This window comes from Candoia aspera, chromosome 3 (genome assembly GCF_035149785.1).
Source record: "Candoia aspera isolate rCanAsp1 chromosome 3, rCanAsp1.hap2, whole genome shotgun sequence".
Classification (NCBI taxonomy): Eukaryota; Metazoa; Chordata; class Lepidosauria; order Squamata; family Boidae; genus Candoia; species Candoia aspera.
The window spans coordinates 175393494-175681851 of record NC_086155.1 but is presented as its reverse complement, the minus strand read 5'-3'; the positions used below and the strand labels follow the sequence as shown (position 1 = coordinate 175681851).

The 288358-nt window shown below is 39.7% G+C and overlaps 3 protein-coding genes and 1 pseudogene across 7 annotated transcripts; 3 read left to right on the top strand and 1 right to left on the bottom strand.

Moving 5' to 3' along the window:
- Positions 1–1307: 1307 nt before the first annotated feature.
- Positions 1308–8981, top strand: PRDM14 (PR/SET domain 14). Its single transcript, XM_063299969.1, has 7 exons — positions 1308–1785; positions 3250–3306; positions 3418–3575; positions 3997–4267; positions 5373–5575; positions 8300–8401; positions 8751–8981. The coding sequence occupies exons 1-7, from the start codon at positions 1308–1310 to the stop codon at positions 8979–8981; spliced, it is 1500 nt and encodes a 499-aa protein (XP_063156039.1).
- Positions 8982–69371: 60390 nt separating this feature from the next.
- On the top strand, positions 69372–130984 carry SLCO5A1 (solute carrier organic anion transporter family member 5A1). The gene is made up of 9 exons (XM_063299369.1): positions 69372–70755; positions 105065–105197; positions 107336–107556; positions 112512–112676; positions 116391–116589; positions 122224–122383; positions 124607–124848; positions 126591–126655; positions 130270–130984. Exons 1-9 carry the CDS (start codon positions 69801–69803, stop codon positions 130740–130742), a joined length of 2613 nt encoding a protein of 870 aa, XP_063155439.1. The 5' UTR covers positions 69372–69800; the 3' UTR covers positions 130743–130984.
- Positions 130985–138685: 7701 nt separating this feature from the next.
- SULF1 (sulfatase 1) lies at positions 138686–261856 on the bottom strand. Of its 5 annotated transcripts, none has more exons than XM_063299366.1 (21): positions 261575–261856; positions 251850–251908; positions 208385–208621; positions 203924–204163; positions 191912–192063; positions 189817–189986; positions 180093–180243; positions 176337–176512; positions 175642–175770; positions 175318–175374; positions 174076–174205; positions 161605–161821; positions 159218–159503; positions 151886–151982; positions 150971–151065; positions 150373–150441; positions 148096–148268; positions 147197–147339; positions 146688–146811; positions 145539–145572; positions 139886–140011 (listed from the first exon to the last, which is right to left on the bottom strand). In XM_063299366.1, exons 3-21 carry the CDS (start codon positions 208554–208556, stop codon positions 139981–139983), a joined length of 2646 nt encoding a protein of 881 aa, XP_063155436.1. In that variant the 5' UTR covers positions 208557–208621; positions 251850–251908; positions 261575–261856; the 3' UTR covers positions 139886–139980. The 5 variants fall into 5 exon arrangements, 4 of the variants coding, with proteins under 4 accessions (XP_063155437.1, XP_063155436.1, XP_063155434.1 ...); XM_063299364.1 differs by lacking the exon at positions 139886–140011 and adding an exon at positions 144826–145325; XM_063299367.1 differs by lacking the exon at positions 145539–145572 and having other exon boundaries at positions 138686–140011; positions 261575–261849.
- Positions 261857–280987: 19131 nt separating this feature from the next.
- LOC134495084 (U4 spliceosomal RNA) lies at positions 280988–281116 on the top strand (annotated as a pseudogene).
- Positions 281117–288358: the final 7242 nt, after the last annotated feature.

Sequence of the window (288358 nt, the reverse complement as noted above, 5' to 3'; positions counted from 1 at the left end):
AGGCAAGTTTACCCAGGAGTAAGTCGTAACCGAACTTGGCCTAAACAAGTATGCATAGAAATACAGCTTTCCTAGGATGTAAGTCCCACGTAGCTCAGTGACCTAGCTCAGTAGCCCTCCCGATAAGCACGTTTGCAGTGCAATCCTATGCAACTTACTTTGACATAAATCGCATCGTGTTGGGGATTATTCACTGCCGGTTTCATCATTAAAGCGCCACCAAGTTCTTGTTCGTAGGTCTGGAAATGTACGTTTAAGAGCCACATAACAGCAAAGGTAGAAAGGATTCAGGAAAGAATTAAGAAGGCCTAGGAGGGAAAAACGGCTGCAGTCCAATATGCTCTTCCCAAGGAGTAAAACCCGTCGAATTCAGCGCGATTGGCTTCTGAGTAGATAGATAGATAATGACTATGGAAGCACGATTCCCAGGAAAAGGGAAAGGGCAAGCAATGAAACTTACAGCACAATATAGCAGACTAGTAACAGTAAGCGCTCTCTTGACCCGGGGAAAATGGGAGGAGTTGGCCTGCTTAGAGAAAAGTCCTACACAAACACGAACCTGGGAGTAAGCTCCTGTGAAAAGGATGGAAGCGAGGAGGATTGTCAATTTTTAGGTGCTTTTTACGGAAAGCGGACGCAGTCCTATAAAATCTATTGCAGTCCATCCTTTCTCAGACAACCCCTTTCGGACATCTCCAGGTGCGTTTCCCGGTGACACGAGAAAGACAGAAACAGAGAGCATACTTAGACTGGCCTCTGTATTTCTCTCTCAAACGCGGGCGGGGGGATCAGAACTACTCCACCCAGAGCTTTCCTGCCCTCCAGGTGTATCGGAATATAAATCCCAACAGCCTCGGTCAACACAGCCCAGGTCGGCAGCGCGGGGCGTTGTAGTCGAACTCGAGTGAAGGGCGCCAGCGCCGCCCCAAGAGGAAAGGGGGAAGGCTGTGTCCCCAGGCGACTCGGCTGCGCTCCCCCGCCCTGGGCCTCCGAGCCTGGCCGGGGCCCACTGGACCGTGATCCAAAGGAAGTTCGGGAGTGGTCCGGGCTGAGGTGCCCCTCCCCCTCCTTGAAGAGCGGCGCGAGAGAGGCGGGGGCGATTCCCACCGGGGCACTCGTGGGCAGGCGCGGTTCTCCAGCGTGGAGGTACCCTCGGCTCCTCCGCCTGAAGGCTTGGCCGAGACTTCGGGAGGGCTTCTGCTGGGCGGGGATTCCTGGCTCCAGCCGCCCCTCCCCGAAACGCGCCGGCTTAACTGCCTTTTCTCCTCCTCACAGGTGCCGCGTCTTTTCCAGACGGGTGCGCAGCGATGGCTTCGTCGTTGGCGGGGACCGCGCCCTCCAAAGAGGCCGGCGGCGGTGAGGGCGCCGGCGGCGAGTCCTTTCTGATGCTGTTCCACAGCTGCCCCGCCGGCGCCGGTTCCTTTGGCCCCGGTCTGCATCCGCCGCTCTTCCTCGAGACGCTTCCGCCGGCGGTCGTCTTCCAGCCCCCGACGGCAGGTGCCGGGGGACTGAGCCCGGACTCGCCTCCCCTGCCGCCTTTCCCCTTCCAGCGCCTACCTGCCACTTTCCTGGGGCCGCCGCCTCCACCTCCGCGGCCAGCCCTTCCTCTGCTCCGTCCGCCTCCTCTCCCCCGGCCTGTGCCGGTGCTGGCCGCGCCCTTCCCTGGGAAGAGATCGTCGCCCAGAAAAAGGAGCCTCGAAGGAACGCCCGACTCGGAGCAGCGCCCGCCCAGCTACCGCTTCACGGCCCAGGAGCTTCACGCCGTCCTCTACGGCGCCGTGCCCGGCGGGAGGCAGCCGCGCGCCCTCTCGGCAGGTGGGCCCCAGTCCGGGTAAGGGAGGCGGCTGAGCGGCGCTTTCCCTCCGCTTTCTAGCTCCGGGGCTTCGGGCAGTTCCGCCCAAACTCGAGCCCCAAAGCCTCGCTTCGGCTTTGGGCGAGTTCGAAAGAGACGCGCCTTAGCTCGAAGCGCCCTCGATTACTCTGTAAATTGTGTCAAGTGTGGTTTACTTTGGGGGGAAACTTCTCGTCTTCTGAAAGCAGGAACACCGGCGGACACATTTCTTTATGCTTAAGCCCCGCTGAACAAAACGGGCAAGAAGTTTCTTAGGATATTTAAGGCTCTTGATCAGCCGGGCTGAAGCCCAAAGAAAGATGCGCTGGATCGCCCTGCCCCGCGAGGGAGGAAACCGGCGGAAATTCGGCTAGGTGGGCGGTTGGAAAACTGCTTACCCTTCTAGTGAGAAGCTTCTTTCCCCTAACTCTGGTTCCCTTCCTCGGAAGGCTGAGCAAATCTTTGGTCTAGTGCCTGAGGAGTTCTGGAACCTGCCGTGATCTTGGTTGGTAATTTTTTTTTCCAGTTAGTTGTCTGATTCCTGGCAAAAGCAAGCATCGATTCGAAGCATCAAGGATGCTGGTTGGCAGCAGCACAGACACTTTTTGCAGCAGGAAGGCTGTTTAAAAGGGAGGAGGAGGAGAAGGGAGAGTGAATGGTTTACGAAGGAGAGTTACTCTGGGTAGTTAGATGCATTTTGGGGTGGTATAAATCAATACATGAACTGCCCTTAACTTTAAAAACGATTAAAAATTAGAGTAGTCCCAATGTTGGCAACATAGCAACTGCTAATTGTCATAGTTGTAATGACATTTATCTTATCACTCTGGTATTTTCTTTAGACTGGATGTCAGTGTTTACGTTAACAAAATATTGAGAGTGGAATTTAATGAAACACTTCATTATTTCTCATAAATCGCTTACAAATCATTACATTTTCAAGGTGAAATAGCCTAAACAGGCTTATCTACCCATGTCCCTTCCGGATCTGTTGGTTCACAACTCCCCTCACTCCCAACCAGGGTGATATAATGGAATCTTATTATGATGTTTTTAGGCTGATGCTTTTCCCTCTTTGCATGTGCCCCCTTCTTCTCAGGGCCCCAAGGTCCCTCTTGTAGAAAAAAAAATCTGATGGTTCAGTGGCAACTTCAACCACTTTGCATCCTTTGATTCATCCCACAGGCATTTCCTAACCCTTTATCACTTACATTTTTCTTTAATTGAGGTAGTTAAACTGGACAAGGTTGAGGTGTATCTGGTAGAGTTGCTGCTCAGTTTATCTCAGGCAATGCATGGCAGTTTATTCCGGACTAATTATTCTAATTTAGCAGTGTTTTGAGTTTGAGTACACTTGATTATCCTTCCTCCCCTGTGAGCCTCAGCTAACAGGTGACTCTACCTTGCTTTCCCTTCAGGAGATGCTGAGAGTCAACCCCCACTGCTGGATAGATCAACTCTGCAACTTCCCAAAGGTAGCTGCATTTTGGTTCATTTGGGAAGGATGTTTGCTGGCCTGTCACTGAATTCTTCACTGGTGGTGTTCCTGCTTCTACTCAACTAGCTAACTTGTTTCCCCCCTCCAGGTCTGACGGTGTTGCAGACTGTATTTTTGGATGGTCCACAGCTGGGTGTCTTCTGCACAGAAACCATCCTCAAGGGTATCCGGTTTGGTCCCTTCCAGGGCAAAGTGGTCAACACCAGCGAGATTAAAACTTATGATGACAATTCCTTGATGTGGGAGGTACCTGAAGTCATATCTTCTGCCTTGAGCAGCTGAGAGGTGTTAGGGTTTGAGGTGGGACAAACAATGTGCAGCCCACTCCCCACATGCCTGCTATGCATGGGTCAGCCGTGAGGGGGGAGAAGGCTAGATGACAACCTCTTCATCCCTGAATTTATTTGGCAGTACACCATGTTGATTTTTTTATTTTCCCCAAGGGATATTCCCAAGAAAATGTACACATAATTACATCCACCTTCTAAGAGTCTGAACATCAGAGGTTCAGTCATCTCTTCTGCTTTGTCTGAAGTCAGCCATTCAGTCATCTGGGTGTTAAAGGTGGTCCAGTGTTTGGAAATGAGGTCTCTGAATCCCTTACTCAAGAAGTACCACTGATCTCCTGGACTTCTACATTTCTTAAATGTGTGTGTGTGTGTTGCAGATTTTTGAAGATGGCCAACTGAGTCACTTCATTGATGGCAGAGGCTCTTCTGGCAACTGGATGTCATTAGTGAACTGCGCCCGCTTCCCAGAGGAGCAAAACCTGACAGCCCTTCAGTGCCAAGGCCAGATCTACTATGAGAGCTGCAAAGAAATCACACCTGGCCAAGAATTGTTGGTCTGGTACGGTGACTGTTACTCGCAGTTCCTAGGCATCCCTATCAGCCTCAAGGGGACAGCAGAAGGAAAGCGAACCCGACAGCATAGTGAAGGTCAGTTTGCAGACCTTTTTCCTCTGGACATCGATTGCATATAGTGAGCAGTTAAACTTCAAACAAGTTAGTCTCTCTTTGCCCCTTGCATGTCATGAGAGCCTAACCCCCATTTATGGTTTAGTGAGTTGTACAAACATAGAAAAATTAGAGCAAACCATTAAGTTTACTATGAGTAGTGTGCTGTGCAAGCAAGCAGTGGACATGTCTTGATTTGGGCAGCAATCTCGCATGGGCTTAGTGTTGAAAGCAGGAAGCCTTCTTTCTGAGGAAGCCTGAGGACAGCAGTGTTGGGTTCTTCCCAAAAGAGAGATACAGAGTTCTTGATTGCTGGAGGAGCAGTATCATCTGCGTGTTGAGTTTAACTGAGAAGTGTTACTGACTCCCTTAAGGGGTTACAGTTAGAAGAGGCTTTCTCTCCTGGGTCTTGTTCCTCTGAGATTATTGTAAACTTTCAGCTACATAAGCGTAAGTAACAATAGCAGGATAAAATATTTGGCTTACATTTTTGTCCACAGTACCGCATTAATATGTAATCTTTACCAACAGTCCAGCTGGAGGTGGAAGGGAACCAGGGAAGCTCAACCTAGGGAGCCTGAACTCATTGCCCCAAAAGTCAGCGCACAATCTTCAACTGGCTGTTACTTCTGAGTGAATCTTTGGGATTTCAGTCTCTTGCCTTGTGTTTAACTCACTACTCCACACGTGGTTTCCCTTGTCCCTTATTTGTAAAAATGTTAAGGGATGGGATTTTATTTCTTTGGTTTCTATGTTATGCCTTGCTAATGTTTTTTAAAGGGCTTTAATAGCTCTACTTGTTCTGCAGAGGCAAATACATAAATAGAGTGAGCATTAAAGGTTAATTAAGTCATAGCGTATATTTTCAGGAAGGGGAAAATGAGTGTGACCTAGTTGGTTTTCAGTTAATGTACTGGCAACCTCAGTGCTGTAGTTGCAAGAGATATGTGTGTTTTCATTTAGCCCATCCTTAGTTACCTTCCTTGTTATGCAAAACAAATTTTGCCTCCCGATTGCTGACACTGTCTTTTGTTACAAGTTGTGTCTAATTAATTCCTGATGGTGGCTTTTCCTTCTTTCCCTGTAGAATCTGTGGAGGGTTATAAATGTGAGCGTTGTGGAAAAGTCTTTGCCTACAGATACTACCGGGACAAGCATTTGAAGTACACACGGTGTGTTGACCAAGGGGACCGAAAATTCCCATGCCATCTGTGCAACCGATCTTTTGAAAAAAGGGACCGTCTGAGGATCCACGTTCTCCATGTCCATGAGAAGCACAGACCTCATAAAGTATGGGTGCTCAGTATCTTGGTGTGATTCTTGCTTTCTAGAGTAAGGAATAACTGACTGGTTCGTTATGGCTTTTTTCAACTAGAATCTGGATGCAAGTGGTCCTCCATGGCCTACAACACTGGAAGCAGCAGTGATGAGGAGAGTGGCTTTAAGCGTAGGCAGAGTGTCATCTCCGGGACTTGGGGCTGGGCTTTGGGTAGGCATTTCTGCATTAGTATAAAACAGAGAGGGGGGAGGTACTAGGAGAGAGAGAGTCAGTATCTCTGTACTGACTATTTTTCTGTGGGAATTCTACTTCCTCAGCTGACGCATTGAAAAAGGTCTTCAGTTTTTTCTCCTTAAGAAGCACTTAGTGCGCAACCTTACTTGGAAATAAAAGCTAATGCCATGAGGTCTATTTCTCTGAGTAAATATTGTTCTGGTCTTCTGATTTGGTGGATGGAAGCCCAACTACTGTTGTTGTAGTCTTGTAGTCTTACTTTATTTATAGTTTTACTTTATGATTTAAAAGGAATCAAAAGGTTTGTATTGCAAGTCATGCTCTCACACATCTAGGTAGTTTTGTGGCTCATCAGTGCATGTGTGCGAGGAGTCGTCATCTAAATTTTTGCCATCACTTTATTGATGGAGACCAACAGAACGTTGGTGACTCTCTTGCTAGCTTGGGCTGAGAGGGTTGAACTAGTGGTGCTAGAGTTCCAGCACCTTATCTGGTTCAGCCAGGGTTCCCAAGCATTACTAGACCTGGGCTGCAGAAGTTGAGATGCCCAGTGGATGGCAGAAATCTCCCTCCTGTCATCTAGTGGTTGTCCAGAGTTCTGCAGCCCAGATCTGATGGCCAAAGGCTTCCATGGAAAAAGGGGGAAAGTACCATGAGAAAGTCAATCTAATAGAATTTTTTGTTTATTTTTGTTGTTATTATTGCATTACTGATTTATTGGGACAAATACTCAACCCCAACTCTAAAGTTTGTATTCTTGGAGGTAGTAAATTGTATCAAAATATGAGATTTGCCTTTAAGGAAGTAGTGATTTTTTTCACCCGTTCCTTAATGATGGAATCAGATGAAACAGTCTTCAGATCCCCTTTAAATCAATCTTCTAGAAACAACCTCTTCCAGTTGATGCAAATGATTTTAACTTAGAAATGGATTTATATGTAGTAATCCTTTTAGCCTCTTAGAAAAACAATGCAAATAAACAAGTTATTAAGCTACTAAAATGATTTCATTTTTTAAAACATTTATTACCAAAAATTGAGGCTTTAAAAGAAATTAAGAGGTAGATTAGACATTTAATGTTCTCAGTAGACTTTCAGTAATTCAAGCTGGACTGAGCAAGCAGGAAATAAGTGCAATATTTTTAAAAACAGCATCTTATTTTAATGGTTTCTGAGAAATTCCTATGGGGGTAGGTAGAAAAGTGCAACTGAATTCAGTGGGGTGTACATTTCAGTAGGCATGCTTAGGATAGCTGCCTTTTTTCTTTCAAAAACTATTATGCCAACAGGGGAGACCAAATTGTCTGGAAACAAAACCTGAATATGTGTGTGTTTTTTTAATCCATTCAATCGTGTCTGATTCTTGGAGACTGCCTGGACAAGTCCCTGCAGTTTTCTTGGCAAAGTTTTTCAGAAGTGGTTTGCCATTGTCTCTGTCCTAGGGCTGAGAGAGAGAGTGACTGGCCCAAGGTCATCCAGCTGGCTTTGTGCCTAGAGCGGGACTAGAACTCACGGTCTCCTGGTTTCTAGCCTGGTGCCTTAACCACTACACCAAACTGGCTCTTGTATATGGTTTGTAAAATGTATGAAATATATGTACATCTATCATTATAGAGAATAATTGCATATATATACTATCTACATAGTGTCTAAAATTAATGTTATAATTTAGATGGTTCATGTTTGTTTCCCTTACTATAACTTTTAAATACATATGAAGACAGTTTCAATTTAAGACAACAATTACATCCACATTTAGAGTCTCACTGAATTCAGTGCAACTTTATGAATAGAGTGTTTAAGACTGCACAGAAATTAAGCAATTTCTTAAGTTCAGCAGAGCGAAAACACTAAGTATATAAACCAAAAAGATTAGGGCAGGAAGGAGAGAGAAGGTAGATCATCTTTCCAATCACAGAGAAAGACCAACACTACTTTTTGTACTTTGATGGCAATTAAGAATTGCAGATAAACAAACTAGAATAATTATCAAGAAGGCATTCTGAATCTACTTCAGAAGTATATGCTTGAAAACAGCTGTTTATACATGTAACAGTAGTGTAATAAGACTATAGCTTCATGCCAGGTATCAATGCTGAACTTGTTTGGGAAAGGTGATTATGCTCCCCAGGGATGTCTGCAGGATGCATGTGTGTGTTTATGTATCAGACTGACGGAAGTTGTGTTACCATGTAAACCCTACTCCATGGGATGTTGCATGCATGCTCCAAAGGGATAGGGTAGTCACATCGATTTTTTCAAGCTCACGTGGAAGCCTCCAAAAGATGGTTTGCTTCTGGGATGTCTGAAACACTCCTTCCAAATCATTTTTGAAAGGTTCAGCACCTTAAATGTGCATTGTTACGCAAAATGAGAGACTATTGTAACGTCTTGCTGTAATTCATGGGGCATAAATGAACATTTGCACATCTAAGTCCTACCAGTGTGGGATCTAAATGCTTCTATTATTACAGAACAATTACATATTTTTTCTCATTTCAGTGCTCTGTATGTGGTAAAAGTTTCTCTCAGTCCTCCAGTCTAAACAAGCACACCCGGGTGCATTCTGGGGAACGGCCATATAAATGTGTGTACTGCAACAAGGTGAGATGTTTCTTGCCATTCTCTTGCAATGTTTCAATTTTGCATAAATTGGAATGTCTGGTCCCCCCATTAGCTATTTGGATCCTTTTTCACTAGAATGCTGTACATGTGGAAACATTCTGAATTTGCCCACTAGCTGCTTTTCTTCAGTTAGTAGCAAAGACGCTACATCTAAGCCATTGGATTAAGGAGCCATTTTCACTCAAGAGCGTGGGATTAAGAGTCCCCACAGTTATGAATCCTGCAGCTACTGAGAATGACCCCTGGTTACGACGAAGATTTCAGGTGGGCTTGGCTTTTTCTTTCTGGGCTCTAATTACTGTCTTATCCCTCCCCTTGATCTCCACAGGCCTTTACCGCCTCTAGCATCCTGCGTACTCACATCCGCCAGCATTCAGGAGAGAAGCCCTTTAAGTGTAAGCACTGTGGTAAAGCGTTTGCTTCGCACGCTGCCCATGACAGTCATGTGCGGCGCACGCACAATGCCAAAGACAAAGGCTGTACATGTACGCTGTGTGGTAAGGTATTCCTAGAGGCAGAAGAATTCCATTTCCATATGAAATTCCATGCAGCTCTTTAGCCAGCAAAGTAATGGCTGGAGCCATCTCTGTTTATCTTTCTGTGATATTAATGTACATTTTAATATTGTGCTGTTGGTGCGATACTCACCTGTAGGCAGAATGAGCCAGTAAGGGGTGTGAGGAGTCCTGAAATGCTGTAGACCTTGTGGCTGACCTACATATCAATCGAAGTGTGGTACCTTATGACCTCTGCTCTTTCAATCAATATATGGCCTTGTCTGTCAACCGTTAATAAAGGTATTGCCACAACTTAGATTTCAGATTTTTTTCTTATGGCCATCGTGATCTGTGTGACCTGGAAAATAGTTTGACTCTTAGCAATAGGAACCTAAATTGGAGGTGAACATTATCAAGTGTAGTTAAAACTTCATTCTCGCAGAGTTTGTCCCTTCCAGCCATTAGGTAAAGTTTCTACTGATTAGTTTTTTATGACTACTTCGCTAGTATACTATCTTCAGCTTTTAGTTTTTGTTTAGATCTGCTTTTTACCTAAGTAGCCTGTTTATTCTATCTAAGGACAGAGGATTGGTTCAAAGTAACTTCTAGATTTTATATTCAGGATGAAAACTGAAACCATTAACAGCACAAGGGAGAACCGACATTTAATGTCTGCACCTTCTTCCACAATCTTATCTTTTAACTGATTGTGTGATTGTGAACAACATCCATTAACTTCATTTTTTCCCCCCAGCCTGTTTTCTGAAACGTTTTGACAGAGATGACACACTGGAGTAAGCCATAATGCAATTTAATTGGGTTTGGTTTAGAATCTAATCCAGGCATTGTGACTTTTAAACCATAGTTTATGATTGATGTCCTATTATAAAGGTGGTTGTGGCTTATTCTATATTGGTTAAACAACTCATGGCTTAGCACAATAGAGAAAGTCAGCCTTTATGTGGTTTTGGAGATTTCAAAAGTTTGCACATCATTTTTTAGTTGATCTAATGTATTGTCTTAATGTGGGTTCTAGAACATTGTAAATTATGTTTGCTTCAGGGGAAAGCTCCAAGTGTTGGTGACTTTAATATATGATAGTTCCAACTCTGAATTGGTTTTTAGGATCTGCAATAAGCACCAGTTTTCCAGTTTGTGCAGTTAGTATGAAAAGACTAAAGGAATTTGAGGAGGGAGTAGCTATTTATTCTTCAAGCAACTCTCCCTTCAAGCCACGAAACTTAAAAAAAAATTAGCGATACTCCCACTATTGATGTTTATAGGGCTATTGTATCTGGACTGCAAAAATTCAGATGACCAGTTGATGACAATAAATAATTCTCTGATATAGAAAACTCTTTCCTTCTATCTAGCAGAAGTCTATATTTCTGCAGCTTTAGAAACATGGTATCTCTGTGGCTTTTCCAGATAAGGATGCTAACCTTGAAGGGAATACTGTGTGTTGGTTAGGAAACCTTTGGCCTGTCAGTACAGCAGAATACTGGTTATGGACTGCTTGAGCATAATCAGTTTTTCCATTGGTTTTTTTCCCTTCCTACTTGACTGCCTATTTAAAATTTCCCACTGCCAGTTTATCCTCAACTCACTGAATGCTTGTCTACTGGCTAAACTAGTTACAGTAACAACTGTCTACCTCCTTATCTCACTAACCCTTCCTCTAATCATGCACATTTTTTCTCCATGGGGAAAGGGGGGATATAAATATTTGTGTTGCCATATTAATATTATATGCTTCCAGCCATTTTCTTTTAACTAATATTAAGACAGAGCTACTTAATTAGCAGAAGACAATAGAGCAGAAATATGTCTGAAGTGGCTATATAAATTCTCCTAGCATTGTAAACATAAAATATTTAAAGTAAAAAAAACACACCCTGAAGTAGTAAACACACATACAATTATAAGTGAGAAACAAAACTAATATAAACTAACCTAATAAATTACAGGGGGCGGGGGGAAGGAAGACATGAAAACCAGCTTAGCCTAAAGAGTTAGATCAGTGTTTGTCAACCTTAGCAACTTTAAGATGGGTGGACTTCAACTCCCAGAATTCCCCAGCCAGCAAGGCTGGCTGGGGAATTCTGGGAGTTGAAGTCCACCCATCTTAAAGTTGCTAGGGTTGACAAACACTGAATTAGGTCAATCAATATCAAAATGGGCTAAGATAATTTTTTTTAAGAAGTATTGGTTAAAAGAAAATGGCTGGAAGCATAGAATAATGCTAATATAGCAACATAAATACTTATATCCCCATTTTTCCCATGGAGTAAAAATAATGTGCATGATTAGCATATGCTTAATAATGAAATAAATAAAGCTGCAAGTTAGTGACTGACTCAAGGTCATCTGGCAAAGAATGGGAAGTGGGTGATTGTCATTTGTTAGTCAGAGAACCATATTATGGTCTAGCCTCCAAAATAACAGACAATAGAACAGTGCATCCAAAGTGAAACAAGTGTGTTTAATAGGTACACATACTGCATTAGCCAGGCATTTAGAGGAAAACATGGCTTGCATTTTAAAATGCAGGAGAAAATGTTTTGTTTTGTTTTGTTGTTATGGGGAATTTTATTTTAAATAGTAATTGTTTCCCCACTCCACCCCCAAAAGTGAATTTCAGTCAGTATAAAGCTTACCTAAATTAAGACAAGCTTTCTAAGTAGCAGCTTCTTTGCACTTTTAAGTACAGTATGGAAGACAAAAAATATGAAATATTCAAACATTTCAGCCAACTGAGCGTATTGTCTCTTGCACAAGTGTCAACAATGGGGATGGAATGAGGATTGAGGATTGATTAAATATAGTTTGACAGCTAACAATAGAAATCAAACGTTTTTATGGTTTACCAAGTGGTTTGCACTAACTTTCTGTTGTTCATCAGGAATTCTGCCAGTCCTGCTGTTTTGATGGTTACAATCTTATAAAGAGGTGTATTTATAAAATTCTTTATATGAATATTAAGGCTTATAAAACAAATACATAACTGAATAGAACTATGATTTTTAAGGAACAAAAATTGTGCTCTAGCCTTGTGCTGCTCCTTTTGCATATTTGTACTTACCATAAATGTGTAACTTCAAAGTCTTTTGCACTGAGTTATTATGCTTGCACAGTGGTGGTTAGGAATAGATTCATAGTTTACTTCAGAATATAGCTGCTAAAACTAACTTTCCTTGATTTTTAAAGCTATGCTGCTGTGTTTCTGTTCTACTTTTTCCATGTTCTGTTTGATAAGCATTGTACTTTTACTTGTTAGCCATCTTCCGAAAACATTTGTGTGCTGAAGGTATGGGATACAAAATAATTAAAATAAGCAATTTGAGCTTCTATGTCTCTTTCTTGATATCAGTAACCCCAAACATCGTATGATATCTTTTGCTAGAAAGAGATTGTAGGAATGACTGACCCCTAAAGCACATCGGGCAATCCTACAAGGACTATAATGCAATTTTAAGACCACAATCTTAGACAAATTCTGAAAATACTTGTAAAGGATTTTTCTACTGATAATCTTGATTGCAGGATATGTATTGCATACAGTTTATATGGTTGATAATAATTCCTATATAAAGAGTAACATGTTTTTAACTGAGTTCTGACAAGCAGCCTATGAATGTGGCAATTCCATGTTAGCAGACCTTTGTACAAGCTTTCTATAATTTGGCATTCTCCAGATTGTTGGGACTATGGCTTCTAGTATTTGTAGCCAGCATGGTGGTTGGGGAGAACAAATTGGCAGAAAATGAATGTATCATTTTTGTTGACACAAAGAATGCATATAACAATGTATGTCACAACACAAAAGTTTCTCTTCTAACGTATTATTCACTGAAAGTATTATTAACTGAATTTCCTCAAATAGAGGATGTAGAGAAGTAAAAGGTCTCTATATTGGCCTATAGATTCACTGATCTGGATCCAAACCCCTCAAGAGTGAAATTCAATTAGGCGTGCTCTTCATGGAGTCAATTTTTGCTGATTCTTCCGGCTTTCAGTATGAAGATGAGAGCCTCACAAGGGACAATATTGTAAGATCTGCAAACATTTTCTAATCCAACACATTCTGCATACCAGTAGAATTGGTATGTATACATCTAGTTTTATCCTTACCATGAGTGCAAGTTCATTTCTCATAATATAGCCTTCATCGGTTTGGAGCATTCACCCATTTGGAGCCCTTTAGTGGGCAGCAGTGGTGGGAGTTTTATAGTGTAAAACATCTGAAGCACATCTGAGTTGACAAGGCTGATGAATTAACATTATTGCAATTACCTTTAGGAAATAAAAGTGTCACCAATAATGGCATTCCTAAGAAAGGCAGCAAGGATATGGTAGTCTTTGAAGAAAATAGATTTGGGAAGGCAGGTTGTATGAACCACAGATCCAGGCCCCTGTTCCCAAGTCTTTAGCCAAAAGAGGGATTTTGCTACTTGTTCCATATGTAGTTCTCTATTTCATGCTTGAAGGTGTAGACGGCTGTGCACCCTTCCAGCGTTGTAGACACAATCCCTTGCCATTGGCCATACTTGCTAGGGATGAAGAAGTCCAAAACCCACGGAAAGCACTAAGTTGCCTACACTTGCTTTAGAATAAAGTCTTGAGAATATGGCACTACACTGTAATTACACACTGCCGTTTGTTGCCTTGCTGCTCTGCCACTACCTTAACACGTGTATCAGTACTTAGCTAGGCACCACGTTTTTCCTTGGTTATTAGGAGGTAGTAACATGTATGTTCTGACTTAGAGTAGTGCTGAAATTGTAGATTAGGTTTAGTCATCTGCCAGCAATTGGAGGACTTTCAGGGATGTTTCTCTAAGCTTGCTCCTTTCCTGTGCTGGCTCCCTCAGTCGCCTCGACACCATGTAATCTAATTCTAGCCACAGGAAAGTTGTCCTGGTGATGACTTCTTTTGTGTGTCTCCTACAGATGCCCTGAGTTCTTAAGTTAATTAATAAAATGTGGGAAATGCGCTGGTGCAATATATGGCTTCTCCCATACTTGGAAACAGGACATCACCTAAATAATGAGCATCTGTCCTGTTAAGCTTGGAAACAAACACAAGTATGTGTAGCCAAATCAGATATTCATTTCATATATCCACTTATTGAATGTTTACGCTTAGAAATGAACACACTGCTCTTTGAACTGGCTTGATCCCAGAGGGTCAATAAGTTTCAAATTTAAGTGCAGCATATTGATACTAGAATAATAGTAAATCCTCAAGATCCCCATTCTATTCCCTCCCTTCAGCAGGGGACAAGACAGCTTGCAAAATGCCAAACAACTTGAGCTCCTTTACCTGTGTCTCCCTGTAGACTGGAAAAGGGATGCCAGCAATTTCTTTGGGGGCAGACGTGGAGGAGGGAATCTTTGTTGTTCCATGGCTGTCTCGGCCCTAGCAACCCCCGCAGCCTTCAGTTCTGTTCCTGGGGTCAATCTGCACGCATGATTTAGGAAGTATCTGAATATATTTTCCTCTCTGCTCTAGGCAGCTAACAATGCAAAACTTCAATAAAAAAGAGATGCAGAAATACCTAAAAGGGCCAATCAGAACTAAAAAAAAATGAAACCAAATTACAATAACAGGGTTGCAATCCTACCACCAGTCAAAGCATCCCCCTTCCTGTTCCAGACAGAACAAGAAGATCTCGATAGCTTTTCTGAAGCTCAGGAAGGATGGGGCTGATCATATCTCTGCAGGAAGGGGCTGGCTAGATTATGAGGCTGGATATCAAAATGGCCTGCTTTTGAGGCCCTCTCTGATGGCAAACACAAAGGGACAGGACCTAAAAGAAGTTGACCTTATTGAGTGGGCAGATCTACAGTATATGGAAGAAAGCAATCTATCAGATAACCAGTCTGGAGCCAAGCAGGTCTTGGGTGACAACCAACACCTTGAATCCCACCCAGCAGCAACTTGTGCAGCTTTCTAATTAGAGGGCTCACCCAGGTTTACTGGGATACAGCCATCACTGCCCGGGTAACTGCATTCAGGACCAGCTGTAGCTTCCAAATATTCTTCAAGGCCAATCCAATGTAGAGCACATTACAGTAATCCAAGTGGGAAGTGACTAGAGTGCGAGTGACTGAAAAGAACCTCATATTCCAGGAATGGCAGCAATTGATGCACAAGATATAACTCTGCAACAGCCCTCCTAGCCAGAGCTGTTACCTGCTCCATGAGCAAAAGATGTAAGTCTAGGAGAACCCCCAATCTGTAAATCACCTGTAAACGGGAGTACAACTCCATTCAAAGTTGGTGTTTCTCTGGAATTGTTAGATGCACAAACCCAAAGCCACTCCATCTTGGAGATATTCAGTCTGAATCTGTTTCTCCCCATCTATATCCTGATAACCTTCAGGCACTGGATCAAGCACTTCCGGCATATTACCTGTTTGTCCCAGTATTATGCAGATGTCAAAAAGAAATGGGGAGAGAGCCCTGAGGCACTCTACTTAGTAGAGGCTTCCAGCATATCCCCCCCCCCGCCCGCCCGCCCGCCGCCTCCTCCTCAAAACTGGAATTGCCCCATCAGGAAGGAGGACCATTGCAAAACAGCGCCCCCTCTCCAATCTTTGGAAACATCCCAGTAGGATACCATATTCGATATTAGTGAAAGCCAATGAAAGGTTGAGGAGGACCAGGAGGGTTGCACTCTCCCAATCCCAGTCTCTCAATAGGCCATCCACAAGTGTGATCGGTGCAGTTTCCATGCTATATCCTGGCCTGAAACCTGACTGCCAAGAGCCCAAATAATCTGTCTATGGCTCCTTGGATTTGCAGGGCCACCACTTTCTCCACAACCTTTCCAAATAGGGAAGATTAGAGACAGATCTTAAATTATCCAGGAAAGGTGGTCAAGTAAATGTTTCTTGAGCAGAAGACACAGATGTAATGGGAACATCCCCTCACTCAAAGTAGTGCTGATTATCATTGCACAGGAAGCTATAACCAATAATGAGGAACAGAGAAACACAGGAAGTAACAGAACTGACACTACAGAGACCCCTATCCACTTCCTTAGGACTCACAGGCTCAGTAATGCCAAATCACTTCACAATACAAAGTCCCAGTCTTCTCCATTGACACTGTACATGTGGATTCAAGGTTGTCTCTGTTAAGTTTCCACCCATTGGTTCCTGTCTTACCCTTGGATGCAAGACAGAACAAACCCACATCATCTCTGTGACATCCCTTCATGTTTTAGAAGACTATTATGATAGTTTGGACATACTTTCATAAGATCTGGTAAGTTTTGTTAACTGTTACAGTGTTTTTTCCAAAATGATTTGGTAACTTGTTGCTCTGCAGGACTAGATATTTTGATCACATTATACCTCAACTTATCAGTAGCACTGCTGTATTTCCTCCAATCCTGAAAGGCCCTGAATTATTTCAGATTAGATATCTGAAAGACTGCCTTTTCCTATTTTAGATCTTGAAATCTCTAGAGGTCTTTCTTCCAAGAGATGAGGCACATGAACACTAGAGGGAGGGCCTTTTTGGTGGTAGCACATCTTGAGAGAGTAGTTTTGCCTCCTGGCACCCACCTGATGTTCAGCATAAGGTGATAAACTTTATTTAATCAGGCCTTTGGAACAGATAAGTAGATAGATTTAAATCTAACCCAATTTCAGTTTCTGTAAGTTTTTTAAAACTGTGTTAATGCCAATTTGGAAATACAGTCTAAAGCTATGGGACAGCTATATAAATACAGCAAATGACTAAATGCCAAAGAATCTATGAGGAAGATTGTGCAGGAGAATTGCTACATGACATTAATATGTTCTATTGTTAGTCTCTCTTTAGCAATATGAAATAGGAATACCTTCATATCATGCATCCTTTGAGGGTTTTTGTTTTCTTTTTGTCTAAGACTTCCCATCCCGTGTCCTCCAGATGGTTAGACAAGCATTTATATAATCCTCATCCAGAACAATCAGTATCCCTACTGGATGAAAATAATGGGAATTGTAGCTCCAACATTCTGGGGAGATACCTTGCTGAGAAGACTCATCTCTTTAAAGGAGGAAGGGTGACAGATCCAGCAGAAGGTCACCACAATGAATTTAACCTGCCTGACTAGCTAATTGATTTCACTTGCTTTGCATGATCTCTGTAAGAGTATTTTAAATGTTGAATGGGAGTATTCTAAACAGAAATGAGGGGCTTTTGGCAAACTTAAATGTGTTGTTGGGCTTTAAATGGAGAGGAATGGGTCCCCCTGTAATGTGAATGACAATAGAACAGTAATATGGTCCTAAAGCTCAGGCTGCAACAAAAGCAACTAGAGTAACATCTGCTACCCTTTGGCTAATTCCAGCATGTCACCAAATGGTCTAACCTTTTCTTCCTCCCTTTTTTCCAATAGTTCTTGCTCTACTGTACTTAATGGAATGGGGTGAGGGAAAAAGAAGGAAAGGGGAGAGTTGTGTCTCCCCACGGAATGGAAGAAAGCAGCCAAGAGATTAGCAAGCTACAGATAATGCAGCAAACAAATATTGATTAAACCAAACTGCTCATTAAACAAGGAAAACCATTCAATCCAACAGACTTCCTTATTCCAGAACTGAAATGATCAGCCCTCTTGAATTGCAGTTTCCAAAAGCCTGGTTTGCACATGTGAGGGGCCACCATTTTCTCATGAGGTCTGGTTGAGGAAGTATAAGAAGGCATGGAAAAAGATTGATTTGAAGAGCAGGAATGATGGCATAGAGACATGCATGGAATGGATGTATCCAAGACAGGGATGTCTGCAGCACATGGTGAGAAAAGTGCAAGATGGCAGCTACAATGAGGCAATTGCAGTGCCGCATGTTTGTTATGTGTATTACATACAAAACACAGGTGGATCTTTGATTGCTGCCATAGTAACTTTTTTTTACCAGGCTCTGTAGATATGCCTGAACAGATCTCTGGACTGCCCTTAAAATTTGGAATTGGATTTTGGTCCCATCTTCATTCATACCCATTGCCTGGGCAAGGCTCCCCCCCACCCCACCCCACCCCACCCCACCCCACCCTGCTTTAAACTCAGTTTCCAACAGCACCTACTTTACAGATAGATGAGTAATAAAAGGCAGGGTCTCCTGTGAGTCATGCTCAACCCTGGTGACTTTGTGGACACATCCTTGTAGTTTTTGTTGACAACCGTATGGTGATGATTTGCCCATTGCTTTTGTGTGTGTGTGGGGGGGGGGTCAATTTCCCAATCTGCCTTTCAGCCCTGGTATTTCTGGCAGTCTCTTATCCAAGTACTAACCAATTAGGTTTGCCCTTGTTTAGATTTCTGAGAACAGCAAGGTCACCTAGTAAAACAAGTAGCAAACAAAATTGCATTTAAATAATAGCCAGAAGTAGCCATCTCAAAAAAATCTAGCATTCAGACATCCACTCAAGAGACCAATTTCTTCCTCTGTTTCCCAGCTAGTCCACCTTGTCTCCACAGAGGAGGAATCGTCCTGGATGCATCCTAAAAGCCCTCTGAAATCTACAGAGTTGCACTGCTGATGCTTTGGATGTAAGGTCACTTCTTTTCTTTAAGAAGTGTGTGTAAATATGGTAGTGCCCTGTGTGGTTGGAAGGGTGTCTGGCCTTTGGATTCCCCTCTAATTTCCTGCCCCAGAGCAGCAAGGGACCTGCTACCGCTACTGGTGGGGCTCCCTCAAGGAGCTTCACTTTTCAATGTGTTTGACTCACAGACTCTTTCTAAGTGGCTACCTGTCAGTTTCCATTTCAGCCTTACCTTACTGTTTACATGAGTGCTGACCACTGCTGACATATTACCTGTATTGATTCTCTAATAGCTGTCAAGGTGGAGAGAAAGACTATTCTAAGACAAGGCTCTGAGCTCTTAGTCAAGTAGGATCATAAACGCCACCCCCCAACCCCCCATTACAGCTTCCATTCAATAACAATCTTTACTAAAGTAAATGGACATCAGTGATCTCCCCAGCAAGCTGCCTAATGCAAAGGCCATTATAAAAGAGGGAAGCAGCGATAGAGTAAAATTATGGTGGTGGTATCAGTTTCATGTTTTCAAGTGATTCCTTTAATGAAAAGCACTTATTTCTTCCTCAGGGTCATAATAAAAGAAACTTATCCCCTCAGAGTTGCTTAGGAATCTCCTGCTAGACTTAAGGGCAGATGTGCCAAGAAAAATAAAAGAGGCATTCTTTCTGTAAATATTCATTTAGGACAAAGAGGAGCCAAATAGATTTGGGCTTGCCTGTTGTACATGTAATAATGCAGCCTTCCCCATCCTACCCAGGTATGCTGGATTTCTCCCTTACTCTCTAGGCAACTGGACTAAGCTTTTATGGCTAGCTGTGGCTGGGGAGGATTGGAGTTGAGATCCAATATATTTGGAGCACCCCAGGAGAGGGAAGCTTGAGTTAAATCTTTCCCTTCCCTTATACCATCACCTTGAGAAACATTTACACCTGTTATGACCTTTTCTTTTTCAAGAGATGCATTTGCCAATGATATGCTAATGTCAGAACTAGTTTTTGGTCCTGAGATTCTCCTTCCTTGCTGTGGCAGATGTCTTTTCAGGGCAGCTGTTGGCAATTTGGATGAGAGAAGAGACATCCCATGATTGATCAAGGTTCAGCTGAAAGTCTGTTCTGGGTAGTATTTGAGGCTATTGTGGTCCCCATCTTTACCACCCAAGCCTGTGCTTTACAGTCAAGCCCGTCCTACTGGCTTCCTCTACAGTACAAAGGAAATTGGGATAATGAAAATTAAAAGCAAGCAAAGCAATGTAGGTCCTTAACTTCAGAAAGTTGAAAAGGCTCTCACAGTAAATTTTTTGCATCTCTAATAGCAGCTAAACCAGGAGGAAGGAATATTACTCCAATTCATTTTGAATGCACATTTCCAAAACAATCTAGTCCCCCTCACATTTCATGCTCATTATTTGCTGTGTGTTGAGAAACAGGTGCTTTAGTAGCTTCTCTTTATTTCCATACACTGCTTGAAAGGCTGTGGAACAGATGACTTTACAAGAATGGCAGATGGTGAGCTTGCTTCTTCTGGGAGTACTGATTAAGATGGCACGTTTTCTTCTTGCCCCCTAAGGAATTATATCTTCTATAAAGACTTAGCCCAAAAGCTGCTGTTCGGCATAGCCTAATCCTCTACCTCCATCCTTGTGAGATAACATCCATGCTAGACTTTGAATCACCATACTCATATGTGATAGGGTCACTGGTGGTGTAAATTCAAAGGCTAGTCTATAAGGAAGACTTATTAATGCATTAGTTTAATATACTAGTATTGATCACACAGATACTTTCAGTCATAATTTCAGAGGTATCTACAAGGAGCAAAACAAGGGTCAGTTGGTGAATAGTTCTGTACCTCAAAGGTCAAAGGTGAATGTGTACAGTCATTAAAAGCCAATCACAGTAGATTAAATGCTTTCTTTAATTGGTGGCACATGGCAGTTCTCCTGAAACAGTTAAGATGTGATTGGTCTTCTAGCTTGGCCAATAATAAGGCAAGTCAGCCATTCCTTACTGTCTTTTATCTGAGATCTGAAGAGATAGGATTATTATTTCAACTCAAAGAGGCTACTTCTATAGAAATCAACTTAACAGTAGCCGTAAACCTGAGGTGTGGGCTGTATGGATATCAGACCTATGAGATCTGGTACAGATCCAGTTCAGAAAACTCTTGATTTTTGGCTGTTGTCTAAAGTTTCTGCCCTAATGCTACCAAATTCCTGTAATCACTCTTATTACCAGTGCAACAAGCCTACTGTAGAGTGGGCTTAAGCCTACTGTAGAGTAGGCTTGTTGCTTTACTGCCTGCAATCTGATTGCTTTTTAATTCCTACCACGAGGTAACTCAGATACTTACTGTAATGGAATGTTTGATTTCTAGGACAAATACATTACCAAAATGATAAAGATCTAACATTTCAAATATGATTAATAATCAGACAAGAGATAAATGCTTAGTTTATCCACACTTCCTTAACATATTATATGACCTTCGCTCTGATCCAAATGACAAGATTAGGGTCACTTACCATCCTTCTGCCCATTTCACATACAGAAGCTGGCTGGGCTGACTGGCCTTGTGCCACAATGCTAGCAACAGGGCAGAGTCATCCACCAGGTCTGTCATGAGTACCTTCAGTTAAGGGTGTTAGGTCATTCAGCATTGAGTTCTTCAGGACATTACTGTATTGCCATAGCCTTGAGCTTCCAGCAGCTCTCTCACCTTATTCTACTTGCCATCTGTTAGGGCAGGATGTAAAAAGTGTGGTCTTGTTGACATTTTAAAAGTTTCTCCAGCATTCATCATTCTTCGAAGACATAAATAAGATGCCTTCAAAGGCTGAGTTGCAATCTTCTTGCCTCGCTTCTCTCAGAGGAAAGCAGTGGGCTTTTATTTTAAATATAGCAGCTTTAAATTTAATTTGATATTACCCAAGTGCCTCATGATCAAGGTTTAGATCTCATCATCTGTGTGGGAGAAAAGCACACTTGTAGATATGCCTGTCTGTCTGTCTGTCTGTCTATGCATATTTACAAGTGTGTTTTTATATATTTAAATGTACATAAAAGAAAAACCCTTCATAATTTTATTAGGATAGTTCACTTTCTTAATGTATTGGCCACAAATCAGGTTAGAAACACAACTTAAAATCTAGGTACTCTTAAAATTTAAACTTAAAATTCATTGGTAATATTTGAGTGTGCATAATGATCCTGGATTATGTGCACGTTTGAGAAATAAAAATGAAATAATGCATTTTCGTTATTTAAATGGGCCTGGCTTAATACCAATGAGCTTTTCCTACCATTGTTTTGGATTGTTACATTGCTGCCAAAGTACTGATAGAAAATAATTTGAACTCCCCAAATAATTTGAACTCCCCAAAACTGACAAAATATCATTAAAGCTGAAGAATGGTTTTGTTTTTAATCATGCTGCTTGAGAGCAGAGTCTATCAGGTTAGCCTTTGCTAAGGAAGGCAGGCAGGAACCGGAGGTTAATAGTAGCAAATCCCAGGAGCCCTCTAGGTGGTGAGAGCTTGTGCGTGTGCCATCCACTACTGCCCACAAAATGATTGCAAAGATCTAGCAAGACAGTGTCCATCTGATTGATGGGAGGGGTGATAAAATGTAGCTTACCAATAAATGTCACTCAGAATTAACAAAGCTGATGGGAGGAAGATTAATTTATCTCCCAGCTAGCTTCCTCCTCAGCAGAGCTTTATTGCCCACACTAATGAGGCCTTCGGTCTTTTCCTGATAGATGCCTTGAATCAGAGGCAATAGATTTCAAGATAATCATGACAATGACTGTGATAATGGTTGCCCCCCAGTTTGAGGGAATGATGAGTTTATCTTAAAAGAAGCCTAGGACAAACCTGACCACTTCCCTCCTTTCCTGCTGTGAAGTTGTCTCCATCCTTCAGGAGTTTAACGTGCCTGAAGAGTCAGACCTCTCTGACCTGACTGTTCTGCAGGAAAGAATTGACATGGAAAGTCAGGCCCATTCTTTGCTCTCCTGGCTTCAGTACAGTCACAGAGCTGTGATCATATGCAGAGATTCCCTCAGTCTCTGGGGCAGGATTTATCATTGTTAGGCTTGTGGTAACTGCTAGAAGTGTGATTGGCCAGAGTGTCCACAGAGGCAAGGCTGACTGGAAGAGAGCTTCTGGAAGGAGACAAAGATGTCAAAGCTGCTTCATTTTTTTCTTTTTCCTCCCCCTTTCCAAGTGGGGACCTGCATCTGTGAGACTGGGTTATGTAAATACTCTCAAATGCTATACAATTAGGAACAAAAGGGCAGTTTTACAATAATTTGGAGTGGGGTGGGGAGATCCTTTACATTTTAATCTTAAAGAACTTGATTTCAAAGTTCACACTGAAAAAACACTACATAGCAATATCATGGACAGTACCATTAAAATACAGTAAGGGCATCACATAATTAGATGCTTCTCCACATACAATATTCCCTGCATATAAAAAAATGAGCATATTAAAGAAAAGGGATTTAGTCTGGCCTTAATCCTTACATGCTAACTTTCCACACACAATAATAGTTTAGGAATATTTAAATATTGCACAGTCATGACACTCTGAATCTCAACATTAGGATGTCATCCTTCTGAAAATAGAAAGGAATCTTACTGTACAAGGAACATAATAAGATTGCAATATGAATACTGAGCCCTATTTTATTACTCTTCTTAATTATATGGGAGGCCACTCACTTGATTTCTAAGTCTTACAGACTAATTTGTTAGATGGTAGAAAAGATATGCAGCAGGATTTTTGAGGATACATCTGGAATTCAACAGGTGGCCATAGCCAAGAGTTCCCTCACCTAGAGATATTTCAGTAATTGAGGCAGCATAAAATTTGATGAATTGACAAAACTTTTTTGCATCCCTGATGAGAAACATTTTGAGGCAACATAATAGCCATTATTTCATAAATGGCTGTAATGGTTTTTTGAAGCTCTTTATCCTATTTATATGTAGATAAACCATGGAGCATTGCACTCCAAGGAGATACTTAGCAAGTATAGCCCCAGGATGTTGTGTGTGTTTGTGTGCGTGCACACACGCATCTATCTATCTATTCACATCCTTCCTGTTTTTTCCAGTGAGAGATTCAGTAAGATCAGACAATAGAACTAGGAATTTTTACTGGGCTTTTAGTTAGTTAAAGATAACCTCTTGCTTTTATTTGCTGTTTTACTGTTATTGATACTCCTATATTTGAACTGCCTTTTGATCAGTTGGGTTCAATATAATGTAATCATGATTTACTCCCATTAAAATCAGTCAGATTTAGGTTGTTGGCTACATTGATTTCAGTGGAGCTACAGCATACTAACCAGCCTGTTTCAGTGTTGTTTTTATAGGAGCTAATTTGGAATATTTTATAGTGTAAAAAACAGTGTACACACACACACATATATATACACACACGATCCAACCAAGTAAACAATCATATTGTGTGTGTGTGTGTGTATTTGTGTATGTGTATATTCAAAGAAATCACATTTTTGGTCTACCTTTGGTAGGAGTACAGTGAAGTTATTTCAGGCTGAAATATCTGTTATTTCCCTGGAATAATACAATCATTATATCTGAAGTAGTCCAGAAGAGGTAGTTACATTTATGTCATTTGTATGATAAAGCCATACATTCATATTTAATGGACATTCAGGAACAAAGAAACAACACCCCCTGCCCAATTTCACTGTACTTTATCAGGAACAGTTACAGTGGCACAAAAGAGCATACAAACGTTTAAGTTCTCTAGTTTTTTTCATTACTTCTGGAGAACTTCAGAAGTTACTTACTCATGCCTTTTAAGCTGGCTATATTAAATTATTGTCCTACAATACATTCTGGATTTTCTTCTCTACATTTTTAATGAAACTTCTCCAAGCAAGCCCACAATTTTATAAGCATCAGGATTATCGGCAAAAATCTCTACTAAATCTAGGCTCCTTTTACGAATGGAAGGACCCGTTCAGCTGACAGAAGGGCAACTCTGGGTCCTAATAGGCTGTCACCTGTTGCATTTGATTCTTTATATTTTAAACCTAGCATTACCTTTAACTAGACTGTCTCCTACCTTACAACTCCTAAGCCAAGTTGAGATGCAAACAAACATTGCTTACTGTTGGCTTAAAACCATATTTCAGTGGGACAGCTCTGTGAAATTTTTGCCAGTGTTCCAGGAATGTAGTTGCCCTTGGCCACTTTTCATCAATAACCTGGTGCAACTCTCCTTCTGCAATTTTTCTGCAGTGCCTGTAAGAGGAAAAGAAAACAGATGGGAAGAACATTTGCTCTTCTTTATTCTGAATGCTTCTTGCTAGAAATTGATTTCTTGATTTTGTTAATGCCTTTTAGCATAAATGCCCCCATTAAATTTCATATTTGAAGAAGTAGCAACAAATCTGATTGACATCTTCAAGTATGTCTGTGTGCTGTATCTGTACCTTTTCTAGTTATGATATTGAACATGTTTCATTTTAAGAGGAATGACCTTGAGTTGTCATTGTATTAGAAAACTCACACTGGTTAGGATGCTTCCATTAATGTCCTCAAGTAAAAGCTACAGCCAAATCCCCTCAGGACACATGAGGGATAAAGGAATTTTATTGTCTTCTGGACACTAAAATCCATTTGTTAAAACATATGTTAAATGTGATGGAGAAGATATAGTTATTTAATTCCACTGTGAGATGAAAGAGTCGGTAAGAAAGATTGCATCTCATTGACTTTCCATACTATGAAATTTGGGGCTAGTCCTTATCTATGTAGAAATTACTTAATGTGATGTGAGGGCTACAAAGCATAAAGAAAAGATCAACATTTTTGTCCTGACATTAAGCAAGCAAGAAAGGATCACTTTGTGCAATCCAAAATTACCACAACTTCTATGGAGTTTCAGAAACTATTCTTCAGACCAGAGTTCACTTTATCAGATGGGTGAAATATTAATCTCAGTTTCTATACATACTAGGAGACATACACAGAGATTTAGTGGGGACCAAGCTTATGAGGTAAGGAGACTTGGAGCTTATAAACAATTTATTTCTTGTTATTTGCTTCCCTTTTATCTCCCCCAGTCTAAGCCTCACTCCCCTGAAGAATTAAAATAATTTAAAACCATCAAAGCCATGGCTGTACCTCCTTGTTCATAAGCAAATCTCTGAACATTGATCAGGACCATAGATGAAATCTAACTGAAGGTCTGAGGGCAGCTCTGCATGTCACATTTTGTAGCTTGGGTTATTTCTGAACAGTTTTGAAGGGCAGAGATCAGTGAGCAAGATATGGGTAAGACATGGATTGCATAGATTATCAAAGTTAGAAAAATACAGTTGCTAGATTCTGCTTTTCATATACCTTAGCTTTGGATTTTCCGGAATACTGGTAATTTCTACAGAATAAAATGGCCTAGAAACATATCCTATGAATAATACCAATTCCTTAGGCAGAACCTATGTAGATTCTCTCTCTTGAATATTTATGAAGATTGACTTACATGGAACTTCCATTTATTGTGCTTCATCTTTGCAATAAGAGCCATTTTACGGTTTACAGTAGTTAGCAAAAATCTATAGAATCTTTCTTTTATCCCCATAGTGTAATGTTAACGCAGACATTGCCATAAAAGTAAGTAACACTAAGTATTTGGAAATTATTTTCAATTAATCTCACTATGGAAGACTTTTAAACATTGTTTCCTCAATGACACAGAGAGGAAAAGAGGAGTTAGAGAAATTTCCTCGGCATCTCTTGTTGAAGAATCTCTAATTGACAAGAGTAGAAAAGTCCCCTTGCAGATATTACAGTAACCTCAGCTGCTACAATATGGTGGCTGCTGTTAACAAGTGTGGTTAGTTTTTGATTCAGAATGTTCTGCAGATCCAGATATTAGGTTAACTTAGTTAACTGTGGGTCAGTGTGTTGTGTGAACACAGCCAAATTTTTGACAGCTCAAATCCTTCCTCCAAGAATCTTTTTTATAAATCTTTTTTTAACTTTTTAAATAAATTCTATTTAGATTAGACTGAGAGACAGCATCTTCCCTGGTGCTACCAATAGAACTCCATTTTTTGTTTACATCACTTATATTTCAAAATTATTTAAAAGAATCAATAGAGAACTCCTGTAGTTCTCAAAAAGACCCCATTTAAACAAGGACCATGTCCACTTCTATGTAGTTTTAGCATAAATGCTACATAACATCTCTCTGGCTGCATACCTTATCTGTAAGTCTATGACAGCTAAGGAACTAGACTGACCCTGAGTATAGGTGATTCCTTCCCCTACCTCAGCTAGGAAAAATAAAAAAGAATATGGGTTCTTTTTCAGCTCCACAAAACAGAATATGATAAACTCTATAGCTTGTCAACCAGTAAAATAAAAAGTAGCCACATTTGCCTCACTAAAAAAGAGGGCATGGAAGGCACACATGTACATAAAATTTGCATTTGTTCTCCCCTCATAGATGCAAATAAATAATTATAACTAAACAGAATCAGTAAAGCTATGATCAGGTGACCTTTGGCCACCTTTCAGTCTGCAGTAAAAGCAGAGAACAACTTCAAGATCTTTTATTCTCTATGTTTTGGTCTTTTATCTATATTCACAGCATTGATAATGGCTCAGAATAACTTAAGATAAGGATGCCTGTCAGATGGCCATTGAAGACTTGGTTGATAATTAAGCTTCTTAGAAGAGGTCCTACTATATATACCAAGGACTGCTGAATGCCATCAGGCAGTTGCTCATAGTTGGGCCTTCTTTACGATGGTGTCTATGCTCTGGAATACTCTGAAATTCAGGAGGCAGCTTCTGTACCAACTGTTGAAAATTTACCTCTTCATCTTTCTCAGTATGAAATGCTAGAATAACGGTCCCCCCCCCCAATTTTTAATGACTATGCTTGACAGAAGATTGCTTTATACTGATGTTCTATATTATTTTAAGTATTGTTTTATTTTGTATTTTTTCTGCTCTTACTATAAGCCACCTGAATATATTTTGGCATACAAATAAAGTATCTAATTATATCAAATAGATAAATATAAGTTAGCAGCCTTTCAAACAGAACATGGTGGGCAATATATGGCAGCAGTGCTACTTGACTCTAAAACTTACTTTTGCTGTGCTGAGAAACTCCTGAACATGATACCAAATTCTCAGCAGCATAGTTGCAAAAAATCAGTAGCATGTTTCTTGCTGTTTTGAAGTAGAGAAGACAGGAACACAAGAAAACTGTACTGCAGAAGTTGCTGTCCTTTTTTGGAGCCAGTGGGCATATTAGATATTCTGAGAATGTATCATGGGTATTTAAAGAAAAAGAGGGAGTGGCTTGACCATTTTCAATGTCGATGCCTTAGTGTGGCCAGCCACTAAACACTCTCTGCCACAACCTAGCTCCCCGGGATACTGATTGGGTAGATTAGCTGATCGAGTCATGCCTTCCCTGCCCATCTAATATACTGTCACGCACCACGAGATTTTCTCAACCAGTGTTTTCAGTTCTCCTTGAAGGTTTCTCATTTAGCTTTCAGAATTTTAAAATTTGCTTAATAGGAACATATATATATATATATACATACAAGGTTCAGTCTCACCATGAACTGAGTTGAGGAAGCTGTACCTAATCCCATACTTTTTGTCTCTATATGAAGGGGAGTGCTGTAAAAACAAGAGACAGAAATACCTATGCAGCCTAGGTGGAATCCAAGGGCATTATTGGAAATCAAGAGGATTCTGGAGAGTTGTACTTTGCTTTGATGCATATTTGTTTTCCTTTTTAATTTTGCTGAATCTGACTTTTTTGAAAGATGGGATTGGAGAAGCTTGCTGCCTCCATACCCATGTACAGCTCTGTTTTCATCCACTTAAATAACTAGGAAACCTTGACTGAGCTTGAATAAAGACAGTTAATGGTGGTAACTAATTACACTTGTGAGCATTTTAATGAGATTTTCTAACTAGACTATTTATTGTGTCTTCAACTTGTGTACAACGGTTAGGATCTAATTGTTAACCTGTCTTCACAGAACTCTCCTTGTGCAGAAAACATCATTTTTTCCTCAAAAGTATCCCTTCCTGGATTTTCTATTTTTGGTGTGTCACCATCAGTCCACACTTTCAATAATCACATGAAACAAAGTAAATAGAAAAAGAAGACTAGTAGTTCTATATATGTTTAAATAAAAGTACTATCCTTAGTATGCCCTTGTACTGTTAGGCATCACTGCCTTATTGATTGAAATTTGGAAGTTAATAAGCTTTTGGCTAATTAATCAGATGGGTAGGGACTGGAACTGCACTGCAAGGCTTAATCAAGTCATCAAAATTCTCAAGCCATGGAAAAGGTAATTAGAGAAAAAATATGCTAGTTATATAGTAACAGGAGCCTAGGAAAGGAAAGGAAAGGAAGAAGATAGAGAACCCCCATTTTCTTTTGTGTACCTTTCTGGTATAAATCAGCCCTGTGATCAAGAAAGTGCTTCCAGCTTGATCTCAGCAAATGGTGCTAGACAAATACATAAATCTGTCCAGAAAAGTCATTTAGTTCAGCTTGTCGAATTGACAATGAAGTTATGTTTATTTGAAATAGATTTATTTTGGTTCCATGGAGTCCTTCAGCAGAAGCTACTTGTGCATGTGCCAGTTTCCTGCAAGGCAGTTTGATTTACTGATGTGTGGCTTACAAACCCAATGAATAAAGTATATTTGTTAAGACAATAGACAGATTAGGCACTGGCAAAATGTTATAGTTTAATGTAAAACCCAAGTCATTTAAGTGTGTGTGTGTGTATAAAATCTATTTTATCACACTGAAAATTAGTATAAGAATGTGGAGATCTCTAAAGATGGCACCAAAATATACAGAAAAGCAACACAGTTTTCAATAATCTTAAAAATGTACATTTCATAAAATACATTCTTACAAGTAACATTTGTGAACAGTATGTATTAGATTCTATGTCATTTCCCTCTCTATTTTTTTTTGTCTAGGTTTACATCACTTTTCTGCAAAATAACCAAGTTAATTGATGGCTGAAAGTGAAGAGGAACTGAGGAGCCTTATGATGAAGGTGGAAGAAGAAAGTGCAAAAGCTGGCTTGCAGCTAAACCTCAAAAAACCAAGATTATGGCAACCAGCTTGATTGATAACTGGCAAATAGAGGGAGAAAATGTAGAAGCAGTGAAAGACTTTGTATTTCTAGGTGTGAAGATTACTGCAGATGCTGACTGCAGTCAGGAAATCAGAAGACGCTTAATCCTTGAGAGAAGAGCAATGACAAATCTCGATAAAATAGTTAAGAGCGGAGACATCACACTGACAACAAAGGTCCGCATAGTTAAAACAATGGTGTTCCCCGTAGTAACATATGGCTGCGAGAGCTGGACCGTAAGGAAGGCTGAGAGAAGGAAGATAGATGCTTTGGAACTGTGGTGTTGGAGGAAAATTCTGAGAGTGCCTTGGACTGCAAGAAGATCAAACCAGTCCATCCTCCAGGAAATCAAGCCAGACTGCTCACTTGAGGGAATGATATTAAAGGCAAAACTGAAATACTTTGGCCACATAATGAGAAGACAGGACACCCTGGAGAAGAAGATGATGCTAGGGAGAGTGGAGGGCAAAAGGAAGAGGGGCCGACCAAGGGCAAGGTAGATGGATGATATTCTAGAGGTGACGGACTCATCCCTGGGGGAGCTGGGGGTGTTGACGGCCAACAGGAAGCTCTGGTGTGGGCTGGTCCATGAAGTCACGAAGAGTCGGAAGCGACTGAATGAATAAACAACAACCACCAAGTTATTATACAACAATGGAACAAGAAAAGACAAAACTATAACAAGGCCTTAGCAACATGAAATCTTCAATATTTACATTAAAATGTTCGTTCCAGAAAGCCTTGTGTAATCCAATTATTGCCTCAGTTGGGTATTCATACACATGCCTTACTACTTTGTATTGCATGGGTAACACAAACTGTTATGCAGTTTGAAAATTTTAGGTGAAGCTTATGGAAATACTTGCACAAGGTTAAGTGTACCTCAATCCTGTCTTAGGTAACCCAGGGTGGGTAACGTATGTTTTAATACTTTTTTCTAAAACTGGAATGATCAGGGGTCAGTCAGAGGACTGACTGAAGAGAGCACATCCTTCCGTCTTCAAGCAGCACTGAGAAAGACCTTTCACATTTACCTGACAACCAGGCCTTTTCCAGAAGCCCCTCCTTCAGTTTTATAGCCAGATAGGTTCCTAGCAAAAGAAGTGGGTCCATTGATAGCAAACTTTTAAGTCACTTAGGGTTTACAATTTTAAATTAACAACTTGAACTGAAGCCCAGAAAAATTGACAGCAATTGTAAGGCTTTCCAGATGATTATCAATTGTTTTTCTAGACCTTTCATTCAAATACAATCTTGGTGCTGCGCACCAGTTAATCTTGGTTTATTCAGCCTCTCCCAACTTCTGAAACTCTGAGCAATATGTCCAAATATGTTACATATTCTCCAGGTCTGGTCCAGCATCTTCAAGCCTTTCTAAGTGCTGGTCAAAAGGCTGAATAAGGAGTCATTGGCTAGCTCCACCCACACACATTATTATTATTATTATTATTATTATTATTATTATTATTATTATTATTATTATTATTCCACTGAATCTGGATGTTTGGTCATAACAACAAAATGTGCATCATTATGTCCCAGTGGAAGTTCTTCCCCTTACATAATGTGTGCAACATTACAATGCACATGCAAAAGGGGCAGAGTTTGTATCATAACATCACGGTGCATACTTCATCATTTGCATCCTTTATTTTTCCCTGTCGAAACTGAAGTAATTATTAACTTCATTTATATAACGCAATTCGTCCAAAGTAGTTGCCATGCAGTGGTTTGTTAGAAGAATACAGTGATGCCTTCTGCTAGTACCCATAGCAAGACAAAGTGATGGGATGGAGAAACTTAGCTCCACTTCTGGGTCCATCTGAATCAATCATTTACTAGCAGAAGGATGCTAAAGGGCTATATGGAGAAGCAATGCTGGGGTTCTGACTAGAAACCATCTACCTATTGGAGGCTACAACAGCAGAATGTTACTTCTACACTGGTTCTTCTAATCTGGTTCTCCATCAGTGTTCTTGAAGGCTGTTCATAATCTTCCAAAAGTCTCTGAACTCTTGGGGTTTTGAGTGAGAATCGGGCCTAAAAACTTATCTCTATTTAGATTTCTCCCTTTTGATTGAATGTCCCTGAAGGAGGTGCTGGTAATTGTTATCTTAGTAATTTACTGTATATTGTACCAACTATCAGAGAGCCAGTTTGGTGCAATGGTTAAGGCACCAGACTAGAAACTGGGAGACCATGACTTCTGGCATGAAGCCGGCTGGGTTTCCTTGTGCCAGTCATTTTCTCTCAGCCCTAGGAAGCAGGCAATGGCATACTACTTTTGAAATCTTGCCAAGAAAACTACAGTGATTTTCCAGACAGTTGCCGGGAGTCAACACTGACTCAAAGATGTGCACACAATTGTCACTTAACCTCAAAAATGTGCAGAGATAAGTGCTTTCTCAAACATCTTGGCCAAAAATGGTGTTTGCAGCTAGACTGCACTTGCCCTGCTGGGTCAGGCAGGTTTCTTTAAGCTATAGTTTTATGGTCCTTGGGACAGTGTTCCAGGGACCATACAGTGTATCAGATTTTCCCCTTTCACAGCTGGAGAAAAAAAGGTTGCAACCTCAGAACAGAGATTTGATGTTGGAATTGGAATCTCCTTTATTGTGCCCTTCCAGGTCTAAGCCAGGCTCTTTTTTTATCAACAAACTGGAAACAGTAAAAAGAAGAAGAAAGCCAGAAGATAGCATGCTGATGAATGTCATGGTTCTTTGCTGAAGGTCTAATGCTCTTCAATATGTCCCTCTACTGGATACAGTACACAATGAATTCCAACCTTGGCGCAAATGCTCTTCTTTAGAAAACATAGCTGGGAGGAGAGGTAGGACTGCAAAAGTCTTCTTCCCTTCCCTTCCCTTCCCTTCCAGCCTGCCAGGAGCTTGCCAACAGGGCTTTCAGAATGTCAGAATCTCCGACGCCAGAGCACTCTGATTGTGAAAAATTGTATTACCCTGCCCATGTCTTCTTATTGTTTCTTTTAAGCTCTCCTACAAAAAGGCATTAATAACTTCTGTTAGACATGATACCAATACTTTTTGGTAATGTTATGAGGAATAAGAATTGAGTAAAGAAGTGGCATCCTCACTTTACCACTCCAACATCCTGACCATCTGTAAGATGTACAAGCAGAAAGCAGTCCAACTTAGCTGAACCAGTTACATCAGCCTGATTTCCACCAACATTTCAGTCCAAATCCAACACATCTGAGTTAATGAAAAAGTATACTGCCAAAGATAGGGTCCCCTTCAGGGCAGACAGACTTGATTCCAGGAAATTTCCTGGATACATCCTCAGAGCTTTCTTGACAACAGAATGGAATAGTTTGCCATTGCCTTCTGCTGGGATTTCGTCCCCTCCATTCTAGAATACAGCTTTGGTATTAATGGTAGCAATAGCCAAGTGCAATCCTCTTTAGCTTTACCACATCCACCAAGACTGGCTAGGTGCTATCTTGGGGGTGGGGTGGGGGGCAGGGAAGTATAATAGGTTCAAAATAGCTCACATTTATCAGATCTGCAAGTCATTAAAACTGTCATTGTGTATTTCTTTAATGTTATAATTAGTCAAATGAGTATAGGTGCTTCTAATAAAAGTAGATGATTACATTTTCTATTTATCGTTCAATGAAAGTGTAAATGCGGAGACTATATATCATGAATCTAATCACCATCACCATTTGGCATGTGCAATATGTTTACCTAAGTGATACATTAGCATTCAGAAGAATCTGACAGTTTTATAGATAACGATGGGTTTATCACAGATAATTACTGCAGACTTGCTCTTCAGTCAGGCACAGCATGTCAGTTTGAGTCAGAATAAAGTTCCTGAAAGTCAAAATAGATTACTCTCTTCTTTCTACCAGCTTGGTCCCAAACTTCTTACCAAGAAGTCACTGCAAAACAATTATGAAACCTCATCTAATTAGCAGAATAAGTGTTCCAGCGTCTGTAATTTTTGCTCTGATATAACATCTGTTTGGCTATAAACACATAGATATACATTATGTGTTAGAATTCAGTTAAATAAAAAGAACAACAACTCTATTTCCCCATAGTATGTAGCTACAAGGTGTTTGGGGCTCCCAATGGGACATACTTTTCCCTACTAACGAATCATTAGTAGACTATGAATACTTTTTTCATAAATAAGTAAGTACATACATATGTATCTACATGCCTTAAGAACATGACTCACTCTGAAAACAAAGTGATAATTATCATCCAAATAAGTGCCATGACATTTATTTCTTCAGATGTAAGAATAACAGACAACATATCAGAAAAAACTAATAGGTCTCTTTGGGCATTATCTGTGGGAAAGACTTCTTTGGAACAGAGATAATTATCATGATGACTGAATCATATTGAAATGGAACAATTACAAAAACTAACTTTCTTATATTCAGACTAGCCTAGATTCCCTCCAGACCTAAAGGAAACAAAAGAGGAAGAAAGAAAATGTTAAGGACGGTTAAGTTAGGTTGCAAAATGTGATTGAGTTGGGATAGGTTGGATTCAGGAAGCACCAGAATGGATGGATGGTAGCAAAGGGTTTATCACAGTCAGTTCATTTGTCCACTTACTGAATTTTGCCTTGACCGATCTTCTCTGACTTGGTGCTCTTCAGATGAGAGAGACTTGAACTCCCATTATCCAGTTAGCATAAATGTGTTGTTTGGGGAAGATGGGAGTTGTAGACCAAGCTGGTGAAAATGTACCTATACCAACTGCCTGTGGATGTTCATACTTTCATATAGTACAAGATATATTTATAGGGATTGTTTTTTCTGCCATGTGAAGCATCTGATCTACCATGGACAAGCAGTCCTTCTGCCTTATGCTTGCTTTTCCTGTTCTATACCAGCTCTCCAGTGTTACCTAATGTTTAACTGCCACATTCTATGTATGTATTGAGGTTGATTATTGAGTTTTCATGTCTCAAGAATAATAATGCTAATCACTCTCTGAAAAAGAGTGATTCTCAGCAGCCTTGGAAATATGTGGGATCAGGGGAATACTGTCTTTCCTTCCCTTAAACAGCCCATTTGTATGTTATGCTTCAATTTGGAAGTTTCCCTTCATTTCTTACACAAGGGATGCCACATAAGAATCAGCACCATGTCCGGTGTTCAGTTTTTTTTTAATCTGGACTTTTATTATTATTACAGAATATGTAATGTATACAGCTGTTGAATGGTAGAATAAATCTGCCCACTGTTCAAAGAATAAAACAGATTTTTAATAGTACAGTTAAAATGAACTGTTTTAGTCAAATGACCATGTCTTAATTCAGTAAAGTGAGATATGGAGTCTCTATGGGGGTATCAAAAAAGTCAAGACGGTAACCTCAGCTGCATGATCACCCTGCCTCCTTTTAATGTTCATTGCATATATGACACACAAAAAGGTTGCAGCTACCATCTTTGCTTCCCCCACCCCCCATGGACACACCTGCTGAAAAATCTCTCTTTCATTCCTCTCTTTCACTCCTCCCTTTATGGCAAAAGCAAACAAAAATGTGAATCATAGTTTCCTCCTTCCTCTGAGCTGAAAAACTATGGTTGTCAGCCTCCAAACAATCCTGAGGTATCATCCCTGGTCTAGAGAACTCTGGAGGACCACTAGATGATGGCAAAGAGATAGAAAACTCTGTAACATTTACTGCCATCTAGTAGTCATTGGATTTTTGCAGCCCTAAATAAATCAGAGTGTGGTCAAATAGTATCTTGGTTTTGAATTCATCATTTATTTGTGTATTTATTTATTATTTAAGGATTCATATGGCTGCCCAGCTTGCAAACATGCAATTCCTGGTGGCATACAATGATTACCACAAAATTACAACATCCTCAACAACAAAAATGGCTCAAAATCAAAAGTTATTCATAGTTTCTTGGTTCGGTATTTTTTTTAATAAAAGGTTTATTTAAAAATTCTTGTATGTTTGGTCACACTATGGAAGAAACAACACTGTGCGTGCATTAATAAGATTTGTGGTTATCTTAGCTTATTATGAAGCCGGCATGATATTGTCTGAATGTGGATTATGACACAGCTAGATGCTAAACAGTCTTTGGAAATAAAGCAGTATATAAAGATTTGTGACGGTGAAAGGTCCCCTGTGCAAGCACCGAGTCATGTCTGACCCTTTGGGGGACACCGCCTTTGCGACATTTTCTTGGCAGACTATATCGGGGTGGTTTGCCATTGCCTTCCCCAGTCGTCGCCTTCCCCAGCAAGCTGGGTACTCATTTTACTGACCTCGGAAGGATGGAAAGCTGAGTCGACCTGAGCCGGCTACCGGAGAATCCAGCCTCCGCTGAGATCGAACTCGGGTCGTGGGGAAAGTTTTGGTTGCAATACTGCCGCCTACCACTCTGCACCACACGAGAGGCTTCCTTTGTAGACCTGAACAAATAAATATAGTATAGGAAAAAAGTCCTGATTTCTGCTGGAGAATTAAATGCATACATCATCTACTGAATTTTTCCCCCTTTTTCTTCATGTTGTTTGGAACACTCATATAAGACATATGACCTATGATGCAGAATGCTTGATGCCAAACAATTAATGGCATGATACACCAAAGAACAATTTGTGGCTCTTTCCTTGATTTTTCCTCTGTGTTCATATATAATTAACTTATGAAGCAGGTATTTCAGCCAACTGGTAAGGCATATTTATTATATGATGATTACTTTCAAAGCAGAAATTCTTTGCCCTCTGGAATTGATGCTTATTAACCTTGGTCTAATTGTGCTCTTGAGCTACCATTCATATATTATTTATGGTCATACCCTCTAACTTAGTTCTCTATCCATTCAACAAAACAAGACCACCTTTCAAAATAATGTATAGTTTAAAGATACTGAAGTCTTCAGAACAGGAAATGTCAGAGGACACATCAGTCCTTTGAAGTCTTTTGGGAAAAGATCAACTTCCAGCGGGGCAGGAGTGGGAATGGAGAAGAATATGACAGATGGCTATCTATATTAGAAAACCTCAAATGTCTGTAGAACTACAAGGCGATGTAAGCAGAAATGATGCACTACAATTCAACAGCAAGGACGGATGGTTGGTGGAGAGCTGGCTTCCCCAAGCAGCTTCCTGCAGATATGTTGGAACTCCTAAAATTTGAAGCGGCTGCTCTTTTGGTTCAGAGAATCTAATGGCTCTCCCTCTTCCTGAATTTCCTCAAGAATGTGTTGCTTGCCATTTCCGCTCAAATGGACTGCATAAAAGAATCACAGCCTCAGGTTGCTAGCCACTGGGTCATCAGGCTAAGTTTTAGCTTGGGCCACTGATGACTAAGAATTGACAGTTTTTTCAACATGCCATCGTGATGGGGACAAGACGGTCCCTCAGGTAACCTGGCCCCATGCCATGTAGGGCTTTAAAGGTCATAACCAACACCTTGAATTGGACCTGGAAGCAAACAGGAACCCAGTGCAGCTCGTGCAGCAGAGGTGTTACATGTGTCGCCTTTGGGGCACCTGAAATTGCCCATGTGGCTGCTTTCTGGACCACCTGTAGCTTCCGGATATTCCTCAAGGGCAGAGCACATTACAGTAGTCTTTATGGGAGATAACTAGGGCATGAGTGACTGTTCGAAGGGCCTCTCATTCCAGGAAAGGGCGTAACCGGTGAACAACACGAAGTTGCGTAAAGGCCCTCCTGGCCACAACTGCCACCTGCTCTTCGAGCAGGAGTAATGAGTCCAGGAGGACCCCCAAGTTACACACTGGGTCTGTCTGGGGCAGTGCCACCCCATTCAGAACTAAAGATGACAATTTCCCAGATGACAAGGAGCCATTAATCCACAGCCACTCCATTTTACCAGGGTTCAGCTGAAGCCTGTTGTTCCCCATCCAGGCCCCCAAGGCCCCAGGCACTCAGAAATTATCTTACTGATCAAAATGCTCAGTGATAAGAAATTTAATCAGCTGATTCTTACCAACTGAGCCAAAGCCTAGAAACAAATGGATCAATGGATCAATTAGGCATTGATCCACTTGGTCCTAATGGGAGTTCTTTGAGGAGTGAATGTCTAAATGATCCAATACTTCAGGGCAACTCCACTTTGCTCACATTATGAAAACTAATAAAACTCATTATCTTCCAATCTTTTGCATTTCCTTCTGGCTACAAAGAGGGTGTTAATTTACTTTTGTAGATGTCTTTTAATTAACTTTTACTGGAGCCTGTACTGATTTTATAAAAACACTAAAAACTTAGGAACTAGAAGTATTCAATATTAAATAAGAACAATTATTTCAATTCTATGAGAAAGTTATTAGATTTATGAGGTCTGTGATATAGCTATTCACTGTAAATACAACTTCTCTATCACATAGCCAAAGATTCTTTTTAAATACTCATTACATTTCATTTATTAAGATTTTTAAAAATTGTATGGCTCAGTATGATCTGTATTGCAAATCAGCACAATAAAACTGTTCCATCCTCCCCTAAGCTGGAAGAACTGAGATGATGGCAATTGCAGTTCTAGCACATCTAGCAGATGCCAGACTGGGGAAAGCTTATTAAATAAATCCCAACTATTAAGGGCTTACAGTATTTCTGGAAAATGTCTGTGACTGGATGCTTACCAATGCTCAAGGGTTAGGAAAGGAGTCTTTGCAAATTCAAGTATGGGAGTTAGTACTGTATGCAGTAACTGTTGGTCAAGGACTGAGTAGACCCAGGTTCAAGCTCACCCTCAGTTATAGCAGCTCACTGAATTACTTCGGGCCAGTGACTCTTTCTCAGCCCAACCTAACGTAGAGCTTTTCCAGAGAAAATGTGAGGTGGGGAAGAAATGAAGGAAGGAGTGTTAGGTATGTTGCCTTGAGCTCCAGGAAGAAAGGTAGGATATTAATACATTAAAAATTCAGTGCTCTGAATTGGAAGGGATCCCCCACATGTGCCCTATGTCTGTCGTGTATTAAACTACAGGGGAGCAATGATTTAAAATCAGGAACTTTAAATTCAGTGCACTGTTTGAAAGGTGCGGCCTTTCTTTCCCTCTGTGTGATAAGTCCCCCATTGAGCAAAAATTCCATAAATATACTCAGTCTTGTTGGAGCAATATGACAGCAAATTGAGCATCATGGTTATTCCTATCTGATTGAAGAACAAAGTTTAAAGCAATACCAATAATAACTATATTATTGAAGCAGTTGTGGCTGCCAGGAGTTTGGGATTGTTTAATTACTCCCCCCCCCCACCCCGCAAATCAAGTGGATGTTAATGTTGCATCATAGAGCAGGCAAGATCATCCTTGTTCACATGAAGAGAAAACTTAGGTGACTGAATGGTTTTGCCATTTTCTAAACAACATAGAAACTAATTGAGATCTGAAGTTGGATTCCCAAGAGCTCCTCTGAAAAAAACTGTACTGTAGTGTCTGGAGATTATTTTTCTGTAACACATTTTCTTAGCCCAGACAGCTTCTGTGTTAATTTATGAAAACAATGAACTATGCTACAGTGGCAGCACTTGCCTAGCAGAGAAAACCCTAATGAATGAAATAAACAGGTATCTGAGACTTCATGTATTATGCAACTGGAAGGAAGGAAGGAAGGAAGGAAGGAAGGAAGGAAGGAAGGAAGGAAGGAAGGAAGGAAGGAAGGAAGGAAGGAACCACCCAGAGTCCCCCATATGAGGAAGATGGGCGGTGATAAAAATATGATAAATAAATAAATAAAATAAATAAGATGCCTTTTTACATAAAGAAGCCCCAACTAGCTAACTGGATTGTTCACCACAGAGCAAATCAGATGTGGATTTCGAAGTACATGTATTTTGGGGACTATTCCTCCAAGGGATTGATGACTGAGTCCGATAGTTTTTGAAATTTGCTGGGCATACATTCTCTTTAATGAGCTGTCATACTTCAATGCCTTTGAGAAATGGCTAGATTTTGAAGTCTTTCTTGCTCCAGAGATTAGATTCTTCCACAGCACATACAGAGAGCCTTTCCTTTATTGTTGTAGGCACAAAGATTCAAAGATAGTTTTTCAGTCATGGGTGACTGCAGGAGGACAAGAGAGCAAGGGTTGTGGGGGGTGGGGGGAGACAACTGACCTCACACATGACATGATGTCATTGTGATTTCTACCAGGTGCCTATGAATTTCATTACTTCAGTTGGAGTACAATAAAAAGTGCCCCAGTGAGGTAGACAAGGGTGGGGAACCAGGCTTCAAAATAACACCGTTGCAATGGTCTACCATGCCCAGCTGCTTCCCTTCCCTTCCCATTTATTTTTTTATTTATTTTTCAGATTTCTATCCCTGCCCATCTTTGCCAAAAAGGGGGACTCTGGGCGGTTTACAATAAAATCAGCAATTAAAACCATAAAAGATATAAAATTACAATATAAACAACCAATATAAATAGATAATAAATATAAAATCCAAGTAGCAAAGATCTCATTCATTGGGGAGGGCTCTACGGCACCAGCCACCCCCAGGAAGAACCATTGCTCTTCCCACCCCCGGCAAGGCAGCAGAGCCAGGTCTTCAAATTCTTCTGGAAGGCCGGGAGTGAAGGGGCCCGCCTCACCTCCGGGGGCAGAATATTCCAGAGGGCGGGCGCCTCTGCAGAGAAGGTGGAATTCCCTTACCAACGGGGTCCTTAGCATTAGTGCTAAACATGGCTTATTAGCTAAACAATCCTCCCTCTATTATCATGAAATAAGAAGGCCTTTCCTACATAGAAGATTCTCTCTGAATTCATCCATCACACTAGGCTATCATGTGGTCTTCAAACTTTTGGAAGTCTCTGAAGACCTGGCTCTGCCACCGTGCTTGAGGTAGGGAGGGGGGTAGTCATTCTTGGGGAGGGCTGGCACCTTAGTTTGCTCCCCTCGTATTTATGATCTTTGTAGCCAACTGTATTTTTAATTTTTTTAATTTATATTGTATCATATTGTATTTTAAGCTTTATTATGATTATTGTTTTTAATGTTTAATTGATTTATTGTAAACCACTCAGAGTCCCTCTTTGGGGGGAGATGAGCAGTAGTACAAATTTAAGAAATAAATAAAATAGATAAACTCAAAATATTTTATTTCAGACACTGAACAGCCTTATGTAATAGTATAAGGCTGCACTATTAATATAACAGTATTGTTTTATACTGTTTTATACTCCTTTATTGGTTGTAAGCCACCCAGGGTTGTTTTAAGATGGATGGTAATATAAATGTTTTAAATAAATAAATAACATAAATAACGTTAAAACAGAAATAAAATAAGATAAAAGATAAATTATGATAAATGAAACAACATGGAATAAAGGATATATTGAACTCAGCCAGCACAGGTGACATTTACTTAGTTCAGATGAACCACTTTGAAAAGTGAGACTGTTATCATGAAGTCTTCGGTGAAAAGGCCATCATAAATATAGCTAGAAACAGATAAATAGAGTTAACAGTTATTTTTATTACCAAACCAGAGCACGTTTGATCAAGTTAAACTGTTCCTACTGAGGCCCTGTCGAATTTTGCAGGGTATTAAACAAAGTTAGCAACATTATATGAGAGTGCATTGTTTGTTCAGCTAAAACATAATTGAGATTAAAAGAGTCAGGATATTGAACTAATGAAAGTGTAATAAATTTCTGTTCCAGGTCTTGGTAGGATTGACAGTAGAGAAGTACTTGAGTGGCTGTTTCAATGGCTCTCAACTTACAGTTACATTATATGAATTTTTCATTGTATGGTGTTTTCTGGAATCTCCTTTCCAGGGCATTACAGGGGGCAAGTGTCAGACCTATTCAGAATTTTGGTATGATGGTCAGGTTAACATATCTGGCAGGATTATGACAGGTAATTTTGTACTGGTCAGTGACAGTAATAAAATCAATTGAATTGAATTGACTGGTAATTTGGCTACAGATTTAGTTGCATTTTGTATCACATAATCTCTTTGAGCATGCCTTACTCCAATTCATGGAAGATTATTTCAACCTGGCATTTAAAGCAATTGTCTTGTTCTCTATTAACATGAAATAAGAACGCCTTTCCTACATGGAAGATTCTATCTGATATCAAACATCCTGCTAAGCCATAATGTGGTTTGTCCGGTTTTAGCTTAGTGCATTGTGTGAACCTAGACATGTGGTTTATTACGCAGGGTGTGTGATTTATTATGATTTATTGCAATGCACAAAATCAGCCACAGAATGACTTATGTAGAATAGTGTGTTTGTGTGTGTGTGTGAGAGAGAGAGAGAGAGAGACAATATGGAGAGAGGACAGGCTGTGAGGCTAGTGGATCTTAAACCCTGCAGCCAGTGTGGTATGTGCTAATGAATAGCATACACTCACCGCCAATTATTACTGCTCAGCAAACACTATTAACTCTCTTCCTTGCAGAAGAGCATTCTCTGGGTAGGGTTCAGGGAAAACAGTCTCTACACCAGCCTTTCTCAACTTTTTGACCCTGGAGGAACCCTTGAAATATTTTTCAGGCCTCAGGGAACCCCTGCACATTTAGGCTCAAATATAGGCCACAAGTTACAAAATTATTATTGGCCCTGTTTGAAGGTCTAGAGTGCAGAGACATAGGTGTAGGTGCTGCTGCTGCAGCTAATTTAGGTCTAAGTTGTGTAGGGGTTTATATACCAAAGAGAGCATCTTGAATTAGACTTATTTCAAGTGGCAACCAATATTTCTGTTTGAATGTGGGGATAATGTGGCAATTCAGCCAAGGAACGTCAGCCAAGGAATGTTGGTTGGCAGGGACTAGAAGGCCTTCTCTGCTTTAGTGCCTGCCCTCTGGAATATTCTCCCTCCAGAGATCAGGATGTCCCTGACCCTGTTGGCCTTCTGTAAGGCTGTGAAGACCTCGTTATGTGCTTGGGACTGCTGCCCCTCCAGTGGTTTGCATTCTGTGCCAGCTGCAATTTCTGGAGAATCTTGAAGCCCCACCCCCCCACCCCACACCTTCAAAGAGGACTTTGCAATAATCTAAGAGATTACCAGCACGGGATCCCTAAATTATCTCACCTCCAGGTAGGAACACAACTGATTAATTAGCCAAAACTGATAAAAGGTGTTAGTAAGAAAACAATGGTGGGTATGTCCCTGTAATCAGTAGAAGTCAAGCTTGACTTTAGGGGAACTTTATCTTTTATCTCTCAAAGCCATTCTCTAACAGGTACAAATGCAGGAAGACTATCACTGCCAGAGGTGCCAATCAAAACTGTATCTAGCTGTTTCTCCCAGATGGTTTCTATTCAGAAGAAGTTCTGGAAATCACTGAGGGATATTTTGCTGTGTTTGACCAGGAGGATCCCAATCCCTTGAGAGAAATATTCTTGGATCATGTCCTCATAATACAAAAAGTCTGCCTTGTGATTCTAAGAAGGGGGTCTATATCACCATACTTACCTCCTTGCCTCATCAACTCATTCCACAAAATGAACAAGTAATCCTTGAACTCTGAAAGGGTGTGCACTCGTGTCTTACCATTAAGGCTATACCACAGAAATTTGTGAACAAACACATGGTACCCATATTATAGCAAATCAACTTTGGGTATAAATATACATGCACCCCCCATCCCCTTATACAGTTCTATCGAGATTGTTTTCTTAGCTGTCTGTATCAATGAAATCAATAGGTTTTACTTTCATGTAAATAGGCTTAGTATTGGGGTATAAGTCATTCTGTTAACTGGATGAGTGATCTTTATTCTTTGGAAATTGTCTCCTGAAATATAGCCCCTGGTATGACCTACAGCTTCTTCATTAATCTAGTTCTCAGAATGTGCAGTCTATTTTGCATACCATGTGCAAACAAGATCAGGATCTAGGGTCACTTTTAAGCAGTCCTAGGATTAAATCCTATTGAACATGATGCCTACTTTTGGAGTAAAACACACATAATATTATGCTATTACTTTTTATACAACGTAATTTAATTTTACTCAGTAAATGATTTATTTTTGCACCATCATCCTAAACATGGTTTCTTAGAAGACCCACTGTTTTCAGTCAACCATTCAGAGTTAAGTCTACCTTAGGTTATAATCTTATAAATGTGAATAATACTCAGTGATTCAACAGGTTTAGTTCTTTTTATATTGTATTTCAAAATTTTGATTTACTCTCCAATCTTCTCTAATTGCTCAAAGCAGTTTGCATTGTGCGTTTAGATTTAGCCCCTTAAGGTTTTTATTGTAGCAAAAACCTCCCTATCAGATTTTTCTAACAAAATGCTACAGATGAAGCCCATCACTTTAGTCCTGCTGAGCTATTGTCTGATTTCAAGTACATCCTGCTTCTAAGTATGCCATCTGTGATGGATCTATGCAAATATAACCTGAAAGCCCTCATCAGACCTTTTGTTAGGCAAATACAGGAATCTAAAGAAGCTCATAACACACAAAAGTCATGGCATTAAAATATTAATAAAAATATTTTGCATTCTAAATCACATCAAATTCTGTTAATTTCTGTTCTCAAGTTCTGAATTTTAAAGCCAGGTTGTTCTTTGTTCTGGATCTTTCTTACCAAATATTTGTTGTTGTTGTTGTTGTTATTTAGAGAATATGTTATTAATACTATTATTATTATTGTCCCACCTTCTGCCTATAGATATTCAACCTGGGGTGAAACTGACTCCAGATGTTATAAGAATGTATAAACTCCTGTTAATGTTATGGTTTTTTTCTTCCATCTCCTAATCATTTATTGGCAAGCTCTCCTTCCACAAAAGGAAATCATGCTTTTAGTAGCTCATGAGAAGCATTTATTATTGAATCCTATTTCTTTCTTACATAATAGTATCCTTATTCATCTATGTAGATCTTCCCTTTCTTGGCAAATGGGGGAACTCCGGATTTTAAAGAAAATTTTAAGATTTTAAGATTAGCATATTTATTTACCAATTTATTTTGAAGTTAAAAAACAACAGCTAACTTTCCCAGCAGATACATCTCCAGTTTTCAAAGCAAGCTTCTTAGAAGGAGGGGGGAAAACTGAAAAGAATTGAAGCTACAACAGTTTATGTTGTAGAAACACAGGAAGCCTCTGTTGATATTAAAAGACGTTAGTGATGAGGTTAAAAAAGGTATGATAAGGAAGAAGAAAGATTGAAAACATTAAAAGAAAGGTATAAACTGAAACCACATGCAATTCCCCATCTTTGTAAATTCAGATTAAAAGCAAAAGTAAGCAAAATGATATAAATAATAATCTTAGAACAAATTAATAGGCAAAAACTTATATATTAAAAACATGAAATAAAAAACAGGAATACCACATTTGGTGGCCCCAATTTAAAACATAATTCCTTAACCAGAGGGAGCATATAAGGATAAATCAAATCAGAACTTTATTACAGCCAAAGACTGGCAAGAAAAAAAAAAGACAGACAAATATAGACAGACAGGTAATCAGTATAGGAGGAACTTAGTCTTCCACACACATCATCTGCTGCATTCTTCAAGCTACGTAAGAGAACTTGGCAATCATATAAGGGACCTGAAAGTACTTGTTGCTAATAGGAATTAATAATTATCTAACTAAAATTATTACTAAAAAAAGGATGATGACATAATGAAGTAACAGACACAGAAAGTATTGTGACATTATAAAAACTACCTGCTTGATGGTGGGCAACAAAAGTCATCGCTTTCAGGGTCTCTCTTTAGCCTAATCAGTGAGCATAAGTGAACATGGAGGTGGCAATGAGGATTTTTTATTGTAAACTGCCCAGAATCCCCTTTTTAGGAGGAGATGGGCGGTGATAGAAATGTGAAAAATAGATAAATAAATAAATAAATAAATATAAATAAATATAAATAAATAAATAAATAAATAAATAAGCAAGCAAGCAAGCAAGCAAGCAAGCAAGCAAGCAAGCAGCATCAGCCCCTACTACTGGTTTAACACGCTTACCATTTCGTTTGCATCTAAAAGGAAAGTCTGGTAGACATTTTCTACATATATATACACACATACACACATACATGAGCATTTGGTGCTAAATGCAGTGACAAAAGAAGTGATGAAATGTATGTTGCAACACAATCCCTGGCCTTTCATACTTACATCCTTTTGGGATAAGAAATGTTATGTAAAATGCAGAAAAGGAATATAAAATACTGAGCAAAAGAAACTAAAGACATGAGATATGAAATGAAACAGTAATGACAGTTAAGCCTAATTTATACCAAGGTTATTCATTATAAATCTCCATCTCATTTTATCCTTATAAAGCATCCCTGCTTCCACTTCCACCACTTCCAAACAACACTTCGCTCATGGCCTTATTGTTCTTTAAACTTTTGACTTTTCTCTTTCTGAAGATCTCATCCACTCTATCTATGATTTTCACAATCTTCCCCTTCCTTTCAACCCATTCACTCTTCCGTCATAATTTGTTTTGCAATTCATTCATTGTCTTTTTTGACCAAACAGCCTCAAGGTACATCTTTCAATCTGGTTGCTTATTTTTGCATTCATCCACATTAATTCAGTACTCATTTATTCTTGACCCATGTCTCCTTGTTCTCCTTGTTCACACATACTTTTTAAGTAACCATTTCTGTTGCATTCATCTTACTCTTATGTTTCTCACTTCGATATAATAAGTAGGCAGAAGCATGCTTTTATACACAATCATTTTTTCTACTTTTAACAAACCTTCATTCCTTCAACAGACCTCATATTACCCCCTACCTTTCTATCAGCATTTGACCATGTTAAACTTTCTCCATTCATTTTCTCATCTTTAGTAAACATCACTGTCCTTGTCAAACACAACTATCTTGGTATTTAAAGTATTAATTTTCAGATCCATGCTGCATATTGCATCATACAATCTACCTAACATTTGTGGGATCTACCAAACATCCTTCAGTTTCTCAGCTAACCAAATGGCATTGTTTACATACCAAAATAAACACAAATTCATGTCTCCAACCAACACAACCCTAACATCACCACAAGCATACCTTATATATTTATCCATAAACAAAGTAAACATTTTATGTATTTTGTATGGATCAAATCTTTGTGGTTTGTAAATCATGATGTATGGCTCAGCAGGTTGTTCAAACCTACCAACTGTGATTTATTAAATAAACCATGTTTAAATAAACCCAAGTTATAGAGATTTGTGAATCAGATTAGCATGATTCCAGAAATGCATATTTGCTTATTTTTATTATATACAGTATGGGTAATTTGCTTAACAACTCTGAGAGCTAAACCATTCAGTTTCTGGGGTGATGAAGAAATCAAGTGATTCTTAGAAAAATATGCAAGTCATATCCATAGGACATCTACAGTAAAAATTAATTTTCTAATGCAAAATAGAATTTCCCTGGTTGATTTTTTTAAGCGAAGAAGAATTTTTGTACAGATGGCCCCAACTGTGTCTATCAGCCAGCAGAACAAAAAATGTTGGTGGAATGGATCTGCCTTCTCTCTTCCTGCCTCTCCTTTCAGGCACAAAGCAGAAGCAGATGTAGCACAAAGTGAAGCAGAAATGGAAAGAGAGGATGGGAAAAACCACTGAAGCTGGGTGGAGTCCAATGCTGATATATAAAGCACACTTAAAAGAAGGGGGGGGGGCATTTCTTTTTTGAAATAAGAATGGTTGTACAAATGTTTTTTCTGAATCATGTTTTTTCTCTGGACTACAACCTTACTCCCAGTTTAAATGAATAATGATGGATATTAGCATATTTTCTCACAGATACTTTATTTTTATATTAATTTAATTTTTAAAAATTCTTAACATTGCAAATCTATAGCCACATGTTTCAGAAGCAACCCAATGAATTTAGTCACTCTTGAGAATAGAATTGCACTGTTACTATAGTTTTAAAAAATCTCAAATGTATGGTCCAGTTACAGTTGGTGTCCAGTTCAATTATGAGTTTCAAGCATGGGAGATTTAAATGTATATTTGACTCTCACTGAAAATCAGCCGGACTCAGAAATATAATTGGTCATTGACTCTTTAACAAACATTCTCATCTTCCTGGCTGTTGCTGAAAATGTTGTCATTTTGCCCTTGCTGGGAAACATTATCAGTTAGTTAATGGACCAGAAAATGATCTTGATTAAAAAAAAAAGAGTGCCATCAAAAACTTAATCAAAGAAAAGTAATACTGATTTCATAAACATCATGCATTTAAAAGATTCAGAAGGTACTAGTTCTAAGTAACACTTTAGGAAACAGGAAACTAGAAGACATTTGTTTGTTCTAGGGAGGATAGTACAGACAGGTAGATCTACATATATATCCATTTATCAATTTTTCTATGGACTCTGAATTTTTCAACATTGGACAGAAAAAAAATTAGGAAAAGGGGGTTGCCTTCACAAATTGAACAAAAATATGATAACCAGTCTAATTATATATAACTTTTTCACTCAGGAGCCCAAGAAGCATTGCGTTTTCAAGTCTTATGAATGTTATTAAATAGGACACTGAATATGGGTCAGTCTCAATTTGGCTTTTCCTGCTAAGTTGCTAGCCCTCTCATTAAAGTGATTCACTGCTGCCACCTGCAGGATGAGAGTAGTATATGAGAAGACTAAAACCACTAAATGTACATAGTTTACAGGGATCTATACAGAACATCACTAATTTAGCTATTTAGATATCAGTGAAAATAGCTCTTCCTCAATAAGCAATTATTGTGATTTTGAAAAAGAGTAACTTTTCTTTCCACCGCTTTTGACTCTGTGAGAGGGTAATTATAAGAATCCACTTATCAGGAATACATAGTGACTAATTATAAAATCCTCCTCCTCCTCCTCCTCCTCCTTCTCCATCAATCCACTGCAGAACAAAGGCCTCTCCATGGAAGGTTATAGACTGTAATCTTCCATGCTGGTCCAGTGCAGGTTGGTAGATGTTTTCAGTCTAGGGCTGAGAGAAAGTGACTGGCCCAAAGTCACCCCACCAGTTTCCAAGCCTAAAAGAGAAGTAGAGTTCAGGATATCCCTAATTTTAGACCAGCACAATTAACCACTACACTAAACTGGCTGTGATACATACATACACCCACAAAAGGAAGCATGTGCTTCTCCTACTTGCAGTGGGATTTTGTATAGTTAAGCTGTCCTGATAAATGGATTTTTATTAATGTGTTTTGGGATAGAGTCTGAATTTATGTAGTTCCTTGTAGATAATACTATAGGCAAAGGTAAAGGTTTCCCTTGACATTAAGTCCAGTCGTGTCCGACTCTAGGGGGCGGTGCTCATCTCCGTTTCAAAGCCGAAGAGCCGGCGTTTGTCCGTAGACACTTCTGTGGTCATGTGGCCGGCATGACTACACGGAACGCTGTTACCTGCCCACCGAAGCGGTACCTATTAATCTACTCACATTTGCATGTTTTCAAACTGCTAGGTTGGCAGGAGCTGGGACTAGCAATGGGAGCTCACCCTGTCAAGCGGATTTGAACCGCCGACTTTCAGATCAACAAGCTCATCAGCTCAGTGGTTTAACCCGCAGCGCCACTGCGTCCCTTTACAGAAAATATTATACTATAGTATTATATGCAGCGAAGGTTAGGGGGCTGTATGTCCATGGTGGAAACGGTCAAAGCAGAGTTGGGCAAAACCAATGTTGATGTCCTCCACGATTCTCAGTACTAAATACTGGGGAGGTTTAAATATCCTGTCTCATGTGCTGAGATCCCATCATAGATCCCTGCTGTCATTCCTAGAGGATCTTGTTCAGAGGAAGATCTAGAGGTTCCTCAGTCAGAGCATAAGTTACTTCCAGAAGCAACTATTCTGTTAGGTCCCATCCCTCAGGATATGAAGAGCTTCTCCTCTGACACCAGTCTGGCAGCTCTACCGCAGTCTATCCCAAAAGCAAGGCAACAGAGTGTATAAACTCGACTGACTGGCAGACAAATTAATGTCCATCTGAGAAACAGAACTTCTTGTGGATAATAGCCTAGTGATATGATTTGTAAATAGTTTATTGCCTACTAGGATGTGTAAATGTGGCCAATTATGTCTTAATCAGCAAAATTATAGTTAAGTATGGCTTACTCAATGTGTGTACCAAGTGATTGTGAAAGTGTAACTCCCATGGAAGGATTTACTGGTTTAGCTGTGAAGTGGCAGAGTCATCATTCAAGTAAAGAATTGGTTATTCTGTTGGGGAAATGCATGCTGAATGATCATGAGCTTTTATCTTCAGGTCAGTTACATGGATACATCACATGCACACAGTTTACTGGCAAAGGGATGAAGAACCATTTCTTGTACCTTTGGTATATGCTATATTTGCATTGCTATTGCAAGGCAAAAACCTTCACATTTCAATGTATAAGTTGCTAATTCCTATAGTATCTTGGTGCTTGAAATTCATATTATAATTTTGATGAACCAGAGGAATATTTGGACTGGCTGATTACAGAGCTGCAAGCAGAAATAATAGATTTCTACATGGAGAAAGAAGAACTACTCTTTAACCTCTTTAGGGTTAAAATAGATTATTTGTGTACTTAGCTTTTTACCTATTTTTGTATTGTTTATCTAAACACATTACAAATGCACATTTTATAACACATAGGCACCGAAAGACACAGCTTGGAGTTTGTTATGTCATTAAATTATTCCACTGTGTATCTCGCCATACTTGCTGCCAAGGAGGGGAATGACGGCAGGTAATACATGTATCTTGCATTATAAATGGAGGTGGCTATGATGTGGAATTGTACATATAAAAGAAACATTACAGATATTTGATCTGATTTTCTTTCCCCTAAAAAAGCTGTCTTTGCCCCCCTTCTTATCTCAGTATATTCCGTGTAAATTAAAATGCATTGTTTACGTCATAAAGTAAAGATTGCCCCCTTCTGGACAAATCCTAAAACAACTTCTATAGGCTCAAAACATGAAATCTCCATCTCTGTACTATTTTTAAAAACCCAGCCTTCAGATCTGAGTCATGATTTTTAAACTATACCTAATATCTCACTCTTTAATCATTCATAAACTTTCAGGGTCCTTTGTATAAATGTTATATTTTACTAGTAAGTAAAGTTAGTGTGTTTTGTAGTTTACAATGCAAAGATAACAGTTTCATATGTCATTTTTTTCTTGAAGTTTAAGAGGAGATGCAGTGTTCCAAAACAGGGGAGGATGAACAGAGGCCCATGGACTGCAGGTAGCCCTGCTTCATCAGTCTCTCCAAGACTGGGCTCCTGAAATTTGGTGAAAAAAAATGGGTATGTGATTTTTGATCTTTTCTCATAAACTACCAAGTATGTTAATCTTCTAATAGGGCTAACACATTTGCTTCGCCTGGAAAATCCCCCAGGAATCTCTGAAAATGATCTGAAATGTTCAGTTCTGCCACTTATGCCCTCCCCATGGCCTTTGACAATAAAAAATGGCCTCCCTTGTTCTAAAATCAAAAATGCTTATAAGATCTGAAACTCAGCATGGCCTTACCTATCAAGCATTGGGATCATTTGCTCAACTGGAAACACTTGCTACAGTCAACAATTTGAAAACGATATGCAAACATCACGGAGAACTTAGTATATTTAGCTTTGCATGTGTTTTACTCCAATCTCCTTTTTGGGTTGAAACAAGCATCTAATCAGTCTTCACTGAAGTTAAGTACATCAGGGCATACTGGTATACTGGTGAAGATGTGTGTTTTGGACTCCAAATGCATTGAATCATGTTTTGCTTTATCTATGCTTTGCTGAATAGGGCCAAAATCAAATCACAATTTGATTTAGTGGGGTGTATATGATATGTGGTGTAACAGAATGGTTAATAAACTGAGCTACAAATCAACAAGAGAAGGTTTTAATATCTCCTCAACCATAGCTTGCAGCTGTCTTTAGACAAGCTTCAATCTCACCCAGGTTCCCCATCCCCCAACATGTGGCAGGTACTACATAACCATATTTAGTGTTGTAAGGATTGCAATTAGCTACTCCATGTGAAACATTCTGAATCTTTGACCATGCTATGCATTTCCCTATTATCTTAATGCAGAAGTTAAAGTTTTGTAGTATCGTGACTCCATAAAACAATTGTCATGAATAAAACAAACCATTTTCATTTTATTGGGGTTAAAGATGGGCAAGAAACTGATATACCAACGCTGGCTGGGGAACTCTGGGAGTTGAAGTCCACACATCTTAAAGTTGCCAAGATTGAGAAATACTGCTCTAGAACATTAACATGATTTCCCCCCCTTAGATAAAGCAGTCTGCCACTTCCCTAACTACAGCAGCTCTCCTTTGTAAATCATGAAGCATATCTCTGTGGGTGATTCTTTTTCTCCTCCTTTGCCTCATCTTATGATATCTAATATCTATATACCACCACAACCACATCCTTCTACATAGAAAGGTCTTTCCAGCTGACTCAAACAGGGAAGGAAAGGAGCTTTCAGTTTGCATGGGAATTAATCTAGGTGATCCTTGTGCAAATGTGTATAATCAGAGGATAGGAGAGGTCAGGCACTGGTCATAAGCTTCCCAAATCCCAAGATTCTAGTGTCCAGCATATTCCCATGTAAAAATAGAGTATGAGAGGAAGAACAGCAGTTTGTATACACATGAAACAAAGGTAGTGTCAAGGTAGATGCAACAGCTCTGTTCTCCCTTATTACAGCATCCCAAGTTGTATATATTTCTGACAACAGGTGGTATTAAAGAGAAATGGCAAAAATATCTGAGGAAAAATCCATATATACAAACCAGATTGTTAGCCAGACACTGCCAAATTGCCAATCATGAAAATGTAGGCATACCAACCCGTGAAGCAATGCAATTTAGACCAAACTGCTACAGATGCATCAGTGGGTTCTGTTGGGGTAGGTAAGAGGTAGGTAAAGGTAAAGGTTTCCCTTGATATTAAGTCCAGTCGTGTCCGACTCTAGGGGGTGATGCTCATCTCCGTTTCAAAGCCAAAGAGCCAGTGTTTGTCCGTAGATGCTTCCGTGGTCATGTGGCCGGCATGACTACACGGAACGCCGTTACCTGCCTGCCGAAGTGGTACCTATTAATCTACTCACATTGGCATGTTTTCGAACTGCTAGGTTGGCAGGAGCTGGGACTAGCAACGGGAGCTCACCCCGTCACGCGGATTCGAACTGCCGACCTTCTGATTGGCAAGCTCAGCAGCTCAGCGGTTTAACCCGCAGCGCCACCGCGTCCCTCAGGTAAGAGGCAGCAAATGACAAAACCTGTGCCATGACATCACAAAGAGATCCTGTGACTTATATGCTCGCATCCAACTGCACACGTTGTCTTTTTTGTTATTGTGGCAAGCTGCAGACACCTACAAGGGCAGAAGTTGCAGGTGGATTCTGTTAGAGTGTTAGATTTCCAACAGCTGTTTAAGGAAACCAGAGGTTATATTTCAGTTTTGCATAGGTCTTTGAAACAACCACAGCAAAAATACAATAGAAATCTGGGTGAAAATGGCTTACTTGCTGCTTGAGTAAAGGACAACATAGTATTCCCACTGCCAGTTGAATTGCACAGTATTTCAGTTCTGGTGATTGGATAGCATTCTTGGGTAAAAATGGAAGTAGCAAATTTAAATATGTAATGTATAATTTTGTTATCCAAAACAGGGAAATAGCTGGAGGGCTGAGGAGGAACAGATAGGTATAGTGCTATTGCTGCTGCACTACATTTGCATAACAGTAAGGCCAGCCCTAGGCTAGATTTTCTTTCCACTTAAAATTGAGAGGGGCAATAGCTAGCATAATTGCATTGTAAACATTGCATGCAAGAATGTGATGAAGAAGGTTGGATGTAAATAGTTTTCTAGAATTTGGAAATTACAGCTAATTTTCACATGGTGACTTTTCAACAACTCTTTGGAAATAAAGTAGGCCTTGCAGTAGGAAAAAAATCTAATTTGAAGTATTTATTGCTGATTCTTCTTATATTATCTTCTCAGTTATGTGTACAGTTATTATTATTATTATTATTATTACATTTTTATCCCATCTTTTTAATATATATGTAAAACTGAAGGCAGCAAACCTACCTAATACTCCTTCCTCCTCTGATTTTCCCCACAACAGAAACCCTGTGAGGTGAGTTGGGCTGAGAGAGAGTGACTGGCCCAAAGTCAGCCAGCCAGCTTTCATGCCTAAGGTGGGACTAGAACTCACAGCCTCCTGGTTTCTAGCCCAGCGCCTTAACCACTACACCAAACTGGCTCTCTCTCTCTTTTTTTTTTAAGAAGATGCTGGGTAATGTTGAAGTCTGGACAAGCCCCATCCCACAAATAAATATTCAGAAGCTTTTAGGAAGAAATCTTTGAAAATCTTTGTGGATTTCAAACTAATTAAACAAAATCTATACTCTAAACCAGCCTTTCCCAGTTTGCTCCTCCTCCTGCTGTGTTAGATATCAACTCCCACAATACACATGTTGAGCAGGTGATTATGGAAGATGAAGTTCAACTTATCTGAAAAACATCAGTTAGGCAGGGGCCTCAAACTGTGTAGAACTGTGAGCCCCTAAAATAACAAATGAATTTGTATGCCTTCCATACTCTAAGAAATCCAACTACTAGACAGTGTTCCTACTGTCCTTGGACAAGCCAGCTGTCTGTCCAGATACAGTAAGAGTGCAGTCTGGCAAAGATTCAGCTGGGCATCAGTGCAGCAAGCTTGTGCACCCAAAGCTGGATTGGCCTATGTCTGCAAAGCCAGAGCATGCCAGACTGCCCTTTCGCTCTGCCTGGAAGACCTTTATTGGCTTTACTGAGCTTAGGATTTGGCAAAGAGAATTATTTTACATAGGAAGGAAGAATGTATACTTTTGATGTGAAAGAGGGGGTTCCAGAGATGTCTTCTTTACCCATATTTGAAATTTCTTTATGTGGTGCCTGGATACTTGAATGACTGCCTATTAGAACCAGCACTACAGTACTTACTAGCTCAACTACAGAGAAACCACAACAAATCCCACTTTTCTGGGAGGTCTGCAGGGGGTGAAGCAAGAAGATATTGCTTCTCTGTGGCAGTGCTGATGCTGTGCCATTAGTGGAAATTAGGCTAGCCCCCTCTTTGTTGATGTTCCAGAAAGGATTGAAGATGGAGTTGTTTCAGAGAGCCTTCTCCTGATTCTATAATGCTATCTTTAATTCTCCTTTTTATTGTTTCTACTTTTGTTTGGCGCTACTTTTAATGTTGTCACTTGTGAATTTTTTATGTGGTTTTATGCATTACCATGGATGTTTCGAATTTTTCTATTATATTTTATGCAAGCTCCCAAGAGTCTTTTTGATTGTCGCAGGGTAATAAATCTAGACAAAGGATTGAACTAATTTATTACTGATATTATATGGATCTATTTTCTTCTTTTCTTTCCGCACCCTATTATGTATAGCTTTTTTGTATGATTGTTGTTGTATTATTCTTTTTTGTGTTTGTTATATTTCACTAATGCCACTGCCCTCTGGTCATAAGTCAGCCTCTGCGGCCATTTTACCTCCATCCTCTTTCAAAAGTAGCTAAAGTACGTGGGTATGTTCTACTACATAAAACTGTGATAAGTACTCTAGAATTCAGGCAGACTTTCCACGCAGTTGTGCTAGAGTTTATCTCCTACTCAAGGGCATATTCCGCATTGATGCCTCCCTGTGTGTTTATAATAATACTGTCCAAATCAGAATTTGTCAGACCTCCCCTCTAAGATATTAGGTGCCAAAGCATTATCCATTTTATACACTATGGCAGTACAGTGTCAAATTAAATGTGGGAAAAGTTTTTATTCCAGTACATAAAGCAATAACATAAGACCTTAAATCATGTTACAGTGGCTTGTAGGAACTCTGTCCCACCTGTTTCTCACCACAAAACAATGGATTACAATGAGCAGGGCCACTGGATACATAGTTTTTGATGCAGTAAGCACAGGAAAGGAAGCATTATTTCATATATGTTCTTGAATGTTGTTAGGGTGATAATTAGGAGTAATTTTGATTTATAAAAACAAATTTTAATCCATGGGGCTGTAAGTTAATTTTTATTATATGTTTTGGATGCTTACCATAATATAGATTTATAAAGCAATTATTAAAATGGAGTGATAGTTATTTTAATAATGTTTATTATTTAATAATGTTTATTTAGTAATGTATAATTAAACCATAACCTCTTTCACATTTCCTTATTTCTAATAGCCCTAACTGCGCAGTTCTTTAGAAGAGCCTTGGAGAACTAGCTCTTTGCCCGGGCCTTTGTCAAGGGAGAAGACCCTTTGTTTCATCCTTGTCTGGCCTGTTGTTCTCACTTTATTTATTTGTTTGTTTGTTTATTTATTTAAAACTGGTTATTACTTTATCTTCCTTGTTTTAGTTGTTGTGAGCTGCCCAGAGTTGTTGGCAATCGAGTAGCATACAAATATGATTTTAAAATAAATAAATACAGGTCACCTATATTCAGACTATCTGCATGCACTGATTGATCACATCCTTGTTACACAATCACTCAATGAACAATTATTTGTTAAAAAAAAAAGAACAAGAGAAGGAAGCTTCTGAAGCAATTTAGAGGAAGCTATACTAAAAAAAAACATTTATACTAAACTTACATTCTGAAATGACATATAAATCCATATTTTATTTACTTCAGATTAGTCATACAAAGGCATATGGCCAAAATATTAGCTTTCTTTTATTCTGCTATTCCCTTCATTAAAGGCCAGCCACAGCTAATGGTTTAATATCTTCTAGATAGGGTGGTTGTCTTTTGGTTTAGCTGGAGACAAACAACAGGATTATTTTCCTTTAGCTGTATGATTTCCTCCTCTTCTTCCCTCTCTGAGGCTTAAAATTATTTAAAAATGATTTCTACAACCCTCATCTAGAGGACAGAGTGTAAACTGAAGTAAATAGAAAGTAATAATATTTCATGTTTTGAATATTCTTTACCGATTTTCTATAGGACTTACCCTTCCATTTCCCCCCCCATTGCCTTTGGCTTCTTTTCTTTCATATATGAGGAAGTAGGGAGAGGTGAGAAAGAGGCCTGCAGCTTGACCGGCTTGCTCAAGCTCCATCTGGCTGTTAAATCTGCTTGTTAGCACGCATGTTACACAATAGATTACAAGATACAAAAGGATCCCATGAAGTGAGATCTGCAAACAGTGTGTGGGAAAAATACTACTCACAAATCCAGTTGCTGTCACTGGAATCCGCATGTGACTCGCTATGCATCCATTTTATAGAAAAAGGCTTTTGAGATTTTAGTAAGAGACTTTTAGAGAAAAATAAAAAATGTCCTTGGTGGGATTAAACTACGGTATATTGTTTCATTTTCCACCCAAACTTTTAATGATTTAGATGTATTTCTGTGCTTGTAAATAAAAAGTCTGCATATTTTATTATAATGAAACTATATTTTTGAAGTGTTCTAGTAAAAAAAAAAGATTCTTAATATAAACAAGTCAGATGGTTTCTGAATCATGATTGTAGTGAATAATTCACTGGCTTCATTTAAAGTGAATGCCTCCTTGCCAGGATGGGATGAGATGGCAGTAATGGTATTTTTTTGGTACTGTCTTGATTAAATCAAGGCAAGAATGCTTTTCTTTACCCCTCCAAATCCCATAGCAAATGGTGACCCATTTTAAAATGTAATTTTATCTGCAGCTTTCCCAACTTCAGATGGGCACAGCCTAAGGATCCAGGACTGCACATGCCTCCAGAAAGAAAAGTTTTTAATAAATTATAATTTTTGGTGTGAGAGAAAATCACTAAGCTAGCTACTGGAGAGCAGTATATTAACTACAGTTAATTTTAATTAAATGTAAGAAAGGGTATTTTGTTTTTGTCCTAGCACTACCACTATCTTTTTTTAACAATATGGCTTAGAATTTCTCATTCCTGCCCTGGCTATAGTTTTCCAGATGCGCTGGGGCAGCAACTTCTAGAAGTCTCATCCATCATGGCTAAGAAATCTGAGAGTTCACAAACCACTTCCTTATGTTGCCATAAAAACTACAAGAATCTGTCCATGAAGTCCATGTCCTGGAGGCATGCTTGAATCGAAGATTTTATTTGATCTAAATCTTGTCAAAAGTAGAAGCTGGGCAAGAAGAATCTGAAGAATCTACATTCCACTTAAAAGCTAAGCAAACCTTGCTAGTGAAATAGTCCAGATTGGAAACTAATAATGGGTCATAGGTGCCCTGCAGCTGTGCACTGAGCCAGTTTAACAGGATTTCAGATTTAAAGAGGAATAATGTTATATGCAAGAGGTTGTGTGGTTTTTCTTTCTCATTCTGTGATATTGCCTTTATAAAAACAATAGCCTATGAATTGTCTCAGAATCATCCTTCCACATGTCAGTTCCTGTTTTGATCTAACAGTGCCATCTAAAACAGGACAGTATCTTCCTATATATAAGATCCAGTCTAGTCTGAGGCTGAGCTAATGGTCTGATCAACCTGTAAAAACCGACCTAAACATTTTTTTTTAATTCATTCAATTGTGTCTGTTTCTCAGAGACTGCCTGGGTAAGTCCCTGCAGTTTTCTTGGCAAGGTTTTTCAGAAGTGGTTTGCCATTGCCTGCTTCAGGGCCGCAACAAGGGTCTGTGTCACCCGGGGCAAACATGGATTCCGCACCCATTTTGGCGCCCCCCCCAGTACTCATTTTGGCACCCCACCAGTGCGGCGCCCGGGGCACATGCCCCAGTTGCCCCCCCCTAGTTGCAGCCCTGGCCTGCTTCCTAGGGCTGAGAGAGAGTGACTGGCCCAAGGTCACCCAGCTGGCTTTGTGCCTAAGGCAGGACTAGAACTCACAGTCTGCTGGTTTCTAGTCTGGTGCCTTAACCACTACACCAAACTGGCTCACCTAAGTATTCGTGGAAGCAAATATACAGATTCCAACAGATCCCAGGAACAACATCGGAGCTCTCTATCCAGAACAGTGCTAGGAACAGCTAAGATACTGCATAGAACTCTCAAACTCCCAGGCCTTTGGTAAAGGACCCGAGGTTGAGGAAGACACATACCAGCCATAGGGGTGAGAAGGTTATTTTTTAATATCTTAATTTTAGCATTTAATAAAGGAAGAATGAATGGGGGTTTCAAGAAATAATTCTCCTGAACATTCTTTTAGCCAAGTCTCATCACTTTGTCTTCAAACTATCTATGGTAACAGTTGTGCTCCTACTGTTTTGTGTCCTGATTACCAGGAAACACACTGAGACAATGACTTGGTCTCTAATATTTATTAGTAGTACTTAACAAGAATCCTAACAAACTGAGGAAGCATGGGAAAACCCAGCCATATAAACCCCAAAGGTTAAGGCGGTCCCGATCTGTGTCTCTTTGAATGGCTGAACAGTTCCTCAGTGCTACGCATGCGCTTGACAGTCTGGGTGGGAGCCCCCTGCTCGCCATCCTTACTCATGACATTTTGGGCCATCATGAACACATTAAAAAACCGCAACAAAAGACATAAGACTATGCAAAGGGTCATGCTGAATGAGATTGCAAGCCCATCTATTCCAGCATTTTGTTCCCACAGTAGGCAAGCACATTTCTGTGAGAAACTGTTATGGAACACATGTGTATAATAGCAGCTACTACTTTTCTTCCCCTTTAACTAGTATTCAGAAGCAAATAATACTTCTGATACAGGAGGTAATAAATAGCTATAATGACTATAGCCATTGGTAGCAATAACTTTAATGAAACTGTCTAATCCCATTTTAAATCTGTAAACATTGTCGGCCATCGCTAGATAGTTTGGTAGCAAATTCCATAGTTGGCTATGTGCTGTTTCAAAATTATATTTGTTTTGAATCTCCCACCATTCAGGTTTCTTCTTATGAGAAACAGACAAAACCCTTTTTTCTATTTAATTAAATAGCCTGAGCAAAATACCTTTGCCAGATACCAGACATTCAATGAAGTAGGTGCCAGGCAAGTCTCCCAGAGATGATATTCCAGAAATAGAAAGCCACCAGTACAAAGCCTGGGTCTTAATAGCTATCTTCTGCAAGTCTGCATGAGAGGGCAGGCAAAGCAAGGCTGACAATAATCTTAGGGCTGAGGCAGGAATATTGAAGCAGAGATGTCCATCAGATACTATGATCCCAGGTCAAGAACAGCATTTATAGATTATGGCCTCGCAGAAGCCCTGTATTCCCAAACTATTCTTAACTCCCTCTTGCCCACACCACTCTGAAAAATAAGATGAACATTTTGGGCCCAGGCCTTTCCAGTGAAGTCAACACCACCAGGACTAGGGGCTGTAGTGTGAATCCTACCCCTTTAAAAGTTGCCTGCCCCTTTAATTGCAGCTGGAAATCAACAGATACCAGTGAAGATTATATTATACTGATGCAGTATATTCATATTCATTTCCAATTAGTACTCCACTTGCTATCATTCATACAACACTTAACTGGGTCAACCACAGCTCCTGCATCGGATATAGAAACAATCAGAAACCCAGGCAATTCTAGCTTAGGGGGAAGTTATCTTACTTGCATGCTGTTCAAATGTTCATGTTCAAATCTGGAAGAAAATTTAGCCTCCGGTGTCTGTGCAAAAAGCAAGTCTGGAGTGGCTCTTCAGAAATGGGCTGCTTCAGCATTTCTCTTTTTTCTTTGCAGCTCACCCCATAGCTGCAAAGGAAGCTACACATACTGTAGGTAGGAATATCAGCAGAAAGGAGGCTGGCATGGCTAAGACATTTTCTCTTCATCTGTAGGTGCTTGGGACACTAGATATTTAGCACTAGACGTATTTGAGTCTATAGGTAAACATACTGTAGCTGTGACAAAGTCTATAGTTTCTAGGGCCTAGAGATTAGAAAGTTTTTGACAATCTAGTCTACTGAAAACACCTTTTTATTGCGATTCATAGGTATGAATGAAAATGTAAAGATCATAAGAAAAATTATGTTATAGCTTCTACAATCTATAATGCAGAGCTATATAATATTCCATTACTGCTCCAGAAATTTTTGGTGCTTCAGAAATATTTTATATGCTTGTCTTCTTTATTCCCAGCTCAGATGTGGTGCCAGAGGAACTGCTTAGAAAACAGCTTCCAAGTAATGTTTACTAAAGTTGAATGTTCTGAGCATGGCTGTGTTGAGGACAAACGCCAGTTCGTGTAGTACACTGAAATTATTTCTGAGGTTTTGAGGAATAAAAATGGAGGCTGTGTGGCTTTTATTCATGTTTTAAAAGTTAAAAATTTCAGGGTCAACAACTCTGTCAAGCAAACATAGAAATTCTATCTCTTGGTGGAAAATGTTTGTTGCTATTCAAACTGAAGATGTCTTTATTTATTTATTTATTTGGCCGCCCAACTCAAACCAGTGTGACTGTGGGCAGTGTTCAGCATATAAAGAAAATGAAAAAATATCCCCACATAACAATAAACAATACAATATATAAATACGCAATATAAAATGGCAACCAAACACATAACAAAACAATCACAAGGGGATTCCCACTTAATGGCTTTTCTAAAGGCAAGAAGAGTTGGGGCCTGTCATATATCGGGGAGGGAGGGATCATTCCAGAGAACAGGGGCAACCACAGAAAAGGCATGCTTCCTAGGTCCCACAAGATGACAAGATTTAAAAGAAGGAACCTGGAACATGCCGTCCTGTGGGAGTGTGTGGAGCGAGCAGATGTTCTTGGGAGGTAACACAGTCCAATGCCATGTAGGGTTTTAAAGGTAATAACCAGCACCTTGAATTGCACCTGGAATCCTATTGGGAGCCAGTGCAGCTCGTGGAGTAGAAGTGTTACACGGGCATAATGAGATGTGTCCATCCCTGCTGCATTCTCAACCAACTGAAGCTTCTAGATAGTTTTCATGGGCAGCACCATGTAGAATGCTTTGCAACAGTCCAATCAGGAGGTGACCAAGGTATGAGTGACCATGAGCAGGGCCTCTTGGTTTAGGAATAGGCACAACTGGCACACAAGATGCAGTTGTTCAAAGGCACCCCTGGCCACAGCTGCTAGCTGCTCTTTGAGCAGGAGCTGAGAGTCCAGGAGGAACGCCAGATTGTATACCAAGCCTGAATGGGGTAGTTCTACCCCATCCAGAACCAAAGATGAAAACTCTGCACTCCCGGATCTGGGGGTCCCAGAACACATAGAAACTCAGTCTTGGCAGGGTTGACTCACAACCTGTTCTTCCCCATCTAGACACTCACAGCCTCAAGACACTGGAAAAGAAACTTCATAGCTTCTCTTGGAAGGCCTGGGACATAACTGGGTACCATCTGTATATTGATGATACCTCACCCCGAACTGGCTGATGACATGCCCCTGCAGCTTCATGCAGGTGTTAAAAAGTAGGGGGAGGGCAGAGACCTCTGGCACCCTGCAAAGCAAGGGACTAGGGCTTGACCACTTCCCTCCCACCAGCACTGACTGGAACTGGCCTCAGAGGAAGGAGGAGAACCACTGGAAAATTATACCTCTCATTCCCAACCCTTCAGAAGAATACCATGTTGGCTAGTATTGAAGGACACCAAGAGATCAAGGAGAACAAGTATGGACACACCACCCCCATCCCAAGCTTGCCAGAGGTCATCGACAAGCATAACCAAAGCTGCCTCTGTACTGTACCAGGTCTGAATCCTGACTGGAAATGGTCCAGATGGGATCCATAGGCCTTGACCAACCAGGAGAGCATAGATCTAATACACAGGTGGCCACACCCACAGCTCCAAGGACCCTGTCCACTTGCTCAGGACCAACAACCTCAAACCCCTCCCAGATAACATCACAAGATCATGCCTCTGTCACCTCCATAGGACCTGCCCAGTTGGAGTCCAATTCAGAGCAGATTTGAGTGATTTTATCCACTAGGTGTTGAGAATACAGGTAGTCCTTGCTTAATTATGGTAGTGTGGACTGGCAATGTTAATTGTGGCAGTTCCAGTTGCTGTTGTTAGATGAATTCTACATGGTTGCAGTGTCCCAAGGTCACTTTATCGCCATTTGTGATCTCCTGCCAGCTTGTTGGACGCCAACAGTGAAGGTTGCAAATGGCGATTGTGTGACCATGGGATGCTGTGACTGTTGTAATTGCGCGTCAATTGCTAAGCACCCGAATCATGATTACGTGATTGCGGGGATGCTGCGATGGCTGCAACTACAAGGAACAGTCGTAAATCCCCTTGTTCAGCACTATCATAACGTCAAAAGATCATTGAACAAGGACTACCTGTATTCCTCACAGCAACCCCGCAGGTGCTCCACCAATCCCTCCTGACCCAGAAGGGACTGGGTTGCCCTGACCAGGGCCACCAGCTGACAATGACTGGACTTTTGTTTTTGGTTTCCCTCAGTTTCAGTAATGAACATATAGATCCTGTGTTCAGCAGCATGAATAATATCTGTTTGGGGGTTGCAATGTGGAACTGAAACGATTCCAGATAAACCTGAACTATATGATGTAACTGCACTGCCCAATTATCATTTGTCTCATGAGCCTGACCTGTAATAATTCCCTTCTATAATCCCATCTGTTATGAAACTTTAAAAAACAAGCAGATGAAACTTGTAAATATTACCTTGCAAGATTAAGAACAAGCTGCCAAAATAGCTTTTCCTAAAGATACTTATAAAGCATGATGCAAAGAAATACAAGAGATGGATTTATAGAATGGGAGGGTTGGAAGAGTCTTGGAGACCATCTGGGCAGCTATCCACTCATCCAGCCTCTGCTTAAATACCTCCAGTGAAGGAGAGTCACCTTATCCTGAGGGAGTCCCTTTGCACCCTTGAGAAATTTAGAATCCCCTCTGTGCCACTCAGGCTTTGACTGTAAAGTCAGACTTAATTGAAAGAAGCCAAATAAATTCTGGCTCACAATTGCCACCTTTTGACTCAACACTAATTCCTGGGAACTCAGATAATACTTTAAATTAGCGAGCAATTGAGTCTACTGGCCCAACTTTTCTATCCTTTAGTCATCTATTCTTACTGTTTTTATGAATTTATACTGTTTTAAATCATATCTCTGTGTGTGAGACAGAGTAATTTTTAATGTGTTTTTAATACTAAAGTCAGCATGTTTACTGGAAACACATTTTGCTAATTCCAATGGCTTTACCATTGGTAAACTGCCATCATCATTCTATGAGGCATATATAAGATTTATTTTAAAACCAGGTAACAATCCTATATTTTGTGCCAGTTATAGACCTATTTCATTAATTAATGTGGATACCAAGATTTTAACTACCATATTGGCTAGCCCAGTGTTTCTCAGCCTTGGCAATTTTAAGGTGAGTGGACTTCAATTCCCAGAATTCTGGGAATTGAAGTCCACTCACCTTAAAATTGCCAAGGTTGAGAAACACTGGGCTAGACACTTGCAGAAGGTCTTACCAGGTATAATTCACTTCTCCCAGACTGGGTTTATCAAAAATCATTGCATCAGATAATTTATGGTTACTAATTGATATAATGGATATAGCCAGTGGATAGAAGAGTCTCTGCAGTATTAATATCTTTAAATGCAGAAAAAGCCTTTGATTAAATTTTTAAAACAAGTGATGATTAGATACTGTTTCCCACAGGAGTATGTGCAATGGGTTGAGATTTATTATCTGCAACCCTGTGCCAGAGTTATAACAAATCAAAGGATTTCAGATTTGTTCCAGTTACAAGGCAGTACACGGCAGGTTTGCCCACTTTCTCCCTTGCTATTTAATTTGATTCTTGAACCTTTGGCCACCATGGTAAGGCAACCTTTAGATATTAAGGGTAGTACATTGGCAGGGTATAAGTATAAATTCTTTCTATATGCTGATGATATTTTGGCAATTTCAGACCTGATTCTATTTCCTTGCCTAACTTTATAAAGGCTGTACAGTATTTTGGAAAGTATTCTGGTTATAAGGTAAATTGGGATAAATCTTTACTTCTCTTGGGTTCTAATATATCAATACAGTTATGTAAAGAGATGGGTTTTGTGATTTCTACTGATTATATCAAATATTTGGGGCTTTATAGATCCAAAAAGTATTTCTAAATATGTGGAAATAAATATGGTAAAACCTTTAGAAAGGGTTGAACTGGATATTATTAGATGGCTTAACATTCCTTTAAGCTTGTGGGCAAAGTTAATGTTATTAAAATGAATATTGTCCCTTGTTTGATTTATGTTCCTAGAGGTATTCCTATGTTAATATCAAATTTATCAATTTATCAAGTTTATCACCGCCCATCTCCCTGCAAAGGGGAGGAGATGGGCGGTGATAAATAAGTTGCTTAGGAATAAGTTGCTTAGGAAATTTATTTTGGATAGTGGACCACCAAGGTTTTCCTTAGCTAAATGAAGATTTCCATTTGAGGAAGGTAGTTTTAATCTATCTGACTTGCAAAAGTGCCATTGGACCAATATTTTATGAGCCATCTGTTGGTGGAATGAAAATATAATTGAATATTATTCCTCATGAGCTAAGTTGGAAAATTATTATCTGTTTCCTTTGCAATCATGGCAAATGTTTGGAACAATATATAGCAGAAAAGGTGTTTTATTTCCAGGAGTATGAGCGATGAGAAATCTTTGGGCCATATTGGGACATAAATTGAGTTTTGATAATGAAACTCATTAATATCTAACTCTTTGGAAAAATTCTATTTTGAAAATCGGTGGTACAGGTGGTCCTTGCTTAATGACCACTCGTTCAGCGATCATTCAAACTTGCAACAGTGCTGAACAAGTGGTACTTATGACTGGTCCTCGAAGTTCCGGCCATTGAAGCATCCCATGGTCACATGGTCGCCATTTGTGATCTTCTTTGCCAGCTTCCTACAAGCAAAATCAATGGGAAAGCTGCCAGGAAGTCACAAATGGCAACATGATGTCCTCACTTAATGACCACAGTGATTTGCTTAACAACAGCAACTGGGAAGCACTGGAACTGCTGTTGCTAAATGACATGATCACATGACATTGAGCTTTATGACCACGTTGTTTAGCGATGGAAATTCTGGTCCCAATTATGTTTGTTAATTGAGGACTACCTGTAAATCACTTTATTGGAAAGCTTGGGCAGAAGCTGGGATTATGACTTTAAATCAGCTACTATGTAATGACTATTTTAAGGATTTTTCCCAACTTCAAATCGAATTTGGTCTTCCCAGTGGAGGTACCTTTAGCTTAAGCATGTTCTAACAGATAAATATGGACCAGATGCTTTGGCTGCCTCAGAGGCACCTGAGTTGCTTTCTTACTTGATAGAATCCATGACAGAAATATCAGTAACAGATCTGTTAAAAGCTCAAGAATATTTTTAGAGTGGACATTTCTGGGATATACTAAACATGGACTAAAGAACTGGAATTTCCAAAAAAGCCACATCAATGGCTTCATGTCCTTTAAAATAGTATCTATAGATTTGAGATTAAGGTTGATTCATCAAAAAATTCTATTTAGGATGGATTGGACTTCCTAAAGAATGTATTCCAAAGACTGGATACCAGATTTCCTATGCCGGAGGTATAAAAAAATTGAGGGTTCATTGATCCATATGATATGGGCATGTGATCTTTTAGCATCTTTTTGGCATAGTGTATTAATGTATATTAATAGATTTATGGGAAAATCTTTAAATGTTAAAGATGGTGATTTAATGTTGAACTATATATTAAAGCTTTGGAATTTGACTGTTTATCAGGAATTGTGGTTGTATCAAGCATGGGGGATGAAGGGCTGGAACTTGGGGGGGGCAAGTGGGGCATGTGCCCCGGACGCCCCGCTGGGGGGGTGCAAAAATGAGCACTGGGGGGGCACCAAAATGGGTGCAGAATCCATGTTTACCCTGGGTGACACAGACCCTAATTGCGGGCCTGGGGGGATGTCAAAAAAATTAAGAAATTGGGAAAGTGGTATTATTCCAGATGTCAAGGAATGACTGCCAGAAATGTGTGATTTGGGAAAAGGCAATATTCTCTACTAATCAAAAGATGCAGCAATATTCGTTACTATTGCAGAGATTCTGCAATATCTTACAATAACATCTTGTATTGTTCATATTGTTGGAGGAAAATTCTGAGAGTGCCTTGGACTGCAAGAAGATCAAACCAGTCCATCCTCCAGGAAATCAAGCCAGACTGCTCACTTGAGGGAATGATAGTAAAGGCAAAACTGAAATACTTTGGCCACACAATGAGAAGACAGGACACCCTGGAGAAGATGCTGATGCTAGGGAGAGTGGAGGGCAAAAGGAAGAGGGGCCGACCAAGGGAAAGATGGATGGATGATATTCTAGAGGTGACGGACTCGTCCCTGTGGGAGCTGGGGCTGTTGACGATCGACAGGAAGTTCTGGCGTGGGCTGGTCCATGAAGTCACGAAGAATCGGAAGCGACTAAACGAATAAACAACATTGTTCATATTATAGTAGTGAATTAATTGGTAAACTAGTGACTATTTTAAAGTATAAAATATAAGATTTTATAAGATTCCTTTTTTCCCCTCTCCTTCGTTTGTACTTTTAATTTTTTCAATTTTTTTCTTTAAGGTTCATGCTTGTTTTGTTAAAAAAATAATTAAAAAAAACTCCAGTGGCTTTGATCCTGAAGTAAGATGGGACCTTTCAGATGTATTGGACTTGAATCCCTATCCTCCGCATCCTAGGAATCTGACCCACCGGAAAGGCGCAGGTTGTTCTCTACGGTGTCTTCAGAAATTCAATTGGAAAGCGAGGTCGCGGCGACAGCAAGAGCCGGAGACTCGAGGAGGGATAGACATGTGTCCGTGCGCGCGACGGTTTCGGTCGGGATTATTTCGCCTTCCGCCGGGCCTCCTCTCGGGGAACGGGGCTCTGCGGCCGTCTCCAGGGGAGCTCTCGAGCGTCCTTTCGGAAAGACAAGAGCAGGTGGACCGCGGCAGCCGCTCCGAGATTCGGTCAGCCCCTCAGAGCCAAGAGCGAAGTGCGCCTGCGCGGCCCACTCGGCCTCACTCTTGCGCTGGGGGGGCTCCGCATTCAGTCAGGATCGGGCCGGGCGGGGAGGCTCAAGTTTGCGGGGGGATATCGAGATCGTTATCTGCAGCTGGGAACCACCCAGCCGGAGCCGGCGGCACGGCCGCTTTCCGCCGCTCTCCTCCCGCCCCGCTTCTCTGCGAGACGTGCAAACGAGCTGAGTGAGTAATTCGTAATTCTTCATCACCGCTGAAGGCTGCCGCTGGCTGGCTGGCATACTTTATATTATGATGATCCTTTTTTATTGGTCTTGTTGTTATTATTATTCCTTCGCTCTTCCTGCCTTCTCCCGTTCCGCTGTCGCTTTGTGGGTCCTCTGAACTCCCAGGTCTCAGAAAAGCTTGAAGTTTGGGACTTCGGGCTGCCTGGGAGCGAGTCCACCAGACCAGGCAGGAGAACAAAGGGAAAACTGAGGCAGTTTCTGCCTGCCTTCCCCCCACCCCCGCCTATTTTTTAAAAAAGAGACTACAGTCCAGGCAGAGGAAATAATGGAGCTGGTGGGGAGGGTGGCGAAGACGTATGGAAATAGAGGTCATCTGGGGTGCTTTAAGGTTATGGCCGTAGGCCGATGAAGTCCGTGGGACTTACTTCAGAGTAAGCGGGCTTCGGATTGGTCGGGAAGAACCCAGAGGATAAGATGTGTGAACGCTGCGTGTGTACGAGCAGTTCTCCTCATGGTAGAGAAGCCTCTGTGTGGGGAGCATTATTATGCAGGCTGCTGCATGGGGATGGTAGCTGTTGGGTTAACCGATTTTCTGCGCTTCCGCTGAGTTTCCCAAGGTGGGTTTTTTTGTTTGTTTCGTTTTTTAATTCCAGTGCGTGACAATGTCCTTACACACAACTCAGCAGATGCACACCAGGGCTGGAATGGAGCTACTTATTCTTTAATAAGGCTGCTGGATTTGGGCTACCAAAAACAAAAGACAATTAGAAAGTTTGATGCTGTCTTCTTGTGGTTGTTCAGCTTTTTGCAGCTCAGATCTGGTAGTCCTCTCTTTGAGGTGAGGACACAAATGCTGTTTTCTTCTGCTAACCAATTTCTTCTGTTCTGTACCCCTATGGTGCTGGAAGTAAATGTACTCTAAGCATTTAAAATACATATTTGAAATTGCATTCATTTGTTTTGCAGGATGTACTATCTGCAGTTCAATAATGCTGTCAGAAGCTCTTTGTTTTCAGTATTATTTTATTTCCTAGTTTGGGGAAAGTCTCCTAAAACTCCAGCCTTTAGTATCAGAAGCAAGTTGTTGATTGTGTTCAGAGAAACTGTTGTCCTAATATTTATAATTGAATATTTATTCCATCTTTTAATTTTAGCTGTGAAAATAAAACAATATGTTAAGTATTGCTCTGGAATTATAGAAATCACTAAAAGGTATTGTTTGATGTGTATGTATGTTAGATATTGTAAAAAAAAATAAATGGGAAAGAAATAGAACTTTACCTAATGCTACCCTCAGATGTCTCCCTACTTTTTGTAGGGCAGATTATATATGAATGTATATAAATGACATGCCTGTCAGAATATTAACATTGATCCAGACTTAAGCTAGGTTTTTAAACAATTAGGAAAGGGATTTTAATGGTGATCAGGGGATCCCAGCCATTCTGTGTTTATATTCTGAGGTGAGAGCCTGATTATAGTGTGTTTTTTTCTAGCCCCAGGGAGCAGCGCTGGGAACTACTACTACTGTGAGAAGACAAAAGCAGCGTGCTGACCTTCTTTGCATGATTCCTCTTCCCTTCCCCCTGCATTGATAGGCTTGTCATCTGAAGACTTTAACCTGGAAACAGGAATAGGACATCTTCAGACTCTATAGTCTTATTGCCAATGATGCAGGCAGTCAAGGACCCTCATCTAGAATGGCAGGGTGTCACTAGCAGCCATGTGGGAATGAGTCTGCTGAGGGGGAGTGGCCCAGTTTACTTTGTTTAAAGGTCAGCTGCTGGCAGAGGAGAGCAGTGCTAAGAAGGATGGAACTACAATAAAATCTGCTGGACATGTACTCTCATGTGTTCATGTAACAGCGTTGAATTGTAGGCTCTCTTTTTCCTGAGTGGCTTGGAAAGATCGGGAAAGCCATAGGGGATGATTGCTCTTGGGCTGAAAAAAACAAATTTGAGCAAGGCCATGCATATAATAGGGAATTAGTAATTCAGCCTAAACCAAGCTTGCTCTCAGCATGCTTTTATCAGGAATAATAAAGCACCAGCATCCAAACTCTCTTGCGGAGCAGCAACCAGAAAAGCAAGAAGAGAATTCTCGGTCCAAAAGCTTGCCAGTTCTGAATGGGTCTGTTCCACGGATTAATACCACACAAAGTGCTCTCGTGGCAGCCAAAAAGGACTTCTTACAGAGTTTGCAGGGGGACTCTGATCAGAGGTGTGGCCTTGACCCTGATACATCAGCACATTACAGTAATGCTGCTGCTACTTCTTCCAGGACAATGTTATATTTTACAGCTTCCAGCTTTTCAAGAATTGGGAATTTCACTGAAAGAGTGGATTGCGACACCTCTGCTAGATTAAGTAATGACATGTCATCAGCTTCCACACTGCTAGTAATCCCTGGTAAAAAATATCTTGATATAGCGTTGACAGATTCTCGGTTCTTTTTGATATGTATGTGCTTCTTGACTTTCATTCAGTCACTAATGGTCTCTGGTTACCTGAGCAGTGTTATCACTACTATTGAGAGGAGATATAGCCTGAAAAGCTCTGAATCTGGGCTGTTGGTCAGCTGTTTCGATATTGGCAGCCTGTTAGTAGTGGTCTTCATCAGTTACTTTGGTGGGCAAGGGCGAAGGCCTCTGTGGCTTGCTGTTGGGGGTTTTTTTATTGCCCTTGGGGCTGCCATATTTTCTTTACCTCATTTCATCTCTGCACCATATCAAATCCAGGAATTAAACTCCTCTGTTTCTAATGATGGCTTGTGTTTGACTGGAAATAATTCAGTGAAAGGCCATATGGAATCATCAGGCTGTATGAAGGATTCACATGGAAATGACCACTCACTCTATGTAGCTTTGTTTATTTGTGCCCAAATCCTCATTGGAATGGGCTCCACACCTATCTATACTCTAGGACCAACCTACTTGGATGATAATGTCAAGAAAGAAAACTCATCACTCTATCTAGGTAAGGTTGCTATGTGTCCAAATTGTTCTGTGATTATTTTGAAGGGGGGCAGTTTCCACTTTTTTTTTTTATTGTATGGCATAGCAATTTGGTGTTCATGCTGCTTTTTCTTGCTGGGAAATCCTTGTGAGGTCCAGCAGCCAGATGTGTAGACTATTTTAGTCGTGACAAGTCACGTGCCTGGGTGCACCACGAGGAGGCTAGTCTACATTGCACCGAGTTGGGCTGAGAGAAAGTGACTGGCCCAAGGTCACCCAGCCAGCTTTCATGCCTAAGGCGGGACTAGAACTCACAGACTCCTGGTTTCTAGCCCAGAACCTTAACCACTAGACCAAACTGGCTCTCCCAAACCACTGCAATATTTATTTATTTAATTTTTATCCTGCCTTTATTATTTTCATAAATAACTCAAGGTGGCAGACATACCTAATGCTCCTTCCTCCTCCTATTTTCCCTACAACAGCAACCCTGTGAGGTGAGTTGGGCTGAGAGAGAGTGACTGGCCCAAGGTCACCTAGCTGGCTTTCATGCCTAAGGCAGGACTAGAACTCCCAGACTCCTGGTTTCTAGCCCAGCACCTTAACCACTAGACCAAACTGGCAGTTTTAAATGTACTTGATGGTGGCGGGGAGGGGGGGGAATATATATAGCAGCTATTTGCCAGAATAAAGACTTTAATGGCTGTTACTTAATCTTCTAAAAACTTTGTTCCATTATCTCTTATCCTGTATTTTCTTCCATTTTTAAATCCCTGTGAAAGCAATTGAAGTGGTGTATCTTTTACACTGAGGGAAATGGAATGTGAAATTGCTTCCTTTTCAATGGATTATTTATGTGATTTATATTGTGCTTTTCATTAAAATGAATGTTTAAAGCAGTTTATATTTAAACAATTTTATCATGTATTTTAAACCCATAAACATGGAAACATAAAAATTGTAATAATAGGAAAACCAGCAATAATAAATAAATCAATATTAGGGTAGCTGTTTATAAGTCTGAGAGTGGTAAGCTAGGGAAGGCCCAAACAAGCAAATGAGTTTTCAATTTACTGTGGACACATTACAATTTATAGTGTGAGCTTGCTTAACATCCATGGATTGTGCCCAATTTTAGATCCTGATTTTTAAAATATGGTGAGCAAATTGTTAGGATGTTTCAAATCTTTTAAATAGTTCCTGATAAAAAGCCTCGTTCACATAGAATCTTGATCCTTGAAGCCAGGAATATTGAAGATGGTTAGACATGCTGATGGTAAAGCCCTTTCTCTCTGCATGTACTAGGTACTAAACTGAAACTGGAATGCTATAGTGATACTAGTTTAAGGAGTTTCAGATGAACTAAAACTTCCAAATCTAGTTGTTCTATTCTTACAGAATGCCATAGTCTCCATCTGAAATGGAGTGCAAAGTGCAAACTAATGTTTATCTAAAACAGCATTTGACCCAAAACTTCTTTAGCTATATAATGATTTTCTGATGTGCTTTCAAGGAGCAACTGGTTAACTAAATGCTTAACTTTCAAAATCAATTTTTCTTTTGTTGACATATAAATGAAATCAAGAAAATTTGAACAGCCTTAAGAGCGAAATGCATGCATCAAGTATCATATATCATAAATTAACTTATTTTTGATATGTGTATGTATTTTTTTTCTGAAGCATGGGAAACAACTCACTGGATTTTTTTCCAGTACTGGTGTAAAATTAAATTGATATTGATGATCATTCAGTTAATTAGATATGAAAGGTATTAATGTATTCATGGGCAATATATTAACTAAACAATATAAACCAGTTTTTCCCAGCTTCATGACTCCAGAAGTGTGGAACCAGAACCCCATAATTCCTGGTTAGATACTTCATTTGATCAGATGTTTTATTGTATTTCTAAGTTGTGACATTGGGTCAGTCAACCAAGCTGATAGTAACAATTTTTAGTACAGGCAGATGTTTCCACATCTTTTTAGTTCTTACTCTGTATTTCTAAAGTTAGTTTAAAAGCTCTTGTGAAGTTTTTTGTTTTTTTCCCAGTGTCAGCTAGAAATAGCTACCCTGATCTTTTACTTGGAGAAATAGTTCAGTGTTAAGTCCTTTAATGAGAAGAGGAATTGTTGATGTCCCTGCCAATGGTCAAACGAGAAAATGCCATAGAATATAATAATCTCAGCCTCAGTTACATAAAGATCTGCAGAATGGAAGGCTTGAGTTCATAATCTTTTTTTTCCCTGGGAGACCTTTTTTTTCTAAAGTAAAAGACTAAATTTCTTTAAAAAAGAAAAAGAAGTTGTGAACACTTATCTTTTTTTTCTCAAGGGGAGGGACTAAAATCTGGTTAGTTCTTACACAAATGACTAGGGGGAAAAGCCCACCCATGTTTCCTCCTTTTTTTCCCTCAGTCAGGACTTCTGTTGTTCCCATACCTTTCTAATTGGTGATGATGATCTAGTCATCTGTCTAGTGACCTGACACATTTTTCCCAGAATGCACTGAGTTAAATGTTGTCTTTTGAGGGAGATGGGCAGTGCCAAAATTTGATTGATAGATAGATAGATAGATAGATAGATAGATAGATAGATAGATAGATAGATGACATTGCTTCCTTGGGAACACAAATATGATCCCCAGCATTGGACAATACATCCTACAGTGTGAAAAGTTTATTCTTAATGTCAGCTCCCTATTTTCACATAATACTAGATTATATTATATTACTCCTTCTTTGTTTCTATAATTGCATTCTGGGTTACTGTATTCTCTAATGGACCTTTAAATCTATTATTGTTTAAAGGCAGATTCTATACATTTTATATGCAAAGCTGCAGCAGTTACAACAACAAAACCAGGAAGTTGTAGTGTAAAATCAATAGTTCAGTCTAAGTTTAGCTATTTTTGCCATCTAGCTATTCAATAAAATAATACAAGAATATAAATTTTAAATGTATTTCAATATTGTAAAAGACTGTTGAGCATTTAAGTCATTTAATACAATGAAAATACTACTGTATAAAATGATTGAGTGGCTGACAACTAGTAAGCTAAATCTTTAGGCAAGATGGAAGCAGTTTGAATAGCCAGTTCAGGTATTTTTAAGAAGGTGAGTTTAGATAGTATGGATGAGTTCTCATTTACTCTACCGGCAGAGGGTTGTAGCTAAGGTCTCCTAGCTGGAGAACTAAGCAGTGGTTGTTGCTAGACTTGCTTTTACCATCTTTATCTGAAACATCACAAACATACATTTTTTACACAGGAATCTTCTTGTTATGATTTGTGTGTACATAATATTCAAAATTGGTCTTTGCCAAGACCAGCGTAACACGTTTGTCTAAATATGTGAATTTTACTTGTGATCTAACAGATCCTATTCCATATTACAAGGCTGAGTGAAGCTGGCATACATGGAGAAATTGGCTGAGGTAGCATGAGTGTCCTTGTACTGTTGACAAGGCTTCAGTTTCCTTTTTCAGGCATAGTGCCTCGATAAGACTGTGGTCTTTAGAGGGAGCCTTGGTGAGACCTCTCTTTTTAAAGGGGGGAAGAATGACATTACAACAAGGTAGATGCTCCAGTATTATGGACTGTAGCCAACTCCAACATGAATATCATAAATTGATAGTAACATCTATTTATTCCACTCAAGAACTTCTGCACTGTCTTGCAATAAAAAAATGCCAAGAACATTCAAAACAAGAAGATAACAATGCTTGTGCTATGTTAAGCATGCAAAACATCATTCTTTGAACATTGAGGCAGCTGTGTCCACTATGAGGCTTGGAGTAGCTGCTTCAGAGGCTTTCCCAGACTATCTATTTATTTATTTATTTTTCAAATTTCGATCACCGCCCATCTCCCCCAAAAAGGGGACTCTGGGCAGTTTACAATAAAATCCAAATTAAAAACATATAAATTACAATACAATAAAACAACAAATAAAGATAAAATAGAGTATGCAAGGAAAGACAAAACCTCTGTTTGAACTGAAATAGTAAAATAGCCAAACATATATATGCATGTGGGGATATCCCATGAAAGCTTTTGAAGAAGCTACTCCAAGCTTTCCACAGGATGCTGCTGCATCAATAGTTCATGGAAGAAAGTTTTATTCATGCGAGTACACTCCATGCAATACCCTTCAAATGTTTTGCATAGCCTTAAAAGAAGTAATAAATACAACAGCAATTGATACAAAGGCTAGGTAAAGCAACCCTGGCAATTTTAGAAAAAATCATCTAGTTTACTGTAAATAGCCAGTTCGATGTAGTGGTTAACGCACCAGGCTAGAAACTGGGAGACTGAATTCTAGTCCTGCCTTAGGCATGAGGCCAGCTGGGTGACCTTGGGCCAGTCACACTCTCTCAGGCCTAGGAAGAAAGCAATGGCAAACCACTTCAAAAAAAACCTTGCCAAGAAAACTGCAGGGAGTAGTCTAGGCAGTTACCAGGAGTCAAAACTGACTCAAGGAACAAAAATAAATAGATTACAATTTTTAAAAATTGGTTAACACCTAAAACACAAAGCAAGGAGAGAGTTCCTGTTCCTACAGACTTGGGGAATGAGAAGACTCCTCAGACATCTGAGTCTGTAAGTCCATGGTCAGTCCCACTCAAAATGCCTTAAGCAAGAGAATAATCAGAATTCAGTCCATGATTTGAGTGTAGGACAACAAGATGGGTGATTTGTAAACATCACTTATAATGTCCTGTCTAATGAATTGTGTGTGCTCTTATGCTTCAGGGCCAAGCCGCCTCCCATACTCAGCTGGCACCAGTTAGCTCTTAGCTGGTGCTCCTTTACTTCCAAGTAGCATGGCCTTCCAACCTCACACTCCTATACTGTTTGATTCATTGTGCCTCTACATGACATTGATAATCATTAGGATCAAGACAGATGGAAAGGAAGTAGCTCAGACACTCTGAAGAGATGGAAAGGATTTTAATACAAATGTTATGCGAAGGCCCTGGTCTCTAGATAGGTTTACGGATTCTGTCACTCTTACTACCATTTCCTTTTCTTTGACTTTAGAGTCTGGGCTGTATATAGTTTGTTAGGTGCTATCAAACTGAGCTTAGTTCTGGTGACTGCAAGGACAAATAGTTGCCATCATATCCTATTTCCATGTTTATACATCATCTCTTGGCTGCCTTACTTACTGTGTATCGGTCAGGGTGACATTGTGCTAATTTACAAAGTAGTATTTCTTTTCAGACTGAGGTGTCCAGCAATTATATAGAATAAACCATCTATCTCCCTCTTCCTCTTCTGTAGTGGGTTTCTTTGTTGATAATAGTGTATCTTGAATGAAACACATTATGGCATTATGGTTTATAAAGTTCCATTGTGTTTTTTTCTCTTTTCACTTCTATATTATGCTTATTAGATTGGTTTTAAGCTTGTCTGTGTTGTTAGTCCTAAAAGTAGTTTGGGTCAAAGCTACTTTTAAGTGTCTGTATTATACTGGGATAGAATCTAATGTATATTTTTATTATATTTTTCTAGAGCTACTTACTAATGTATCTTACTGCTTTCATTGTTTTAACTGTTTTAAATATTTTATATAATTTTGTAATCTTTAGAAAACTGGCTGTTGGATGGATTGGAAATATAATGAATAATAGTAATAATAGGGTGGGCTGGTCCATGAAGTCACAAAGAGTCGGAAGCGACTAAACGAATAAACAACAAAGGGTGGGGAGTAAATTTGCTTTCTCTTTCTGAATCTATCAGTTGGTAAAATTAATCCTGAAAGTAATCCTAAATGGTGTTCTGAAGATAGTGTAAGAGGTGAATGTTATTGGACCATTTGGAAGTACTGTAGTGTCCAGCAATTATATATTTAGCAGAATAAACCGTCTATCCCTCCCCTCCTATGCGGTCATATATAAAGTATATGTAAGTGGAAAATCATAAAGAGAACCAGCTATATTTGATTTTAGATGTGGGAATTTCTGTAAAATTAGAGTATAGTGGAAATTGAAGGGAGAAACAAATTTCTCCAGAATGGGTTGTGATTAATTTAAAAAAATAGAGAGAAAAGATGCACTAGTCTATATACCGATCAGGAAAGATGCCACTGTCCAAGAAGTTACCAGCGTGACTAATCAGCAAAATCAAGAAAACTGTTAGAGAAATTAAGGCTTTATTTAGAAAATGGAAGTGCTGTCCAAACAAGGATAGAGCAACACAGAAGAAACAGAAGGCAATAATGGATGCAAAAAAGGGATTTTGAGGGGTTTTGAGGAAATTACTGGAAATAATGAACTGTTCCAGATAAATTGAAAGAGAAGACTCTTGCTTCTTTATTGTGATGGTTGCCTTATTCCAAAAAACACAGACTCACTAGCCAGGGCTAAGGATTTCTGGTTTATTAGGAATAGAATGCATACACGGAGAAAGACGGGAATGAGCACATGGCGTGCGAGGTAGCCGGTAAATACCCGCGGTGCGGACCTGATCCTTCCCCACCCCCCATTGTCCCAAAGTCTTGCCCGACAGTGAACCCGGAGTCTTGATGGGCGATCAGGGGGCGATTCCGGAGTCTCGATGGGTGATCAGGGGGATTAGCGCTGATTACCTCTGTCCTCTTCCTGTGTCCGGAGCAGGTGTGTCCCCTGAGGTAATGCAGAGATGTCAGGGAGATAGGATGATGGCTTCTCGGGTCAGGGCAAAGGTGTGGCTCCTTTGTCCTTTATTTGTATTTGTCTCTCAGTGCTTATGGGATTAGCACTGATTCTTTCCTCCTTCCTCCCCTTCACCGGAAAGGCATGTTCCCCATTGTGATGTATGTATACATCGCAACAGGGGACATGACATACTGCCTCCCCCAAAAAACTTCAAGGCGCCGGTTTGGAAGGATACGCTGCATGAAAGCGTTTGACTAGCCGTTGCGCTGAGACATCCCAGGCATGCACACACTCAGGGTGGGGGAAATGTCTCCAGCAGACCAGGTACTGAAGGGTGCCCCGTAGCCTTCGGGAGTCTAGAACCTCCTTTATTTCAAAGTGCTGTTGCCCATCGATCATGATGGGAGGAGGCGGGGGGTTTCGTTATGCCACTTTGAAGAGGTAGCCGGTTTCAGTAAGGCACAATGGAACACCGGGTGTATGCGTTTCAAGTTGTGTGGCAATTCTAACTTAAAAGTTACCGGGTTGATTATTTCCACTATTGGAAAAGGGCCAATGAACTTGGGGGCTAACTTCTTTGAGGGCTGCGGAGACTTAATGAATTTAGTGGAGAGGTAGACCTTATCTCCCACTTTGAAGTCTGGCTGCGCAGCCCTGTGGTTGTCCGCATAACGCTTGTAGGTAGCTTGGGCTTCGGAGAGAGCCAGCTGAATGATTGGCCAAACGTTGGCTAGCTGAGCAGCCCAGTCATCTGGGGAACAAGGCGGGGTAGCTGGCTGTGGCAACTCCGGGATTGGGACAAAGTCTCGTCCATAGACTACCTGGAAGCGGGTGTGGCCCGTGCTCTGGTGCACTGCATTGTTGTATGCCACCTCAGCAAAGGGGAGTAAGTCTACCCAATTATCCTGCTGGTAGCTTATGAAGGAGCGCAAAAATTGCTCCAGGGTGGAGTTAAGGATTTCTGTAGAGCCGTCCGTGTGGGGGTGCCAAGCAGTGGACAACGCCTGCTTGGTGCCAATCAACTTCAAAAATGCTTTCCAGAATTGTGAAGTAAATTGTGTACCCCTATCTGTGACCAAGCGGGAGGGGGTACCGTGTAATTTGTAAATGTGATTTAAAAAGAGGCATGCCAGCTGTTGAGTGGAGGGAATGGAGGCGCATGGAATAAAATGGGCCTGTTTTGAAAAGTAGTCCTTAACCACCCAGATGACCATTTTCTGCTGGCTGGGTGGCAAGTCTACGATGAAATCCATCGAGATTTCCTCCCAAGGGTGGGAGAGGCTTGCCACCAGCTGCAATAGTCCCTGGGGCTTACCCACTTTTCGCTTGGCCATAGCACATGTAGGGCAAGCAGCGACATAATCTTTTACATCCCTCCTAAGTGTAGGCCACCAGAATTGTCGCCTTACCAGATGTAACGTTTTTACAAAGCCAAAGTGTCCTGCCGTTTTGTCATCGTGAGAACGTCTCAGAACCTCTGCTCGCAATTGCTCCGGCATGTACAGGCTATTTTGTTTCCAGGCCAAATCATTCTCAAAAGAAACATTGTTTTTATTGGTTTGCAACCATGTATCTGTTTTTAAGGCTTGTACGAACTGCTGTTGCAATTGTGATGAAATTGACATGCGTCTCCCTCCCCTTGTGGGCGGTTGTGCCGGAGTATGCTGCGTTACAGTTTGGCTGCGCGTGACAGCTTGGCAACCCAGCTGTATGTCGGTCCACACAGTACCTATAATGTCTGATGCCTGACTGTCATCCTGGGGCCGCCTAGAGAGAGCATCAGCTAAGAAGTTCTTTCTTCCCGGTATGAACTTCAGCTGAAAATCAAAGCGGCTGAAAAATTGAGCCCAGCGAACCTGCTTGGGGCTGAGGCGTTTCGGGGTACTGAGCACTTCCAGGTTTTTGTGGTCCGTCCAGACCTCAAAGGGGCAAGTGGCCCCTTCCAGGAGGTGTCGCCATGCCTCTATGGCAGCTTTGACGGCAAAAGCCTCTTTCTCCCATACATGCCATCTCCGTTCTGTTTCGGAGAACTTGCGGGAGAGGTACGCGCAGGGCTTCAGCTGATCCTTTGGATCCCGCTGAAGCAAGATCGCCCCAATTGAGAAATCGGAAGCATCTACTTGGACTACAAAGGGCTTGGTGGGGTCGGGGTGTTGTAGAACCGGTTCGGCTGTGAACAGGCTTTTGAGATGATCAAAAGCCCTTTGGCATTCAGGTGTCCAGTTAAGAAGCGCTCCTGGATTTCGTGCCTTGTGTGTGTCTCCCAAACCCTTGGTGCGGAGTAAATTAGTTAGGGGCAAAACGATTTCCGCTAATCCCTTGATGAACCCCCTGTAAAAATTAGAAAATCCCAGAAAACTTTGTAGTTGCCTCCTAGTGCGCAGGTGCTCCCATGCCAAGATGGCCTGGACTTTCCCAGGGTCCATTTCGATGCCCCTCTCAGAGATTCTGTAACCCAGATAATCTAGCTGAGATTTATGAAACTCGCACTTAGAAAGCTTGGCAAATAGCTCGACTTTGCGGAGTTTCCTGAGCACCTGCTTAACCAAGCGTTCGTGCTCCTCTTCAGTCTCAGAATATATCAATACATCGTCTAAATACACAAGGACCCCCTTGAACAAGTGTTCGTGCAAGACCTTGTTAATCAATTGCATAAATACCCCTGGTGCCCCTGCCAAACCAAACAGTAATACTTTATATTGGAATGATCCCAGTGGGCAATTGAAAGCCGTCTTCCACTCATCCCCCTCCCGTATGCGTATGCGGAAATAGGCTTCTCGCAAGTCCAGTTTAGAGAATATTTTCCCCTTTGCCAGATGTGCTAATATGTCTTTGATTAGGGGCAAGGGATATTTGTTTGATATGGAAACCGAATTCAATCCACGGTAGTCCGTACAGAGTCTTAATGTCCCATCCTTTTTTTCTCTGAACAACACTGGGGCTCCAACTGGCGAGTTTGCGGGCTCGATGAAGCCTTGTGCTAAGTTCTTGTCCACAAACTCCCGCAATGCTGCCAGTTCTTTCTGGGTCATTGCGTAAATTTTTGGCTTTGGCAAGGATGTGTTGGGGACCAGTTCTATCGCACAGTCAGTCTTTCTGTGGGGTGGGAGTTTGTCTGCTTCGTTCTCCCCGAACACATCTGCAAACTCAGCGTACTTGTCCAGCAAGCCTTCCAGGGCCACTGCAGCCAGATGTGTGGTTGTAGACGCCGCCCTCCCCACCGCAGCATGGGGAATTCGGTCCCCTGTAGGTGCTTGGTAGAAGCCGTCTGCAAACGTGATCGTCCTGGTTTCCCAATTTATGTATGGGTTCCTTCGTACCAGCCACGGAATGCCTAAGATGATTAAAGGGTGGCCCACCAGTGCCACAACAAAGTTCAGTCTCTCCAGGTGGCCGCCTAACTGCAGTGCCACTTCTCCGGTGAATTGGGTGACCGGGCCCCCTCCCGCCACCGAACTGTCCAATTGCATGAAGACTATGTGGTGCTGAAGTGGAAAGCAGGGGAGATTTAAATCGGCAACCACGTCCGGGTGCGTTAGGCACCTAGAACAGCCTGAGTCTATTAGGGCCCAGACTTCAACCGACTTCTGGGTGGAACCTAGCTTAACTTTTACGTACAGGGTGGGACAGTTGGCACTCACCCAGACGTTGCTGCGCCCATTCTCCTCCTCCACCTGCCCTCTGGCACTTCTCAGGGCAGGTGCCTGGCGTTTCCCGCCAGCTCTTCCTGGTCGTTCTCCTCCTCTTCACTGGAGTAAGGTAGTTCTTTTGCTCCGATCTCTCCCCTGGCCGCTGGCATCTTTTTGGGCCCCACGGGTGGTTTGCCCAGCGTTTTTCCTGACCTGTCAACTGCCTTTGTCTTTGGGCATGCCGCTGCTTTGTGGTCCTCTTTCCCGCATCAAAGGCACTGCCCCTTGGCGAACCGTCGCTTCCTCTCCTCTCTCCAGGGTTGGGATGTTGGCCTCACTGGTCCTGCAGCGGTTCGGGGTCCCTTTACTGTCGCCGCTTGTTGCGCTGCCCTCTTGGCTTGTAGGAAGGTTTCCTGGGCATTTTCCGCCTTACCGGCCAGCAGTATCCACTCGTGTAGAGTGTTTGGGTCGTCTCTGCATAATGCCCACCTCAAAACATCCAAGTTCAGGCCCTCTTTGAAACGTTCAATTAGGGTAGACTGCGACCAGTCCACCACCTTTCCAGCCAGTGCTTTAAATTCCATAGCATAATCTGCCACAGATCGTTGCCCTTGGCTGATTCCCCTTAGGGATCTCTTCACTCTCTCCTTTTCTAAGGGGTCTCTGAAGTGCAGATCTAGTGCCCAGAGGAACTCGTTGAATTCATCGAGCTCTGGGGCGTCTGCCTGGCATAGCTGCACATACCAGTCAGCCGCCCTTCCTTTAAGTTTGTTAGCAATGGCATTAATTTTGCCCTTTTCTGAGCGGAAATATGGCCCAAATTCTTCCATGTAGTTCTTGGCATTTGTCAGGAAGAAGGATAATGTTGCTGGGTCCCCGTCGAATTTGACCCCGAAGTCTTTCACCCCCACTCCTGGTGGGCTCCAAACCACATCTGGTCATCTGGGCGTACCTCGGGCTGCTGGAGTTCTCCGTTCTCGGTGTGGGGATTCCCTAAGCCGGACTCCGGGCGACGTTGCCTCAGTTTCGTGCCGGCTCCAGCCTCTTCCCAGCGGTTGCGTCTCCAGGGTGGGAGGGGGAGAAGATGACCTCCTGGCGGATTCCGCGAGGTGAACTCTGCCCGGCGCTGCCTCAGCCTCCTGCCATCTCCTTCCTCTCCCCGGCTGTTGCGTCTCAGGGGTGGGATGGGGGGTGATGAACTTCTGGTACCTGGTTCTACCTCACCCCTTCCTCGGGATTCCCACGCCACCGACCATCTCAGGAACAGCTGTTCAATTGACTCCAGCCTCGCCTCCATTATCCTCAGCCTCTCAGCTGTCTGGGAGCCTTCCTTGGTTCGTCCGATCTGGCGCCTTCCCTCGGCTCCTGTGATCGAAGAGGACAGCAGGTCCCGTGGCTTCCTAGACGCCCTGAGCGTCCGTGGCAGGGATCCCGGCGTCTCGTCCAGGGTGACCCACTCACCCTGCGACTCTCTGGTGGCTTTAGGTGTCCTGCTCCTCCCGGCCTCCTCCTCCTCCGAGCTTGATCCCGAACCCTCCTGGATTTCGTACCATCTGGGAATAGGGTTCTCACCGATCGCCCGTGCCGTGGAGTCAGGTGCCCCGTCACCGGTCCTCTGGTAGCCACCACTTCGTGGGTTGAGTCTTTCCATCGCCAGCCTTGATCCCTCACAGACGAAATCTGGAATGGTGCTAGCAGAAAATTTTTTTTTGATTCCCATCTTTATGTGATGGTTGCCTTATTCCAAAAAACACAGACTCGCTAGCCAGGGCTAAGGATTTCTGGTTTATTAGGAACAGAATGCATACACGGAGAAAGACGGGAATGAGCACATGGCGTGCGAGGTAGCCGGTAAATACCCGCGGTGTGGACCTGATCCTTCCCCACCCCCCATTGTCCCAAAGTCTTGCCCGACGGTGAATCCGGAGTCTCGATGGGCGATCGGGGCGATTCCGGAGTCTCGATGGGCGATCAGGGGGATTAGCGCTGATTACCTCTGTCCTCTTCCTGTGTCCGGAGCAGGTGTGTCCCCCGAGGTAATGCAGAGATGTCAGGGAGATAGGATGATGGCTTCTCGGGTCAGGGCAAAGGTGTGGCTCCTTTGTCCTTTATTTGTATTTGTCTCTCAGTGCTTATGGGATTAGCACTGATTCTTTCCTTCTTCCTCCCCTTCACCGGAAAGGCATGTTCCCCGTTGTGATGTATGTATACATCGCAACGGGGGACATGACATTTATTTGGTTAAATAAGAGATTACAATTAAGCATTTAAAATTGAAACATGATTGCAAAATTCAGCATCATAACCTAAAGGAGAAGGAAAGGGAGAATTGGGAAGGAGGGAGAGAAACACAGATAAGGGAATATTCCAAGAGCAGATCTTCCTACAAGATTGTTTACTTGGGTCTCAGCATCCATGGTACTCTCGATATGTTTTGATTTCTTCAGGGCAGGGCTGAATGAGCAAGGATGGTGGATAGAATGGAAACCAAACACGGCCAGTCCTTTCTCAGGAGGCCTGATGATTTCCTCCTCCTTGCAGTGTCTTCTCTTTCTTTTAAAGCTCAAAACCACTTAGAGTGTGGCCATTTCTGTTCAACAGTTTATCCCTCTAACTGATGATTTCACCCAGTTCTCCATATATGACCAAGGCCACTTAATGTCCTGTTTTTCTGACATTTTCACACCCTTCTCAAATTAAAGTTTTCATATCCTGCATATCCTTCAACAGACTGTTTCAGTGTGGTTTCAGTTTCTTGCCACTGGATAGCTTTGTGGAGAGCTAAGAGCATCTGGAGCCTAGAAATCAATTCAAATCTTTATTATGTCATAGACCAGCACAGCCTGGAATGAGAGCAGCATTAGTTACCTGCAAGATCAGATATGGGAAGTAAGCAAGGGAAGGAAGGGAGGTGAAACTAATTAGTTCAAGGGGAGGTGGTATGTGCTTGAACCCTACCCTGAAGTGAAGCAAAGGTACAAGCTTTAAGCTTCAGTGCCTCTTAATAATGGCATCTTCTTGCAAAACAGGCTTCTTGGCTTATCAGTGTTCTGCTCTTTCTTTTCTCTCAAGTAATATTAGTGTATATCACAGAAAAATGGCTTAAAAAGTAATTTGTAAAACAAGTTGTATGAAAACCATTAATAGAGCTTATTTTTGAGAGAAAGAGTATAAACCAATTGTTAAGATATGTGAGATGGTTTAAAATAATGTAATTGTAACAGTAATTTGTAGAATGTTTAACTGTGCACATTTTACCGTGTTTGGCACTTAAACTCATTAGCTTTGTGCTGTCCTAACAGTCAGGAACCACGCTGAGACAAGGAATAGGTCTCTAGTGTTTTATTACTGCTACGTTAGACAGAAAATCCTAACAAACTGAAGAAGCGTGAGAAAACCCATACAGATAAACCCCAAAAGTCAAGGTGGGTCTGTTCTGCGTCTCTTTGAATGACTGCTCAACTCCTCACTACTACACATGCGTTTTCCCCCCTGGATAGGGGCCCCCTCCTGCTCACCATCAGTGCTCATGTCAGTGCGAAGGTTACATGATTGGGACACCAACGCAATGAAAACTGTAGAGAAGTGCACTTGCATTTTATGGACAGGGAATAAAAATGAGGCAAGAATCTTTTGAGCCACAAATTGCTGAAACAAGCTTTGAATCCAGGTTTCTCATGTTTGTCCAGTATTTTTGTTGAAGTTTCAAATGGGATTTGCATGGGTTTTTGAGAGGTAAGGCCAGTGTTTCATCAGATGTTGTTAAACTACAGCTTGTAGCAGTCTCAGAGTGTGGTGGATTGCAGAGCTGGTGCCCCTCCCTCTTGGGAGGGGGCAGCAGCTCTGCAATCCACCCCACAGAGCCACTGTAGTTGATGGTTAAAGATGCTGGGAGATCTAATTAGCAACATCTGAAGAAGCATATGTTCTGCATTCTTGATATAAGGCAAAATTTTGGCTGGGTATGAAGGATAGGATGGCTGCCAAAATTGTGGTCTTTGAGAGCCCAATTTTGGGAGGTATTCATATGGAAAAGCCTTCCGTACTAACTGAAATCAATCTAAATCTAAATCAGCTTGTAGAAAAGAAAGAACATAAATAAACACTTTGCTTTTAGTTTTTGGACATTTTCCCAATGATGTAAGTCACACTAGAAAAAGTTGTTAAAGGGTGGCAAATAAACATGTAAATAAATTATTATTTTTATATTTAGGAGGTGGTCTAAAATATATAAAGCAGGTAAATTTAACATGCATTTATTTTGAGAAGCAACCTGTAAGATATTACCTTTTAGATATGCACAATAATATTTAACATTGTTGTTGTTTATTTGTTTAGTCGCTTCCGACTCTTCGTGACTTCATGGACCAGCCCACGCCAGAGCTTCCTGTCGGTCGTCAACACCCCCAGCTCCCCAAGGGACGAGTCCGTCACCTCTAGAATATCATCCATCCACCTTGCCCTTGGTCGGCCCCTCTTCCTTTTGCCCTCCACTCTCCCTAGCATCAGCATCTTCTCCAGGGTGTCCTGTCTTCTCATTATGTGGCCAAAGTATTTCAGTTTTGCCTTTAATATCATTCCCTCAAGTGAGCAGTCTGGCTTGATTTCCTGGAGAATGGACTGGTTTGATCTTCTTGCAGTCCAAGGCACTCTCAGAATTTTCCTCCAACACCACAGTTCCAAAGCATCTATCTTCCTTCTCTCAGACTTCCTTATGGTCCAGCTCTCGCAACCATATGGTACTACGGGGAACACCACTGCTTTAACTATGTGGACCTTTGTTGTCATTGTGATGTCTCTGCTCTTAACTATTTTATCAAGATTTGTCATTGCTCTTCTCCCCAGGATTAAGCGTCTTCTGATTTCCTGACTGCAGTCAGCATCTGCAGTAATCTTCACACCTAGAAATACAAAGTCTTTCACTGCTTCTACATTTTCTCCTCCTATTTGCCAGTTATCAATCAAGCTGGTTGCCATAATCTTGGTTTTTTGAGGTTTAGCTGCAAGCCAGCTTTTGCACTTCCTTCTTTCACCTTTGTCATAAGGCTCCTCAGTTCCTCTTCACTTTCAGCCATTGAAGTGGTATCATCTGCATATCTGAGATTGTTAATGTTTCCGCCAGCGATGTTAATTCCAGCCTTGGATTCCTTGAGCCCAGTATGTCGCATGATGTGTTCTGCGTACAAGTTGAATAGGTAGGGTGAGAGTATACAGCCCTGCCGTACTCCTTTCCCAACCTTAAACCAGTCCGTTGTTCCATGGTCTGTTCTTACTGTTGCTACTTGGTCGTTATACAGATTCTTCAGGAGGCAGACAAGATGACTTGGTATCCCCATACCACTAAGAACTTGCCACAATTTGTTATGGTTCACACAGTCAAAGGCTTTAGAATAGTCAATAAAACAGAAATAGATGTTTTTGTGAAACTCCCTGGCCTTTTCCATTATCCATCGGATATTGGCAATTTGGTCCCTAGTTCCTCTGCCTTTTCTAAACCCAGTTTGTACATCTGACAATTCTCACTCCATGAATTGCTGAAGTCTACCTTGCAGGATCTTGAGCATTACCTTACTGGCATGTGAAATGAGTGCCACTGTTCGATAGTTTGAACATTCTTTAGTGTTTCCCTGTTTTGGTATGGGGATATAAGTTGATTTTTTCCAGTCTGATGGCCATTCTTGTGTTTTCCAAATTTGCTGGCATATAGCATGCATTACCTTGACAGCATCATCTTGCAAGATTTTGAACAGTTCAGCTGGGATGCCGTCGTCTCCTGCTGCTTTGTTCTTAGCAATGCTTCTTAAGGCCCATTCAACCTCACTCTTCAGGATGTCTGGCTCTAGCTCACTGACCACATCGTCAAAGCTATCCCCAATATTGTTATCCTTCCTATACAGGTCTTCTGTATATTCTTGCCACCTTTTCTTGATCTCTTCTTCTTCTGTTAGGTCCTTGCCATCTTTGTTTTTGATCATACCCATTTTTGCCTGGAATTTACCTCCGATGTTTCTAATTTTCTGGAAGAGGTCTCTTGTCCTTCCCATTCTATTGTCTTCTTCCACTTCCGCGCATTGCTTGTTTAAAAATAATTCCTTATCTCTTCTGGCTAACCTCTGGAATTTTGCATTTAATTGGGCATATCTCCCCCTATCACTGTTGCCTTTTGCTTTCCTTCTTTCTTGGGCTACTTCTAGTGTCTCAGCAGACAGCCATTTTGCCTTCTTGGTTTTCTCTTTCTTTGGGATGTATTTTGTTGCCGCCTCCTGAACAATGTTGCGAACTTCTGTCCATTGTTCTTCCAGGACCCTATCTACTATGTCCAGTCCCTTAAATCTATTCTTCACCTCCACTGCATATTCCTTAGGAATATTAGTGAGCTCATATCTAGCTGATCTGTGGGTCTTCCCTAATCTCTTTAGTCTAATCCTAAATTGTGCAATAAGAAGTTCGTGATCTGAACTACAGTCAGCTCTGGGTCTTGTTTTTACTGACTGTATAGATGTCCGCCACCTTTGGCTGTAAAGGATGTAGTCAATCTGATTTTGGTGTTGTCCATCTGGTGAAGTCCATGTATAAAGCCGTCTCTTAGGTTGTTGGAAGAGAGTGTTTGTTATGCAGAGTGAGTTGTCTTGGCAAAATTCTATCAGCCTATGTCCTGCTTCGTTTTGTTCTCCCAGGCCATGCTTACCTGTAATTCCAGGTGTCATTTGACTGCCCACCTTAGCATTTCAGTCTCCTGTGATGAAAATAACATCTCTTTTAGGCGTGTTGTCCAGTAGGTGCTGCAAATCCTCATAGAACTGCTCTACTTCAGCTTCTTCAGCATCTGTGGTTGGGGCGTATATTTGGATCACTGTGATGTTAGATGGCTTGCCCTGAATTCAAATTGAGATCATTCTGTCGTTTTTTGGATTGTATCCAAGCACTGCTTTAGCCACTTTACTATTAATTATGAAGGCTACTCCATTTCTTCTGTGGTCCTCTTGTCCACAGTAGTAGATCTGGTGGTCATTTGATGTGAAGTGGCCCATTCCAGTCCATTTCAGTTCACTGACGCCCAAAATGTCTATCTTTAATCTTGACATCTCATCAATAACCACATCCAATTTGCCCTGGCTCATAGATCTTACATTCCAGGTTCCAATGGTGTGTTGATCCTTAGAACATCGGATTCGCCGTTCACCAGCACCATCGGCTGCTAGCTGTCCTTTTGGCTTTGAGCTAGCTGCATCATCATGTCTGGGGCTAGTTGAACTCATCCTCTGTTCCTCCCCAGTAGCACTTTGACCATCTTCCGACCTGGGGGGTCTCATCTTCCGATGGTATACCGACATATCTCTGGTTGTACTGATCCATTTAGTTTTCATGGGAAGGATACTGGGGTGGGTTGCCATTACCTTCCCCAGGGATCGCATTTAGTCTGACCTCTCTGTCATGACCTTCCCATCTTGGGTGGCCCTTCACGGTTTAGCTCATGGCATCATTGAGGTGCTCAAGCTCCAGCACCACGACAAGGTAACGATCCTTTGCTGAAGAATATTTAACATTACATTTTGATATTTGTTCTCAGCTATTTATGTACAAGAGAGTTTCAAACTGAAAATAAATTATGTCTTTAAGAATCTCTTAAAGCAGATAGTGATTTTAATAGACCATATTACAAAATACAACATGCTATACATATTGCCAACTTAAAATATTTCAGAACCATCCTGAAGAAGAAATGTTGAAAATGCAGTGTTTGCAATTTTGTAGCAGGCATAGTTGAGTCAGCAACATTTTAATATTAAATCTATCATTCAACTCCTATTTTCAGTAAAAATACTGGAGGATTTGCAAATCTAACTCTATTGTTTTAGTAATAATAGTGGTAATGGTGATTTTGCCGCTATAGTAAAAGCAAAGCAATACTCAGTTTTATTCCAAAGTTTTCCAGTGTAAACGCAGAGTAGGAGGGAAAAAAGGAATAAAAAGGTAAATGGAAAGCAACAGAACACAGAAGGAAAGGATAAGCAGGGAAAGGTAGGAAAAAAGCAAACCAAATCCAGTAGCCGCACCCACCCTCTCCCCACCTGAACTGATATGTATGTATGATAGTTATATACAATTACAGGAAAAAAGAACTTTTGGGGGATTCAGAATTAGAGTTCTGGAGGCCAGTAGATAAAATAATCAAAAGTTTTAGGCAGATTAAATTAATCACACTTTGTCCCTCTAAAATCAGAATTAACTCAGCTGTACTTATCTTTTCATGTTGATTTTGGTAAAGTCTGTGAGAAAAAAAAACCCTGTAGATTATTGTGGCTAACCTAATCTAGGTTATGTTATTGTTTTGTTCTGGCAAATATGTGGAATATCTGAACTGTCGATGTACTGTAGGTTTCCCAGAAAGAATGTCTATATCCATTTTTAATTGTTATGCTAATATATATTACTAACTTCATTTAATATAAAAATAGTTTGATCTGAGAGGCTAAAGTTCAAACACTCAGTAAAATATGTAACACTCTTCTGGGATAGATGGATCTTAATAATTAATGCAACATCTTTTGCTTGGATTACATAATTATTAATGGCTGCAGTATTCATTATTAAGATCAGTCAATTATGTTAGAATTTTATTTCCAATTATGGAAGTTGAAAATTCATTTGTGTGTGTCCTGTACAGTCTGTGCCCTCATCCTGCAATGGGACATATTGAAAATATGGACGGAATCATAAACTGATTTTGCTTTTTAGGCTTTTGTTTCATTTATGTGATTTATCATTCTCACGGAGCAATTAGTCTTTTCTCTAATATTTAGCACGAAGAGGATAAACTGGACAGTATAGTCTAGTTTAGCTTGAAGAGGATAAGCAGGCAGTATAAATATTTGGCTTGAAGAAGATAAGCAGACAGTAAAGTCTGTCCTTTCAAAAACTTGAAGGGTAGCTGTTGGCCACAGTAGCTGGTACCACAATAAATCTGTTTGTAACATATCAGACTTTTTGTTGTTTCTGTTGTTCCATCTCTGAGATTATGTCATTTTTCAATTCAGATGTGAAGATTGAATTAAGAATCATACGGTAGCATGGGCTGTGATACTGCTATCACTCATGAATCAGTCACTTATCTAAAAAATCAGATTTTCATAGGTCTTGGAAGAGCCCTAGTAGTGTTTTCCCAATAGGTTTTCTCAACCTGGCTTTTCTCCCAGGCATCAGGGCCACAATATTAGCTGAGTATTATATGTGTGTTCTGAATGAGTTTTGACTGGAGTCTTGGTTACTTTGTGTTGTATTTTATTTATCTTATTTTGCTCTATTTTATGCATTTATATATTGATAGCCACCCAGAGTCACTAGGTTGAGATGGGTTTTCTTATAAATCCAGTCAATCAATAAGAATTACAGAATCATTGAGTTGGAAAGGACCTTGGAGGTCTCCTAGTCCATCCTCCTACCCAGGGCAGGAATCCTCAGATTTCCCCAAACAAACAGCTGCCAATTTTAGTTTCAAAGCCTCCAGTGATGGAGCACTCATGATTCCAAGAAGCAGGCTGTTCCATCTCTATGGTTCTCATGGTCAGGAAAATTCCTACTTGTTTTCAGTTTGGATTTCTTTCTGTAAAGTTTCTAACCACTAGTTCTTGTCCTGCCTGTGGGCACTACAGAGAATAAATCCTCACCTTCTTCCCTGTGACAGCCCTTCGACTACAGTATTGGAAGATTGCTATCTTTTTTCCTTTAGCCTTCTCTTCTTTAAACTAAGCATACCCAGTTCTTTTAACTGTTCTTCATAGGTTTAGCTTTCAGACCCCTCACTGTATTACTTGGAAGACTGATATCAGCCCTTCAAGGTCAGTCAGACTAGGAACCAAAGTCATGCATACTAATACTACTTTTATTATAAGGTTATAGTAACAGATTATTGCAAGTCTGAGTGCACTTCTCCCCTTCCTCCCTTTATCTTCATGAGAACTAGGGAGGGTCTTGTCTGAGACACTTATTCAGGTTACAGTTCTGGTCCAGACTTCTTTTATATGACCATTGTCTTGGTTGCAGCTCTTCCTCCTGTTCTTCAAGGTTATTCCTTCAGCCTATTACAGGTATATTCCTGAGCACCCTTTCCTTCTGTATCTATTCCTTTCTCATTGTAAGATTTATTGCCTTGGCTTATAGTGTGGTTTTGGGTGCTGGTCTCTTTCCCTCTTCAGTTTTAGTTTAAAGCCCCAGGTGACCTGAGCAAGATGTCTTCTGAACACATTCTTCCCAGTCTTTGTGAGGTATATCTCATCATTTGCCAGAAGTCCTTCCTATAGATAGTGTAAACCATGCTCCAGGAATCCAGAGTTTTTTAATGACACCATCCTTTGATCCAGTGGTTCAACTCCAGAATCTTTGTTCCTTCCTCAGGCCATGTCAATAGGTTTGATTAGGTGGGTCAACCTCTCTGTCATGTACTGGATCTACACACTTGGGACACAACATACTTCCCTTGATAATATGTCTGGTCTGTGGATTGTCAACTTCACATTTATCTCAGTAGTGGGTCACCAATCATCACCACATGCCTTTACTTCTCTGAGACTACTGTTGGATTCCTCTCCTTTGTGGAAGTTTAAACTTCTCTCTTTCCCATCCCTGGAATGCTGGGTGAAAATCCTTCTCCAGAAGTCCATGAGTCACTCTGCAGGGGGAGGACCTGAAATTGATTGTGCAGAGATAGGGACTGTGTCTTGGTTCTTGTGGTCCTCCAAGTTACATGTTGCCAACCCTCCTGCTCCAGGGCTCCTGTTTTTTTTGTAGTAGTCTTTTCTATTCTATATTCATTTTGCAGACATTCTTCTGCCTTGACTTTCTCCTCTAGCAATGCAATGATTTACGCTCAGCTCAGTGCAGGTATAGTTGGAGTTCTCCTTAGCAGGAACACAAACATGGTATACTATCTTGAAGGTCATCTTGTTCATGTCTACATCTCTCTCAAATACTGTGCAACTCTGAATAGTTCCGTCCTTTATTTACTTCCTTGACTAGACTTTCCTGAAACACACACACACACACAGAGTAGTAGAAATGTTATGTTCTAAACGCTGAAGAAAAAGGAAAAAAAGAGTTCACAGGCCACTAGCTTGACCAAATGAGATGAAGTCCAACTTCTCTGCTGCTCACAGTGCCTTCTTGCTAGGGGCAGAGATGTATAATTGGGTATTATCAGCATACTGATGATACCTCACCCCATGGTGACAAATGATCTCACTCAGAGGTTTCAAGTAGATGTTAAATAGGAGGGGGAGAGTGCTGAACCCTGCGGGACCCCACATAGCAGGGGCTGTGAGCAGGACCTCACTCCTAATCAATGCCAACTGGTACAAGCCCCGTAGGAAGGAAGAAAACCATCTTGATTCTGTGCCACCCATTCCCCATAAAGCTGATCCAGAAGGATACTATGGTTAATGGTATTGAAAGCTGCCAAGAGGTCAAGAAGAGCCAGGATGCACTACTCCCTCAGAGATCATCCAAAAGCACGACCAATGCTGTTTCTGTCCCATGTCCAGGCCTGAATCCTGACTGAAAGAGGTCCAGATAATCCACTTCATCCAGGGTACACTGAAGCTGCTGCGTGACCACCTTCTCCACAACCTTCCCTAAAAACGGTTGGACACTGGATGGAAGTTGTCCAGTATGGTGGGATCCAGTGATGCCTTTCTGAGGAGGGGGTGAACCAACACCTCCTTAAGATGTGAAGGAACAAACTTCTCTCTCAAGGATGAATTCACTACTGCTAGAACCCATCCACATGTCACCCCCTCAGGCAGCCTTAGCTAACCAGGAGGGGCATGGATCTAATGAGCAAGTGGCGAGCTCATAGTCATAAGGATCCTATCCACTTCCTCAGGCCTAACAGATTCAAACCATTCCCAGATAACTGGGCAAGATTGCCCCAGGCATCTCCACGGGACCTGCACCAGGGCTGGCATCTAACTGAAAACAAATTTGAGCTATTTTATTCAACAGATGCTCTGAAAATTCCTCTGTATCACCTTGTAGGTGAATCTCCCTGTCCAGAAGGGCTTGGGTCACCTAGAACAAGGCCACCAGGTGGCAATCCATGGATCAGTAAGGGCGGAGAAGTATTGTCACTTTGCCACCCTTACTGCCACAACAAAGGCCTTAATAGCTGATCTCACCTGTGTTCATCCTTCTTTGACTCCAGCGCTGCTCTAGACATATCTTGTCCTGTTTCATCTTTCTCAGCTCTTCCGTAAATCACAGAGGGCAGCGGGATCCACAGGAAGGGGGAGGTCACAGGTGCAATCCAATCCAAGGTCACAGACTCTCTCTTGTTCCAAGCGGCGACTAAGGCCTAAGCCAGACTGTGCAACAGATTCTAGGAGTATGCAAAAGATTGTGATGTCAATTAATAATAATAATAATAATAATAATAATAATAATAATAGCAGTATTTGTCATATTATTAAAACTGGAACATTCCAGGGACAAACCTGTTTTTGTAAACCTTTCCCCTTCCTGTTCATATGATTCAATGATGGGACTGCAGTTGTGCTCTTTTGGTTATCTCTTGGGAATTTTAAAAGTTAAGTTTTAGTAAATTTTATTGTAAACCCCCCAGAGCCCCCCTGTTGGGGGAGATGGGTGGTGATATAAATTAAACAAACAGACAAATAAATAAATAAATTACATTTGCATAGAGTTGATTAGAAATTTGAGAAGGGGATAAGTGAAGACAAGCAATTCTTGAAGGAAATATGTTGTAAATATGATTACAGGTTTATATGCTAAATTTGTATTTTTAAATTTGCAAACATGCTAAATTTGCATTGTTGCCTATATAATCAAAGTTCTGATTCAGTTGATTTTCACAAATCCGATGTTATCTCATAGACACACTTATATGATCACTTTTTAAAATGATTATCTTTGCTTGGTTAAAGGTTCTTTTTAGATTTCAATCATATTTTTTTTCTAGCTAATGGTTTTTAAACTGTAACTTTTATTCTCTCATCTAGGCTCTCTATGATTTGAGAGCATCTTCTGAGAACTTTGACTAAATGGTCATATGTCTCATAAGGTCCTGTTTGATAGGAAGGGGCCTATTTGATCGGCCTGCCCTAGGTGACTTATGGACTCTGAGGAATTCCAGAGGGAGCTTAGGGTTATCCCAGAGGATCTGGTGGACAATTTGTCTGAGGCCTTGGTCCAGCCTGGTATGGGTGGGTGGCCAGGGCCTTGGACTGCATCATCTCTATGTGGCCTCTTCCTGAGCCCTTGTTTTACTGAGGAGCTCTGGAAGATGAAACATGTGAATGCCTGGACAAAGATGAAGAGTGAGTTTGATTGAACATGGGCAAGAGCCAGTATTTGGGGTTACCTTATGACAGTAAGGACGCGGTGGCGCTGCGGGTTAAACCGCTGAGCTGTTGATCGGAAGGTCGGCAGTTCGAAACCGCGCGGCGGGGTGAGCTCCTGTTGTTAATCCCAGCTCCTGCTCACCTAGCAGTTCGAAAACATGCAAATGTGAGTAGATCAATAGGTACCGCTTCGGCGGGAAGGTAACGGCGTTCCGAGTCGTCATGCTGGCCACATGACCCGGAAGTGTCTATGACAACGCCGGCTCCAAGGCTTAGAAACGGAGATGAGCACCGCCCCCTAGAGTCGGACTCGACTGGACTTTACGTCAAGGGAAACCTTTACCTTTACCTATGACAGTAAGGATAGTGAAATGTCAATATTTCTCTGCTCTTATTGTGTTTGCCAATAGTCATCCAGGACAGTTGTTTAAAGAGGCCTAGTCCCTTCTGGGGAGGGATGGGCCACAGGAACATCTACAGGGCTGCTGTGAAGAATATTCTAACTATCTAGCAGAAAACATCACTCAGATATAGTCGGGATTGCACTCTGACTAGGCAAGTCTATTTGAGGTGTAAGGGGCATAGAGTTGTGGGGTTATCTGGGATTAATTTAAGTGTGTGACTCATGAAGTGGGCAAAGTTCTCCTAATTATAAGCTTGTCCCCTGCTGATTAGAACTAGTCTCTGCTGGGTTGTTAAGGCTGCCTAGAAGTGGTATCAGCTTCTTTGAGAGAGGGGGTGGTGGCTCCAACCTTGAAGGAGGCGGTTGTGCACCTCTTCCTCAATAAACTGTTCTTAGACTCAATGATTTTGGACAATTGTGTCTTCTTGCTTTTTGGGGAAAGTTGTTAAAACGGTGGTTGGATAGCAGTTGTGAAAGATTCTGCAGGAAGCTGCTTATCTGGATCTATTTCAGTCAGATTTAGCCTGGCATTCAATGTGCAGATGGCATTGGTCACACTTCTTGATATGCTTTGGAGGAACCAGGATGGGGATGGTGCATCCATCCTAGTGCTTCTGGATCGGCTGCGAGGTTTGGGAGTTACAGTGTTCTCCTTTCTCAACAGCTAGTTTCAGTTGGTGTTAATGGGGATGCGGGGGGGGGGGAGAGATTATTTATTTATTATATGGCCACCCATCTCAGTGCTGTGACTCTGGCTTACATAGCTTCAACCTCCCACCTGTGACATAACTCAGGGCTAAGGGCTCTCTCCGTTCTTGTTTACATCTACCTAAAATCTGGAGGCTAATTGGAATAGTTTTTGTCATTATCATTACTGAATTCTCATCTTATATGGCAAAGAGACCAGCTTTGATGTAGTGGGTAATTATAGCATCCTAACTAGTTCCACACATGTACAAGCTAGCATCACCCATTACCAATCAATTTCTAACTCACTGTTTACTCGTTGACTCCTATTTGTCACTGCCCATTTCTTGCTCACTCCCCTGAGCTTATAGAGGCAGCAAGTGAGGGAAATGGGTGGGAGAGAAGGAGGGCCTCCTTAGCAGGGGGCTACTCATCAATAAACCCTTATATGCTGTTTGTCATTGGATGGCATGTGCAAATCTGCTCTGGCTCCTTTCAGCACATCTCCTGCTGTACAGACAAACATGACAGGAACTGCAGCAGCTGTAGCTGCTTTTAGTAAGTGCTCCTTGTTCTTATTTTATCCTTGAACTGGGGTATATAAGAACACCAGACATTTTAAAATATTCTGAAACTGCCTCCAGCTGGAAATTTAAGGAGTGAAATATGGGACATGTCCAGAAAAAAAGGATGTATATTAACTCCATTGCACATGTACACTCACACTTTTATCATATTTGCCACATTTATCATAATGAGGGCTGAAAGAGAATGACTTTCTCAAGGTCACTCAGCTGGATTCTGTGTCTAAGGCTGAATTAAAACTCAGGTTTCCCCACTCCTAGTCCAGTGCCCTAAGCACTAGACAAAATGGCGCTCATATAAATCCAGTAAATAGGTAAATCCTCTGTATAGCAATTGATGTGTATAGAATTCAGCAACTTTCCTATTTATTAAGAAGAGAAGCTTGTTAGCAGAAAGCATGCATTCTTCTCATTCGGCTCAGTTTTTACCCACCAGGAAGAGAAAAGAGTGCCATGACTGATACATGGATAGTACAGCAAAACATGAGAAACTGATCTGATTGAATTTTCTGAATAAAGCTGTTATACCTGCCTTCCAGGATCATAGAGATCATAATGTCAAGTAGAGCCAGCAAGAATGTTCTACTGTACTGTCAGAGTGTCAGAAAACATAGGTGGTTAAAGTAAATGGTCTTCTGCTTAGACCAACCATACAGTAATGGAAGCAAGTTCTAGACTTTGGTCTTTTGGTAATTCAGACACCCCTCCTTGCCTTGGTACCAAGATGTCCTGTGACCCATGTTTAGGACATTATTTCACAATGAAACCTTTGTGAGCTGCAACTCATATTATCAGATGCACAGAATGACTAGACTGATACAGGATTTATACTGGGATGAGGTGGAGAGTAGGACGAAGACAGGTTAGTTTTGCATATGCAGGTTACACATAAGGCAGATTACAAGTACTTTATCAGTTAACAATCATAATGTATTAAAAACCCATTGTGTTTGTTGAGACCTGAGATTGCTTAAAACCTTTTGATATATGGCAGATTTTCACCATATCAGAATAACAGTCTTGGAATTGGTGTTTTCTAGAAATTTAGGACATCATGGGTTTTCTCTATACATTCTATGACTAACTGGTGTTCAGCAAAATACTATAAAGCAATGACTCTATAAAGCAAAGTTAAACTTTGTGGTGCCATGACTCTCTAAAATGATACATGAGTTTGTGTGACCTCCATATGAATAAATTGAATGACTTCATTAGGGTTAGAGATAGGCAAGAAATAAATGTACCACTTTAAATACACAACTTTATGAAAGAAAACATTTTATTGGAAACAATTTTAAAACTATATTTTAATTGAAAGGATGAGCTTGCTTAGTTTTGTATAATTCCTGAAACCTGAGTTTTAATTTTAATACTGCCATTCTCACTTATTATTCCACGTTTATTTTAGATTGATATTTGGCATTTATAGCAGCAGCTATAAGAAAAAACTGACTTTGCTCCTAGTTTGTCCAGGTAGAAGCAGGAGCAAATTGTGACAGCAATCTAGCTTTCTGTATGCATACCTTGGGAAGATGCTAGCCAAAGATGATGTTGGGGCTGCAAATCCCAAAACATTTTCCTCTAATTTTGCAGAGCAAGTGTGCTCAAATACACTTCCCTCTATAGTTCAACATACCTTACTCTTCTCTTCTAAAAGAAGAGATTACCTGGAAGGTGTCAAATAGTCAAGTGATAATAACCAATTGGGGGTTTTACAGAAGGTGTCACAGAAAATGATTAATTAAGCTCAGCATTTGAAGTTGAAAAAGATAACTGAAGGAAATAAGTAGTCATTATGTCAGGGATGTTATTTCCATGGCAAAGCAGTCTGGGAAATGTAAGAATGTGAGGCAGAGAAAAAGTGCTGTCTAATGGTCTGATGCAATGTCCTGCAATGTCTGATGCAATGTCCAGCACAAGACAGTCACAAGACAATGACAGAGCAGGCTGATGCAAGGTGGCATTTGATTGGCTAGCAGCCACATAAATATGGAAGCAAAGCATAGGCATTCTCTCTCTCATTTGTGAAAAGTCTTCCTGTTACTCTGCCGGTTTGTTTGACAATTTAACTGCTGTATTTGGATATTGGATTTACTGTACACTGGACTATGTTTATTGGATTATGGACGTTGGTTTCTCTATGGAATTTGTATCCTTTATATACCAACAACTTCTAGAGTGCTATGCGTAAGTGTTATTGTTCTTTACACATTTTTCTGTAAATAAACAGGTAAATAGCGCACCACAAGGACTGATATTTTTTAACCCCAGGGACACGACTCTTAGTGGACTTTTTAAATAGAAAACACACACTGAGAAAAGAAATAGTTAAAAACATTTAGTGATGCCCCATTGCCCAAACTACAGTACCCGTTGAGCTTTAGAGATACATTTCAGTAAAGGTCCCTTTCCCACTATACATACTTGGGTTTGTCAGACTGAGTGCAATCTAACAGGATTCTGGCCATAAGCATCCATTCCTAACCACAGTGATGTCAAAATGTAAAATATGCATTGTGACATCACAACACAAGCTCCACCCTATAGTACCTGCACAGTGATGTGCAGAAGTACATAAGGGGGAGGGGAGGAACTTGTGTCACAACAAACATAATGTCACTTTTACCAACCATGGATGCCTGTGGTTCTGGCTTTGCCTAGTCAAGCACAGACCACATTCAGAACTTTATCTCCTATACTTGCATAAATCAGCTGTCAGCTTGTCCAGGAAAAATGGAGTTTATTTATTTATTTATTAAATTTATCCCCACCCATCTCCTCCCATCGGGGAACTCTAGGCGGTTAACAATAAAATCATCAATTAAAACAAGGAACATACAATATAAATACGATATATAAATATATAATTACCCTTAAAATAAGTATAAGAATAAGAATAAAAATAAAATCCAAGTGGCAGGTGGGTCTGATACAGTCCATATGTGGAAGGAGTGGTCTACGGTACCAGCCATCCCCATGTGGAGCTACTCCCCTCTGCCCCAAGCGAGGTGGCAGAACCAGGTCTTCAGGTTCCTCTGGAAGGCCAGGAGTGATGGGGCTTACCTTACCTCCAAAGGCAGCGTGTTCCACAGGGCAGGAGCTACTGCAGAGAAGGCCTGCTTCCTGGACCCCGCCAAACAAAATTCTCTTACAGTTGGGGTCTGTAGCATGCCCTCTCTGCTTGACTGGGTGGAACGGGCTGATGTAATGGGGAAGAGGTGGTCCCTCAGGTAACCTGGTCCCATGCCATGTAGGGCTTTAAAGGTAACCAACACCTTGAATTGGACCCGGAAGCAAACTGGTACCCAGTGCAGCTCGCGCAGCAATGGTGTTACATGTGCCCTTCTAGGGGCACCAAAAACAGCCCGTGTGGCTGCATTCTGGACCAGCTGAAGCTTTCAGATATTCTTCAAGGGTAGCCCCATGTACAGAGTGTTGCAATAGTCTATGTGGAAGATAACAAGGGCATGAGTGACTGTTCGAAGGGCCTCCTGATCCAGGAAAGGGCGTAACTGGTGCACAGCACGAAGCTGCACAAAGGCCCTCCTGGCCACGGCTGCCACCTGCCCTTCAAGCAGGATCCGTGAGTTCAGGAGGACCTCCAGATTATGCACCAGGTCTGTCTAGGGCAGTGCAACCGCATCCAGAACCAAGGATGACGAAGTCCCAGATATGGAAGAGCCATTAACCCACAGCTACTCCATCCTACCAGAGTTCAGCTGAAGCCCGTTGTTCCCCATCCAGACTCCTACAGCTCCCAGGCACTGAGAGAGGGCAGTCACAGCATCACCTACTTCACCCGGGATGGAGATGTATAATTGGGTATCATCAGCATATTGATGATACCTCACCCCATTCTGACGGATGATCTCAGTGGTTTCATGTAGATGTTGAAAAGGAGCAGAGAGAGAGCTGAACCCTGCGGCACCCCACAAAGGAGGAGCCGAGGGTCCGATCTCTCGCTCTCTTATCAGCACCGATTGAGACCGGCCCTGGAGGAAGGAGGTGAACCAGCGCAGAACCATGCTGCCCATCCCCAACTCCCTGAGCCGACCCAAAATGATACCATGGTCAATGGTAGTGAAAGCTGCTGAGAGGTCAAGAAGAGCAAGGATGGATGCATTGCCACCATCCCGCTCCTGCCAGAGATCATCCATAAGAGCGACCAGTGCCATTTCTGTCCCATGACTGGGCCTGAAACCTGACTGAAAGGGGTCTAGATAATCCGTTTCCTCCAGAACACTCTGGAGTTAACGAGGCATCGGCTTTTGTAACCTCCCTCAGATTTGTTCACAAAATCCTGGGATATTGCAAACCACATTTTGAGAATCCCTATTATAAAATATTAATGATGAAATTATTAAGGACATAATTGCATTTATAACTGCTGTCAAAAAGATCAGAAACCACTTCTTTATAATCTTTTTCTTTTTCTAGTTTATTTCTTATTCACTATTCTTTCTTATTTTCTTTGTTTCTTTTCTAATATTTGTATTTTTATCTTGTTAAAAATTTCTTCAATAAAATTATATTAAGAAAATTATTAAGGACATGCAACTTACTCGGTCTGAGAGGCATTTATATGTTAACCATTTAAAAACAATGTTAATTTAAAATTTATCAACAGCATAGTGCAATCTAGAATGTAACAATTACCAGAATTTCCATAATTCAGTCTAATTGTTTTCTAAAACTCTGTAAAATTCTGAACACGCCTGTAACTTGTGGTAGCAAATTTAGTTGTGTATTGCATAAAAAACTATTTCATCTTTTTTTCCAGTCATCATTTTTGAATGACTGGATGACTGTTAGTTTTATCATTCTACCCTTTTCACAATGTTGACAATTTATTTTTTTAATATATGAAGAGTAATATTCTCTTCTCTGTGATATATGGTTTACAAATAGTTTCTTTGGTTGTAGCCACTGGAAGAAAAATTATCTCTGTCCTTAATTATCCATTCTGGAGAGAGAAAATTGTAATTTTAAGCAAAAATTAACATTTCACCATAAGGTCTTGGTGAACTAATTCTGGCAACCAAACAGTTTGTTCTTTTAGTTATTGCTTTTAAAGTTGTGTCATCCTTTGGAAGCATGCTTCATTTATACTAATGTAAGCCTTGAAGTTTTAAAAATAGCCTTCCTGGCACCAGACAGGAGATATTATTAATTTATAAGATCCGAATTCAGAACATCGGAAGATTTAAGATAATATCCAAAAAGGATAATTAATCAACTATCAAACAAAAGGATAAGGGTAGACTTTTAAACTTTCAGCTATGGTCAATGCCTGGTTGTAATAATAAACCTGAGTTTCTCTTGTGGACCATCTTCTTGTCTTCTTGATGGTATGGTTACCAAAAGCTAAATGTACTATAATGAGTAGAAATACTGTTATCTCCTTGTATAGAAAATAATTCTTTTCACTCCTGATGTTCCAAGTCTGAATTACTCCCCATACAGAAATCTAACTCTTTTTTCCCCTCTATCATATAAAGAAATCTTTTTTTTTTGGCCTAAGAGCTCTTCTTTATTAGTGTCAACAAATAGATGGTTAAAAAAAGATGTTCAGTAAACTTTGTAGAGGCAGTACCAAAATTGCTGGTGACAAATGTATGTGATCTCCCAATCTTTATTTGTACACTAGGAGTTGAATATCTCTCTCTTGCTTTCATTTTATGTGGTATATTTGATATTGATATTGCCAGTAAGATATATTTAAAGAACATTTAGAGTGCATGTATCTCCAAATAATTTTCATACCTAAAGGAATGGAGACAGTGTCTGTTATTTTTATCTCTACTGTACAATATTTCTGCTTACTATGAAACTTTGTTCAATATTGCTAAATAATGTCTGCTTTGACTAAACAGCTGCTGCACATTCCAGTATTATGTGTAGAAGATGTAAAGTAGAGCTACACATTGCTTGAGTGACTTATGTCTGAATCCTGATGTAAATGTTTTTAAAATTCATTTTAGGTCCATGAATTTTTAGAAAGGTAATCAACTACCTGGAAAATTAGTTTCCTAATTAATGCTGTCAGTTTTTTAAAGTATTTTTAGTGGTATAGCCTTTCTCAGAATTTAGGCTGAAAATTATTCTTTTGGCCTTTATGCCCAATTCCGCAAAGGCATGTACTGTATAAGACAAGATTGTTACTCTATGTTATGATTTTAATTGCATTTTTTATATGGATTGAGTCAGCCTAACAGATGTATTATACATTTATATATAGATTGTAGATAAGTAATAATTGCAACATCAGTGCCTATTTAAATTTTCATTTTTACTTGAATTTGGTTCCTGTTCCAAATAATTTGTCTTATTCAATCACATTTTTCTATTAATGAATATTAAAATATGCTAATTACCATTGGATTTAATTGATTATAAATATGAATAAATAATATTCCTGTAGTCAAAATATTGACTGTGGTTAACTTGAATTGAAATCTGTAAATTTTACAAATTCTTGTCAATATAAGTGTTCTCTTGATATTAGAAGGAAATAGAAGATAAAGAATGTACTGTAAAACAGAAAGAGATGGTATTTCCAATATAGTTTTATTTAGTACTAATACTACAGAAGAAATATACAGTACTTGTTTAGTAAGGCCATGTTAGTTATGCTATGGGATAATAATTCTATCTTGTCAATAGAATTCACTAAAAAGAAATGTCTTAATAGCAAATACAGTTGTAATCAAAATTATTCAACCCCCATTGCAAATCAGGTTGATTGTCAAAATGTACAGACTTTCAGCTGTTTGCAATGAACAAATCAAACAAAAGCAATTGAAATAGCTCAACACAATGAATGCTTCAAATGGTGTCCCCAAAGTCAACTGAAAATGCAACTTATAACGACTTCGTCAGTCTCAAAATTACTCAACCCCCTGAATAGAATCCGTCACAACAGCACACATACAGTATGCAAAACAGGTGTTGTCTCAAGCACACCTGATGCAACTAATCAAGGGCTTCATTAGTTGCACCAGGTGTGCTTGAGCTGGAACACATGAAATACCTGAACTGGCTAGGGGGTTGTTGAGTATCACATTTGACTGCATGTTAGAAATACAGTATGGCTAAGTCAAAAGAATGGTCCAAAAAGGTAAGAGAAGAGATCATCACCCGTCACAAACAAGGAACAGGATACAAAAAGAAAAGGCACTGAATGTTCCTAGAGATACCGTTGGAAGTATAGTTTGCAAGTTCAGAGTTAAAGGAACAGTGGTTACACTACCTGGACGGGGCAGAAAAAGGAAGCTGTCAATGGCTGCAACCAGATTTCTGAGAAGGCAGGTGGAGAGAAACCCTTGAGTGACTGCAAAAGACCTGCAGCAAGACTTGGTGGCAACAGGCACTGAGGTTTCAGTGAACACAGTAAGGTGTGTACTAAACACAGAAGGTTCCCATGCCAGAACTCCAAGATGTACATCACTACTGACCCAAAAGCACAAGAAAAGTCGGCTCCAATACGCTCAAAATCATATAAATAAGCCACAGAAGTTTTGGGATTCTGTTCTGTGGAGCGATGAAACAAAACTGGAACTTTTCGGCTCAAAGGATCAGCAGTATGTCTGGAGAAAGAAGAATGAAGCATACGCTGAAAAGAACACTCTGCCTACAGTTAAGCATGGTGGTGGCTCGGTGATGGTCTTGGGCTGCTTTGCATCCTCTGGCACTAGAAACCTGCAGCGTGTGGATGGCAAGATGGATTCATTGAAGTATCAGGAAATCCTAGGAGAAAACACCATGCTGTCTGTAAGGAAGCTGAAGCTTGGGCATCATTGGACCTTCCAACAGTACTGAAGATGTTGCCATGAAGGGGTTGAATAATTTTGAGCCTGGAGAAGTCATGATAAGTTGCATTTTCAGTTGACCTTGGGGACACCACTTGAAGCATTTGTTGTGTTGAGCTTTTTCAATTGCTTTTGTTTGATTTGTTCATTGCAAACAGCTGAAAGTCTGTACATTTTGACAATCAACCTGATTTGCAATGGGGTTAAATAATTTTGATTATGACTGTATATAAACTATTCAATATTCAATAAAATATATAATCAAAATTCAGAGAAAATGGAGAAAATCATCTTTATTTAAAGAAGATCACAGTTATTGAAAAATTGGAAAAGGTTAATTGCTTTTCCAGGCCCTAAAATGTTCTTCAAGGCAAAATATCACTAACACATACAGAAATGAAATCTATCAGTTTGAGTTTGGAAGTTGAACACTTATTTTATTTTCCATGGCCATAATGCCCAAGAAATTTATTTGGCATATTTGCTAGTGAATGAAGGTTCTGCAAACAGTATTTAAAAGCTGAGCTATTTTTTAAATTCAGTTGACATTTTCCAATCTGATTGCACTCTTGAATGCTACATTCTCCTGTCAATGTACAAAGCAGAGAACTTGAATATATACAACCAATATTCTGTCATTTTTGGTAGGGCTGTATGCTGCTTTGGATTTTAAGGCAAAAAGGTATTCAGAGCATGTGGGGGCAGTCATATAGCATGTGTCTGCAACTCTTTAAAGCAGCTGTGTCTTTTGCTAGGTTAGGCAGTTGCCCTCCACAACTGCAGCAGGATCCCAGGATGGGAAGTGTTGATTTAAGCAGCCTCCTTATCCTCCAGAGCATCTTCTTCTCTTTGAATCCTAAGTATTCCACTGCACAATTTTGAGTATTAAGCTGTTATGCTTAGTTACTGTTTTTTCATTTAGTTGAGCTGCTGTTGTATTTAAAAGAGGGAAAGCTTTATGATAAACTCTGCTGTTTATTAATATGCCTCATGCTGCAACATGATTTTCCAAAAGTTTTTCCCTCTGATGCCCAGAGAATGTGGGGAAAAGATGGAAATTGTAGAAAAAGCAGCAAATAGTTGCTGTTTGGATATACAAAGGAAAGCACTTAGCATCTATTCTTTTACTCTCGAAAATGGTTACATTACTGCAGCATACTGCTGTAATCCTATGGTCTGTAATATGGTATAATTTGATGTGTTTTGGATTTTCTTTCCTCTTTTACAGCCATCATGTATGTAATGGGAGCTCTTGGTCCTGCAGCAGGATATTTATTAGGAGGAGTCCTTATTGGGTTTTATGTACATCCTACAATTACTATTCATATTGACCAGAGTGACCCACGGTTCATTGGTAACTGGTAAGCTGCAACCAAGTGTGTGTTTTATGTGCAAGAATAACAGTAACATTTAACATTTGACCATGTCATCAGCAGTGCTGAGTTCTGAATAGCTGCAGCCTAAGACAGATATATGAATTGTCTACTAATTTCACAACCATTTACTTATCATTCTATTTGTTGCTTTTCCATTTGTATATTTTGGGAATATTTAAATTAAGAAAAGTTTCCCTCTTAAAAAAAAAATACCAATGGAGCTTATACATTGCTTCCCCACCTGACATTGTTTTTTTCATGTACATGTGTTTGTGTGTACTTGTGTGTGCAAGTTTCCTGCACAGCTTGTCTACAGTATAGGACAGTTGCTTTGTTTATATATCTTATACAGATTTTTGAGAATATATTATTAATTTATTGCTTGATCTTGCAATACTATTGGCACAATATTGACAACTCAATTTATAAAGCGATTATAAAGAAACATGGAGAATAGTGTATCAACAGCTATTAGCCATGATAATGCATTTATCAGATTTAGAGGTGCACCTTTAAATATCAGATGCTGAGTACAAACAACAGAGTCAAAGTAAATACTGAAAATGTAGCCAGAAACTAATTTATTCCCTCTTCTTCTTTATGCTACAACTTAAAGTTCTGAATGAAAAGTTCTAGGAAGTGCATATTGTATATACAGTATAGTCATCTTTTTTTTTTCTTGATGCACTCAGGACTGAAGTAAGCAGCAAAGTTTTGCCTGTAGTTTGATCCAGAAATAATTATTGCTGTTCCTTGTAGCTTTTTGTAGTTGTTGTTTCACTTGCTACATATCAAAAATCTACTTAGTGTTAAAAAATGCATAAGTTCATGTACAACCAGACCATTCTTTGAATTGGTCACATTGAAAAATGTTGCTTGATTTAGGAGAAAAGCAATTTAACAACAGCTGCAGCTACAACAAAGCAGTAGCAATAATTATACAAGAATTACAGGGAAGTGAGATACCAATTTAATCATGACAATAATAGTTGAGAACTTAATTTGAAGAAGTATGGCCTCGAATTTTCCAAACATTCATGCCAAATATCTGCCAGATAGAAATAACAGGGTTCTTTTCTTCTATAATTAGGCATTCAGGAGGCACTGAGTAACTATGAAGCCTATAGCTTCCTTTTTGTAGCAAGTGTTCATTAATGGTGTTCTGTTCTGTATATGGTATAGTAGGATCATGGATGGTGAATTTGGCAGCAGTTGATGATCTGGAAATATAGGAAATCTCCATTCCATCTACCTATGTATGTTCATGTCAGAGTATAGGGTATGAGGATTATACTGACCTTTTCATTCAAAATAATTAGCTGGTGTGGTGTCTGATATCAACTGCATTAATTAAAGGAAAAGCCTCAGTGAGTTGGAAGTATCTTGTGACCCATATGTTAGATATGACAGCCAAAGCTAATTATTAATTAGAAACCATAGAATGATGGAGAAAGCACCATCAGTGGCTGTAGAAGTCTCCAATGGCCATGTGACCAGAATTTATAAAATTTAGTTTGGAATAGTTTGAATTGATGCCCTCTAGGTGCTTTAGATTACAAATGTTATTATATTGGTTGGCTATGATGGTTGGATTTAATGTGAGCTGTAGTGTACCATATCTAATGGCACTTGCTTGAGGACAACTGGAATAGATTAATGTTACAGCCAAGCTATGTTGTGGTAAACATGTAGTTTGCAATTGTGTATTTGTGTGGGAAGGAGAGCACATAATCAAGACTCTGATGTGTTTGCCAGTGTTAAGGAAACTGTTTCAATGACTCTTTGCATCACTTTTACATTTGGTTTGTTTTCATTTGGGAGTGCTATTTTCCTGCTCAGTTAAGCTATCCATTTTTCATCTCTGGTTTAATAGAATTTGTTCTGTATCATTTTTGTCTGTTTTGGCTGCAGCTTTTATGTTTTCCTCTCAGTCACTTACATGGTAATTATTTTATGAGACAAACAGTAGCACCAAAGTTAAATTTCTGCCTCCTGCAATAGAGAAGTTTGTGTGTGCTTGTATGTTTACAGGCAATGATATCTATTATTGTTTCTTCCATTTCTGTTTGATGTAATGAATACAACCCTATCGGTAAATGTTACTTCTTATCTTCTGATTTTAGGTGGAGTGGATTCCTCCTTTGTGCTAGTGTGATGCTTCTTGTTATACTTCCAATGTTTGCTTTTCCCAAAAAGCTCCCGCCTCGACACAAGAAGAAGAAAAAAAAGATACACTCTGATGGTGGTTCAGGTGGTGATGATATTGTGAAAGCGAAAGTAGATAGCAAAAGTCAGCTAGAGCCAGAAATTCCTGCATCAATGGGTTTTGGAAAGAATGTTAAAGGTAAAGTATTTCCTGTTAGTTAAAAATATCAGATTAGGATGTAGCTTAAATTCATAGGATTCCTATTTGTTGTTGAAAACTGATACAGCAATATATTTATTTATTAAGGAGCAGTACTGGAGTAGAGGACTTCGTCTTCAGATGGTTCTACATTAGTTGCTGGGTAAATTGCTTCACTCAATAAACCAATATTGAGCCCCCTTAAAACCTTATATGAGCAGTCTGTGATCCATAAACAGCCATTAACTGTTCTCTGTGTAGCTTGCTAAAGCCATGTAAATCCTATCTATTATTTTCCTGCTGTTATCAGCAGTATAAAAGTAGAATTTGGCTAAGGAAGCTGGGCAAAAGGGAGTGGTTAAATGCTTTCTCCTCAATCAAAAATAGGAAACTTTTTCCAGGTCAAGAGCTGTACTGCCTTTGTGGGTACTATCAAAATGCGATTGGTTTTTTTGTTTTGCTTTGAATTTTGACCCCACTCCCCCAAACTATATTTATAGAATCATGTGTGTTCATGATATAGAGGCACAGTCATAAAACATATGCTCCCTTTTTTCAGCTGATTCATGGCACAAGAATGGTGAAAGACTAGTTTCATCTTCATTGTGGCATGCAAGATGGATTGTGCTAATTTTTCCTGGCCAGTTTGTTTAAATAGGGATAAAAATTTGGCTCTTTCCACTGCTGAACTGTTTGAGCGGTTTGGCTGAGGTTCCGTGGTGGGCAGATTTTCATCTCTATCATACAATGGACATCACATGCATTTAACCCTGAGCTTCCAGTGTTCTGTGATAAGTATGTAAATTGTGCTTAATGGAGAAGAATAGTGATGAGGTCATAACCCACAAACTTGAAGGACTAGAGTTTCACCGTTTGTGATTCTAGGTATTGGTCATATTCATACATTAGTCCCAGTTTCATACCTTGTGAATCTGTGAGGAAGTGCTATGATCACATTCCCCTTCCTGATATTTCCCCTTCCTTTTTCTTGTTTCCATGCATGTATTACTTGTATTAAAACAACATTCCAGTTTGGCCAAGGTGTGTGTGTTGAAGGTGATGAATGAAGGGAAGGAACATGGAATTATAGTGCTCAAGCACTGTTCAAAAATTATGATTTAAGAAAACTATGAAAAATATGTGCAAATGTGTTTATTTTTTTATGTCTCTTATAGCTAATCTTTGCAAACTAACTTGTCTCATTGCCATTCTTAATTTTCCCACATGAAAATGGTTTCCATTTCCACATAAAAGTAAGAAATTGAGGTTGTTTAAATAACAATAGGAAGCACTAAGTTAAATTAGATATGAGGAAGCTGAAAGTACGTTGCTTGTCCAGATAGTGCTGTGAAATTGCAAGGTTCTATCTGGAAATTGCTAAGCAAGCCTAGCTGACTGAATTAATTAGCCTGTTCAGCATGAGCAATGGGCTGCTTGGTAGTTTATATGCTAGGGCTGTGCAGAACTTTGGAATTAAGGGAAAAAAAGATGCTTTGGAGTGGGTGCTCACATAGCAGCTGTTTGCAGCTCCTTAAAGTTGCAGCACAATTCTGGGAAAAAACGTATCTGGAGCTCTTGGCAGGTGCAATATACACTGCTGTGTGATATGATTCTTTTAATTTTTCCTTTTAATGAATTCTGTTTTTAGTCATCAGAAATGTTTTGGCTTTTTTAAAAATATGGATTATGCTATCCCTATATCAAAATAGTAGCAGGAATTAATTTGGCAGCATTCAGTTTCATTGTCCTTACAATATTTGTTGTTTTTGCACTTATTATCATATATGCCATTATTTATTTATTTAAAATGAGTTTCCTGGCTTATTAATTCTGTAAGAAACCATGGTTTGTAGTTTAGAACAACAAACTATTAAACTAACTTCAAACCATGGGTGAACTTCAAACCATGGGTCCTGACTTGTACCAAAGCTGATCACTATAGTTCCCTAAATTAAATTTATAGGTATGAATTTGATTATTCTTAGTTTAAATATAAGTCTTGGAGCTAGAGAATGGACTGAGGAGGTATCACGCATGTAAAAATTTGTTTACAGCTCAGCTTGTAAAGATATATTTTGGCCTGCTTCAGCAATCGTATTATATTCTTGATCTCTGGAACAACTATCAAATAGTGTTGACGATATTTCCTTTTTAATTTTTTGCTGTAGTTACAAAATTTCTATCTCATTTAGTGACCTAGTTTTGGTAATGTCATAAAACTGTATCATCATTTTTGAAGTTCAATTGGTGCAATTTTATCTCCTAAATATTACCCTTTTCTTTGTTTTGACATTGCAGTATCATAACTGCAAAGTTTGAGGTTCAGCAAACTTAACTGCCTGTAAAAAATGCAGTCTTGGTTGAGTTTTTGCATTTTTCTTTTTCATATCTAAATTTTAGGGTACTGTTTTTAGAGATCTAAACATATCATCTGAAATAAAGATAGTAAGGATTGCAGTCTTTCTGGGCACAACAATCTCTTCAGTGCAGTTTTTATTGATGAAAGAAAGAGATAATAGTTTATTGTGCTCATATACCAGTACAATTTATCTGATGATTTTTGCACTGTCTGTAATAGATCTTCATTATGTTAAATGAAAACTTCCTCTGCCACCACTCTAGGCTTGTAGGAAGTATTTTCTTTATCCTCTGCTGAAACAATTCATCTACTGACTTTGGAGGTAGACAAAACTATCTACACATTGATATACAAAGGAATAGCTTTAACAGCTCACCCCTGTCCTACAGTGAGGTCATATATCCACCTTTCACTGTCTCTAAATATTTTGTATACTGGCACTCTCACATAGGAGGGCACTATACTGGCATGCTTAGAAACTTTGCTTTCAGTTGAATTGACTGGGGGATTGAATAATATCCCCTATCTGGAGTACACTCACACACACACATGCACACACACACACACATTGAAATTGAGATGGTCACACATATACTTTTGAAATGCTCTATCATCCTTGGAGGATGGGCTTAATATCTCACATAATCAGGAATTACCAGGACTGGTCCCAATGTGCAATTGTGTATTTCCTATTAAATGACCAAGATTGTGAAGTTTCTAGGAAAGTAGCTAAATTCTGTGCCATAGTAATGGTAGTCAGGAACCACTGGATCTGAATGAGATACGGGTACACTTAGCCCTGCTGTGAATAGGCTTTTTATCCTGGATGCTTTGCATTTTAATATTGTTTCCTTTCTTTGGTGGTGGGGGGGGGACACAAGTGTAAATTTTTTAATTAAAAAAAGACTTTGCTATGTCTACATACTTGATGTGAAGTCATTTAGTGTTGCTGTAGAATCCTCATATTCAAAAACCTTAGTTTTTTTTACAGTCAATATTAGCTTTCAAAATAGCTCACAAAAATGTAAAGTATTGTATCTGCATGGTGCAAAGTGGAACTGTGAACTTTGGAAAGTGGATGAAAAAATATTATTTCAGTTTCATTTCATAGATTCTGTAGTTCTTGCTAATAGCCTGCTTGGCTAGTCTGTTTCTTTTCAAACAGACATGCATATTTGAATTTGAGGTAATTATAAAACATCATATATCTTGGTGAAGTGATGTCCTTGCTATCTCTAAGCTCCAGTTCTTGTTAACCTACAGATAGAAATATTGGAGTGGATTTAAAAAAAGACTTAGCGAAAGATGTTGCAAGATTGAGATACCATGTGTCCAGCTACTCTGTAGGTAAAGCTATATAAAATAAGCTAAATTGACTGAGAACTACTTCAGTTTAAACTTAAGATTGTGGGTCTACTGCAGAGTTTCTCCTAAACAGAAATAATTTGAATTTGTTCTTCTGGAGTAGTGTTTTGATTTCTCCTGCTTATGTTCAGAGATAATGAGAACAGTGTAAATGACATTATTTGGTATTTCTATGTAATGAACAGTGTGAGCAAAAAGTTGTTTTTTATATTTATTCAGCATGATAGTAAAAGTTGCATTTTGCTTTGCTTCAAGAAGGAATCTCAAAGTGGTTACCAATTTCTAAATTTTCTTCAATGAGTTTTCCATTTCACGCATCTGAGGCTCTTTCTCTGATTTCTAGTTTTAGTCTTAGCAGTGTTCCTACTTATGAACATACCTATATTCTTTGTCTAATGTATTGTATTGTGAGGGCCAATGTAGTTGGGAAAAGATGAAAACTCAGAAAAGCTGACTGAAGTGAGAATCAGCACTTTAAGGTATAGTACCCTGAAATGGCGCCTCTCACCAGATAGTTTTGCCTCCCATCACATTTCCCAAGTAAAAGAAAGCAAGGGGAAAAAAGAAAAAAACTAAACAGCCAGAACTGTCTTCTTCCAATTCAAGAATCTGCAACTGTAGGAGTCAGCTTCTTCCCACAGTGATGCCAAAATGATGAAACATGAGTTGTGACATGACACAAGTTCTAGCCTTCAATATGATAGTACATGTATAAGGGGTGAAGTTTGCATAATGATTCATGTTTTGTCACACACACACCCCCATACCTATGTGATTGTTATTTGAACAGAGGAAGGGAAGAAGGGAAAGGGTTTTACAGAGGGAATCCTCATTCCAAAGTCTTGCCCCTATGTCATCTGGCTTGTATGTACACTGGGGCGTGGGGAGGATTTGAGCCTTTGGCTGGGTGCAGAATTGACCAGTTTCTAACTTCCCTGGTGGCAGCTTTCTTTCTCTCTTTATCAGTAATACTTGCCATCACCTGCTATCTGATCTTTTTCCATGGGGATGCTAAGAACATTCTGCATACAGAACACATGCTCTCTCACAAAATGCCTTGGGAAAATACACTGGGAGGGTGATTGTTTTTTGTATCCAGTGGAATTCTTGGTAAGAATCTCCTCATGGCTTGAGAGGGTGACTACTTCCTAAGTGATACCTTGTTTCTCTGTCTCTTAGTCATTATGGACAACATTTAGGTGTCCTTTTACTGCTTTTTGTCTTTTTACAGAACTTCCAAGAGCAGCTTTCAGGATCTTAAGCAACATGACATTCCTTTTTGTGAGTCTGTCATACACAGCTGAATGTGCCATTGTTACTGCTTTTATTACCTTTATTCCCAAGTTCATTGAGTCACAGTTTGGCATCCCAGCTTCCAAGGCCAGCATCTACACTGGTAAGATATTGCTGTAAATAAGTCTTTTAAGGATTATTTTGCTTTGTTCAACTAAAGAAAGTTAATGGAAAATAATCACGATTCTGTTCTTAATGGTTTTTAAATGTGAAGATTCTCTGCCTTACCCTTATCTCTTTATGTATGAATAATTTGCCATTTATGCTGTGTAAGTCAGCAACATAGGACTTTTGGCACTAAGATGTTTGATTCTCCACCAAGCAGCGTCTTGATCAACCACAATATTAAAATAATACTAACAAATTAAAATGGCATAGTTTTTGCAAGATTTGTTGATTCTTATATGAGATCATCTGAGATTTGCTATTCTTACAAGATTTAGGGTAGACCTTTTAACATGAACTTTAGCCCTGATAGGGCTACTGATCCTTGATATAATGGGTGAGATTTTTCAGCAGCAGGGGCAAAAAAATGTTTTGACAATACCAGCATCATTTAAATGTTTGCTCTTAGATTAAGAATTAAAAGTTACTGTCTTTTCAGTATGTATCATTCTTCTCTTTGCAGGTCATTAACTGAAAATGCTGCATAGGTTTTATTTATCGTTGAAATGTACATATATGGATGATCACTACGTAATCAGAACATTTTTATTGCTCTGTATTACTATTTGCTTACCATGTATATTTTAGTGCTGCATACTTTAGGATGTTTTTGTTATTGTAATTGCCAGGACTTCTTGATGATTATGGCAGTACCCAAAATAAATAAATAAGTGTGGCCAAACTGGTTCAGACCAGAAATCTGTTGCCAGCTGCAGCTAATCAGATATCTGGTATAGTTGCAACTGAGGCTGTCCATACTATTTAACAGGATCTAGCCATTCAGTTGAAGGTTTTCGATATCTGCTACCACGTAGTAGCAAATCATAAGCTTAATGCTTGTTCTTTTTTCAGCCAAGAAGCTTACAAAACTGTAAAACTTAAAATTTGTACAGGTATTGGAACAGAATAACATTAAGCTAAACAGTTAAGTTAAAATGCGGCAGTATCAAAATGTTACATTCTTTACAAGGTGAATTATCCAATCTGAACTTGCTACACTATTTTTAATAGCCAGCTAATTTGATTTGCACAATTAAATTAGAATAGATTCATGCAAATTGCATACTGGCAAGACTACTAATAATCCTCAAATAGGCAAATGTAATGTGTCTTATTACCAAAGAACTTTAGTAGAATTGTCAGTAATAGTTTTAATAAGTAAGTTCATGTGTTCTGTTGGACCAACTTAGATCATTTAAATCATGTAAAGAACTGTCCTTTCCAATAAAAGACAAGTATATTAGCTCTTCCAGCCAGTATCTCTCAATATGAATCTCTCCTGAATAACCTGATTATGGAGTTGTATCCTGGAAGCTAAGCTTTCTAAAGACATTTTGGTTTTATGAATAAAAATTACCTGTCATCTTTTGGTTTTGGATAACTTGGTTCAGTGCATTTGTCACTAAATAAGTCTGTCATTCCTGAATAGTAGCCCTGATGCTCAGTGTAACAGTATGGTCAATTCAAAAGTTATTAGTTTTTTTAAAAATCAGATAGGCTGATAAGATGTTTATTGGTTGAAGATGCATAAACAGAAGTTTGGAAGTTGTTAGGTTTACTTTTGTGTAGGAGTATAAAATAGGGTTGTCTAATTTGTTTGAAAACAACAACACACGAAAAAGAAGGTTAATATAGGCTGATTCAGTTATTAAGTTATTATGAATAAAAATAATTGGGAAAGAATCTTAGCACTATTTTTCTAAGATGATTGATCCCATTAATTTGAAGCCTTCTGGTTTGCTCTGGAATGTATTCAGATATCAAGTGGCCATAAGCAACACCGTAGTGAAATATATATTAGACAGTGTGTGTTAAAATGCAGAAAGACATGCAGCATAACTAAAATAGATTTTAGAACCCAGTCCTATGCATATTTACAAAGAAGTAAGTTCCCCTTATTCTGTACTAAATAGACTAAGGATTGCAATTACATGTGTGAGAACCCATCAGATAAGAATTTTTATAAAATAGTTCTCTGTGAGGAATTTTGACAAGTGAAGGGGAGAAGATGGAAACTGCTGACTGAAAACTGATTTTGCTTTAGGGTGCTTTATGCAGTAACTAAGTATGTTCTTTAGTTTGGAATTTTCTTTTGAGCAAGTAATGGCATAATTGAAAGCTATTTTTAGAAAGCTTTGTCTTGCAGTTCATACATATAGTTGATAATATATGTCATTTTTCATAAGATTTTTAAAACCTTACTGAAAATTCAGCTTGGTTTTAGTCTGGTTATTAAAATTTAGAAATCATGGACTTTAGATTTCTGGACCTTCCATTCTAAAAAAAGGATTTGCATAACTGGTAAATATTCTATTGTCATTTTCCTAGGGCCATAAAAGGGGAAGATATTGACAGGAAGAGTACAGAAGAGTACAAGGAATTGTTTGTTTCTTTGTATTGCCTTTTATTAAAAAACAAAACAAAACCAAAAGGCTGTTGGAGGAAGTCTCTTGATATGTTGGAAAACATATTTTGTTTGTTTTTGGGGCAGGAAAAAATAAAATGCAGTTATCTCATTCTTAAAATCCTGCCTTTCATAATTTTTTAAAAAATAATCTCTCCTCCTTGAAGCTTGTTACCATCTTCATGCAACATCTCCACTCCACCTGCATAAAATTCCCTTTTTCACCCCAAAAGCTGGACTAAATATTTTGACCAAGCACAATGATTAGTATGAAATGGAGGATCTCCTAGATGTATTATTTTAACGTAAGAAATGGAGAAGAAGAAGCTGGGCTCAAACTCTTGTCACTAAAATTAAAGTGTTTGGGTTTTATAAAAAAAAAGGCCAGATTGTAGCCTTGAACCTTCTCAAACCTTGTTTAGTCATGTCAATGACATCTCTACTTGAGGCAAGGATCAGTTTTCCCAGGTTGGTTTACTAGCTTCTCCCATATTTAACCTATAAAAAGTCCTTCTGCTTCCCTCAGTGCTAAGTTAATAGCCAAGTTTGTAAACTTGGTTATTTGCAACTTCATCTAGTATACCATCACATTGCACACCATAATTAACATTGATTAATTCTCACTGTATCTCCTGTTTAATGAAAACCAGACTTTAGATAGTGAGGTCAAATATATACACCCTGTTCTGAGTTCATAAATACATGTCATCATATGAGTGTCATTGCCAACTAAGTTAAGCTAAAGAGACTTTTCAGTAGTGGTCTACTGCATATGAAATGGCCTTTAGTGTATTTCTAGTAATAAGCAATGGCACTGTACTTTCTATGGCTTTTTAAACTTAAGTCTAATTTGTGGTTTCAGTGCAACTCTTTATCTCCGATATTTTTTTTTCCAATTCTCTAATCTAATTTGACATTGCTACAAATTTTCAACCTCTTTATTTTTACTGTACAGTGATTTTAAAAAAATTTATGCTTCCCTTATTAACTGCTTCTTAACTGTCCTTCCACAGTTGTGGTTATTTAGTTTTTATTTATCACTAGATAACTCTATGGCAACCAAATGAATGACATTTATTTTGTAAGCTAGCTTGGGAGTTTCACTGATCTCAAGGGTAGGGTTATAAATATTATTAATATAAAAATACTGTGGAAAGTTGGCATATTTCACTGATAGAAAATATATTTCCATACTATACATTTTAACACAGTAAATGTTTTAACTTTTTTCTCTTTTTCTTTAACCAGGTGTGATTATTGTTCCAAGTGCTGGTGTTGGTATTGTCTTAGGAGGATACATTATAAAAAAGCTGAAACTCGGTGCAAGAGAATCTGCAAAACTAGCAATGATCTGCAGTGGTGTATCTCTGCTGTGCTTTTCAACACTCTTCATAGTTGGATGTGAAAGTATTAATCTAGGAGGTATAAATATACCATATACCACAGGGTAAATATATTTTGGGGTTTCTAAATAATTTATGCTTTTTGCACTATATAAAACGTAACATCTTTTTCATAAGAACATTAAATAATTTAAAAGCGCCTTAATAAGTAAGAAACAGAGAAATCCACTGTGTAATCATGGGTTGAACTTCCCAACAAGAAATAACAATCTGTTTTGTTCAAATAAATAACCTCTCAGGAATATTATGTGCTAAATGCAAAGAACATGATCTGAAAATGCACAATGTTCTTACATATCACACATATACCATTTTAAGTTGTTTATTGGATAAAAAGTCAGGGTATAAGTGTACTAAGGGTAATTTCCAGAATTCATGGGATATTGTTTTGGAGATCATAGTACTTCTTGGGTTATCCTCTTCTAAGTGTGAGATAAGCTAATTTTGAAGGAAGAAATCTGACATCAGGACGCCTTCCCATTCCCTTGCCAGCCTTCACAGTTGAGTCCTTTTGAATCTGTAAAGCTTGATCTTGGAAAGTTCCCAAAGATAGGAAAACATAAAACTCAAATATATAGATTTTGAAGGATCCTTAGTGCTTTCAATATTCTATTTTCTCTCCAATCTGAATATTTTTAGAGTAGATCTTGAAATTTGGTTGGATGATTGAAAATCTGTGTCTCCCACTCTTTTTCTCTCTCTCTGGTATAGCTGTTAATTTCTCATACAATATAAATATTTTCATAATATATTGTTAATGCTGCAGATTATGATAATGACCATTGTCCCAGAGAGCTTTAAACTGGGGAGGAGTAGATACATTTAGAGTACATAAATTTATGAGCTCATTTATCCTTATAACTAAGTGAATATTGGATTTTGGATGAATGACCAAGGCCCAGTTTTGTTCAGGGCAAGAGAGAGAAAGAGCTTAGCCTTTGAAAATCAGCCAAAGTTGGGTCGATGTTGTCACTTGTTTACTTAGGCAAATTAAGTAAAGTAATTGTATATACAAACTGTAGCTATAAGAATTATCCATTTCTAAAATTTTATTCCAAATTCTATATATTTCCCAATTCTTTATCTGTGAGTTGTTTGTTTGTTTGCTTTGGCTGTAAACTCTTTAGGAAAGTGGTTTGTTTTTTGCCCTCAGTTGCTATAGTTCACCTATTAGGACTTTATATTTACTAATAATTAACTTTAACCATTGAGCACATGACCAAGAATTCCACATTTAAAACCTTTTCTTTAACCTAAATTTAAAACAAAAAATAGCAAGTGAATATATATCCTAAAACTACCATGTGATTATAACAGGAAGAGTAGCTAAAATTGATGGTTCATTTTAAGATATAGGTTGCCCTTTAGAGGAAAGTGAAGTGTGTGTTGCTCATATTTGTAGCAATAGTTAGAAAGCTACTTGAAAATTTAGGCTGAAAAGATATTCTGCATATTTATTGATGCACTAAGTCCTATATCTTCTGATTTAGCATAGCATCATTTTCCATCATCATCATAAAACTCAAGGACATTCTTTTGACAGTCATTCCTCCCAGTGGATCACATACTACCTACTAGTATGTTGTTCTCTCTACTCAATGTTCAACTTCATTTCTTTACATGTGTGCTTTACTTTCCTCATATAGCACTATTATAACATAGGCTCATTATTGGTGCTTTAACTTTTTGAGCCACAAGGGTGCAATAATGCACATTAACACAATATTTATTTGAAGTATATAGTACGCACTTATTTCAGTAGTGCCTTTCTTCACATTCATACATATGTACCTATTATAGTTTTGGAATAAGCGGTATTATGTAGAACATGGAAAGGCAGAAAGAAATAATAAAACAAAGAAATTAAACCTATGAGATAAGACAAACAAAAGGAAACATAGCTAAGACTAATTTCTACCAGTGCCATTCACTGTACCTCTCCATATCCTTATTAACTACTTTTGCTTTTGTACTTTAAATTTCTTATCTCCTTATAAAGATCTCATCAAATCCACCCAACCACAGTGTTCTTGCTGTTCTTCCTCCTCTCAGCCTATTCATTCTTCCATTATATATTTGTTTTGCAATTTAATCCTCAGTCATTCTCTGTATGATCAGATAGCCTCAGTATACTTCTTTCATACTGGCCATTCAACTTTTGTTTTCAGCTGACATTCATTCAGGATTCATTCATTCTTGGCCTCTCTCTGCTTTTTTACCACAAACCCTTCTTAAGTACCTGTTCAACTTAATACTATTATTATGTTTCTCTGACTTACCCACCTCTCACTTCCATATAACAAAGTGGGCAGAAATATGAGCCATTTATGCTTCTTTTGGTAAGGGACGCGGTAGCGCTGCGGGTTAAACCGCTGAGCTGTCGATTGGAAGGTCGGCAGTTCGAAACCGCGTGGCGGGGTGAGCTCCCGTTGCTAGTCCCAGCTCCTGCTCACCTAGCAGTTCGAAAACATGCAAATGTGAGTAGATCAATAGGTACCGCTTCGGCGGGAAGGTAACGGCGTTCCGAGTCGTCATGCTGGCCATATGACTCGGAAGTGTCTATGACAACGCCGGCTCTAACGGCTTAGAAACGGAGATGAGCACCGCCCCCTAGAGTCGGATTCGACTGGACTTTACGTCAAGGGAAACCTTTACCTTTACTATGCTTCTTTTGACAGTCATTCCTCCCAGTGGATCACATACTACCTACTAGTATGTTGTTCTCTCTACTCAATGTCCAACTTCATTTCTTTACATGTGTGCTTTACTTTCCTCATATAGCACTATTATTACATTCAGCTGCCAACTTCAAATCTATATTTCTGCAAAACAATTCAGTCGTACTCATTTTATCACACAGTTTGCTATATTAACAAACATAAAGTAAATTTTATCACTTTCATACATTTCACCATGCTTTATGAGTCACACAATCACTGAAAAAGCAAACCACATATTTTTCCTTATGTTTTCACTTCTCTAGTTATATCATCTACACCTGCAGCCTTTCCACAGCCCCTTTCATTTCATTATTCCATAGAGCTTTCTTTTCACTGTTCCAAACAGCTTCCTTATCTTCTTTCCTTATATCCACTTTCTGTTCCTTCTGTTGTGGAACTAATCTGTCCTCTAATACTTTTTTGTACAGGACTTGTACTTTCTCTTCCTTTGGTGAGTCTACTTTCACTCTAGTTTCTTTCACTTCTTTTCTGTTCTGTTGTGTCAATTTTCCTTTAGGATTCATTCTTGACACTAAGAAATGGGCTGCTCCGCTTTCAGAACTCTTTATCAGACTTTTATCCTTCATTATTACAGTCTTTCATCATAAACAAATAGTCATGCTTTTAGATTTCATTCTTTTGTTGTGTCTGTGTATGAAGAAAGTTATGCTTCAACCACATATTTGAAACAGATCAAACAGTCTGTTTCTAAACAGATACAAAACAGTCTCCATCCTCATCCATTCTTGGAACTCTGAATCACCTTTTTCTCTATTCATCTTGTTCCTACCCATTGTTTATGTTACCTAACAGAGTAATGTTCTTCCCCTGTATCATATTGATTGAGCATCGGCACATTTCCCCCCAGAATTTATCTCTGGTTCTTTTATCATTACCATTTGTTGGAGCAAATTTTGTGGAACTCCACAAAACAGGTTTGGGGCTAGGACCCCCACCCCCCACCCCGAACACTGACTGGAACTGTCTCTGAAAGAAAGAAGAGAACCACAAGACCATGCCTTCCACTCCCAACCCACTGAGATTCAGTTCAATGGTATCAAAAGCTGCTGAGAGATCAAGGAGGGCCAGGATGTATGCACCCCCCCAACTGTTTCAGTGCTGTCTCAGTACTATAACCAGTTCTAAACCCTGACTGAAAGAGGTCCAGGTAATCCATTCCTCCAGAGACATCTGAAATTGCAGCCTAACCACTTTCTTAACAATCTTTCCTAAAAGGAGCCAGGACAAGAATTGTCTAATTCCTTTGGGTCCAGGCATGGTTTCTTGAGGAGGAAGCATATCACCACACCTCACTCAGGGATGAATTTACCACCCCTTGAACTCAACTACATAGCATACCCTGGGAGACCTTAACTGATCAGGAAGGACATGGATCTAAAACACAGGTGGCAGAACTAACAGCCCAACTGTTTGAAAACAAAGATCAGTTAAAGCAAAAAACTAATATGTAGTCTTTTGCTGTGTAAAGTTTTTCCTTGATCAGCTTTTTTTAATAATCAAGGAAATGGGATGTATTAATTGTTACTTGGAACTTTGTGCAAATAATTAAAAGTACAAAATACTTGAAACAAGTCTGTAGAAAGAAACTTTACACATGAGCCAGCTCTTAATAATAGTACCATACCAAATTTAGTGCAGTATAAATTATTTTGGGTTCTTGTGAATATAATTTGTAAACTAATTTTTAAAAATTCAAACACCCATAGAATGATGTGTGGTAATCTCTTTTCTGTTTCTTTTTGCTTGCTTTTATTGTTGTGGTTCTTAGTACTCATGACATTGATGTCATTTAGTTGGAAATGTTCATTATTTCAGATAATTAAACAAATGTACAGTGTCTCAAGAATTCTGAAACATGCAGTGGGCTTAGAAAAGATGGAACACACTGAAACAGCCTGAGCCAACCTTTCCCAACTAGGTCTTCTTCAATTGTGTTGGGATTATGGTGTCTGGGGATGATAGGAATTATAATTCAAGATAGCTGGAGGCATCAAGTTATAGATACAAGGTGATCCATTATTCTTTTGCATCAAACACCAGTATAAATGTAATGTTCTATAAAAATAAAATGTGAAGGAAGGATAGAGATTTTCTAATAAGCAGTGGACAATATGTCTAGAGCAGCCTTTCTCAACCTTTCGACCCTGGAGGAACCCTTGAAATATTTTTCAGGCCTCAGGGAACCCCTGCACATTCAGGCTAAAATATAGGCTAGAAGTTACAAAATTACTATTTTTGTTTCACATGTAGGCCTGTATATATGCATTAACAGCATTCTTAAACTAAAAGAATGAAACTTACCTCTTTAATGTGAAGTTGCCCAAATTTGAAATAATTTTTAAATAAATCGTGATCTCCCAGGGAACCACTAGTGACTCTTGCGGAAGGTTTTACGGAGCCCTGGTTGAGAAACCCTTGTCCAGAGCTTACAGATGTCCATTTATGTACTTAGTGAAAGGCTTTGAAACCTTGGTGACCAGGGCTAAATCTAATGGTTTAGGGAAGGGCAAGACTATAATGGGTGAAATGAGGATTCCAAGCGATTAGGACCCATCATACACATGGAAGGAGCCAGGATTATTTTTAAGAGATTAGAGTGCTTTTTTTTCTTTTAAAACCTTGCTCAGCCTGTCTAGGTTAACACTATAGTTTTTATGTATTTCCTGCCTAAAAATATTAGGAAACTAAAAAATGATAGTGTGGTTAGATGGAATTCTAGGAGCTGCAGAACAAATGGTTTGGGAACTAAGTGCAAGAAACACTCTAGTTTCTCTAGTATCACATGTGGATCTGTCTAAAAATTGTAACTTGATTGCTACCTTTGTAAGTGCATGATATTGGAAAATATAATTCTTAGAGCTTTTGTGCCTGTTGGCATCAATTTATCTTCTGCAATTTACAGGTATTATAATTCCCCCCCCACTTTTTTTTTTGTAGACCTACTCTCACCATGACACATAGGAATCTGACTGGAAGCTGTAATGTTAATTGTGGCTGCAAAATCCATGAATACAAACCTGTGTGTGGATCAGATGGGATCACATATTTTAACCCTTGTCTTGCTGGTTGCATTAGTAGTGGAAATTATAGCACAGGAGTGAGTATGTCCACAAGCAATCAAAGTAATGGTTTATGTTGCTGTTAGGAAAGCATCTTATGCACAAAAGATAATTTCTTCTATTTTCAGTATTGTAGATCACAAAGCTGCTCCCTTAATAGTCGGGACAGTAACATTGTGGTAAAGTGCATGTTTTGCATATAGAAAATCTTAGGCATCAAAAATTATGAACCATTCATTCATGTGGGGGGTAGCCAAAATAATTGTTATCCAACAGTGATTTGCAGCCATTAGATGCTGTTTTGCTTTGTCTGTTTCTGACAAAAGCAAGTGTAAGAGTTTTTATGCAGCTATCCTACTCCCCTGCTTTTTGGGGGAGATGGGCAGTGATAGAAATTTGAAAAACAAATAAATAAGTAAATATTAGACCATCCCCTACCATCTTTTGACCTGAAACGTACAGTAGATCTCAGGATATAAATATGAGCACCGTATACATTCACCAGTCTTATATTTTCTCAATGAGGCAAAAAACCACAGGCACACATAACATTAAGTGACTTTATCAAAATGCATTATGATTCCATTAACCCTGATTACACTCCCAGACCACAAGAATATAATGACTGTAATCAAAGGGGAACCATTTCCTGGAGTGCACGTACGGGGCAAAGGTGTTGTGGGTGTTGGGCCTGATTGCCAGGCACAGCTCCCCCTATTGATCAGTCTCTTGCAAGTCCCACAAGGATCCTAATATGCCCTGGGCATGCCTCCTCCTTAGGGCTGATGTAACCAAAGTTTTTTCTTACGTCGGCAGGTTTCAGAGAGCATGCATGCGCTAATGGAAACTCCTCAGCGTAAACGTCCCCTCCTCATAATGGGAAGGCTTGCAAGTATCCCTAGTTTCTCCTTGCCTTCCCCTCAAATGAGATCATGATAACTGTTTATGGAGATTACTTTTGCGTAATTCAGTGAAATGGCAATTTCAACAAGGGCCGGCACTTTACTAGGTGACTCATTTTCTAGTGAAAGAAAAAAGGAAGTGCATGTTGAGCTAACAGCAGCTAAAGCAGTTTCTTTTTCCAAGGAGATAATTCTGGTAAGGGGCTACCAATCTTTAATTCTGGAAAGACTGAACACTAGTCAGGAAGCCAAAAGCCAGCCCTGGTGAAGGGCACAGCTGCTGCAAAAACAATAAAAGAGAAACATACAAGCTTCTGTTTGAAATGGGCTAAATTAGAAGAAGATACGTACAGTAGAAACTATAAATGGAATTAAAAGTCATTAACTAACTAACTAACTAACTAATTAATTATATCCATTTCTGGGTACCAGCAGGGTATATAATATTAAGGCTGTTATGGTCAACATGCTCAGCAGATTCTCTGCTAGACTCAGAAAATTTTCCAGTTCTTATTAAAATTATCAATTCCTCCATCAAAAGGAACAGTTTGGAAAAATCTGGTCAGATTTTCTCTATTTTATCTGTGATTACTGAGGATCCCTACCACGGATGAAGTAAAAGCTGCTGAGGCCTTCTTTGGAACTGCCTCATGCTGTAGAGACCTTGGTTCTGGAGGTACAAAATGCCCTGTTCCTCCTTGCCTTTTCTAATTACTTACAGCCTAACTGTTTGGCCAAGCATTTCGGGCCTAGGGGTGTGCGGGCTGGTGCCCTTAGGCCACATTGACTGATGGTGCCACCTCCCAGCAATGCAAAGATTTGCATTTTTACAATGATTCAGAAGGAGGGGCAACGTAGGTGCTGCCTAACCTTTGGTGCCCTTGGCCATACCTACTTGGCCTTAGCCTAAAGCCACCCAGGACCTTTAGCTAGAAAATGTTGATACTGTGTTCTCCTTACTTTCATGTATGCATTTTCTTGTTTTTGTGAACTTCCTCAAGCCCTAGGAAATGAACAATTTCTAAAACTTTGTAATTAATTAATTAAGAAGTATTCAGCTTGCTGTTTGCAAAGAAACATTGGCATATCTTTACAGCCGAAGAGCCCTTCCTTCAATCTTCGCTTTAAAATATTTAATTTCAGATGTTCTGATGTTTGAAGTACTGTTACAATTTTTTCTCCATTCAAATATTCTTCCTCCAAAAGAAGAGCACTTCTTATTTGCCATAAGTGTCCTGGCTGTATTGTGCCTTACTTAGAGCCATAAATCAGATGGAATGCATGTACCAGATGTAAGCATTCTTAATAAAAATGCAAATAAGAAATCATGATTTTTTACACTTTTTAAATCTTTTACAGATAAGAAATTATACAGATTGTGCCTGTGTCCAAAGCCGACAAGTTATCACACCACCTACAGTTGGACAACGTAGCCAGCTAAGAGTGGTGATCGTCAAAACATATCTCAATGAGAATGGCTATGCTGTGTCAGGAAAGTGTGATAGAACCTGCAACACACTCATCCCTTTCCTCATTTTTCTCTTCATAGTAACACTTATCACAGCATGTGCCCAGCCCTCAGCAATCATAGTAACTCTCAGGTGAGAAGTGCCTGGATCATTTCTGTCTACTAGGATAGCATGCTTTATTATAATTGACTTTCTCTGTCATCTTCAACAAGGCATATTTCACCTCTACTTTTCTTATAATGAATTAAGTTACTTCTAGAAATAGGTGAATTTACAAAGTTTGATTTCACTCATCTTTCCATTTTTGTGACTTAAATTAATTTCATCCCTGTTCTAAATCAGTTGCAAACTCATTTTAAAATCTCATTTCAAATATCTGAAGGGCTGTCACATTTGGACTTATTTTCACTTGCTCCAGAGGTTAAGACTCGAACAAATGGGATGAAACTTTAAGGATGTAGATCCAGATTAGACATAGGAAGAATTTATTGAAAGTAATAGCTGTCAATCAGTGGAATATGTTACTACATGGAGTGGTTTTTTTTCCCTTCACTGGAGGTTTTCAAATAGAGGCTGGATAGTCATCTATCAGGGATGGTGTAATAAATCCTGCAGGGTGCAGCGGGTTGGACTTGATGACTTCTTAGGTCCCTTCCAATTCTACAATTCTGTGATTCTATGATTCTAAGATGAGCGTGGTTTTAAAGTTGGAAGAAGAAACATCAATAACCTAGGCTATCCTGATGACACTACTCTGATAGCTGAAAATGCAAAGGATCTTCAAACTATTAATAAAAGGAATGGAGCACAGTAAAAAAGTGGAACTAAAATTAAATATAACTAATGACAACAGATACAACAACTAGCCTTAGAATTGGAAATGAAGATACTGGAGTTGTAGATAGCTCTTTAGGATCAACCATCAACAGTAAATGAACAAGCAGTCAAGAAATACGCCACAGCACTCAGTAGAGCACCCATGAAGGCCTTGGAAAAGATATTCAAATGTTGTGATGTGTCTATAGGTACAAAGATCAGAATTGTGCAAGGGAAGATGACCAGCAGCAAGGGGGATGGACTCAGTTATGGTGGCAATGAATGCACCATTGGGAGACTTGATAGAGAAGGTTAGGGATAGATCATCGAGAAAATCTGTGTGGTCACTAGGAGTCGAAAACAACTTGATGGCACATAATCAATCTAGATCAGTTCTTATGGCATAAATGACCAGGCTCAAATTATCCTACTTCTGACACCTTATGCGAAGACCTAGTTCTCTGGAGAAGGCTCTGTTACTGGGAAGGGTGGAGGGAAGGAGAAGAAGAGGACAACCAGCAGCAAGGTGGATGGACTCAATTGCAGTGGCAATGGGTGCACCGTTGGAAGACCTGAAGGACCAGGTTAAAGACAGATTGTCATGGAGAAAATCTAATTATGTGATCTCTAAAATCAGTGCTGACTTGAAGGTACATAATAGTTAAATCAGCTTTAGGTCAACATGTTTTGTAATCCTAGAAGTCAGGATCTGTTGTGACTGAGTGGGTGTCAATAGTTGTTACTGGGTAGGTTGCAGGATTCTGGGGAGAATAGGAAGACAATTTACTTAGAAAATGAAGCCTGACACATTTTGATTGAATCTACTTGTCATCAGAAATGTAAGGCAAATTTCTTAGTTTGCTTCCTGGATTAAGTTGTTTCTCTGAACTTCTGAATTTGATTCTATTGAACGCCTTGCCCCTCCATGGTTGGTGGCTAGCATTGGGTCAATCTTCTGGGATATGGATAAGGAGAGGAGTTATAGCAAGTAACAGTTAAGCAGTCATACCTACCATCTTCTCAGTTCAAGGCTTTAAAATATGCTGTATCTTTTTTAGGTCTGTGGAAGATGGTGAGAGGCCTTTTGCTCTTGGCATGCAATTTGTTTTATTAAGAACTCTTGGTAAGTGCAGAGGCAGAGGGAGATCTAGTGCCTTAATTGGTTATATTGACTATATTGAAATGTCATGTGATTTGGCAGAGGCATTGTCAAGCCAGGCAACCTGGTTGCAGTTGAAAATAGTACTTAAAAAAAAAAGTTATCCTGCAGATGATGTGGCACTTTTTATGGGGGATTAATTAAAAGAGGCATCTTAAACTTATTGGAGGCTTCTCTTATTTTGCTTCTCATTTTCTTTAAAGCACACACACACAACATTGCACTGCTAAAGTGGCTAGGTGGGTGGTATCAATTATCCACTCTTGCTTGTCTGGTTTAAGCCTGAATTGCCGTTCCCCCTCTCGTATTTCTCCAGTGTTATCATGGGGACAGTCCCATAAATGTTTACTTACATTTTAGGTTAACCATGAAATACCATGAATCATGATAGGTTTTAAAGCCTCCTTGTGGCTGCCCATTTGCATTGCCACAGTTCCAGTGAAATGAGTTGCTGGTCCCCCACCCGCTGTTGACCTGTCTAATTGGGTGAAAACTAAGGGCTGCTGGAGCGGAAAGCTAGGCAAATCCAGCGCAGCGACCAGGTCAGGGTGGATGAGACGCCTAGAACACACCGAGTCAATGAGAGCCCAAACCTCAGTAGTTCTACTGCGGGAGCCCAACTTCACTTTCTCTGCTAAATGGGGCAGTCAGCACTCACCATCTCGTCCTCGCGCCCATCCTCTTCCACCTGCCTACAGGCGCTGTTTAAGGCAGGTGGCTGGCGTTTCCCACCAGTTGCTCAGAGGTGGCTAGCGCCTTGCCGGAGTAGATCTCTTCTTCCTCGTCCGCAGCCCCCTTGGCCGCTGTCATCCATTGCGAGGGGGTTGGCAATTTGGTCGGTACTTTTGGCGCTCGATCCCCAGCTTTGGTCTTCGGGCAGTCTTTGGCTCGATGTCTGCCTTTCCCACACCGGATACACTGGCCACGTGTGTAACGGCGCTGTCTCTCTTCGTCCCACATTCGGTAGCCCGATGGTGTAGCAGTTGCCCCTGGTCACGGTCCTCGCATCGCGGCCGGTGGTCTTTCGTGCCTCCTGGCTTGCGTGTAGGTGCGCTGGGCATGCTCTGCCTTCCCGGCTAGACAGATCCAATCGTGCAGTGACTCCGGGTCGTCTCTGCCCAGTGCCCATTTTAAGACATCTCGATTGAGCCCATCCTTAAACCTATCAACTAAGTTTGATTGAGACCACTCGGGGACTTTGCCCGCTAAGGCTTTAAATTCCAGGGCATAGTCGGCCACTGACCTGGGACCCTGGATGAGATCTTTCAGCGCTTCTTTAGCCCTCGCCTTAGCCAGAGGATGTTCAAAATACAGCTTTAAGCCTAGCAAAAAGTCCTCAAAAGACTCGAGCTCAGGGGCTTTAGCCTCGGTCAGCTGGACATACCAATCTGCCGCTCTGCCTTTCAGCTTGGTGGCTACTGCCATTATCTTAGCCTTCTCGGAACGGAAGCAGGGTTCGAATTGCTCCATGTAGCTCCCTGCATTTGTGAGGAAAAATGACAGCTTGGCGGGGTCTCCATCAAATTTAACAGGAAAGTCCTTCGCCACCCCTCCTGCTGGTGCGGAGCCAGCGGCGGGCCGGACGGGGGGGACCCTAGGTTACGGTAGTGGTCCCTCTTCGGGGTGGAGATGCATCCCGAAGTCGTCCGTGGCCCCGTGTCGGCGGTAGTTCGGGGGGGAGGATGGGGGATGGTTGATTGAAACCAGGGCTCCCATCGTATCTCGCCTGGCCACTCACCTCCAAAGACAGGGTTTTCAACATACATTCCATCGATCCCAGCTTCACCTCCAATAGTCTCACCCTCTCAGGGGTGACAGATGCTTCCCATCATCAAATGCCGGGCTGTCTTCCCGTTGCTACTGTTGTAGATTCCACCTCGGGGGTCAACGGGAAACGGAGCTTCCAGGATGCCTGGGACGTCCCCGGCTGGGGTTCTCCCATCGTATCCCAGGTCATCTCCGGGGGGGAGCCAGTCAGTACCGGTTGTTCCGGCTCTCCCCCCTCGCTAGATCCCCCCAGCTCAGGGCTGGAGCTTGAACCCCTCGGGTAATAGGAAAGTTTGGGGGGGAGGGGGCTCGGTTCTCTGCTCTGGATTGCCGATTCGGGTAACCGGTTAGTCGTCTCCTCAAGCCCCGCAGACGCTGGTTTCAACTCTGCCATCGCTAACTTCTTCCCTCGCAAGAATTTTCTTGGTAGGAACTAGCGAAGTATATTGATGGATTCTCAGCTTTATGTAATGATTGCTTATTCCATAAATATTCTCAGACTCATAAGGTAAAGCTTAATAAAATCTGGTTTATTATAGAATAGAATGCAAATACAAAGAAAGCTGAGAATGGGAAAAGCGCACCTAAAATCAAACTAAATAACCCCCGATACAAATGAAGTCCCACCCCCCCTTACAATAGTCTCAAATTCACAATCCCAGGTGCTCCTAACGAGTTCTGCTGATCCATGGGAAACAGACCTTGAACAGAGAAGATAACCCAAACACATTCCATCTTAACAAGCACAGATAGAGAGCTTGGTACAAGGTCCCTCAGCAGCTCCCTTCCAATCAGATACGCGCGTCAGCGCCTTGGCATGCGAAACGTTACGATGTACAATGCACATTGAAATGAACATGACACATGTTTTGAAGCCAAGACAGTTTTGTTAATCTTAACCCTGATAATTCCATACATTAACTAAAAATGAATCTTTATATGGCTATGGTAGAAGTAAAAAGGGACAAGGTCAGGCACAATGTTGGTGGGAATGCTAGCAATAATCCTCACCTACTATGAGTTCAAGCACAGCTGTTAAGTAATGAAGTTATTTAATAGCTGTTGTTTGGAATAAGCTTCCAGTAACCTGAGGTGGGAACCTTATTCTGTATTTGTAGAAAATGACCAACCAATTTACCTTGGTATTCTCTAAAACATGAGTAACCCTATTAAATTTGACTTAAAATGTTTTTGGAATAATATATTGTTATTAATACTTCAATACTTTAAAGTTATTTTAATGTTTGAAATTCTAATAATTTAATTGTGATTTTATTGTTGGAAACCAAATTGAGCTCCATGAAGTAGTATTTATTTAGATTTCTATGGAGGTGTAACCACTGGTGTGCTGATAAACATACATCAACTGGCTTTGCCGGCTCTGTTGCTGCTGCCGTGCTGCACAGTGAGCCACCAAACAGCTGATCAGCGCACTAGGCATCATGGCTCAGCTCTGCTTTCAACCGGTTCACAAAATTCCTGAAAATTTATCAACTGGCTCTCATGAGCCAGTATGAGCCAGGTCCAGCACTCCACTGGGTATAATTCTAAATAAATAAAAATGCACTGTTGGAAAGAGTTCAAATTTAAGTATTCTCTTCATCGCTTCCAAACCAAGTAGTTTATAAGCATCATATGAGAGTTCTGTCCCATTATGTTTATATGTAATGTGATATATGTTCTAGCCAAGACTAATTAAAAATAGAAATTAATAGTGTAGAATTGGCTTTGGTATGTGCTGTCTCAAAATTTTTCCCAATAACTGTTTTGATATAGGAGTTGATTGATTTTACTTTTCCTATTTATTACAGCATACATTCCTACCCCAATTTATTTTGGTGCGGTCATTGACACTACCTGCATGCTGTGGCAACAGGAGTGTGGTGTGCAAGGCTCATGTTGGGAATACGATGTGACGTCCTTTCGTTTTGTGTACTTTGGTCTGGCAGCTGGTCTCAAATTTGTTGGCTTCCTATTCATTTTCCTTGCCTGGTACACCATTAAGTATAAAGAAAAGAAGAAGCAAAGGCGGATATGGGAGGATGCTTCTGTCAGCACTGTGAGCGAACTGGTGGGTAACAAAGGAGCTCAACAAAACTATGCAAGGACTAGATCCTGCCCCAGTTTTAGCTGCCAAGGTGGCCATGCTGACGATGTCAATCTAACAAGAGTGAATTACACAGCACAAACCTATCCTGGCCCCCTTACAGCAGGAGCAATAAATGTGTCAGTTGAGAAGGCTTCACAAGAAGTCACTCCTGAAATAGAGGGTCCCTTTCAGTAACTTCAAATTTTGATTTATTTGTACATAGTAAGTATGGGGCCTTTTGAAACACCTGTGCCTTCTTTTTCCTAATGAGATTTGCCACTGATAATAAACCAACAGAGCTTAATGCATAGAGCCATGGCATATCTGAGGGCTAGATACCTCCAAACAACGTAGGTAACTCTTTCTTCTTTTGGGGAAGTAGAATGTTAAAAGTAGGTGTGTAAGTCCTTTGACTATGTCTATTCAAGTTGCATGTTCCAGGGAAATGCTAATGAATCCTCTGCTGCGAAAATCATTTCTGGCAGAAATGTATACCACTGGTGAAGATAATGCATCCATAATTCTTGAATAGGGGAGAACAAGTAATTATTTTCAATTCTGTTTCAAAGCACAACTTGTCTTAGCTATGCAACGTGGACTGGATAATTTGTTTGGTTCTGTGTATTTTTAAATCAAAATTTTCAGTCATTTGACTTGGAAAAGAGGCTATTTGAAGTAAAAAAAATGTTCAGCTACACATTTTAAGCGACAGAACAGATAATCCAAGACTAATCAATACAGGATAAGTTATTGATAATTTGTTTTATTTTAATATGATAGTGTATCTCATTTTAGTTGCAAAATTGTAACTATCATTAGTGATTTCAGTACCATTTTGTAATAACGTTAAAGCATAACAAGCTTATGCATGATGACTAGTTGATATTTGCATATTTTTGCAATAAGGAACAATCAGCCGTAGATACCCTATTGATTTCACCAAATCCAAAATTAAGTTTACTTTGTTTCTGTTCATATAGAAACTAACCTTGACATGTAGTAAACTGAGGTGACTCAAATATCTAATCCTCTGCTGGTATGGTACAGTGGTTATTTGTTCTGACACATGGCCAGATTGTTGTTCACATACCTCATCATGCACTAAATATCAATCTGAGCCATGTGCTGGTGCAGTCAAATGACTGCTTTACCAAGTGATCTGTCCTCAGGTTCTTCCTGCTTCTTGAGGGAGAATTACAGGCCTTAAGAGTCCAGTTCACATTAAAGGCTTGTATAGACCTGCTTATATTGCAGCACTTGGAGTCTACTACATTTCTTTAGCTTTGTCAGCAATAGAAATTGTCTTGGGCATCCTGATCTGATCTCCACTTCTTCATTACTGGAAAAAAGGTGTGTGTATATAGATGCCAATATCTGGAGAACCTGAGCCTGAACCTGCACATATAATACTCAGTTGTGCAGCTCTTTCATCCTGCCACTAGGGAATATTTAATGCAAAATTGCTATCAGCTAGAGTGGAACATTTGAAAGGTAAGTGGATGCTTATAGATTTCCCATCCTCCCATCTGTCCATTCAAAATTATGCATTTCAGCTGTTTTTCATATTAGCCCTCTTACCTTTTACTTCTTGGAGGAGGAGGAGGAGGAGGAGTTCTGAAGAGACAAATGGCAAGAAGAAAAAGTATTCCACAGTCATGATTGCTTTTTGCACTTGCCAGTCTTATTTCATCTTTTAAAAAACCGTTAAGGGAAAAATCATGCCACTGAGGGTTACTTATTGCTGAAATCAAAAGTACAGGTTAGCTTTCCATTGCACAGATATACTAATACACTTTAAAAGGGTGTGATTCACCATAGGCAACACTCAGGGCTCTATTCCTGGTAAGGTCACAAAAGCCTTGTTCAGATCTCTTTAGGAAGTGCTGTATCTCATCCATACCAATTGCACTGTGCTATTTGTGGATCTAAAACTGTTTTCTTTGTTACAGTATTCTGTCATCTAATTCTGAGACTGTAGTGACTCCATCCAAGCACAGGGATCTCTTAAGTCACAAATTGAGGGGCAGATCCCTAGGCAGGATCCTTTTGATGTTCAGGGGAAATTCAAAAGGGGCTTCTGAGATGTAGCTATCAAAAAGTTGAAATGAGAATATGGTCAGGCCCCAAGTCCTTCTGCACCCCTCAGATAATCTTTTAGAGTGGTAATCTGGTGAGAGGAAATGCTTATTAGTGGGGAATAGAAAAAATAAGTGGAATATTTCCTAAAAGGCAATGTGTATGCAGTCAAAGCTCAGTTGCTAAGACATGGTACACTGTAAACAGGGTTTATGTTAATGGCTATATACTGAAGAAAAATGAGGTTAGGGAGTAGTTGATGGAGGAATAGGTTTGAGGAGCAGGGAGATACGTCTTTATATTTATCAGGTTGCGTCCTAAGTTTTTGAAAGCACCAGCCTGTCTGACCTGGGCCTATGTCTAACAGTGTTGCATTCTGAGGAAAATGGGTGCCATGTATTGAACTCACATAGTGCTAGCTTGCTAGCTGAATGGCCAGTGGCTCTCTCCTCAGACATACATCTTCCAAAGGCTGTGCACGTCTGTAGATTCATTTTGAGCAAGGTCTCTGCAGTAGCTTAAAGCAGCAATAGGAGGTTTAGCCATGCTCTTTGTTTCCTGACTTTGGTATTAATCTTTTAAGTTGTGGAAGAGAGACTAGAGAGCATGCACCAATGTAATACTTCCACTTATAACTGAAGGATTTTGTTGTCTCTCTTCCCCATCCTAGAGTAAGTGTTAAATCTTTTCATAGTGTATATAATGTATATGGATGTACTGTAGATGGCCATAAATATTAATATAAGTATTCGTTTATGACTATAGTACTAGGCTTATTTATGCAAACCTACCATTGCCTCAAAAGTGTCATTATTCTTTCAGTATTGATTGCGTACTTGAAATTTGGAAGTAGAAAGTTTGTTCAACTGTAGTGCATCAAGAGTGTCACTTAGTTTAAGCCACACCTGAAGGCAGAGAGAACTCAAAATGGGAGGGGACAGAACCATATGGCCAGTCTGACCCTCCCTTCCAGTCAAGAGATCCTTTAGGCTCATGTTTGCTTAGATAGAAGTACAGCTCTCTGAATATACCTTTGGCAAGTAAGGTCCTAAGTGGCACTGACAGCTTCACTCCTATTATAGCAAATGTGAGTACAGCTTCCTTTCACATCTGCTTTCTGTACCTATGGAGATAGGAAACAGGTGGGCCTAGTATTCTGGCAAACTTTTGAGTGGGGCTTCTGAATATATACATTATGTCATTCTTTTTTATTATGTCATTTACACATTTGTACTGTTTTTTTCCTGTAATGTAGTCATAACATGGAGAATGCCCTAGATTGGCACTGGACAGCTGTCCCAGAGGTTTTTTGTATTTTTAGCATTGTTAGTGTACCAGAAAATGTACATTGGTCCTCTAGTATAAGTGAGTGACCCTATGGATCAGCTTTGAATTGATCAACTGGTGCTAATGTGATACAAGAATTCCCTCTTTAGCCTGAAAAATACTTCATATACCTTGCAGGACTGTAGCTTAATGGCAGGTTCGCAATATACTCTTGCTCCACAAATTTTCCTGAAGCAGCACAAACTTTGAATTAATGTGTTTAGATATTTTAACTAAAAGAATTGGCTATCATTAGCTAACTGGAAATCTTTTAAGTCTTGAATCTGGAAACATAACTTTCTGGCAGGGAATAGCGATAGTCGAAGATATGACGATCTGGTATCCTGCCAAGCTTGCCTTTCAGCTGTATTGGTTGAAGAGTCAAAATTTGGTGCAGCTCATGAGCAGGATAGTAGGGAAGGCTATGCTCAGCAGTTGTTTAGACCAGTGTTTCAGACTATGGTACCTGTTGAACGAACACAAAATGTATACATATAGGACCCTTGATATTGCCCCTAAATTACTGCCCCCCCAGTCATTTGGTTGAGTTAATATTGAACTGTGGTGGCAAAGACAAAAGATTTGTGTCCTTTAATTTTTGAACTTTAAAAATACACTTTCAAAACAATTGTTAGCCAAAACCATGTGTAGTTTATAAAAACACTGTATGCTGAAGAATCTAAAAAAATATGGTACTTTTATCATAAGAAAAAAATCCAGGGTTGAACTTAATACTCTTAGAAATATGCAATTTTGAATCATTATTACTTTTTTATACTTCACACCCCCCCATTAACATATATAGACAAGACTGTATATTTTTTTTCCATTGATTTCAGGAAAACAGCAGTATGTTGTGTTGTGTTTTCTTTCAACATAATATACCTGAAAGAGGAAAAATACTATTAATCAAGGGGCAGACTAGTCAAAATGTTAGTTTTGATAAATGTTTTTAAGAGTGTCAGTCAGGAAACTATGTACTGAATCTGTAATAACAAAAATGGGGATTTGATTGATTTGTGGAATGTTCCTTTTTCTTTTTAGTGAATATTTGAACTAATATTTCTCAGTGGAACAAAGATCAGTTTTCAGACTCTATGTGCAAGCTTGTGTAAAACTTTATGGACAGTATGTGTAAATAGCTGTTTGCAAGTGAACCTTCAGTACTTGACATTTTGAAATAAAGATGACTTCTTAACTTTGTGGTGTTTTATGTTACATCTTGTTGCACTATTCCAATCTTAAGGTGTACTTTTGGGGAGCAGGGAAGAAGCAGCAGCTTTGATCCAGAATAATTTTGCTGCAGAAATTAATGCAGTGAAGATGGGTGCTACTACCTCATTCAGTGTATAGCTACAGCTCAGCTCAATTTCATCTGTTTTTCATAATCAGCCAATCATCATTATGTATGGCTCAGGTTGCCTGTGTTTTAATCTAGCACTTATATTTATTCATGATCTGTAACATCACATACTATGAAATTTAATGTCAGTTTTAATTAGGGCTCTTGTTTTCATTTTAAATTACCTTAACTCCAAGTCAATTCACCTGCTTTTAAACATATTAACAAAGGCAGTATTATAATTTAAGAGTCCCAAATCTGCACAAATATTTATAATTACTATTGCAAGCCATTATGTGGTGGTGTAGTGACATCCAATGGCCATTTATGAACAGTAATTTATGCTTGCTGAGTAGAGTGATTTTACTTTACTATTTAACAGCAACAAATACTCAAACTATTGTGTTTGTTACAATTGTACTGGTAATTGTTTTTCTAGAACTAGGATTGTACAGAAACTAGGAACTGTGTTTTTATGTTCCTGATGTGTAATACACTTTGCCAAGACTGATTTCATGAATTGATGCACCTTGACTTTGCATTAATTAAGGTATAGCAAGGTCTTCAAGATGCTAAGGTTGGGCCAGGGTATATTACTTTTTATATAACCACCCAGTTGTCAGGAGTTGGGCAGCATATCCATTATCATTATCATTATTATTATTAGATTTAGGCAATCTGATACAGAATTCAGTGAAGCCATCTCTCTTAATTACCAGTAGTTTTGAGAAACCTCGAAGAAAGCTTCATTAAATGTAATAGATATGCAAAGGATTGCCCAGTAAGGCTGAAAACCTGTAATTCTTGGGAGGGCATTCTAAGGGATATAGGATGGAAATCATCTCTGTTTTCCTGTGGACATAGTGGAAACCACAGTGATTCTTGCCACTCTCTTGTTGGTTCCCGGGGAAGCTCTGGATCAAATGGATACAAGCTGCTTTCAGCTTATAGCTGTTAATATTTTATCTACCAAATTCAGGTAGAAGGATTTAAAAAAATATATCAACTTGAAAACTAACAAAAGAAATGCCACCCAGCTGCTGTGAAGCAGTAGGATTTCCAGTACCTAGGAAAATGTAATTTATACTTAAAATGATTCAGTGAGTTTTCAGGTTATTTGCTTTACTACCATGCAACTATTGTTCCCAGGTGTTCATGTCCACAACTTGCATCTGAGCTTAGACAGTTATTTTAAATCAAGTAACTGCAAAATATTACTTAGTAAAATATTTCTTATTAGGCTATAGGTTAACACATTGAATTAAGATAATTTTTATACCCACTTTATGAAAATTTGACTTGACTGATTTCTATAAAACAGGTACAGTAGCTCTTTATTTGAAGAATTGCTTCTAGACTTTCCTGAAGCCAGAATTGTTCTATAAAAGTATTGCAGAATATTCTTACATGAACAGTTTGTAGCCTAATAATGAAAATCTATATAAAAATAGCATCATTCACATTCTTAAATAAATTTGTTTTGCCATTCAGTTTGAGACATGTAAATGATAACACCTGTTTACACAATCCACCAAAACCTTTTTCAGGAAAATTACTGAAATGACTTCAAACAAAAACTAAACATTATATAAACTATGATGCAACAAGGAGCATAGAACTGAAAATTAATACATAAATATCAAGACAATTGTGTTTGACAGAGAAAATGGAGCAAACAATTGCAAGCTTATATATAAATGGCAAAGAAGTAGAGCAAGTAGGTTAATTTGTGTACCTTGTAAAATGAATGGAGCTATTTTCAGATTTGCAGATGCTGGTAGAAAATACGTTACATATTGTGTGGAATGAATGTCAAAAGAAGCAAAAATGGCTGTATATGAGAACGTGCTTGTGCCCACTTTGTTATTTGCAAGTGAGAAAAGTCTGGAGAAACATAAAAGTTGAAACTGGGAACGGAGTACTTCAAAAGTGTATGAGGTATGAGAAAGATAAGGTTAAAAGTGAATGAATCCTGAATGTGGACTGAATGCAAAAGTGGGTAAATAATCTGAAAGAATATTGAGTTTGGCCACATAGGGAGAATTGATGAGAATTAAATTGCAAAAAGATACTATATGAAGGAAGAGTGAATGGGTTGAAAGGAAAGGGGACACTGAGATCATGGTTGGATGGAGTTGATGAGATCCTCAAAAAGAGAAGGTGAGAAATTTAAAAACCAAAAGTCAGTATGTGACGCAGTGTATGGATTTATTTGAAAAGTGTGGGCCTAGTGAATGGTGTTGGTATAAATTACATTTAGCTATCTTTATCTTAGGACTTTAATTTCATTAGCTTACTATTTCTCCCTTTCTGAGCTTTGTATGCTGTTGCTTACCGCAAAAGGGACCAGCATGATAGATATGTTTGCATGTATTTAAAAATCTAGTAACACCATGGAACATTTGACTGCTTATCTGGTACTTCATGATTGAAACCAACTCTATGTCAACCTTATTTCTATAAATTATTTCTAAAATAGTTACTTTCTGCAAAACTTGTAGCTAAGAATTCATCTTTATTTTGATGGTTTGGGGGTTGTTTTTTTTATTTTAGATGCCCCTCCCCCCAAAAAAAACCCCAAACCCCACACTTTAGGAACAATATTCTGAAGTCATTTAGACACCTTCACAAAATTCTAGATGACTGTACCTATTTTTCCTGCTCATATGTTATATTCTAAAGCACTTCAATAAACCAACATATTCAAACTTCACTGTTATGTCTATAGGAAGCATTCCTTTCCTTGACTCTGGAGAAGAGTGGAGAAGTGCTTTTGCATGTAGCATTACTCCCTGTGTATAGGAGATTTCTGTATGGCCACATATAGATATGGCAATATGACTCTGCAATCTTGCATTATGTTGTGTTTAAAAAGAAGTGGGAGGGGATGCACTTCTGCAGGTGTGCCAGGATGCATTACAATATAAAGCATATTTGTATAAAGAACTTTTCTTTGGACTGGATTTTGTTCTAAAATGACTAGAACAGCTCTGAATACATTAAGACTTTTTGCAAAGTGGAAATCAAACTTCCTTTCCTGAAAAAAAATAAAATTAATTACTTTTTAGCCCCTATCTATTGGAAAATTAAGCCAGTTTGGTTAGTAGTTAAGGCACTGGGCTAGAAATCGGGAGACCATGAGTTCTAGTCCTGCCTTAGGCACAAAGCCAGCTGGGTGACCTTGGGCTAGTCACTCTCTCTCAGCCCTAGGAAGGAGGCAATGGCAAACCACTTTTGAAAAAGTTTGCCAAGAAAACTGCAGGGACTTGTCCAGGCAGTCTCTGAGATTTGGACACGACTGAACAGATTAAAAAAAATTTTTTTTCCTGAAAATTAACTCAGTTTAACTGTTAAGTCTCCCATTTGTTATATCTAAGAAAAAAATTACCATGAGTCAAATGAGCATAAAGCTTTTAAATCAAACGTGATCATCTGCTCAATATACCAATGATTGCTTTTTACAATCCATGCTACATACTGTATTCTCTATCAACTTTTATTGTTTTGCAAATTACATCATATTAGCAAAACTAAGAACATGTAGAAGTGTCAGATTAATAAAGAGTATGGCACACAGATTACAAAAGGGCATGTATATTTACTTTGACAATAAGAAATTTCAGTGGTTCAAATTAATAAAAATTACTCAAACATGGGATAAGAATATTTGTTATGAGAACAGAAGAAATAAGGAACTCATTTCCTTTGAAGGTGCATTTATACTACTTTAAAAAATAGGACTCTGGCTAAAAAGCGTCATAATGGTGCCTTTTTAATACTGGAATTCTAGTAGCTGCAGCCACATTGACAAGAATGTGTATATGTGCATATAAAATATACACTAGAATTTTGCTACAAAATTGTCATTCCATTTGTCAGCTGATCAATAATATCTGACTTGCGTACACAACCTAATTTGAGGGGAGTGGATTTGAAGCACTGCCTTCTTCATTTAGAAGCTGTGAAGATTTCTGAAAACCTTCCCCTTTTCTCAAGAACATGTCAGTTTTATGTTGCAGAACAAATGTATTTAAAGCCCAACTGATTATTTTTGCAGCAGAGTTCATGGGAAGGTAGACTTGCTCTTCAAAAATACCCTGTGCAAAATCTTTGTCTGTGATCGAAGCTTTCTGAATAATGTTAACTGGTTGCAAGATGAAGCTGTGTCTGGACTCCAGCTCTGTCAAATCGTTCCCACTAAAATCCCTTTCCAAATTAACTGGCTCTTCAATCTTCAGCCATGTTTTGGCTTGGTGACTATTCCAGTGTGGTGGATTTGTACTCCTTTTTGCAGGAATATCGTTGCTTAATTCAAGTCTCCCCTCCTCGCTTGACACTACTGTGCTCAAGGTCAGGTCTCCAAAATCTGTTTGGATGATAGGTTGAGCCTCTTGGGTTGTCAGCCCACTCGAACCTTCATCTGTTTCAGCAGAGCTCATTCCCAGCAAGGAAAATGATGTGGATGATTCATCCAAGTTCCCCCTGGCATTAGCAGTGTGAACCCCTGCTCTTTGATTTTGCTTAGAGTAACTGTTCAGCAGTGCAAAGATTCTATCTACATCCTTCAAGTAATTTCTCCAGTCATCAGGACTAACTCTGTAGTTGTTTCTGGTTTCATATAAACTTTCATTCACACTGTACAAATCTTCCAGTCCTTGCCAGTTGATATTTTCTGTGAAATTTGGGAGCTTAGCCTTCCCATCCATGCCATAAGTGTCCTCTGTCAAAAAGAAAAAAAAAGGAAACAGTAACAGCCTGTAACATTTGATATTAGGCATATGTAGCTTGGCTCGGATCTGATGCAAATCATTGCTTTCATTCAAATCATAATTTAATTTGGAAAGTCAAATCTGTTCCATTTGGTGCTTCAATCTGATTTTCCAAATTGATTCAAGAGTATCTAGTTTGATTGCTGATTCAAAGTGATTCATAGATCCAATTGAGAAACCAGTGATTCGAATTAAATCTCTGAATCTAATCTTTGCACAGCCCTATTTAATAATTGCCATCTTCTCAGCTGAGTAGCGAAATACATGGAAATTCTTACATGCTAAGACCTCTTTCTTCAGACTTTTAGTTCATTGGTTGTAATGAGAAAAGAAAAGACCACTTTTAATTTAGGCTGGGATTTGTAATCAATAGTTTACTATTACCCAAAGATCTCAGGTGAGACATACGGTGTTAATACCAGGCAGCAGCATTCTCTTGCGCTTGTTCATAGCAGTTCTCATTCAACACGATGGAAGTGAATTTGCTTTAGAAATTCTTCCAAAGAAGAAAAGCATTACAGAAACATTCTCATGAATTTCTTCCTGTTACAGTGGCATTTATTTAGTTGCAAGGTAGCCAAAGCATATGTATGAATGGTCTTTAATTATACACTCATTTCTCAATGTTTTAATTAAATCCCAAGGGGTCAGAAGGAAACTCATTTTATTGGAGAATACTTCTAATAATTAAGTGGGAGTCCTCCCTTTGAAATTGTTGTTATTATTATTATTTATATCATCATCTAAGTTTTGCTGTTTCCAAATCTTTGCAAAGCACAGGGCTTATAATAATATACTCAGATATAGTAAAACTTACACAGTAAAGCAAAGCACAGTATAGTTCATAACTAAAAAACAATAGTTACTATGCAAAAATAAATAAATTGGTGAATGATTGTGGTGAACAATGCTTTCTCCCCTCAGCTCCCTTCACCTCATGAATTTGGGGCACCATAAGCAACTTCTCCCAGGAGGATCTTTTGAGATGAGTCTATTCTTGTTGGAGTAGGTGGTCCTGCAGATACCTAGTACCAAGCCATATAGGGCTTAGAGAATTTCTCTTTTAATTGAAGATGTGGATATATCAAGACAAAGCATCAGGTTAACTTTTTTAGCTTAAGTATAAACATTTGTTAAAAAACCAAATGCTGTAGAAGAATCACTTAAGAGTAAGTGCTTCTACAGCATTTACATTGTTTTACCTTTACATTGCAGCTAATAAAGAGTTAACCTAATTCTTGCTTTGTCTTCATAATATTGCTAAGCCTTATTAACCTGGTTTTGCTTTGAATCTATCCAACTTCTCTGCACAAAACTGGAAAAGCTATTTATGCCCTGCTCCAGAAAAAGACCTATGAGAGCATTCCCTAATCTGGTACCTTTCAAATGGATTGGGCTACACTGACTATCCATAATGGGAGCTAGAGTAAAATATATATGGTGGGGAACAGGTTTAAGACAGACTGGGGTCAAATGAACCCATCCAAAACAGAGCCTATGTTTTTCTCAGCCAAACATTTAAAAAGGCACACATTCAAAAAATTCAGAACAGTTCTTATATAAGGCATAACAACTTGATTTCAAGAGTTGTAACCTTGTTTTATCTCTGTGTTATTCATAACTATTACTATAAAAAATACTTCTGTGGCTTCAATCAGACTCTTCATGACCTACCTATGTTGCCCAGTTGCCTGTTTTCCATAACTTTTCACCTTTAAAAAAGAAGCCAGTAATTGGAGGGGGGAAGGGTAGATTTGTAAGTTTGATATAGATTCTTTTAAAATGGAAAAACAAATGGCATGTAACATATTATAAATATCCCTATAGGCAATAGCAACATTACCAAGAACTGGACTCATTTGGGTGCTCATGGAAATAACATAACTGAACTAGAGGCTGATGAGGATTTATTATAGACTCTAAATGCAAATATGAGTTACACTGACTATACAGCAACAGTGGAGTCATCAAGGAACAAAGGGAAGCATTACAGGTAGTCCTCACTTAATGACCACAACTGAGATCGGAATTTTGGTTGCTAAGTGAAGCAGTCATTAAGTGAATCTGACCTGATTTTATGACAGTTTTTGCAGTGGACATTAAGCAAATCATGTGGTCATTAAGCAAATCATGCGGTTCCCCATTGATTTTGCTTGCCAGAAGCCAGCCAGGAAGGTTGAAAATGGTGATCATGTGACACAGGGATGCTGCAACGGTCATAAGTGTGACCACCAGTTGTAAGTCAATTTTTTAAGCACCGTCATAAGTCTGAACTGTCAATAAACAAATGGCCATGAAGTGAGGACTATCTGTAGCAAGCTTGGAGAATCCCCAAACCTGTGGACAAATTCCTTGCCTATCAAGAAACAAATCTTATCCAATGAAGACTGAGCATGCCCAATGGCCACAACCGAATAAAGGTGGGATAAAAAATAAAAATTATAAATAAATAAATAAAATATTTGGGGAGTTGGAAAGAGGAGCAGAAATGGAGTGGAATTAAAATGCAGGTGTCTGACAGTGAACAGCATGCAACAACTTTATTATAGGAACAATTTCTAGCTAGTAATTTTTAGGTCGATCAGTCATCTTACAGTAGTCTTTGTCACTGAATGTATAACACTCTATGCGATGTCTAAGGAGGAGCAACAGAAGAGGTTATTACATTGAAAACCTGTCTGTACTTTCCAGAGAGGTCTGAATGACTAGTGACAAAAGTACTCAGCTAGATGATGACCTTAGGTGCTATATTCTTAAGGAATATAGAGAAGAAAATTTCCAATTTAACTTTGGATAGAAAGGCAGAGGCAGCTGGAGGGATGTTTTGTGTGCATAAAAAAAGCTGCCCTACTATAATCAGTCAATCAGCAGTGTGAGATTGTTCCAAATGGCTTTGGTATTAATGACACCCATTACATCGCACATTTTCACAGAAAGAGGGACGGTGCAACTCAGAAGAGGCCTGCCAGAAATTAATACAGAAAAGAACCCGGTACTAGGGAAAACATTAGAATTCAAACATTAAAAAATGAATTAAATTTAAAAAATGAAGGTGAAAAACAAAATTGAAATGGTATAGGACAATATGGGAAACTTCAGCCATATTAGAGCAACATTTCCAAACCAGTATCTCCCAGATGGATCGAGAATTCCAGAACCCCTAAGTCGGAGGGTTCCGTGATTGTAAGATTTGGACACAATGGAAGCTGCCATTGCAACACATCTAGAGAGTGCCAGTTTGAGGAAGATTACTCTAGAGAGTGTTGGGTTACTCAGGGTAGTTTGGTGTGGCAACATTGTGGCATCTTTCTGAATGCTGTATAGAATATTGAGAAGAGAAGCACAAAATGTGAGGAAGACAACAGAGAATGTGTTACAAAAACCAGAATGCCCTAGGAGAGAGAGTTATTTTAAGAACTCTACCATATTTTCCTGAAAGACAGATAACCCTGAATTTAAGACGATTGCTTTCTCAAAAGAATGAATTATAAACACAGAAAAGAAATCTCTTGCAATGCTGAGCTTTCTCTCCTTGTCAACCTTGGGTTGGCAATTCCACCTGAAACTGGAAAATTTACCCCCCTCCAAATTTGTGCACGTGATGCACTTGTGTATGTGTGTGCTTATAGGTATGCCTGTACATATAGCTCCTAGAAGGCATGCTCCAAAAAAGAACAAAAAATAAATGTATGTTAATTGAATAACAAATAATTACAATTAGTTGCTTGTAAAAGAAGATACACCATTTGCGAAATTAAATGATGCCCATCTGCATTTACATTTTCTCACAAATGTATCTCTCACACAGATGAGCATATACTCTCCTCCCTTCTTTCAAAAGAAACATAAAAAAAAAACCCAGAATGGAGGTGGGGTGACAAGAAGGTGTAACTACACTTGGAAAGGGAAGGAAAGAGATGAGATAAAAGAAGCCATACAGGAAGGGAATGAGGTAAACGGGCAGGAGAGGGCCGAAAAGCCGTTTCTGTGTTGCAAACAGGTTGAATTCACCACGCAAGCAGGGCCTCTCAAGCCCCAACATATCTTCAGTGCTAATTCCACATTTAAATGGCTAAATGCTAATTCCTTTGTTTTCAACAACTTTTCATGTCTTATCAGGGAATGCAAGACAGCTCCAACCTTTCTATCATTTGCTATTGCAACTCATGACTAGTTGACCAACTAAAGCAAAATGAAAATGTGACTTGCATTTTACTTTGAATGATAATATACACATTGGTGAATAAACAGTTGCTTATTTTAGTTACTTATTGATTGCAACTGTGGCTTAGTTTGATCGGTATGCAACTTCAGGGCTACCCCTGGCCCAAAACCACCTCTGGCTTAGCATGAAGCAATCAAATGTGTTGTGAGGGTCGTCACTGAGAGTACTTAGCCACTGATTTGAAATGTGTAAAGACTGGTAATTGTTGCCACCAAGTGCTGAGAGACAGGCACCTTGAAGACGCTTTGAAGCACTCTCATCTGTCAGGTCTTTGATCTTAGAATTAGATCTTTTCATCCATGTCTACACTTTTTGGACTGAATAACAATCCTGTCAGTCAATGAGAAATTAAGCAGAAGGAAACTGCTGTAAACCCAAAGAGCGCACAATGTAAATAATTCTTCAGTTTTTCTATTGGACCCTAAATAAGTAACAAAGCCCAACCTCTTACTGAGGTTCTGCAAAACAATCCAATAATCATAAGAGTTAGTCGTCTTTGAAAATTCATGTAATAAGTATTATTTCATAGAATTTCCATCTAGATAGACCACATACTATTTTTCAGTTTTGCTGGTAGAGAAATACATAACTCTTTTTTACTTTTTATTTGGGGAATGTGCTTAAGTGTCTTAAGTTCCAGGTCCACATTTTGCAAGCTAGCATTCATTTAATCAGTTTTGCAAAACACCAAGTTCTATGGGAACAAAAGTTAACAATTATCCAATGGCTTACATTAAAACTCAAGTATATTAAAATCTACCATGTAAGCTCAATTGATTGGTTTTGGCGTGCAAAGGTACACATATTTAAGTAGCCCCTGTAGGGCATCATGACCTGCATACAACAGTACATGGATATATTCCTCATTCCAGGTTCCCTGAACACAAGGAGATGCCTGATGCCTACACAGAGTGATACATAGATGTTCAGGATGGAAGGACAGGTGGGTGTGGGTTGGTGAGTAAATGGCCGAGCATTCTTCCTGCACTATACCTTCTCTCTGTTCCCTCTGCCTCAGTATGAGGATGAGAGTGAATTTCCTAAGATGGTATAATATAAAATGAAGTCTCAATGTAAATATATTAAATGTAATGTGAAAATGTACACCAATGGCTTGATGAACATCATTAGTGCTTGATGCAGCAAAAGCTATGCGATGTGCAGCAGGCAGAGTACAGGCATTAGTTGAAATGGACCAGGTCATGCAATTATTTGGAAAGAAGCTGCTGAGGAGAATAATAAAGTGTGGATACCTGTGTGGATCATAGCTTCCTCCATCTTTATTTCCTGATATAGGAAAATACAAGAGTAACTTTTGTTAGTGTTTAGATTTGGTAAAATCATTCACAATGTAGCTTTCCATGCACAGCATCTAATTCCTAAAAATAATTTTTATGGGGTTATAATTAAGTAAAGAAGCAGTCCAACAAAAATACCTGGGTAAGGTGTGTTCTAAAATAACTAAAATAGGACAAAAAAGGTGATTGAGTTACAAGAAAAGGGAAATGTTTATTGGTAAAAGAAACAAAACTATAAAAAAATTGAGCGATAAATTTCCAAGGAACAAACCATAATTTCTAATTGTGTTTCAGATGATAAAAGATGGACATTTTGCCCCTTTTCTGGGAGGAAGTGAGGAGCTGACTCAGCTGTGCACTTCTCTAATAGGACTTGATGATACTGTGCAAGTCTGATACCAGTACAGTTTCCTTTCTCCTATTGGTAAGTCTGGTTGCTGTTGCTCTAAGATGTGTAAAAAGAGGCGAGTTTCAGGCTTTGTCCAACTCTAGTGGATTGCCTCGTCAACAAAGAGCTGTAAAACCAGCTAATGTGAATATTTTAAATGACAGTACAGAGGATATGCAATGTGAAACATTTAATGAACATTAATAAACACATATTAAGGTCTCATAATCTAACCATCTAAGAGTAGTTTATTTCTAAAATAAAATTAAATGGCCTTCGTAGAGGCCACATACTCTTATCTCAATTTCCCAATGGATTTTGAGGAAAAAAAACTAGAGTGATTTATTGATAATGGGAAATTATTGTATAGGGTGCAGATAATTTTTTCATCTATCCTAGCTTGTACCACTTACACTGGAAAAAATGCTGGTCTATTACAAGTATGTAGAATAACCTATAGTACGGGTAAATAAGGAAATTGCTTGTTTTTCTAATTCTCACATGATTATTCTGATATTATGTATTATTCATACGTTCAGTGAAATGCATTATTTTCTTGAGCTTTGAAGTCCTTATCTAAAAATACTTGTCAAGCACCATATTTTGATCATGCTTCTAACTGTTACATAGCAAGAAGTTTCACAGACAATATAGTTGCTCCTTGTAATAATTAAGAAAGAAAACCATGTTCTAGTTTTTAAACCATGGATTGTTACCTGTGTCAAGTCCTTTAGGTCTTGGATTGCACTGCTTATAACCTTGACAACTTCGTAGCTCCATTAGCTGAAGATGTAGCTGGTTCAAAATGCCTCTTTCTACGGTGTGTACTGAATTTGTTAGCTGGGCATGAAAAAGAAAAAAATTAATGCCTGCACCTGCAAAAGGTGTGAACTTCAAATGATTATGCCTATGTACATGGACTTTCATCAAGTTACAACTACTTCTCATGTATTCCTCTGAAGTTATACCATCACCTTTGGAGCACATATGCACAGATCTAGTCCTTTCTCAGTGCTATATGTATCATGTAGTAAGAGAGTTGCAATGTATGCATGTCTGTATGCTTGGATCAGAACCTGGACATGAAACGGTCTGGGGAGACCAGTTTACATAATTTTGAGTTTCATCAAGACATAAAATGAGATATAAATGGAATGTATTAATAGTGGCTTAACTAACTTGCAGGCAGTGTCCCATAACTGAAACATTTTTAACATACATTTACCTGATAGGGGTCAGTATTCATATCAAAATACTCCAAAAATCCTGTAGCAAATTCACAGAAGAGGAAGTTGTGTGTTTCATTTACTGTTCGCAAACACCAGTAAGTGTTGTTGTTGGAGCTTGTACAAGCACAAAATGATCCCACTGTTATGGGGGAAAAATAAATTTAAGCATACATGTATTCACTTCAATTGAACAAGGGCAATCCATTGATAGCTCCATATGCATATCAGAAGCTCCATGCAATGATGTTACATATTACTGGACAATGCTCGTAGAAAGTACACATATAACTCTTACAAGTGCACAAAATAATTTCTGCAACCCATCTTGTAATGTTAGGGGAGAAAAAAACCTCCTGATAATAAGAGCAGTTTGGAAATAGAAATAGCTACCAGGAGAATTTCTCTCCTTGGTGTTCTTCAAAACAGAGCCTAGACAGTCAACTGCTGCTCTGGATTTCCTGAACTGAGCAATGGATTGGCCCTGATTGCACACAAGACCTCATCCAGACATACCACTGAATAGATAACGGGCACCGCTAGGTTTTCCAGCACTGTCACAGATGTTGCTGTCCCTTTCACCCACCACCATCTACTTAATCAGGCAAATCTTTATACTACTGGGACAGCTGGGGCACACAAGATCTCTGGCGCAGGTCCATTCATTTTGAAATTGTTTTGGCTCAGAAAAACTGCACTACATATCTGTAAATTAAATCTAATCAGTTCAGCTCTAAATATAATTCTAGTTTGAATTAACATACCCATTTTTAATGAGCTCATTGTCTTTTCCTCTCCTCTCCATATGAGATCCAGAACAAATATGCCCTCCAACTCCCTAAGAGCTCACATCAATTCTTATTCCCATGAGCATGCATCTACTGGAAGTGGTTCTCACAGTTCCAGAATGGTGCAGTCTGCCAGTGATTGTTGTCATGAGTAAAGCAAGTGAGTCCAGGAAGGCTGCATTCGTCTCCTTTCTTCTGGCGCTTTTTCCCTTTCCTTTCTTTTTTTCTCCTCCGATTCTCTTTGAAGAGCTGAAGTTTACCATCCACCTCTTGAGCTGCTTCCCTAATCACTCAAGAATATTTAATAGACATTAAGCAGTAGCATACCTTAATAATTAAGGTGTGATTAAGCCAAGTCTATGTACATGTAGACATTGTCTCATATGAACTGACAACTGCAATTCCCAGAGACCAAATGCAACAACTGATATGGCCTGTAGCCCATGAACATAGACAGTATTATTTTCTTAGGTTCTGGCAGAGGCTCACTGGTGACATTGGCTAGGCTCACTAGTGCTCATGGGAGCTGTCATGCAAAATACTTGGAATGCCACAGGTTTTGAAAAGTTAATCTGCTTTATCAAACCTCTGTGCGTTTTGTTTTGCTTTTATTTTATTTTTTTGCAGAAGAGAAGAACTGGCTTATTCCACAGGGGAACACAGATGTCACTTCTCAGCTACATTATTTCTGTCATTAAGAATATAAAGAGATAGAATAATGCTTAAAAACCTGCTTAAATGTTTTTAAGCATACATATAAACCTAACATAAATAATGCTTCCTGCTGTTATTTATAGCCTGCTTTTTCAATTCTGGAATGTGACTATGCCATCTGTTTGTTTTCCCATTCCTTACATGCTGCATCTATCAGATAATTAATAACTCAATAAGCATTTTTCATCCATGGCATTATGCTTTAGAACAGCCTCTTTCTAGAATTTAGGCTGGTCCACTTGATAACTCCCTCGAAACAGCTAGTGAAGGCTTACAGATACTGATTGGGATATGATCCTTTGCCATCTAATGATAACAATAACGATATGATAATGATAATAGTATCCACTGAATTTGGATATATTAAAAATACAAAAGAGACACATTAAAACCTAAGCAGCTCTAACTATAAGGGAATAGTGGAATACAAACGGAGTCCTCCTGTTCAGGGGGAGATGGGCAGTGATAGACATTTGAACAATAAATAAATAAATAAAATAACCACTTTCTAATAAAAAGAACAGATAAACTAGACCTTATAAAACGTACTAACAATATATAACTGATTAAAAGGAAGTGGACAGGTTCTTTGAAGCTGTAAGTGTTGCCACCTGTGTTTTAGATCCATATCCCTCTTGGCCTCCTGGAAGATGACTTGCAGATGGATCCATGAGGTGTGGATGTACTTTTAAGAGACGGAGTGGTTCTTTAGGCTCTGAAGGAGGCAGTGGTCTAACCCCTCCTCAAGAAACCATCACTGGATCCTATTAAACTGGACAAATTTCATCCTGTCTCCAATCTTCCCTTTTTAGAAGGTGGTTGGGTTTCAGCAAAGGGCCCAGGAGAAAATGGATTATCTAGACCCCTTTCAGCTTAGTTCAGTCTGGGGTGTAACCCTTTTTGATGACCTGTGGCAGGCTCAGGAGGGAGGAGTGTATCCCTTCCGGCCCTCTTTGATCTCTCACTGGCCTTCAATACCATCAGCTCTGGTATCCTTCTGGACTGACTTAGGAGGTTGGGAACAGGAGGCACAGTGTAATGGTAGTTCTCCTATCTCCAGGGCTGGTTCCAGTTGTTTTGGTGAAGGGAAAGAGACTACACTGTGGGGTGGCTTAGGGATCCACTCTCTTCCACTTTTGTTTAAATTCTAAATAAAACTGCTAGGTGAGGTCATCCATTGACACAGGTTTAGGAATCATCTGTATGCTGTGATACTCAATTGTACATCTCTGCCCTGGCCAACCAAGACCAGTGATGTTTGGTTGTGGCCCTAGAAAGATGGAGTGGTTGTAGGTTTGTTGTATTTTATGCAATTATGATACTTAACTTTGTCAGTTTTACTTCGTATCTAAGTCACCAGTGGAAGTGGATGGAAATTGGTAATCAGATAGATTGAAAACAGTGTACATTTAAAAACTGAACAAAATTGAAGAATTGGGAAGGTCACAATTCCAGTGAAATGATCATAAGGTTAAGTCATCAGCATGAAAGATACAAAGAGACTACAATGCAACCAAGTAATTCTGTCTTAAAGATATTTCACTTATACCAAATCCCACACCACTGAGACATTTCTTTGATAAACTTCCCTTAGCATGTGAGTGACCAGATGGAAGATTGGTCTCATGGATATATGCTGGAATGGTAACATGCTGGAAATTAACAAGACTCACTTGAATGGATGAAGGTGACTTGTCTTAAGCTTTTCTTGAACTTTTGCCCCCTTTTCTTTGTGGTAATAGCTATAAAGAAACATTGTAATATAATAAACTTTCTGTAAAATGCCCATTTAAAACAGAAACATGGCTGACATTTTAAAATCTGCATATAAACTGCCCTGATTCTCTATACAGTGGGCCTCTTTTAAAGAAGCATAGATCTGGGGTGAAAATTGCTTAGACTTCATAAGTATTTACTTTGACCAGAAAGCTGTGTAGTAATCACTTTTTATATTAACGAAACACAAAATCTGGGCTATAGCAATATCGTCCTAAATTTTGTTTAAAAAATGCCTTTAGGATTACTTAATTCAAAACTCCTTCTGAAATTTAAGTAACTGTGTAGGCAGAATTCCATAAAATAATAAAATTATATAAAGAAACAAAACCCAAATAAAAGAATACTTTGTCTAACAACACTGTCTGACTTCTTTCTTTATATGCTGTCATATTTAGCTACAAAACCAGCTTAGGAGCAATTAGTCATGATCCCATGAACATTGGTTTCCAAATTTGATTACAGCAGGTAAGTTTTAAAGAAAGTTTCATATACCTCTTTTTGCTACAGTCACATTCATCAGGTTTTCGTCTTTTAAGATGTCCTCTTACTTCTCTTAAATTTTTAATTTTATCCTGGAGAGCTTCAATCTGTAAAAAGAATGGCTGGTTGAATAGAAATATTATATGCACAGTCCTTATATTGTTCATGATAAATCTGTACAATTAAATTATTTCATATAATTGCTAAATGTATATGAATGTTATGATTGCTTGTAATCACCTGTTTAAATCATTCATATGTTACAGTATACAGTATCTTGTAGATTGTTGCATATCTACGTGCTCCACTGTAATAGCAAGTTCTGACATGGTGAAATTACGCTGAGAAATCATTTTCCCAAGGTCATAGAGTGTTCTTTAGTGTTATGTGATGAGGACAACTAAATAAATATTGACTACCTTTTAGTCTATTTGTTTAGATTCTGTAGTTTTTCCATACTCTAATTACTATATTCGTTTTTTGAAATGGACAGAGCTTGTGTTTTAAATACACAGTCCCAATGTATTTAAAAGTTTCATGTGGAGGAAGGCTGGTTTAGGGAATCAAACCAGAATCAGGACCCATTGTCTGAAGCTGTCTTGTTTGTATCATTATAAATAAGACTACACAGTTTGTCCAGGTTAGCATTTTATAAGAAATCACAGTTAAAGAAAGTGGGGATCTTCTATACAAGAACAGATACTGGAAGAGAAAGAAGCACTGATAAGTCTGACTCTCATTCACATAACACTAAACTAAACACTAAATCACTACCTCCAAGTGCATTTATTGTGTATACTGATATGCAGGAAGTTGCACCTAATTTCAATATCCTGTTCCAAATGTTCACCCATCATATACTTTCTGCTAAATTATTCTGTGTCAAGATGCCAGTACTAATTCTGAATTAAGAAAAGACCTTCCAACCTCCTTGTCAATGTAGGCTTTGTGATCTTTCCAAGCTCTGGCTGAGTGATATAGCTCCCTTTCACAATGAATAGAGTCATTTGGAAGAATAAAACACCTGGAAAGGAAGAATGAAGAAAAAAAATAAAGTGTGATATATTTGAGATATCTTGCTCAATCTAAATTCTAGAAATCTGCACAGAAATAAAAAAGTGAATCATGACTTTCACTGCTGGTGTTCCAACATCCCATAACAGTCAGCTGTGGTAAGTGCCTGGTCTAAAACTTTCTATACAGAAAGCAACACCAATGTTTTAGGACAGCGTATCTAAACATTAAGTCACCAATTCAGCCTATTGAGCTTATGAACAATGAAGAACACAGACATTCCAAGAAAAGATATTTGCTTTCAAATACGTATGTCATGTTCCCCGTTGCAAGGCATATGTGCATCACAATGGGGAACATGCCTATCAGGAAGGAGGAAGGGATAACCATTAGCCTTTAAGCACACAAATGCCTAAAACAATCACCAGGACAATAGAGGCACACCTCTGCCCGGACCTAAGAACCATTAACGGATGGGGGGAACTTCCACACATTACCCCGGGGGACGCACCTGCACCGGACAAGAATGAGAAGACAAAGGAGACCAGTGGAGATCACCTGAATCGCCCATCGACAGACCCATACCGCTTCAGATCGCCCATCTGGATCCAGCTTGTGGGACAATGGGGGGTGGAGGAGGACAAGGTCCGCCACGCGGGTATATATGAGGTACCCCACCACCACGCCCGCATTTCCGTCTTTTTCTATGTAGACAATCTGCTTTCAATAAACCAGAAATCCTTAGACCCTCTAAGTGAGTCCATGTCTTATTGGGAGTAAGGCTACCCTGACATAAAGACGGGAATCGAAATTTTTTTTTTTCCCACTAGCACCATTCCAGATCCAATCTGTGAGGGAACCAAGCTGGTGATGGAAGAATTCATCCCATGATGAGACGGCTACCCAGCGACCGGCAACGGGACACCCAACCCCACGAGCGGCAGATGCCCGATGCCCCGACGGCGCGAGACCCAGGAGAGCTCGGGATCGAGCTCGGAGGGCGAAGCAACGGCAAATGCCACCCGAGAATCCCAAGGCACCTGGGTCACCGTGGACGAGACGGCGGAATCCTCGCCCGGATCGCCCGGAGCCCCGGAGGAACTGCGAGACGTCCCATCACCCACGGTGTCGGGAACCGAAGGGGAGTGGTGGGGCAGCCGCACGAAGAAGGGCTCGCGAATGGCGGCAAGGCTGAGCGCAGTCGAGGACAAGCTGGAGGCGATGCAGCAGCTGCTCCTGAGGTTAGCAGAGGCGTACGAATCCCACAGCTGGGGTGCGGAGGGGCCAGGCACCAGAAGCCTGACACCCCTTACCCCCCCTCAGAGATGTGCCAGCCGGAGAGAGGGAGGAGACGTCCGGAGGACAACACAGCGCCAGGCAGAGTCCGCTTCCAAGAACCCGCCAGATGGGCTACTTCCCCCCCTCCCACCCCGATGGCGAGACAACTGGAATGAAGCTGGAGCTGGCATGAGATGGGACCAATGCCACCCGAAGCCCAGCGGAGGGAATCCCCACGTCGAGACCAAAGAGCCCCGACAGCCCGAAGCACACCTAGACGCCCAGATGCGGCTTGGAGCCCACCGAGAGCGGCAATAAAGGACTTCGGGGTCAAGTTCGACGGGGACCCCACAAAACTCTCCTTTTTCCTCACAAACGCAAGGAACTATATGGAGGAATGGGGTCCCTGCTTCCGAACGGAAAAGGGCAAAATAAATGCCATCGCAATCAAATTAAAAGGACGGGCAGCTGACTGGTATGTCCAGTTATGCCAGGCAGGTGCCTCAGAACTCAAGGACTGCGACGAGTTCCTCTGGGCAATAGACCTGCATTTCAGGGACCCCCTGGAAAGGGAGAGGGCGAAAAGAGCCCTGAAAACCCTCAAACAAGGACAGCGCTCCGTGGCAGATTATGCCATGGAGTTCCAAGCCCTGGCCGGGAAGGTCGAAGTCTGGTCGCAGTCCACCCTCGTTGAACGGTTCAAGGAGGGTCTAAACCTGAATGTCCTAAGGTGGGCATTGTGCAGGAGCAACCCCAACACTCTGGTGGAGTGGATCCTGCTGGCCGGAGAGGCAGAGGACGCCCAGGACACCTTCCTCCAAGCAAAGAGGGAGGTGCAGCATGCAGAGTCAGTGAGAGGGCCCTGAACAGCAGCAGGACTGGCAAGGTCGACACCCCAGCCCTGAAAAGAGGAACGGGAGCGACGGTTCACCAAGGGTCAGTGTCTTCGGTGTGGGAAGGAGGACCACAAGGCGGCGGCGTGCCCAAAAGCGAAGGCGAGGGACAGCTCGTGGAAGGCGCCAACCAAGCCAACCCCAGCACCCAGGAAAATGCCAGTAGCGATGGGAGAAACCGCAGTAAAGGTCTTCCCTTACTCCATCGAAGAAGAGGAAAGCGACCAAGAAGAACTGGCGGGAAACGCCAGCCACCAGCCCTGAGGAGCGCCAGAGGACAGGTGGAAGAAAACAAGGGGCACAACAACTTCTGGGTGAGTGCTAATTGTCCCACCCTGTACGTGAAAGTCACCCTAACCCACGGTGGAGGATCGGCAGAAGTTTGGGCTCTAATTGACTCCGGCTGCTCCAAGTGCCTTATGCACCCAGACCTGGTGGCCGCTTTAAACCTCCGCTGCTATCCACTTCAGCACCACATTGTTTTTACACAATTGAATGGATCAGCAGCAGGAGGGGGCCCGGTCACCCAATACACCGACAAAGTTGCACTGCAGCTCGGCAGCCACAGGGAAAGACTGCCGTTCATCGTGGCACTGGTGGGCCAACCCCTAATCATCCTGGGGATTCTGTGGCTAGTACAACACAACCCACAAATAAACTGGAAAACCAGGGAAATTACGTTTTCGGATGGGCGCTATCGAGCACCCACAGGGGATTGAGTTCCCCATGCTGCAATGGGGAGGGCAGCGACTACATTGATGCATCTGGAGGCAGCAACCCTGGAAGGCCTGCCAGCCAGATACGCAGTTTGCCGATGTGTTTGGCGAAAAAGAGGCAGACAAACTCCCACCCCACAGAAAAATGGACTGCGCTATAGAACTGGTCCCTAACACACCCTTACCAAAGCCCAAAATATATGCAATGACCCAGAAGGAGCTGGCAGCATTATGGGAGTTCATGGACAAAAATTTAGCGCGGGGCTTTATCGAGCCCGCAAACTCACCAGTCGGAGCCCCAGTCCTCTTTAGGGAAAAAAAGGACGGGTCACTGAGGCTCTGTACGGACTACCGCAGTTTGAATGCCGCTTCCATCTCAAATAAATACCCCTTACCCCTAATCAAGGACATACTTGCACACCTGGCAAAGGGCAAGATATTCTCAAAGCTGGACCTGAGGGAAGCCTATTTCTGAATACGAATATGGGAGGGGGATGAGTGGAAGACGGCTTTCAATTGCCCGCTGGGGTCATTTCAATATAAAGTTTTACCATTTGGGTTGGCGGGGGCACCAGGAGTGTTTATGCAGTTAATTAATGAGGTCTTGCACGACCACTTATTCAAGGGAGTACTTGTCTATCTAGATGATGTTTTAATATATTCAGAGACGAAAGAAGAGCACGAACGCTTAGTGAAGCAAGTGCTCAGGAAACTCCGCAAGGCAGAGCTATTCGCCAAGCTCTCTAAGTGCGAGTTTCATAAATCACAAATTGACTACCTGGGTTACAGAATCTCGGCGAGGGGCATCGAGATGGACCCAAGTAAGGTCCAAGCCATCCTGGCATGGGAGTGCCCACACACGAGGAGGCAACTACAAAGTTTTCTCGGTTTTATGAATTTTTACAGGGGTTTTATCCAGGGGCTGGTGGAAATTGTGCTGCCTCTAACTAACCTACTCCATACAAAAGGCTTGGGAGACACACAAAAGTCACGGAACCCGGGAGCACTCCTGAACTGGACTGCTGACTGTCAAAGGGCTTTTGATCACCTCAAAAGCCTCTTTACAGCAGAGCCAGTGCTGCAACACCCCGACCCCACCAAGCCTTTCATCGTACAAGTCGACGCATCCGACTTCTCCATTGGGGCACTCCTGCTTCAGCGGGATTCTGACAATCAGCTGAAGCCTTGCGCATACCTTTCCCGCAAGTTCTCCGAAACGGAACGGAGATGGCACGTGTGGGAAAAGGAGGCGTTCGCAGTCAAAGCCGTCCTAGAGACATGGAGGCACCTCCTGGAAGGGACCACCTGCCCCTTTGAGGTCTGGACAGACCACAAAAACCTAGAGGCTCTCAGCACTCCAAAATGCCTCAGCCCCAAGCAAGTACGCTGGGCACAGTTTTTCAGCCAATTTGACTTTAAATTAAAGTTCATACCAGGGAGGAAGAACTTCCTAGCAGATGCTCTCTCCAGGCGGCCTCAGGATGCCAGTCAGGCATCAGACATTGTGGGTACTGTGTGGACCGACACACAGCTGGGCTGCCCTGCCGTCACACGCAGCCAAACAAGAACCCAACGTACCCCAGCACAAATACCCGCAGACGGAGGGAGACGCAGGTCAATTTCACCGAACTTGCAACAACAGTTCGTTCAAGCCACCAAAACAGACACATGGTTGCAAAATAACCTACACAATGTATCTTTTACAAACAGCCTAGCTTGGAAACAGAATAACTTGTATGTGCCAGAACAGTTGCGAGCGGAAGTTCTGAGCAGGTCACACGATGACAAGACGGCTGGGCACTTTGGGTTTGTCAAAACGCTGCATTTAGTCAGGCGACAATTCTGGTGGCCTACTCTTAGGAAGGGCGTTAAAGAATATGTCGCTGCTTGCCCCACATGTGTCAGGTCAAAACGAAAAGTGGGGAAGCCCCAAGGACTGTTGCAGCCAGTAGCAAGCCCCTCCCGCCCTGGGAGGAAATCTCGATGGACTTTATTGTAGATCTACCACCCAGCCAAAGAAAACTGGTCATCTGGGTGGTAAAAGACTATTTCTCCAAGCAGGCACACTTTATACCCTGCGCTTCCATCCCCTCCGCGTAACAGCTGGCACGCCTCTTTTTAAATCACATCTACAAATTACACGGTGCCCCCTCTCGTTTGGTGAGAGATAGGGGTACACAATTTACCTCCAAATTTTGGAAGGCATTTTTAAAATTAATTGGTACCAAGCAAGCATTGTCCACGGCTTGGCACCCCCACACAGATGGCTCTACAGAGATTCTTAACTCCACCCTGGAGCAATTCCTACGATCATTTATAAATTATCAACAGGATGACTGGGTAGACCTGCTACCCTTTGCCGAGGTGGCCTACAACAATGCAGTGCACCAGAGCACAGGTCACACCCCATTCAAAGTGGTATACGGTAGAGACTTTGTTCCGATCCCAGAACTGCCCCAGCCAGACACCCCGCCCTGTTCCCCAGATGACTGGGCAGCACAACTGGCCACGGTTTGGCCCGTCATCCAGCTGGCTCTCTCAGATGCTCAAGCAACATACAAAAAGTTTGCAGACAACCACAGGGCGGCGCAGCCGAACTTCAAAGTGGGAGATAGGGTCTACCTTTCCATTAAGTTCATCAAGTCCCCGCAGCCCTCGAAGAAACTGGCACCCAAATTCTTTGGTCCATTCCCAATCATGGAAATTATCAACCCAGTGACTTTCAAGTTGGAGCTACCACACAACTTGAGGCGCATACACCCAGTGTTCCATTGTGCCCTACTGAAACCAGTCACCCCTTCAAAATGGCACAACGAAACCCCCCGCCCCTGCCCATCATGATAGATGGACAACATTTTGAAATTAAGGAGGTACTAGACTCCAGGAGGCTAAGGGGCACCTTACAGTACCTCGTCAGATGGAAACATTTTCCCCACCCTGAGTGGGTACAAGCGCAAGAGGTGTTAGCAAAACGGCTTGTCAAACGCTTCCACGAAGCATACCCTGACAAACCGGCACCTTAGAGTTTTCTTGGGGGGGCAGTATGTCATGTTCCCCATTGCAAGGCATATGTGCATCACAATGGGGAACATGCCTATCAGGAAGGAGGAAGGGATAACCATTAGCCTTTAAGCACACAAATGCCTAAAACAATCACCAGGACAATAGAGGCACACCTCTGCCCGGATCTAAGAACCATTAACAGATGGAGGGAACTTCCACACATTACCCCGGGGGACGCACCTGCACCGGACAAGAATGAGAAGACAAAGGAGACCAGCAGAGATCACCCGAATCGTCCATCGACAGACCCATACCGCTTCAGATCGCCCATCCAGATCCAGCTTGTGGGACAATGGGGGGTGGAGGAGGACAAGGTCCGCCATGCAGGTATATATGGGGTACCCCACCACCACGCCCGCATTCCCGTCTTTTTCTATGTAGACAATCTGCTTTCAATAAACCGGAAATCCTTAGACCCTCTGAGTGAGTCCGTGTCTTATTGGGAGTAAGGCTACCCTGACACGTATGTCTACCTCATTTCCAGTATTTGAATTATACAAAGCCTCCTTAGAATTATTAAATTATTTTTCTCCTTCTACCTCCATCATATATTTCTTATCCTACCCTTAAAAACTCTCCATAGCATTGCTCCCCTTATCAACGGATACATCACAATATATCTACTGCAGTCAGTCACCAGAATAGTTCCTTGTCCCTTAAATGACACTACCCATTTTCAGTTCTACCCCTCACTTTTATTACATCTTCTACTGCAACACTTACATGGTTTTGTCTCTCTAGCCCTGTACAGGTATCATGCTTAAATAGGGAACATGCAAATGTCATGCAAGCTAGCCCCATGTCAAATGTACCATTCTTGTCCTCTTGGTTCCCAACTATCCTGAATTAAGCAGAAAAGAGGGTATCCAGATGCTTTTGCTCAAATTACAATAAAATCCTCCATGCGAACATGAACCTGCCTCATAAATACCCAGTCAGGCTGAGTGTGCTCTTCACATTCAGGTAAAAATAATTTCAGATCTTCCTGCTCATTGAGGGAAGGTGGGAACAGAGGGAATGGCCATGCAGGGAAATTGGCAGACGGGTTTATGTGCTACTCTATCTTTGATGTTTCAGATCTCCTGTAGTCCTTCTAGATAGATCAAAGCATCTTTGGCTTTACCATTTGATATGCATCCTCAAATGAAAAGCAGAAATTCTCTTGGCTCAAAATGTATCCCCTAGGATCTTCTCTTTTCTATCCCTGATATCTGCCCTGGGTCTATCTTTACTTATGCTACCCTGGATAACACATAGATGGTTCAGAATAAATAATTTAAGTGAAGCACTCCTACTTATGAGTGACTCTGACAGAGTCTGGTTGGCCAACTGTATTAGTTCCATCAGCAAGCATTGCTTTATCTCCACCACCATCTTCTGGATGATCCTCCTCTGTTTCCTCCTCTTCCTCTTCCTCCTCCTCACTGTAACTTCCATGCCGCTTGACAATGCTTTTGGGCTGAAGGATGTGCAGCTCCTCTTCCTCCTCCTCCTCCTCCAGATTTATATTGTATATTTCCCCTTCAAATTCCACAGATAAGGAGCGAGTTTGGCGAGTATGGACAAACCGGGGTTTGTATCCTGAAAAAGAACATGGACATATCAATAGGAAACTATAAAATTCACACTCTTTGAAAGACAACCAGGACATTGGAACTAGGGCTGACATAGACAGAAATTGATACATATCTCTACAGCCAATATAAACAGTTACAGCTATTCCAATCCTGCATTTCAGGGCAAAGATTTTCCAAAGATGGTTTACAATATTGTTTTAGTTATTATTTATTTAATGATAACTGTAACCCTTTTCAATCTTGACAGACTCTTGGTGGCTAACAACAAAACAAAAATCATTTAAGTGCAACATGAAAATAATGAAAACAACAATATATAAAAATGCCTATAATGGCTCTCCAGAATCAGTTAGGGCTGAAGACTGGAATAATATCAACTTCCACTAGTTTGTGGAATGGAAGCAGGATCAGGCAACCTGAACCATCAGAAGGAGGATGTTCCACAAAGTGGGGGCTACCACTGAGAAAGACTGCCATCTACTCCACACCATGTGTACCTCACAAGGAGGGAGACTTTCTTCAGGCCCTCTCTAGGTGGCTGGACTGGATGGGCAATTTCAATTCAGTTATGTCTTTAAAAGACAACTAATATAGAAAGAACCATACTTGAACTTGCTTTATGCAGGTAGAATGAGCTACTAATGGATTGAACAAATTCTGCAGGAAGGAAATTCAATTTCTGAATGCTCTGCAATGTAAAATAAAGAAACTCCTTGCTCTATCCTTGCTCTTCTAGAATTCCATCTGAAGATTTTTTTAGGATGATAATTCAAAGATCTAATTCCCACTTTGACAATATGAAGTTATTTTCCTTTCTGTAATTTCATTATAAGCCATATATGAGGGCCAAATTATGCTTTACATTTAATGCATGATAAGAAGCTAATGTTTCTTTGTAGTTTTAGTTAATTACAAGCAAACAAGGCAATGGATTCCTTGCTGGGCATGGTGTTCAGAATTAACATTCACCTTTCACTGGCACTATTGCACAAACATTGGACATTTAGGATAGGTTTATACGGTAGAGGGACTATAACCAGTGAAAAATACATAAATAACTAAACACGTATGCTGTTAGATCAGCTAAAATTCTAAAAGTAATAGGAGCAAGCTTTTGAATTATATTCTCTTTTGTAGATAAAAGTGTTCAGTGACTATAGTAATCGGCCTAAAGCAACAGGTTGTTAGGACAGTGTAAATCCTTCACTTTTTTTCCCCAGAGAAGCAAAATGGCTGTGATCATGAACACACACATACACACGCACACATGCCTACCTGGGAGCTTTGCAAGGTTACAAAAAGATGCAGCTGCTTTATTGATTTGAAAAGAGGTGCTCAAGTACCTCTTTCCAAAAGTTCCTAAGTAGATTGCTTACACTGCAAACAAGATTTCTATCAGATCTAGTCCGCATGTGCGTCTCTGATTTAGAGACGGGGACATACTTTCCCCCCATCCATTCCTGCACTTAAGCACATTCCCAACTGTAGAATGAAAGTAGCATGACTGCCCACCGTCTTCCCCAACTCAAGTGAGCCATCTGGCTTTCTTTTCTTGCTTTTCTAGATCTTCAGTTTTATCTAATCAAATATTTGGGGACTTATTTCTTTTAGTGTTGCTTATCCTGTCTCAAAGCCTGATCTGATGAGGCAGAGGGCTTTGTGACTAGCAATCAGTGCTCTGTAAGTGAAGGTTTTTCACACACACACACACACCCATAATCCTGGCTTGATAATAACACTAGAGTTGTTAAAAAAAAAGATTTCAACCCTAGAAATAAGTTTTCAAAGGTGCATCCAATAGTCTAGCTAAGAAAATTTATCTCTGGTCCACCTTATGTATCCTTGCAATGTCAGCTCCAATGCCAGATCCCTAATGTGCTTACTGATATGTCCTAAGCCTCCTCCTGTTTTGCTTTCTCCTTTTAAAACACAACAAGATGCATTTGAGACTAAGTACACTGATTCATATCCATCAAATCATCACACAAGCATGGCTGCCAGTCTGAATCCAGAGGCAGGTTCTTTCCAAACTATAGGGAACAAATGATTCTCTATCATTGCTGCCCTTCAAGATCCCTGGCTTTTCCAAATCTATCATCACCTACTTTGTACACTGGAGGTTCTCATGAAGCCTCTTCGATTTTTCCTTTGGGCCCGACTGCTCTGGTAATCAACCTCTCCACAATCACAGTCGTTTTCTTTGCTGCTATATCCCTGGGAATGTATACTCCGTGTTCTTTTTCTGATAGCAAGAATGTCACTGGCCCCTTTACATTTGTGAATACGTAGTTTTCCAGATGTGTCTTCAATGCACTGCCATTTCTGCAGGGAAAGGAAAACAAACAGTCCAGTGAAACATAGTTGGCAATAACATCCTAGTGAGCATTAATTTCTTTCTGCATCTTTTTACACATTTAATCTTCGTACTACAGAGACATTCGTACTAGCCTCATCTCACCATTACTGCATAGATACCCAGGGCACACAGGACAATTTTACACCACACTGCTGCTTTCAGATACCAACCCTGATACAACATACAGTATTGCCAGATTCTGTGCTGCAGGACCAAAAATTCGTCGGATGATTACCAGTACCATAAACTAGATTTAATGAGCACCTAGTTTGCCATATTAGAGTGCTCTGAAACTTGATATAGTCTTCCACATACTAACCTTTTATGCTCCCCTACACCCATCAAATGCTCCTTCTTTTAGATTCTTGTTTTTATATATACTTTATTTTTAATTCATGTATCTTTTATATCTTCTAGCTTTTCATATTTTTTTAAGATTTTTATTTTTACTCTGATTTATCCTCTATGCTTTTTTAATGACTGTACTCCGACCTCCTTATGCTGGTTTATGATAATAATTATATAAATAAATGAATGATTTGATTTAATTTACCCTTTTCCTTAGGCAAGTGAGTTTTTTAAAAAATGAGATGCAAACGAGGTACAAATCCTTCAGCTGAATTTTGTTGGGAAAGGATACATTTATAATTTACCAAATTTGTTCGGTATTTGCATGATTTTCATGTTCCTTTAAACTTCATTTTGGTTTTGGCTTTATCTTGGGCAGAATTGGATGAAATTTCTAAACAATGATATCCCATTTTGGGAATGAAATCATGTTCGGTTTCCAAAAATAAGACATGTATATATCCCTGTGGTCTGTAGGCAATGAAAAAGGTACAAAGCAGAGATAAGGCTACACCAAACATACCTGCACAATTTCAGAAGAAAATCAGCAGCAGTATGGAAGAGCACCTTTGATTGTTGTTGTTGTTGTTATTTGAAAAAGTTGAGGCTGAACTTCTTGCCTGTTACCAAAAGGGGTCAGCAGAACTCTGCCTATAATTTAATGTTTTAAGATGCACACAAGTTTCTTTGTTCTAAGAAAGGTGGATTTACAGCTAGTAGTGGAAAAATAATTCTGGTAGAAAAGTAATGGTTTATTTAACAAAGTTATAGCCATAGTCAATGAGAAGTGATCTGCTCATTATAACCCGGAAGCTACAACATTAGTAAGAGGATTGAGCCATCAAGTCAGTGTCAGCTCTTAGTGACTACACAGATAGATTTTCTCTAGGAGGATCTGTCCCCAACCTGGTCCTTCAGGTCTTCCAATGGTGCACCTACCACCACTGTAACTGAGCCCAGTAGGAGGATAGGTATAACTGAAGTTTATGGCATCTAATCTGTCACTCAGTAGTCCTTGAGTCAGATGGATATAAGAGTCATCGGGTGACTCTATCCTTGACGAGGAGGCACCCTGACTAAACAAGATGGCTCACTAAATATTGAAGATATCTGTGCCCATATCTACTTGAATGGAGAACTCATTCTCATAAATGCTTGTCAGGGAAAGAAAATAACAGTGGGTATTCAGGCACTGGATAGAGTTAATCCACAACTCCCCTACACAGACTCTTTCAATGTGTAGCAGAGGCTGTTTGTATCTCTAGCCTGAGGGACTCCCACTTGTTCTCCCTGCCCAGCACCTGTCAGTTGCTAAGCACAAGTGGCCTTTAAAAATTCCTCACCAAGTTGGAAAGCAGAGGAACTGTGGAAGGATGATTTCTCTCTATTCCTTCAGTGGAAGGAGATATTCTCCAGCAAGATCTCAAGGGCTGGATTCAGCTTTGCTGGTGAGAGTAGCACTGCTACTGAAGAAGCCCAGTGAAATGCCTTTCCTCATTATCTCTTCCCTTGGGATTGAACTGAAGTGTGGAGAGCCATGGAGACTGCAGATTTTTGGAGAGGTGATTATACAGTGAGACAGGGCATTTACATACATCCCATGGCCTCCCATGGCTACTTGGTACCTCGATAAGAACAAGTATACTCCACTCCATACATCAGGATTTCTCCAAAATCCTTTTCTCCTTTGAAATAACATCTTCAATAAATTCTCATTCACAGACCTGAAAGTGAAATGCTAGAAAATGTGCAGAATATTTTTTCTTTTTCTGTCACTAATATTATATGTCTCACATATTACCTGGTAATAGGGAATGGATGTCCCTTCAACTCTTCGGTTAATATTAAAATATTATCAATCATAGCACATCCTCAATCCAGCTTAATATGGATAGAGGAGTTGGAATTCATATCTCGAAACTAATTTGATAAACCTGCAGCACTGAAGCTGAGGAGCAAAATATTAGACATAACTACTGTGCCTTGTTTTTCAAAAGACTACAGCATAAAATTCCACTCCCTGAAGAACTTTCAGATCTTATTTCTGACCTAGCTGTTTCATGGGAATAAGATCAGGTTTACCAACAAGGGATTGAATGTTTCAAGCACATGTTTCAAGTACATGTTTCAAGCACAATCTAAAGGTAGGCATCAGTGGAAGTCTAGGTGTGTGGACTCATAATTCACAATAAGTGATAACTACTTGAAGTGCATTTATGCTACAGTTCTTGGACTGCCAGAATACTGTGTGTAATTTTCAGAGAATATCCAAGGTAATTAATAGGGCAATGCTATCTTTATGTTTTTTACACTCAGAAATAAAAGTAATACACTCATTCCAGTACAGATAGTCCTTGCCTTATGACCATTCATTTGGCAACTGTTCAAAGTTAACGATGGCGCTGAAAAAACGTGACTTACAACCTGTCCTTGCACTTAACAGCCGTCGCAGAATTCCTGCAGTCACGTGATCAAAAGTTGGGTGCTTGGCAACTGGCATGTATTTATGACAGTTGCAGTGTCCCGGGGTCATGTGATCACCATTTGTGACCTTCCCAGCCAGCTTCCAACAACCAAAATCAATTGGGAACTGCGTGATTCACTTAACAATAGCAGCAAAAAATGTCATAAAATTCTGTGTGGTCACATGATGCCTCGCTTAATGACCGCACCACTTAACAGTGAATTTTCCAATCCCTATTGTGGTCATAAATCAAGGATTACCTATACCAAAATTGTAAAATATGTACTACTTGCCAAAAATTTGCATTTGTTTCCTTATCATTGGTGTTTTCATAATTCCGGTTGGAGATAGGCAAATTATTCTTATATTATAGATGGAGAACTGCATGTTGCCCAAGTTCATCTGATAGAACCATAATAGAACAGCAAAGATTTCTACTGATTTTCCCAGGAATGCCTAATGCTTCATTCTGACCATGAAACTTAGACAACTTACAGGTATAAAAATATATAGGCCTGCTTATCCTGACTGTATGTATAATGGCTCTCTATTAGATGAGGCATTGCCACCCTTTCCCAGAGCAGTCCCTGACCTTGCGCTTCCATCCTCTTCCTATATTTTTTTCTGAAATTATTCTCACAGATCTAGCTATCTGAAATAAACTTGTCATGTCTGTTCAAGAAATTACCAAGAGAACCAATGGTGACAAACACAATTCTGGAAAGATTTGCAATAAACCACATGAGGTAGATTTTGATGCTCTCCCTTTATTGGTTTTTGTAAGAGTGTTAATATAGCTTTGTATTCAACATCATTAAAGTGCAATAAATGTCCCACTGAAGTCTATAAAGTGAACACCATTTATTTAATATGCTGTGACAGCTTGAGACAGCCACAAAAGACTTTCATGTAATAAGGAAATTAATTACATCATCTACAGAATATGTCTCAGTGATAGTCACGCCTGAAGGTTAGGGAAAGAAACACTGCCAGCTGACAATTCAAGCTTTAAATATGCTGGAAAGTTGGACTGCCAAGGCATAAAAAGTACATAAAAAGTAAAGAACTTGTTCATAGGTTTCAGCAAGAATTAAATCTGCTCAACTCGGTCTGCATTGCAATGTACGTGGTAAAAGAAGAGATCAGTCAAGAATGACTGGGTGCTGAATGAAGGTGGACTGAATATACAGGTAGTCCTCGGTTAATAACCACTTGTTCAGCAACCATTTGAAGTTACAAAGGCACTGAATGAGTGGTGGTTATGACTGGTCCTCAAAGTTCCAGCCGCCCCAGTGCCCCTGCAGTCAGATAATCGCAATCTGGGCACTTGGCAACTGGCTTGCAATGGCTTATGATGGTTGCAGCGTCCCACATCATGTGATTGTGATTTGCGACCTTCCCTGCTGCTTTCCCACAAGCAACTTCAATGGGGAAGCCAGCAGGGAAGCTAACAAGCTGCTCAGGTAAGTCTCCCCCACCTGTGCACCCTCTCCCAGCCCCTCTGTGCTTACTCCATGTCTCCCTGGCCACTTGTGCACCCTTGCACACCCTCTCCCACCTGGCAGCAGCCACCCCAAGCCCTGCCGCGCTTGCACTATGCCTCCTCTGCCACTCGCGCACCCTCGTGTACCCTCCCTGACCGGCAGCAGCCACTTACCTGCCTGCCAGCCTGCTTGTGAACTGCCTGGGACTTGCAACTTCTTGCTAGCTTTTCCACTGACTTTGGCTGTTGGAAGCCAGCAGGAAGTTGTGAGGAGGTGCTTGCTTAAGGACTCATGATCCTCGCTTAACAACAGCAATGGGGACTGCAGGGATTGCCGTTGCTAAGTGATGTGGTCATGTGACATCGCACTTTACAACTGCATCTCTTAGTGGTGGAAATTCTGGTCCCAACTGCCCTCATAACTCAAGGCCTACCTGTAAAAGGCAGTGACCAGTAGAAAGAAGTATGTTACAGTTGTTTGGTCATACAGGGAGAAGGAATAGGATTGACTTGCACAAAATATATTTGAAGGAAGAGTGAATGGGTTGAGATGAAAGGGAAGACTGAGAAAACCTTGGTTGGATGGAGTTGATGAAACCCTCAAATAGAAAGAAGTTTAAAGAAAAGGAAATGTATGAATTTGCGTATATGTGGACATGACTGAGACAAAGATGGTTTGCAAGCATAGAAAGGTAATGAAGAGGTATAGTGAGTTACGATGGTGTAAACTAGCTTTAGCTATGTTTCCTTTATTTATCTCATGCCTGAAAATTTCTTTTACTTACTCCTTCTTACTCCTTTTCTGTGCTTTGCATAATGTTGCTTAACCTGTCCAAAAATACTGTGATAAGAATGTAGACATGTACTTATGCATGTGAATTTTCCTGCATACCACAAGTCTATGCTACCTTTCCTGTGCTACCTTCATCCTACATGACAGTATATAGTAGTGGGAAAAGGCATTAGCTTGCCCTCATCATTGTCCCTTTCAACACACACAAACAGAGTCTGGATTTTAGACTGATAATCATGCTTAATGTGGCTGATAATCATGCTTAACTGTGTAAAATATTACACAGTTGTATTGAAATCAGTGATGTTTTTATGCAGAATAATAATATTAAATGCTTTTAATGGGTTCTTGGGACTTTCTCAATAACTACTATCTAGCTTTTATCTGCTGAAGTGTTTTTTATCACTATTCTGCGAACTTCCATAAAAATGACCTTCACCAGACTGTGAATGAAGACTCCTTTTGTGAGCAAACAAGCCAAAGAAGACTATCCATTAAGCTACATTATATGTCTAAAACAGTGTTTCTTAACCTTGGCAACTTTAAGATGTGTGGACCCTTGCTGACTGGGGAGTTCTGGGAGTTGAAGTCCACACATCTTAAAGTTGCCAAGGTTGAGAAACACTGGTCTTGGGTAGTATATGCTCCTTGATTAATTGCAGCAGTACTTTTAGTGCTGAAAATTTGTGACATGCTGAGAAATATCTAACAGAAGAATGAATCAAAATGAAAATGAAAATTGCCTTTGGAGTGAAAAAAACCAGCATTTTATGAAACAGCAAATGGATTAACAAAAACAAAGTAAAACACTTTCTCCATTTTTTTACAGCTGCCTTCCCCTTTTTTCCCCTCAGCCTCTGATAGTAATCAAGAGACTTAAACAAGACGCCATTTAACAATCACAGATGCCGGTGCTGTATCTCCTGACCTGGAATTGATCTACTTCCTTTTTTATACCAACTTAATACTGCAGTAATGGATTTGCTAATTATCATCAATAGATGCTTCTTTTCAGTCAGGGGCAGACTGAAAATGGCTAGACTAGGAATATTTCATTTACTTTCTGGGACACTGGAGAAAGTGGCATATCTTTAACTCTTCTCCAAATTTTGCAAGAACGTTCTTGTCAAAAAATAAACCAACTGGAGTGTAATGTACAGTATATTTAAAAAATTATGCAAATTTGTGAAGTTCTAAAAAAAGGCGTAACTAAGGCAAGAATAAAATGGCACAGACATGCATACTGATACTTTTGAGAAAACAGACTGATCTAACTATCTGGAACTAACTTGCTCTGCTTTTTTTCATTTCTGCCTCCAATAAAATTATCAATTGCTGGATACCCTGAATAAGAAAGACAGACTGTGTTTGCCATTCCATTGGGCCAGCTGGGAAACAGAGGTAATCAGATAGTAACATCATATGAGAGCATATTCAACACAGTTCTATTCTGGAGAATAGAGATAGCTAATGCCCTTAGAACATTTACTCCATTGGGAGACTTCCAGTGTGGCCATGGTGAGCTGAACATCTTCAAGGGCGCAGGGACAGCATTGTGGCAGAGCCTGGCAACCAGAAGGTGAATTCTGGCTGTCTTTAATATCTCCGGAAAAAGAAGAGATTGTGAGATTGCCCACATGCACTCCAGACAGCTGCTCCTCACAAGTAGACTGCAGGAACCAAAGTTTTTGTGGTCGGCTTGTGAGTGGAACAGCTGGGAGTTGAAGGAGTTCCATCAAGCTCACAGCCTGTATGAACAAAAAGCTCAGTCAAGCCTCAATTCTTAATCACTTTTGGAATTGCTTTTTAATTGCTTTTCAACTATTAAGAACCTTTGGATCAGCAAGTTTTACAGCATTCACAGGGTAAGTCTCCTTCAATCCTTGGAGAAAGAAGTTTTAAGTGCAAGATTAAGGATTTTTAAAAAATTGGGAATAAACAGCAAAAGGGTGACTACACTTTTGATTTCAGAAAGTTATAAATGGATTAAGGGTCCAGAGGGATTTGAAATAATTTTGAAATTAATTATAAGAAACCTTCCCATGGGGAAATGCTGTTGTTTAGTGAAAAAAATGCTAAGATGGGATTTTGAAGGTTGGACGCTAAAGGGAACCAGAAAGAACTAAAGATAATTAAAGGAGAAGAACACTTAAATTTGACTCACTAGTACAGAATGGAGCAAAATACTCTAACTTTGGATGAATTCAAATGAATTTGGGAACAATGGACTCAGAAGTTAATCTTAAAATTGCCTGCTGTTTTGGACAAACTGGATTTAAAAGAGGTTACAGAAGATGAACATGTTTTACTGAGCAAGACTGAAGCTGAGGCTGATTTGAATGTGGATTTAAAAATGACAAGTTATACAGGTAGTCCTCACTTAACAACTGCAATTGGGACCAGAATTTTGGTTGCTAAGTGATCTAGTTGTTAAGTGAAGCATCATGTGACTGGACCCAATTTTACAACCATTTTTACCATGGTCATTAAGTGAATCACTGCCATCGTTAAGCGAATTCTGGTGGTTGTTAAAGCGAATCAATGGTTCCCTATTGATTTGGCTTGTCAGAAGCTGGCTGGGAAGGTTACAAATCGTGATCACGTGACCACAGGATGCTGCAACCAGTGGTAAATGTGAACCGGTTGCCAAGCACCCAAATCGCAATCATGTGATTGCGCGGGTGTTGTGATGGTTATAACTTCAAGGACAGGTTGTAAGTAACATTTTTAGCACCATCATATCTCTGAACTGTCATTAAACAAATGGTCATTAAGCGGGGACTACCTGTAAGGAACTTCAGCAAAGGATCGTTACCTTGTCGTGGTGCTGGAGCTTGAGCACCTCAATGATGCCATGAGCTAAACCGTGAAGGGCCACCCAAGACGGGAAGGTCATGACAGAGAGGTCAGACTAAATGTGATCCCTGGGGAAGGTAATGGCAACCCACCCCAGTATTCTTGCCGTGAAAACTAAATGGATCAGTACAACCAGAGATATGTTGGTATACCATCGGAAGATGAGACCCCCAGGTTGGAAGATGGTCAAAGTGCTACTGGGGAGGAACAGAGGATGAGTTCAACTAGCCCCAGACATGATGACACAGCTAGCTCAAAGCCAAAAGGATGGCTAGCAGCCGACGGTGCTGGTGGTGAACGGCGAATCCGATGTTCTAAGGATCAACACACCATTGGAACCTGGAATGTAAGATCAATGAGCCAGGGCAAATTGGATGTGGTTATTGGTGAGATGTCAAGGTTAAAGATAGACATTTTGGGCATCAATGGACTGGAATGGGCCACTTCACATCAAATGACCACCAGATCTACTACTGTGGACAAGAGGACCACAGAAGAAATGGAGTAGCCTTCATAATTAATAGTAAAGTGGCTAAAGCAGTGCTTGGATACAATTAAAAAAATGATAGAATGATCTCAGTTTGAATTCAGGGCAAGCCATCTAACATCACAGTGATCCAAATATACGCCCCAACCACAGATGCTGAAGAAGCTGAAGTAGAGCAGCTCTATGAGGATCTGCAGCACCTACTGGACAACATACCTAAAAGAGATGTTATTTTCATCACAGGAGACTGGAATGCTAAGGTGGGCAGTCAAATGACACCTGGAATTATGGGTAAACATGGCCTGGGAGAACAAAATGAAGCAGGACAAAGGCTGATAGAATTTTGCCAAGACAACTCACTCTGCATAACACTCTCTTCCAACAACCTAAGAGACTGCTTTATACATGGACTTCACCAGATGGACAACACCGAAATCAGATTGACTACATCCTTTGCAGCCAAAGGTGGCGGACATCTATACAGTCGGTAAAAACAAGACCTGGAGCTGATCACGAACTTCTTATTGCACAAATTAGGATCAGACTAAAGAGATCAGGGAAGACCCACAGATCAGCTAGATATGAGCTCACTAATATTCCTAAGGAATATGCAGTGGAGGTGAAGAATCGATTTAAGGGACTGGACTTAGTAGATAGGGCCCCAGAAGAACTCTGGACAGAAGTTCGCAACATTGTTCAGGAGGCGGCAACAAAATACATCCCAAAAAAAGAGAAAACCAAGAAGGCAAAATGGCTGTCTGCTGAGACACTAGAAGTAGCCCAAGAAAGAAGGAAAGCAAAAGGCAGATGTTACTACGGGGAACACCATTGCTTTAACTATGCGGACCTTTGTTGTCAGTGTGATGTCTCTGCTCTTAACTATTTTATCGAGATTTTTAACAAAAGGAGCTATGCCCAATTAAATGCAAAATTCCAGAGGTTAGCCAGAAGAGATAAGGAATCATTTTTAAACAAGCAATGCGTGGAAGTGGAAGAAGACAATAGAATAGGAAGGACAAGAGACTTCTTCCAGAAAATTAGAAACATCGGAGGTAAATTCCAGGCCAAAATGGGTATGATCAAAAACAAAGATGGCAAGGACCTAACAGAAGAAGAGATCAAGAAAAGGTGGCAAGAATATACAGAAGACCTGTATAGGAAGGATAAAAATATCGGGGATAGCTTTGACGGTCAGTGAGCTAGAGCCAGACATCCTCAAGAGTGAGGTTGAATGGGCCTTAAGAAGCATTGCTAAGAACAAGGCAGCAGGAGACGACGGCATCCCAGCTGAACTGTTCAAAATCTTGCAAGATGATGCTGTCAAGGTAATGCATGCTATATGCCAGCAAATTTGGAAAACACAAGAATGGCCATCCGATTGGAAAAAATCAACTTATATCCCCATACCAAAAAAGGGGAACACTAAAGAATGTTCAAACTATCGAACAGTGGCACTCATTTCACATGCCAGTAAGGTAATGCTCAAGATCCTGCAAGGTAGACTTCAGCAATTCATGGAGCGAGAATTGCCAGATGTACAAGCTGGGTTTAGAAAAGGCAGAGGAACTAGGGGCCAAATTGCCAATATCCGCTGGATAATGGAAAAAGCCAGGGAGTTTCAGAAAAACATCTATTTCTGCTTTATTGACTATTCTAAAGCCTTTGACTGTGTGGACCATAACAAATTGTGGCAAGTTCTTAGTAGTATGGGGATACCAAGTCATCTTGTCTGCCTCCTGAAGAATCTGTATAACGACCAAGTAGCAACAGTAAGAACAGACCACGGAACAACAGACTGGTTTAAGATTGGGAAAGGAGTACGGCAGGGCTGTATACTCTCACCCTACCTATTCAACTTGTATGCAGAACACAAGGCTGGAGTTAAAATCGCTGGAGGAAACATTAACAATCTCAGATATGCAGATGATACCACTTTGATGGCTGAAAGCGAAGAGGAACTGAGGAGCCTTATGATGAAGGTGAAAGAAGAAAGTGCAAAAGCTGGCTTGCAGCTAAACCTCAAAAAAACCCAAGATTATAGCAACCACCTTGATTGATAACTGGCAAATAGAGGGAGAAAATGTAGAAGCAGTGAAAGACTTTGTATTTCTAGGTGTGAAGATTACTGCAGATGCTGACTGCAGTCAGGAAATCAGAAGACGCTTAATCCTTGGGAGAAGAGCAATGACAAATCTCAATAAAATAGTTAAGAGCAGAGACATCACACTGACAACAAAGGTCCGCATAGTTAAAGCAATGGTGTTCCCCGTCGTAACATATGGCTGCGAGAGCTGGACCATAAGGAAGGCTGAGAGAAGGAAGATCGATGCTTTTGAACTGTGGTGTTGGAGGAAAATTCTGAGAGCGCCTTGGACTGCAAGAAGATCCAACCAGTCCATCCTCCAGGAAATAAAGCCAGACTGCTCACTTGAGGGAATGATAGTAAAGGCAAAACTGAAATACTTTGGCCACATAATGAGAAGACAGGACAGCCTGGAGAAGATGCTGGTGCTAGGGAGAGTGGAGGGCAAAAGGAAGAGGGGCCGACCAAGGGCAAGGTGGATGGATGATATTCTAGAGGTGACGGACTCATCCCTGGGGGAGTTGGGGGTGTTGATGACCAACAGGAAGCTCTGGCGTGGGCTGGTCCATGAAGTCACGAAGAGTCGGAAGCACCTAAACGAATAACCAACAACAAACTATATGGAAAAAGATGTTATACCGGATATACATATGAACTGGCTGATGTCTTAATAATTAAAAGGGATATACAAATAACAAATCAGAAGAGTGACTTGGATAATTTTCTTATTTGGGATTTACAAAAGCGACTTTAAGTTTTGAAGGATTTTCTGAGAAGAGACAAAGAGAAAATGAAAAGAAATCAAGTTCTGGGACATTATTTAGAGGGATTAAAGATCAAAATTGTTAAAGTCAAAGGGAAGGAATATAAAGTTGATTTATCTGATCAAGGTTAAAATATACACAGTATGTTGTTTTCTGGTAACCCTTAATGCATTTTTGCTGATTAAGGCTGAATGATGAGACTTTAAGAATTTGTTTATAGATAAAAGATGAGGTATGGGAAGAAGAGATCTTTTGTTGTATTCTCAGAGAAGGTGATAAGTTATAACTTGGTGTGATTAAGGGGGAAGTCTTTATTTCTTTTCTTTTTCTTTACTATATTTTTTCCTTCTTTTCTATTTTTACTTATATTTTCTTTTCTGCACTTTCTATCCCTCTTTTTTCATTCTTTTTTACTTTTTTAGTTTGTATTAGTCTTTTATCTTCGTAACTGCAAACTTCAATAAAATTATTATTAGAAAAAAAAGAATTTGCTCCATTGGTGAACATGCATTTCACTAGCCCACTGTGATTGCAGAGGTGATGGATCAGAATTCAGATAAAACTAATGTGGATGTCCCATCTTGTTTGACTGTAATTTAATTTATCTAACTTAAGTGCTGCCTGACTCCAGACCAATTCCAGACAATATAACAAAACAAAATAAAAATACAAAACACAAAGGATGGGAGCCAGATCGGGCAGGCACCATGATGGAGAAGAGACACTTCCTGGGTCCTGATAGTTGACACTGTTTAATTGAAGGGACCAAACTGCCCAACCTTGAAAGTTCTTACTGGCTGGGCAGAAACCATGTGAGATAGGTGGTCCCTTAAATAGCTGCCCCCCATGCCATGTGTCATCAAATTAATCACTGCATTATCACATCAGCTCTTAAAGAAGTATGAGGTATAATTAAATATTATGTGATCATCTGCTGCTTACCTGGCCAGGTTGCTCACAAGCTGTTTGGTACCGTGTTTGCTGACACAATTCTTTTACTCTCTCATACTTGGGCAAGTGATTTGACTGCTGGGCATTTTTGCCCAATTCCTCCTTCTTACGCAAAAATTTGCTTTAAAAAGAAAAGAGGCAGTCCTTTTGAGTATTTATGAATAATATACATGATTCAAAACAGAAGTGTCTCCATGAAGCAGAAGTGAGTCAATAAGGACTGTCAATTGTTTATCAGAGAATTAAGATGCAATGCATTTGAGATACAGATGTCAGGGTGAGAACTGAGAAGAGCTTTAGTCTAAAGAGATCTTTGAGCATTTCTCTATTCCAGCCAAACGTACATCTTCGAACACATCTCAGAATATGGGAATACGTAGGCACATGTAGGTCAATGAATCCAACCTCTTGCTCAGAGTATGAGTCCCAAGGAAGCTTAACTAGAAACTAGACACAAACCTTTTACAGAAGCAAATTCCAGGGCAGTGAATGAGGATAGTCTTACATGACTTATGCATGTTCATGAGGGGATCTGAAAAGAGTTTCTGTGTGCTCAGTTCCTTCCAATGTACAGATGTCCACATTTTGCAGGGGGAATATAATAACGTGGAAGCTGCCAAGAGATGGAAGGATCCCTTTCTTAGCCCACGTACTTTGGCAGCCCCCTTGCCCGTGCTGAACAAGCTTCTGTGGTTTGGGCCTCAGTTGTGATAATATTTGACTCAAGCAAGGATGAAGAGAGGTGAACCAGCAGTGTCTTTTGCCAAAGGAGTGAAAAAAAGAGAAAAGAACTGATTCTCTTCTCTAGGCATGCTGGCTTGTGAGGGAGGGTGCAGTCCTGAAGCCAAACCAATTTTATTCTTACTAAAATGTCTGGTTTCGGTGTTTTGTTCCTTTCCTCAGTTCCTAGAGGGTGCTATTGGGGAAAGAGGGAAAGGCTTTTTGTGTGACCAAACTGTGGAGATGCAAAGCAGATCACACCCAGAAGAGTCTGGGCGGAAGGGGCCCAAATATTGTTCCTTTCTTTCCTTATCTTTCTTCCCATTCCCTAACACATCCAAGATAGTTTTCTTTTACGGTTCAGGTCATCCTGCCAAGGCAAGGAATGAGCTTCATAACCTGCATTGTTAATAGTAGCAAAACAAGGTAGAACAAAGGATGAGTCTGTATACCAAATTAACAGAGTTGCCCACCAGGGAATTTTCCCAGAACTCTTTCAGCTCCAATAATTACCCTCTTTCCACTAGGAATGTATCACGCCAAATTTTGGTTTTCTTGTTTGTTCGAAACCTGAAATCAAAATAATAATATTTACTGTTAGCATCCATGACTATGCTTGACTATGCAATTAAAGATGCCCAATTTATTTTTTCTCCTAGCAAATTATTTGCTCACAACTTCCCACAATTTTATAAATACACTCTTTAAAATAGTTTTGTGTGCCGGGATAGCAACGGTCACTTGCACTTGTTTAGGCATGATTCATTTTCCATCTGCTTCACAATTTAACTCAGGCACTTGCTATTGAATAGGCATCAAGAAAGTGCTTCAGCTCACCTGTTCCCTGGTTTTTCAAGGTCCAGAAGTTTTAGAATAGATTTGCCATCCATATCTGGAGGTGTCTCAAGTCCTGCAATATCCAAAACTGTTGGAGCAAGGTCAATATTCAGCACCATGTGAGATACTCTGCAAATTAACAGAAAAGGTCAGAGCTGTATTATGCACATTAGCAGGAACATTTTAAATCTTTGTAGAATTTGAGTGTCATTTTATACAAGTGTGGCACCTTAAGACAACATTGTATGCGATGGAAGTTTCAAGTATCTTCCAAGTTGCCCTTACCGGCCTGTGGATTAGGACGAGGCATGCTAATTTCAGGTTGTACTAAGTTATGCAATGAGGTGAAGCAGCTACGCTACTTGAGTCAGCAAACTCATGGCTAAATATTTATATACCCTGAAAAGCCACAGTGAGTGAAATATATCCTCACATGACCCCATTACAGTTTTAGCAGCAAGCAGCAAAATAACTGTACAGGGCTATAATAATAATAAAAAGGAATATCTCATTATACTTGTAGCAAACTTTTGGAAAGAATAATATTTACAAAGTAACAAAAAGATGCTCTTCTTTGTTAATGCTTTGCAATAATCTGGATGAAAGAAATCAGCCACTAAGAATGACAATCAAATGTGCTTACAAATATTTTACATTAGGTACAACAGCTGTGCTGCAGACATAGGAGAACGTACACTGATCCCGGCTCTATACTTGGACCACGAATAAAGAAAGGAACACGAATATCAAAGTCATATGGCATTGACTTTCCCTTGACCAGTCCAAACTGTCCAATATGGTAACCATGATCAGCAGTGTAAATAATGTAAGTATTTTCCAGTTCTCCAGTTTCCACTAGCGTATGATATAACTGAAATACAAGAAATGGAGAAAAATCAGTGCAAAGAAATGCTAAATCAATCATTACAAATACACATATAGCAGTATTTACAAAGTTTACATTTAAACAATTCTGTAGGGTTGTGTCACTAATAAACCAATTAAAATCCAGAAATCATCAAACATTTGTTATATGCTTCTAGAAGAGATTGTGCAAATTCAATCAGATATTGAAATGAGCATTGTTAGAGCTTAACGCTTCAAACAAAATGCATGCACTTCATCAGTTGTTTCAAGATTGGAACAAAGCATAGTACTTTGTCCTGATTCTGGAATAAAGCTAGTCTGTTTCAAGGCTGAAACAGTTGAATCTTTCAGCCATTATGAGAGTGGCAACAGGAGTTTGGTGCTGAGGATTTCTTTTTTGTTTTTAATTCCTAGTCTACCAATATGAGAGCAGGACTTTGGCTTGGCTTATCTGAAAGGTCCTGGGGTACTTAAGGAAGAGTGGCTCAGTCAACAGCCATTCAGTCTGCTGCTCCAGTGAAAGAGGGGAACTGCTGCAGCTGACCACCTGCAACAGGACTGCTCCAGCTGGACCTTGGTGAGTATATCAGGCTGTCTGCCTTCAAGGCAACCCCATCCCCATGGTCCATCCTAGTTTAGTGTGCTTATTCTTCAGTTTCAATGCAGTGTAGTAAGTATGAGATGGGGGGATTGATTCCCCCTCCCCTTTCTGTGCTTTTCAGTTATTTCTTACACATAAAGACACACACTTATATGTTACATAGAACCCTTTCTTTTTGCTTTTATTTTTCTTTCACCTTTCCTTTACAGTCCCCCTCCATTTTAAGGCTAGATAGCTAGATCCAGCTTATCCTCCCTATAAAACTCTACTCCTCAAAGCCATGACTGGAAGAGGCAGAGGAATAGCTAAAGAGAGAGATGCTAGTCAGAAAGAAGGGCCAAGGCAGGATTTGCTGGTCAAGGGAGGAGGAGGAAGCAACTGCACAGAGGCTTGACTTAATAATATATTATTCTGGTGGCACACCAGCCAGCATCATAATGGAAGAAGCGCAGGCCAGGGAATGGGCTCTTCCCTCACCACAAATAGAGGAGAGAGGCTGCTGACTCCAATCAGCAGCTAACAGCTCCTATTAGCAAGCCACTGGCAGCCACTTGAGCATCACTCCCTATCCATATATGGCCAATGGTGCAGCATGAGTGCTGTCCTTCAGATACTAACTCATCTGGGTCACACTCAGAGCCAATCATTGATTCACCTGAGTAATTCTGGATGAGTCATTGGCCCAGACTGAGAATTGCACACTGGATGTGGCTCTTGTGCATAAATGCAACAACAACACCTGAGCAGTGCTAACACTGGATGGAGATCAATGCAATTCACTTGCAATGTAGGTTAGAGTCTCCCTAGTCATCACATCACCTGGGTTGGGATTCAGCTAGCACTAGAGGTAGAAGGCAGAAGGAAGAGCTGCTACTAAGGCAACAGTCAGATAAAAGGGGTCTGAGTCCAGGCCAAGAATGTAATGTGAGTAAATGTCTTAAACAAGCCCTTCCCTACTTCACATGAAGATAAAAGGAAGGAGGGGAGAACGCATTCAGACTTGCAAGATTCTGTTACTATAGCTTTACAATAACAGTAGTACTGACCTATGGGGTATTGGTTTCCTCGTCTGATCTACTGTGAAGGGCTGACAATATTCTTCCCATCTTTATTATGCGTATCTAGTGATGGTGCTGCTGGACCCTGGTTGCTAACCGGCTGGTAAGATAGGATGCACTGGCTCTGAGACCACACATGTATACCTATCGCCTTATAGACCTGGACGTGATTCTCTGGACAGCAGCAGACTAGGCCACAGCCCAGTCGGAGGAAGAAGACAGCTAATACCTTTTTGCCTCTGCCTGCCTATTTGGTAAGTAAGTTATTGCTATTTTTAAAAAGAAATTCTGCTATGGCAAAACTTAAGTTCATGATACAGATAGTAGGTAGGTAAATACAAAAGGATATGTGTTCTTATGAGTATGAGTATAACTGGGCTACACACAATAATGCTGCTAAGCTTTATTTGCTTTGGGATGATTTGTTGAACCTTTCTGGAAGTGTGCAGTCTGTGCAAGGGTCTGATGACTTGCTGAGGCTGAGTTTCCAGAGTGCATTTAAAAATGCAAAGACTGACATGTGGAATTGTTTGATGAGCTTTTGATTTCTCTTCTGTTTATCTTTTGCTGACTCAGCGGTGGTTGTGTGAATGACACGTGTGTGAGTATGCAATCAAATGCAAATCAATACATGAGCACATAATTGTCCTGGTTGTTGTCCTGACCAGAGCTTTACAGAATACATTTTAGTCTTGTTCTACTGGACCAATATTTTCATTCTGTTCTTTTTTCCTGCCAGAATTATAATTAAGCATTTTAATCAGCAAGCAGTGCTTAACTTAAAAAATTATTTGGAATCATAATAACAAACCTGATAGAAATGGGAACACCCACAAGAAATCAACTTTTTTGTCTGTGTCTGCATCTGCATCTGGCTGCTTCTAGCTTGGCTGGTTGGCTTTTCCTAACTAATTGCAGGCTGGCCTTTACTGTAGAATGTCAGTGAGACTTTCTAACTTCCTCTCCTTAGCCTGTGCTGTGTTGTTGAGCACCCCAGGGATGTGTTTAAAGGTATTGAAGACCTTTGTTCTCTTTCCTGAAAACCTTACAGGCTTTTCTAAGTTAATGGTTATGTAAAAAATGCTTTTCCTATGGGATTTTTAAAACAACGTTTTTCTTTGCCTCTTTCCCCAATCGTTCTGCAAGTTCATTGGCCAGCATTCACCTAATTTTTTGTGGCCCTGGGCTGCAAAACAAGGCAGTAAGGATCTGACTCCAGGTTCTCATTGTCCCCTGGGACCAGAGCATGCAACCTGTTTTAAGTTTGATTATGATGAAATCCTGAAACTGTTTTGAGGTTTGTTCTGTTGGAATGTTTCAGGTGGGGCTGTTTGTTCCAGGTTTGAAACAAGGCACATTTTCTATTTCATGTGCACCCTGGGAAGCTTTGGTAGGTCTCTGAAGTTCTGATGTGCTCCAGGTCATATGAATCTAGCTGCAAAACAAGCAACTATGACTGTAAAATTAAACTATAGAGACTATCAGTATCACAGAAAGTCCCTTAAATGTGTTCAAATACAACTTATAGGATTTTTCTGCCTCTTCTTTTTCATTACCTGCTGAAATGAACCTATCAAACTATTTACAATGAATACAGGACATATTTCAAATAACCTAAGGAAGATCATATTACGGAATGTATTTAATTAGTACAGAATATGGAGGAACTCATACTCTGCAATGCTTCACTACACCTCCCTTGTGTATATGCTATCTATTTTACCTGAAGAAATCATATCCTTTCTTTATGTACTTGGTTTGCCTTTCAGTCTGTACTGGTGAAAGAATGAAAGGAATAAGAATTGGGGATTAATATAAATGTGGAATTAAGTAGAATTCTGGGACAAGGATTTTTTATTACAGCAGTATTCAAAACAGCAGAATCTAGTACTACAGAATGGCTTTAAGCATTTTTGTTTGCTTACCCTTTCCATAGAATCATCAACCGACAGCAGAGTTTGAAGTCTTTTGCGTTGCAAGATATTTGTAAATTCCATATGGATGGGAAGCATAGGCCCTGTATATTGCATGATCCAATGCTTATCCATATTGGGTGCATAGTTGTAACTCGGAGTTCTGGGGGAAAAGATGATATAGATTAAGCTCCAACAGAAGAGAATATCTGTAACTCAGCATTGAACTGTGGAGTCTTGGTGCTCTCTGAGCTTGGTTGTTTGCTTGCAGACACTTCATTAACCTACTAGGGTAGCCAGACTAACTAATGAAGTTACCTAGTTGGATAATGAGACATCTGCAAGCAAACAACCAAGCTTGGAGAGCAGCAAGAACTCCATAGATTAAGCTATTTCTCGTTTCTAATGCAATATCTGCACCTTTCACTATAACTCATGTAATGTACATCAACAGATCTTTCAGAAAAAAAATGGCAAGATTATGAGATAAAGCCTCATAAATTAGCAGTTGAGATCAATCAGTCACAATTGGCTGGTTTATTTCAGGCAACTCTGAGATCTGACTCTGAGCATATTATTTATAATCCCAATATTATATTCACTTGCTCTTTTCTGAGGCCATTGTAATAATTGCTCTTCTGAGAATGAGTGGCCAAACCCCACAAACTTCTGTAGATTTACTGTTGAAATTTTATTTTGTAACTAAAAATGTTGGTCAGCGCTCTACAGCGAAGCAAAATGTTGCATGAAAGTCCACACCTATCCTTCTAATTTAGTTGACCTCTTGGTTCCAGCAGGAAAATATTTTTTTTTCAGAAGATAGATCTGAAGATAGATTAGTTGAAATTGCAACTCCTATCATTCCCATCCAACATCCTTCCTGTGATACCTTGGGATTTTTGTTCAGTTTAACTGGAACTTTCATTTAAAAGGCAAAGAACTTGTGCCCAGGATTGCATACTAGGAAAAACATATTTTATTATTGACAAAGAATGTTCTCCAGGAAAAAAACAATTTGGTTTCTTTAACGTGGTTTGGGCTCATGAATGTGCACATTTTTAAAAAGCTGGAGCAAACGAAGTCTGTTCTCCCAGCCAATGACAAATTGCAATGGATCTTACATTCTGAAGAAAAAAAACAGACATTTTGAGATCCAAATACACTTGTTCTGGCACAGCTCCACTGATTTCAACTGAATTGTGCCAACAACAACTTATTTGGGATTCCAGCCAGACTGTACATTATTTTGAATAATTCTTCTGTGGTTTTCCTACTGATTTGTTTCATAACAAGGGCAGCTGAATCTATACTGTTGCATGTTTCCATGTTATTACTTTTGACAAGATAGCCGCACCACGTGTAATTAAATGCATTTTGTATATATTGTAAAAGTTGGTAACATCTTGTACAGAATTTTATTAGTCTAAATAATTAGTGTCAAATATATTTCACATTTAAAACATTATAAATACCAAATATGAAGAATATGCATAAAAAAATCCAAGTGTTTTAAGTAACAGAGTCAATATATTCTCAAGAAGCAACTTGATCAGGGATGTGAGTGTTGCTCTTTGTGACTCCTGAGGTCCAAGCTAATCTCTTGCTTAAAAGCTGTGGAGCAGTGTTTTTCAAACTTGGCAACTTTAAGATGTGTTGCCAAGTTTGAAAAACTCACAGAATTCTCCAGCCAGTGGCCCACACATCTTAAAGTTGCCAAGTTTGAAAAACACTGCCAGAGAGAATGTCCTCCTTTTGCCAGTGTGAAAATATAATACACCAGCCAGTCCAGTAGCCTTCAGTACATGGACTTAGGAAATACCTTGCCTTTGTTTCAGGCAGCCACATTTCTTAGTCCACACTTGATTGGTTGGTTGTCAGCAAATGATTTGCCAAGCCAATGTGAAATACATATTGACTATCTAATCCAGTATTTTTCAATCTGGCAATTTTAAGATGTGTGGACTTCAACTTCCAGAATTTCCCAGGCAGCATGCATTCAACTTTCAGGCTTGTTGGCTGCTCCACAGCAAGTTTTTTACTGTTTCCATTGACTAATTTCTGAAAATCAACACGTTTAAAATTAATAGAGAAGTAAACTGCTGTACTACATCTATATCACTGTCATCAAAACAAGAAAAATTAAGAATAAAAATTGTTTCGCTTATGCAATAGCAAACAGAAAATTTCCTACTGGCACAAGAATGTCATATAATCAAGGAATTGCTTAGTTAACAGACATTCTTCATTCTTAATTTATAGACAGACACTGTATCATAGTTCTTTAGTAATACTGATAATTTTTCATTTAACTTTGCCAAGCTATCAAGCAACTTTTGTTCTGCTTTCCATTCTTTGTTGCAGACAGCTCCTATGGTTACACAGCATCACAATTTCTGCCTCTCAAAAAAATTAAAAAACTAAGCATGCACATACCATGCCACTCCCTGCACCATTATTATCCTGATTCCTGTATAATTACCATGATTGGAGCCAGAAAAAAGTGTTTATCTTCTGTTTTGATTACTGGAGAATCTGTTGGATGTGTGGATGCTGCCCACAGAGATTCAGCTGCCCTATTCTGCCCTAAGACAATAGCTGCAGCCATTATCAAGAAGGATGTTATTTCTGTTCTCATTATGATATGGGAGAATATAACATTTACTAAAGCTTCTGTTTGTGCTGTAAATATTTGACTGGGTGTTGCTGAAAACAGAATGCCCCAAGTCAAAGATTTTAAGGTCCACTGAGACATCCATAACTGAATTACTGAAAGCTAATACCCTTCAGGCTAAAATAATGTCTTCTGAATCTCAGTCTCACAAGTGCAACTTACACATGGCTGGAATTCCACAACAAGCAGAACATACTTGGCGAAGTATTAGCTCTGCCAGAAGATTATCAGCTAGAAACTGAGAGGGATCGTTGCATTCTACCCTTACTTTTTTGGACAACTGATAAGCCTTTGCCATTTACTGTGAAATTTCTCAGACTGACTGAGTTCCATATTATGTTCTTTCCAAACTACATTAAGAAGGTGCAAGAATGTAGGAAGTTGTTTTCCACAGCAAGAAATAAGATTTGTGAGAGGAATTTTAATATTTTATTGAACTTTCTGCCATTTTTGTTATCAGACCAGCTAATGGCACCCAGAAATCTTTACATATTCCTGTGGAAGCAGGAAAAAAACCCTTACTTCTTTAAGTCCCAGTACTAAAGTCTCATTAGTGGATTGAAAACTTACCCCTTTCTGTACAGTGCTTATTTCTAACTCCTATTTCTATAGGAAATTTCTATCAAACTTTTTCTCTATAATTCCTGATCAAGCATTTGTTTGTTCTGCACATTTGTCCTTGGAGCTACAAGGAAAATATAATAAACTCTAGTCTTTTGGGCAGTTGTGATTTTTTTTTTTCCTCCTTGCTCTCTTATTTTTTCTTAATCTGGCTTTCCTCAAGATATATACCAGTATGTGATTCAGTGGCAAATAAACTGTTTATTTTCATTTTTTTCTCTTGCTCAGTTTGTGTAAAAGTAATAGCAGTAACAAGTTTATTAATATGTTTAGGGGATATAAAAGATGCTTCGCAACAAGTTTAATTATGGTACCTCTTGAACCATTTTAAATGTTTTGTTCTCATTATTTTCTCATGAGGTTGCTGTGTTTGCATACTAGAATAGATATGATGTAAAACTATTTTCAAGTCCTTTCTTATAATTATTCCTTGTGATAGTTTCCTTTGTAATATTGAACTTTAAGGGTCTGGGTGATCTTTTCTTACATGAGACTCATATTCTTACAAGCCATAAATAGGTCCTACAGAAAGCTTGGGTGAGGGAAGTGTGTCTGTGTGTATATACATACCTATACACACACAAACACACATAAACACATACATGTGGCAATTCAGAATGGGCAAGGAATGTTTCAACGTTGATACTAGATTTTCTAATCGGATTGTTGAAGGGAAAAATGAGGTGAAAATGTATTTATGTATTTATTTACAAGGTTTATATGCTGATCTGAGTGGTTTACAGGTGTCCAGTCAGTACTAAGATTAAAAACAAAATATAATAATATAGTGTAAATTAAATAAAAACTTCCCTCCTTCCCAATTTGGTTTCAGAACATCCTGCTACCTAGAAATTTTGAAAACATTAGATGGATGGCAGTCAATGAACAGTGGTAAGATTTTACAGTGTGCAGATGATATGTTACATTTCTTATCAGAAACCTATATTTTTAACCAGAAACCTATATTTTTATTCCTATATCCTATATTCTTAACCTCATTTTGCCAGTACTATGCATCAGTTTGGCATCCTGTCTGGTTACTCTGCAAATTGAATTTAATGAGACTGAATGCCATTAGGTCTAGTAAAAATATTGACATGTTTAGGGTTGTATTCTGTTTCCTTTGTTTGTCTTGCTATAAAAATTCCAAGGAAATTTTGTCAACAGGTCAATTTAAATTTGTCTCCAACTTCAGTAAAAACAAAAGAATGTCTAGATCTGAGAACTGGGGGTAAAATTAATGTTATTAAAATTAATTTAACTCCAAGGTGATTTATATTTTAAAAGATCTTTCTATTTATATCCCTTCATATTATTTAATAATGTTCAACAGCCTATCACATCTTTGAAAACAATATTCTCTAGTATCCTTTACGGTTTTCACTGTGTTAGGATTCAGCTGTCTGCTAGGAAGGATCATTTTCAGGCCTACCATTGGGCATTTATTCCAGCTCTGGGCACTACTTGGAATAAGGAATTGCAAAATTCTATTCTTCTTGGGACTCAGTTTGAAAGCTACTATTTGACCTCAGTAAAATTCTTATAAATATTAGGATCCTTCTCTGATTATCAGTTTCATACTTGCACTTAATACTGCAAAGTACAGGTTGTCCTCGGTTAACAACCATTCATTCAGCAATCATTCAAAGTTACAATGGTGCTGAACAAGACCTATGACTGGTCCTCAAAGTTGTGGCCATAAAAGTGTCCCGTGATCACATGATTGCAATTTGGGCACTTGGCAATTGGCTCACAATTACGATGGTTGTAGTGTCCTGCGGTCGCGTGGGACCTTCCCTACCAGCTTCCAACAAGCAAAGTCAATGGGGAAGCTGGCAGGAGGTTGCAAATGGCAATTATGTAATGTTGCACTTAACAACTGTGCAGGATTCGCTTAATGACAGCAACTGGAACTGCCTCAACTGCTGTAGTAAGTCGGCACAGTCAGGTGATGTCACATTTTATGACCATGGTGCTTAGTGACCTAGTTCCCGGTCCCAATTACCGTCATTAACCAAGGACTACCTGTAATGTGGAAAATAATGGACTGTAGCTAAAATTTTGAAGGTCTTATCCATGAACAATTCATATTTTCCCCCCAACACCGTAGCAAGGAACAGAACTGTCAACAATTTAGTCAATTTTTATATTTCTTTTGTACATAATATACTTTTCTGGCCTTTCTCCCCTTTTGTCTTTCTTTCATTTTAGTATTACTTCCCATAGTTAACATTTTTTTTAGTCTGTTCAATCATATCCGATTCTCAGAAACTGCCTGGACAAGTCCCTGCAGTTTTCTTGGCAAGGTTTTTTGTAAGTGGTTTGCCACTGCCTACTTCCTTGGGCTGAGAGAGGGGGACTGGCCCAAGGTCACCCAGCTGGCTTTTTGCCTAAGGCAGAACTACAACTCACAATCCCGGTTTCTAGCCCAATGCCTTAACCACCACACCAAACTGGCTCTTGCTTGTTAACTTTATATGAATGCAATTGTTAGTATGACATAATAAAAAACAAACCAAAAAAGAAAAGTCAGACAGCTTAAACTTAAACCCATCACCCAGAAAAAAAAGTGTCAAAATATGTTTGACCACCAAAAGAGAAGAATCCTCAATAGTTTCGTACTGTATTCAAACAATGCCACCTCTTACAGAATGATTGTATTGCTCTTGCCGTTATTTTCATGAGCTATGCCCAAGGAAAAAGTCAGTCAGACACGGGATTTTTTTTTCTTTTATTATCTGGCCATGACAAGCTGGCAGCATATTAAGCTGTAGAAAACATTCCTTTAGCAGCCTATCCATGTAAACTGGCAGTTTATCTTCCATTTCTTCCATTTCTTCTTTTACTTTCTCCAAGTGAGCTCTTAGTTTTAGTCTTTCAGCATTAAAACAAAATATTCTATTGTCTCCTGCAGCAGCCACTGAATAAAACCTGCATAATACTCCCAGAATTTCAGGACAACTGAGTTGGGAGAAAATAGAGACTTCTGATTTGTGCTTTCAGAGGTTTTATAATCAGTTAAGCACAAATTGCTTTGGCTTCAAATATTTTGTATTTGCTGGAATACATACTGAGGTTAACAAAAGTTTCCAGGGTTACCAAGCTCAGATATTAATATCATACAGTGTTCAGTGCAGACAAAACACTTCTCAATCTCCTAATGCAGGAGAGTGGAAGTGGCTGCTAAGTTCAATGCTTGATAGCTGTCTTTGATCATTTTTCAAGGGAGCACAGACTATCGCATGCAAAATGGGGGCAAGTGTGAGGAGAAACGCTTTAAATTTGCTTTGCCCTCCATCATTTCCAACAGGTAACAGGCCATTCACTGCAAAAGAGGGCTTCCTTTGTCTGGGAAGACCTTTCATTTAATTGGAAACCCTGGTCAATCAGGGCTCTCAACTGTGCAGACAGCCTCTACAGAGAGTGGAGTCTCTCGACTGCAGACACCCCCTCCCCCATATGTAGAGAGCGATGGGAACAGTACAGCTTACATGCTTTAAAAATGATTAAATGGGGCTATTACTTGGCCTTAGTTTCAACCACTCTATGAAATCTGCTTCTAATTAAATTTTCAGGACACAGCCATGTCTGAGAGACTCTAGGCAAGCCCCCCTCCTCTTCCTTACCTCCCCTGCCTCATCCTGCTATCCTGTCTGCTATTCTGTTTATTTTGGGGTGGGTGAAGGGATGTTCACTGCTGGAGTGATAATCCATACTTTTTAGAATGTCAAAAATTTTAGAAAGTCAACCTTTCACCGTTTTAAAAGTAAGCGCTGTGCCTAAATAGAGGGTTTTGCTATTCCAGTGGTGGTGATCAAAGACTCCCTGCGAAGAGGGAGCACAGAAGCAATCTGTTGGCCCAACAGTCTGTCAAGGGGAGTGTGGCACAGTCTCCCACAAAAACGTAATAGAGAAGATAGCCAAATGCAGACTGGACTTTGCTCCTAGGAGATGGATACAGAGCTAATTATAATCATAAACCCCAATGTGTCTACATGAGTGGCTCTCAGTCAAGCAGGAAGAGGTGTTGAATGGCAATAGGCAAAGCTCTGTCCTAGGCCCTGTATTGTTAATATATTTATAAATGACTTGGAGGAGGGCTTAGAAAATATAATAATATTTGTGGATGACACAAACATACAGTAGGGCAGATAGCGAACTATTACAGATAGTTTCAAGACTCAGGAGGATATTGATGAGCTGGAACAATAGGCAGAGAGCAACAAGATGAATTTTAATAGGAGGAAATCTAAAGTACTTCATTTGGAAAGGAAAAATCAAAGGCATGAGTGTAGGATGGGGAAAACCATACTGGGAAGCAATATACCCCAAAAGAATCTGGGTGATTTGGTGGATTGTAATTTGAATATGAGCCAACAGTGTGATGCAGATGCAAATAAAGCAAATCCAACTCTAGGCTGCATCAACAGAAGTATAGTGAAAAGATCGAGTGATTTTTGCTCTTATTCTGTGCTGGTCAGACCATACCAAGTATATTTGCATCCAGCTCTGTGCACTGCATTGAAGGGAAAACACTGACAAACTGGAGCATGTCTGGAGGAGAACAAGCAGGATGATAAGAGACCTGGAAGAAAGCCCTTATGAGGAAACAGTTGGAGGAGTTGCAAATGTTTGGTTTGGAGAAGACTGTGTGGAAATTTGATAGCTGTTTTCAAAAATCCAAAGGACTGTAATGTAGAAAATGGAATAGTTAGGAAGCAGATTTTAATTGGATATCAAGAAATATTTCTTCATGATAACAGCTGTTAGAATGGAACAGATTGCTTCAGGAGACGGTGGACTCTTTTATGGGAGATGTTTAAACAGGGTGGATAGCCATCTGTCAAGGATGCTGTAGTAGTAGATTCCTGCATTGGAAAGGGAGTTGGGCTAGATGATCTCTATGCCTCTTTCTAACCATTCCTTTCCATGATTGTATGATCCTATGGTTGGTTCAGCTTGCTCAGCCTGGGAAACTTTTGTATCTTAAAATTATGTTTGCCTGCAACTTCAGCCAACCAGTCAGCCATCATGACATTTATGTATTACTTATCTGTTAGCCATTTGGGGTCTCAGAACTAGGGATAGGCAAAAAAAAAAATGTTTGGGAGTTGAAATGTTCCCATTTCAAGTACAAAAATAGGCTCTTTCAGTTATTTTGAAAGTATTTCAAGCTTGAAACAGAACTGTTCCAAGCTCTAGACAGTTTCAAAACTACCTAAAGGAGATGTTTTGCAGCTGAACTTTCATTCAAAAATGAGGAATTTTACAAAGTTTCACTTAAAACAGTTCAAAATGAAGCATTTCACACACCCTTAAGAATTTTGTCCTTTTATCCAGACTTAGCGGTGCTACTACAAGGTTTCAAATTTTGGTCTGAATTTATGGCACCAATTAAGATGTCAAGCAAGATGATGGACGGTAGGTGGTGGGGAGCAGTATAGATGTCAAAAATATTGCATATACAGTATATAAATACCCAACACTTTTCTTTGGTGGCATTTGTTAATTTTAAAATGGGGAAATAAACTGGCTTTCTTTCTTGTGCAACCATGGTCATAATTATCTCAGGCCTAGTTTATACATATCGCATAATCAGGGAAAATTCTGAAATAATGCCATTTTAGGCTGCAGGCACGCTTGTCACATTTTAAATATAACTGCACATGCAAGTACATCAGAGAAAAAGGTGGCTATTATGTTAATTCATACCCATTCTGTAGGTCCTACTCAGTGATATTTTAAAAAGAGAAAGCATTCAAATATGTGATCCCCATCTACACCCTGAATGTGTACAATCCACTACACAACACCAAGATTTTATCTGTTTCTCTTTCATCAAGTTTTAGTGCAAACATAATATTAGCCATTGTATAGAAAGGAGACAAAAAGTTCAAGGAGAAAATGGGAAGGAGTGCATGCAATCCCAAGAGGAAAAAAGGAAAGGTGGAGGAAAAAAGGCGTTTCAGCCCCTTTAGGCACCCGCAGTCTACGCATCATGTGAAAAAGGCAAAATGACAACTCAGCATCTCACACTAACAAAACTTTTCGCAAGGCTTCCCCAAAACAAAAGAGTAAAGATTGTGATTATTCAAAAATTAGGAAATATGGGACCCCTGTATAAGAATGAAATATTCTAGAACACTGAAGCCTCTAAGTATTGAAGCAGGGCAAGGAAGTGGCTGGTTGATGCTATGCAGGGCATCAACTCTCTGTCTCTCCCTGAAAAGGGCAGTTGGCTGATTGCTTATCAAAGAGGCAGACACCCTTATTAGACTACACACACACAGACACACTCTCATTCATTCATTCCTAGGTTATCCAGAATTGTTCTGTGCAGGATTTGAAGAATCCCTTTCTCCAGACTAATCAACATTAGACTTTAAGCAAGGGTGGCTGAGGTGGCAAACCACCAGTAGGATCACAGTATAAAGTTTCACTTACATGTGCTGAGAAGCATTTGGATACAGCTCAGAGAATTGCGGTGCAGAGTCTTCTGGGCCATGGGGAGCTGCATGGCTGATCACCATCATTATGGGTCTATGGGGATATGTCCTCTTAGACATTTTGAAATAATTAATGCTGTCATTAGTGATTAAATCTGTGAAATAGTCCTGAAACAAACATTCAACATAAACAACAATTTGCCAACTGCATCCAATACCTCAAGGTCTTATTATAGTACCTTAGTCTGATAGTTCTGAATGGATTTCACCTATCTAGTTTTAGAGGCTGGGCACAATTCCTAGATCAAATATATGATACAGTTACAAAATCATCTTCACCAAATGAATGGCTGCGTTCCAACAGGCTTATTTCTGTAGCAGGGAGGAATAATACCTTTTAAGATGGAAAACAAAGGTTTAGAAATATTGAAATCAGGCACTCAAGCTCAGTCACTATGGCCTCTTTGCTATAATTGTAATGAAAAGGAACACTGGCATTTCTAAAGAACCTAACTCTGCTCATTTTAGAAGAGTGCAGCTACTAATATCAAAATCCTACCATACCAGTTAAGCAGCTTAATATACAGCCAATGTAATAAAACACACACACACACACACGGGGAGCTTTTTTAAAAGCTGGAAACTCAGTAATTAAACTATCTGCCATATCTAGGTTTGTGGGGCTTTTGATCAAATAACTGGCATGAACTCCAGTGAGGAGTTCCAAGGTAACACAGTCACACAATTTCAAACAGTTCCAGACATGACTAATCAATCAGATGATGTGGACTCAGGGTCATGAACAGCTGCAAAAACAGCACTGAAAAAAGGTGCAGCATTTTTTTCACATAACATTGTTAGGGAAGCCCAAACAGCTGTGAACACTTTGTCCTCATTCTAGGACTGCTTCTCAAACTCCCAACTCCAAAAGTATTTTGGAGAGGCATGTGAAAAAGTATGAAATATAAATTTTACTGACAGTATTTTCAACCACATTTTTCCATTAAGCCTCTCTCTCCAGAACTTCTATCATGAGTGAACGACTTACTGGGGAAAAGGTGCTCTCTGAAGGAGGAATTTTCCCCAAACTTCAAATGCCTTGCTTTGTAGCAAATTATTATAAATAACATAGACAATACTGGAAACCAGAACCTTTTGTGTATTATCTCCTCCCAAAATGGTAAAAGATAATTGCTTTTTATGAGAGACAAAGTGTGTCTGTGTAATTTTGTGTGCGTGCGTGCATACTTGTGTGTTGCTACAGTCAAGTTTCCAGGATTTAGTACCTTTCATTATTTCCACTTCGGAGTCCTTGGTGCTCTCTGAGCCTTGTTGTTTTCTTGCAGACCTTTCATTGCCAGACTAGGCAACAGGAATTGGTTTCCTTAACCAAGCCAAATCCAAAAACGCCAGAGAATTCCTGGAAGCCTGGCACTCAGACAAAGCAACCATCAACAGGCACATGGAGGTAAACAACATTTACATACCATTCAAAAGAGACAATAGAAAAGCCAAACGACCAGTACGCTCCCTTGCCAGCAATCAACACCCAGATATGCAAAAATCAACACTAGGATCAACACCAGATGAACCATCAAACAGCACAATACACCCTAATCAAGGAACTATTAACTCAGGCAATCAACCAAGCAGCAAACACCAGCCCAATCAAAGAACTCCCAAGGAGAGAACGACACCCCTACCAACACAAGCAGGGCAAGCCACAGTATATAAACTGAGAGCAAGGCCCACTCCCTCTTTGCACTGAAGATGTTGCCTAGTCTGGCAATGAAACGTCTGCAAGAAAACAAGAAGGCTCAGAGAGCACCAAGGACTCCACAGTTCAACCCTGAGCTACAAATATTTGCTTCAATTGGTATTTCCACTTCATAATCAGAAATAGTGTTAACTGAGGGGGAAAAAAACCCTTTACCTTCTATGAACATATGTGGAAAAATGTTCTGGCCATACAGCCAACACAAAAAAATAAGAATACTGCTACAATAAAGTGATTTTAAAATACCATTTCTTCTATCAAGAAAATAATAGGTTTTACCTATGTACATTACAAGACAAATGTGATTCTTCCATACCTTTGCATATTCAAATCCATGCTTCTCTTTAAGGCCATTGCGACAAACAGTGTAATTATAGAAGCGAGAGTTTTTGATTAATCCAACCCACTCTCGCCAGCCAGGAGGGATATAGCTGCCATTGTATTCATTGAGGTATTTTCCAAAAAAAGCTGTGAAAGAACAAGAAGGCACATTCAAAGGCACTTGGTGAACACTGGTATATTATGAAGTAAAGAAGGAGCTAGTTGGCTTACAGCAAGGGTTGGCAACCTAAGGGCCCAGATCTGTGTGCAGCCCTCAGTTTTGTGGCAATCTTTTTCCAACTACAATGACCAAGAATTGATGGCACATTCTTCATCATTTTGAAGCAGATAAATACACAAAAATAGATAAATATGTATTCTACAACCCTTCCCTTTTTGTATTATCAGTCAAGCCCGGTCCTTGGTTCACAAAAAAAATGTTAAGGCTTGCCTAATCTTACACTTAAGATAGTTCTTCCTGCCATACTCAGTGCAACAACAACAACAACTGGCAGTGGGGAATGCATTCTTGAGAGAGGGGCTGGTTTTGCCAGCCCCTAAAGAGATTGTGGACAATCCCTTCCTCAAGAAACCATTGCTGGATTCAATAATATTACACAATTTTTATCCTGTCTCCAACCTTCCATTTTTGGAGAACATGGTTGGTTTGCAGCTTCAGAAGGCCCAGGAAAAAATGAATTATCTGGACCTTTTTTCAGTCAAGTTTATGATGGGATAGAGTACTTAGGTGACATCGATCATGCTTGTTGATGATCTGTGGTGGGTGGGGTGATGCCTCCATCCTGACCCTCCTTGAACTTTTAGTGTCCTTCAATACCATCAATCCTTCTAGACTGACTTGACAGTTAGGAACATGGGGTTATGGTCCTTCTCTTATATCTGGGGTGAGTTTCAGTCAGTATTGGTAGAACTGGAGAAATCTAGCCTTCAACTCCTAGTTTGTGGGGTACCTCAGGACTCTACGTTCCTATTTAACATCTATGCGAAGCTGCTGGGTGTGGCCATCCATTGGCATGGGATTAAGTATCATCACTATTTTGATGATACTCAATTATACATCTCTAGGGCAAGTAAGTGATATTGTCTAGGTCCTTTCTCAGTGTCTGGAGGCTGGCGGGTGGGGTTGGATGGGGTAGAACAGACTTTGGCTTAACCCTACCAAGACTGGGTGGTTGTAGGTTTTAGGGTCCCCTGGTTCTGAGGACTTTTCTTCTTCAGTTCCTGGATGGGGTAGCATTCCCCCAGGCAGAACTGGTGTACAATTTGGAGTCCACTTAGGACTCCTCAGCCTGCTTGAAGACCATTGGCTGCTCAAATCTATTTTATGTGCTAATTGTGCCCATTCCTGGATCAAGAGGTCCTATGAATGGTCACTCCTGGCTTGCTTACCTCCTACTTGGACTGTTGCAATGTGCTGTACGTGCAGCTGCCCTAGAAAGTCATCTAGAAGCTTCAACTCCAGAATTCAGTGGTGTGGATAATTAACCATGGTGTGCTCATGTAAAACCATTACTTTGTAAGCTGCAATACCTCTTGGTAGGCTTCTGAATGAAATTCAAGGTGCTAGTTATTACCCATTAAGCCCTTCATGGCACAGGGCCACATTATTTGTAGAGCTCCCTATCTCTGGTTATTTTTGCCCATTCCACTAGATCTCCCATGGTGGGCACGCTCCAGGTCCCATATATAAAAGTATCACCTGGCGGAACCCAGGAGGTGTGCTTTCTCTATCATGAACCCTAACCTTTGGAACAACGTATCCTCCCTCCAAGGTTTGGATTGTCTCTACTTTTTTGGCCTTCTGTACAGCCTTGAGGGTCTGGCTTTTCCCCTAGGCATTGGGCCAGGGAGATGTTGGAATGTTGAATAGTTGTGGATTGGCTTTTGTTTATGCTATTTTTTCTTTTGTTGTTTTTATGTTGCTGGTTTTGTTTCTAGTTTTATTCTTTAGTTTTAGTTGCCTAAGATTTTCAGTTTGCAAGTTGGACAGCCATACAAATCAACTAAATAAATTAACAGATTTTTTTTTAAAAAAGAACCCCACAGTTTCAATTTTATGCATTTTGCAAAACCATACTATTTTTGATGCACTAGGTTTTATGTGGCATATCATTTTGGGGAATGGAGATACTAAGTTTTTAAGAGATGCAATGGGTGTCTGAAACCTTTGGAAGCCTCTTAAATGTCCTTATTCTTTTTTTAAATGCATTTTTTTTAAAGAAAGGTGGGAGAGTACAGAATAATTGGCCTGATCCATTCTGGTGGAGCATTGAGAACTACAAAAATGATGCTGTATGTTGTTCTGTCTATCCAAAAACCTTTCTATAGACTGAAATGAAGACTGCAGGTATGATTGTTTATGAATCTTATATACTGCTTAAATCATAATCCTAAGTGTGCATGAATGCATAAATAAACAATATAATAATACAGCATTTTACTGTTTATGAATCTTATATACTGCTTAAATCATAATCCTAAGTGTGCATGAATGCATAAATAAACAATATAATAATACAGCAAAATAGAATGCAATAATACACTAGATGGCTCTGCAACTGACTGAGACAACATACTGTTAATGCTATTTCCTGGAGGCTTTCCATAACACTCAGGTTTTAATGGTTTTCTGGAAAAACATGAAGGAATGTGCCATTCTTGCCCCCGGAGGAAAGCTGTTGTTCCAAAGGTGCATTGCTCCCACAGACAAGCCTGGATTCTTTCCCTGATCTCCATAGTCAGAGGGAACTGTTAACAGGCCCTATTTGCTTGCATACAGTAGGTGGGCAGATCCTATTTCTAACAGGTAAATTTGAAGATACCCAAGCACCAAGCCATATAAGATTTTAGTAGGTCCTAATTTTTCTTTTGTGAATATCTGTGCACAGAAGAAATGTCTACTACCACACATGATACTGGAATTTTTTTTAATCCGTTCAATTGTGTCTGATATTTGGAGACTGCCTGGACTAGTCCCTGCAGTTTTCTCAGCAAGGTTTTTGGAAGTGGTTTGCCGTTGCCTGCTTCCTAGAGTGAGAGAGAGCGACTGGCCCAAGGTCTCCCAGCTGGCTTCGTGCCTAAGGCAGGACTAGAACTCACGGTGTCCCAGTTTCTAGCCTGGTGCCTTAACCACTACACCAAACTGGCTCTCATGATATTAGATAGGGAGGTGCAAATATAATTTTTAGGATATATGGTTTAATGGTACTTAAAAACCAAACAAAATATTGCTAATACGGTTAATTTTTGTTCCCATACAAGTAGCCAACAACTGAAATAATAATAATAATAATAATAATAATACCACCAACAATACCTTTAAGAGAAATGGAAATGCTCATAATACTAATGCAACTTTAATTTGTGATATTGCTAGAAAGCTAGAGATTATTTGTTGAAAAAAAGCATTTCAGGACAGTGCTGTATATTCATCCAACACTAGGGGCAAAATAACAATTAGACGGATGTTTAAAAAAATAGAAGTTGAATAATTAAAGTGGATTTGCAACTATGTTAGTCACTGTATATGATGACAATAGTTGCAGTAAAAATCTGATGTTAATTAATCTGTGATTTATAATATAAACTAGCTTTCCTCAGCTAAATGCCCTGCAGATGTGTTGACTTTTAATCCTCATAACTCCCATACAAAACAAAGAAAAACACTACAGCTGCCTGCTCACATCTTTGTACTATTCAAAATGCCCCCGGTCAGCGAATATATTTAAAAAGAGAAGCAAGGAAAATTAGGAAGTAATTTCTGTTTGCATAATTAATAAACATACAAATACAGCTGAATTAATAAAAAGTCTGATTAAAAGGTAATACCACTGCCTGTCTTTTCATTATTGTAACTAATAGTGCCCGCAGGAATAATAGCAAATACATGTGTACATTTTAATGAGATAGAAAAATGGCCAGCACACAGATAAAATCTAACTTTCTGGGATACCGCACCATTGTTTAAAAGCATGTAATTTACCTTGCCAACTCTGAGTAATGGAGTCTATTTGAATATGCTCAGTTAAGCTTGGATAAACAGCAAAACTTAGCAAGGTAAACAATTATTATACTTGATATACTGTATATTTTGATGAGAAAAGAAGAAATGGTCAGCAAAAAACACATTACTTCTTTAAACTTGCAACTGGTTTTAAACTTTTCACCATTTTCTTTTTCTTTTCCCCCCTCATAGCTGTTTTCATGCTGTGATTCAAGCAGACAATAACCTCCCAGTATCAGTCCAGTATTTATAACACATTTTCTGAATATGAGAATGTGGCCAATTTTCCAATAAACCCTATTCATCTATCCTCAACCTCATGCTCACCTGGTATCTGAGACTACAATGAGTATTACCTTGACAACAGACTATGCTGATCTGGCAGGTGCCAGAGGGCATCCAATTGACTAACACCATTTTAATGGCAATACTCTAAACATTTTTAAGTCTCAATTTTTTTTTTTCAGAAGTAACAAACCCCTTCAAACTAACACTTGATAAAATTCAGGCATTGGTGAATTATCTAAGAAAACTGTTTTTCTGGGTCATTTTTAAGGGCTACCTTGTTCAGTGAAGTGAAGTGCCTTAAGTATAATGGAAAACACTGAACATCAAACAACATACGTGTGTGAAAGTAAAAGTCTCTAGTATTTAAACTATTGTAGTAGACAATCAAGGACATGTTAGAATATGCCTCTCCCACTCTTCAACTGTAATCTCATTTACTGTTAACTATATCTCACAGAAATCTTCTCAAGGGAAATAAATTTCTAGAAATTAATTTTAAATGATGCATTTGAGAAAGTCTCTTTTCCATAAATGGCAGACATTTCTGCAAAAGAGTATTTTCCCTGCTATTGTATCCACTTAGAAGAGTGTGGCTATTCAAGATGACCACTCTATTTCAAAGAGTATGGGTGAGATCCAGCGCTGCCCATTTTGGCTTAGAGAACTACTGTATATCTTCATATCATTTTTCCTGCAGTCTCCTGTGTCCTCCCAAATCTTGTTCCAGAGGACTGCAGTGAGGAAATTTGTTCCATCAACATATGCTTCTTCTCTAAAGATACACATTTCTTTATTCTTTTCCATTAGATCACTTGATAACTGATGAGTATTTCCTAGTATCCCAAAGTGGAGATTTGGAATCTTCAAATCTTCTGAAGCTGAATCCCAGCCTGGATGTGCTACTGGCAAAATGAGAAGTGCCTCAGCAGTTGAAAGAAACTTGAAAAAAAAAATTCCAACTTTCCACTAAGCACAGGGCTACAATACACAAAGTAATAGTTATGTCCCAGCAGCTATAGTTTTCTATACCAACATAATCTATTAAATTTCCTTACAAAAGTCTACTAGTCTGTCTAACTCAGTATGGTCTACACTCGTTAGCAGCAGATTCAAGTTATACTATAACTATCAAGTTAGCAACTTTATTTTTTATATATATAAAAGCAAATAAGAGGGAATTTGGTACTCTAGAATGGGTGGACACAACACTATCATTCCAGAGAGCAGACAGAATTGAATTAGCATGTTGGTTCTAACTGCTTTAATTAGTTCAGATGTAAATCAGTTCAATATGTAAACAGATTAATGCACAGGCTAATCATCATCTTCCACAGCTGGTAGGACCTCCATCTTCCACAGCTGATAGTCTTGACTTCTGAGGATAATGCTGATAGAAAAAATGCACCAAGGTAACAATAGACTTGCAGACTTCCCTGGTTGATCCATGGCATGGTGATATGAATCTTGGGCCCAATGCATGGCCACCAAAATTTCTTGAAGAACTAAAATGTCCTGCAGGTAACTGTTATAGAATATGTAATCCTAACAGCAGTATTTGTAAAACAGGATTAGTTGATCACAGGACCACATGGGATGGGAACTAGTTGCGTTCTAGATCTGCTGGTATTCTTGAGTATAGGGGTTGCTCTGCAGCTGTTGATTTGTTTCATCGAAGAGGGGTTTCATAGCTGCAAATTTCTCTGGTGGAATCATAGACAAAGAGAATAGCAATTCCTCATCTAGATAATCAGTAGCCCCTCATTTCCATAGGTTTAGGGGATGGAGGGTATCCAAAATTGCCTGTGGCAGCACCAATGTTATGAAACCCCCTGCCCCATGAAATAACATCAATCCCTACCTTGTTAGGCTTCAGAAAATTCAGAATTATTTAAGAGGGCCTTTGATTTATAGATGTGCTATCTATTTTTACTGCTTTTTGGTTGGTTGCTTTACAATTTTATGTGTAGTTTAAGTTTGGGGGGACTGCTTATTGCTATGTAACTGGAACTGTACATGGATACTTTACTGTGATGATTGTAACTTGCTAAGAATTTCTTGACTAGGTGGGCCCAAACAAACATTTGGACTTCTGAGAGAAGGCACCATCCTTTTGTTGCAATGCGGGGTTACTTTGAAGTCAAATGGAAAAAAATAGTAATCACTATTTCTGCTTTTGGTTTAGTTTACAAGCTGTCTGGAGGTATTCCAAGCCATAGTGGTTTGTCCTGACCCCCATGGAGTTTTGAGCCCCTTTAAACAAGTCCCAAAGGCCAGGTCCCAAAGGCCATTTTAATGGACAAAAACTCCTTATCCCAAATAATGTAATACTGTTCTCTGGGGTTGAGTGGAGTAATTGATGCAAAGATCCTGGAAGTTTATGGAAGTTTGTAAGAGAATGCCTTTGAACTGAACAGTTGCCAAGCCAGAATAGTTTCCATCTTTATTGGATCCATCTGAAGTCCTTCTAGTGAAATGTGATGGCACAGAAAGTCAATGGTGACTAATCTGAATTTATATTTTTTGAGTTTGATCTATAGATAATGCTCCTGAAACCACTGTGAAACATGGTGCATGTATATCTCAAGGGAATGAGAATAAATTACAATGTCATCCAAATAAATGGTATCAAATTGGTCCATGAAATCCCACAAAATATCATGGCTTAGATGATTAAAGACAGAAGGGACATTGCAGAGACTGAAAGCCATAATGTATATTCAAAATAGCTATACAGGGTACAAAAAGAAGTTTTCCAGTTAAGGTCATTATAGATTCTCATCACATTATAACCCTTCCTCAGATCTAACTTGGTGAGAATCTGTGCCTTCCACAGACATCCACAAGTTCCAAAATCAGTGGCAAGGGACACCAGTTCTGAATGGTGATCGTTGAAGCCCCTGTAAATGCTGCAGAGTTTCAGTTCCTCAGACTTTTTACAAAAAGCCCAAGAGCTCTAACCAGTGATATAGATGGATGGATGAATCCTCTTTTTGATTTTTTGAGATGAAATCTCTGAGAACTACCAATTCAGGTTCTAAAAGGGAGTAGGTTTGTCCAACAGGCATCAAAAGGGCAACCCTATGAATGATATGGTGGTAATTGATCAGCCTCTGAAGTCAGCACATTTTTTGGGAGGTCTTGTATAATGTTCCCCACTCTATCTTTTATGGTCCAGCCATGGTCAACTGAGGGGGGTGCCAAAACACTCTGCAACGTAAGTGAAAGAGTGGGTATATGTGTTTGAATACCAAGACCAGGTGTCAGGCAAGAGTTTTTTGTATGTGTTTGCACTGTGAAATCTCAGCACAGAAAATAAAAAACAAGGCAATGGTGCATTGTGCACAAATTTCTTTGGAAGCTGAGGGAGACAATATGAACTGTGATCAGATAGTTCAAGGTCAGTGGTATTCTCTGTAATGAGGGCTGAGCCAGAGTAAATGTCAGAAGCAAGCTATTGTCAATCTAGGTCAGGACCAAGGGTGGAAGCCAAATGCCAGAGCTATTTCCAAAAGCTCAGGGACTGTGCCAGGTTGGTTTAAGTACTCTTTTAGCTAGGCTCATACCACTGTAGAGCCTTTCACCACTGTTGTTAGTAACAAGGCAGCTAATTGTGTCAGGTCCTGGAATTATTTATAGCTTCCTTACAAGTTGCCTACTTCTGCATAGCATGGTATCCTCCTGTCAAGGCCAGGGTGGTCTGCCATGCATTTATGTCTGTTGGGGGAGCATTTGTACTGGCAGAAGATGGTTCTGACAATGTCACTACACCTGAACCCAAGGAACCCCAGAATTCTCCCTGCCCTAGTCTACCACTGTCTTCTCCTCCATGGCATCTGATTCTGCTAGCCTCTGGCTGACTAAGGGATGCTGTCAAGGTCTTGTCCCAGTGCCTAGAGACTGTTGGGGTCTGGATGGGAAGTAATAGACTCAGGCTAAAATCTAGCCATATTGAATTGTTGTGGGTATTGGGGCCACCTGGGTCTGGGGACTTGATGCCTTAGTTCTAAATGGGGTTGTACTTCCTCATTTGGGTCTAGCATGCAATCTGGGGTCTTCCTGGACTCTTAGCTCCTACTTGAAGGGCAGATAGAAGCTGTGGTTAGGACAGTCTCTGCACAGATCCATCTTGTGTGGCAGCTGCACATATTAATCAACCAGGAGGCCTTGGTCACCTCATGTGTAGATTATTGCAATGTGCTGTTTATGACACTGCCCCTGAAGACTGTTTAGAAGCTTCAGCTGGTCCAGAGTGCTGCAGCAGGGCAGTGATGGATATGCCTCAGCATGCTGTATGAGTTGCACTGGGTACCAATTTTCTTCTGTCTCCAGTTCAAAGTGCTGATTATCACCTATAAAGCCCTACATGGACAATCTATCCCCCATGGTTTCCACCTGTGTGGTCAGCCTGAGTTGACATGCTCTAGGTCCCATGCATGAAACAATGTCATTTGATGGGATTCAGGAAATGGACTTTCTCTGCCATTGTGCCTGTGTTCTGAAAAAGTACCCCCAGATGTCCAAATGACCATCACCTTGCTTTCCTTAGATGAATCCTTAAGGTCTGGGTCTTTTCCCAGACTTTGGCTTAGGGATAGGTGGCTGACTCCTTGAGGATTGAGCGTGTTAGAACGGGGGTCTCAAACTCAAATGAATATGGCAGGCCATATTACATTAAATGTACTAACTGGTGGGCTGTGTGCAAAGATGCAACTAATATTAAGATGAATTGAAACTGATTTTTTTGTTTAGAATATGTTGGGTAACATTACCCAATATACTCAACATCCTATTTGTGCTGTAACAGGAAACCACATTTCCATTTGACCAGTGACCATAACATTTATTGCCCAAACCTGGACACTTTTTGAGAGTGATGGGGGCACTAAAATAATTAAATAATAAAATTTTTATTTATTTAAATTTGTATCACCGCCCATCTCCCCCAAGAACGATATAATTTTCCCACTGACCTTTCTTTCTATCCCAGTGGCACCCCTGGCAGTTCTGGCTTTGATTCTTTATGTCATTAGTGGGCAAACTAGCTGGCTCAGGGGATGCAGAAGGCACATAAGCTGGCATTGTGGGGGTAAAGTGAAGGCAGCACCAGGCATCATTTCCTGCTATTACCACCCTTGCGAGGCCCCTGGAGAGCTCCCACCTTCTCCCCACAGTACTGGCTTCTGTGGTATCAATTTCTTCCCCTCTTGCACAGCCCAGGCTTTCCTTCTCTCTGGCCTCTGTGGGGTTGGCTTCTCCCTTGCAGCAGTGCCATGCAAGCCACTTACTGCACTAAGTGCACCTAGCACTACACAAGCTGGCACTATGGGAGAGAAGCTTACTCTGCAGGGAAGAAAACAGTGGGAAAATTTTCCCTAAGACTTGAAAATCTAGGACAAATGGTAAATCAGGAATGTATAGTCACCCTACTGAGAAGTTGCTGCCAGGCATGGCCAAATACATAAAGCAGGGAGGAGCAAAGAAGCTAAGCTCCGGACAGGTGCGCCACTGAGAGCTGCATGTTTGCGACCTCTGTGTTAGAAGAATATGGGGTTTTCCTTCCGAGTTAACCATTCTTTTTACTGATTGCCTTGTTTTCTTTCCTGTTTTTATTCTTGGACACCACCTAGAGTCATCTGGAGTCTGACAACCTTTTAAGGCTAAATAAATAAAGATGGATAAGGTACTACAGTGTGGATGGGTGCTTAACTGAGGCCAACCCATCAAGAATTTGGTCTCCAGGCCTTCTTGGAATGGGTTTGTTAATATAGCCTCATTCCACTCCAAGTCTTAGGTCAAAAGTAGGAAGTCATTTAAATATTCTGCCACTGGGTGGTGCCCTTGTTGTTGCTTTCTGGCCTGGTGATTGGCTGTGGCAGATTTAATGGGGTCTTCAAGTATAAAGCAATGGAGTAGCATATTTGGCCACCAGTCCAAAGAATAGACAAATGACAAAGCATACTTTGTTAGATAATCTTCAGGGTGTTGCAGGTGCTGGCAACTATTTGTGAGTACCATCAAACTTTCCAGGTATGGCTACTGAACACTTGTATCATGGAGGGATTGGAGCAGTCTGCTGCAGTGGCAAAGCATTAATCAGAGCAATTAGCTGGAACAGCTGGGCTCTTAATTGAACAGACTCCATTTCTCTATTTCAGCTGAGAAAGCTAAAAGCAAGGGGGCCTTTAAGGACTGGAAACAAACTCTTCTGTTCAAGGTAGAGCTGAGAGCAGGTGGGAGTAAATTAGCATGTAGGTTTTAAGTACTTCAATTAGTTTAGCCATAAATCAGTTCAATGCATAAACAGTGATAACAAACAGGCTGATGGTTGTAAATCAAACTGAGGCTTACATACAATGAGAGGCTCACTGGAGGATTTTTGCCTATGGACCAGAGCAAAGCATATGTCAGTCTGTGGAAGTAGCTGAAGGAGATAAAACCTGAATCGTTAAGAAGTCCAGAGCCAGAGGAGTCCAAGAGGTGATGTCAGCCCATCGAGGTCAGGAAATAAAAGTCCCAAGGAATCTTGGAATGTAGTTTAATGTAGTTAGTGGTATTGGAACAGGATCTTGAAAGCCTGCCAAAGCCCCTCTCTACTTCAACTTATACCTAACATAATCAAGGCAGAGTTGTTCTGAATGTCTTTCTTACGTTTTCTACTTTCCCAAGACTCAGTTATCTTTTCTGTAACAGCTCAGAAATCTCTTCCCCTGTCTTTGAGTCAAACCCACATTCTTCGCAGCTGAAAACTGGATATCTGTCCACAAGGCAAAAGACTAGAAGGAACTAAGAACCTGAAGCCAAAGAAATTCAGATTAGGAAGCAGAAGAGTTGCTTCCAATAAAGGAGGTGGCCTTGGAGAATGCTTTATATAGGAAGAGTCAGAAACCTTAACCAATTAAATTGACACCCTTTCTTTTCAGAGTCACACAGATCTCTACTGCTCAGCTGGTTTTAACTGCCATCTTGTTTTAGGGCTTAATATTCCACCAAGGTCAGGATCCAACTCTTTATTACCAGAGTCAGCACCCAGTATATGCCAGGAACAGCATCAATTGGCTGACAACACCAGATAAATGCTTGCAGTCCATTAGGTTCTCCTCTCCAGTTTTTCCATAACAAGATCAGAGCCTGATACCTATCTGCAGTTTGGATTTTCAAAAAAGATTCTATTTGTTTCAGTTTAATTTTAGGGCAATGCAAAGGACATATATTGGCTCTATGATCTGGACCACAATGGGGACCAAAGGGTTAAAGGCAGTCTCTTTACTGAGAACAAGTTCCCTGTATTTTTACCTGAAGACCTTCTAGGTCTTCAAAGAAATGTCCAGGTTGACTTTCAGAAGTGTGCTACCACAACTTCCCTCTGTCTCCTAAGGCTAGCACTCTTTAATAAGTTTAGCATCTGTTCTTTTACTTATTTTGATAAAAGCATTACAACTTTATAATACTGTTCCAAAAATAGCATTTCATCATCATCATCATCATCATCATCATCTCAGTGCTACTTATACAGTTTTCTATTGATTTCCTGCCCATAAACTGACAAAGCACAGTGCCATTAAGCTTTGGCAAAATTGCTGCATCACACACTTTCCAAAAATAATCCTGCTGTCATTTACAAGGCATTACAGATTCAAAACAAGCAACCTTTTAAAATGAGAAATTGAAAAAGTAGTGGGGAAAGTAATTTCTTACCAGTTCTATACCCAGTGTTGTTGAGATATACAGCAAAGGTGCGTGGTTCATGTGTTGCTTGCCAGGAGGGGGAAGAGCAATTCTCATTGTTAGTATAGACATTGTGATTGTGAACATATTTCCCAGTCAACATCGAGGACCGAGATGGACAGCACATTGGAGTGGTTACAAATGCATTAACAAAACTGGCACCTCCATTCTCCATTATCTTTCTGGTTTTATTCATCACTTGCAGGGACCCTAAACAACAAAAGTAACCATATCAGTAACTCATGCACGGCACACATTCATATGAACTATGATTTGGATCCCTAATATCACTATATGCAATTTGCAGTGTTACATTTTAATTTCTCCCAAGAAATTTCCATTTATTAAAGTGTCTCTGTGTGTGTAGACTATTGTTTACGGTGAGAATGGTTTAATTACTCAATTATACATTTGCTGTTCTGAAGAGTTTTCTTATAGTAAGATAAATCACATACTGCAAACAATATGTTTTTAGATTCCAGAAAGATAAATGTGAAAAGCTATCATGGGATTAAAGTGAAATAGTGTATTTGCAAATAGGAGGGCTTTTGCCCCCAAATAATTACCTGTGATTCACTGAGAAGAACAGAAGAATCTGTTGAAGAAAAATGGAATGACCAATAGGTACACATGAATACTGATGTGGATGTCTGAATATGAATGGGGGAGAGCTGCTGCTGCTTAAGAGAGGTTTTTTGCCTGATGTGTTTAACCCTTCTGTAACCCCTAAGCAGCGTTTCTCTGTTTATTTTCCTTCCCATCTGTGCTGCAACATCTACCTGATGGCAGCAGAGTTTGAGGTTTCTTTGTTGCCATCTAGTGGTTGTCCAGATATTTGCCAAAGTGATAGTTCTTATCCAGCTGTTTTTTCCTCCAAACATCTCCATCCATATTATTTCTCTTTTCCTTTCCTTCTCTTTTCAGTGCAGCTATCCTTCCCCTGAAGCCATCTCTGTCCCTGTTTTCTTCTTCCTTCTTTTCTGTTGGAAGGAAATCTGTGGGTGTGTATTGTGCCATTTATATGTACAAGTGATTTATGTGGGTGTTAGATAAAATAGCTGGTATATGCAGATGTGGATTAATTAATTTTGTAAATGGAGTATCTTATTTACAGACAATTAATTGTAATTAGTAGTTTCTGTTACGTGTGTGTGTATGTGTGTGTGTGTATTTGGCCCTCCCCTCTTTTGGGGGTGTGACTTTGACCAAGTGTACAGAGAGATACACATGGATACTCACATATTAGTTTCATTCTCTCTCTCTCTCTCTCTCTCTCTCTCTCTCTCTCTCTCTCTCTCTCTCTCTCTCTGTCTCTCGGAAGGTAAATCTCTGGGACGGCTTTCAACTGGAGTTGGCAACTAGGTTGATGATGTGGGAAAGATGGGTATTGCACAGGATTTTTGTCTGTTTCATAACCTTTTTCTGCCTATTCTCTGTGGGAATGATCAACTTAAATTGAGTGTCTTCCTTTCAGGTAAATAGGGTAAGTAAACACCACATTTCTTTTTTAAAGTTCAGTAATGATAAATGTGCTATCAGTTTTTAAAGTAAGAAGGCAAGAAGCAATTTAAGCTTTTTTTCTTTTTTAAATCTCTTGGAGCACTAAAAACTTCCCAGCTTAATATTTAGTTTCACAGGGAAAACTATATATAGAGGCTATATTGTCACATTTTATTGCTTGCAAGGTAATGAGTAAAGTATTAGGTTTAAGCCCATGAGCCTTGCAATTAGTAGCTATTTATATATAAACCAAGTGCTATTAAAAACATGCAATTAATTTTTAAGCAAATACACAACAGAATGGCAATCCCTCAGGGGCATGCTCAGTGTATCAAAACTGTTTAAAGGATTTTCTTTGGTTTAAATTTTGTGTTCAGCATCTGAACCTTTTTGGCATTGGCCTGTGATATACACAATTGCACAGAAGCCCAGACTGACTTCAGTGCAACCCATTTCCCAAAATAAATTAGTATTTTATTTTTCTCAGTTCAAGAGACTCAAATTGCTTATCCGTTATCTGTTACCAAGGATTTCAAAGTACTTTTATAGCTAAGCTGGCTATATACCCTAATGTATAGAAGCCAGGGTTATGCTTCAATTTTTCCTGTGTTAGAACCCCTGTTTGTAGAGGAAAAAAAGTATAAGAAGCAAAAACCTTTTAATTGCACATCAACAGCACCTAGCCTGCAGACTCAGCAGACATACAGAGATCTTCTGCAATTGTTCTGATAGCCAGGCAACGAGGATGGAAGCTGAGAGCTGGACAATGGGATGACTTTCAAACACTTGTCCCCAAGTGCAGCAAGCCCCCCTGGTTCCTACCACATCTTCCTCTGCTTGTCACCATCCTGATGTTTCTGGCTGCCCTCTCAGCTGCCCCCTTCACTCCATCCTCCCTGGCCAAGGCACACAACCAAATCAAATTCCCATTCACCTCATATGTACCCAACCCAATGGCTCAATAACCCATTCTGCCCTACAAGAGACTCAGCCGTGCCCCAGGCCATACCTGCCCAAGCACTCAGTGGCCCTGCAGAGAACGAACACCCAGAACTTACCAACCATCCATTCCCCTAGAATGGGGGAGCTCACACGCCCAAAGGACAAAAACAGCTGAGGAAACACCAACCCCCAGAGCACTGAGAAGGACCCCTATCTGGAGCATAGCTCTAGAGCACTGCGAGGAAGCCAAGTTGTAAATAGAGGCCATAAAATGACTCAGTGAATGATGCTGCAACATTAGAGTAGGTATCCAAATCCAGGTTCAATTGAATAAAAAATGGAATTGGTCAAATCATTAGGCTTATTACAAATCCTATTATTATTATTAGATTTTTATCCCACCTCTATCAATCTATCTCATGGTGGCAAACATACTTAATACTCCTGCTTCCTATTCTCCCTACAACAACAGCCCTATGAGGTGGGTTGGGCTGAGAGAAAGAGTAACTGGCCCCTTATATCCATTTATGTCAGCCCTTGTGGTTCTCGTGGACTACAGTGCTTTCGTTCAGTTCTTGAGGACCATGGCCATGGACTGACAAAAAGCATGAAAGGAAAAAAAGCAGGCTTAGCCCCTTGAAGAGGCAGTGAAAAGTGAACAGTTAAAAATGGTTCAGACAAATGCTACAGATTCAGAGATGGGCAAAATGGATATTCAGGGACTTTAAGTCTTACCAAGAGAGACTACTGAAATTGAGAAAGTTTAATTTTGACAAAAGAAGAGTAAGGAAGAATGGCACTTTTCAATTACCTGAAAGGATGCCACATAGAAGAAGGTCAAGACGTATTCCCATTGTTCAAGAATGTAGGACATGAAATAATGGCAGCATGTGACTGACTTTGGCTGATCTCAAAAAGATAAGCAGTGTTTGACATGCTTGACATTTGGATGAACTGCAGACCAGATTGGGAAATTGAAAGGAAAACCACTTCTTTATTGTTGCCAAGAAATTACATGGAGGAGCCCATGAAATCATTGGGTGTTGAGCTCAACTCAAAGCAGAGTGTACTTACTGACCATTTGCTTTCCTCCCAGAGAGTGTTCACTCCCAGAAGGGTTACTGGTTCCCACAGGTGGAATATATTATCAATGCCAGGTTACCTTAGGACTACCTTGTTCAAAATGAGCCTGCTTCTCCTCTTAGATCGAGAGAGGCCCTGCTCTATGTGCCACTCTCCTGTGAAGTCTCTCCCAGTTGTGACCCCAATTCCATGGAATATGCTGACCGTGGAGATTTGCTTGGCCCCTTCATTCTGGACTTTTAGGAAGTTTCTTAAAACTTTCCTTTTCAAACAGGCCTTTGACGGTCTTGAGGTCTAGTGGGGAAGGAGGAAGGCCATTTCATTTTATTTCCTTTTGATTGTTTTATATTAAGTGATGGACTGTATTTTGAGACTGCATGTTGAGATACTTGTATGCTACCTAGAGTGAAATTGGGGCAGTATAGAAACTGTATAATAAATATAATAATAAAATAATCAGCTTATAAATGTATAAACAGATAAAACAGAAATGTAAATCATCCAAGAGATTATGTTTCCAGTGTTCCAAATCTTTAGTGTTTTACAGACACACATACATGAATGGCCATTAGTAGAAAATTAACTGCTGTTGACAGGCAACTTCCTCCTTTTCTTTGCCACCCAGTTTTATAAAATGCTTCATTTAATCAGAGGTAGCTGAACCTTTATCTTGATTCTGCAGTTAAATAGGAATAAGATATATTATGCTGAAGCAAAGAAACAGGTCATTTTGTTTTCCTGGGAACAGGTTTTCCAAATCTGTCAAGTAACTATGACAATGGGCAGGAAAGGCCAATACATAGAAGGATGTATTTACAGAGCAGAAAGTGTTTTTCAAAGGAACAAACCAACACCAAAACCAATTATTATGGTGGAAAAAGATGCTGCAATTCAAAACAGACTTACCAAGCTCCACATCTTGGTCATCTGTAAGCACAAGAATAATGTTTGGCCTAATATTTTTTCGTTCATGCTGCACCCGACCTCTGAACCTTGGGGATTTGACAGGGGTACTGAGGCTCCTTAATACTTCAGTGCCAAGCACGGTGCACATAAAAGCAATGTAATAATGATTCATTGTTATCAGTCCAAGGCCACCGTTAAACCCTTGTGCAAACGTTGCTCTTCCTTAGTTTTCAGGTTCTGTACAATAAAAAGGGAAAGGGGGATGGAAAGAGAGAAACCAACTCAATTGAAAACAGAACTTCTAGACAAAGCAGCAAGAAATCTGCAAAATACACATAAAAAAGTAGCAGCTAGTCAAGGTGATATGTTGTTAAACATCCAAGCCTAGGATAATTTATTTGGGAGGAAATCCCATTCAGTGAGACTTATGATTGATTAAAAAAAAGATGGATGGATAGATGGATAGAATGATAGCATCAAAAGCTGCTCTTGTAGCTTCAAATTGGGTATTCAAAGCTGAGGGTGAGATCCTTCAACAGCAGTACTTCTTCCTTTTGCCAAATGTCCATATTTTAGCTGACCTGAAGTTCATTGTTCATCTGTCTGCATGATAAACTTCCATTTTGTTTATGGGGGAAAGATTAAAAAAAATAAAAATAAAGCAAATTCCCCACTATATTTTAATAGCATCATTCTACATAGGTTTATTTTTAAAAACTCAGTCATATTTTCCCCAAGGTATCATTTGATGGCAGTCTAAGTCGTCTTAAAAAAATGCCTCTAAGGATGACAGCTAAACTTAAAATCTCTTAGTTTTCTGTTAAAAAAATAAGTTTCTTATTTAGCATACTGGTCTTCTGTACTGTAAAATGAGTGCACACCATCACTGTTGGGAAGATTCAGATTTTCTTAAGAGGAGAGAATCAGCAAAGTAAGTTTTTAAATAACTCTTCTGAGTTTTATTACATTTCTGAAAACCATTCCAAAAGAACAAGTGTTCTTTTGAGTTCCAGGCTGCCCATAAAACAGCTGTAAGTAAACTCACCTGCATTTCCAGATCGAAAAGGATGGCTTGGCTGCTGGTCATGATCTGCAGCATAACACTGTTTGATGTGTTTCCATTTTTATTTTGCAATTTAAACAGAGTTTGTACTAAATGACAGTCCAGATGATCTTACTTACTGGTATGAAAGCCTGTATTACTATCCCTCTTCAGTCAGCAATGGGACTTAGTGGATCATCTGTTATGCACAGCAACTCTGAGAAAAGAGTTGTCTTGCCCCCAATTCTCTGTTTCCAGATTTGGCTCACTGAGCCTATCAGAACCATTTCTCAGGGAATGTCACTCAAGTAGCATTGCTATTGTGAGCCCTAACACACCCTTAGGAGGGCTCTCTGTGCTGCAGCAGACCTAAACTCACAACAGAAATTGATTGATTGGCCTTGTGACTAAAAGGGTTAGCTATTAGCATTCTCTGACCTGTTGACAGACACATCACCAACAGTACTAAGCTTGCAATGGTGCCAGCTTAATTTACAGTTTAATTGGCTGTATTTATAAACAAGTGAAGAGTCATTGGCCAACAAAGTTAGCGAAGACTGGTTCCATGGGAAAGTTTACTGGAAAAGGATGCAACACTAAATTTAATGAGAATGAAATGCAACTCATCAGGCCGCTGGTACTCCCACACCTGAGACTTCATATTTAGACTTGCAACATTAACCAGCAGGAGATAAATCAGCAGAACTAATTAAATGGAAGCATAGCATAGCAGAGAAAGGAGAGGGTAGATGAGAGGGAAATGGCCCCATCACCCATTTCAAAACACAAAAAAGAGATGCAATTCCTTGGGGAGAAGAGATAGCTAGATAGCTAGATATGGACATGAGGTATCTTTGCCCCCTTCCTACTTTCTTTTCACTCCTACTCCAACTTGAAGCTTCACAACATAGCCTATAAATGGTGTCATGTATCTCACTGTTCAGGCAGATAATTGCCCCGGGAGACTGTGAACATTTCAAAACAAAACTTCCAGCTCTAAGCAGAGAAATCCTGGCTCCATTGTCTGTGCACAAACATTCCAATCTCTGATTGACATCACGGCAACTTACAAGCAGGATGCTGGAGAATTTAACATTCTGTGTTAAATGCCATTGCTCTGACCAGTGACATTTAGATAAGCAGACTGGAAATTGGTAATTAGTTTACGGAATTGTGGTTTTCTCTTTCTTTCTTAAGAATATTTCAGGTTCAGGAGAAATAAGATGATAGACCCAATAAGCATTTTCTTGTCTAAGATAACACTGCCACTACCTGAACTAAACCCTAAACAGATATTTCTCCCAAGGCTGCTCTTTAAACAGTAAATCTTAGGCAATTCTTGCCAAAAGGAAAAGTGTGTGGGAGTAAAAGAAGCAAATATTTAACATTTCCTGGGTCAGTTGTTTTGCTTAGAAAAGTTTAAGATCATGTTGTCTCAGAAAAATATATTTTCTAAATACACCCAGCCAGAATTTCCCAACTTGGTCCTCTCCAGATGTGTTTTGGCACTACAACTTCCAGAATTTACAGCCAGCATTGGAGGAAGATTGTTATAAGAAAATACTGGGCAAAATGCTGGTTCCCGCTCCAGCTTTGTCATGGGGGTTCTAAGTAATACAGTGAAATTCTCTTGTGTCAAAGGCTTATCTGCTGCAATATTTTCAACAGCTGGATCTAAGTCTCCAATTTAATTTCCCACAATGTCCTCAAGTTACTTTCTTTTAGGGCATTCTGGGAAATCATTCAATATTGACTGCAGGCTTACACTGGGGGAAAAAAAACATTAAATGGGACCCAGCTGTTAGCTATGCTGAGCTGCAGCACTGATGCCAGCCAACAAAGAACAATTTTTCAATTCAGAGCATTTCAAATGAAAAGACCTTTTGCACTTGAATATATGGAGTACTATCCCGGTGGTTATAAATAAACAGATGACCATTTGCAAATTAGCATCCCTCTTCCAGGAAGAACCATCATTTCCCAGCATCTAAATTGTAAATAGTTCTTCCTTTCTCTGCTAGTACTGTTGTTGCAAATGGAAGTAGTTTGGAGGCTGGGAACATCATTAGTGCCTAGTAATATTTGCTTTCTCCCATGTCATAATTCCAAAATCTTTCAACACCAGAAACTTTAGTCCCATTTCAGCCCCACTGCCCAGCTTGACATTGTATGGCCTTAGAAAAAAAAGAAGCATGATAGTTCAGCCTTAAAACAACATTTTTTTGAAAAAAGGGAATAAAGATAGCTATTTCCATTTTTGTTGAGAGACACAGGAAATGTCTGGCTATTAATTTATATAATGTTAGCATAGCCTATTTATTTATTTATTTTAAAAATATTTATATAGCCACCCATATTGTAATACAACTCTGGGCAGCGTACAAAACATCTAGCAGTGGAATGGAGAATCTTTTCACTTGAGAAATGGATGCTCTCGGCTTGTCTCCATCCTCTTCTCTTGTTCCCTTTTCTCCCACCCACCCCCTGCCCCGCTTGTTCCCCTACCTGACCTTCCAGGGTGCTCCTGCTTCCTGAAATTAAGTTAAAAGCTACATAAATTAGAGGGAGACTAATTTGCTGTATTCTAGGACAGGTTCTCAGTGTAGCTATTGCAGAGCAAATAGCTCTGTGAAAGCACCTAAATGCCATTCAAACTGTACCCTACACAAGGAATTTTCTATTGGCATTAAATGCCTTAATAAAAATACAAATTAGGAGGCATTCTATCAATGGTTAAAAGACCTGGAAAAGATGAAGACTAGAACAATAAACCTCACTACATTTACAAATGATAAGATGGAAATTAATCTTATTAATGGAGATGAATCTATAGGTTCACAATATTGCCAAGACATGAAATGATTTAACTGTGAATTGTTAAATAAGCCACAATGTGAGTTTATTCATTGGACTTGGCATTGGTCAAGCAAACCACATTACAACTTAAGGCAATGTCTGAATTCAGTGTCAGGCATTCAACTACTCATACCTTGGTTTGTGGCAAGCAGAGCCCTAGCTTACAGGCATTCATTTTCAATAGGTTCTCCAAGGGTCGATGGGACTACCCATTATTGTTATTATTATTCATAGTACTATTAGTTAAAGCAGTATTACATTATTTTCATATAGTAAATGGGTGTTGATTAACAATCTGAAACTCTTGAATGGTTCGATGAGTTGAAGAGATTGGGGACCCCTGGTTTACATCATAGATGGGCATCTCTTGCATGACCAAGCATACTGAAAAAGTTGGATTTCTGATGGAATGCTTAACCATGTAGGATTGCATACACATAAGATGTGGGCAGAGAATGACAACATAACCCACTCCATGGATCTGTATTTATTCATTTCTCTATCTGTTCTGAAAAAAGCTAAAGTTTCAGAGAAGAACAAAGGGTTAAATGATGCAAACTATCCATAACTTACATAGCATTTATAACCACATTGCCTTTGCATGGTGACTTCTTTATTCAACAACGAGCTCTTAAAAATGTATGATCCACTCACAGCCTGTCTTTTCCTCCTGAAGGAAATGAAGTAAAGAATCACCCCTTCAAAATATAAGGCTTCACAGGGGAAACAAAAATATAGTGTTTATACTGGCTACTGCACCTTAGTCTCCAAGTGTCCTCAGAGACACTGCAATTTATCTTTGAGAAACAGTCAAAAGTTGGAAAAATTAAAGAGAGGTCTTGTTCTTCACACATGGTAAATGAACATAAAGCATTGTGCAGTGTCCAAGATTCAAGAAGAGACTACAAGTTGCCTTTCTTCCCCAAGGTAAATGAAAACAGATTTAAGTATACCTGAAAAATATGCTACATGGAAAATATAAAGGTGTTTTTATAGAGGCAAGCACATAATCAACTGATCTCAGATGGAAAGAATCAGAGTAGCTCCATTTTGAGCCCTTTCACTGACAAGTATTCCTTTGCTGTACACATACCACATCTCAAAAGATCAGCTTTGCAGTAAGCCCTATGGAATCCAGCCATCTGATGTATTTACATGGGTCTATATCCAGACAGAGCCATTTTTGCCATATAAAATTGTACAGTGGAATGACTCAGCAGAGTCCATATTATGAAGACTGGCTTGAGTGAGAACATTACAGCCTTTAGCTGAATGTTGCCAATACTGCCCAATATGGTAGTAGTTTTTTAGTGCTTAAAGCAGGACTCTTTCCAGTCCTATCTAGAGATGCCAGAGCTTAAAACTGGGACTTGTTGCATGCAAACCGTGAGCTCTTTGAACTATGATCTGAGTCTACGAATCATTACAGCTCAAACTGCACTATAAGTTTTTCAGCCATAGACAAAAGATCCTTAATTTAGAGGGTACAAATCTGAGATCAGGCTATGTTAATAATGGCCAATTTTTTTGGCCTGGATTTTGTTTCTTTTTTAAATAATATTATTATGATTTCCAGGAGAGAACACAGTATCCTGATAAATGATGTAATAACTTTCATTTTCAAAGCAAAATGTGAAGAAATTACAACAGGCCACAGGAACATCTGCTTTTAGCTGAGTAGGAACATCTGCCAAAGCTGAAAGTTGACTGATCTGATTGAAACTTCCATGCATGATATTGACTTGGAAGCATAGCTCACTCACATTTGTTTGTTCTGGAAATTTGTTTTTAAAGCAGCATTGCTTGAAACTTTTATCTTCATTAGTCATTGCAGCAGGTAACCACACAGAGAAAATTTGCCCTACTTCAATCAATCAACACTCAACACATGTAGCAGTTGCAAAAGCCAAGTTGGGCTGGGCAGGGCCACAACTGGGGCTGGGGGGCAACCGGGGCATGTGCCCTGGGCGCCGCGCTGGTGGGGTGCCAAAATGAGTGCTGGGGGGTTGCCAAAATGGGTGCGGTATCCATGTTTGCCCCAGGTGACACAAACCCTAGTTGCAGCCCTGGGGCTGGACATGAACTATTTGTAAGTAGTTAAATCACGCATTGTTCAAAATTTAAATGATCACTCAGGAACATCAGGACTGAATGAGTTGGTGCAATAAGAATTGCTGGGTGACACAATAGCCATCTTCTGTCCCATACATCTGGAACAAGTTTTTTTTTAAAAAAAGGCATTTTTTTTGTAACCAAGACAGACCTACCTTCCATAAAGCCCAAAGTATCAGATTTTAGAGGTACTATTGATTTATGCATTTTTTTTCATTTAAAAATTATAACTGATATTTACAGTTATGTAAAGTAAAACAAACATATTTTAAGGCTGCAATCACCGGCTTGTTCTCCACTGTGCAATTCCTTCTGCTGAGTAAGTTTGTAATGTAAAATGCTCAAGACTTACATGCATACACAGTATCTTCAGAATGAGTTTGAGAGAGGGGGAATCTAATTTTCCTGCATGAATAGCTTCTACTGAACTTCTGTGAATTCATCATGAACAGGTGCTCTGTTAGGGAATCTGATTAAGGTTATATATAGTTTTGAAAGTTTAAAAAGACATCATAAAAAATGCTATACAGTTTCTGTTGAATTTTAGTCAAAAGAAATCCAATGTTTGGGAGAAGTTCTTTCAGAAATGTACAGTTTTGCTCAATCACAGGAAGATCAAAATATACTGAATGTCAAAAATTAAAAGGAAGCATAGTGGTTTTTAAATCCTGCATTCATATTACATTCCTGGAAAACCAGTATAACAATCTTTTCAGCAAATCAGGAATAGCACAATGAAACTCAATTTCATTTTCTGATGGGGTATCCAGCATTCACCATGGAAAATGCATTTACAGTACAGCAAAATCAAGAAACAGCAGGATCTACTGCCTCCTCTTAAAGGTTAATCCATTAATCTTAGTTGTAAAGCATTGGATTTATACTGAATACAAAGAATGCAGTTAAATATCTAAGTCTAGCATTTATCTGTCCGATCTACATATTTACCAGTCAATCAGAATTATTTGCTCTCCTCCAAACATAATCTCCCTATAATTACAATGTATTAACCCATGCCTAGGGATAAATCAATGCACCTACCAATTATAATTTAGTTAGACTGCAGGCACAAGAATTTGTAACCTCATCATAAGCAAATTATAATTTTCATGAACAGCGACAGGCAGGTGATTGATACATATGTTCCTCTGAAAAACAATAGTTGCATGTGCAAAAAATGGTCATATGTTTTAATCTATAATAACATCCATGGACATGCGAAGCAGTATCATAAGTAGTAAAAAAAAAAGAAAGATACCAAGAGTTTTTGTAGATTAGCAGCAAAGGTGCTGATTTGTTTTAAATCCCCCTAGAAGATTTTCTATGCACTTGTATACCAGAGCTACCAAAAGACTTTTTGCAGTACATTTCCATAGTGTATCAAATTGCCTCTTTCCAGATGTGTTGGGACTAGGCACTTCCAAAATTTCTAGTTGGCACCCTTAATTAGACTATAATGTGGGACTTCATTTGTTTATTAGAAAGTTATACTGGTTCTGCATTTCCATTCATTAAAAATTCTGAAGCAGTTTCCAAGAAAATAATCAAAATATAATAATCAAATTCACTTCTATGATTAAATCAATCAATGAAAAAATTAAATTAAATTAAATTAAATTAATAATTTTTAGGGATCTTTGCCGATTACATGTTCAAAACGATGCTCAAACATGTCTTTCATGTTAGAAGAAGCTTCCACATTGGGAACCCACAAATTTCAGTTGGGAGATCATTCCACGTAGCAGACATAATTCAAATCTGCTAAACGTCCACTAGTGCAGACTGCAGTAATGGATGTCAAAATATATTATTCAGGAGATTAGTTCATATTAGATAGTGTTCATTTTCTCTGTTTAAGTTTTTTTTTTTTTAAGGATTGGGGCATTTAGAAAGTTTCTTAGCCTTGGTCTCCACAGTTGAAACCATACTGACAAGCCAAATCCAAATTGTGTTTTATTTCTCTACAAAAGCAAAGATGCATTCAACAGTGGTTCACTGAAGAATGTTCCATAGTGCCAGTTTACTGTAGGCATGATCAAAAGTTAAAATATATCAAGTTTAGGTTTATATTAACCACATGTCACATGAAACAATTCAAAGGAATGTTCCAATATGTATCTTTCAGCAAAAAGAGCTTTTACAAACAACTCTGGCATAAGCTTTTAACACGCTCTTTCCCAACTTTGTTTTCTCACTGTCTAATTTGCTTTGTTTCAAAGCTTCATATTTCAGCTTGTTAAGGATTGCACTTGTCACACAAAAGGATGTTGATATAATTAAGCCAGATGATGTGCCCCACAAGTAAACCAGCCATTCATGAAAGCTGGTCACCAGAGGCCATTTCAAACAATGCATATTTCAGGGTAATCTAAAGTAATCCCTTCTCTCTGTTGATTTGGTTTCCAGGCAGTCTTAAGCACATGTGTAGAGCAAACAGGAGGCTTATTAAAACCTGATGTTATATTGGAGATTGTAAAGCAGTGGACCCATGATTGAATTCAATGTCTCTTATCCTTCTGATCAAAAATATCAGATATGGAGATGTTTTAAAATGGAGAAGTGAAATCATACAGCAAATGAGTTCTTGCTAATTCATTAAATAACTGAGGACTCTGACTTTGAACTCTTATGGCAGAGGGAATAAAAGAAAGATCATCATAGCCTGATTTAGCAGTTATCAGGAAATCCATGACAAAATTCTCCATGTCTTTTGCAGCCATAAACAATGACCTCAGTGTTTACAGAATTTAGGCTATTTTCATGTTCCCTTTATAAACCACGTCCATTTGCTGTGATTCTCTCTGAACTGCTCAGCAGTGTACAGCTGAGGAATCTGAAGTCAGGATATCAAAGCTTCAAGTAACAAAGTCATCCTTTTTATATTTTACTAGAATGCTAAAGACGGGGTGTGGGGGAAAGATATATATGGTCTTCCCCAACCTGGTGCCCTCCAGAAATGTTAAGACTACAACTTTCACATTCCTACTGCTGTATATCCTTGGACCAGTGGGTATATTGACCTACAGTACCTATGAATTTTTTTAATGATCTTTTTAATTTGTGGAATGATAAATTGAGCCAGTTTGGTGTAGTAGTTAAGACATTAGGCTAGGAACAAGGAAACCATTAGTTTTTGTCCTGGGTGACTTTGGGCCAGTCACTTTCTCTAAGGAGAAGGAAATGCAAGCCACTTCTGAAAACACTGCCAAGAAAAGTGTAGGGACATCCAGGAGCTGCCAGGAGTCGAAATTGAGTTGAAGGCATCAATTTGTTTGTAAAATTAAGCTTTCATTTAAAGAATGGCTTGGACTAAGAAGTGGTCAAGGAAGAAAACACCATAGTTTTATTTTAAGAATGAATGCCCCCTATTATTGCTGCAAATATGACTAGAATAAATTGGTTTTAGAAGTTGAAGCTTGTATCTGCTATAAGCTTTGCCTGCAACCCTGCTACATTAAAGCGGGAATCTTGCTATTTACATTCAATAATAGCAGAATTGTATCTCTTTTGAGACTAAAAGATATCTAGGGAAAACATCTGGAGGTCAGGATGAAGTGTTCTTTCACTCTTTATAATGTATGTACACATGGAATTTTCAAAAATATCTTTTGCACCAGTTCCCCACTAATATAAGAGCTCACTGCATAAATCCCTATATGACTGATTAATATTTATCAGGATTTTTTAAAATAAGGCATTTGTATGTATAAAAGTCCAAGTATGTAATAAACAAATCATACCTACTTCAAAGCAAAAGCTCATTTTAGCAAACTTTCTTAAGAGACTGTGTCTCAGCTGGGAGTGGGGGAGAGATTTGGGGAAATCATTTGCATCTTGAAGTTTGTATGTTTATTCCACTCCTCCCTAGGTCCCTAAACCCTTGGTGAGAGCTAAAAGTCCTGAAGCTGGCAGTCTGCAACCAATCGAGTAATTACAAAGACCATTGGCAAACAATGATCATAGAGGACACATGTTATCAAATAGTGATTATTATGCTTACTAGCAGCAGCCTATAAACACTATTTGGGTAGAGAAAACAGTAGGAGTTCACATGGAAGAACTGTGTATTATAAATACTTTGCCTTGTGGCTTCCGCTGCTGTCTGAGCAAGAGCTAACAAACAGCCATCAGCAGACTAAAATTTCTTATTTATTTTTCAGGTCGCAAGGGCCTCTTGATCTACAGGGTCTCTACAATCACAAAGTCTGAGCCACTGAAGTCTGGCAGTGGACAGTGAATAACTACTTGCACCTGAATTGATCTGGCTGAAATTGATTTTATAAAATCTGCAGTGGCCACAATCAGAACACAGTTTTATATATATATATTTATATTTATATTTATATTTATATTTCAAATTTCCATCACCGCCCATCTCCCCCAAAAAGGGGACTCTGGGTGGTTTACAATTTATCCTATTATAGATACTTTTAAGCTTTTGAAACCTAAGGATATGGACAAAGTCCTTAAAATAGGAGGAGGAAGGAGTATTAGGTATGTTCGCTGCTTTGAGTTATTTATAAAAATAATAAAGGGATAGAAAATAAATGAATAAAGAAAGGCTTCTACATGTACTGTGCACTGGAACATTGCCCATTGCATGTGAAATCTGCCAGAGCTGGACAAGGATAATGAATCCTAGAACTGATCAGCAATTCTGAGAAAGAACCTATCTTAAATGAATGATATGAAATATTTTGAAAACAAAATCTAGTTGTCTTTTTGTTAAGGACAATTAATATTGTAATGTCCACTTTCCATATTGAATGGTATCAAAGCAAATAACCCCTCAAATCCAGGCATTATGATTATTTGAATCTATTCCAGTTCCAATTCCAGGACAGGAATAGATTTGTTAACCTCGGTGAAAGTCTTACACTTCAGATGGATATGGTATACAGTTATATTAGTTCTCCTGTATATTTAACCTATTTTCGGTATACATAACCATGATATCCTCCTAGTTACTTACCAGGTTAAGTTGGGCTTTGATAGCACTGAGGGGATATCCCGTGCAAGGCAACAGAGTTCTGCTTTGTACTATCACCTTTGATAGGTGCAATAGCACAGAATTTGATCTGGACCTTTTAATAACAGTCACCGTGAACATTTGCAAACACAATGTAGCAATGGTCCACAACATGGATATTTTAAAAATGGTTTTAATTTTTTTTATAAATATATATTTATAAAAATGGGCAGGAGAGATGGGCAGTGATAGAAATTTGAAAAATAAATAAATAAATATTTTAAAAATATGAACGTGTTGAGAATAAGGCTACTAGCCATAATAGCTGTAGAATACCTGCATCAATAAAAACTTGCAATGAAGGCAAGAAATATTTCTTACAGTGCCCATTACTGGGGAACTTAAGTAGTACAGTCAGAATGGAATGATGGACTGAGTAGGTCTTTGGTCTAATCCACTGTAGCTCTCATGTTAAATTCCCAGCTGGAATTACTTTTTAAGATTACATGGAAAATTCATCTTGGGTAGAATGTGGCTGCTAAAGTGTTGGTCCAATCAGAATATATTCTAAAAATTGTGCACAATTGTATTAATTACCAGCATGCTTTCAGAGGGTTTGCCCTATTAAGCACTATCTGGGGGTGATAATTTAAAAAACACTTTGACAGCCAAGAGATGCACTTGGCAAGGAAATGGCACCCCCAAAGTCAGTGTGCCAGGGAATATTGGCATTCAGCCCACTAACTCCAGATTGCCAATTTCTTTCCTAAACTGTTTTCAGCCAGGTTGCCTGTATCTATAGAACTGTCCACACATAAGATCTGTATCAGAGGTCCTATTGTTGACTCACCTAGAAGATCCATTAGGGCCTTCTCTGTACTGACATCTATATTACGGAGAGCTGTCAGCCCTTTGAGGTAGTCCAGACAAGAAGCAACAACAATGAGTACTAACACTACCTGTATTATAAGGTTACAGTAACAGAATCTTGCACATCAGAAAGCACCTCTCCCCTCCTTTACTTTTACTCTGCTACAAACTAAGGAGGGTCCCTCTGAGAGGTTTTCACCATCGCCACCCCTCCTTCAGACTCAGATTTCATTTATCAAGCCTTTGTCTAGGCTGTGGCTATTTCTCCTGTCTGCCAAGGTCATTCCCACATACCATTACAAACGCCCTCCTCAAACAAAATGCTCTAAAATGACTTTTGATTTCAATAGTCATATTGGGTTGTGGGGTTGTGGCCATGGTTATCTTTTGCTAGGTATTTATTATAACATTTATATACAGTACTTGCCTGTTATTTAACAGTTTGGATGGATTTAATCTAGAAAAGCTGCTTCTAAATACAAATCTCAAGTCAAATAGTTCAATTTATTAGCTGTGACTAAAGATATTTAGATTAAGATTTGGCTTATAGGGAGAGATGATGAAGGACGATTTTTAAATAAAGACATGTTTACCATGAGAGAAATGCAGATAGATTTATTCCCCAAATGTTATGCCAATACCTTTAAAGATGTTAGTCCGTAAGTTTAAAAACATACCTAAACCTGACCAGACCTTATTAAGGAAAGGTTCATAAATAATTTACAGAAAGCAGATGTCTCATAAAAGCTATTATTATCCAGGAAGTAACTGATTTCAGACATTCTCTAAACGTATTGCCATTTGTACTGAATTTACATACAGATGCATTTTTGTTGTTAATCATATTAAACCTCCAGAATGACCCTCCATTTTCAGAAGTTCTCAGAATAACCCCATACTCTACACATTATTGTAGGTTCTTCTTTCTGTGTTAAAACAACATTACCATTTAATGGACATGTAATCCATCAGTTATGTGCATAATACTCTCCATGATCTGGAATTGTTCTGCTGAAGTAAATACAAGAATGTACCTCCACTACAATTACAATCTGGTGCCACAAGATATGGTAGGATTCTGAACCTGTATAGCAGAATAATCATGGCAGGTGTGTAGGTATGAATAAATTCTTCATTCCAAAGGTTCCAACATATGCCACCTGACATAGCGGGGTCCTAAATTGGGCACATCTTCCTGAAATAACTTAGATTCCCCGAAATCACAATGTTTCGTGCCTTGTTTGAAGCACTGAGTTATTGTATTGCAAGAGCTTGATCCTAAGGCTTTTTCTGGCACCCACACCATAATTTTAAGGAAAGAAACTGTGCCTCACCATGCCAGCACAAACAGGTTTCACCAGTGTTGCCAGCATAAATACTTTGTTGGGATCAGGATGCCAAAGTGTAATCTCCAAGTGTTCAAAATTATATAGAAAAGTTTGGTATTTCAAATGATGTATTATTTGAAATATATTGAATTCTTAGGCTTTTACCAAGTTAGACTGTTAATTAATTGTGACAGGCAAGAGACAGGCAAGAAAATCCCAAGAGATTTTCACAAAATACCTTCTTTTCCAGGGAAGCTTGTATGCTATTTTGTAAACCCTGAGTTTGCCTAATAAATGTTTTGGCTAAATATAGATTTAGCCAAAACATTTATTAGGATTTTGGGTTTTTTTTTTCCTCAAAACCCACAGTCAATCAGGGAGTCAGCATAAGGTTACATAAAGGTTATCTGGCTAAATATCAGACAGCTTGTTATGTATTTTTGCCTGCTACAGGGATGTATGACATGTTTATCATTAAACATACAGAATTTCTCCTAGGAATTAATCCACTAGGGTCTGCAACATTGTGCCCACAGGTCTCAGACTTTTGCAGTGTCCCAAGGTAACGTCGGTAGTTCCACAGACTTAAATTTTAGAAGTAGCATTTTTTTGGCCAAAATTGCATGACATTTTGGCATTTTTGCATGAGGTCTCACACAAGAATACTGACATTTTGCAAGCTTTGGAATGGAAAATCCAGACCATTACATGAGATCACACAGTGGTACACAGGGTCAGAAAGCGTGTCAACCATGACTTTATTTTTATAACAGGCAAAGTCTCGACGTGTGGCAGCACCTGGCTGATCTAGTTTGAGTGAGACCAAGTTAGTACTTGGATAGGGAAACTACCAGGGAATCCTGGGGTATAGGCTAGGCAGGGAAGTTGAAAAATATCCCAGAGGAAAGCAGCAGTAAACCACTTCTGTACTGCTGCCAAGAAAACTACATGGAGGTATCCATGAAGTCACAGGCACTGAGCTGAACTCACAAGAGCCTTTACCTTTCTCTCATAGGCTCTCACACATCATGGCATGTTCCCAAATCTGTCTTGAATGCCATTGCCCAGAACACTCACAAATTTTTGCTGCATTTTTTAAAAAGCTGTTAAATTTATTACATGGACTGAGTATGCACTTTAAGACCAATTTTTCCTTCCCATTTGTTGTGCATGATTGTAGGCTTTGAAACTCACATCCTTATGAAATGGTCATAAACAAGATAATCTAAACATCTTGCCCATTTGGTACTCTGAGGGTATTTATTTTCTATGCTGCATGAAATATTTTATTGTGAGTGACAGCAGAAGTGATGTGGTCTATGGCATGGATGCTGCTTGCTAATTATGTGTGACATCAATTTTTGCCAGTATAAATAAAGTGACCACTAAAAGACTATAATATTAATACAATCAGGCTTGCATATCAGGTTGCTGAAACAGTGTTTAGTTTTTATTACCACTCGGTCTTTTGTCCTCAATCTCTTGAAAGGAATAACATCTTTATGGAAAAAAAATCTTTGTCACTCTAAAGCAACAGAACCCATTGCCATGGAAAAATTCTACCACTATCATTTTTCACCTGTCAAAACAGATACAGGCAAATCCAAAAGTTCCTGTCTGACAGAAAGCATTCATGAATGATAATAAAATACATTTTATCTTAGCATTTTCCTACACATTGAATCAGCTGTTTTGATCTTTCAGTTTTCTGCTTCTACTTTCCCTGGGGAACTGTCTGCTATCTCACTTTCACTTGTATAAACACATTCTGGAATTCTTTCATATCTATGACTTTCACTGGTTAAGCTCCTAGGGGGCGCCATAATCTACTGCTTGAGACATGGAGGATTTTAAACAGACTTTAATTTCCACCAAGATTTTAAACAGATTCATTCTGATTCCTACCAAGTTTTTATGCAAGGCATTCAGGACATTGTGGAAAATATAAGAATGTGTCATCTGTTTGGGGATGTTGTGGATGAAACTGACAAGTTTAATAATAGTGACAGAAATGTTTCTTCTAAGAGTGAGATTGGGATTTCTGTTGAAACGCTGATGAAGATCGGATAGTCGAGTTGGAGAAATTTAAGGGACAGATCCAGTTGCAAGCAACAAGTGAAATTGATCTTCTGATGGAACACCATGGAAAAGGAGGGGTTTTTATGTCTCCTGTGGAGAAGCTGGATTTTTGAGGGGGGCAGTTGGGCTGTTTGTTTTTTTCAAGAGAAAAGTTCTGTCTGCATTGTGGGGATATGTAAATGCTCTGGTTTATTTTGAAGTGGGACAAGGGTTGAAGAATATTTATCTGGATTGCTTTTAGGGTTTGGCTGATTTCATTTATCTTTAATTTGAATTAAGATTATTAAGGTATAATAAAAATGTTTATTTGGATGGTTTTGGGTTTAATATGTATAATAAGATTATTAAAATTGTATTATCAAGTACAATGGCAGACAATTTATATGTTTTTTAGTTTGATCTTTATTATAATAGACAGAAATGTATAGAATAGTAGTAGGAAGGAAATAAAATGTTATCTTTGGGGGGGAGTTGATAAGGAGGTTCATATATATATATATTTAATATAAGAGGATGGAATAACTGTATTTAGTGATTTTTACAACGTGCCAATGGAATGATTTATAGAAATAATGTGATTTTGGTTTAATATAGAGTAAGGGATTGATTATGGAAAATTTGTTGTATATCCTTGCTGTTAAAAGTTGGAAGTCACCTCTTTTTGTAACTCTGAAATTTTTCTTCTCTTGTGTTTCTACACTTTTTTAGTTTTTTCTCTTTTCTTCTTTGTAGTTTTTTGTTTTTCTGTAGCTTTTATTTTTGTTTGAAACTTAAGAAAATTCTTATAAAAAGATAAAATACATTTTATCTAATATACTTTTCAAACTTTCAGACTTTTGAATGTGCCACATAAAGAAACTGCCATTTTAATTCAAATGCTACCCTACATAATTTGAATGTAATTAGAACTTATTAGTAATGCATTTGACAACTCTGAGGTACAAACATACTTGCAGTCTGATGCACAACATTAGGGCCTATTTGTTTTTCCTCAGGGTTGTTGTTGTTTTTTCACTACAGAAAAATTTAATATTAGAGCTATACGCACCTAGGTACAGATTCTCCCATCCCAGAAAATTATATGTGCAACATATGCTGGCTGGGGAATTCTGGGAGTTGAAGTCCACACAGTTTAAAGTTTCCAAGGTTGAGAAACACTGGTCTAACACCATTTTTTCTGCACTCCACACCCAGAATAGGCAACTTAAGAATCTCTCTCTCCCCATCCCTCAACAAAAAAAATAAATGTGGCTTTTTTTGTCACTGAATTTCAGGAGCTTGGTGATAATAGCAGCTGGGAGGTTCCATGTTCTCACAGGCTATCCATTCCCCACCCCCCATCTCTCTATCTCTCGATCCTATAAAATAATACATTCTCAATCAAGCCCAGTAACAGAACTTGGCATTATGGGACAATGCTGGAGCTACAAGGGATCATTGCAACCCAAACTAGACTTCCTGTTAAAACAACAGCAACAATTATAACAATTGAATTAATAGAAATGCCTAGAAACACAATTCTAGGACTGTTTTAAAAAACAGAATGACAGTGTGGCAGAAAAATTGGGAAATGGCCAATATTCTTGGATGTGACAAATGACATGAATACTTGATATTCAAGTTTTATTATTCTTTTGATAGATCAACACATAGAAAGTCAGAGCATGAGGAATTCTAGAGAGTGCTAGGTTGAAAAAGACTGAAACAGACTGGTGTAGTGCCTTAACTAAACTAATCATTTAAATAAGAAGCAAAACTGGTAGAGCACTCATACTTTGGACACATTTAGTACTTGCTTCTCCTCACTGCCCATCACCATGACTTTGCTTCCATGCTGTCAGGTCAATCATGTTTTTTATTCAAAACAGTTTCTTTTTCTGCTATACTGTATGTCATTGCAGTTTCACAGATGACAAAATTGAGGTTGAACTGCAAGATAAGGGGTCAAAGCTCACTTATCTACAAGCCTTTGGTAGGCAAGGTTTCTCTAGCCTTCTGCTTCAGTTCCCCACCTTAATGGAAAATAATTAAAGTAGTCAGCCAATTGGGGGGAAAAAACCCTCATCATATGGTTTCAGTCTTCTAGCCAATTAAATAAGGGAAGATATCATCATTCCAGGATTTTAAAAAGAGTTTTTGTTTTTAACTGATACACATCTGGGTTGCAAAGTTACATCAGAAGCAGCAATCCCTGATCCCTCACCTGCAAGAATGAAATGCTTCTTTAAAAATAGTAGAATTGCCATTTGCAATTTTTAAATACTTTTCAAAAAAGTAATTGATAAAGGTTCAGATTATTTCTACTCCCTGAATAACAATTGAAAGCATCTTTGCAGCCAATTGAAATGTTAGTCCAGTTATTTTAAATACTGCGGCTCCAACAATAACTGTGAGCTAATTCACAAAGTTGTAAAAATAAACATGCATGGAGAAGGCTGATTATTTTTTCGCTTATTAAAAGAGCACAGTGTTTTGTGCTGGGAAAACATGCATTCATGGGCATGTCAAAAACTATATGTCACAGAGCAAAACTAGTCATCAGATCAGAGGCTGAAGGAACAACGAAGAGGCCATTGGGCATTTTTTTGTGTGTGGTGGCCTTTTGAAATATATTTTTAGAAGGTTATAGGTGGCATTATTTGACTGAATTGGGGATGGGGGAACCAAGGGTAAAGTATATGCATTTCATTATGAATCTCTACTGTTCTACATAATATAATTGATAAATATTATCAACTAGAATTCAAAAGATTCATTCATTCATACCATTTATCTCCTGTTTTTCCTCTAAGAATACAAGGAAGCATATATAATGCCACTCCAATCCGCCAATCCTTCAAGTTTATCCTCTCAAATCTTCTGGTAAGTGAAGCTGAGAGATAATATTCGGTCCAAATCACCTAGTGGTAGCTAAGGTGAGTCCCGCACAACCAGCTATCCTACTCTGTCTGTGGAAACAATATTAGCAAGGGTCCTCAAATGTTCTAACCCAGTAGCATAAATGACAGTTTAAGAAATATGCTGGGGGAGCTCAACAAAGGGGCTGCCACATAGGGTTTGCACATTCAGAATCATGTGGACAGTGGATGAGGATAGTCACAAATCATGAATTTACCAGAAGATTAAGTAGTAAGAAATGTTTTGCTACCCACTCTAGCTATTCAGGTTGCTCATCAGCTTACCAGCATCTGTCTGTCTAGGCAGGAGGGAAACAAAGCATTGGACGACAGCCACTCATGATTTTTATTTTCTAAGACTGCTATATGGAATCCATGGGCATTTCTGGAAATAAAGATCTTTCTGGACCATGGTGCTTTCCTTCACATCAAGCCAGCTTTTTTTCCTTTAAAATTAAAAAATAGTATATTAAACAAACAAAAATCGCATGGGATAAAAGGTATAGCAAGAATTGTCCACTATCACATTGGTGCTGATGGGGCAATCCCAGTGAAAGATTATGCCACCAGGCTTACAAGGTTTAAAAACACATAGTCACAGAGTCCACAGGACAGCATGATATATGAAGCCTAATACAATATACAGTACATGGAAAAAAGGAGAATGCATGAAAAACAATGGTTAAGAATTGCACAATATTCATGCAGTGGCATCATCTTCAGATGCTTTGAATTCAGGTTATACTGAGCTGAGCTCTGTGGCTCAGTGTAGGTTAACAGGAGGAGGAGAAGGAGGAGCAGGAGCAGGAGGAGGTGGGGGTGGTTGAGGTGGTTTCTAATTCCCTCTCCCAAAAATTCTTCCATTTCTTTTATATGAACTGAAAATTAACCAGTCTGTCAGTAAGTTTTGTTTTTTTTTCATTTTCAGTTTGATGTCATTTGTCCTAAATAAAAATTAATGAATTTAATGTCATTTACTCTACATAAAAATGAATGAAACATGGCTTTACTTTAAGGCAACACTAGCAATTTCTGTACTATCAATAACAATCAAGAAGAAAGTTGAAGCTAATGGGGAAGAAGGGGAAAAAAAGCAGCAAAGGAGCATCTTGCCCAGGGTACCACGTAGTCTAGTTCTGACTAAGACCAGCAATCCAAAACCTTCTGTGGTAAGAAAAGGGCTGTAACAAATCTTTGTCTCCACCAGCTCCTTACTCTTTCAAACCTTCCTGCTAAGGCAATACAAGAACAGTTCTGTTAGATGAACAATTGCTTTCCTTTGTTCCCAGCTGCTGATGCTGTAAAAATAATTGCAGGATTAGGAAGGAAGCAATTGAGCTGTCTACTGATTTTCAATCCTCCTGTAATGTCTTTGATGTTTACCTCCTGTCATAAGACGATGTCTTTCAGATAGACAATTAGCCACATTATGGCTCTGATAAACGCAGAGGGAGAAGACCTCACCTCTACGTTTCACTCCTAAGATGAATTTACTGACACCATTTGGGTGCTACAGGTCCTCATCCCAACTAAATTGCTAGAGGCCATTAAACACTTTGCTGGCTGCAAGCTTTAAACAGAAACTTGCTTTATGTCATTAAACTTTCTTTTTCCAGCAAAAAGTGTATTGCTGCTTTGTCATTAATTTCCTTAGAAAGTTTTTTTTTTTACAAAAACCCTTACATATAGGCATAATGATTTCAGCATGTGAACTTTTGTGTCATTTTTCCAGCAAAGATTATTAGGTAGGTTTGTTTATTTTATTATGTTATTGTATATCCCACCTTTTTAAATATGTAACTCAAGGCGGTGAACATACCTAATAGTGCTGCCTCCTATCTTCTCCACAGACTATTTAAAATGCAGTCACTCTTGAATTATTGATTGGGGAGCGACTGGCCCAAAGTGACCCAGGGAGTTTCCATGGCTAAGGATAGATCTGAACCTGGCTTTCTCCCTAATCCAGCATGACACCATACTGGTTCTGCTATACTGCAATCCAGCTATTGCCAAAGGCTGTAACTAGTGTGGCAGCTGTTTGCACTGAGTCACTATTCCCAGGAGATTTTAGTTGCTCAATAATGTTAGTGCAATATCTTAATTCAGCATTTAATCCAAAATCATTTTAAGTGAAAATGTATGCTTCTGCTCTGCAATAAACCTGAAATGAAATCCAACATACTGGAAATGATGGGACCACAGTTTAATTAGCAGGGAAACCTGCTAATTCTTGCCAACCTTTGTTATCTTACAATAAATATCTCAAAATCTAGATTAATATGCCAGTTTTAAATGTTCTGTAGAAATGGTACATCAAGCAGTTAAAAAAAAAGTGTGAATTACCTCCACAAGCACTGGAATTAAAGACTACAATTTTTAATAAATGTTTAGCCAAGTACACAGATTTGCTATTTTTGTAGTTTAAGAAATTCTTAGGTACTGAAGATGTGCAGTAATGTTGTATGAGCAAAATACCTTATACGAATTCTGAAGAGGAAATGTGACAAACACAGTTCACTCTACAAAATATCTTTCCCATGGAATGGCTTTTCCCAACCTGATACCTCCAGAGGCATTGGGATTACATTTCTCAGAATTCTCAGCCATTATGGCAGCTCCAAGAAAATCATTCTGCAGGCCTGTGTTGTAGTTTGTTACTGAATTGTATATACTATAATCCTGGTAAATGTGACTAGTGACACAGTCTGTGTACTACTGAAAAGTAATGGGCCAAATTCAACAGACAACATAATCCTAGGAGAAGCATGACAATCCATAAAGGCAGTCCCCACCTAGATCATGCATAAAAGGACCTGCCATGAATCAAATTTTTGGGTGAAGGAAGCAAGTTATGATTACGCCCCCCCCCCAAAAAAAAAATCTTGGCAAAACACAGAGTACATGCTGTTAGTGCTTTTATTACAAATGTATGTAATAGTCATAAATATAGAAAGGTGTGGTACATTAATTGGAAAATAAAGGCAGAGATCAGTTTTAGGAAACAAGATAAAATGACACTGAATTTTTTTCCAACTAAAGGGAATAATTAGCATATATTGTGTCTTTAAATATAAATGTGTGGCTCATCTCAACATTGTGAGAGAGGCAGATAGGTACATCTTAGAATGAACTAAAATTTTCTCCATCATGTTGCTCTACAGATGGCCATGTTTGCTGGGCATGAAGGGAGCATTGTAGTCTAACACATACATTTATTTATACATGCATATATGTTTATATGCTGCCTTCTTACGAACACATCTGGAGGTCATAAGGTTAGAAAAGCTGATACTAGAATATGTAGCTATTCTCTATAATAATGTTATTTCCTGGAAAAAAAATAGAAATGTTTTTTCTGAATAATTTTTCACTTGGCTACTGAAAAAACAAGCTCTAGCCCATTTTAGCTGCTCGAGGTCTTGTTCAGGCAAGTCATCTCTCTTCCTTCCTAAGACTTGTGTTGGTTTTATTTAATCAGATTACAAGACCTCCCCTAGTTTTCCTATATGAAATGTATTATGCTAAAAACTGAAAAGGTTCTGCTAATGCCATTTTGTTTGTAAAGGAGGAAATAAAAGACTAACCATTTAATCATGCTGTGCAACAACCCCAGTCTGAGAGTTTTAAGAGCTGTAATCCTTTTTCTCTTCAATCCTCCAGAAAGTGTTAAATCATAAACACATGAGCCCTGGTCTGTTCCTATCCAAATAAGCAGGAAACAGTTGTTTTCAAGGGGGGCTTTAAAGAATTAAGTAAGATGCAGAACATATAAACTTTGGATTTTCATGATTCTAAAACACCATTGCTTCAGACTAGAAAGAGCACTTCCTTAATACCCTTAAATGAATATAGGTATCCCATAATGTGGAAAAGTCCCATGTACTCAACTTCATAAATCAAAATACTGTACTCTCAAGCCAATTTATAAAATGGAAACTTTGAGCATAGTTATATGGAGGATGGTCATATGCATTTAAATTAAACACATATATAAGTAGATGTGCTTGGATTGCATCTCTCTTCATTTCTCCTTAAATTTTCAGGTCCTTTCCCTTTCTCCTTTCTTCACCCACACTTCTGAAAAAAAATAATTTGAAAGTATCTAGACTAGAATAGTAATTAGGGATTTTAATAAAATGCTATCATCACGCTAAAGATATTCAGCTTTCAGTGACATTTGTTTTTATAAATGGAAATATACCCACATACTTTATCCAATCAACTCCCCCTAATTCTATGTTCTGAAAATTCACTCTTCTGTTACTAGTTTAGTTTATTAAATTTGTTATAGCCACCCACTCCATTAGAAACAGGGTGGCTTACAGAATCCAAAAAACAATTTTAAAAAATTAAGCACACCTAAACAAGCAGGCCAGACTAAAGCAATCAAAACAATAAACCATATAAATATGACTGGAGCCCCCAAAATGCATCAATAAACACAATAACTGCAGGCCTGGTAACAGAGGCAGGTTTAAGGGGTTTCTGGAATCCCAGGAGAGTGAGTGCCATTTGTATCTCTAGGGGGATGCTGTTCCAGAGGGCAGGGGCAGTGACAGAGAAGGCACGCTTCCTCAGTTGCACAAGATGGCAGTTTTTAATAGAAGGAGCCTGGAACACACCCACTCTGTGTGAACGTACTAGGCGGCAGAAACAATAACTGGTTTAATAGAATAATACCTGTTCTGTGAGGGATGCACTGGCTGCCAGTGGGCTTCCAGGCTCAATACAAAGTCGTGGTGATTGACTACAAAGCTTTATATGATGTGGGTGTCCATCACCTTTAGGACCACCTGTTCCAGCTGGAACTGCCAACTGAACATAATCAAGTCAGGAGGGGGCACTGTTGATATCCATTTCCTGTGAGATCAAGGGGAACTATGATGGTCTTGTCAATAGCAGTCCTTCAATGGGAAATAACTTGCCCCTGAGGTTGCGATGCCTGAACCCTTCTGACATTTAAAAAGGCCTAACATGTTATATAAAACAAGCACATTCATTCTGTGATGTCCTCAGGGTAAATTCTGGAGATAAAGGTAAGACCCACAACATACAGATAAAATGGCTATTTCATTTTTATAATCTTATTTTCTTCCCTTAATTTTAAAAAAGTGTTCCAACATTTATATGTCTTGAAAGCTTACATCCATTTTAAATGCTAACTAATTCGTTTAAATCACATTTCTTATTCTTAGCTAAGTATCTTAGGCAACCTATGTTAAAAGTAAGCATTTTTGTTCAAACAAAAGAGATGGAAGGAAATGTCTTTTCCCAAATGTCTTTTGATTTCTATAGTTTTGTTAATCTGAACTGCAGTCAGAAATAGATTTGAAAGGAGGAGATCATATAGTTCAACCTCCTGCTCCACGTAGCATCTACAATATAGGAGCAACATTTCTGATATATGGCTATATAGCTTCTGCTTAAAATCCACCTCCACCTGGAAGTCTCCTCATTTCAAGAATTAGGCAGAGCCCTAAGAACCCATAAACCTGGGGCCTATAGAGGAGGTTGTATTGGGTTCTCCTCTGCAGTGCCCAGGACTGCAATAACCAAGTTTGATCCAGAAACCAGCCAAGCTCCTGAGATCACCAATGGCATAGGTTTCAGAATCCAAAGGCTGAGAATTGTAGGAACACCCAGTTGCAAGGGAAGGCTCTTGAAGAGTCTGTATGGCCGCAGTGATTATACTGTAGTCTCTTTCAACAGTTTTCTTAAGAAACAGCTGCTGATGCTGGAATAAGGCTGTAAAAACAAGGGCATTGTTCAGAATAGACCACTGCTGAAACATTATCCATCCATCCATCCATCCATCCATCCATCCATCCTCTCTCTCTCTTATCATCTTATTGGTACAGTCTACTTACCAAGCGTAACTTGAATCTCTTTGGGCCTATCCCCTATATTATGGGTAGCCAATCCACAGCTGACATGTATCTTCCCAGCACCCCATCTGCATACCCCAAAGAGGTGAATGTCTTGGAAACTTTGTTTTAGGAAGGGCTTGGAATTATTAAATAGGCAGGAAAATGTAGGAGGGAGAAATCCAGCAACACAGTAGTAGTGGGGGAAGAAATTTTGTTACCTAAGATAAGCCCTATTACACTTGATGGGAATTCATTTTGCATAGATGCATATAGGATTATGTTATCAATTCACTGCAGAATAGAAAAGGTTGGGTACTACCCAACAGGAAAGTTCAGCACAATTTAGTGAAAGCCCCAACCTGCTTAGAAGATCATCTACTTGCTTTCCTGAAAAATCTGAGTATGTTGGTTCATTTTTTCAGCAAAAACTAACACCCTCGTTTCACTGCATAATCAATAAACCAACTTCTTCAGGAGCTAACTAAGTCCAAAATTCCTCACTGTCTAGCAAAAGGTACACAAATTCCTGGGGGTGGGGCTCAGAGGGAACTAAATGAAGCTATAGACTGCAGTCTAGTAAAGCTTTGTTTCAGCTCCCTCAGCCGCAATCTTGGAGGCCCATAGCCACCCTCAAGCAGACACTGAGCTTGCCAGTTTTGCTGAATGCATGCTACAGGTGACCTTCCCTCATCAGACCTGGGAACAACCTGTCCTTACCTGCACTGTCTATACCTGAAGACATGTGACCTCTGCTGCTGGTGAATAACACTGTCTAACCCAAAGGCATCTTCAATTAGCTTCCTTCATATTCATGTTGACACTATTATCAACCTATTGTTTCTGGATTTTGTACAACTACATAAACTTTTATCATGCCAGCCACTGCATTGGCGACATATCATTGTGAATTCTTATTACTGTACTATAATTATTAAAACTGCAAATATCAGATTAGTATTACTATTGTTCATTATATCCCTTTCTGCTGAACTTTAATTAGTATTTATGGTTTTAGCATTGGGCGTGGTTGTGTTTTATGGACACAGTGTATCAAGTGTTCGCATTAATATGAATAGTTGTCAATGATTTTATGTCAGTTTGGAAATTACTGGAGTCAGTGATGAATAAATAAATTCAGCAAATAAACATTTGGCTCCTGTTGAGATCCCTTCTGCATGAGTGGTCCAGAAGATACTGTACTATTATATCTTTATACAGAGATATTATTTCACCTTCTTTATCCAACAAAAATTCACTCTGACAAACTTTTTCAATTATAGACACACTCATGCACAAACTAAGGAGAAATTTCATAATCACAACATTAAATAATATACCCTTAGCAATCATCTTGGTCTAAAAGCATATACATCATAGTTTCCAAATTTTTCCAGACTTGATTGCTTGTTGGAGGTCCCCACCTAACATGAGGTGCAATCAGATGGTCTCAGAAGCTTGGCCACTACTCTTATGATCATCTGAAGATTTGTAAAGAGCTGGCTGACTCAGAAGGCCTTCACAGACACTTGTTGGCACAAATTTAGGTTTTTTTTATGTTCAATATATTTATTATTAACAGGCTGAAGTTAGGTTGGGTTTAAGTCCATGTTTAATCAAATCCAGCTTAGTAAAGAACTAAAATAAATACACACACATGCATAATACACATGCAAACATAAATACACATACCCAACAAGAAACAAAGAAATGGAGTATGTATTCAGAATGAGCTAAAGCTGGTAAAGGATGTTAAGAACAGCCAATGGGGCTTTTCCAGCTATGTTCAAACTAATGGGAAAAGAAAATAATCAACAAAACTCCTTTTCAATGAAGATAGCAAAATGCTAATAGTAATGAAGAAAAGGTATAACTATGAAAATCACATTTTGTCCCAGCCTTCAAAAGGATAATGTGTACCACCAGACAATTATTATTAGTAGGATTGATATTGACAGAAATATGATCAAAGGTCTTCAGCAAAGGATCGTTACCTTGTCGTGGTGCTGGAGCTTGAGCACCTCAATGATGCCATGAGCTAAACCGTGAAGGGCCACCCAAGACGGGAAGGTCATGACAGAGAGGTCAGACTAAATGCGATCCCTGGGGAAGGTAATGGCAACCCACCCCAGTATTCTTGCCGTGAAAACTAAATGGATCAGTACAACCAGAGATATGTCGGTATACCATCGGAAGATGAGACCCCCAGGTCGGAAGATGGTCAAAATGCTACTGGGGAGGAACAGAGGATGAGCTCAACTAGCCCCAGACGTGATGACGCAGCTAGCTCAAAGCCGAAAGGACGGCTAGCGGCCGACGGTGCTGGTGGTGAACGGCGAATCCGATGTTCTAAGGATCAACACACCATCGGAACCTGGAATGTAAGATCTATGAGCCAGGGCAAATTGGATGTGGTTATTGGTGAGATGTCAAGATTAAAGATAGACATTCTGGGCGTCAGTGAACTGAAATGGACTGGAATGGGCCACTTCACATCAAATGACCACCAGATCTACTACTGCGGACAAGAGGACCACAGAAGAAATGGAGTAGCCTTCATAATTAATAGTAAAGTGGCTAAAGCAGTGCTTGGATACAACCCAAAAAATGATAGAATGATCTCAATTCGAATTCAGGGCAAGCCATCTAACATCACAGTGATCCAAATATACGCCCCAACCACAAATGCTGAAGAAGCTGAAGTAGAGCAGTTCTATGAGGATCTGCAGCACCTACTGGACAACACGCCTAAAAGAGATGTTATTTTCATCACAGGAGACTGGAATGCTAAGGTGGGCAGTCAAATGACACCTCGAATTACAGGTAAGTATGGCCTGGGAGAACAAAACGAAGCAGGACACAGGCTGATAGAATTTTGCCAAGACAATTCACTCTGCATAACAAACACTCTCTTCCAACAACCTAAGAGACGGCTTTATACATGGACTTCACCAGATGGACAACATCGAAATCAGATTGATTACATCCTTTGCAGCCAAAGGTGGCGGACATCTGTACAGTCGGTAAAAACAAGGCCTGGAGCTGACTGTAGTTCAGATCACGAACTTCTTCTTGCACAATTTAGGATCAGACTCAAGAGATTAGGGAAGACCCACAGATCAGCTAGATATGAGCTCACTAATATTCCTAAGGAATATGCAGTGGAGGTGAAGAACAGATTTAAGGGACTGGACTTAGTAGATAGGGTCCCAGAAGAACTCTGGACAGAAGTTGGCAGCATTGTTCAGGAGGCGGCAACAAAATACATCCCAAAGAAAGAGAAAACCAAGAAGGCAAAATGGCTGTCTGCTGAGACACTAGAAGTAGCCCAAGAAAGAAGGAAAGCAAAAGGCAACAGTGATAGGGGGAGATATGCCCAATTAAATGCAAAATTCCAGAGGTTAGCCAGAAGAGATAAGGAATTATTTTTAAACAAGCAATGCGCGGAAGTGGAAGAAGACAATAGAATAGGAAGGACAAGAGACCTCTTCCAGAAAATTAGAAACATTGGAGGTAAATTCCAGGCAAAAATGGGTATGATCAAAAACAAAGATGGCAAGGACCTAACAGAAGAAGAAGAGATCAAGAAAAGGTGGCAAGAATATACAGAAGACCTGTATAGGAAGGATAACAATATCGGGGATAGCTTTGACAGTGTGGTCGGTGAGCTAGAGCCAGACATCCTGAAGAGTGAGGTTGAGTGGGCCTTAAGAAGCATTGCTAATAACAAGGCAACAGGAGACGACGGCATCCCAGCTGAACTGTTCAAAATCTTGCAAGATGATGCTGTCAAGGTAATGCATGCTATATGCCAGCAAATTTGGAAAACACAAGAATGGCCATCAGACTGGAAAAAATCAACTTATATCCCCATACCAAAAAAGGGAAACACTAAAGAATGTTCAAACTATCGAACAGTGGCACTCATTTCACATGCCAGTAAGGTAATGCTCAAGATCCTGCAAGGTAGACTTCAGCAGTTCATGGAGCGAGAATTGCCAGACGTACAAGCTGGGTTTAGAAAAGGCAGAGGAACTAGAGACCAAATTGCCAATATCCGCTGGATAATGGAAAAAGCCAGGGAGTTTCAGAAAAACATCTATTTCTGTTTTATTGACTATTCTAAAGCCTTTGACTGTGTGGACCATAACAAATTGTGGCAAGTTCTTAGTGGTATGGGGATACCAAGTCATCTTGTATGCCTCCTGAAGAATCTGTATAACGACCAAGTAGCAACAGTAAGAACAGACCACGGAACAACAGACTGGTTTAAGATTGGGAAAGGAGTACGGCAGGGCTGTATACTCTCACCCTACCTATTCAACTTGTATGCAGAACACATCATGCGACAAGCTGGCCTTGAGGAATCCAAGGCTGGAGTTAAAATTGCTGGAAGAAACATTAACAATCTCAGATATGCAGATGATACCACTTTGATGGCTGAAAGTGAAGAGGAACTGAGGAGCCTTATGATGAAGGTGAAAGAAGAAAGTGCAAAAGCTGGTTTGCAGCTAAACCTCAAAAAAACCAAGATTATGGCAACCAGCTTGATTGATAACTGGCAAATAGAGGGAGAAAATGTAGAAGCAGTGAAAGACTTTGTATTCCTAGGTGCAAAGATTACTGCAGATGCTGACTGCAGTCAGGAAATCAGAAGACGCTTAATCCTTGGAAGAAGAGCAATGACAAATCTCGATAAAATAGTTAAGAGCAGAGACATCACACTGACAACAAAGGCCCGCATAGTTAAAGCAATGGTGTTCCCTGTAGTAACATATGGCTGCGAGAGCTGGACCATAAGGAAGGCTGAGCGAAGGAAGATCGATGCTTTTGAACTGTGGTGTTGGAGGAAAATTCTGAGAGTGCCTTGGACTGCAAGAAGATCCAACCAGTCCATCCTCCAGGAAATAAAGCCAGACTGCTCACTTGAGGGAATGATATTAAAGGCAAAACTGAAATACTTTGGCCACATAATGAGAAGACAGGACACCCTGGAGAAGATGCTGATGGTAGGGAGAGTGGAAGGCAAAAGGAAGAGGGGCCGACCAAGGGCAAGATGGATGGATGATATTCTAGAGGTGACGGACTCGTCCCTGGGGGAGCTGGGGGTGTTGACGACCGACAGGAAGCTCTGGCGTGGGCTGGTCCATGAAGTCACGAAGAGTCGGAAGCGACTAAACGAATAAACAACAAACATGATCAAAGGTAAGTGAGTTTAACTTTCTGGGAGTAAATAAACTGAATTGCATTATAGGGTACTGAAAGAACTTCCTCATGGTCTGGCTGAACCTTTATGTACTATCTTTGAGAAATCCTGGAAAATAGCTGAAGAAAGCAAATGTCCCTACTTTCAAAAAGTGGGGGGGAAAGGATGCAGAGAACTGTAGATCAGAGACATTTATACCTGGGGAGATTCTATAACAGATCATAAAACAATTGATTTGTCAAGAACAAGCCTTGTCAGATTCATCTTTATCTCAGTTTTTGATTGAGCAACTACTTTAGTAAATTTTGGGAATTCTGTAGACATTGTGTATCTTGAGTTTAGCAAAACTTTTAACAAAATTGTCCATATTGTTCTAATAAGTGAGCTCCTTAAGTTTTCCAGTCTACCCTGATTCCCGAGAGTCAGGGCAGAAAAGCCCAATCCAACCAGCTGTCAGCCTCATGAGCCAACATCACCTGAATAGCAGACCAGGGATACCATGACCAGGAGCAGATGAGGGCAGATTCAGATAACGAGGAGGCACATCCTGGTAGGGTACCTAGGCCCAGGACATGCCAACAATTTCAAAGACAAAGCAAAGGTGAATCTGCTCAGTTATTCAGGAAGCAAGGATGACTATGCCCCTAAATGCGCTTCATCCGCAGCTGGGGCTACTTAGTAGCCTCCAAGGCTTTGCTCTCCATTGGAAACAACTCTCTACTGCTGGACCTGTATTCCTATATCTTTACCCTGCTCTCAGACTCTAGGCTTTATGGCTTGACCACCTCATGGAACTCTCTAGCTTTTGAATCCTAGACTGAAAGAGCACTTTTGTTTCTCTCCCTTTGCCTTGCCCTGTTTTCTGAGACCTATGTATCAGTGGCTGCCTGCCTTCTAGCACTTTCCCTTGTCTCTTACAGCTATGGATTCTGATAATCTCTAAATCCTTGAACTCTCAGCGTCAACCCATATTGGCAATGCCAGCACTGCACCCTGGCTGTTAGGCAAATTCTCACCTTCCATGTATTTCTCCTGTGACTTGTATGTCACTGCTCAGCTGATCTTTGTATTTACCTTCATAGCTGGCTGAATTACAATACTATCATTAAACCAAGTTCAACTTGCTACTGTATGATTGATCAGCCTAGAACAGCCCTTCAAATGTGGCTAGATAGAATGAAAATTAAGTGGATACATGGATAGCATTAAAATTGAAGAGTCCTGATCAATATTTACTCATGAAACTGAAGATAGTATCAAGTGGGGTTCACTAGTGAGCCCTGGGATTCGACATTTTTATTAATGATCTGAATAAACAGATAGAAGAAATCTGCAGATGATAAGAAATTGGATCAGATGACTAATAGTTTAGAAGCAGTAAAAATATAAAACAATTTTGATAGGCTAGAGAAATGGCCTTCAACCTACAGAATGAACTTTAACAGTCAGATGCAAAGCTGTTCAATTAGGAAACAGAAATTATCTGTACAGATATAGAATGAAGAACACTTGGATTGGCAATAGTACTTGCAGAAAAGATCCTGGAAGAGCAATTGAACTCAAACTGAATCTGAGTCAGAAGTATGATGTTGGCTGCCACAACAGAAGTATTTTCCAAATCACAGGAAGGAGTAATTCCATTTCATTCTATATTGGACAGACCCCACTTCAACTATTGTGGCCAGTTCTAGGCCCAGCAGTTCAAAAAGGTTTCAGGGAAAGGCAGTGATGATGATCAAGGAATTTGAAACTACGTAAGTCCTGTGAAAAGAAACTGAAGGAACTGCAAATGTTTTTTCTTGAGATGACTTGGAACAGATTCAAGTTACAGGAAATCTCTGACTACTTAAAAAAAAAAACTTCCTAACAATAAAAGCAGAACTAATTATCCAGAAAGGTGATAGCTTCCCCTTCATTAGATGTGAAGAAAAGACTAGAGAGCCATCTGTTGGGAATGTTTTAATTTATATTCCTGTATGAAGCAGTATTTTGGACTTGATGTTCTAAACAGCCCCTCTAACTCTGTGATTCTAGGCTTGCCTACCAAAGAAAGAACACCTTGCTGCCATGTGACTTACTTCCATGAAAATTAGTGACTAAAGTTTTTTGCCTATAAGTGGATGTGGGTTTCGTAAAGGAATTTACAGCTAATCTTGGGGATAGGAAAAAAAATGAGCAAGCCTTTAAGGAAAGAAAGAATCAGTGAGCTTTTAAGAGGAACTTGCAGAAAAGATTATACAGTCTTGAGAAAGACAGAAGCATGAGAAAGCTGCTCCTTGATTTTGTTTAGCATTAGAAGGAAGAGGCAGAAACTTAAGACAAGGTTTCAGAATTCTGTTATTCTACTTTACTACTATAAAAACCATTCCTGGAATCCTTGCCCTGCTTGTTTCTCAATCTGGCCTGCCTGGCAGGTTTAAACTCTCAGTGGGATTGATTAGTCAGGTTTACATCCCACATTTCCTCCAAGACTCAAGGAGGCTTACATAGGGATCTCCCTTAATTTTAATCCCCAAACAACAATTCTGCAAGATTGGTTGGCTGAGAGTTACTGGCCCAGTGACTGATACTACAACTCATCTATTTATTCTCTGGCTTTCTGCATCTGACCATGGTCCTTCTAACTCTCAGTGTGGAGGTTGCTGTGGACTGGCTGGGGGACCTTCACAGACTATAGCTGCAGAATAATTACTTTAACCATTATATGACACTGGTTTATTAACAGTGCTGTAAATATGGCAATCAGATTGGGAAATAAGCCAAGATAGGAGGGTTGAATGTAATGCCTCGTTGTACATAACTTTAGATTAAACAGAGATAATATAATACATAAAAATGAAAATAATCCTTGAAATGAACTCTTTGTTAACTATATTTACTTCTCCACTTAATCATCACCATTTACTACACACTTCTGCCAACGATGGATAAGCTTCTTAAAGACATTATAAAAGAACTCCACACTTTGTCTCTTTAATCAGATCCTGTCATCCTTTCTACCTCTTCATGTGAGCCAAACAGAAGCCCACAAAGATATTCCTTCAATTTTGAGAAAAGGTGGAAGTTGTATAGTGTCGTCTGAAGTGTATGGAGGATGGAATGAGACAGTGAGATCTGGCTTCACAATTGTCTCTTGGATGACTCATGAGGTATGAGGCTTAGCTTTGTTGTGTTGCACCAGAATTTCCTTCTTGTGCTTCTGTTTAATTATTGTTTCAAAGTTTTGAGTGTCACAGTGTAGTGCTCTGAGTTGATAGCAGTGCCAGGATCAAGAGTTTTCCTGCCAAAATTATTTTTTCACAAGTGAAGCTTTGTGATGATATTCTATGGACTGATACTTCATTTCTGGGTCATAATAATGAACCCATATTTCATCAGCTGTCAAAACACTGTGAAGAAATTCCTTACCTTCATTGTTATTGCATGACAACAATTGCTGGAAAATTTCAACTCTTGAAGTTTTCATTTCTGCTGTCAGCCTGCAAGGAACCCATCTTGTACAAACCTTCTAATATTGAAGAACATCAATAGTGTGATCCAACCATTCCTGTGAAATGTCAAGCATATCAGCAATTTCCCTTTAAGTGACCTGCTGATTGTCCTTAATCAGTTCATCAACCTTTCTCATGTGAAACTTCTCAGTTGCTGATACAGTTTGTCCATTTTGTTCTTGTGCACACAAATCTACTCTTTGTGGTTCATCATTTTTACATATTTTGGCTTAGCAATACACAGTACTCATGTCAATACAGTTATCCACATAAACAACCTCTATTCAGTAATGAATTCCAACTGGAGAATTTTTTCAGCAATCAAAAATTCAATCACGGCACATAGCTTAAAACACACTAATAAGTACTCTCTTGTCAACACTTCCATTTTATGAATAATATCAACACATTTTCTTACAGCAACTTCCCTTCAAGTGAAGTTAAATAATAGATCTTCCATTTAACAGACCTCCATTTAGTGGATTTGGCTTTAATGGACAATATCTGCAGAAAAGAGGTATGCCATAGTCAGACAGCAGCAGCTAATGGAGAAAGGGAAGATACTGGGAAGATTGGGGGATAGGCAGGCCAGTTATATGCTGTGCTGGGAGCTATGCAGGAGAGGTAGGGAAAGAAGGGGGATGCATGCCAGTCCTTACCTACTTATTGGGTACCTACTTTTACCCTATTCGTTGCTACAGGGGAAGGAACACCCTTGTTTTAAAGGATGTTCCTTCCCCTGTATTAGTCTAGTAAACTGTGGGTTTGCTGTGACTGAAAGTTTGACAATCTTTTTTTTTAAGCACCTCCAAATCAGATGGATTGCTTTATCTTTTCTAACTGTTTGGCATAATTGTGTGCTTCCTGTCACATCTGAAGGGAAGATATCAGTATGCAGCATAGGGATTAAAAAGACAATCATTCTATGCTCCTCAGCTCTGTTCCCCACATATTTCCATATACATTCTTTCAATCTCATATATGAAATTTAATCAACAGGCTCAGATCTATGAGAACTAAGACTGAGCACCAAGAGTTAGCATTCTTTGGAACATGCCAAAATAGACAGACCTTCAGGGATTCTGTTGCTGACTTCCATTGTTTCCTGACCCCACCATGTTTCCTGCATGAGACTGCCGCCTATTCATCTCCCCATTCACATATACAGAGGCTTAGGTGGGGAGATGGAGCATTATTCTCTTCCTTTCATTGCTCTTTATCTCCTAGGCTAGTTGGAAGTATTAGGCCTATAGTATCAATGAATGGACAGTTGTGATAGTAGAAAGAAGGAGAATGGCCCATTTAGAAAGGGAGGGAACAGCACTGAGAACATTTTACTTGAGGGCTCTTCAAAATCTGGAATTAATACTGAGAACTGATCTTTTTCTGTGCCATAAAAATCTTTCACAAATAGCGCCTTTGTAACATGATATCTAGCCATCAAAAATAAAAACTAGAAAATCTATATTTTCTTAAATAAATTTCATGGTAGAAAGAAAGGTTTTAAATTGTGCCTATAATATTTCTCTTAAAATGTGCACAAAAAAGGCTGCAAGGCCCCTTATTGTTAAGGGCACAACTTGTATTTTCAACTGCTTGTAATTTGCAGCCCTTTCTTTAGTTGTACTTACATATTTGCCTTGTTCCCTAATATATTATGGATGATGTCCTCTCCATTAACATATAATCACTGAAAAATTCAAAAAGCGAAAGGGTGTGGCTGAAAATTAAAGATCCTTTTGTTCTTTTCCATTCATTAGTCTTTCATGGAATAAAAATAGCTTCAATATAGCAGAATCCTGCAACAACTGAAATGTATCAGACTGCAATATAGGACCATCCAATCTTCTTAAAATATTCAAGGAAAAGCTACTTATAGTCCCACATTTCCAAAAGGTTCAGAGAACTGATGCTAGAAGGCAGTGCTTTTATGGAGAAACACCAGTGCTTTGGAACAGCCTTCGGATGGAGATCAGGCTAGCCCCCTTCTTGCTGGTTTTTAGGAAACTGTTAAAGACTTAACTATTTTGGAGAGTATTTTCTTAAGCTTATATATAAAACACCATATTTTACTCTTTTTCCTTTGTTGTCCTTATTTGTTGTCCTTATTTATGTTTATAAATAAATGTTTATTTTTATATAAATTATAAAATCATACTTTTTTATTTATGTTGTTTGTATAAACCCTGTTTGGGATTTTAATCAGACCATGGATGTTTTAACTGGTTTTATATTCTATGTGGAGACAGTATGATGTAGCTGCATCAGGCTAGAAACTGGGACACCGTGAGTTCTAGTCCCGCCTTCAGCCCGAAGCCATATTGGTGACCTTGGACCAGTCACGCTCTCTCAACCCTAGGAAGGAGGCAATGGCAAACCACTTCTGAAAAACCTTGCCAAGAAAACTGCAGGGACTTGTCCAGGCAGTTGCCAAGAATCGGACATGACTGAACAGATAAAAAAAAAATTCTATGTAAACTACCAAGAGTAATTTTGACTGCAGTGGTATAGAAATTGAGCAATAACTACAGAGGCAAAGATAACTAGGCATAGACTCTCATACTTTGGGCACATCGTCAGGAAAGACAGATTGCTTGAAAAGGACATCATGTCTGGTAAAGTCGGAAAAGAGGACCTTCAATGCGATGGACTGATACAATTACCGCAACAATGGATGCGAACATTGGAACAGTCAGGCATATGGTGCAAAACTGAACAGCATTTCGTTCTGTTATACATAGGGTCACCATGAGTCATAAACGACTCGACAGCAACTAACAACAACAAGTATATCTACCCAGGAATATTCTGTTATTTTCTCATCAATTAACAGGAATATGACAAGTGGAAACCTTGATTATGCAACAGCCTGAAATGAAAGTGAATTCCACCACCAATATACTCCATACAGAAATTAGTATATAGCTATTTAATCCTCTTTGTCTGTTTTACAATAATGGCATTATTTGCATTCTGAACTTAAGTCTTAATCAACTCTAATTTGCCAATATAGTGCTGTATTGTTTCGTTTGATACTGATGTGGTAAATTATTTCCATTCTGGATTTAAGCCAGAAAAAGGATTGCATTCTCTAGATTTTTTCCATGCTTTGAATACGTAATTGTAATCCAAATGATGCTATAGAGTTCCATTCATATTAGACAGCTTGAAATACAACAGTCCACACTGGGATCATGTTACTGACAATTGAAGCATGCGGTTGACCAAAACACATTCTTCCTCAACTTGTATTTAGGGAGAAAACAAAATGTGATCACCTTGCAAAGCTCTATGTTTTTAGGGGAACATTCTTAAAAACATTGCTTGAAAAGTCTGATTAAAGTACACTTAAGTAACCATAGCAGTTAACCATTAAAGTGCAGCAAAAAAATTGATATGTGCTGGACAGAAAAAGATTCTGGTAACAGAGACCAACATCCTTATAAATAAAGAAAGGTCTTAGAAAAAGTACCCAAGATTACTTGCCAAGAGGCAATGGGCCAAACAAAAGTACTATTTGTACATGAGCTTTGTACGGATGCTACATTACTAATAACACTCACTCTGTTTGAAAGGTTTTCTGAGCCAAGACAGGAATAAAGATGAGGAACTGTATGAAGGCAAAGTGGGTGCATCCCCCAAATTTTCTCATCAATTTTTATCACTTTGATAGCAGACTAAGCAGGCACATGAATTGTTTTCTCCATTATGGTGCAAAGGATACTGTTTTACTGGATTTGTGGTAATTATTTCCATAATTCAGCATATGAATTTTTTGCCTTTTTGGGGGAGTTGTTGATAATGAATAACTAGACACTCTTTGTAGAACACTTTAGATCAGTGTTTTTCAAACTTGGCAACTTTAAGATGCGTGGACTTCAGCTCCCAGAATTCCCCAGCCAGCATAGTTTAGATCAATCTTTATTACTATTAAGAATTTTTCCAAATCAGTGCATTAGTAACTCTTATTTTTAGGTCATTTTCCACATACTTTTTGAATTTCTTCTAACTGGGCAATGGGAGAGGAAGAGAGAAACGTAACGTGTTGCTCAGTTTGTCCCTTTGGGCTTCTTTGTTTTGCCAACTGACTTGTTCTTGGCATTTATCATGTATAGTGCAGTGCAATCTTGCCCATGCCAGTTTTCTCTCATTAGAGCACATGGCTAGTAGTTTGGGATGATACAGCCATAAGAGATCTTTAGTGATTTAAATTAAGAAGTACTGGCTTAGTGTTTAGTCGGAATGTCTGAAGGATCACAATTTCATGGCTAATTGAGTGATACTGGGAATTGTAGTTCAGTGACACTTGAAGCCATGTTTCCATATGGCTAGGATTAGGGAGCATGAAATTTCAGTTAGGTATGAAACTCACTGGTGATCTTCTGATTCTTCTGTTATGGCAGCCAGCCGGTTTCCCCCCTCACCTGTTAGGAAGTTTAACATTAAAAGTTTTTCACTGTTGTACTTAGACCAATTAATTCAGCATTTGTGAGTTCTGCAGATTCCAGCAGACACACTTTGGAAAACAGACTTGCGTTGTTTTGCTGATGCAATGGTTGACAAATATTCTTTCTACAGAAGAGATGGCTCTTCTGGATGATTTAAAATATTCTGTCAAATGTTCTTCAGGGGATGCCTTGAGAGAACCAAGGATTTTATACCCAACTGGGGTTCAAACTACCTCAACGGTTCTACATCTTTCAAGAACACACTCTTTTTCATGTCCTAGAAGAATATTCCAGTGGCATTTCCTAAAATTAGATTAACGAACAAATTAATGGAGGAAGATCAGATACAAGTCACTATTTAGCCATTCAGCTCACTTAAACATGTATTTGGAGAGAACAGGAATGTGTGTACATACCCATTTTTTAAAATTCTCACTGTTAATTTTTTATCATATCAAATGTTTAAAAAGAAAAAAATAGCTAATCCAATGTTAATAATACTTCATGCTATTTAAAGTCATTTAAAATGTCTTATAAAAAAGAAAAATGTAGTAATGATGGTAAAGACACTGCCTTATGATTACTGGGAATCTGGTGGGAAACCTAGAAAGCTTGCTAATTGCTAAAACAAAAATTGCTAAATTTCATTTCTGGAATTCAGGCTGGTCAGTTATACACTGACAAAGAATCTATCAATTACCATCTTTTTACTTTTATACTCAGTTATATAAATCTGATGTCTTTGCAACTGAATAACAAATTGTAAATTCATGGGGAACTATTGAAATAGAAGGTATTTCTCTGGAACATAAAGGCAACTTGGGCCAATCACAGAAATTACAAAGCAGTTTCATCAATGAAATTAGTGGAAGCTCCTGGTTCAGATGATTTTTTAATTTAATGGAATAGAACTTTTATAGATCTATTGGCACCTATATTATTACAGGTTTACAATGTGCCATATAATCTTATTAGATCTCTTTTTTTTATTCTATGAAGTGTATATGATAGTAATACTAAAACCAAAAACTCTACTAGATATGAAAGTCATAGACCAATTTCAATACCAAGATATTATTTAAGATGTTAGCCAGAAGTTTATAGGATGTAATACCAAGTATAATTTATCCAACTTAATCAGGATTTATTAAAAAACAGACAAGCATCTGATAACAGTTATTTAGTGACTGACATTTTGGAACAACAGCAGATAACTTGAATTTGCCTGTTTTAATCTCACTGGATGCTAGAAGGGCCTTTGATATGATGCAGATTAATTTTCTGGAGTGTGTTCTAGAAAGATTTAGTTTTCCACCACCATGTTTTATACCTCTGATTACAATTTGGTATTTTCATCCTACCATTGAGTGATCACAAATATATTTGTTTTTGTGTCTATTGATCAACTCAGTAGGGTTGCCCATTGTCCTCTTTAATTTTCAATCTGGTTCTTGAACTGTTGGCTTTTTAAAATTAGATAATCACAAGATATTACCAATGTGCTGTTGCAGTGGGCACCAAATACATACATTTCTTACAAGACATTTTGGGTATTTTGATATTTATTTAATAACTTTACCCAAACTTGTTGAAGTTGTGCAACATGGTTTATATCTAGGATATACTGTTACCTGGAAAAAGATCTAATCTGCTTCGTCTAGGATAAAAAATATCTACAGGTCAGTGTCAAAAGCTGCGTTTTACAATATGCCTGGATTGCTCGGGATATATTTCCCCCTTATATCTTAAAATATGTTGAATTATATCTAAATGCATACATATGATTGTATTGGATATAAATCAGTTAAAATAACCTTTGACCCTCTGGAGTAAGATTAATGTAATCAAATTGAATATTAAATTTAGAGTGATGTACACATTAAGAGGGATATTGCTGTTAATTCCATTTAGATATTTAATAAATAGTGATAAACTGTTGAGAAAGTTTTTATAGCAGGACAAGGCCTCTCAATTTACTTTGGCTAAATTGCCTAATGAAGATGGTGGCAATTTAATTTACCTTTATCAATGGGCTTTTTAACATCTATCGATACGTGGAATGAATACATATTACTTCCTGTGGGTTCATTTAGAAAGCCCATGTGTGACTCCTTTGAAATCCTGGAAAGTTTGTGGGTCAGTTTACAGAAGGAAAGTCTGAATTTCCCAGCTTTGGAAGCTGCTAAATATATTTAGATATTAACTGGGATGCAGTTAACCTTTAACCCATATTCACATGAGATAGTGACATTGTGGAATAATCCTAATTTGAAGATAGATGGAAGTGGAAATGTTTTATTGGAAGTCTTGGGCCAAGCAAGGGATTAATACCTTGAATTAATTGTTTGGTAAGGGCTATTTCAGAGAGCCAGTTTGGTGTAATGGTTAAGGCATCAGGCTAGAATCCAGGAGATCGTGAGTTCTAGTTCTGCCTTAGGCATAAAGCTAGCTGGGTGACATTGGGCCAGGCATTTTCTCTCAGCCCTAGGAAGGAGGCAATGGCAAACCACTTCCTTGGGGAAAAAACATAGTGGAGTTGTAAATGTGAGGCTGAATTATACTCCCAAAATATGGAATTTGACACTTGATGAAGGAATTTGGTTCTGTTGAGCCTGGGGTTTGCTTAAGAAAATTATTCTGTGTGGGTGGAAAGAAAACAACAATTCAGATGTGAAAGAGTGGATTTGAGAAATATGTTGGTCAATTTTTGAAATGTATATTCTAAAAATGAGCAGGTGGGGAAGTATGTTTTTATATTATCTGGATGTAACAATATATTAAAGGACTAAGATAGTTAATAATATATTAATACTGTATTATGGATCTTGCCTTTTCTTTTTTTAAGTTTTAGTTCATTTTAATCTATCTATCTACCTACCTATCATCCATCCATCCATCCATCCATCCCCCTCATGAACTGCTATGCTGCCTCATGAGGGTGGGTGGGGGGACGTCCTGGGAGGGATGAGTGAAGAATGCTAGGACTATATGCCAAGAGTATATGCTTCCAGCAGGGTCATCAAGGTGTGAAGGTCATCCCACTTGCCCAGCTAAAGCAAGAAGGCACCTATATTAGGCAGCATTGATACAGGAAGATGCTTCATTATATATTGTGCAGGAGAAAGCAATGATAAACCAGTCCCTACATTTTACCAAGAAAACCACATGGAAAGCACAGATAACAGCCTGTGTTAAGTACTACCTCATGAGTGGCAAAAAGTACTACAAGTTCAACTAAACTAAAAAACTAAGACAAATATCCTCACTTTATCAATACTGAGAAATTTCAAGTTCTATTTATTAAAACGTGCATGCCATCATTCAATAATAAAAATCAGTTTAACATGAGAGTTTAAGATGGCTGTCCTTTACACTTGTGCTTCAAAACTCAAAAAAAATATTTTAGTATGTCCGCTCTAAATTCTGCACAACACATAATGACTTGGTTCAGTTTCATATACTACAGATTAGGCTTAATTATTCACAGTGCCTCACAGTACAGGAACTTCCAGCAGAACATGGCATTCATGTATTAGAATATAGTGGCCAGACTCTAGCTTTACAGAGTTTTTAAAATAAACCTACTTCCCATTCACAACTGCCTGAAATTATTTTCTCTATGAAGTGATTGGCAATGGTGGTACTCCTCTCTCCTTGTGTGGATAAACGGATATATAAAGTGTGGGCCCAGTTGATAAACACTTTGTAGATGCATAATTACTTGACTGTGAATGACTTACTAGCTAGTTTGGGTGGGACAACTCACCAAATCTGCTGCTACTGTAGGGAAAATATTTCTTATCTTATATCCACCTGCAGTGCATAGTCATAGATGGTCAGTCAAATGGGAAGCTATCATATCTGATCACCTCCCAGCCACTGCAAAGGGCACCAAGATGCTGTTAATTCTTATAGATTTTTTAAAAAACTTTTGCCAAAAAATAAAAAAAAACAAGAAAAAGAGAAAACAATCTAGTGGTTCAGCTGAGGATATCCCTAGTACAGACAGCAGTGGTGGAGCTTTGTCAACTCCCTGCTCCTTTCTTCCCAAGTTTTAGCTCCCTTAACCCATCTATAGATCAATTGCTGGCAATAATAGACAATAGTTGTACACTTTTTTTTTTAACAGAGTTGAAAAGAACTTTTTAAAATTGTCCTTAACTTCTGGGATGCCACTATCTGTGGCACACTGTTTAGGGAAAGGAGACAAATTTGCATATAAAGTAAGAAAGATTAGTATTGTGGATGTTATAATTATATAATTATAATTTCAGATATTGTATTCCCTGGCATCCTCAATATATATTTAGACTGCAAGTCCTAGGTAGCTATATAACTCTCTTCCTCATTTCAAAATTAATGAACGGATGCATTCACCAAGGGAATAGTTTTACCCTCACTTATTGTTGAGATATATAAGATTTTATCTGGTCACTTGGACTTCAGCATAACATAAAACTACTACCCTACTTTACAAAAATATGAAAAAGACTCAGAAGCTGGTACTGTAATTTTAATCCAACTCCATAACACCAAAACTGGAGGATAAGTATGATAGCATCCAACACACACAAATACTTTCTTTGTATTTAAGCATCTCAGTCGCTGTCTTATCTTTCTGGCAGATTTTAGTTTTCTGTCCATTAAGTACTCAAGTGTAAGCACTGCATAAGAAAGACACAGTCGCTTGTCACTGAAAATTATGACCCTTAAGGAAGATTTCATTGTTCATATTTCAAGCACTGCACAGGACTATAAACTTAAGATACACAGTTGCAAATTGTTTGCTTGATATTTTCAAATATCAAGCAAATATTTTTATATATTAAAAAAGTCCGTATTTTAAGAAGTAAAATGATCAGTCAAAAAGTAAATAAGTTTTCATGGATATGAAAATTATGGAAAGAGAAGCTATTCCATTTGAAACCAAGAATACCAAAGCAGTGGACCTCCAATGCAGAAAGCTCTCAGTCCCAGTTCAAATCTTCACTTTTGCCGTGAACTCATTAGGCACACTATTCTCTTAGCCTCAGTTCCCAACAACTCTGCAATTGTTTCTGACTCCACCAGCATGGTTGTTGTTGTAAGGACAGAAATGAAGGATGTTCCTTTTCACCAAGTCAGATCATTAGTTTATCTAGCCTTGTACTGTTGATAGTCATTGACAGCAACTCTGTAGTTTCAGGCAGGGCTTTTTCCCAGCCTTAGATTGACTCTGGGATAGTCTACAAGCAAGCTACTGAAACCCAGCTCTTACATTACTACAACCAGATAATTTAGGTAAAATACTTTGAACTAATGATAGAATTTGTAATCTACCTAAATTTTTGAGCCGAAAGTTTGGCCTCGAGTTTTATAGTTGAACACTAGATAAATACAAGAGACTGACAACTAAATTAATTTCATAAAAGTTCCTTTCCCATAATGTGCAATGCTATCAGAATACTAAAGCCTGGTTTTCGGTTGCATGTTAAAAGAAAAAGAAATAAGTACTATTGTAGATATTCTTACATGTTTCAATAAGATTTAAAAGTTTCTTCTGAAATTGAAAGCATGCATTAAACCAACTTTCTTCAATTTAGATCAATTAAAACTGCCACTTTTATGTTAACACAATAATAGCGGAACATTTGCAACATATTTCTTGAGGTCTAAACAGTAAGAAACAAATTCATAGAACGACAGTAGTAGCCTTAAGCAAATGTCTTAATAATCACTTGTTATTTAATATTGAATGAGTGGCTTAAGAAAGTAATTAGGTACATGTTTAAGAGTCTTAATTTAATGAACTGCACCACCAATATTTCCCCAAGCACAAAAAAAGAGAAAGCTTGGGCTTTTTTCCTAGCATTGTTTGACTGGAAGCTTTTCACTTGAAGAGGTAAAACCAATTGTGCATCCCATGCAGGTCATGATAGCATTCCACAGTATCCCACAATTACAAAGCACACTGTTTAGCCATGGAAAGTTTGGCCTAACCAGAATAAATCAATTTCTAAAAATAAAATTAAGAAGTAGAGCAGTGACTTTGGCCACCCAAGATGAGGATGCCTTAAGACAGCCTTTCCCAAGTTAGCGCCTTCCAGATGTGTTCTCATATCCCCAGTGACCATTGCAAGTTTTTGTGTCCATTCCCTAACCATATGGCTTTTCTCCACCCACTAGCATGAATAAAACATAGCAATATGCAGGACTGGTCCTGTAATTAAAAAAAAAGCAACCTGATTTCATAGTGTACCAGATTATGTTAACATCAAATCAAAGCTATTTCCCAATATTCTCTAGAAAAATTGTTTTGCTTACCTCACCTGTAGTTTGAAACAAGCGAAATATCAACCATGCATTCTGCAGTGTGCAATCAGCTGTTGGAAGAAGAAAATTACCCATAAATAATTATGTGTTTTAAGAGTTACTTTTAAAAAAAAAACAGACAGCAAAGATGTATGAAACATGTATGTATGAAACTCAGCAGCAGCTGTTTGTCTGAAAATCTGACACCAAAAGTAGATTTGCCAGAAAGGAATAGGCCTTTTTCATTATGGGCTATTGGGGGATTGGATTGAAACCCTTCTATCTCAGGTGAATAAAAGGGTGGTAAAATGGCAGAACTGCATATGCATGCTGTATACACATACACAGTGCAATTACTCTCCTGGAACAGCAAAGCAGCACAGACATTGTTCAGTGGAAGAACATGGTAGCCTATTTAGCTATTCCCATAATTAATATAATTGAATTAACAGATACAAAACAACTGAATCAGTTTAAAAATGCATTGACAGAGCAAAAAGTTCTCAATGTAAAATACAGTAGAATAAATCAGTCTCTGCAGCCCTTCCAGAATTCAAATATGGTAGCAAATCCCACTATCTTTATACTAATATCAAACCCCACTTCTCTCATATCTCCTCAGCACCTCTAAAATACTGACAAAAATAGCAAAGTATCAAATTGACTACAGTACATAGAAAAATTCATAGAGGAGAAGGCAATCTTCCAGATAAACTGGACATTTTGAGCCTTACACATAATAACCAGCACTTTTTGTGCCAAGACAAGTGAAAAATATTAGCATAATATGTTCTAAGAAATGAATACAGAAACCACTGTAGCCACTGCAGTATACAGACTGGAATTTCTGAAAATTCTTGAAGGACAGCCCGCTGCAATAGCTCAATCTAAATGTGAACACGATAGCAGTTAAGTCCTTATGAAAAAGGTCCTAGCAGGCACAAAAGGCAAAACTCCTAACCCAAATCAGTTCCTCTGGACCAACTGCTGTACCTAAATAGTGATTCAGGACTTTCATACTTTTTTTGTCATTACAAGAACCAAAAAGAAAAAGCTGGACATTCTCTGCACATAACTAACTCCAAATTGTCCATGGCTCCATGCAGACATTAAACAATACAGTGAACAAGCAGAGCCTTTAAAGTTAAAGGAATGTATATCCTGTCTTTCTTCTATTAGGGTTGAGTATAACCCCAAATAATTATGTATCTACACATTAAAAATGAGCATTTTTAGACCTTTCAGCATCGTAATACCACAGTTTGCCTCCTCTTAAAAAGTACTACAGAGATTGTTCCTATTATCGATTCAGTATTCCTTTCATTAAGCCTTCCTTGTTCACATTTTCAAATTCCAATTGCATGGACTATTTGTGGAAAAAGAGGCAATTTTGCATCAGTCACCCAGACTTATTATTTGCTTAATATTTTTCAGTGAATTATGATTTCAAAGTCATGTGTTATAGTTGATAACTCAGCAAGGGACATAAGAACAAAAAAAAATGGGTGTGTGGAATATTTGAATAAAAAAGTGAGATATGAATCAGTAAGAACTGCCCATTCAAGTTTTAAGGATAGCAAAGAAAATCATCAGATTATAACTACCTCTTTCATTTTACAGGCATTTTCTAGCCATTGTTAGAATTGATCTAAACCATATGAACACCTATCCATGCAAGCAACCAATCACACAGAGATGACGTGGTTTGAAGCCATGATTTTAACCATGCTGCCTGTATAACATAAGTTGAAATATAAATTGGGAAGGATTTCCCCACAAAACAAGTAACAGCTGCAGAAGGGGTATTTTCCTCTGAAGGGCAAGAGGGTTAGAAGGGAATAAATTCTCTCCACATGCCCTGATCCTGGGCATGTTAATTCCCACATTCCTCAGGGTGGAACTTTTGTATTATAATGTAAAGACATTATTTTTTATCTTTGCTGTATGCCTACTATTCTATCCCTCCTTATTACAGCTGAGCAAAGTGGGTCTGATTTGTGGAGTTTCCTCAACGCCGTGTGACAGAAAACAGAGCTCCACCTCAGTACCTCCAACTGCTTTACCCAACCAGTTCATTTTGACCAAAATGTCTTCTCCATGTGCTGGAGACCTCTTTGAAGAGGTGCTTCATCAAAGCTTTAGCAGAAGCAAAGCACCTTTTCAAATCTTCACGTAGGCTAACTAATGAACCTGAAAAGGAAATCATAGGGTTTACCCATGTATGGCTGTATGATTACACTTCGACAATTTGCTTTCCATAGTAATTGAGATGGACAATTCAGATTTGTATTGAATTTGGGACTGAGTAGTCTTCAATACCCTGGGCAACTGAAGAAGGTCTGACCGTATCAAGAAAAGTTGGACTTTTCTGTAGTATTTTTCTTATTCCACATATCATTCTTATACTTCTGTTTTAGTATCTGAGTCTTGCTTATTAATTTTTTACATGAGAATATGTTGAATTCATTCTATTATTCTATACTTGTAAAAAAGATTTCAAGATCTCAAAAGAATGAAACTTTTTTTTTTCTTTGCTTAAGTAAGTTCATCTTTGGGGCAATTTTAACTGAAGAAAAGAAGTGGCTAATAGTTTGCTTGTTTGTTCTCTTTAAAATACATCTCTTTAGGATTGAAAAAAAACCAAGTATTCATTTGTTAAAGTGAAATGCCTATTTTTGTTGTTATTGATTAAGATATTAGACTTGCACCTGTTGACCTTCTTTAGGAATAATGCACTCTCTCATTCATTAGAACATAGTTAATGGCAGAGAGTTGCTATGGGTAACACATCCTTCTCAGCGACCTAGTAGTGCAGAGAAGATGGGAGTGCCATGCACTGCTCTACTAGAGTTTTGGAAAGGATATCAATAACTATAACTGGTAAGCATTTTTGTAATAGATTCATTCCTGCATGCAATAATCTATACAGGTACATACTATAGATCAGTCAGCATTGCTGGGCCTCTGTTAGTGCTCATACTTCAAATGAAGTTGCACTTCAGATTTACCATTATGCTCTATCATTTGTCCTTGTGTTTCTTTTCTTTCACCTGTCTACTCCAACTATGGAGTAATTATATGCAGTATGGAAAAGGAACATCAGCATTCACCTGTTTTGCCTTCTTACAGGAAATCACACAAACTGGGGAAATAGCAAATAAATAAGCCAGGTGGATAGTACCAAAGACATCTCAGAGGCTCCAAAATTTGGACCCAATCTTGCCATCCCATTCACTGTTAGATTCCACAGGGATCTAACATTTTTGAGCAGCAAAGTGACCAGTATCTTGCTTTAACGCACTTTATCTAAAATGTGTATCCAGATAGTATAAAGATCTACTATAGTGATATGATTATTTTTTGTCCTAAGTTCTGAAACTGGAAATAATGTTCTTTTAACAATAATGAAAAAAGTTTAACTGGCACACAGACAGTCAAAACATGTTGTTCTTCTAGAAATTATAAAGATTGGCTACTTTAAAAATCATAAAACTATAACTATCTTTTTGTCAATCCATGCAATCTATTACTTGCAGACTCTCCAGAAATGTGACATTTCTCATTCTTTGGTAGTGTACTAAACTATCCAGCTGCTACAATTAAACTGTTCTAAAATTGTATATGGAAATATTATATTACAATTATGAGGTGAACTTCCAGTGATATAAATGTGTGACATGGGGTTATATTGACAAAAGCTGCAATTGGCTAGTATAACTGAGGTTTATAGGGACTGTAACCTAAAACTTCTGGAGGATATGCAGTGCCTGTCACCAGTTTAAAGCTTCATGATACATCATCTGCCTGCCTTGGCAGTGCTTCTTCTTGGACAGTTCTTAAATAGGCAACAACCTAAGGGGCAAAATGCTCTGTAGTGATTTGTTATCACTGTCAGACATCAGCACTTCAGACAGAGTGACAAAGATTAATAGAACTATGCATTTTACATATTTTCTCTAAATGCTTTCAGGACCACATGAATATTCTATTCCATATTAGGCAAGCAAAGTTTTTATAGTTTTAATGAATCAAAATAATGGGGTGCAAGTCCTGCTGAGTCCAGTTGGGATTATTTTCAAGCAAACATGCACAATGAAAAGGCAGGCAATATGCAACTCCCTGCATGTTTAACTGTGACCCTACATGGCCCAACATTATAAACCAAGCGACCATGAATAGGTAGTAAGTATGGTTTCCAGTTCTTAATTAGTAACTCTTAAACAGCTTGACAATTTTTAATGAATTTTGACCTCAGAGAAACATACTAAAGAAAAGGAAAAGGATTCTGTTTTTCCTTGCACAGAATAGGAAAGGACCATTTCAAGTCCAACCTCCTTGCTATATTCAAATATCCAAATTAAAGATCCTTGATGGTTGCCAGCATTTGCTTGACTATATCCAGTGAGTGGGAGCTCATCATCTCAACCATCTCCCTTGGTAAATGGTTGAACTGCTGATGAACTACTTTTACTGTTAGGAAGCATTTATAAAGCACAGTGATTTCTGGTTAGTAGGCAGAGTATTGTGAAGGAAGTTACTGTTGAGGCATGAAAAATTTGTGTTTTTAGCAATCAAAAATAGTTTCTTAACAAAATCAACTTATAATACTGGGTTGTGATGGCTTTGAACTGATTGTGAAATAAACAGTGAAAGTAAGTAAAGGGGAAGATGCAGGTGACTGCTTGACATCAGTAGGCTTATTAAAAATCATGCTTACCTACACTAAGGAGTAGGCCAAATATTGGATCCAAATCTCACATTCATGCTGTTTTAAGCTTAAGTGAATTTCAACTATTAAAACATATTGTTAGTGAAATGTTCTCACCCCCACTATGAAACCCTTTTCCGTAATCATCCTCAATCTAGTAACCTAGGGTGATGGGACAGTATAAATGCCTGAAAATTCTAAGTGTTGTTGTTCTAACTATGCATATGCTGGGAAAAGCTGCTCTGTAGATTAATACTGTTGTATTTCCTTCCATTGCAACAAGAGAGGTAAGCAGCATATTGTGAACAAAGGTCAGTAAATGCAGGTATTTTTACCTTCCCTGAATACCAACATCACCCTATCTTCTTAGATTCCTTTGACATGCTTGTAGCATTTTGACTAAACATCAGGGATAATGAAAATTGCTTCTGCTATAGTCAGAGAACAAACCTAGCTCTTATAGCATAGTATGCAGTAAATCCAAGGATAAATCTTGAGTATCAAGAAGTCATCCTTTTATTTTCAGAACCATGAGAAATCAGAACAAATAATCCAGTTTAAGATGGTAACAATATAACAGGATCTAGTATCACACAAGCAGACTTGCATAAGCATGATGGGTTTTTAATCTGCCTAACACTGCACATTGTCAAAATCTATTCTAAAAGGATGAAAGACCATCTGCAGACTCTGACAGTGCATGGGAGCTGAAATCAACTTGCCTAGTGTCACTAGCAAAAGTACATAACTGGACAACAACCAATACATCCCATTGCCACCCAGTAATAATATAAAAAAGCAAAGTTTTATGTGCTTAGACAGCTATTTGATTCTGACTGTGCAAGTCTCAAAACATTGATAATAAAGTCTCTAAAATCCTTTGTAAAAGACGACTTAGAACAGGATTTGAAAACGATTCAAAAACCATACTTTCCATAGTTGTCTGACTTCGTTCAAGAGCTTTGGTTTATAATACCTTCCATATTTGAAAATATTGTGCTACTGCATTTCAATGTGTTTCACAATATGTTTTCATTGATCCTTGCTCAGAGTGAAAACCATAATTTGATATAATTATTCTCCCCATATTTGCTACTATTTCAAAGGAGCCAGTAATTTCTTCTCAAGTTCTCTGGGGCAGCTCAGACACTTGGCAAGATGAGATGATGAGTCTGCATCATTGGTTTAGCACATTTTAAAAGTATGTTTTAAAAAGTACATATACTTTTATAAATTATTCAGCAAGAATTATGTGTACTAATAAAAAACTCAAAAGAATCAAGCAACGTATGATGAGCAGAGCAGGCTCACCTACCTTGACTATGAAGTGCCAAAAGGAGAAATGCTCTGCCAAGTAATAAACTAACACACAATTAAGTGAATCTACATCAAAGTACTTTCTGCCTCATACAAGTTATTGCATTCTTTGCCATTTGCCTGACATTAAGGTGGGGGTGGGGAAGAGAAATGAGCTGGGTTAAAGCAAATAATACTATCTGGTTCAATGAAATTACATTTCTGCATCTGAGCACAAGTGGGGATTGTTAGAATGTAAATTCTAGGCAAGCAATAAAAGCTTGTATTCGTTCAATTCAACTCTTCCCAAACATGTCTGTGATCACTCCATTATTCATATCCCATCATTCCTCAGTCCAAGAAATTTGTCTTCACAGCACCAGCACCAGCTATATCTATTTAGTGTTGAGGAGGAAAGAAAACCTCATAAAGTCTGGAGAACTTCTACTTCTCAGTGCTGTGCTAGATGGGCTATGATCTGACTAAGTATAAAGCTTCCTGTTAATCTAGAAAAACCAATGTGCTGCAGCTCAGTAGCTGAGTACCCACTTTGCACACAAAAGCTCAATCTTTGGCACCTCATAGGAGTAGGAAAAGATTCTCTCTAAAACATGCCAACACTGAGCCTGTGCTAGCCTCCAATATGCTATGCCTTGGTTTACTAAGTAAACCACTATTGGTTAGGTTCACACCACAGTTCATGCAACATGTTTGGCCACAAACAAACTACATTTTGTCTGAGCGGGTTATGTGAACCCAGCCAGTATAAAGCAATTTCCTATGTTCTTAATTCATCTGAAACCATTTAATGAGCTTAGCAGTGTTTTGACACTTTTCTTGTCCACATTTGGCACTTCAGCCATTCAGCATAAAAGCTTTTGACTTGTCTGGTATATTCAACTTTTCATTAAAAAAAATCATACTTCAAAACTGAGAAAGAGAAATTGAAATTGGAAGCTCTTTTTGCATACTGGCAGCTCTGCCAGCCGCAAGTGGTTCTCCCTAGCACTTGAGAATATTTTTCCTTTTTCTTCAAATAATCTAATATTGCAGCATCCTTTAAGCTCTCTGAATAGTTTTACAGCTGTTAAGTTACTAATGGGAACTTCATGTGTTTGTGCCCAGCATAAGTGCTGTCAGGAAGGAACCAAATGTCAACCAGAGGTATGCAGCAGTAGCCATAAATATTCCTTTGAACATTTACCATCTGGAACCCTAGATTACAGTTTGACAAAGAGCTGGACTAGCTTAAGGGCACTTTTTCCCTCCCGCTCTCTTAAAGAAGTCCCATCAGGTCAATAATGTGAAAACATGGTTTCTTGTTGTTGCTCAATTTCTTCTCCTGTATCTTATTAAACAGAAGTACAGGCATCCAGGTTTGCTGGAACTTGTGAAGGGTATTATAAGGTTGCAATCGCTGGCACACTCATCACCAGATAAATACCATCACATATACTGCTTAGATTTGCATACTGTGTTATGCCATGGTGGGTTCTAAGTTTGGACTTTATGCATTGTACAAACCTAGTTACCACATGCTATAAAGTGTGCGTTCTGACTTAGGTTGTGTTTGCACAATATGCTGCCCCACAGTTAACAGACCATGATTGACAAATTAACTGCAGAGACAGTGATTGATTACTAGGCACACTGATCCACAAACTAGGCAGTCACGTTTTAGCCTAGTGTGTTGTGTAAACCCAGCCAAACCCAGTTTTTTCAACAGAATGTGTTTTTAAAAGCCATGCCTTAGCACATGCTGTAAAAGGAAGACTCACCTCTGAAATAAAGGACACAAGATCAGGTTATACTTCAGTTGCCTGGAATATAGCTAGAAAGCAAGAAGCAGTTACATTGTGTCAGCACACAAATGGCAAGCTGGTAATCTCACCCTTCTTGTCCTTGCTTTAACAGTGAGGTTATCAAATTCTAAACTGTCATCAGATTTAGGCTGGTTGAGAACAATTTACTATGTTTCTGTATATTTCTCATTGGTGGCATGGAATGGTGCATTTGCACATTTGCAAGCGGTCTTCTTGTCAGCCTTAATATCTGGGAAAGTTTCCACATCTTTGAGTGGAGTGGAAAACTAAATACTTCACTTTAGTCATTTAACTCCCAGACTAATTAGCAATTCCCACATACATACTACATACATACATAGCTGAAGGGGTTATTTTAAGGGTGTTTTCATGCAGAGGCATGCACCAAAAATGAAAGCCGCCAAATATATTGGGGAGGGGATGCTGACATATCAATGTTCACTTTCGAAAAGCTTTATGGGTACTTTGAGACTTGGGATAGTCAAATGCCAGAATCACAGAACAGTCATCATACCTATCTCCCATAGTCTACTTGCTCAAATAATATTTCAGAAAGTACACTAACTTTTGCATTTCATGTACAGAGAATCCTACCTATAAAGGCAGAGAGAGGTGATGGGCTTTCTTCTGTACTCATGGGAAAAAGCAATATTTCATGTGTCATAAGAAATGCAGGAATTATTTTATTTATCAAATTTGTCAATTATATACATTCATCTTTGAAAGACTTTTTTAGAATCACCATTTAGCAACAGATTCACACCTACACTGGTGTTCACATGTCCCACATTCAGTGCCTACTGTAATTCTAACCTGCCCAATTAACAGAGCTGAGAATTCTGCTAAAGTAAGCAAGTAGCTCCCTCCACCTCTTAGATGCCATGCAATTGCAGGTTTAATGAGGCTGGCAATGCAAGATGAGGTATTAGAACACCTTGAGAGAAATCAGCCTAGGATTGCATTGTAAGGAGTCTCAATGGAATTATAGGTATCCAGGAATCCATGCCCAATTAGATTTCTGCTTCTTCTTTACCCCCACACTTAAAAAAAAACCTTTCAGATTAACACTTCACACGGCCTGCTTAGAATCTATATATACATCTAGACTTTAATGATCCGTTATGATGATGCTACTTAGTTTTCAGCCACTCTAAAACTTTCACAAACAGACCTGTGTATGAATTATATCCAACTGCTCTGCCGCAGCTGCGCCGGGAGCTTCTCCACACTGCTGGGCGGCTGCTGTCTTCTGCCTCTCCCTCCCTTTACTTGGAAAATCCACGCGGAAGCTCTGCCAAGACACCGGCACCCACCCCCCCGACTTCTTTTCTTCTTTCCCACGAGGAACACCCTCCTCCCGAAGCCGAAGAACAAACGCGCGCTGCTCTATTGGCAATTTCAACAGCCCGTTATATTATCCTTTCTCGGAAAAAGGGGTTTCCCCCGGAAAAATATATGACTGGGGATAACTTATTGCTAAAAAATACGTGCACGCAGTCGGAAGATGTCCCATAACAAGACCAGGTGGCGAAGTGAACTTTTTTCGCATCAGAAAGCTCAGAAACCGGAGATAGCAACCGGGGCGCGTGTGCACGCGGGAGACACGCGTCCTCCGCCCTCCCCCGCCCCCGCCCGCGGCGCGGGAACTTTCTTAATCAACACCTTCCGAAGCGTGACCTCGAGCCGTATCGCGGAGCGTGTTTGGTCTGCGGGGACAGGCAGGCATCTCAGGCTGCCCACTCTCCTCTGTTAGCTGTACAGCAGCGGCGCTGAGAAGGCGACCAGAGCCGCGGGGTTTGACAAGTGGACCACGCGCGCGTCCCATTCAAACCGGAGGGGGAGGGAGACACGGGGGGGGGAGGTGGGAAAAGAAAGGGGGGACTCGTTCGACGGCTTCTTCGCCCCTTTACCTGGAGAGCGCCTGCTGCTTTCGGTGGGGGGAAAAGGCGCCCTCTTCCGCGCCCGCTCTTTCCCCCCAAGCGACGGAAAACAAAAAGGCACCTTGGCTGCTTAAGTTGGGAAGAGGAGACCACACAGCTCCGGCTCGGCAGCCCTTGGCTCCCCTAATCCCCACTCGAACGCGCTGACACGCTAACCCCAACCATCTGTTGAAACACGTCCTCGACCCTCTCGGCGCGGCGCTGTGTCAAGACGCGGCTGCCCAATCGCCGGCGCTGGGTGGCTCCGAAGGCGAGGCGGGGGTGGCGAGGGAGGGCGCGAGGGAAACAAAAACGGGCTGGCGATCGGACCGCGCGCTCAGCCAAGTAACCTGAGAGTTGCCGAAAGAAAAGGCGGCTGTTAAAAAGAAAGTGGGCGGGTTAGCAGGGAAGGTAGAAGGGAGGGGAGCCCGCTGCTGGGGCGGTCGGGGGCCGGTCGGCGGTGACGTGGTTGCGTCTCCCCAGTTCTTGCATTCCCCAAGGACCTGCCGTGCGCGTTGCACGAGGGAAAGAGAGCGCGAAATCCTCAGGGACCGTGGGGATGTGCGGAAAAGCCTATTGAGAATGCGGCGGCGGCGGGGGGAGGGGTCAGAGAAAAACGTCCCTCCGTGGAAGGAAGTGAAGATCAGGCGGAGAAGCTGAGCGAACACTATCCTGAAGCTCTTTTGCGCTAATCTCTGGGGTATTAGCATTGTAAAATCCCCCGGCCGCCTTCTCTGCATGATCACGGGCGATGCGTCCTGCTGTTCCGGGCGAAAGTGGGGAGAATCTAGTCGGCTCCCCGCCCCGTATGCAGGTGTAAATTCAACGCAAGGCGTTTCCAACGTCCATCGACCAGGACCGATTACTCCTGTTGCATTCCTCTTTCGTAGGATAAGCGTTCCTGAACTCAACAGGGCTCGTTTGTGAGATCAGTTTACAGCATGGCTCTGTGCATCCATTGTACCAACAAGGGGCTTTATCTGAACGGTCAGCCAGTCGAAACACTGGTACTTACTTAGAATTAAGCAAACCACCTGAGCCAGCTTGCTCTAGTGCAGTGTTTCTCAACCTTGGCAACTTTAAGATGTGTGGACTTAGACTCCCAGAATTCCCCAGCCAGCCATCTAGTCCAGTGGTTAAGGCACTGGACTAGAAATGGGGAAAAACTGTGTCCTGTGCCCCTTGGGAAGAAAGGCTACCTGGGTGACTGGGCTCATCTCTCTCCCTCTCAGTCCTAGGGGAAAGGCAGTGGCAAAACACTTTTCAAAATGTTACCAAGAAAACTGCAGGGACTTGTCCATGTAGTTGTAAAAAGTCAAGACTTACTTGAAAGCACAGAAATAAAATAACATTCCAGGAAATTTACTGTTGCATACTCATCTGTTGGACTGCAGCCCATATTATTTATTTGTAAAGCAGATCTAATCTTCACAATAAAGACTTAGAAATTGTACATTCTAAAATCAATAGGATCCTTTTGACGTGCCCTCAAATACAGTAGCCCTGTGTGGAAAAAATTGTTTTTTAAAAGGCTGTGGGTTTTTCTTTTAAATGCATTCTAAAGTGTCTAACTTAACACTTGGGTCAAATCTGCATTTCACATGACGGTAACTTGAATTTCTTTGAACTGGGGAATTCTAAAAAGAGAACTGTCATTAAAAATGCAAATCTAGACTTGTAAATGTTATCCATTTTAAGTGCTTTGTGCACATTTTTTTAATGTAGAGAAACTGATTTGGTTTGCTTGATTTGTAAAATCAATGTGTGTCAATGGAAAGTATTTTAGACTCACCAATGCTATTTCACAAAACACTGACAAAGGTTTTTGTGCCAGATTAGTAAATGACATGTAAATGGAGAAAATGAATAGTTCCTGATTTCATTTGCTTTTATTTCTTCCCAGAAGTGATTGTGTGACCTCCGTTTTAGTCTGTTAAACAGCAGTGCTTTCACAGATCCTGTGTAGACTAAAATACAATCCCTAATTTTCTAAACTCAAATAAACAAGGAACTGGACAATATTTTCAAGAAAGGTAAGTGGCAAGGTCATGATGAAACTATTTTTGGGTAGTGTTTTTATTTATTTATTTATTTATTTAATATCCTGCCTTTATTATTATTTATTTAATAAATAACTCAAGGCGGCGAACATACCTAATACTCCCTCCTCCTCCTATTTTCCCCACAACAGCGACCCTGTGAGGTGAGTTGGGCTGAGAGAGAGTGACTGGCCCAAGGTCACCCAGCCAGCTTTCATGCCTAAGGCAGGACTGGAACTCTCAGTCTCCTGATTTTATGACACAAGCTTTCTTTTATTTCTTTTCTTACTAGAATGTGGTCTGGAAAGACTCTGGGTAACCTTGTCAATTTGGAAAAAATCTTGAGGCACTTTTAAAACTAGTTTGTTTTATATTTGCTTGAATATTCTAGCTTGTTTTATATTTACATGCTCTTGAATACCAAATGTAAGAACCTGTGAAAATACAGATTTCAGTTGCACCTCTATCCTGTCAGTAGCACTACATCCAAAGTGTATACTACTCAAGGAATATCTAAAATACTACAAATACTGCGAACAGCTATTAAAAGCTAGGCGTGAATTAAAGCTGCAGAGATGGAATGAATTTTAAAAAAGCTTTTATTTGCATACTGAAATAATTAAGATACTACTGTTAAATTGTCTCTGAATTAGTTGGGTATAAATTGTGAAAAAGCTGTAAGTTATTCTCTCTGTGCTAGAGACAGAATGGAGCTTGCTGTCAATATGTCAGCAATATATGTCAATATATGACTAGAATTTTGCCAAGACAACTCAATGTCCATAACAAACACCCTCTTCCAGCAACCTAAGAGACGGCTTTGTACATGGACTTCCCCAGATGGACAACACCGAAATCAGATTGACTACATCCTTTGCAGCCAAAGGTGGCGGACATGTATACAGTCGGTAAAAACAAGACCTGGAGCTGACTGTAGTTCCAATCACGAACTTCTGTTCAGGAGGCAGCAACAAAATACATCCCAAAGAAAGAGAAAACCAAGAAGGTAAAATGGCTGTCTGCTGAGACACTAGAAGTAGCCCAAGAAAGAAGGAAAGCAAAAGGCAACAGTGATAGGGGGAGATATGCCCAATTAAATGCAAAATTCCAGAGGTTAGCCAGAAGAGATAAGGGATTATTTTTAAACAAGCAATGAGTGGAAGTGGAAGTGGAAGTGGAAGTGGAAGAAGAAAATAGAATAGGAAGGACAAGAGACCTCTTCCAGAAAATTAGAAACATTGGAGGTAAATTCCAGGCCAAAATGGGTATGATCAAAAACAAAGATGGCAAGGACCTAACAGAAGAAGAAGAGATCAAGAAAAGGTGGCAAGAATATACAGAAGACCTGTATAGGAAGGATAACAATATTGGGGATAGCTTTGATGGTGTGGTCAGTGAGCTAGAGCCAGACATCCTGAAGAGTGAGGTTGAGTGACCTTAAGAAGCATTGCTAATAACAAGGCAGCAGGAGATGACCGCATCCCAGCTGAACTGTTCAAAATCTTGCGAGATGATGCTGTCAAGGTAATGCATGCTATATGCCAGCAAATTTGGAAAACACAAGAATGGCCATCAGACTGGAAAAAATCAACTAGGGAGAGTGGAGGGCAAAAGGAAGAGGGGCCGACCAAGGGCAAGGTGGATGGATGATATTCTAGAGGTGACAGACTCGTCCCTGGGGGAGCTGGGGGTGTTGACAACCAACAGGAAGCTCTGGCGTGGGCTGGTCCATGAAGTCACGAAGAGTCGGAAGCGACTAAATGAATAAACAACAACAACAAGGGGATATGGGCCTTTCACTTTGCTGACTTGGTTCTCACACATTTTGAAGATGCCAGATTGGAACAGACTGGAGTTTACTCCATATTATTATATTATATTATGCCATATTTGAGGGATCCAAATTAACTGCCCCTGGGTCAAAATCTCATGCTACTTCAAAAGATCTTTTAAGCAGATTGTGATGTCAGAGCAAGTTTACGTATATACATTCTGCACTTGAAGTCTATTGCATCTATTGAGTGGGATGAGTAAAGAATCCACCCAACACACATGCAAAAAGCAGTATATTCTTTAAAAGGTCATAGCATTCCACACAAGCAAACTGTGTCAGGGGCATCATACATTTGCATAATATCTCCTAACTCCATTTTTTCTTCTCTTTTAGAGATTTGGAGAGAGATTGTAATAACTGCTTTACTCAAACTACCTACCATACATGGTGAAAGGAAAATAAAATCCTGGCTAGGTCAGAATGACCTTATTCAGATCAGATTTAAAACAAAAGAAATAACACATTCAACAATAAGTCAGGGTAACACTAAAGTGCAAGCTCCATTGTTGGTAAATTCATTATTGTATACTACCTTTTTCTAATGTTTTTGCCACAGTTAACATGTACTTTTAACTTGTCAGACCATTTAATTATATGATTTAGGCTTCCAATACTACTATTTATACTGTATTGCCAAATGCTTCTCTTTTCGCAAGAGAGAAATATAAGCAAACTTGGGAAACGCCCACATTTTGCAAAAATGTAATTAAATTCACTTGGGTGAGAAACTGGGATGGGGAATCAGTGTTGTCACACAGTGGCAGAGCATCTACTCTGCATGCAAATATTTATACTAGGTTCATTTTCTAGTATTATTTAATAATTTATTGTTGCTGCAATCACAGAAACTCTCAGCAGTTGACAACATCCATCAATACAAACTATACAAACTTTTGTACAATAAAACCAAATAATATAAGAAATCTAACATACACAGTAACAGATAATGTAACCTATAATGTTAGCCCATGTGTCAAAGGCTTCCCCCGAAAAGCTCAATTTTTAATAGCTATGGAAACCCAACACTGTAGGGATAGTTCAAATTCCCAGGAGAGGTTATTTCAAAGTGAAAGATCCTCCCTCCCTCACTTTATGGATTGGGTGGGTTAAAACCAGTTGGAGGTAGTAGTCTTGCAGATACAATGCCAAGGCTTTCGTGGTCAAAAACAACACTTTAAATTGCACCCAGAAGCAAATACTGTAGGGAACGAATGCAGGGCTTGGTGCATGGATGTGTGCCAGCCAGCAGCCAGCTGTCAAATATTGGACCAAATGAAGCTTCTGGATGGTCTTCAAAGGCAGCCTCATGTAAAACACATTTCAGTAGTCCACTTAGGTGGGGATGAGGGTGTAAGTTATGATTGCAAGATTCTCATGATCCAGGTAGGGCTGCAACTGGTGCACCAGCTGGGCAAAGGCTGTCTATCCCACAGTAGTCATGATTCTAGAACCATTCCCAAGTTGCAGAGGCTGTGCCACCCAATCAAAAATCAAGACCTGGGTGGTCAAAGAACCCAGGGAACCAACAGCATCTCACTATTGCTGGGTTCAACTTCTGCCTGTTTAATCTCATTCAAAGCCTCACAGGCTCTGCGCTTTGGTCAAGATATTCACTGTATCTCCAGAAAGAACTGGACAAAAATCTGGCCTGACTCTTGGACAAAGCAGTAAATCGGGATCTACTAGGCTCCATGTGTCAAGGGTCTAAAGGCTGATCCCTCATGCCTCAAATTTAAATAGATAAAATAGATAAATTTTGGTTAAAAAAAAAAGCTTTAAAATAGCCACCACTTTAAAATAGCCATCACTTTAAAATAGTCACCACTGACGCTGGGATTTTAAAATAATGTTTCATTGCTGGGGAGGAATATCATAAATCTTCAGATATTCCTTTTATCTCTTGGACAGCAATTAAAATTTAATTTCTCTTTCATTTGTTTCACATATAGTGTTTCATGCTTTAAACACTATTTTCCCTGTACTGAAGGGTATTTGGAAAATTGATATGGGGTTGATTTTGAGCAAACACATCAGAAGCTGCATGTCTGCATGGGGGGAAGGTCACTTATGTTTAGCTGTGGCCAAACTCACCTCTGGCACACATCTCCTGATTTAAAAAGAAATGAAAAACACCAGGTTGCTAGTTATGCCATATAACTGGGATGATATGAAAGGTGAAAGGTCCCCTGTACAAGCACCGAGTCATGTCTGACCCTTTGGGGGATGCTGCTTTTGCGACGTTTTCTTGGCAGACTATATATTGGGATAGAAGAGGGAAAATAACTGGTTGTCAAATGGTGTGGCTGGAATTCTACATAGTAGTGCTCTATATGGCAACATTTTCACCCAGCTTGTACTTGTTAGCTCTAATATAATGGTAACTGACAAGAGTTTGTAAGTAGTGTCTTAAGTGCTTCTCATCCTGAGCTAGAACAATCCCTTATTTTCTGCCGTTACTTGAACCTTTTCATTAATTAAGTCTTATAAACCTAAGCTCATTTACCTGGAGCACTGAACTCTGAATAGACATGAATAAAATTGGCCTGCGTAGACTTGGATTTTTTGCATAATTACCCTGAAATAGGTTTTGCTAGGTTCAGTCCTGATTACCCCTTATCACTATGCATATAGGATTAGAAGCTACAAAGTCCCGCAACCCTCAAAAAACTTATGTTCAGCATAATCTAATAATCTTATTATCCATTTGAGTCTGAAGAACCAGAATGACATTAGATTTGTTACGTTATGCAGACAGGCAAGCTTTGCATCCTCAGAGTACCATTTTAATATCATGACAGCAAGCTTTCAACTGCAAAAACGTTTTTTTAATCTGTTCAATCGTGTACAGTTCTCAGAGACTGCCTGGACAAGTCTTCCAGGCAGTTTTCTTGACGAGATTTTTCAGAAGTGGTTTGCCATTGCCTCCTTCCTAGGGCTGAATGAGAGTGATTAATACTAAAAAGATACAGTATGCGAAGGCCTAGCTCTCCAGGAAAGGCTCTAATGCTGGGAAAGGTGAAAGAAAAGAGAAGATGACCAGCAGCAAGGTGAATGGACTCAGTTACAGTGGCAATGAGGTCAACGTTGGAAGACCTGAAAGACCAGGTTAGGGATGGATTGTCATGGACAAAATCGGTCTGTGTGGTTGCTAAGAGTTAATACTGACTTGATAGCATGTAAACAATACTAAATACTAAACAGATACATTTCACCAACACAGCTGTTTTCATTATCTCACTAGATTCTCTCTTATTCATAAACAAATTTAGTGACACATAGGTATTGAAGATTACATTGTTGAACAGAGTCCCAGAATTAAAGCAAATATGAACCTCAGGAGTCAAAATAAAGTGAATTCAGTCTTAATGTATCACTATTTAGTAAAGGTAAAGGTTTCCCTTGACATTAAGTCCAGTCGTGTCCGACTCTAGGGGGCAGTGCTCATCTCCGTTTCAAGCCGAAGAGCCGGCGTTTGTCCGTAGACACTTCCGTGGTCATGTGGCCGGCATGACTAAACGGAATGCCGTTACCTGCCCACCGAAGCGGTACCTATTAATCTACTCACATTTGCATGTTTTCGAACTGCTAGGTTGGCAGGAGCTGGGACTAGCAACGGGAACTCACCCCGTCACGCGGATTTGAACCGATCAGCAAGCTCAGCAGCTCAGCGGTTTAACCCGCAGCGCCACCGCGTCCCCTTATCACTATTTATTACTATTTACTCCTACATATAACTCAGTGAGCAGGTAAAAAGGGAATGGCAATGACTTACATTATTCTTACATTTTTATTGCTCTTATTCACAAGGTACTTCCTCCCTTCCTCCACTTTTAGTTGCTTTAGTCTTCTGCCTTTATTAGAGATAACTGCTTGTAGTAGTTCAGTGCCCAGGACAAGATTTTAAGCAGCTTTCCTCATGTGATACTTTCCCAGTGTGTTGCAATGCATCTCCCAGAATTCCTGTTGACCATGCTGATTTAGAATGCTGGGAGTTATGTTCTCCACTTGTCTAGAGGGTGACCAATTAGGAGAAGCTCATCCAAAAGCAAATGCCAAAGTGGCCTTGCCCAAAACTAAGCAAGTGCATGTAATATGGAGACCATTTGGGGATTTTTTAGCTCCTTGAAGCTAAAATGCAACAAACAAATGTGCCAATGCTATTCAAATCAACAAGACTGTTTCTCCTGAGATAAATAAAAGACTGTCTCTTAAGATAACAGTTGTTGTTTATTCGTTTAGTCGCTTCCGACTCTTCGTGACTTCATGGACCAGCCCACCCCAGAGCTTCCTGTCGGTCATAACCCCCAGCTACCCCAGGGACGAATCCATCACCTCTAGAATATCATCCATCCACCTTGCCCTTGGTCGGCCCCTCTTCCTTTTGCCCTCCACTCTCCCTAGTATCAGCATCTTCTCCAGGGTGTCCTGTCTTCTCATTATGTGGCCAAAGTATTTCAGTTTTGCCTTTAATACCATTCCCTCAAGTGAGCAGTCTGGCTTTATTTCCTGGAGGATGGACTGGTTTGATCTTCTTGCAGTCCAAGGCACTCTCAGAATTTTCCTCCAACACCACAGTTCAAAAGCATCGATCTTCCTTCTCTCAGCCTTCCTTATGGTCCAGCTCTCGCAGCCATATGTTACTACAGGGAACACCATTGCTTTAACTATGCAGACCTTTGTTGTCAGTGTGATGTCTCTGCTCTTAACTATTTTATCGAGATTTGTCATTGCTCTTCTCCCAAGGATTAAGCATCTTCTGATTTCCTGACTGCAGTCAGCATCTGCAGTAATCTTCACACCTAGAAATACAAAGTCTTTCACTGTTTCTACATTTTCTCCCTCTATTTGCCAGTTACCAATCAAGCTGGTTGCCATAATCTTGGTTTTTTTGAGGTTTAGCTGCAAGCCAGCTTTTGCACTTTCTTCTTTCACCGTCATCATAAGGCTCCTCAGTACCTCTTCGCTTTCAGCCATCGAAGTGGTATCATCTGCATATCTGAGATTGTTAATGTTTCTTCCAGAGATTTTAACTCCAGCCTTGGATTCCTCAAGCCAAGCATGTTGCATGATGTGTTCTGTGTACAAGTTGAATAGGTAGGGTGAGAGTATACAGCCCTGCCGTACTCCTTTCCCAATCTTAAACCAGTCCATTGTTTTGTGGTCTGTTCTTACTGTTGCTACTTGGTAGTTATACAGATTCCTCAGGAGGCAGACAAGATGACTTGGTATCCCCATACCACTAAGAACTTGCCACAGTTTGTTATGGTCCACACAGTCAAAGGCTTTAGAATAGTCAATAAAACAGAAATAGATGTTTTTCTGAAACTCCCTGGCTTTTCCATTATCCAGCGGATATTGGCAATTTGGTCCCTAGTTCCTCTGTCTTTTCTAAACCCAGCTTGTACATCTGGCAATTCTCGCTCCATGAATTGCTGAAGTCTACCTTGCAGGATCTTGAGCATTACCTTACTGGCATGTGAGATGAGTGCCACTGTTCAATAGTTTGAACATTTTTTAGTGTTTCCCTTTTTTGGTATGGGGATATAAATTGATCTTTTCCAGTTGGCCATTCTTGTGTTTTCCAAATTTGCTGGCATATAACATGCATTACCTTGACAGCATCATCTTGCAAGATTTTGAACAGTTCAGCTGGGATGCTGTCGTCTCCTGCTGCCTTGTTCTTAGCAATGCTTCTTAAGGCCCACTCAACCTCACTCTTCAGGATGTCTGGCTCTAGCTCACTGACCACACCATCAAAGCTATCCCCGATATTGTTATCCTTCCTATACAGGTCTTCTGTATATTCTTGCCACCTTTTCGTGATCTCTTCTTCTTCTGTTAGGTCTTTGCCATCTTTGTTTTTGATCATACCCATTTTGGCCTGGAATTTACCTCCGATGTTTCTAATTTTCTGGAAGAGGTCTCTTGTCCTTCCTATTCTATTGTCTTCTTCCACTTCCACTTCCATGCATTGCTTGTTTAAAAATAATCCCTTATCTCTTCTGGCTAACTTCTGGAATTTTGCATTTAATTGGGCATATCTCCCCCTATCACTGTTGCCTTTTGCTTTCCTTCTTTCTTGGGCTACTTCTAGTGTCTCAGCAGACAGCCATTTTGCCTTCTTGGTTTTCTCTTTCTTTGGGATGTATTTTGTTGCCACCTCCTGAACAATGTTGCGAACTTCTGTCCATAGTTCTTCCGGGATCCTATCTACTAAGTCCAGTCCCTTAAATCGTTTCTTCACCTCCACTGCATATTCCTTAGGAATATTAGTGAGCTCATATCTAGCTGATCTGTGGGTCTTCCCTTATCTCTTTAGTCTGATCCTAAATTGTGCAAGAAGAAGTTCGTGATCTGAACTACAGTCAGCTCCGGGTCTTGTTTTTACTGACTGTATAGATATCCGCCACCTTTGGCTGCAAAGGATGTAGTTAATCTGATTTCGGTGTTGTCCATCTGGTGAAGTCCATGTATAAAGTATCATGCAATAATATAACACATAAAAGAAGGGTTACTGTGCATTTTTATGGCATGTACTTTTTCAGGGAAGAGAACAAACTAGGTAACCATATATAGCCAGGGAAGACAACATGAAGCCCTCAGCCCTTCATTCATCTTCAACTGAATTTCAAATTTCCATTGCAATTAATCCATATACATTTGTGAGAACAGGAATCTGACACTTCCAGAGTTGTGGAAATTACTGTGCAAATTGTTACTCTCCATGTGTGACTTATAAATCTGTTTAATAAATAAAGTAAAATAAAATAAATTACAAGCTTAAAGTTGTCTTGTTAACTATTCTGGGTTTGGAAGAAAACATCATGTGTTCTAATACTTTATTCCAAATTCATGTTAAAAGGCTTCATACCTTATTGTTTTGAGTATTCCAACATCCCAGTTGACTTTTTTTTTAATCCAACAAATCATGAAGACTTGGAGAGTGAATTAATCAGTCCAGCAGCAGGCACAGGTTCCATCCTTACTGTCATGCCTGGCAGTAAACGGAGCAAAAGAGGGGAGTTACTTAAGTACATATTGCTGTCTGCCTGGTAATTAAGTTTACTGCTGTATTTAAGAATTAATAGGTTGTAGTATAATATTGTCTTCTCTGTTCTTTCTGCATTGTTGTTTTTAACAGATAGGTGGCCAAAAGTGAAATTATATATTGTACATATGCAGATAATACTGCTATGCTGTTGAACTCTCAGTTAACAAATGCAAAAGGTGTGCATCATGCATGACACTAGTATGAAACCTCAAGACAACAGCAAGTGATGTGTATTTTTGCTCTTGTTGTGTTGTCCATGGGCTCTATGGCTTTTTATGTAAGCATAACAGAGTGCAACCTATTGCTTCCATTGTTTCCTATATTTAAAAGCATTTTTCCAAATCATCTCCTTCACCAGGTTTTCTGTTTGATAGATAGGAGGAAGCATTTGCATGGACTCAACCTCATAAACCTTTCTACTTACCTAAAGCAAAAAAAAAAAAAAAGCTGGGGGGGGAGCAAGGAGTTTGAAAGATGTTGGTATTACAAGCTTGACTGTCTGAATTCTACATACAGTAATTTCCAGGTGTAATGGTATGTGAGAAAGACCTTGGGAGACCGGGCGAAGAGATGGTGCCTAGGGAACGGTCAGATAAGAGACAGCATAGCCCCCAGCTGTATAGTGGGCAAAGCAAGAGGCTCAGAAGAGGCCATCCCTAGTTTCTCGGGCTGCAAAGGAGACGGCAGAAGAATGGTACTTTCAGACTTGCAAGATTCTGTTAATGTAGCTTTTGCAATAAGGTAGAATTGGTTTATCAGGTTGTGTTTCCTGTCTGGTCTATCTGGTAAGGCTGATACCAGGAGAGGTAGGAAACATACATCTAGTCTCTAGAGTTGACTGTTCATGGAGTTATATATTGAATATGTGATTATGAGTCAATCCACTGCAGGATGAAGGCCTCATTCACTGAAGGTTGTGGATCCTAATGTACCACATGTCATGACCACCGTTGCAATGTTTGCTCCATCGTAACGGTTCGCATGCCAGAGTGTTGATGCGTGTTCCAGGCTGGGAGGGTGCTGCTGATAAACCTTGTACGGGGAGATGTGTGGAGCTGTGCCAGGAAGGAATGTGTTTGGGTTATCTCTTAAATGTCAAGGTCTTTTTGCCCGTCGATCAGCAGAGCTCGTTAGGAGCACCTGGGAATGTGGGATTGTTCTGTATGCAAAGGGGGGGGGTTGTTGTTGGAAACGGAGCTATTTAGTTTGAGTTTAGGCATGCTTTTCTCATTCTCAGCTTTCTCTCTGTTTGCACCTTATTCTAAATAAAACCAGACCTTAAACTTCGAGTTGGAGTCTGAGCATTTTATTTGAGTAGGGCAATCGTTACATAAAGCTGAGAATCATTCCATGAACAAACCTTGCTAGTCTCTACCAAGAAATTTTCTTGAGAGAGAAGAAGTTAGCGATGGCAGAATTGGGGAAGGAGTCAACGGGGTTTGGCGAGGCGACCAGACAGCTCTTGGAGACGGCGTTCCCGAGCAGGGACTTGAGCCCCCTCCCATCCCACCCCGCACCCCATTCTAGAGATCCAAGCTCCAGCCCGGAGGAGAGGGAACTGATGGATGATGGGCTTGCTGAACACCAACAGTTCCTGTGGGATGCCCTGGCAGACCCCTGGCCGGGGACATCTCACACCACATGGAAACTACGATGCCCACAGACTCCTGAAAGAGAGTCCACAAAAGTGTCAGGGAGTCAGCAACCTGAAGTGCCGGGGCTGGAGGACTCCACCACACCGGATAGGATCAGAGTCCTTGAGTCCAAAATCGAATCCATGGAGTACATGCTACGCTCCCTTTCAACCGCAGTGAGTGACCTGGTAAAGGTCGTTACTGGTCCGGGGGCAGCAGGGGGTCCCAGCATTCCACCAACTCCATCACCGGCTCCAAGGGGAAGGGCTGGCCACGGGACTTTTCTCCGGCTCTCCGTGGTTCCACTCCGGTGGTAGTTACCTCGGCTCGTCCACCAGTTCGGGTGCCTCCAAGCGGCAGGGTAGCTAAGGACTTTTCAGTGAAGTTTGATGGCGACCCCACAAACTTGTCATTCTTCCTTACCAACGCGATGAATTATATGCAACAATATGGACATTGTTTTACCTCAGAAGGGGCTAAAATCATGGCCATTGCCACAAAACTGAAGGGCAGAGCTGCTGACTGGTATGTACAGTTATCCGAATCCAGAGCCCCAGTGCTGGCTGCCTTCAATACCTTTCTAGCCGCTTTGAAATGGTACTTTGAGGATCCCCTTGCTAAGGAAAGGACTAAGGATGCCCTAAAGGAACTGGTTCAGGGACAAAAGTTCGTGGCTGATTATGCCCTAGAATTCAAAGTTTTAGCAGGAAAAGTTCCCAAATGGTCAGAGGCTACCGTGATCGACAGATTTAAGGATGGCCTCAATCGGGAGGTGTTGCGGTGGGTGCTGTGCAGAGACGATCCAGACTCACTGCATGATTGGATTTGTCTGGCCGGGAAGGCTGAACGTGCCCAGCGCACCTTACGCAAGCTACGAAGGGAGACAAGCAGCCTTCCAGTGGGAAGGGGCCGAGGATGCAGTCTGACTCCAGCTGGGCTGAGGAAAGGCAATGCCGTTTCGCCCGGGGCCAGTGCATCAAGTGTGGCAAACCGGGTCACCGCACAGCAGAATGTCAAAAAGCTAAGATGGCAGATCGCCCCTCTAAACCAACCCATAAGATACCACAAAAGGCACCTAACCCTCCTCTCCGGCTGATGGGAGCGTTGGCAACCGCGGATGAAGAGGATGATGTATATTTTACAGGAGACGCTTTGGCCGCACTGGAGCAGCTGGCGGGAAACGCCTTCCACCTGCCTTAAACAGCACCACTGGGCAGGTGGTGGAGAATGGGCGCGATACCAACATGGTGAGTGCTGATTGCCCCATCCTAGCTGTAAAGATCCAGTTGGCCTGGCAATCTAAGACCATCGACATCTGGGCTTTGGTCGATTCAGGGTGTTCCAGATGTTTAATCCATCCCGACCTGGTCACTGCTTTGGACTTGCCCTGCTTCCCTCTCCCAAAACCGCTGGTTTTTCAGCAGCTCGATGGTTCCACGGCGGGAGGGGGTCCGGCCACCCAGTTTACTGGGGAGGTTACGTTGCATATGGGCATGCACATCGAACTGATCCAGTTCATAGTTACCCCAGTGGGCAATCCTTTGGTTGTTTTGGGGATTCCCTGGCTAACTGGGCACAACCCATACATTAATTGGAAAACCCGTACTCTAATGTTTGAGGATGGGTTCTACCAGGCTCCCGTTGTGGGGAGATCCCTCACTTTGGCTGCGGGGAGGGCTGAAATTGTCGACACTCGAGCTCCCACTCTCCCCATGGAGGGACTGCCGGCAAGGTACTCTGACTTTGCTGACGTCTTCGGGGAGGAAGAGGCTGACCAGTTACCCCCCATCGCAAGACTGACTGTGCCATTGAGCTTCTTCCAGACGTTCCCTTGCCCAAGTCGAAGATTTATCCTATGACCAAGAAGGAACTAGAGGCATTACGGGAGTTCATTGATAAAAACCTGGCTAGAGGTTTCATTGAACCGGCAAACTCCCCGGTTGGGGCCCCCGTTTTATTTCGTGAGAAAAAGGATGGCACCCTAAGACTGTGCACGGACTATCATGGGTTAAATTCCGCCTCACTTTCGAACAAATACCCTCTGCCTCTTGTAAAAGACATGCTAGCTCATTTGTCCACTGGTTGGATTTTTTCCAAGCTTGACCTTCGCGAGGCATACTATCGCATTCGCATCCGGGAGGGGGATGAATGGAAAACGGCTTTTAATTGTCCCTTAGGTTCATTTCAATATAAGGTTCTTCCTTTTGGCCTAGCAGGTGCCCCAGGGGTTTTCATGCAGCTGATCAATGAGGTGTTACATGAACATTTGTTTAAGGGGGGTTTGGTTTATTTGGATGATATTCTTATCTATACCAAAACTGAGAAGGAGCACGAAAAGCTCCTTACACAGGTTCTCACCAAGCTCAGGAAAGCTAAGCTTTACGCTAAACTTTCTATGTGTGAATTCCATAAGTCTCGCTTAGATTACTTGGGCTACAGGGTTTCTGACCAAGGCATTGAAATGGATCCTGTGAAGGTTCAGGTGGTTCTCAACTGGGAGTGCCCGCGCACCCATTGCCAACTTCAAAGTTTTTTGGGGTTCACTAATTTTTACAGATCCTTTGTCCAGGGGTTCGTGGAGATTGCTCTGCCCCTGACTGATTTGTTGCACACCAAAGGGGTCGGGGAGACCCGTAAAGTAAAAAACCCGGGGGCTGTGCTCAATTGGACTCCTGCCTGTCAGGCTGCCTTTGATCAGTTAAAACCCCTTTTTACAGCGGAGCCCATTTTATCCCACCCTGACCCTGAGCGGCCTTTTGTTGTTCAGGTTGATGCTTCTGATTTTTCTATCAGGGCTATTTTATTGCAAAGAGATTCTGCAGGACTTTTAAAGCCTTGTGCCTATCTCTCCCATAAGTTTTCTGAAATGGAGAGGCGTTGACATATTTGGGAAAAGGAGGCTTTTGCGGTTAAAGCTGCGTTGGAGGCTTGGCGTCACCTTTTGGAAGGGGATACTTGCCCTTTTGAGGTTTGGACGGATCACCGCAACCTAGAGGCGCTCCGCACGCCGTCTCAGCCCAAAGCAGATATGCTGGGCTCAGTTTTTTAGCCATTTTAATTTCCAACTTAAGTTTATCCCGGGGAAAAAGAATTTTTTGGCTGATGCACTCTCCCTATTGCCACAGGATGCGGAGCCTATCTCCAATGTTATTGGGACTGTGCTAACAGAGCCACAATTAGGTTTGGTCGCTGTCACCCGGAGCCGCGCTCGGGGGCAGCCTCCTCTCCCCTCACAAACGGTTCCGGTGCAGCGCTCTTGTGCCCGCAGGCAACCGCAGATGCCTGGTGGGTTGCGGGCAAATTTTGTCTCCGCTTTGAAATCTGATCCGGAAATCTGGTTTCTTGCTAACCCTGACAAGGTTTCGCTTGAGCACGGTCTGGCTTGGGTGGGGGTGCGTTTATACGTGCCTGACTCTCAACGAGCTACAATACTTGCCCGTTCTCATGATAGCAAGCAAGCTGGTCATTTTGGGTTTCTCAAATCCCTCCATTTGGTTCGGCGACAGTTTTGGTGACCCTCCTTGAGAAAGGATGTCAAGGCTTACATCGCTTCCTGCCCTGTCTGTGCTATGTCTAAGCGACCATCAGGTAAACCCCAGGGGCTTTTGCAGCCTGTGGCTGACCCTTCTCGCCCTTGGGAAGAAATCTCCATGGATTTTATTGTTGACTTGCCCCCCAATCAAAAGAAAACTGTCATTTGGGTGGTCAAGGACTATTTTTCTAAGAAGGCCCATTTTGTTCCCTGTGCATCCATTCCATCAGTGCAGCAGCTGGCAAAACTCTTTTTGGTACACGTGTACCGCCCCCACGGCTGCCCCTCTCGTTTGGTGACCTATAGGGGCACACAATTTACCTCACACTTTTGGCGGGCTTTTTTGAAGCTCATTGGCACTGAACAGGCATTGTCAACCTCTTGGCATCCCCAGACTGATGGATCTACTGAGGTCCTTAATGCCACCCTGGAACAATTTCTTCGATCTTACATCAGTTATCACCAGGATGACTGGGTTGATTTGCTCCCTTTTGCTGAGGTCACTTACAATAATGCTGTACACCAGAGCACTGGTCAAACCCCCTTTCGGGTTGTTTTGGGTCGGGATTTTGTTCCCATCCCTGAGTTTCCCCAACCTCCTGCCCCGGCTGTGGCTGCCTGTGATTGGGGTTCTAAGCTTGCTGATTCATGGCCTGTCATCAAGACTGCTCTCAAGGATGCTCAGGCTTCCTATAAGCTCCATGCTGACAGGCATCGGTGCCAACAGCCGTCTTTCCGCGTGGGGGACTTGGTCTATCTCTCTACCAGATTTATCAAGTCTCCTCAGCCTTCCAAGAAACTGGCCCCTAAGTTCATTGGTCCCTTTCCTGTTACTGCTGTTGTGAATCCTGTCACTGTCCGTTTGGATCTGCCTCATAATTTGAAGCGTTTGCACCCTGTTTTTCACTGCAGCTTGCTCAAGCCTGCCCATGACTCCTCTCATTGGCATCCACAGCCTCCTCCCCCTCCGCCTGTCATGATTGATGGCCAGCAGCACTTCGAGGTCAAGGAGATTCTCGACTCTTGCAGGCTTCGGGGGTCTCTTCAATATTTCGTTCGCTGGAAGCATTTTCCCCATCCTGAATGGGTCGCTGCGCGCGATGTCCTGGCGCCTGATTTGATCCGCGCTTTTCATGTTGCCTACCCTTCTAAACCTTCTGCATGATTTCTGTAAGGGGGGTGGTATGTCATGGTCACTGTTGCAATGTTCGCTCCATCGTAACGGTTCGCATGCCAGAGTGTTGATGCGTGTTCCTGGCTGGGAGGGTGCTGCTGATAAACCTTGTACGGGGAGATGTGTAGGGCTGTGCCTGGAAGGAATGTGTTAAGAATGTATCTCTTAAATGTCAAGGTCTTTTTGCCCGTCGATCAGCAGAGCTCGTTAGGAGCACCTGGGAATGTGGGATTGTTCTGTATGCAGGGGCGGGGGGTTGTTGTTGGAAATGGAGCTATTTAGTTTGAGTTTAGGCATGCTTTTCTCATTTTCAGCTTTCTCTCTGTTTGCACCTTATTCTAAATAAAACCAGACCTTAAACTTCGAGTTGGAGTCTGAGCATTTTATTTGAGTAGGGCAATCATTACACATTGCTCCAGTCTGGGTTGGGTAGACTGATGTTTTTCAACTTCCCAGGCTGAGAAAGAGTGACTGGCCCAAATCCCTCAGCCAGTACCAGGTCTAAGCGAAGACTAGGATCTGGGTTTCCCCACTCTAGTTTAGCACTTTAACCACTACACCACACTTGAGCGCATACTGAATGTAACAAATTTTAAATTAGCTTAAACGTCCTATTACTTAGTGACATTCTTGCCTCATTGATTTAGGAAGAATTGTGTTTTCTTTTCTCCAGGAATTCCAGCTTATGGGGGGTATGATAAGCTAAGGGAGTATGACTGGTCCAAAGTTATCCAGTGAGTTTCCAGTGGTAAGGGAGAACTTGAACCTGAATTTTATCACAATCATAATCCAACCCATTAACCACTAGACCACACTTTCTAGCCTGTCCAGAGTTTGTCCCTGAAGGATATTACGACTGGGTTCAAACATTATATTAAGCCATAATCTAATTTGTCTGGTTTTGAGTTAAAAATGTTGTGTGGAATCAGCCACTGTGGTTTGTAAACTACAGTTTAAGGCTTAGCATGTGGTGTGAGCCCAGCTAATTGCTGCTTATTTCAATAAATACCGCTAAGCAACTGTAGTTTAATGTGTTCTTTCAAACACTTCTATATATTTAAAATATTTTTAACATTCATAAACTGGTTGCAAGCATTTTGTCAACAATTAACATAATTGCTAATTATGTTACCCATCCTGTTGGCATGCCCTGATATTGTACCACATTATTTCAGATCAAGGCAGTAGCCTTGAAAACTAAACACATATGATGCCTTTATGGAGCAGTTCAGACATTGTAGTTCTCTGTACATGTCTCGTTTGCATCTTGTATTTTTATTGGCAACACTCTCACATGGTCTCTTTGCCAAAAAAATGTATGCAGAAAGCCTGCACAGTACTTAGTAATAAACACAGCAAAACTTATTTCTGAGTATATACAGCTAAGACTGCATCAACAGAATACATATTTTGGTTCTCAAGTAACCCCACCTCCCACTTTCTTGTTCCTAAATTACTTTATTCAAGTTAAAAATCTGGGAGTGAGCCACAGAAAACATAGCAGAACTTTCTCTATACAATGGTTGACTTAAGACTAAAAGGACTTACGAGATCTAAGCATTAAACGTGAATAAACCTCAAACAAATAATCAGAATGAAATCTTTCACATTAGCCAGATCTCACCATCCTCATTTCTTCCCAGCTCAGCCTGACATAAACCTGGCTCTGAAAACTGATGAACATGAGGAGATATGAGTAATCCACAAACCTCCATATAATTTTTCCTTATCAACGTTCAGCCTTAATGTTTTCCCCTGAGCTTCCTTCTGTTATTACAGAGCTGGGGTACTACTTTCCTAAGAAAACAGTATGGAGGGCAGTTTTTCTCTGAACAGAAAGTGTGGGAATGTATATGGTTTAATGCAACTTTTTTTCCTCATAGCACTTAAAGGAAATGAATGTTCAAATCAAATCAAATCAAATCTTTATTACAGCCATAGACAAGCATAAGGAGGGTAGGATACAGTCAATGAAAAAGCATAGGAGATACATCAGAGTCTAAAAAGAATTATGAAAAGCTAGAAGATATAAAAACATATGTATTAAAACAGAAAGTATTTATAAAAAAACAGTCTAAAAGAATCTAAAAGGAGGACTAGGAGCATTAGATGGGTGTAGGGGAGCATAAAGGTTAGTATGTGCTTTGTGCAGTGGCAGTATCATAGCCAATGAGTTTAATCTGAGGCACGATTATTGCTAATTGGAAACAGGAAATGAACTTTATTCCTGCTAACAATGGATGACTAAAATTTCATAGCACTTCAGAAACATAATGCAAATCTACAGCATAATTGCGGGCATCTTCATTGGAAAAAAGGCCCATCCAGTACCATGGGAGCTTATACCCAGGAGAGCAAGTTTTCAACTGCAGCCTTCAAGCATTTCATGGAGAAAATCTATCTATGTGGTCACTAGGGGCTGAGAATGACTCAATGGCACATAATCAAATCAATCGATCAATCTTCAACCATCAGCTATGTGAAGCTGGAATAAAGTGGTATTGGGTTAAGTGGGGTTAGTGGTAGCTTGTTTTCAGGTTAATTGATATCTGACAGAGAATTCTTGTGAAGGTCCCTCTTCCTTCTTGAGTTCCTTATGTCTGAGCCAAACACAGTTCCCATCTTAAGGCTGTAATTAAGAAGATCCATGCAGCCTGATTTAATAAACTAATTGCCAGCTCTTGGGTTGGTTTGAATGTTGGGGAACTGGCACTCTTGGAGACAGCTGTAATCATGTCTTCTCTTGCACTCAAAATGAGCTGCATGGCTTCAAATATAGTCTGTTTTCCAACAGAAAAACAGCAAACAAGAAACAGGTTAAATATCCTCTGATAGAATGCCTACTTCTTCACCTTTCAAAGGATCTCCCTAGATCAGTGTTTCTCAATCTTGGCAACTTTAAGATGTGTGGATTTCAACTCCCAGAATTCCCCAGCCAACATGTCCACGCATCTTAAAGTTGCTAAGGTTGAGAAACACTGTCCTAGATGCTCCCTAAAAATAAAAAAAGGAAATTTAATTAGGACTTTTTCCAAAAAGGATCAAGAACTTTCACTGCAGTGGGAGTTTTTCTCTTTCCCTGTCAATTACAGCTCTTCACTCTGGAGAACAGCAAAAACAAAGGCACAGCAAATATAATATAGGCCTTCAGAACAGGGCCTGCATCCTGCAAAGCCCTCAGGTTGACCTGCCATCCATGCAGTAATACCAGCCAGGCAGTGGTGAAATTGTTCAAAAAAAATTTCTGGACAGTCAGTTAACCAATCAGATGCTGCCCTTGAGGACATACATCAGGTCTTTATCAAGATAAAGATCTTGGTTAATTTAATGCTATAGTATAATGCAAGCCACTGGAAGAATGTTAATCATGAAAGATAGCAGGCGAATGCTGAAATCAGTAAATATTACATGGGGCACTCTCCCACCATTGACGTAAGTTAAGAGTAATTGTGATAACATAAATTTCCATAATTCCAAACTATTTTGCTAATGGGAAGCGAAATATCTAGATTCATACTTTAGATCTAAGCCATGCTCTGTTTGAAAATCATGTAGTAGACCACAATTGGATTGCTTCACACAATCCACTAAGCCAAAACTAAATTAACCACATTTAGTCTTAGTACAATATATTAAACAAGTCATAAAATGCTATACAATTCAGTACTGTACTCATCAGTGGTTTACTGAATTCAGTGGGCATTTTTCCAAGGCAAGTATATGTCTTTCTTTCAATATCATAGTTTTAAGCTGGTTTAGAAACCATAGTTTAGTTTAACTTAATGTGTGAATCCAGCACTGTGGTTTCTAAATCATGGCTTAAAGTTATGTTTGGACCAGGCCACTATAGCACGTTCAACAAACTATGGTTAAAACAAACGATGAATTAGCATGATGCGGATCTCTCTTCTTACTGGCACTAATCCAGCATTATTCTATAATCTGACATATTTAACTTGATGGGCAATGACATCTTATTATTTCCTATCACACAAAGATAGACAGACAGACAGACAGACAGACTATATAGATAGTGCTTAATGACATGCTATAATTCTTTATCAAAAATGAGCATGCAGAGAATTTATCGAATTGACTTTTCTACCACCATAAAGTTTGCTATCTTTTGTTCTGTACCTACTCCTGTGCCTGTCAAGTCAGCCTGAAATAGAGGTTCTGCCACTAACTAAAAGAACAGAGAAAAGGCACGTTTGGGGAAAATACTTTTACAAAATGTATTTAAAGAGGCAAGTCTTACCAGAAATTAATAGTTTTTAAAATCGTATCACAGTGAAATGGATCCAGAAGGGTTCTGACATGGAACAGGCCCTTAGGCCAATAAAAACTGGTCAGTGCAGAGTCCAGCAGATGTAGTCATTTGGTGTTTTAAAGCAAGCTGAGCTCTGTCTTGATTCCGTTAGCCTGAGAGAATAAATACTGCAAGCAGCTTTCTCAGAGCGTTCTGAAATCTAGGAGGAAACTGTGCAGAGGATGACCCTTTGAACTGTCCTTTCTTTGTAGGCAAAAGTAGCACAATGCCACTGCTATGCATAGCCCCATTGCAATACATGTTGAAATGAAAGATCTGCAAGAAGCAGATGGGAAGCAGCTGCCTGAATACACTCATTGATCAGTAACCCTCTTTAACATATATATGTATGTATGTATCTTTCTTAGATCTATCTAAAAGACTTTAGATTTCTCCAAAGCAAACTAATCATTTTTAAATAACTCTCTGCTGTACTATTTATCCAGCAGCATTTGTAGAGGTTGCGTTGTTCCTGATTTTCCATCTCTCATAAGAACATAAGAATTGCCCTGCTGGACCAAAAGAGCTACTTAATACAGCACTCAGTTCCCATCATGTCAGGCCAGACACCTATTTGAAATTCAATGTAGAACATGAGCACAAGAGCATCTTTGTGCTTGTTTTCCCCGGCAACCGACTTTCAAAGTTTCTAATACTAAAGATAATATATATTCAATATAAAGCTGATCATACAGAAATTTATCTAACCCCTTTTTACAGCCATCTAAGTTGGATGTTATCACTAAATTTTGTAGTAACACATTCCATGGTTTCCACTGGCAATGTACAAAGTACCATCTCCTACCCTGAATCTCCTATCATTCAATTTCATGTGATGATAGAAGATAGATTGATAGATAGATATTGATAGACTTGATAGATTTGATAGATTTTGCCAAAAAACTGTAGTTCACAAATGATTTGGGGATTAAAGATTAAATCATGATACATACATACATCCCTCTATTATAAGTATTTATTTTATTCTGGGCTTTTCCTCAGGAGTCTTTGGTAGGAGACTTGGCCAAATATTTATGCAGTTTTATCAAATTAGAGAATTCACACACTCTCACTCGCAAAGAATTCTAAACCAACCTTCCCCAACCTGGGCATTACCCAGTTGTATATCCTTCAGTTCTTAGAATACCCAGCCAGTATTCATTCTGAGAGTTGATATCCACACCTCTGGATGACGCCCAGGTTAAGGAAGGCTTCTCTATCTAGTTTCTAAGAGGTACTTTAGCAGCTGAATGATTCTTCTTCAGCAAACACTTATCCTTATATAACATTTGATATCATACTTTTAAAATGCATTACAACAATATATCCAGAGAAGGTTTTAAATTAACTGGCCTGTGATTTTCTGAATTTTTTAAAAGTTCATTTTTCAATATCCTGATACAGGTGTCAATCTTAGGGATAGTATGTATTTTTTGCTACAAATTAGCAATTTGATATAAAGTAAAGGGATATACTATAAGTCCCTTAAATTTTTTTATATCTATACTTTGGTGATTCATTTATTTGTGCTTTTCCATTTTAGTTCTCTTCTTTACTCTCTTGAATCTAAAGATCCAGCTGCTTTCCTACCTGGTTTTCAACACTAAACGTAACTAAAAGCTAAATCATAAAACTTCCTAGAGATTTCAAGCAGTCTCTTCAATTATATACTATTATATGTCAGGTTTCAAAGGGAGAAGGAATAGTACAGAGATGTGTAACTGTAGCATCCAAGCCCAGAATTGGGTCATAAATCCTATGTGCATTTACCAGCCTTGTAAAAGTCATATTGAACAGGCATGGTTAGACATATTATGGAAGCCATATTTACATCTGGATGGAGAGATTTTCATGTAAGCTTGGTGTCTCTGCCTTCTCCAATACTCCTGTTTCTTTTTGTTCAAAATCAGGTGGCTGGCATTAAAATGTATATCCACAGGTAAGTACATTTCCAGTATTTTACTGAAGAGGATTTATCGGTCTGTTAAATGTATTTTCATAATGCACAAGTATAATAATACCTGACTTGAACTGTTTTGTCCTATTATCTTGTTGAAACTTCCTACGAAGTTCCAATCCAACATGTGACAATGGTGGATATATAGCTTCAAGAATGCATGAAAACACTTCTGTGCAGAAAGATAATTACCAGATTAATCATTTCACATGAGAACTTATAGCAGGAGGAGACAACATGTTTATGGGTAAGAGCTACCCCTTTTCGGGGTCAGCATCCAAGGGCTGTAGAGTATATGCTGTGCAAACAGTTTCACTGGAGAGGATGGTGCTGAAAAGTTCAACGTCTTTGGTGATTTTCCAGGGACTGTCCTTTTATTTACAGTATTTGCATTTTTAAAGATATATAACCATAGTTGTGGCTTAAAACACCTATTTTGCCCACCTCACCACCCTTTAAAAAAATAACAAAATATTTTGCAACTGCATCTCAAAGGCATGATTTGGTCAGACTCTGAGAGATGAAAAAAAAAAAGCAGGGGGCATGTGTTCAAGGTGATGTAGGCTGTTCACTCCTGATCACAGCTTATAACCCATCAGACCTTGGGATGCAAATCTATATTATCCTACATGTAAATTAAATGTGTTTCTTGCACCAAAGAGTTGAGCTATATTTTGAAAAAGAAATTATATATAAGTTACTATAGTATATTTTTAAGCAAGGCTGCAAACTTTGATGCACCTGGCCTTTAAACAGTATCCTAAGGGTCTCACTTCGAAGAAATGAATGTGGTAAAGACAAAATATTTAATTTTCATTTAATTTATATGTGAACTAAATTGCAATTAAATCAAATACAGTTGATAGTAATCCCTATGTAAATATGTTTCCTTTTTGTCACATTTAAAATTACACAGCTTTGTAACTTTTGGATATTCTCTGTGGACTACATGTAGCCCTAAATTGTGCATGCTTGCTTATAAGAAAGACACACCTTATTCTGCTTTGAATATGGACTAAATTTTATATAATAAAACATTAAGTTGCCACTTTTCATGTTTCCTCACCTTTCTTCCCTCATAAACTCTCATAATAACATTACAAATAAAGCTTGGTATATTGTTATCAGACTTATCTCTAGGGAGATAGTTTGATCGTGTCACATATCCACTGATAACTTTGAAAAGTTTTTTGTTTTATACCCATTCTACACTGGCTGTGTTCCAACAGAACAAACCTCAGAATCCTCAATTGTCCCATGTGGAACAAAACTCAAAACATTTTAAGTGGTCTATTACAGAAATGACTAGCCCCAGACATGACGACGCAGCTAGCTCAAAGCCGAAAGGACGGCTAGAGGCCGACGGTGCTGGTGGTGAACGGCGAATCCGATATTCTAAGGATCAACACACCATTGGAACATGGAATGTAAGATCTATGAGCCAGGGCAAATTGGATGTGGTTATTGATGAGATGTCAAGATTAAAGATAGACATTTTGGGCGTCAGTGAACTGAAATGGACTGGAATGGGCCACTTCACATCAAATGACCACCAGATCTACTACTGTGGACAAGAGGACCACAGAAGAAATGGAGTAGCCTTCATAATTAATAGTAAAGTGGCTAAAGCAGTGCTTGAATACAATCCAAAAAACGATAGAATGATCTCAGTTTGAATTCAGGGCAAGCCATCTAACATCACAGTGATCCAAATATACACCCCAACCACAGATGTTGAAGAAGCTGAAGTAGAGCAGCTCTATGAGGATCTGCAGCACCTACTGGACAACACGCCTAAAAGAGATGTTATTTTCATCACAGGAGACTGGAATGCTAAGGTGGGCAGTCAAATGACACCTGGAATTACAGGTAAGCATGGCCTGGGAGAACAAAACGAAGCAGGACATAGGCTGATAGAATTTTGCCAAGACAACTCACTCTGCATAACAAACACTCTCTTCCAACAACCTAAGAGACCGCTTTATACATGGACTTCCCCAGATGGACAACACCGAAATCAGATTGACTACATCCTTTGCAGCCAAAGGTGGAGGACATCTATACAGTCGGTAAAAACAAGACCTGGAGCTGACTGTAGTTCAGATCACAAACTTCTTCTTGCACAATTTAGGATCAGACTCAAGAGATTAGGGAAGGCCCACAGATCAGCTAGATATGAGCTCACTAATATTCGTAAGGAATATGCAGTGGAGATGAAGAATCGATTTAGGGGACTGGACTTAGTAGATAGGGTCCTGGAAGAACTATGGACAGAAGTTCGCCACATTGTTCAGGAAGCGGCAACAAAATACATCCCAAAGAAAGAGAAAATCAAGAAGGCAAAATGGCTGTCTGCTGAGACACTAGAAGTAGCCCAAGAAAGAAGGAAAGCAAAAGGCAACAGTGATAGGGGGAGATATGCCCAATTAAATGCAAAATTCCAGAGGTTAGCCAGAAGAGATAAGGGATTATTTTTAAACAAGCAATGCGTGGAAGTGGAAGTGGAAAAAGACAATAGAATAGGAAGGACAAGAGACCTCTTCCAGAAAATTAGAAACATTGGAGGTAAATTCCAGGCCAAAATGGGTATGATCAAAAACAAAGATGGCAAAGACCTAACAGAAGAAGAAGAGATCAAGAAAAGGTGGCAAGAATATACAGAAGACCTGTATAGGAAGGATAACAATATTGGGGATAGCTTTGACGGTGTGGTCAGTGAGCTAGAGCCAGACATCCTGAAGAGTGAGGTTGAGTGGGCCTTAAGAAGCATTGCTAAGAACAAGGCAGCAGGAGACGACGGCATCCCAGCTGAACTGTTCAAAATCTTGCAAGATGATGCTGTCAAGGTAATGCATGTTATATGCCAGCAAATTTGGAAAACACAAGAATGGCCATCAGACTGGAAAAGATCAATTTATATCCCCAAAAAACGGAAACACTAAAGAATGTTCAAACTATCGAACAGTGGCACTCATTTCACATGCCAGTAAGGTAATGCTCAAGATCCTGCAAGGTAGACCAGCAATTCATGGAGCGAGAATTGCCAGATGTACACGCTGGGTTTAGAAAAGGCAGAGTAACTAGGGACCAAATTGCCAATATCCGCTGGATAATGGAAAAAGCCAGGGGGTTTCAGAAAAACATCTATTTCTGTTTTATTGACTATTCTAAAGCCTTTGACTGTGTGGACCATAACAAACTGTGGCAAGTTCTTAGTGGTATGGGGATACCAAGTCATCTTGTCT

Bases quoted from the DNA above. Each gene is read 5' to 3' on its own strand.
- SULF1 (XM_063299367.1), bottom strand. From the start codon at position 208,556: ATGAATCATTATTACATTGCTTTTATGTGCACCGTGCTTGGCACTGAA. The intron at 176,513-180,092 runs GTAAGCAAACAA...CTTGTATTTCAG, and splicing joins TTGATGATTCTATGGAAAGG to TTATATCATACGCTAGTGGA. The intron at 146,812-147,196 runs GTAAATGTATGT...TTTCATGCCCAG, and splicing joins TGAATACTGACCCCTATCAG to CTAACAAATTCAGTACACAC.
- PRDM14 (XM_063299969.1), top strand. From the start codon at position 1,308: ATGGCTTCGTCGTTGGCGGGGACCGCGCCCTCCAAAGAGGCCGGCGGC. The intron at 3,576-3,996 runs GTACCTGAAGTC...TGTGTGTTGCAG, and splicing joins ACAATTCCTTGATGTGGGAG to ATTTTTGAAGATGGCCAACT. The intron at 8,402-8,750 runs GTGAGATGTTTC...TGATCTCCACAG, and splicing joins AATGTGTGTACTGCAACAAG to GCCTTTACCGCCTCTAGCAT.
- SLCO5A1 (XM_063299369.1), top strand. From the start codon at position 69,801: ATGCTTTTATCAGGAATAATAAAGCACCAGCATCCAAACTCTCTTGCG. The intron at 70,756-105,064 runs GTAAGGTTGCTA...CCTCTTTTACAG, and splicing joins AAACTCATCACTCTATCTAG to CCATCATGTATGTAATGGGA. The intron at 105,198-107,335 runs GTAAGCTGCAAC...TTCTGATTTTAG, and splicing joins CCACGGTTCATTGGTAACTG to GTGGAGTGGATTCCTCCTTT.